This window comes from Typopeltis vanoorti, chromosome 20 (assembly GCF_054136105.1).
Source record: "Typopeltis vanoorti isolate ZY-2024b chromosome 20, IOZ_Tvanoo_1.0, whole genome shotgun sequence".
In the NCBI taxonomy this organism is placed as follows: Eukaryota; Metazoa; Arthropoda; class Arachnida; order Uropygi; family Thelyphonidae; genus Typopeltis; species Typopeltis vanoorti.
This window is the reverse complement of record NC_143568.1, coordinates 95,967,174-96,195,414: the sequence shown is the minus strand read 5'-3', so window position 1 is coordinate 96,195,414 and position 228,241 is coordinate 95,967,174. Positions and strand designations below refer to the sequence as shown.

General features: G+C 35.9%; 2 protein-coding genes, 1 non-coding gene and 1 pseudogene across 3 annotated transcripts; 2 read left to right on the top strand and 2 right to left on the bottom strand.

The window, feature by feature from the left end:
- Positions 1 to 1,009: 1,009 nt before the first annotated feature.
- On the bottom strand, positions 1,010 to 78,795 carry LOC150095688 (uncharacterized). Its single transcript, XM_090409940.1, has 8 exons — positions 78,300 to 78,795; positions 71,444 to 71,688; positions 64,972 to 65,130; positions 51,521 to 52,082; positions 40,463 to 40,795; positions 23,395 to 23,612; positions 14,876 to 15,034; positions 1,010 to 1,748 (listed from the first exon to the last, which is right to left on the bottom strand). The coding sequence occupies exons 1-8, from the start codon at positions 78,614 to 78,616 to the stop codon at positions 1,279 to 1,281; spliced, it is 2,463 nt and encodes an 820-aa protein (XP_090266066.1). The 5' UTR covers positions 78,617 to 78,795; the 3' UTR covers positions 1,010 to 1,278.
- Positions 78,796 to 91,454: 12,659 nt separating this feature from the next.
- LOC150095686 (glyoxalase domain-containing protein 4) lies at positions 91,455 to 215,499 on the top strand. The gene is made up of 11 exons (XM_090409981.1): positions 91,455 to 91,606; positions 114,752 to 114,956; positions 123,929 to 123,978; positions 148,358 to 148,478; positions 162,140 to 162,284; positions 174,138 to 174,188; positions 189,312 to 189,391; positions 195,039 to 195,125; positions 202,033 to 202,146; positions 212,327 to 212,413; positions 215,244 to 215,499. Exons 2-11 carry the CDS (start codon positions 114,867 to 114,869, stop codon positions 215,307 to 215,309), a joined length of 891 nt encoding a protein of 296 aa, XP_090266107.1. The 5' UTR covers positions 91,455 to 91,606; positions 114,752 to 114,866; the 3' UTR covers positions 215,310 to 215,499.
- LOC150095687 (U6 spliceosomal RNA) lies at positions 115,808 to 115,912 on the top strand. Its single transcript, XR_016550104.1, has one exon. It is a non-coding gene; the product is annotated as a U6 spliceosomal RNA (small nuclear RNA).
- A 5,905-nt stretch (positions 215,500 to 221,404) lies between the features above and the next one.
- On the bottom strand, positions 221,405 to 224,433 carry LOC150095685 (GTP-binding nuclear protein Ran pseudogene; annotated as a pseudogene).
- Positions 224,434 to 228,241: the final 3,808 nt, after the last annotated feature.

Here is a 228,241-nt window from a genome sequence, read left to right as displayed (position 1 = left end):
CACTCCTTGTCTCATTCAATAATTTTTCAAAGTAATTAATCTATACATCAAGAATATCTGGTTTTTATCTCTGACTCCTTTATACCCTTTTTTCCATTTCTAAGCTTTTTCAACAGCTTGCTGCAAACACTGCCACCTCATGAATTTTTTAAATATATATATGGTATATTTTCCCTGCTGACTTGCTTGCAAGGAACTTTTGAAATTTCTTCTTTTTCAGGATTGCCTCTAACTTTTTAAGCACACCATAAAGTTTACGTTTTGGTGTGCTCGTTTACAAAGAACAACTTCATCACATGCCTTCATACTTTGATCAATTAATGGTTTCTTCATATTTTGACAGTGGTCTTTGTTTTCAAAGTAGAATTATTACGTAACTTAGTCTAAGACTTCATCTCTTTGACACAGTTATGTTGACATGGTGTTTCTTTAATTTCTCTTCCTGCATCCACCTTTCTATTGATACATCTTGGGTTGGTACTACTTTCAATTCTGTTACATGTCTGAAGTTGGTGCTATAGCTTCACTACCAATTCTGGTTCTGATGAAAACAGCAGGACCTTGTTTATCAATGCACTGTCATAACATTTGAGAATGTTGTATTTGCCTCCTCCCACTAACTTATTCACTTTGTTAACAAAGACTGATAAACAAAGTTATGTTTAATAAAAATTTAGGATTCACAGACAACTAAAACGAATAGTATGAACTGAATATATTTTTCAATGAAAATTTAAAGCTTGAAGCGGTAACAAAAATTTTAAGACAATTAACACGTCATTAGTACAGGAACTGAAAGGTACTGAAATGAACACTCACACAGAGAAAGAAACTATTGACAGCAAAGGAAGTTGTAGAATGATGTAACTTGCTGTGATAGGTTCTACAAATCAACTGTTAGATTTTGTAAACATGAAATGAAGACATCAATTGATGCTTCAAGCTGTCAACATCTGAAAATAATTGCTTCAGTTTTTTTTTAATTAAAAGGAATTTATCACAATAGAAATGTATTTATTCTTGTTTATTAACATATCTGGAAGGTTTTTTTTTTTCGTACAGAATAGTGAATTTAGAAAACATTCAATTAGATAACCTCTGTTCATAATGTTACTGTAAGTTGGAAAATTTTTCAACTTACAAATAACTACATACCTCATAATGCATATATCATATAAGATCAAAGAGATGTCCATTTTAAAACAGGCTTTTAACTTGACTCTCAAAATGTGATATCTGATCAGGAATTCCAAAAAATGAATATAAATCCAAAATTCATCACAGTGAATTTTCGAGTGGTTTTGTTCTTTGTAACATATACTGCCGTTTCATTTCGAATAGGATAATTGTTGCTGCCATAGAAGAATTCAAGCTCTCAATATCATTTTGTATAGGTATAAAAATGCGACTACCATTCCGGCTGCGAGCTAAACTTTCTGAGTAGTTACTTAAACCTTCTGTCTCACCTCCTATGACTAGAATGGATTCCTCTGTTGAAAAATCAACACTGCTATATACATAACATGGAAGATCACTACTTTTACAATGGTTGATTGACTGGAATTGTGTTTTTGTTCTATCTTGAGCTGTAATATTAAAATTAGATATCTTATTGTCAGCCAAATAAACTGCAGCATTTTTGGGTATGTGTTCAGCCATGAATTCCCATTCAACATTTAAAGTTGGAATGTGGAAATGTGCACCATGTGCTACTTTAAGCACTTTTGATTCCCATATGTCAACACAGCCTGCAAAAAAAAATTAGAACATGGTCATCATTACCTGCTGGCATCAGTTAAAATATTTAAAGTACATTACAGTAATACAAGAAATGTACATGTTTTTAAAAAGTGAGAAAATGGCAAAGTAAACTACAATTATTGTTTCTTGTTTTCAATGCCGTTCCAAAACTGGATATTCAAGAGCTGAGCTTCTTGAATATCACTACACAGGTTCAGAAATTTTTATGAATAATTGTTAAAAGAATATCTAAGATGGCTATTTTTTTCCGGCAAAGTTAATTAAAATTAAGGGGATAAAAATCCCTTATTATTTTACAGCCAGTATGTGAATCTCTAAGATCAAAAAACTACGATCTGAGAGTTTCATGCCGACGAACTATCGGTGAATCCAAGCATAAGTGACCACCTGGTAGTACAACACTAAGGCAACTTGAAGCAAAGATGGAGCAAGCTCCCTCAGTATCCTTGATATTTTCTCATAATGTAAAAACACACAGCTCCTAGGAGATGTAATACTGCTTTTCATTATGAGGAGAGGTCACTACCCAGCCCGGTTTTAACCTTTTTAAAGGTTAAAAAGGTCCTCTCATCAGTGAGGACCTGGATGATATCAAAATTTAAGTGAATCACTATACGAATGCCAGAAAGGTGTGCCCATATATTATATTACATTATAACTAAGATGAAAAGCCAAATGGCTATTTTTTTCTGGTGAAGTTAATTAAAATTAAGGGAATAAAAATCCCTTATTATTTTACAGCCAGTATGCGAAACTCTAAGATTGAAAACTATGATCTAAGAGTTTCATGCCAATGAACTATCGGAAACTCTTAGATCGTAGGTTTCGATCTTAGAGTTTCACATACTGGCTGTAAAATAATAAGGGATTTTTATCCCCTTAATTTTAATTAACTTTGGCCCAGAAAAAAACAGCCATTTGGCTTTTCATCTCAGTTATAATATAATATATGGGCACACCTTTCTGGCATTCATATAGTGAAGGTATGTAAGTTCTTTTCACTTAAACTTTGATATCATCCAGGTCTAGCTACTCACTGATGAGACCTCAAAAAGGTTGAAGCCGGTCTGTGTAGTGACCTTTCCTCCTAATGTAAAGCAGTATTACATCTTCTAGGAGCTGTGTGTTTTTACATTATGAGAAAATATCAAGGATAGTGAGGGAGTTAGCTCCACCTTTGCTTCGAGTTGCCTTGGTGTGGTACTACCAGGTGGTCACTTACGCTCGTATTCGCCGATAGTTCGTCGGCATGAAACTCTTAGATCGTAATTTTCGATTTTAGAGTTTCACATACTGGCTGTAAAATAATAAGGGATTTTTATCCCCTTAATTTTAAAAGAATATCTGTTGTTATAACTAAAATGTGCTAATTCCTTAACATGACCAATTTTTACAAAAATTAATATTAATATAAAGGATACTTGTTAGCCTTTATAAGTGACTTAGAGAATCTTCAGTAGAAATGCTCTGGCCTATTTCACTGGAAAGACAGATTTAAATCCCATAGAGGATGTAAGGAATACTCAAAGCATTTTTGATTAAAGCAAAGTCCCCCCCCCCCCAAATCTAAAATAATTGCTGAGAACACATACATAATTACTTCATAGGTACAATTAGAACACATGCAGTTAGTAATGGAATGAACATTAGCTCAGGCTTCCAACCTAATGTCCAATCATCTGATTTACATAAATGTATAAATATATTGTTGGCTGAGTGGTTAACATACCTGATCTCCAACCAACAGGTTATGGATTTGGATCCTGCTGTGGGCATGTGTTTAGGTGAGAAATAAATTTCATTGCCCAGTGTGAGACCAATACTCAACTTACTGGAGGCCTTGACTGGCTTGAAAAAGTTCTGTTTGGTTTCTAGAGCAGTGTTCTTCAGCCTTTTAATACTTAGCACCCACTTTTGTAAGAGTAAAATTTCCTTACCACCTACTAATATTTAAATTTGTAAAAAAAAAAAAAAAGTTACATACATTAAACAAAATTGAAATCCTTGGGCCTGATGCAGAAACTAAAGGTTGATTATCTGGTTTGATTTTTGTAAAGAAAAGTGAAGGTCTCCTCTTTCAGTGATTTTCAGACAGTTTCTATGTCTTTGGTGACAATATGATTCACAGCACTAAAGCCTGATTCTGCTAGATATGAGGTAGGAAAGGTATATAAGGCAGGGATAGACTTCGTTTCATTGCTTCACTAGAAAATGTCTTGTGGCACAGTGAACACATTGGAAGTTGTTTGTTTGTAATAGATTCGATGAAACCCATCTTCAGATCCTCTGATAAATAGCTACAAGCATATTTCTTTTCTTGAGACACTGTTTCAATATCTGTTGCACAAATTATTCAAATCACAACATAATGTGAAAAAAATCAAATCTCATCAATGGCAATACCAATGCACTAGCAATATATGTTTCAACTGAGTCACAGAGGCTGTGTGCACCAGTGAACCAACACACAGTGAATCGTGGTGCATTGAATGAAAATATTTTGGCACAATGTTGTTTTATGTATGTTCAAATTATTCAATACCTGTACAGCCGTATGCACTGAGCATTCAACCAATAGCATGGCATGGCAAATAAAATTGTTTTGGAACAATTTTGTACTATATTATTTGCCATATCTCACAAATTTTTTTTTATGATAGTAACTTTTTCTTTTCACAGACATTCTCTCACAAATTTGAGTTTGTATATTTTAGATGTTTTTAATACAGCATGTAATTATTCTATTGCCCACTAGTGGGTTGTAATGCCCAAGTTGAAGAGAACTGCTCTACAGCAAGGCTCCTGGACTATGTAAAAAAAATAAATCTCATCTTCGTTATACCCTCTTTTACCTTGCGGTGTCGAGGGTTTATCAATCATCGGACCTTAAACTGTTCCCAGGGATAAGGTGGTCAGCCCCTAGATGGGACATAGAATACATCCCAGTGTATTCTATGTCCTGTTCTCAAAGCCGTTGCCTGCTTTGCAGGATGAAAAACCCCAGGATAAACTGGGGAAAAAACCCTACTATCCACAAGACTGGCTAACTTGGCTAGGGCTGAGGAAGCTCCTTCAGCTCCTCACGTCACCGACGGGAATCGAACCTAGGACACTCCTTCCCCAGGCATATGGTTGCAAAGCACACAGCCACTAGGCTAACCACACGGACACACACACACACACATATATATATGTATATGTATATAATTGATTTTAAAAAATCCTTAGACTACCCATGATACAAAATGTACCATAGATTTGCATATAACCTTTTGTGGGTTGGAGCAACATAGAAAAAAAAAATCTACTTCTCAGATCAGTAGGGCATGAACACTGTCAACAACTAGGCAAAACAGTTACATCGTTAACTAAGACACCTTCTGATGCTGTGATCAAATCTAACACGTTTTGTCCTCGAGTCGCTTCTTTCACACGTGCTTGAGAAAGTTGCCACGCAACAGCTCAATAAATTCTCCTTTGTTCTTATGAGTTTTCTCTGCTACCCAATTAGTATTCAGATAATTTGTCACCCATTAATTACTTGTTTATCAGGGTAATTTGGTGATGCATTTCTTCTTCCTCAGCAACTGAACTTCCAGGTCTGTAGCAACACCCAACCATGTCTTTCATTCTGACATTGTTTGGCATTCAAGAATGTGTGAGCAAGGAAGTAGGAAAGGCTAGCAAAACAGGTGTTTGATGACAAAAAAAAAAGCCAAGAGCTAGGGGTGAACTGATTCAGAGTGAAGTGCCTTAGAGGATGGAAATGTTAGATACAATATTCGAGTTCTAATAAACATCGTTTATCCAAATTATTGGAGGAAAACTGTTGAAAGGAGATTAATAATAATAGAAACTTAATCAGGTAGTACTGCCATACAGCCTGTACACTCATGAGGATACATATCAAGAAATTGATGATTATTTATCTAACACTTTATCCTAAAAAGGGGAGTAGAGTATGTAAAGATCCTTGGTCCTAACTTCTTGAAGACAGGTGGCATCCATTCTCCAACCTTCAGCCGTGATAGTGAGCTCAATTTATCAGGAGAGAGAATAACAGGCAGTGTCTGTGGCTTTCTCTCATCAGATTTCTTTATCACTGGTTCAATACTTTCAACTTTTGATCATGAAGATATTTTTCAGTTATGCATTTTCAAAGTTACACACACATAAGCTAAAGGAATCTGCTTTTCTTCATATCAGATAAAATGCAAGTTCATGCATATTAATAAAACATTCCTAGCCTGCTAACAAACTTTCAATTTATTATGAATACCGGGTACAAATACAGCTTAATATTTTCAAAAAAAATATGCTTTAGTGAAGCCATTTTTATTATTTGGTAATACTATAATCAATAAAAGGAAATCAAAATATATCAGTATATGTTTGTATGTGATGGTTTATTAATATTTGCTACTAAGGCAATTGGACCACACTGAGTTTTGAAAACTGGTGACTGTTGATTTAGATAAGCATCCTTCTACCATTCTAATCCCGGCAGCCTCCACTAATACTGGCTGAAGAACTAGTAAATAGCGATTTCAACATGAATTCGAAATGGCTAGAAACTTGGAAATAAAAATCACTACCAGACTTACAAATATATCCTTCCAAACCAAAATCCAAAAAGGGATCAAGCTTCCACGTCATCTATGGAAAAACTTAAATAGGAGATGCACAGGACATGATATCTGTGCAGACAGCTTATACAAGTGAGGAAGATCACCTACCCCCCCAACATGACTGCGAGACCATAAACCGGCACATTGTTGAGGACTACAGCATAAGAGCCTACCCTAGATCCGTCAGCTCTTGAATGGCTAGCTGAACTAGACTTAAAATTTTAGCGAGTTTTTTACCTGTTATTTGTATATGTACACTACCTGTCTCATTTTTATTGTCTGCACAAATATGTATTTATATATATTTTGATGTCATGTGTCTTTTTTTTTTTTATTATGCCACACACTAAATAAACCATTTAAGGGGTGCTTAAGGATCAAAGCTGTATAACTGAGAGGAGGCCTCCACATAGCCTTTAAAGGAATGCGGAGAACCGACCAGGGCTTCTGACCTAATGTCCAATCCTCACCTTCTCGTGGTGCACCCTGTTGGGTATCTACTTGGATACTGAACGAACAAGGATGGGCTGGCAATTTGGGATTTAGCCGACCAAATTGTATTCTTATTGGTTAAACCAAAATAAAAAAAATGATGGTACAACACAACAAAATTTCATGCTGGCTGGGGTGTCGCCCGGTTAAACAAGGCCCTCGTTGTTTTTGCCAGGGAACCAGGGCGAACAGCGAAAAGTCAGCTACTGGAACAAATCTGAAAACAAACCCCAACTCAACATCACCAGAGTTAAAGATCAGTACTATCAATGTAAGAAGCCTGAATGGCAAAGAAATGGAGCTAGCTGAGGAACTAGATAAGTACCAGATCGACATAATCGGGGTGACTGAAACAAAAAAGATCAAAACTGTGAGATCTTTCTGAGCAATAAATACAAAATGTTGTATTCAGGCAATGACAATCAAGGAAAAGAAGGAGTAGCCACAGTATTCAACACAAAATACGAGGCTAATCTTCTCGAATGGCAGTCAGTCTCAAGTAGAGTAATGTGGGCAAATATGAGCATGGGGAACTGGACAATGAGACTGATTTGTGCCTATGGTCCCACAGAAGGTTCCACTAAGGTAGAAGTGGAAGAATTTTTTGAGGCTTTAGAAAAAGCCACTGATACAATGAAAAATGAAAAGTTGGTCCTTGTTGGGGATCTAAATAGTAGAGTAGGAAATGATTGTGAGACATACAAAAATATTTTGGGAAAATTTGGAGAAAAGAGCAAGGCTAATAATAATGGCAAATATCTGTTGGATTTCTGCTCAGGACATGGACTGGTTATTACTAACACCATGTTCCAACATAAAAATGCGCACAAATTCACATGGAGAGAAGAGGCTAGGAATAAGAAAAGTCTCATTGACTATGTTATTGTTGATAGTGATGTTTTCTCCCTGATGCAGTACACCAGAGTGTACAGAGGATGTGAAATTGGAAGTGATCACTATCTAGTCTTGAGCAAGAAAATTGAATTTCATATTGAAAAGAATAACATGTAAGAAAGTTGTAAAGCGAATATAAGTTGAGCAGCTCTCAGATGTAAACTGTAGACTAAAATACACAAAGATTATTGAAGAAAAAATGAAAGAGTTTGAAAACAGGAATCAAACCTTGGAGATTCAGTGGCAAACTCTGAAGAAAACATTGATTGATTCTGCCAGAGAGGCATGTGGTGAGGTTGTGTGCAAGGATAAAAAAATCAGAACTCATTGGTGGACACAGGAAGTTAAAGAGGCAGTGAAGGAAAAGAAGAAAGCATATCAAAAGTTCCTGTCAAATAAGTCAGCTTGTGCTCTTAGAGAATATAGAGACAAATGCAAGAATGCTAAACACTGTGTAAAACTAGCTAAACAAAAGTCATGGGAGGACTTTGTCAAGAATATAGAAAATAAATATCAAGAAGGTGGCAAAATATTCTGGAGGTTGTTGAAGAAGCTTAGTAATGGAGGAAAGTGTGCTGTAAAAGGAGTTAGAGATGATAAAGGTGACTTGAAAACGGGCGAAAAAGATATCCTTGAAGTATGGAGTAATTACTTTGAAAAACTGCTAAATGAAACAAGCAGTGATGACTTCACAGTGGTAAAAAACACTGACCAGGCATGCAGTCAGGAATACATATCCATACTGAAGTAGAAAAAGCCATCAAAGGCTTGAAATGTTGAAAGGCAGCAGGAGTAGATGATATTCGACCAGAAATGATGAAAATATGGTGGTGTGAGAGTCTTACAGTGGCTGCACTGCATAGTTCAGAAGGCCTGGACAGAGGGACGAATTCCCGATGATTGGAGTACAGCTCTCATAGTACCCATATATAAAAAGCGAAATAAAACTGCATGTGAGAATTACAGAGGTATTTCCCTACTGAGTGTTCCTGGCAAGATCTATGCAAGTATACTTGAGAAACGGTTGAGAAGAAAAGCTTGGTGAAGAACAAGCTGGATTCAGGCCAAATAGAGGCTGTCAGGATCAGATCTTCACTTTACGACAAATAGTCAAGAAAGCATGGGAATATAACAAAGATCTGTATTTAAGTTTTGTTGATTTGGAAAAGGCATATGACAAGGTGCCAAGAGAGAAGCTATTCAATACACTGCAGTTATATGGGGCATTATATCAAGCAATACTTGGTCTTTATTTGAGTTGTAAGTCAGCAGTTAGAATTGAAGGAAGTACAGGAAGATGGTTTAATGTTAAATCTGGTGTGAGACAAGGATGTACATTATCCCCTCTGTTATTCATTATCTATATGGATCACATTATGAAGGAAAGTGGTATTAAACATGATATCAAAATTGGAGATGTTAATGTCAGCTCTTTGCTTTATGCTGATGATGTTATACTTCTAAATAAATCTGCTACAAGTCTGCAAGATTCTCTGACTAAATTGAATAGCTGTTGTAATAGATATGGTATGAAGGTCAGCAATAAAAAGACTAAGACAATGAAAATAGGCAGAATCATTGAAAATGTCAACTGTGTTGTGAATGGAGAACCTGTGGAACAAGTAACACATTTCAGCTATTTAGGCACGATTTTTACTGAAGATAATAAATTAAATATAGAGATAGATAACAGAATCAGCAAAGCTGGTATGGTGGGAAGTCAATTGAATAAATTTATATGGAATAAGAGAGAAATTAGTCGGAACACTAAATTAGCTGTATACAAGACAGCTAATTTAGTGTTCCAATTTAGAGTATCACCTTCATCCCGCAGGATACTGTGTTTAGTGTCAATACTATGTTGTGCCAGACCATACTTTTGAGGTTTAATGTACGCAATGTAGTAATAGTGTTCATTAATTCTTTTTTATTTTTTTCTCACCACTGAGTGACTTTCTACCCAAGGTATGTCAAATTACATTCACAAAGGATCTAGTAAACACCAGCTAAAGATGCAACAGCTTGTATTTTGTAAATGGTAACAGATGAGAAATTTTATTAATAGGAAAATGTGGGATTAGGGTGATACTACTTCAAAATTCTACCATAGGTTGAGATATATAAGGGATTGGAACCCTGTGGTCTGCTGAAGAATTCTTAGGTGTTGGAACATAGGAATCGATTATCTGTTGGATTGTAACCATAATTCCATTAAAGTTTTGATAGTGAGGTGTTCATGTTGCAAACTTGGGGGAGAGGAGCACACATTGTGTGCTCTATTAATTAGTGACTTAATAACACCAATTTTTTGAGAGGCATGATGAGCAGACTTCTGATGAATGTATCTGTCAGTAAAGGTAGATTTCTGATAAATGCTGGTTGACAAAGTACCAGAGGCTGTGTGAGTAAGAAGGATGTTCAAGAATGGTAAACTACTAGCATTTTCTCTTTTTTTTATGGTGAATTGAATGTGTAGGTGAAGGCTATTGATCCAATGTAAGAAGTGGTAAGTTCATTTTCAGAAAGGCTAAACAGTAAAAATGTCGCCGATGTAACAAAACTAAAGAGGGTTGGTGATGAATGGATAAGAATAAGATTCCTTCCTGATAGTTCAAAAACTAGTTTTTCCAACATGCTTTCAATCTGTTTATAGATCTTGTTTTTCCAGCTGAAATATACTAATTGTATAACAAATTCAAAAATCTTTATATCAGGAGGGGAAATCATATACACATAAACTAATTGTGTCAGATAATGTAATGTGATAATGTAATAATGTAATGCTGGTAAACAGAAACAATGTCAAAACTAATTAACACATCTGAATCGTTTTGATTTTTTCAAGAAAATATGTGGAATTCTCGATAAATGATCTGGATTGTCCAATATGGGAAGTTAATAAATGTGAAAGACATATAGCTGTTCTATGTGGGAGAATCAACAATTCAAAATGGATCTTACAGGACAACCTTCTTTATGAATTTTTGGGAGACCACATAAACAAGGGATCCTTTCAAAATGAGAGCATAGTTTACACAAAGTATTTTGATCCCAGCTAAGAACTTCATCAAGAAGCTTGTTTAATCTGTTTTTTTGTAGAGTTAACTAATTTCTTGATAGGTGGAAGTATCCTGTAAAAGACAGTCGATGTTCCTCTCATAGTCAGCCTTATCCAATAACACTACAGCTTTTCCTTTATCTTCTTTTGAAATACACTGCTCAAAACAATTAGGGGAATATTTTGGTTTTCTTGTAAATTATAAATTATAAAAATAATTTACAAATGTAGCACATTTATTTTAAAATATTCTTAATATACAACAGTGTACAAAATAATGTTAAGACTTATCGAAACGTGTGTTAGCCATATCAATATGTGGGGGGGGGGGTATAAAAGCGTGGCTTGTTGCACTCACTTCCATAGTGCATAATTATCACTTCAATTGTAAACTTGTATTACCTACCACCCATTATTTTGTTAAAAATAGCAGAGCAAATGATATCCTGGAATCCATGGCTTGGAGAACCATTGGTCAATTAGAAGCTGGACAAACGCAGCAAGTTGTCGCTCAAGCATGTCATGTATCTCAAAGAGTAATTTCACAATTTTGAAATCGCTTTCTGCAGACAGGAAATGTTCAAAATCATCTTCATGCCATAGGTTTATATGCTCAAATACCAATGGTTTGCATTCCACTTACTGCAAATCACAAAAGAGCACAAAGAATTTTGGCACAGGAACACCGCAATTGGACAAATGAGGTGGGCTCTTGTACTTTTTAGTGACAAGTCCAGGTTCAGTCTACAACCAGATAACTGACGTATCTTGATATGGCGTGAAAGTGGAACAAGAAATAATCCACAGTTTGTTTGTGAAAGTCCCCCAACATCAAGAGGTGGGAGTTTGATAGAATGGGCTGGAATATGTATAGGTGGCCATACTGATCTCTATTTTATCAGAAACGGTTCCTTAACAGCCCAAAGGTATCATCGCGATGAGATTTTGGAACCTATAATTTGTCCATATGCTGCTGCAATTGGCCAAGAATTCATTTTTATGGATGACAATGCTCGTCTACACCATGCAAATTTGGTACAAGAGTGGTTTGAGGAAGACTGCATTGAACGAATGGACTGGCCTGCCTGTTCACCAGATTGTAATCCAATCGAACATGCTTGGGATGCTTTAGGTAGGCCCATTTCTGCTCGACTAGTGCCACCACGATCACTTCAAGAGATTGAAATTGCTCTCAGAGAAGAGTGGAGAAATATCCCACAAGGAAGGTTCGATCATCTTATCCGGTCCATGCAATCAAGATGTATCACTGTTTTGGCTGTTAAGAGACCATACGCCCTATTAAAAATTAACAAAGCGTTTTTGGCTATTCTTGTTAAAATTATTTCATGCTAAAATGTTTAATTTGCTAAATTTGTAATAAATATTGATTATTTAAACATATCTCATCAATTACATCCATAAGAAAGAAATATTTATTCATATATAAAGTACCTAATAGTTCATTATTTGCAGAAAATTATAATTATCTCACAGAAACTAAAATATCCCCAAATTGTTTTGAGCAGTGTAGATATACGGTTCTTTTATTTTAATAAAAGCAGCACATGGAATTGAAGGTAATTTGTTTCTAAAGAGCGAAGTAACATCTTCATTGAAAGTTCCAACAGATTGCATTGGATATTATGCAAAGAAATCAAGATATGGATCTAAATCCATTACATACATCTAAAGTTAGTTCCTGTCAGCAGTTGATGCCTGTGCAGACACTGCCTGGCACAAACATGCTAAAGAGAGAGCCATTATGATAAATAAAAAAAATAAATAAATAAATAAAAACAACTTTATATTAAAGATTAAAAAAAAAAAATAGTTACAACATCAACATGTTAAAGAGTCATTATATCAAGAGATGATGGTAAAATACAAATCTTATATTAAAGATTTTTTGAAAAAAAAAATAGCTCCAACATAAAATCAAATGCATTCTCCAAAACAATAGCCTGTCTTGGAGCATGTAACCACCACAAAAGTGCTGTTTCCTTGACTTACATCAGAAATGTTAGACGAAATAACAAAGATCCTACAACTTTAAGGTTGCCTTTCCACCTCTACGAAAAAAAAAAAAAGTCTCAATGATGTTAAGATTGCCAAAACAACCTCATCAGCCTATGAAGAGATGCGGAGTATACAAATCTTTTATAATTGTAGTGTACGTTATGTTGGGCAGTTTGGAGAAATCCATCAAAAATGTGGAGAAGAAACAAGCCTAATTTATCTGGATTAGCCTTTTACACCAAGTCACTGAAATGCCATACATAAATTTAAGAAAGCAAACGCAATGATATGATGTCTGACCCAGTCTAATAAAAACCAAGGAGTAATCTTGAATCAATTCTGGGCAGCATAAGGGATCTACACTTAATGAATTAGGCTATGAGACAAGATATGCTATATCTTATAATGACTTGTATGGTATGTTCTATGCTCAACATCTATTGTGTGTAGAATGAATTAAAAAGTAATAACAGTTTGTAATTATTCAGAAATCTCTTTGTAAAATACCTCTTTATATTTGTGTTTAGTCTCAATGAAGAACACAATATGTCTGAATGAAATTAAAGTGTTTTATTTTTTTTTTTTTTTTACATGTTTTTGCCGGTAATTTAAAAATATGGACACAACAAGGCATAGGAATTTTAACTCATCTTTCAAAGTTATAATACTCACCTATTAATAGTTCAAATTTTGCATATTCGATCATTAGGTATGAAATAAATCAATTACTGCTATCTGTAATTAGTTCATTTCTAATTTATGCTACCATAAAAAAATAAAAAAATTCAAATCAGCATTTTATGTTATTTTATATGCTTTATTTGAATAGTTGGCTACTTCGCATTATGCCTGAGCACTGAGTATTAAAGTGATTGATTCTCGCGTATCCTATCATATGGCAAAATTGGTCCTAATCAACAAAAGTCCCGTCTTTGTAGCATGTCTCGTACAATAAATGAAACAAAAATAGAAAATATTTCTGACATAAAACATGCCACAAAACTGGCATTCTGTAAATAAACTTTTCTGATTTTTTCAATTCCTTAGCTATCTGAAAACTTCTGTAACCGATCACCAATATGACATCTTTTTTTTTTTTTTTTTTTTTTTTTTTTTCACCTACCTACCTATCATATGACTTTTGGACACATCATGGAAAAGTTTGGAGAAACTGAAGTGGCTGCTCTTTGTGGTAATGATGCCAGGCATGTTCCCATTATATTATATCGTATGTAACTTGATTGCTAATTTTTCTTTTTGGTCCGAGCTTATGTTTGGGATGAAAGGATCTTTATTTTCAAACTAGCTAATGCACTGTCTTTCTTTCTTTTATATATACTATATATATATATATATATATATATATATTGATGACTTTCTCTTGTTCACTGTAAATTCAGTCCATTAGTCCATAAACAATTAGTCCATGTGTTTACTAAAGCCATCACTGAAACTTGACTGTAACAAACTTTCCATTAATATTGAACAGTTTGTTTGGTTTCTATGTATATAAGAAAAAATTGACTGTATAATATCCAAATCTCTAGACAAGATAAGATTTCAGATTGGTATTAAATAAATAGAGCCTCCGTAGCTCAGTCAGTATAGACAAAGCCCTTTGGTCAGAAAGGCCTGGGTTCAATTCCCATCAGTGATGTGAGGAACCTTTACTGGTCTTTTTCGACCAAAGGTGAGTTAGCTGGTCTTATACAGTGGTAGGGGCCCCGAGTTTCACCTGGAAACTCGAGTTTTTCATTCCCCAAAACAAGCAAACCAGTCCCGTGAACATACATAGATTACAATCATGAATACATCCCAGCTATATGCCAGTCCCAAGCCCAGATAAAAGGGGAGGAGGAAGCAATGGTGAACTACCTTGTAAAAAATCTCACCAGGAACACTTTGTAGGCAATGCCTGCAAAGTCATGTAGGGTCAGAAATGACTGAAAGGGGAAAACCACCACCACCATTAAATAAAACAGGACAACATACACTTATGTTACCAAATAATTGTTACATAACTTACCTTTAGTAAGAAGTATCTTATGGCAACCACTACCAGCAGCACTCTTAACGATAGAAGCCATATTACTAGGATCCCTTACATTGTCACAGATAATAGTAACAGGTAATGTGCTGGTATGTGAAGAAGCAATGTCATTAAACGAAGGTCTGTTAAATATTCCTAAATGAAGGAAAGGAAAAGCATGAAAAGCATATAAATTCTAACTTAAATCTTAACAACATGATAAAATAATAAAAAAAAAATAGGAAATTATGTTTTATATATGTGTGTGTGTGTGTGTGTGTAATACACCTTTGTGTAAATACAAATGAACACAAACATTTTGGAGAGAACAATCTAATTTCAAAAATATGTATATTGCATATGAGAGTTAAAAGAAGAGTTTGCAGTCTATTCACTTCACAAAACTGAATGATAACACAATTTTTCTATACAGTCCTGATGAAACCAACCAAGCTTCCTATGGTGTTGTCGAGGAAAAGTACCACGTTATTAAACTTCTTCTTCCTAACATGGAATTTAGGCCATGTGGCCTGTTCCAGTCTCATGCCATCTCTTTCTTGGTCTTCCAATTCTTCTTTTTCCACTTATTTTGTATCTATATAATATTTTTGGTAGTCTGCTGTTGTCCATTCGATTTAAATGTTCTAGCCATTTTTGTTTATACTGTCTTATGTAGTAATTAATTGGTTTTATTTTCAGGGATTGTAAGATTTCTTCATTTGTTTTGTGGTCCCACTTGGTATATCCAGCTGTTTTTCTGAGGAACTTCATTTCTGCTGTTTGAATCCATTTTTCATCTTTCCTTTTCATGGTCCATGTTTCGCTTCCGTATAGTAGAGTTGGTTTTGACAAGACATTATATAGTCTGATTCTAGTGTGTTTTTGTACCAAGGATGGCTTAAATATATTATTTATTATGCCATTTACTTTGACAAAGTTTGATATTTTAGTGTCTATGTCTTTTTCTTCTTCATATGATAGATCACATCCCAAGTATCTGAAAGTGTTTTCTTGTTCTAGTATTTTATTATCTATCACTATTTTACTTCTTATTGGTTTTCTCCTTTGAATGCCATTATTTTTGTTTTTTCTTTGGATAGTCATATTATATTGCTTTGAGATATCATTTAATGATTTTAATGATCTTTGTAAGTCATCTTCTGATGTAGCTAATACTATTTGATCATCTGCAAATAGTAGTGTATCTATCTTCATTTGCGGGGTCATTTGTATACCAAATGGGGTATGCTGTTTCCAGATTGTTAATATTTCATTTATATATATATTGAAAAGCAGAGGTGAGAGGGTACATCCTTGCCATACTCCTCTTGATATATCTTTCCATTCTGAGGTGTGTTCTAATTTAACTGCTATTTTATTTCCTGTATATATTTCTTGAATAGATTGTAAAAGTTGGTTTGGTATGTTTAAATCGGTTAATATTTTAAACAATTTTTGTCTACTAATTTTGTCAAAGGCTTTTTCATAATCAATAAAGGCCGTGTGTTTCTTTTTGAAATTCTCTTCTCTTTTCTATTAATAATTTTAAAGTAAAAATTGGATCTATGCAGGATTGGCCTTTTCAGAAACCATTTTGTTCTTCTAGTAATTTGTTTTCTACAATGCTGCTTAGTTTCTCTTTTAATATTCCTGCATGTATTTTATATCCTGTATTCAGCAGGCTAATTCCCCTATAATTATTTTAATTGTCTTTATTTCTTTTTTTATAGATTGGAATAACCAGTGGTTTTTTCCAAGAGTTAGGGGTTTTTCCAGATTCTTCTTGTTTTGCAATTGCACTATTTCTTTTATACTCTATTTCTGCTTCTATTGTTTTGGAATTTAGCCATTTCTGGTAACTATCCTTTTTGGTTGTTATTATATTTTCTATTTCTTTGTTCCAGTCTCGTAGTCCTCTTTTTCTAATCCATTTGTGCTTTATTCCTAAGGTTTCTGTTGCCGCTTTCATGAGAATTTGTTTCAAATTTTCCCATTCATCTTCTATGTCACTTGATTCATGTGTGGTTTGTTTTTAAGTTTGTGCATCTTGAGGATCCTGTAATGAAGAAATTTTGTAGCTTGGCTGGTAAGAATTTTCAATTCTATGTGTTTTTAGCCACTTTGGTTTAAAACAAATTTTTGCTGATACCATATGATGATCAGAGTTTAATTCAAAGCCTCGATATGCTCTTACGTCTAAAATTAATTCCGCTAATTTGATTAAACTTACACATTAAACTTACGCGTGATTAAACTTACACATTAAAAAACTTAAAGCTTACAATATGCCTAATGGCCTGTTAATCTGACATCACTAAATCAGACTTATTGTCCGCCATTTTTTTATTATGGTAGCTGGTGAAACAAAAGTCATCTTCAAGTGACTCATAGCAATGAAAGAATTTATCAATACTTTCTTCCCATCCTAAAACAACTTTCATCACCTATCTAACTAAATGGGCTTGGTCAAATAGTTTGCGTTATGTCCTTTATTCAGTAATTTGGGTGTCCAGTGTTGACATCTTTTGTGTCTCCAGCACATTGGAATGTGATTGAATCTTTCTTATGAGAAGCTTACAATATATCTAATGGTCCATTAATCTGACATCACTAAATCGGACTTCTTGTCCACTATTTTTGGTCATGGTAGCTGGAGAAGCAAAAGTCATCTTCAAGTGACTCATAACAATGAAATAATTTGACTGCCCATTTCATCATATAAGATGGATCATATTCCTCTAATGTCTATGGCCTTTGATGTTAGATGCTTTTTCTGTACTTCCTTATGCTATGGACTGTACATTCTTCCTTTATCTTTCTTCATTAGTTTTAGCTTTCGGCAAAAGAAAACTGTCATTACACCTAAATTATTTTTTTGCAGATGTCACTGAGTTTATTGTGGAACTCTTGTGTGTTACTTCACAAATCAATTAATCTATGGCTGTACAATTCATTTCTCTGAAGTTTTTTTTATAAATAATTTGGAGATTTTTCTATTAAATTTAAATTGGACAATTCCCAGGCTGCTCAGCAATTAATCCCAGTTTAATTTTATAAATTCATTACTAAAAAATTATGGAAACAACTACCATATTATAATAAAACTACAGTTTAATATAAACCAAAATAATAACTTGATGTTTCGACCATCATATCAAGGTCATCATCTGGAGTACATAAACATACAAAGAAACAAGCTACGTTACAATCTACATAGTATGCTAAAGTCACAGTAATTTGGTCAACAATAGTGCTTCTGGCATGAGCTCTAGTGAAAAAAAATTACTATATCAAAGCTAATCTCTAAAGGTCCCTGTGGCATGACTATAAACAATAAATTACATGATAACCACAGTAATTAACTTTAATGAAATTAAAGTACAGATATTTTGTACTGAAAATAGTAGTACATCATCAGTGCATAGAAACAAGCAAATCAAAGAAATGGGAATATAAGGTACGTACAGCAGTCAGCGGTTTACCAATTAAAAACTGTTGCCACGTGCTAGAAATTAATAAATAATATCATTAAAAACTATTTTTTGATGGTTACATAAAATAATCCCTGTACACCCCTTGAGGGTACATGGCAGGAATTTGATGATGATGATAAAATAATCTCCCAAACTTCTGGAGGGGAAGAGAGAAAGAGAGAGACAATCGTTCTGATTCAGATTTGGCTGACAAAGTTGTGAAGCCCTTTTACAATGAGAAAAGATTTCCAAGTAGATCCACTGTGTCGTTTCTGGGTACATTCATGAGGAGACTGACTATATTGAAACTTGCCAAGATGTCTGAAGGTTCTATACTGATATCTTTTACCATTTTGATGAAATACAAAGTATTCTTTACAAATGATTCTGTTTTTCCTATGTGCTGTGGTATCATGTTTGACAGATCTTTCACTAAATTTGAGATCGGAGAATCTCTCCCATCTATAATTGACTGTAACAGAATATCAATGGTGTACCAAAAATTCACAAGAAAAATATTCTGTTACAGCCAATTGTAGATGGGGGAGAGATGAAGGAGGGTTAATCAAGTAGTAGTTAGATGGATGAGTAATATCATTGCGCACAAGCTGCAGAAGAAGAAAATGCTGTGGATATATAAAGAGAACGGTGACAGCAAACTCACGAACAATACAAGATTCAGGCAAGAAAGTTGATAAGCATGGCAAGAAAGGCAAAATCAGATTATGAGAAATCCCAAGGAGTTCTTTTGAAATGTGGCAAGTAAGAGGAAGAAAATATGGAAGATTAACCTTAATGGGTGATGATGGTCATGAAGAGACAGAAGTGGATAAAATAGCTGAGATACTGAGTGACCACTTTGCAAGGGTATATCATCCTAGTGATGTTACTACTTTAACTTATGTGATAGACACTAATGTGGGAATAGAGGCAGATGGATATTCAGATGGAGGTTCATTAGGATATTGCAGAATCTCAATGTAAACACAGCTGTGGGATTAGATGGGATATCAGCTAGGGTTTTGCAAGAATATGCAAGAGAACTGGCAATGCCTTTGACTGGGCTCTTTAATTTAAGTCTCAGCTCTGGCAGAGTTTCCAAAGGAGTGGAAAGAGGGAAAAATAACTCCCTTACATAAGGGAGGTTCTACGACCAGTAGCAAATTATAGACCAATCAGTATCTCAGGCGTGGTGGTAAAAGTACTAGAAAAATTGGTAAAAAAAAAGAATTCAAGAATGCGTAGATAAAAATATGATACTGTATGAGGGTCAACATGGCTTTGTAAAGGGTCAGTCATGACTTAGGAATTTATGGACTTTTTATAATAGAAGAGTAACAGCTGTGTTGGATAAAGGAAATGGCTACACAATGATTTCGCTGGATTTTGCAAAGGCATTTGACATGGAGCAAATTAGAACAAATGGGGATGAATATGACACTGGTTAAGTGGATAAGATGATGGCTGCTGGACAGATATGAATAAGTGGTATATGGAGAGGCAGAATCATGGCAAAAACAGGTAACTACTGGTGTGCCACAAGGTTTACTGCTCAGATCATTGCTGTTTAATTTGTACATAAATGATATAGGAAATAACCTGAAAGAAAATATTCAGTTGTTTGCTGATGATGCAAAATCAAGTAGAATAGTAGTTAATCAAGGCGATGTGGGAAACTTGAAGGAAGATTTAATTAGGCTGTCAGTATGGGCAAAAGTTAATGTGTGTCAGTTTAATGTTGAGAAATGTCAAGTTATGCATTTTGGGATAAATAGATTACAAGTCATGTATCACATTGATGGCACTGTACTCCAGAAAATAGATGAAGCTAGAGATTTAGGGATGGTGGTAATCAGAGGGTTAAAGTTTAGAGGACATATTGCTAAGGTAGCCTATAAGATTACTTAGCTATTGAGGAATACATTAACAAGTATGGATAAGAAAGTTGTTATTCATCTTTATAAAGGCCTTGATATATCCACATCTGGATTACTGTGCTCAAGTCTGGTTTCTTGGGGATGAGGAAGCAGTGGAGAGATAATTCAGAGGTGAGTAGCTTGTGGAATGTTCCCTATGAGGATAGATTCAAGGCGGATTGCATAAGTTGGTTGATAGGAGAAAAAGAGAGGATATGATAGAAACATTTAAGTTGCTTAAAGGATTTTATAGGATAGATGCAGGAAAAATGTTTCTGCATTTGGCTAGCGACCAGAACAAGGAGTCGTCTCTGGAAGCTGAATAAAGATGTGGGTAGTAGGGGTGCAAGGACTAGATTTTTTATCTTCGAGAGTTGTGAATGAGGTGGAATGGGTTGCCAGAGTCAGTTGCGAGTGGCTTTTCTGTTAATGTGTTCAAGGAGAGGCATGATAGATTGTGTGGATAGACTGGGTCTCCTGCGATGAGACTTTGGACTCTATGGAGGCACCAGTATTATAATAATAAAAATCAGCCCATCTATCACACATCTGGCAATTAAGCATACAGCTTATCATTGAATTTAGCCAAATGAAATCCCTATTATGGATACTTTTTAACTTAGTACTTGTGTAAAATTTCGATGCAGTAAGAATTTTTTTCTTAACTTTACATCGAATTTTACAAGAGGTCACAAACATTGTATATAGAAAGAAATTGATTTTTACGCTGATTGTGGAATTTTTGTTTTGTATATAAGGTTTATATTAACAGTAGTTATAAATTTTTTTGTGAGTGAATCAAAATACATACACGTATGTATTGAAATGGAATGTTAAGCTGTGTATTTCAAGGCCAATGCCTTTGAAAGCGGCTTGTAAATTTAGTGGTTCTTAGTTGAAAGTTTAGAAGCCTTATTTGGAAATTGTAAAGTGCCTTCAATTGTTCAAAGCTTAACTTAATGCATGTCCCAAGGACTGCAACAACAGGCAGCGAACAACTAAAGGCTCTCCTGTGTATTGTTTTTGCGTGTTCTGGGGGGAACAAAAGTAAACAACAACTCGAAGGTCACATCCCCCCTTTGTGCACAGGAATGCTAGGGGATTCACAATCCTTATTCCAGGGACAGCAAGAGGGAGTATAAGATAGGACCCAGAAGTATCCAGGGCGCTCTTTTATCCAAGTATCCAGAGGCAAGAGATCCAAGATGTAGCAGGTGAAGGCAGTATGCAGCGGCTGTATGCAGGTATGCAAAAATGCAGTGTCTCGGAATCCAGCATCACAGGTTCGTTCAACATTCGAAGAAAAGTAGGGAGTCATCCATAGAGAAGTCCACCATAATATGAGTCAAACCCCAGGAATTCTTGGAAGTGCGACAGCGCTAAAAGAAAGAAGCCCGCACAAGTGTATCCCAGGATGGAAAAGCAGTATTGGTACGACATGATCCAATCCCCGAAAATCTTCTACAACGTGACAGAACCAGACCAAAGGAAACCAGCACAAATGATGAGACCCAGAAAGAAAAGAAGCCTGCAGAACCAGATAAGATACAATAGAGCCAGTTCAACAGCGAGTACTTCCTTGAAGTATTTATATATTCGGCCGGGCATTTATAAAGTTATATATGTTTGTATGTTCCAGACTATGAGGTTAAGAAAATGCTGGTAGTGAATTAGATGTAGCATACTTGTTGGTTGAAGTACATATATTCGGTGGGACATATATATAAAAGTTAAATTGTAATGGTTTATCCCAGACTAAGAGGCTAAAGAGCAGCTGATATAAATTAGATATGAGATAATAATTCTTTGCAGCAGGATGAATGAAATCATAGATTGGAATAAGATAGTATTGCTGCATGTTCATTATGTATGTACTATGTATGAGATCTTAATTCTTAACAGTAGAGTGAATAACATTATAGATTGGTAAAGATAGTATTGCTGTGCATTTTAATGTGTGCATATTAGATGAGATTATAATAGCTCATTCTGCTGCTAAGCAGCAGAATGAGCGAGGCTACAAATTGGCATTTGATAGTATTGCTGTGTATTTTAATGTGTAAATATATTGCATGAAAGATAGTATTGCTGCATGTTCATTATGTATGTATACTATGTATGAGATTTTAATTCTTAAAAGCAGAATGATTATGATTATGGATTGATAAGTGTTAGTATTGCTGTGCATTTTAATGTGTGTATATCAGATGAGAATATATTTAGCAGCAGAATGAACAAGGTTACAGATTGGCATTTGATAGTATTGCTGTGAATTTTAATGTGTAAAATTTATTGCATGAGATTATAATTCTTAGCTTTTAATTTTTTGTAGTATCGATTCAATTAAGAAACTGTATTAATGTGTTAATGTATTTTAGTTTAAATAAATGTGTTTAATATACTAAAGAATGTGTATTCACTGATCCCAATTCCAATGCACTGTTTCCAAAAAAAAAAAAAAATGTGAACTTGTGTGCAAAGTTAAATTAGAGCCACGATTGACAGTAAAGCTTGAAGAGATAGAATCAGAGAGATACTGCAGGTGATCTTAATTCTATTTAATGCCAGAAAAGGGGACCTTGGTGGCGCAGTCTTTAAATATAAATAAATTTTCCAAGATTCCCAAGGTATTAGACATTAGATAACCTGTAGTAGCTAAAATGCAATGTGTGGTAACTTAGATAAAGGTGTAGAGAGAGCATAAATTAAGAATTAGAGTATATAGAAATAATGGTAAAGAACAAAGAAGAATAGATAAAAAGAAAGATAAAAGCGTAAGATATCTATGGTATACCAAAAGAAACAAAAGAGCTACGGTAAGCTATACGTTAAGATATACAATATAAAAATAAAAAATAAAAAAAAACTCATTTTACACTTGTATGACAATAAATTTAATGTTAAATGTTAACATTGTCACTATATACAACTTTCACTTACTGATTTACTCTGAAGTGAAATCTAAATTTAATAATCATTAATTAACCGTGCAACTGGCCATGCCATAGCAGATGTAAAGACAAATGAGATACATTTGTCTTTAATTTAAGTTATGGCCATTTTGAGTAGTTAGTAATTTATAAATAAGACTCTTCATGCTAATGGAGTTAAGTTTCATGTTGCATACCCATTATTACTGTAGATTTCATATCTGGAATTTTAAACAAACGAACATTGGGATAAGACTGAATATTGAGCTTTAACAGGTCTTCCTCTTGAGTGAAGTAAATACTTTGGGGCTTCAAACCTGCTGACATGCCCTCTAGAATCAGTTGTTCACCTTCCAATAATATCATTCCGCTTTTCTTTCTTTGTTTTTGAGATTTGAACATGGCCATTATGTTCCTATTAAAAAGAGTTTTACATACAAATTTTAATATTATTAATCATTTACAAAAAAATAATAAATTTTACAAATTCAAATAAAATTAACTATTTACTATTTTACATTATCAGTATATATTAGATTAGAATAAGGTGAAATAAATAAGTCAAAAAGGTGAAAATTCTAATTTTTGTAAAATTAAATATATGGAAATGGAAACTTACCATAGAAGTAAATTTAACAGATACAAAATTTTTGCCTAAGTATGAAAGGCATCCTCAGTACATTATCAATGGGACACAAAATAAAATGCATTAAAATAATTCATTTTAAAAGCACCACTGCAGCAGATGGGCAGCAAATTCCTAATTTAAAAAAATTAACATAAGATAATCAGGAATATAAGATTGATACCAGGATCTGATGGCCTTCGGTTATCCCCTTTGTGGGAAATATTACAGTATCAATCTTATGTAAATTCCTGATCATCATCTTTTTTTTTTTTAATTAGGAATTTACTGGCCATCTGCTGTCTTATTTATGCTGTAGTGGTGCTTTTAGAAATAATTCTTTTATTGCATTTTATTTTGTGTTCTATTGTTAATGTACAGACAATGCCTTTGATAATTAGGCAAAAATTTTACATCTATTAAATTTACTTCCATGTCAATTTGAGTTTCCATATTTAATTTGTGCAATTTTTTGTTATTTATGAGTTCCTACAAATATCTAGAGCAAATCATTGCAACGATCATAAACTGGATAATGAAATTTCAGCTGGAATAACAACAGGATGGAAAGTTTTTAATCATTATAGAAAGATATTTAAAAGTAATTTGCCAAACTGCCTAAAATGAAAGATCTACAACCAGTGTGTCCTCCCAACAATGACCTATGGTAGTGAAACTTGGAGTCTGATTAAAAAACCTAAAGATGAAACATAACAAAACATGGAAAGAGCCAGTTTGGGAATAAATGGTTAGATAAAAAAAAAATAACACTTGTTTAAGGAAGCAAACAAAGATAACAGACTTTGCATTAGTAATAAAAGGCAACAAATGGCACTGGGCAGAACATTTGAGGAGAATGTCTGACAACAGACAAAGAGAACAATCAAATGGATGTCAAGAACTGGTTATCAGAAACAAAGTATGCCAGCAGTAAGATGGGATGACGAGATAAGATGTTATGGACATTTATGGTGGGGAGATGCACAAGATCGGCTAAAAATGGTAAAAGCATGGAGAGACATTCATCCAGCAGTGGACTGAAGAAAGCTGTTGTTGATGATAATGTTTTTATGGTCTAGAACAGGGGTCGGCAACCTTTTCAGACTCGTGGGCTACATTCAACTTTTATTTTTAACAATTGGGCCACAAGCGGAAATAGTGAGTGAAAAAAAATATTTACGTTATCAATTTTTATTATATTAATCTTAAAAAACACAGAAATATTTAAAGTATGAGATATGAAAAAAGCATAATTTATTAATTTGATTTTTTCTAAGTTCATGACATCTGATATTATATTCTTTCATAACAGCAACACTTTTATGACAAATAAGACAAAATGGCTTACCCCCATTTTCAATGAAGAAGTGCACGCTGTTCCATTCATCATTAAACCTTCATCTGCAATATTACGTTTTCTTGAACCCATTTTTGAAATTATTTTTAACAAATATATATCCTCTGAAATAATAGTTGATGTTATTGAATTATATTAAAGACAGACCAGGGAACACGACTACAAAAGTGCGCCAAAATCTCTGTTTTCGTCGGATGAAGTCACCTTTGTTATCCCACTTATGATGACTCGTGCCAAGTTGCACAAAGTATATGTATAAAACTATTTTTAATTTACTGTTCATATTATAAAATGTATTATTTAAATAATTCAACATACGAGCCACATGCCATGTAAGTATGGTCAACCTTTTATGAGTTGCCAAAAATGCAAGCTTGGGCTGCATGCTGCCTGGGGGCCGCTGGTTGCCGACCCCTGGTCTAGAATTATAGAAAAGTGAATATCAGCAAAATACTGGACATAGGGTTTTTTTTTTGTTTGTTTGTTTGTTTCCATTACGAGTGTATACTTAAATTTTAAATTGTCATGAATTTATAAAACACAATGTGGAGTCATAGAAAACTAAAGTTTGAAAAAAGAATATAACTTGGTAAAGTATGATAATTATTATTACGTGACACCTCCAGGGAGTCAAAAGACTCATTGAGAGAGGGCAACTGTCTCCACCACTACTACCATCATCATTTACTGCCCACCACCACCACTTTCACAGACAATCACAAACATCCATGCCCATGGTCGGACTCGAACCCATAGCCTTTTGGCTGGAAAGCGGATATGCTAACCACTCAGCCAACCAGGCTGGCGTATGCATGTAGTACTGCAAAAGATTTAATTTGTTTGTATATTGAAAGCCATAGAAAACTACAGGATATTCTGTATAACTTTTTTGTATTGTGTTGTCATTAATCTTATACAGATGCTTAGATACTGATTATCACTTGCATTTTGGTTAACAGAAGAACATAAATGTGACATGAAGAGTTGGTGTGTATAGAGGGTATGGTGAAGAAGAGACAAGTAGTGAGTGAGCATAAGGGCAGTAGGACATGACAGTCTTATTAACATGTCTTAAAGAAAACTCCAAGAAGTTAACAGCACCTCTTTGCATGCATGTTTGACAAGTCTTGAAGCAGACCAAGTCCCAAAAAAGTGGAAAGAGGATAAACTGTTCCATCTTACAAAGTAGATGGTAAGAGTGAGGCTACAATGAGAGGCCCATCTGGGGTTGTGAATGCGAATAAAGTGCTGGTGAGGACTGAGATTCAGAATTGGGTTGAGAAATAACAACAGTAATCTCTGTGAATGGGTTTATTAAAGGGAGATAATGTTTTAACAAACTGCTTATGTACTATAACAAGATGATGAATGTATTGGACAAAACTGCGTACACAGTATATATGATACTTGGATTTTTTTTTTTAAAGGCTTTTAATATACTGCCACACAACAAGCTGGTAACTAAATTGGAACCAATGGGACCTGACAGGTATCAGCAGTAAGTTGTGTATGGGGAAGTGGTATGCTAAAACAGTAAGTCCCTAGTGGTGTACCACAGGGATCTATTTTGAGACCATTATTATTTAACTTATATGTTAATGATATTGGAACAGGCTTAAGTGGTGATATGCACCCATGTGCAGAGGATATAAAGTTGGAAAAACTATTAGGAGTACAGCATGTGTTGCAGCCTTAAAAGGACCTGAACAGACTGAGTGGAGATAACAGTTCAATGTTGCAAAGTATGGTATGGTGCAAAAAAAAAAAAAAAAAAAAACAGTTCTGAACTTCAATATTTCCTTCAGTACATGTGCTATGAAATATGCTATCGACTGCATGCACATTAATAGAAAAGCACATGTAGAGTCTACACTATTACATTTAGCTGTAGCAATGGTGTTGACGTTGGAAGAAAAGATGTTTATTGTTGAGCATTATTTTCGTTCATACGAAGTTGGTAGAGAAAATGGTCCAAGCCTGAGCAGTTTGTCCATTGTTTCTGTGTGTCACAGGCAATGGCATCATCACTGCCTTAACTGAGAGGTTCCAACATACTGAGAGTATTCTGCTGCATTGCAAAGGCCATTTGGAGAGACCACAAAGGAGAATCATGGGCATGTGCTGGAACAAGTGTTATGGTCTCTGAAACACAGTCGACACCGAACAGCAGTAAAACCTGGGATACCAAGATGGTCACTACAGAGAATTCTTAAGCAGTTGGGTGCCTTGTCATATGTCATTCAGGTGGATCATTGTTTAACAGCAACAGATTAACCTGCACAGCAGGAATACTGTGCATGCATGCTGGCCAATGTCAATAAAAATCTGCCCTTCTCCATAATGTCTGGTTCTTGGACAAAGCACATTTCCATCTAAGTGGTCATGTAAACAGACGAACTTACAGGTTTCTTGAGACCTGAATTTGTCCAAGAGTTTTTCTGTCCTGAATTGGTCGCGCTTCACAGCGAGAAGGTCACCACATGGTGTGCAGTTTTTGGCCATGGCATAATTTTGGTGCTACTTCATTAAAGGTGATGCAATAGTGATATGTTAGTTCCATTCACCCAGGATTTGCATAGAATATGTTGTGCAAAAAACATTCCATTTCATGCACAGGTATTCCAACAGGACAGAGCAACCTGTCACACATCACATGATTTTAGAACTTATTTATCAGAACTTCCCAGGGAGGCTCATTTCGAGGTTCACAGAATTCCTGTACCTTTCACATTCTCCTGTTCTCACATCACTTGATGCCTTCATTTGGAGTATGTTGAAGGAAATGAGTATTTCACCATGATCCTCCTTCAAACCTTGATGAACTACGGGATAAAATTACATGATATGTCTAGCAGATGTCCCAACTCTTGTTTTCTAAGATGACAGAGAACCTTCGCAAGCACTATGAAACCTATCTTGAAAGACAAGTTGCAAGACAGGTTTCATAACACTTGCACACATAATTTACTATCATTAATGCTTTATTCGACCAAGATTCCATCAATAGATATGGATGTATATATCATGTGTAAACATATATTTCTTTGTTAATAAACCTGTTTTACTCCATAACATATATCATTGTAGTTATTCAGTACTGTTTTTTTTTTTTTTTGCACCGTACTGTAATAAGGTCTTGAAATTTGGTAAGCAAGAATGCAATGCAGATTACACAATTACTGGAGAAATTCTGAAAGAGGAGGAAGAGATGAGAAATCTGGAAATGGTGGTGGACAAAGACTTAGAGTTTTGGAGTCACATCACTAAAACTGAGTAATCACAACAGATTATGACAATGAAGAGGCCCTTAAAATGTAGAAGCAAAAAAGTCATGGTTCTTGTGTATAAGACCTTGATCAGGCAGCATATAAACTACCAAGAGATCTGGTTGCTTAGTTTCATGGGTGGTAAGATATCTTAAAGAGGATCCATCCTTGTAAACAGAAGAAATTCACAACGATATGATTGCCACGGATGTAGGGAATGGTGATGGCATTGCTGAAATCCTTCTGAAGAGATAGCAGGCGAATGGGGGGGAAAATTGATTATTTTTTTAATTCTGTAATCGCCATAGCCATTGGAAAGGAAGGTGTTGTGTATGTGGTCGAGTTTGACTGAAATGGAGATTCCACTGGAACAAAGATTGGGGGCTCTATTGGTTAGTTTTAATAATACCATACTGTTGAGAGGGGTGGTGGTGGGAGAGTTTGTGAATGTATCTACCTGTGTGAGTGGGTTTTCTATATACAATGAAATGAAATTAGGAAGGCATGTTACTAAGGTGTCTAGGAAGGGTCAACTATTGTTATTTTCCTTTTCCATCGTAAACTGGATTCTTGGATGTAGGCTATTGAGGTGACCGAGGAAGGAGTCTAATGTGTCTTGGCCATGAGGCCAAACAGAGAACACATCATCTACATATCCTAACTAAATAGATTTGAGAGGGGCTCAGTCTATGGCTCATTTTTCAAAATTTTCCATGTAAAAATTGGCAGGAGAGTGAGGGAGGGGGGACTCATAGCAGTTCCCTCTATCTGTTGCTAAATTTTGTTCTTCCAAAAAAAATAACCAGAATTGGTGGCAGAGGAAAAGAGATCTAAGATATCAGAAGGAAAACGTTTTTTAAGAATGTAAGGTATCGGTTAAGGGAATATTAGTAAACAGTGAGGTGATGTCAAAGCTTACCTTATATCTGTATTATTTAAAGTTAGATTTTCATCAAGGTTTTAAAATGGATTGAGTTTTTTTTATATAGGATGTGGTAAGTCCAGTGAGGATTACAAACTGTGACAGACAGCTACTGCGACAGTTTGTAATATGTTGCATCAGTGTCTACTATAGAATTATAGTAGACACTGATGGGGATTTACATTTGTAGATTTCAGGTAAATCATATATCCAGAGGGGGGGGGGAGATGAGAACCGTAAGGTTTGAGTTATTTAAATTTTTTATAATTAGAAAAAAAAAAACCTCGAACCTTATGGTTCTTGCCCCCCCCCCCTTTCCAGATATATGGTTTAAATAAAATCCACAAACCTAATTCCTTCTAGATGCAACTGATGCACCATGCTACAAACTGTCAAAGCAGCTGGCTAACTCTTTTATCCCCTCTTAAAAAACATTTTTCCTTCTAATGTCTTAGATCTCTTTTCCTTTGCCATCAATTCTGGTTATTTTCCTTGGAAGAACAAAATTTACCAACAGATAGAGGGAACCACTATTGGTTCTCTCTATCTGTTGGTAAATTTTGGTTCCCCACTCTCACCCCCTGCCAATTTTTACATGGACAATTTTGAAAAATAAGCCATAGACTGAGCTCCTCTCAAACCTCTTTGGCTAAGATAGGATGATGTGTTCTCTATTTGGCCTCATGGCTCAGATATATTAGACTCCTTCCTCAGTCACCTCAATAGCTTACATATAAGAATCCAGTTTACAATGGAAAAGGAAAATAATAGTTTACCGTTCCTAGACAAACCTTAGTAACACACCTTCCTAATAGTAACCTTTCCTTCACTGTCTATAGAAAACTCATTCACAAGGCAGATACATTCACAAACTCTCCCATCCCCTCTCCTCTCTCAACAATATGGCATTATTAAAACTCTAAGTAATAGAGCCCACAATCTTTGTTCCCGTGGAACCTCCCTTTCAACCGAAATCAACCACATACACAACACCTTCCTTTCCAATGGCTACAATTACAGAATTCAAAAAATAATCAATTCCTCCCTCATTCCCAAGCTATCTCTTCAGAAGGATTTCAGAAATGCCATCACTACTCCCTACATCCATAGCACATCCGAAAAAATAGCCAGGTCCTTAAAAAAGTAAAACTTCTACACAGTTTTTAAGCCTCACCATAAACTTGCTACCCTTATCCATTCTACCAAAGATCAGCCCTCTCCTCTCTCAGTGCCTGAAGTATATAAAGTACCCTGTTCCTGCAAGCTGGTTTACTGCAGACAGACAGGCAGATCAGCAACAGAAGAACATGACTATGGTCAATCTGGCCTTGCAGACCGTGTTTTGGATACAAACCACAGGATCTCCTGGAAAAAAAAAACACCATGCTCCACCTAGTAAATTCAAAAACAACTACTAAGATTTTTAGGACACAAATACAGTACTTAGTGAGTAGTCTGGACATAACTACTTAATAAACAGAACTGTTAGGTATTTCTTTTAGCCTAGGGCACATGAACCAAGAAAAACTGGGAAACTGGTATAAACTATAGTTTACAAAATCTACACAAAAGTTTGTAAAAATATGTTAAAATGACGACTTATTTTTCACGGTATTAACAACACCACAAACACTTTTATCAACAAAGATGTTTTAAAACATCTTTGTTGATAAAAGTGTTTGTGGTGTTGTTAATACCGTGAAAAATAAGTCACGAATAACCATCAACACCTAAGCTTATCTGTTAGAATGTTAAAATGACGAAATGGCATTCTCAATCAAGTAAACCAAAAATCCTTTTGTTTATGTTTAAAAAGTAATTAAAGTTCTGAATCAACACTACATGCAAGTTATACACTGGCAATGACCCTGGTTGGAAAAAGGTTAACATAGAGTACTGCTATCATAAATATTAATATTGGAAAGCTAAAAGTTGGCAAATTTTTTTTTTCTTGCTGGGATGAAACTAACTAAACAAGCTAAAGTAGTACATCAAAGAAACTGAAATTTCGAAGTTATTCATTGCAAAGTTTGTATCTGATCTGGTAACATAAAATAAACTTTCAATAGCAATAGCAAACGTAATAAGACAACTTCTGTTCTGCAGGTTTAACACTGTCAGGGTTAACATTACTACATAACAGATACTACTCATCGTGACCAAAAAAATCAATACAACTATTAAACTGTATATATACATATCATGTAACTGAAGTCATAAGTGAGTTACTAGTTGGTTTACATTGTTTATAGAGGTGTTTGTTTTTGATGTAAGGAATGGTGCTTTGTTAATTTTTCATGTAAAGGTAATGTTCTATTTTTTTTTAATTAATTAATTATATTTTTTAATGAGTCTTAGTATATGTATTTCTGAACTGTACTTGTTATGCTCTTGTATGCTTTTGTGTTTTATAGTGCCGGTATGTTGATTACAATCAGTTCTGGGTGGATGATATGATTATTATTCTATCAGCACCTCCATAGTGTCTGAAGACTCATCACGGAGACCCAAACTATCCACAATATCTATTATCCCTCTTTTCGAACCCATTAATGAAGTGCTCACAAATGACTTTGGCATTCACTACTCTCCAAGCCAAAAATCTAGTCCTCACATCCCTAATAACCACACTCACCGACTTCCAGGAATAACTTCTTGTTCTTTCATCTCTAGAAAACCCTTTTTAAATGTTTCTGTCATATCCCCTCTTTTGCATTTATCAACCAACTTCTGCAACCCACAAATCCTCAATCTATCCATACAAGGTGAATTCCAAGGACCACTCACAACCTTGATCACTTGCATCTGAATCCTATCCACCACTTCCTTGTTCTCAGGAAACCAGACCTTAGCACAGAAATCCAGATGTCGACATATCAATGCCTTATAAAGAGAAATAACTTCCTTAACTTTAATGGTTAGTGTGTTCTTCAATCACCAAGTAATTCTATGAATTACCTTAGCAACCTCAGCAATATGCTCTCTAATTTCAACTCTCTATCTACTACTACCTCCAAATACCTAGCTTCATCTATGCTTGCTTGAAGTACACTTCCATAAAAGTGGTACATAGCTTGTAATCAATTTATCCTAAAATGCATAACTTTACATTTCTCCCCATTAAACTGACACCCATTACTTTTTGCCAATACTGACAGCCTATTTAAATCATCCTGCAAGCACTCCACATCACCTTGATGTGGAGACTTGCAGGAGAGCTAAATCTACCCATTCTTGCCATCATTATCAGCAGCAAACTGAATAATTTCCCCTTCAGATTATTTCCTATATCACTTATGTACAAATTAAATAGCAGTAGTCAAAGCACAGAACCTTGGAACACACCAAGGGTAGCTGATGGACAGATACCAATAAGTGGTACAAGGAGAGCAGAATCCAGAAGAAAGCAGGTGACTAGTCACCTGCTTTCTTCTGGATTCTGCTCTCCTTGTACCACTTATTGGTATCTGTCCATCAGCAGCCCTATTATCCACATAACCAGTGTCATATCCATCCCCATTTGTTTTTATTTCCATAACAGAGTTCCATGTGATATTCTATCAAATGCAAAATCCAGTACAACCGTTAAGTAGCCCTTCCCTTTATCCAACTCAGCTGTCACTCTATTACAGAAAGTTAGTAAATTACTAAGGAATGATTGACCCATCACAAAACTGTGCTGCTCCTCAGAGAGTATCATATTTTTATCTACTCTAAAAATTATATATTTAGTTTAATCCTTTATCCAAGTGTAAGGTGGTAAAGGTGGTAGTGGCCCTTCCCTTAATGCTATGCATTAAGGGAAGGGCCACTACCCAGACCAGTTTCAACCTTTATTGAGGTCTTATCAGTGGGAACCAGACCCAGTGGTGGTGATACCAAGATGGAGGCAATGGAGAAGTCATATTTACCTGTACGAGTTGCCAAACGATGTCACACATTATTAAATTACTCTAGATTAGAGAATGATGAAAGTTTTTTCACTTGGTTAGACCATAAATTATATATTTAGTTGAATCTTTTATCCAAGTGTAAGCAAACTTATACCACCTTTACCACGAGTAAAGCCCCAGTCCTGAAGATACTTCAGGTGCAAACTTTGTTTGCTTACACTTGGATAAAGGATTAAACTAAATATATAATTTATAGTCTAACCAAGTGAAAAAACTTACAACATCTAATCTACCCATTCCTGAGTTCTCTTTCTGACCAACTTTTCCAATATTTTTACCACAACTCCTGAAATACTGATAGGTCTATAATTTGCTTCTGCAGTCTTAGAACCTCCCTTATGCAAAGGAATTATTTTGCCCTCTTTCCATTCCCTTGGAACTCTACCAGAGTTGACAAATTAAAGAGCCTAGTCAATGGCACTGCCAGTTTCCTTGCACATCCTCACAAAACCCTAGCCGATATCCCATCTAATTCCACAGCTGTATTTACATTGAGATTCTGCAATATCCTAAAAACCTCCAATTCATCCACCGCTGTTCCCACATTAGTGTCTGTCACATATGTTACAGCAGTAGGATGATCACTAGGATGATATATCCTTGCAAAGTGGTCACTCAGTAACTCAACTATTTTATCTGCTTCTTTCATCTCATCACCATCAGCACTGTTTAGGGTTATCCTTCCATAGTCACTCTTACTCTTGCCATCTAACAAAGAAATTCTGCGATTTCCTCTAGCCTGCTAGGCTAGTTTCTTCTCATAATCTGATTCTGCCTTCCTTTACCTTTCTTGCATGAACCTTGTATTGTTCATGAGCTTGCTGGTCAACATTCTCCTTATCCTCTACATTCTTATTTTATTTTATTTATTTTTTTTTTGCAGATCATGCTTAATGATACTACTCATCCAACTCTTACCTGATTAATCCTTCTATCTTGGGTATACAATGTGATATTACTTCATCCAGATGCTTAACTATCCTCCATGCACTGCTAACATCCTTCCCTTGCAGGTTTTTATGTCATGGCACAGCTTGAAGTTCCACATATACTTCTTTTTGACAGAATATTTTTTTAAATATTTGTTTTACAATCTTCCAAGGTGAAGACTGCAAAGTCACCTCTCCCCAATTAGATGCAATGGAGTCACCTTGGTTATGGATAGCTCTTCTGATCCCAGATCCAAAACTCTCTCATCCCAAGTTCCATCCTTGCTTCCTGCCTCAAGTAATTATCTCTAAGTAGGTGTATAAATACCATTTCCTTCTTACCATGTGTTCTTTCTTCCTTCTAATCTATATAAAGGATGATGTATATCTATGATAGCAAATTATAGACCAATCAATCTCAGGAGTGGTGGTAAAAGGACTGGAAAAGTTGGTCAAAAAGAGAATTCCCGAAAGAGTGGATAAGTGCAAGGGGAGAGGGTCTGGAAAGTTTGATAAGAACATAAATGATATTAAAGCAACTGATAAAACCACAAGAAAGACCATATCTTAAATCCTTTAACCTCCATGTTTCATCAAACTGTAATAATTCCTTTTTCTTTTAGGATATATAAGACATAAAATTAATTACTTTTTGTTCTAGCTGTTTATGAGGACTTTCCAGACACTCCCTTGTAAGTGATACTTTATGAGGGGCAGCATGGCTTTGTGAAGGTAGGTCATGCCTTAATAATCTTTTTATAATAGGGTGACAACTGAGTAGATGAAGGGTATTTCCACACAATGATACTGCTAGATTTTACAAAACTATTTGACAGAATACCACATGGAACTCTATTATGCAAACTGCAGCAAATGGGGCTGGATGTGAAATTGGTGATATGGATAAAAGGGTGGCTTTTATCTAATATATTTTATCTAATAACCTGTTCCTTTATAAGTATATAAAGGAACAGGGTACTTTATATACTTCAGGCACTGAGAGAGGAAGAGGGCTGATCTTTGGTAGAATGGATAAGGGTAGCAAGTTTATGGTGAGGCTTAAAAACTGTGTAGAAGTTTTACTTTTTTAAGGACCTGGCTATTTTTTCGGATGTGCTATGGATGTAGGGGGTAGTGATGGCATTTCTGAAATCCTTCTGAAGAAATAGCTTGGGAATGAGTGAGGAATTGATTATTTTAAAAGTGGAAACAGATACCAAAAAATGTAGTATATGGAAGAGCAGAATCCAGGAGAGGGAAAGTGATTAGTAATGTGCTGTTTAATTTGTATATAAGTGACACAGGAAATAATTTGAAGGAAGATATACAGTTGTTAGCTGATGATACAAAGTCAGGTAGGGTAGTAGTTAATCAAGCTTGCAGGATGATTTAAACAGGCTAACAGTATGGGAAAAACATATTGCCAATTTATATTGAAGGTTTAATGGAGCATTGACAGCACTAGGAAAGGATTAAAAATTAATTTTAATGCTTCCAATATTCATCTCAGTGACTGAGACCTCTTCAGAGAGTACAAATAACACTTGTAGCATGCACACACACACACAAAGACAACACAATACTTAATGAAACACATGGGTGACTCTAAAGTCCTATCTGGGCGATGTGCCCACTATGAGCATTTGTAGACAGTCTAGGATGTGAATTAGGAACTTTGACGATTATTGTTTCCCAAATTTTGCGAAGTTTTATGCACCTGGATTTGCTTAGATTAGGTTGATTTCTGAGGTGCTGCTGAGATTCCAAAAACAGTCTTTTTAAATTTACTATGGTGGAGCATGGTGGTTTTTTCTGAGAAGATCATGCGAGTTGTGTCCAATATGTGGTCTGCAATGCCAGATTGACCGTAGTCGTGATTACCAAAGTAAGATTTGTGTTCATCTAAACGGACACTAGCTGATCTACCTGTCTGCCAAAGTAAGCCAACTTGCAAGAATAGGGTATTTTATATACTCCAGGCACTGAGAGTGGAGAGGAATATTTGGTAGAATGGATAAGGGTAGCAATTTTCCAGTGGGACTTAAAAGCTGTGTAGAGGTTGTACTTTTTTTAATGACCTGGCTATTTTTTCTGATGTGCCATGGATGAAGATGTCTCAGTGACTGAGATGAAATATTGGAAGCATTAAAATTAGTTTTTAATCCTTTCCTAGTGCTGTCAATACTCCATTAAACCTCCAACATGATGTCCTCCCAACACTTAAGCCTTAACACATGGATGCCAGTTTAATGTGGAGAAATGTAAAGTTATGAATTTTTGGATATAAAGATTACAAGCTGTATACTACATTGATGGAAGTGTACTCCAGGAAATTTATGAAGCCTTGGATTTCGAGGTGGTAGTAGATAGAGAGTTGAAGTTTAGAGGGCATAATACTAAAGTAGTTACCAGAGTAGCTCACAGGGTTACTTGGTTATTGAAGAACACACTAACAAGCAGAGATAACAGAGTTATTATTCCTCTTATAAAACCTCGATACGACCACATCTGGATTACTGTGCTCTGATCCAAAGCTGTACTTATGCACAGATGCACAGGGCTCTAGCTGGGGTGCAAAAAAATAGGGCCGGTTTAAGGGCCCAAACAATTATCAGGGACCCTGGCACACTCTAGCACCTCAGGAAAAGTGTAAGTATAGCCCTGCTCAGGTCAAGTCACCTTGGTTTCTTGTGGTAGAGAGAGAATCCAGAGGCGAGTAACCAAGATGGTGAGTGTTCTATGGAATAGTTCCAATGAGGATAGAGGTGAGGGTTTGTGGATTGTAAAAGATGGTCGATAGGCAAAAAAAAAGTGTGGGGGGGAGATGAAAAAAACGTTTAAGTTACTTAAAGGATTTTATAGAATTGATGCAAGGGAAATGTTCCAGCCCTTGGCTGGGAACAGAACAAGAGGTCATCCCTGGAACTGGGTAAGAGTGTGGTTAGCAAGAGCGCAAGGATTACATTTTTTGCTTGGAGAGTGGTGAATAAATGGAATGGTTTGCCTGAGTCAGTTGTAAGTGCTTTGTCTGTTCTTGGTTTCAAGGAGGGGTATAAGAGATATTGTGTTGATAGTTTGGATCTCCCACAATGAGTCTTAGGAGTCCATGGCAGTGCCCGTGCAACAACAATAATAATATATCTCCATAGATGTAGTCCCTAATACTCGATCTGCACGTTAAAGTTTGTTAATTCATGTCTTCCAGATATGTATCTTGCTTATGTTTATTTTTATAAGACTTCTATTTTTGTGATTAATAGATTTTTTTGTGTGATATCTTATTTACGGCAGGTTTATTTTTCATGCTTCTGTTTTGCAATTAGTACATTTCTTTTGTCTTGCACATGCACGTATACTGTACCTTTCTTTTGTCTTTGTGGGTGCACCCACACTCAGTGTCTCATTTCTAGCATGTCCACACTTGTCTTGATATGCTAAAGATGAGACACTGAGTTTTAAGCATGAATGTCTTGTCCTTGTGTTCCTGATTGTAGCTTTTTTTTTTTTTTATATTGGATTGGTTGTGTTTGTTTCTGAAAGGATAATATGCTGGTTTCACTGACTTCACTTTAAAAGTCAAGTTGGCACATAACAGTGTTTGGTGGTTCTTGGTGTCCACATTTGTAGTATCGGTGCTTTTGTATTGATGTGGATGGTTTTATTTCCAAAAGGAGGCAATATGTTCGTTTCGCTGAGTTTAAAAGGTGAGATTGGCTTTTGAGAGCCACAGGTGTTTGATAGCATGCTGGTAGTTCTTTGTACCACATTTCTGGTTTTGGATATTTTTTTTAAATTTTATTTTCCTGGTTTGGGGTTTTTCTTATTTGTCTGGCCAATTTATTTATTTATTCCCCCCCCCCCCCCCCCAAAGGGATGATACATTGGTTTAACTGACTTTAACACTTTCATTGCCAAGCTGAAAATTGCAATTTCGTGTGGTGGCCAAATTTTTTTTATTTTTTTATTTAGTTAGCGACGTCAACACGATAACGTGTGATCGGCCGTTTGGTGAGAACTCTCATCACGCGATATCGCGTGGTTAGCAATGAATGTGTTAAAAGATAAGGGCTGCAAGTCAAAGATATTTGGTAGTGTGTTTGATGGATGAGGTTTTCAATATGATAATAAAGAAGTTGGACCACAATACCAACAAACCCTCCCTATTGTCATATGTTAAAAACCTCGTCTATGTCTGTCCTATAAAATCTTATATCCCCACTTTTCCACCTAAGGTTATGAGGAGAGTGTATTATGTCTGTAAATTGTGTGTGTGGCAGCTGGTTTGCCTCTTTCACAGAATGAATAAAACCCAACTTTCTGGAAGGGGAACACACATGAGACCAGCTAACTCACCTTCAGATTAAAAAGAAAAAAAAAAAAACTTATAAAAGGTTCTTTGCATCAGCAATAGAGAGGAAAACAAGGATGTCATTTCTGGAAGTTTGAATCAGAGTGTCAGGTGGATTCTTATGGTGATAACTGACTGGAATGAATTATCACAGTGAATAACATGAGTACAGTATATTACCATTAAATTAGTTTAAGAGGAGATATGATGAGCAGGCTAAAGTGGACCTTCCACAATGAGCCTTAAAACTATAGTTGCACCAGAATAATAAAATGTAATTTTTTTTTTTCATTTTTCAGTGTTCTTATTACTAGAACTGTTTTCATAAGATAAAACACTAGCTAATCAATATCAGTTATTTTACTATTTAATGTGACACCTCCAGTACTTGGATTCATTGTGGAAAAACATGTTCCTTGCAACTCACCATCTCCTCTACTTAATCTTCCAACTACAACAACCACATCAACACACAACACCATCTATCCCCCACCCCCACTAACAGTATTTTTTGCCTGTAAATTGCATGTGTTCTCTTGCTGATTTGCCCATATGAAGGATAAAAAATCTGAGTTTCTAGGAGAAAAACCCTACTACTTTCATATGAAATTGGCTAACTCCCCTTCAATTGAAAAAATCCCATATAAGGATTCCTCTCACAATGAGAACTGAACCTAGGTCTTTTCCATAGAAGGGTATTCAGTAAGAACAATTTTTTACCACTTGAAGGCAATCGCAAACATCCATGCCACAATTAGAACCCAACTAGTCACTTTCATGCAATGATCAAGACATCAAGTAACTAACTTCATATTAATTAAAGTTATTCCTAAAACATGGTAGTAACTGGCATAATATTATTTTAATGAAAAAGTAATGACATATAACTTTAAAAAATCTCCCATTCTGAAAATAGAAACAGTTTCTTTGTTTCTAACATATGACAGATTTATCAGAGGTATAGGATTTTTTCGAAGGAAATGGGTGGGACACATTGCAAGACTCAAGGACAATAGATGGACAAAAGTTTTAATTGGCATATGAAGGTAAAAGATCAGCTGGAAAACCTGAAAGAAGATGGCCAGATGATATAAGAAAAACAATTGGAACTCTTTAGCACCAACAAGCTCAATAGAAACAGATGGAGAGAATTGGGAGACACCTATTGCCAGAAGTGACTATAAAAAAGGTTAAAAGGAGAAGAGTTTTTTCACTCAGAAACTCTGGTTTATCATTCATCAGAACGGGCAAACCAGCTCGTGAACAAGCATGCATACGCACAAGCACACAGTCATAAAATACATGGTTAATCCCTCACTAGGAGAGCTCAACCAGCATTGAGAGATGGTCGAGGAATGGGGGGGGGGGGACCCATACGAATCAAGTGAATCTATTAGTGATTTTAGTGCTCAACAAAACATGTTTCCTTTCACACTTGACAACAAGATTTTTTTTTTCCCTTCTTCTTTCTGTCTCTCTCTGCTCATTGAAATAAATGAATCATGACTGTGGCTGTCTCATCCCAAGAAATATAGCAAGCAGAAAGTTGAATATTCAAAATCATGCAATCAGCTTTTAGATGTGATTAGTTTTTAAGATAACTCTTCGAACCATTATTTGTGATTAAATTGACTGGTCACTCTTAAAAGATTGCCAAACCCCCTCCCTGACTTAGGCAATTATAACTGAATAGTGGCTTAGGCCAAAATTATAATCCAAAGCCAGCCAAGAACTCTGCATTGGCCTTTATTTTAATATTCCTTCTAAGCCGTCGACTACCTCTCTCATCATCGTACTGCGCGGGTTGGGAGGAGGGGGGCAAGATAATTAGCCAGTGACGACAATTAACTCACCGTGACACTTACCTAAGTCGGCGATCTTCGGATTCAACAATGGTATATGGTTTCGAATGTTCTAATATTGCTACATTGTCTCCGTTTGGTTTTTGCGATATATCTTTAAATTTAAAAGGGCTATCCGATTGGTTTCCTGTAAAAGAAACACTGCTAAAACAGATACGTTTAACATTATTTCTAAAGGTTGGTTTTCCAAATAAATTTTCACCAGAATGTGCATTCAACAGTGGGCACGTGCTAAGGGAAAAGAGCCCGTGTAGTTCTCTGAAATAGCTAGCTTTCATAATATTCTTGCAGTTAATTTTGTGATCTAATAATAATTTAAGCGAATAGCATAATAAACTCATAATTCAATCATATCATGAACACAAATATTTATACTCTACTGCCATGTGCATCACATATGATTTGACCCAATTCTGTCACTAGATGGCAGCAACAATTCACTTATAAAACGATGAGAATCATATCCTTATGCAGCCTACCTGTAGGGGACCGGTTCGTGGTGAAGAACTCCCAGTGATGGAACTGGCCCTTTTCATTCTTCCTCTTTTTCTATGCTTTTCTTCCTGTATTCGTTACTCTACTTTTCCTTAGTCTTTTTTATTATTCTTTCTTCCAGACCACCATCACTGGGATCCGAAGCCCTCTCGTTGCGATTGCCGTGTGGTGCGACCGGTAGACATCAGGAAAGGGAGATCCTGATAGTCTTGCACTACTTTAGCTTCTGCTTCGAAAAGACGGACAGTTTTGGATGTCTTGACCACAATCAATCGTCTAATGGGCTTGCCTGCAAGGGTCGACGATGTTGCAGTAAGTCTCTCATCTAATGGTCCGAAGTCGGGATCCAAGGCTTACTATGGTGCTACAATTTCATTCGGGGAAGCCGTAGCATACCACTCCCTTGGGCAGTCATTGCTTGCCGGTCGGTTGGCGTCCACGTGTGCGGCCAATGTTGGATAGGGAGCCCTGGCGCTGAACTAAAATCCCCTCAAGCATAAATTCTTCTTCATGCTCAAACATTTCAGAGGACCTGACAAAGTCCAAACCAAGTACTGATACCATAGATAGGACATCTGGTAACAGAAATAAGAAACAAAAGATATATGATACAAGGATAAATGTACCAGTGTTTTTTTTTTTTGATCATCCACGCAATAGGTGAAAAGCCAACAGGAAAGATGTCACTCCTCCTCTTTATTCAAAAGGGATTAGGATTGGCAGCATCTCTCAGAACTGTTAAGAAATTACGTTTTGGCGATATTATTATTATTATTACATATCCTTGTAGAAACTTCATGTCGCCAACATTCCGTGAAACTTCTGAGAGCAACATCAGTGGGTGGGGGAAAAATCACAGTAACACCACATAAAATACTCATTTCTTGCAGAGGAGTTATAATTAGAATTGAGGCGCGTGAAAGATAGGAATGATCAGCTAGTTCCAATCAGTAACATCATCCTTATTTTTGATACCCCCTAAGCCTCTAACATCTGTAAAAGCAGGGTATATCAACTCTCCTGCTAAAGCGTACATCACTAATCTACGAAAATGCTTTAAATATCAGAAATATGGACATACCTAAACTGCCTGTCGTGACTCTACCACCTGTACCCGATACGGTGGTAAAGAGCATGATAACAAATATTGCTCTGCAAAAGGTAAATGTATCAACTGTTATAGAGATCACCCAGCTTATTGTCGTGCATATCAGATGTGGAAAGATGAAAAAGAAATACAAAAAGTTAAAACAGAACAAAATATATCATATTAGGATGTGAAAAATGAAGTTAACCGCCTATACAACTGTTCTGAAATCCTCTTATACTAAGAAGGTAGAAGAAAATGTCAACAGCATCTCAAAGACGTATGTCTATCCATCATCTGATAATTTCACCATACTTGAACTTTATGATCGTGAGTATTTTTCTCTGTTGAGCACATCAATCGCATTACTTACGGTCTTACTCCAGAAACAATTTCAAAAATGTTTCCATGCGATGAGAATGCACATGTCAAAATAATAAATAATGGGAAAGATATCACTTATATCACATAAAGATAAACTACCAAACACCCCAATAAAAAATGAGTACTTCAATATCCACTGAAGGAAAATTAAACTTTCCAACTGATCCTAACACAACAGATGTATCGAGTATTTTACCAGAGGAAGAGTAGACACTGAATGTCCATACTTCCCAAAACCAATGAGAGGTTGAGGGCTTACCTTTGTTAGGCTTATATTTATCAATTGTTTTGGAGAGGTATGGACAGTCAGTGTCTACTCTTCCTCTGGTAAAATATTCGATACATCTGTTGTGTCAGGATCAGTTGGGAAGTTTAATTTTCTTTCAATTTCTTTTCAAAAACCAGCCAAATCTATAAAGCTAAAACAATAGGAAAATTTTTACAATTGAAGTATCGTGGGTTTTACCAGAATATCAATGATATCAAGGTTTTGCTACAGAAACTTAAATCTTTCTGTCCACAGGAAACATACCTAACACCCAATGAGACCCAACCTTAAGGAATTTCACAGTTGTAAGCAAAAACAGAACTGGAGGAGGTTCTGCTTTTGGTGGAACAGATATCCTAGTGGACAGTCATACTCCTTTCCACCTTGTCAAGTTTGATACTGCTCTGGAACCATTATCCATTCGTCTACCACTAATGGTTCCAGAGCAGTATCAAGCAGGAATTCTCATTGAAGTATCCACAATTCATTTACCACCGAGTAGTGATTTAAATGAAATCGACGTAGATAACCACATCTTGCAACTGCCTGAATGCATACTTCTTATGGGTGACTTTAATGGTCACCATAGTCTCTGGGGTAGCGCCAACAAAAATAGATGAGGTCGTATCTCATCTATATATATATATATATGGAAGCAATCGCTTTTCTGTTCTTTGCACAATGTTTTCACAGGAACCATGTTCCACTACACGAATGCCCCATATGAAAAGTGGACTAGGCTGAATGTAACACTTTTTCCCCACTTTGCAAAATATAATACTGGTACAGTCAGTCACACACCTATCGCTGAAACAATAAAATTTGTAATAGATTCAATTGTCGAGGCAGCCATAGCCTCCATTCCAAAAACGTCATCTCAATTTCCACTCAATCGAAAGCCTTGGTGAAGTCCAGAATGCCAGGCATCCAAAAAAAAAAAGATCAACACAGAGCATAGGTATATTTCGTAGATTCCCCACCTCATCGAACTTAAGAGCTTTTAAGCGTACTAAGGAAAAAACACGTCATGTGAAATCAGAATCAAAATCAATCGTGGATCCAATTTACCTCACCAATTAATCACAATGACCAGTGCAAAAATTGTATGGTATTTAATATACATACCATAATGGATGTGCTATTGTCGATCCCAAAGGTATTGCAGACACTTTGGGAGAAAATTTCCTAAAATCCCAGTAACAGCTTCATATCCTCCTGAATTTTTAAAATTGAATCAGCAGCAAGAGAAAAAAAATGATAAATTTTTCTACTAATCAATCGGCTTGAGCCATATAATTAGCCATTTGTTAAGAAAGAACTAAAGAGAGTTAATTTACTGCCTCACCCTAGTGCAAAAGGGCCTGATGCAATCCATTATGAAATGCAAAAATTATCTGCAATCTTCAGTGCGTCTGCTTCTCTTAATATACAACTGAATACTTGCATAAGTCAGTTATCACTCCTGTCCCAAAACCAGGAAAGTATTCAACACAAGCAAATAATTTTGCTTATGCTCTGACCAGCAATATATATCAGGGAAGTCTACCATTACAAATATATTAGAGAAAATGGTAATGGTAGACTTCCCTGGTATTTACAAAGCAACGATCTTCTCTTCAATACACACTGTGACTTTCTTAGAACATCATTCAACTTTAGACCATTTGTTCCGTTCAGAAACTTGTATGTATATGATATGAGATGCATTCCTGAAGCAAGAACATCTGGTTTCAGTTTTCTTTGACATGAAAAGAGCTTATGACACAGCCTGGATATTATGGAATATTAAAAGATTTCTGTAATCTAGGTCTCAGAGAACGCCTCCCTGTATTTATAACAAGTCAGAGTAGGAAGTAGGCTATATGGGCCATATCATCAAGTACAGGGTGCTCTCCAAGCTGCCTTAAGTATGACACTTTTCGCTATCAAAGTTAACTCAATCACTGAAAAGCTTCCTCACACTATAGACACTTCTCTATATGATGATGATTTCATAATTTACTGTCACTCTCGTAATATGAGGAGAATTGAAAGACAACTTCACATAGAAGTGATCGCACGCACAATGTCAAGGCGATAGTCTATATCCGACCAGATTCTCTGAAGCATGTCAGGGATGATGGAGGACACAGCAGCAGAAATGTGATGTTTCAGGTTCTCTAGGATGACCACTTTAGTTACATAGACTATTTTCTTCACATACTACCGCAAGAAAAAATCGAATGGGGTAAGATTCGGCGATCGTGGTGGCCAGGATATCGATCCACCGCTAAGGGCCAAGAGCGAGCAACTCTTGACCCTGTCAAGAGTTGCTCGCTCTTGCAGTCCAAATGCCACAATGGTGGGACACCATCATGTTTCAAGAGAATGTGCGGTTGCAAGTCTTCGAGTTGTGGAAAGACAAAAATTTCCAGTATGTCGAGGTAAATCATTCAATCGATATCGCTTTCCATGAAAAAAAAAATGGGCCAATGCTAGCATTTCGTATTACACCACAATATACGTTTGCCTTGGGACTTGTCACGCACGTGTTCCACGACACAATAAGGATTTTCACTCTTCCATATCCTGACATTGTGTCTGGTCACTTTTTCGCTGACAAACTAGGAGATCTCCAATGTGAAAAGTGTCTACGTCCGAAAAACAAATCTGGGAAAGAAATTCTGGATTCTCATCAACACGTTCCACAATTTTATCTTCAAACATTACCCATTGTGGCTTATGATTTTGCTCAATTAACATCAACGCCTATATTTTGTATGTGTGTTGATTCAACTCATGATAGACTGCCTTGTGAATGGTGGAGTGAGATATTTGCAGTTCAATTGACACTCTCCAAATGGATTTTGTTGGGCTTTGAGCAAAGGTCTCATGAATCCTCTTCACCTTCTCTTCCGATATTGGCTGCTTTCCTCCTCCATGTTGTTTTGTTTCGAAATGCCTCCTCTCGTTAGGAAATTTCTTTCCACCAACGGGTAATCTCTTGGGATCGGGCTCTGCCTTTTGTACACCTGACGGAACTTCGCTGCACTGCTTTGACTCATTACAACTCAGCTAATCACCACACAACTTGCTCTTTGTTTGCCCATGTTTAAAACTACGACGATCTTGTTCAGCAGAACCACGGCATCGCGATGTAGGAAAAAATTCTGGATAAAACTACATGTTTCTAGAACGTTTAAAGAATCCAAACTTTAAATATTTCCGTATTTTGTATCATTGAGCTCTTTATAGGCAATCTCTTCTTCTATGTATAATCCGCATCCAGTGCTGTGTGAGATGTTACTTATTCATAATGAAAACTCTAATTTTGATGTTTAGTTGTAGTGATTCTCAGCCACGTTGGAATTAAAAGAAACGAGACTGCAGATGCATTCGCATTTCTCCCTACACCTGCAAAACATTAAATACATTCCTAAGCCACCTGAACAAACAACACATAAATATCCAATATATCATCGAGATTGAAAACAATAACTCTATTCCTTTACTTGACACACGTCTTCCCTAACAACTGCAAACCTACACATACACATGCCAATACATATATCATACCACCATCCAACACAAAAGCTAGGGGTCATCAGCACCTTCAAACATAGATCCTAATAATATGCTCCAATGAGCAAAGAATGTGAAATTATATTCTTTGAATCTGAAATTAATTGAATGTCTTTATTTGTTTGTATTTCATTCATTCTTAGGCCAGAAATGCGCTGGAGATCAAACATGGAACTTTTTCAAGCCACGTCAAGCTTCCATTATGCTGGGGTGGTCTCCCACAGAGCAATGAAATTTATCTCTAACCTAAAGTAATCACAAACATCCACATACCTGCGGCGGGAATCGAACCCACAGCCTGAAAAGATAGTCTCAACGATTGAAAAGTTATCATCCATAAGGAATAAATATTAGAAGTAGTTCTATGTTTAGGTATTGATATCAGACATCTTCTAAGGTGAGCATTTTTCGAATTAAAATGGTTTCCACTTCCAACATGCAGGATGGAATCCTACACATCTCTCTCTTATGAAATAATTTTGTGTATATACAACAGAGAGCTTCAGTAATGCTCTCTGTTGTATATTCATTGATTTCCTTAAATTCAGAAAGATACCGAAAAATCACGATAACTCAAAAAATGTATAACAAGTTTTCATGCATTTTGGTGAAAACCATTATATTAAATGTGAAAGAAACTTCCAAAAAGATTCTACTTAAATAGTTTAATTCAGTAACAAATGGGTCAAAATTAGATTGTCAAAGTGTCGCCGTAAGTCATGTGTTCAACCCCACAGCCATACAAGGATCACAACGATGTTTCATACTATTTGTCCACGAGATCAGTAGGTAATATGAACGATTGCCTGAGCAAAGATCCCTTAAGTGTCTATTTTTTGGGAAAGGGGAATGTGATGCAACCAAAGGTCTACCTAGGGCATTACAGACATGTTTAGTAGAATTAAGATCTACAGATCGAGCTGGCATGTCCATACACACGATAGTCTTTTCTTGAAGATATTGGCCACAAGCTTCACTCCATGAGGGCGCACATTATGTTTTGTAGAATAAATGCGCCTCCATCGCAAAATTCCAGGACCTCGTCACCACAAGTTGCGAGAATCATGGTTAGCTAACGCCTTTCTATTCCCGTATAGGGAGTAGGCGAGGCCATTTTAGCCCTATCTAACTTTTGGAGACAGTGGGCAGTCCAATCTCCACTGGCAGTCAAGCGGAGATAGCTGGCCCAAGGCTATCGCTAATTAAACGGCACGCACTGAAGAGAGAGAGGCTCGACAAGTGCCGCCATCTCGTGGACTCTAACCCTAACAGAATATATTTAATGTCTGAAATAATGTGGGTTCTACGATCGATTTTCTTGAGTTTACGGAACGAAAAACTCGAGTTTCGGGAGAAAAAACCCACTTGCCCGTGAAAGAGATCGACTAACTCGGGAACCGGTTGAAAAAAAGCTTAGAATAATTTCCTCTAGTCGACGACTAGATTCGATACCAAGAAGTCTTCCTTCATGCGGTCAAGCGCTGCGGTGTGCAAACGCCACATCCGCTGAGCTACACAGTACCAAATTAAGAAAGAAACAAAAAATTGCACACCTTATGGCACTATTCTCTCCTATTATTCAATATTAATTTGCAAATTTAATCTCATTCTCCGGTGGTCTTATCGTTCCTTCTGTAAGTTTCATTTCTGTTTCATTAGTCTGAGAGTCAAACATTTGAGGAACGTTTGGCGTTTACACAATTGGGTAAGATGTTATTTTGCAGGCAATTAGTTTGTATATTTTTACTTTTTAGGTGCACTGAACTGACCCTTTTTGAAAAACGACGCTTGTGAGCAAGAGTAGTAAGAGAAAAAAAAATGAAAGACAGTATGTTTTGAAGTTTTCTTGCAAGCTGAAAGTTGTCTTTGATTAAAACATGATTCGGAGACTACAGATGGACGGTAAATGAATGCTGCTCGTTTTATTGAAGTCTCAGAGGAAATCGAAGAAACTTCTCTCTCTTTGTATGTTGATATTAATCTTATCTTCCTATTAAAGTAATCAAAAATAGAACTTTTCAGAAAAAAAAAAAACCGGTACCATGATCACATGCAGTTACTGACATAGGACACACCAGGAGGCACAGGGCTAACCACCTTATCCTCGATATGACAGCAGCATAATGTAGAAAAAATCCTCGACACCGCAAGGTAAAAGAGGAGAGAAGAAATAAGAAAAAAATAAAAAGATAAAACCTAAACAAAATGTACATAAAAACAGTAAAGAGTATGCGATGCAGATAATATTTTAGTTGAAATAAATTGAAAGGATGCATAGAGAAATATATCTATAAGGATGCTATGAAATTGAAATCTTGCTCTATCTTAGTTTGTCATGTGTAACGAAAGGCAATGTGTATAATAAAAAAGGTAATAACTAACATCCAAAAGAAACCAATCACAAAATGAAGGCATCCATATCAGATATATAAAATGTGAATGCCTGAAAGGCAGCTTCTTGAAAAATGCATCAAAATTAAGTTGATTGCTTGTTTGAATGTGGGTGTGTGTGTGTGGGGGGGGGGGGGGTGCTGATGCTTTCCATACAGTGAAGAAGAATAAGAAATTAATTATTCGACCAAAACTGAGTGGAGGAAAATATTTTAAAAAAAAAATCGCTGGAATTTCTGCTTGCTTTTATAGTTCTTTTCTAAGATTTCCAACCATTATTTGGAAGAAACGACAAACACAAAGGCTCTTTGATTAATAAAGATAAGGATAATAATTTCAAACAACAAAAAATTCTGTGTATAAAAAGAATATTAGTATTCTTGCTAGATTAGTTGAACGTAATGAAATTTATTAAAAAATAATTGCTGAAAATTATGTGATATCTTTGAAAAATTCTTTGTCATATGAACTAACCTCATCCATTTTAAATATGGAAATCACATTAAGAAATTTTTCAGTTTTCTCATCGCTAATATAAAGAAATGGAGAGATCTTTTTCAGAACTAAAACGATTGCAATGCTAATATAAAATCAGGGAAAATAGTTTGTGGAAATATTCCCTGTGAACTAATGCAAAACGGTAAGAAGACAAATAGTTATATGTTTGTTTGCATTTTTTTCTCCTACAAGTAGAGCTTTCCCAGTGCATTATTTAATAATTCCAGACTTAGTCAATCTCTGGTGTGGGAACGTAGGTCTTCTAGTCTGTTTTCCTGTTTGGGTGATGATAACTTGAGTTTGTTTGCAGAAGGAAAATTCCTTCTTCCTCTGAATGAGACTAATTCATTGAACTTGAACTGAAACACCGGATATATAATATTTCTCGGGTCGGATACGAGTTTCAAACCAATTTTTAAGGTTTTTATGCCATAAACCACATTAACCAGCCAGGAGGTCACACACTATTTCCATATACAAATATACATTTAGGAATAAGATGAAACACCTTATCTTAAAATTGTGTTTTAGAGAGCAAATCGGGTAGGCTGTAGATCTTGAGGGCCTGTAATACTGCGAATTATTATTGAATTATTAAATACTGTTTGCTTTAATGTTTCTTTCTGTGATGTCTCGTATATTCACCTTGAAGAAGTTTGCCTTTGTCTTAATCGCCCATGTTTTAGTTTGGTGGTTTATTATGAAGTATTACCTTTGATATTTACGCTGTAATTTCCGCAGAGACAGAACGTTACCGCTTAGACGTGTAATGCATTAAAGATACATCACTCTTTGTAAGTCGGATAAAAATAATTATTAAATAGTTTCCAACTATAATATTAAATTTAATAAAAATATATTTTTATATTTAAGATATTGCAAGTTTATTTGAAATATAATCCTGGTATAAACATCCTTTGATGAAAATAACCATGTATGTGAGAGGTGAAGAGGGTAATAGATGGCAATGCTGTAGCCAATGAAGTTTTAACTGAGGCTCAGCTATTGCCGTTACCCCACCATAACCAGAGCTTATATAAATCAGTAACATACTATCCATACACTTCCTTCTACAGATAACGGGGAATATGAAAAGTATTCTTGCTTCACCCATTTAGCCAAAAAAAAAAAAAAAAAAGTAGAATTCTAGGGGGCAGCACTGAACAAAAAGTAAATGTTATTTTTGGTTAAAATAGCAAAATGTAATCTATGTACTACAGCAGGTCAGCTTGCAAGTCGGCTCCTTTCAAGCACAGATACTCAGATATCTCGATAAACTGGGGCAAGACATCTGCGACGAGTAGGCCTATACACCTGAGTGTATAGGCCTACTGTAGTCTGCATCCCTTTATCCACAGCTCATCGTACAACACATTTTCAATGCCATAAAAATTGGCCATTACTCATTACAGATGAGAGTAATTTTAATCTTTCCTCTGATTCTAGACTACACTCGATCTGGCATGAAAGTGTTACTGCTTACCATCATGACAATTATTGGTAGATAGTGTGTGTGTGCTTGTTTTTATTTTATTTATTTATTTTTAATTTATGAAATTCCTCCTGTCCTATTCTTCTCATCTGTCCCTTAAGATGGGATCAGTTCCCTCCCTAATGAGGGGCTTATAACAAATTAATGCGGCTGGCTCATCACTCCTCTGCTGCATCCCCAGCAGAGGAAGGACAAGTATTCATGACTGTAGATCTGTGTGTCATCGGGATCAGTTTGCCTATTCTGAGAGACGAAAAACCTGAGTTTCCATGTGAAAAAACCCCTCTACCTCTGTATGAGACTGACTAACTCACCTCTAGTCAAAAGAGAACAGATAAAGGTTCCTCATGTCATTGACGGGAATCGAACACAGGTCTTTCTGACCAAATGGCTTCATCTGTACCGGCTGAGCTACGGAGGCTCATTATGAAAAATTATTGATCTTATTTAGTTATCCTACATTAGCTACTCAGGTGGCACTTTCTAGTATTGTCTGTTATTGTTTAATTGCCGTTTTGTGATCCTTACTGCCAATGCCTATGATATTAAGGTGAAAATTCTACATTAATAAAGTTTTTTATGCAAGTTTTCCTCCATTTTTATATTTCTGTTGATTATACCAACTCACAGTATTTCATTATTGAATCAAGTGTTTCATGTCTGTTATAATTGCATTGTATTTTAAATAAGACAAAGGCAAATGGAGGAGATGGTATTTTGTTCCTTATCCTTAACTTACTCAAGATTTTCTCCTGTCAGATGTAGTGAACTATCGAGATAGATGACCTAATCACCTTATCCTCAAAAATGAGGACAAAAGAGCTAATTATAAATTAAGTCATTTAATTATAAATATGTACAACAAATAATCTATATATTTATTGCTCTTTTACAAACGTTTTGCTTTCATTTTTTTGTAATAAATACTGACGTTTCATTTCAAATATGATGATTGCAGCTGACATAGAACAGTTCAAATTCAGAACCTTATTTTCAAGGGGTACAAGAACCTGAATACCACCCCAATCAAATGCTAGTTTTTTTGACTGAACATTCAAGCCTTCTGTCTCACTTCCTATTAGTAAAACTGATTCATTTGTACCAAAATCAATATCAGTATACAAATAAGACTGAAAAGGAACACTGTTATAGATTTTCAATCTCTTCACATCTATATATGATTTATCTATCTGAAAGGATTTGTCATTTGTATCAATTTCTAGTTCCACAAAATTCTCCTTATCCTGCATAGTTACTAATTTCAATGCCAAGTGTTCATCAAGTTTTCTTATGTCAGAGTTCAATGATTCATTTCCAGCTAGGTACAGCAAAGCATTCTTTGGTATATAGTTGAGCATGTATTCCCACTCAACATTAAATAAAGGAACATGGAAATGTGCTCCACACCCTGCTCTCAGTACCTTTGGATCCCATATATCAATGCAATCTGAAAAAGAAAATATCAGTATTTCTCATTATTATTTTTTAATATCCATATTCAAATGATCTTTAATAAATTATATTATTAAATGGAATGTATGAAAACAGTAAACATAGTTGCTTAATTTTCCAGTGACAACTTAAAATGCAGTTTGAAAGGAGCTGCAGTGAAGTAGTCAACTGTATTGTCTGGGTAATTCAACCTACACCAACTCAATAGTAATTAAAAATAAATCAAACTTTGAAAGCACAAAATGTAGAAACTTGTTTCCTGCTGTATTTGGTCATTTTTTTCTGGTCATTTTTGCCTTCTAAGACCACTAGGTATGACTTCCACCCTTCCATCACACTCTCTCTATCCCATACACATCTAAATAGGATTATCACATCATTATCTAAAAAAAAAAAAATGCAATGTTCAGTAATCATTTCCTGGTAACCAAGAAACATTACATATTCTGCATACCTGCTCCCTGCCCACTCTGATCTTTTGCCAGAATGATCAGAGGAATCCTCAAGAATAGCTTAGATACTAACAAGATTTCTGCTTCTGATAATTTCCAAAACTATCTTAACTAATTTGTGTCTCAGAACTAACATTAATCCTATGCTGTTTCTATAGGACTGATGTTAATTCTGGGACACAGGACTAACATCAATCCTATACTGTCTCTATAGGATTCTAATGGATTCAACTCCACTCTTTTATATATATATGCTATTTTGACATCTTCTTACAGCATGAAAGCATGTCAAAATTCAGCCTATTCAAAATCTAAGGAAATACGTCTGCAATCAAACTATTGTCCCATCATCGTCACCTTGGTTTTCTCAAAAATAACAAAGTCATTAAGAGCCAACTTCTTCATTACTTGGAAGTCCACTATATTCTCAATGTACAGTTTATCTGCTACATCAAACCTTGTTTCCACCTGCCTCTGGAAACAAGGTTTGGAGAAATCATGCAATATGAAAAAGATTTGCTTTTGATTTTAACTCAAAGGCCTTCTTACAAATCTTCTGCATAGCAACAACAATCTTGTGAAGTCCAATACTACCAAAACACAGCTCATGTTTTATATCTTGTAAAGCAGATCTCACTTCACTTCCCCTACCTTTTATGATTCCAAACAAAATGACATTTCTCTTTTTGGTCTAGCCTATCTATTTTTTCCTTTTGCAATCACATCACCTAGCCTCCATAAAACTAGGTGTCTTTTTCTCACCCATGACAGAATATGTTATCTGTACAATTGCTACCACCATATAAATACTAAATCTGCATAACCTTAGAATACTGTTTTCATATTTGGGGGTGGTGCTCCATAAACATCTCTCAAAATCAATCCAGTTAATGGATAATAGCTGTCTCACAGACTTACTCCAATCATTTTCTTATATACATGTTCTGCTAAAAACTGGCTATCAGTCATCCCTCCACCTTCCTTTATGTCTGTAGAGAGCAGATTTTGGTTCATCATCCATTCACTAATCAGTTTCAATCTACCAAGCCAACTTCTTGTCCACCTCTTTCATTTTATTTCATCCATTTCTGTTCTTCAACACACCCTGTACACACCATTTTATTCAAGGACTACAACTTCCAGCTGTTCAAGAAACATACCAACATGTATCTTCTTTCTCATTGACCTGCATTGGGCACTGGTGTTCTTCAAGTTTTGTAACCTATCATATGATGTTCCTACCACTGTTAGTGTGTTCCAAGATCTTTACTTCTGCACACTCCTCTTTATCCTGTATATCATTACATGACACCTCCAGGGATTCCAAGGGACTCATCGAGGGAGGGCACCTAATCTACAACTCTGTCTCCACCAACTACAACGAACCGCAACTACCATTATCATCTACACCAACGCAATCTACCGCCCATCACCACCACCACTGGTATTTTCACACTCACAAACATCCATGCCAGAATTCAAACCCGCAGCCTTTTGGCTAAAGAGTGGATACACTAACCACTCAGGCCAACATCCATATAAATGACCTTCTTTCAACCTCAACTCCTATTGATAATTTTGCTGATCACAGTAATACTTCATTCTAACTTTTCATCTGATAAACCTTGCAACGCTCAAAACATTTCAATGTTCAAGATCCTTCATAACCAATGTCCCAAGCAATGATTTCCTTGCTATGCAATCTTGTTGACTTTAATGCTACCAAAACATAGTCATATTTTCTTTCTCACAAGAAAAATCTTATTTCACTTTAATAATATCCAGATCTCTGTAAAAAAAATCAGATTCTCTTCTTGGATTAACATTTACCTCTGGCTTTTCCTAGCCCAAGTACAACCACAGTCTCCTCAGACTTCAAAAAAACTTAGTTTTTTTCCTTCTCAGAATACTACTTCTCATCTGCATAACTGCTAATCCTACGCATATTCCAAATCATCTGAATCTCGAGAATACTGACTGTTTTCTTGAATTTGGATGGTGCATCAAAAATTTACCTAAAATTCTTAATGCTATCCAAGAAGATAATCTGGATAAATGATGATTACTATTACATAGGCCCACTCCCACAAACATTTGAAATTCACCTTTTTCATACGAACCTCTATTGGTGCTATCCTGCTAAAATGATTTTTGCATTCTTCCATTTTCCTCTAAAAATGCAAGCACCTACTGGTCAACATTCACTCATAGCTCAACTTCAAATCGACTAAACTCTCCTCCTCATTCATTCATTTCATTCTACAAATCTACACTTTGTGGGTGATTTGTAAATAAATAGGTAATATAAGCTACTATGGAAATAGAACATTTAATTAGAGAATTATGTCAAAATAAATGAAGTAAGGAATTCTTTTTTTTTTTTTTTCCAATTTCTTTAAATGAGAGTTGTGAAAAGTTTCAATATTTCTGTTTAGCCAAACTTCATAAAAAGTTAGTCCAAATTAAGCTTTTAAAATCATTCTTTTTGATAATTCAACTATATATTGATAAATAAGCACTTTGTTTTCTTTAATTTGTATAGAACCAAGAATATTTCTAGCTGAGGTGTCTTATTTTGAAACTACTGTGGGATGGACTTTGAAAGATTCTTTTCATTACTGACCTGGAAGCCAATGGGGAATAAGAATGCTGAGTAGCCTCTTTGCTTAGGTGATAACTTTCTCTATACCCTAGTAAAAGTCAAAATTTCCTTTTTTATAAAAGAGGAAAGCAGAAGAATTTTAAGTTTTATTTTCCTCATGAGTCTTCTTTGAATTTAAAGAGCAAATGAACAAATCCAATGGCAGTTCTTCAAGATGCCAACTTTTTGAAATATATTAATTTTGCACATACTATCCAAAACTTTTGCAAAGAACTTAATGAATATATAGAAGCATTTCTCGAGTCTGCTGGATTCATACAAAATGTGATGAACACATTTTGCATGTATGTGTATGAATCCTATTCATGAAAGGCTATATGTGTATAGTACAATGGATATTGTACCAAGGGAGGGCTAAGGGAGATAATCCAAAAACCTTTGTTCTAGAGATTAAATGATATTTTTTCAAGCCACTTCAGGCTTCCAATAACCAACAAACTGACTCTGGATTCGAATGGACATGGATAATTTTATGAATGCTAGCAGATGAATTTTATTTCCTGGTGGGTCTTAGACCAGAAAATAAAATTCATCTACTAGCATTCATAAAAGTATCCATGTCCATTCGAATCCAGAGTCAGTTTGTTGGAGAGCATGTTATAAGTTACTCATTATCACCATAATACTAAATATGGATAGACCATATTGATCTGTTCTGAATCTCATTTTCAATGTAATATTCTTTTTTTGAGGTCTCCATGATTTCTGTCTTCCTAACTAGTTTATATTTTATTAATTGTTTAGGATATCAGGTGTTGGCAATTCAGTTTACATATACTATTCAAATTTTGCTTGTATTTGTTTAGTTTTTCTTCTATTGATTTTATTTTTAATTCTTTTAAAATATCTTTGTTCTTTTTTTTGACTAATAATGTGTATTTTGTAGTTCTCATTAATTTCATTTCACTTGTTTTTTTAGTTTATTTACTGTCCAAATTTCACTGCCATATAATAATGTAGGTACTGCTAAAGTATTATATATTTTCAATGTTTCTTTTTGCATATTATTCAGATTGAGTGTTCTATTTATCAGGCATATGAGCTATAAAAATGTTGAAGTTTTTAATTTTGTCTTTTTTTCCTTCGTATGATATTTCACATCCAAGATAATTAAGAATATTTATCTGTTCTATTGTTTTATTATTAATAACTATTTTACTTCTAACTGGAATTTGTCCACAAAATGCCATTGTTTTAGTTTTATCTATGGATATTTTCATTCCAAACAGTTCTACTATAATGTTTAAATTATATATTGCTCTTTGTAAATTATGTTCCTTATCTGATATTATTACCTCATCACCTGCAAATAATAGCATAATTATTTTATTATTCTGGGAAATTTCTATATCCTAGTTATTTAAAGTGTTCCACTGTATTAATATTTCATTCACATAAATATTAAAAAAGTGTTGGAGACAGAGGATGTCCTTTTCTTACTCCTTGGTTTATATATTGCTTTTCAGATATTTCTTCATTTATTTTTATTTCATTATCTTTGTATATATTCAATATTGCCTGTAGTATAATATTAGGTATATTTATTCTTTGTAATATAAGCAACACGTGAAAGAAGGAACTCAAGGTCAAAAAGTGTTAGATTTGTTCATAATGTCGAAGGGGGTCTCTGTTAAGAATGAAAATTTTATCACCAGTTGATGACAGTGATCATGCCAAGCTTTCTTGGAAAGTATCTATTATACTGATGTTCCCATTAGAACGGGTAACATGCTGAACTACAAAGATGGAAATTATGATCAACTTAGGAGAATACTATCTTTGGTCCCATAGGATCAGTTACTGAATAAGAAAAAATGTCAGCAATGCATGGGAATCTTTGAAAAAGTGCTTAAATGAGGCAGTATTTGAATGTATCCCTAGTATTCGAAGAATAAATAGGTTGGGAGTGAATGTACAACTTCTAAATTTAGAGTTTCTATATTAAATGCTCTTCTTTTCTGTGAGTAGTTTTAAACTCCAACAAACTCACCCCACCATGGACATGAATGCTTTATAAATGCTAGTTGCCAAACATGTGGAATTCTCTGTCAAGAGGGGGTTTATGTTTAACTATAAGGCTGGTGATTATGAGAGACTCAGGAATTATCTTGTAACAGTGCCATAGCTCAAGAAGCTACAAGGAAAGAATGCCAGTAGCGTATGGGCAAGTGGTCAGATTGCTTGAGATTAGCAGTATCAGACTGCATACTCAAGGTCAGGAGGATAAACCAAGTTGGAATTAAATGGATGAGTAGATATATAAAGCAATAGCTGAAATTTAAAAAAAGTTATGGAGGAAACATAAAGAAAAAAGAATAAACCACCGTTAGATAGCAGGGACTTCATTTTATAACAGTCTTCATCACTATTCATTATGCATGATTTTTTTTTTTTAAATATTTAAGATAGAATGGGTTGCAAAGAAATTAAATTAAAGATATCATATACTATAAAGTTGTTTTGATTGAAACTCGAATTATAAAAGTTTAGTAAACAAATAAAAAATTTACATAATATTCAGTAGGCGAGGTGGAAGTGTGTGCAAAAGGTTGAATATTGGTACGACAGACATGGCACATTGGTATTGGCTAAACCAATTAACTAATTTAAAACTCTCTTGGAAAAGTTGTCAAACAAAGGCTTTCTCCATACTAATTCTAATTTTAGGTGTTAGTTCATTAAATTAGAATTATACAAGATCGTCTTTGTTCATTCTGTGTTTTTGTATGTGTTATGAAATTATTAAGTATTTCTTTTTGTTTTATTTTGCCTGTCCTTGAAATATATAATAATACTGGTGATTTAGTGGTAAGTTTTATATTTTATTATTTTTACTATTAAATCCCCTTTTATTGTTAATTAAATTTTTTTTTTTTTAATCATAGAAATTTGGGGGAGAACCTTGGGGGAGACCACACTCCTACCAGGTGCATCCCCCGGGTGGTGGATGGGGGAAACCCAAATGGGTTGCTCTGAATAAAGAATAAAGAGCCGTGGACCAAAGGATGTAGCAGAGGCATGGCAAGCTGGCTACATTATTATGCCAGTAACTTTCATGAGCAGGAGAAAGTCTACAAACCGAGATAGTGCTACTGCGTATGGGACAACCGACGCACCTACTCAAAGACCACATAGAGTAGGTGAGAAATCAGCAATGTGGTCAGCCAAGGATGTGAAACATGTAGCCACCCTCAACATAAGATCACTATACCGACCTGGAAAATTGCAATTAGTCCAGGAAAATTTAAAAAGACTGAAATGGAGTATTTTAGGTTTATCAGAGACACATTGGTGCAGAGATGGATTCATGGATTTATCAGAAGGAAGACTGTACTTCTCAGGAAGAAAAGATAACATACACAGAGAAGGAGTTGCATTACTAATTGAAAAGAAACTTACACACTCAGTAATTGAAATAAACCCAGTGTCTCCTAGAATAATAACAGCCAAACTTCAAGCAAAAGAAAAAGGTCAAACAATTAAAATAATCCAAATATATGCACCAGACAGTAACCATTCAGAGGAAGAAATAGAAAATTTCTATGAAGAACTACAACAGGAAATAGATAATCCCAAAAATAGAGAACTCATGATAGTGATGGGAGATTTTAATGCTAAAATAGGACAGTTCACAGCAGACAAAAAAGATGTGATGGGGAAATTTGGATACAAAGAGCTTAACGACAGAGGAGAACAATTACTCCACTTCTGTAACGCAAACGATCTAATGATTACAAACACATTGTTCTATCAACGCCCTAATAATAAATATACATGGACATCCCCAGATGGTAATATAAAGAACTGCATAGACTATATCATTAAACAAACAATGGAAAAGATCAGTAAATAATGTACGAACATTAAGAAGTTTTGACTTTGACACTGACCACGAAATATTAACTGCCAAAGTGAAGATAAAATTCAACAGGAAAAATAATATCAGAAAAGAAGAAAACATCAACCTATCAAAACTAAAAGATAGCTCAAGCAGAAGTCGATTTTTAGAACAGATGTGCTTGAAATTAAAACCCTCCATCTTCCAGAACAGCAGAAAATACTGGGAAGAAGGAAAAGAAACAGTGTTATCAATTGCAAAAGCCACTCTAGGTTCCAAACCCAAAATAAACAAACAGTGGATAACCCAAGAAATCATAACTACCATAGAAGAGAAAAGAGAGGACAAGATACTTGTAAACCAACAAAACAATGAAGAGAATAGAGAAAAATACAGAGCACTAAAAAATAAAGTTGATAACCTATGCAAAAAAGCCAAAGAAAAATGGTTAGAAGAAAAAGCTAAGAAATGCCAAGAAGCATACCAACAAAACAACCTAAAAGTCTTCCATGATACTGTAAGAGAAATTACAAAGGAATTCTCAGCAAAAACAGTAACAATGATAAACAACAAGATGACTGAAACCGGGAATATTGAATATAATATATAAGAAAAATCTGGTCAAACCATTTTAAGACTATCTTCCACCAAGGAAACAAAACTACAATGCCAACAATAGAAGAAAATAATGATCACCCAAAAATTTTACAAGAAGTTAGATACGCAATAAAACAGATGAAAAACAATAAAGCACCAGGCATTGATACTATCCCTACTGAACTGTGGTCATATGGAAGCAGCATATCAATAGAATATTTAACAACCCTATTCAATAAAATACTACAAACAGGAGAGAGCCCAGATGACTGGAGAACTGGAAAGATCATCCCAATATACAAGAAAGGAGACAAAAGAGACTGCAGAAATTACAGACCAATCAATTTACTCCCTCACACCTATAAAATATTCATAAGAATTATACAAAATAGATTAAAAAACACCTACGAAGAAATGATAGGCATAGAACAAGCTGGTTTCCGAGGAAACTATTCAACAATAGACCAAATTTTCACATTGCACCAACTAGCAGAGCTCAGCTGGGAAGACCATAAAGAACTATATTGTTGTTTTGTGGACTTTAAACAAGCTTTCGATAACATCAACAGAGAAATCCTTCTTAAAATTCTACTAAAAAAAGCAATAGACAAATATATAATACAGTTTCTGATAAAATATTACTCTAAGACAAATGCAATAATTAAAAAGGACACACTCACAACAGAACCCATAGAGATCCAAAAAGGAATAATGCAAGGATGCCCATTATCCCCATGCCTATTCAACATATATCTAGAAGAAGTTGTAAAGAAAGCAATAGACAATGAGCCTGGAAGCAATGTCAAATATGCAGATGATCTCGTCCTTCTTACAAGAACCCCAAATGAACTACAAAAGTTGATCAACAAGCTAAACGAAACCTGTAAAACATATGACATGACAATAAATATCAAAAGACAAAAGTGATGAAAATAGGGAGGAACAGAACTACCATCTCAGCCACCCTAAACGGAGAACAAATAGAACAAGTAGACAACTTCATATACCTTGGATCAAAACTAACAGAAACAACAGATGAACTCAAAACAATCAAACACTGAATAGTGATAGGATGGACCACCATGGGAAAATTACAGAAAATCTGGAAAACAAACAAGATATCTAAACAAGCCAAAATCAAATTATATGAAGCAATAATTATACCAACAGTCATCTATGGAGCAGAAGCGTGGACAGTTAAAAAAAGAGAGGAGAAAAAACTGCTGGCATTTGAAACAGAAAAAACAGAACTTAAGAAAAATAAATAGAAGTTGGATAGAAAAGAAAACAAACATCACAGTCAGACAAGAACTATTGTATAAAAAGACTATAATAGAAAAAATTAGAAAACAACAACTGAGATGGTTTGGACACACTGTACGCATGGATACAGACAGACTTCCTAACGTCCTAATCAATACTTTTCCAACTGAAAAAAGAAAACCTGGAAGACCAAGAATTACCTGGCTGAAATTAATAAAGAACATCTCGGGATGCAGAACATATAAGGAACTTTTTCGAACAGCAAGGAATAGAGAAGACTGGAAGATCCTGCTCAAGAGAAGACTCAACCCGTCTTAGACGAAAGAGAAGAAGAAGAAAAAATTTGGAATTTCTAACCCTTCAAAATGTCTTCTAAAAGATTATCTGGAGCAGAAAACTGTAAAAGAAAATTAGAAAAAGAAAGAAATATTTCTAAAAGCGCAAAATATTTAACTAATTTCCTAAAATCAACAAACTCATCTTCACCTGACTCTACTTCTTTTAACATTTCAATAAAAGAAGATGCATCACGTGATGAAAATTCTAGAGAATTAAACTCGGATGATATAAGTCTAAATGAAAAAGATCAAAAAAATGAAAACAATGATTTGCAAATTTCAAATTCAAAAGTGGCAAATTTCAAAGAAATCCTGCAGAACATTTCTGAAAATATTTTCAGTATAAAGATCCTGCTACATGGCCTTTCCAGTTAAACTCTGCAGTTCGAGATTATATTTTATCTTCAGATTTATTAGAATGTACCAGAGATGAAAGCACTGATTTCGTTTATCCCAGAGACACAGAAAATCAATGTTTTTCAGCATCAATGTATTATGGAATAACTCCAAATGGTGAAAAATATTTACGAAAATGGCTTATTTATTCAATGAGTGCCAACAAAGTATTTTGTATTTGCTGCAAATTATTTTACTCTAATAAAGTAACTTCAGCCTTAGGATCAGTTGGTCATTGTAAGTGGAAACATATAAATGATTACTTAAAGAGTCATGAAAATTCACCAGAACAAGTAAAAAAATTATTTCAAATGGGTTGAAACAAATATGAGATTTCAAAAAAATAAAATAATAGATGAAGAAATGCAGTCAGTCATTGTTAAAGAACGAGAGCATTGGAAAAATCATTGAAAAGGCTGTGTGATATTATATTATTTTTATCAACCCATAATTTAGCTTTCCGCAGTTCATCAAATCGTTGTATACTCCAAATAATGGCAATTTTTTGGGTCTGATAGAATTATTGAGTAAATATGATGTCATTATGCACGAATATGTACATCGCATTTTGTCAAAGGAAACCCATGTAACATATTGCAGCAAAACTATTCAAAACAAAATAATTTCTCTTTTGGCATCAGCTGTTGCAACGATATTGTTAAGCATGCCAAAGAAGCAAAATAATTTTCAATTATTTTAGATTGCACCCCAGATATTAGTCACAAAGAACAACTTTCTTTTACTTTACAATTCATAGATTTAACAGAGTCTATTTTAGTTATTCAAGAGCATTTTGTTCCATTCTATGAAATCAATGAATCTCTACAGCAGAATCATTATATGATAAGATTATTAAGTTGCTTTTAGATTTAAAATTAAATATTAATGATATTAGAAGACAGGGCTATGACAATGGGTCCAATATGTGAGGGAAAAATAAAGGTGTTCAAGCTTGTTTAAGGCAAGTCAATTCCCAAGCATTTTACATGCCTTGTGGCTGCCATTCTTTAAATTTAGTTATAGGAGATGCAGCAATGTCTTGCCCACAATCTGTTTCATTTTTTGGTGTTATTCAACACTTTATACATTATTTTCAGCATCCATTGCGAGATGGAAAATTTTAACTGATAATGTACCAAATTTCACTGTTAAAGCAGTATGTGAAACTCATTGGGGGATATTGAATGCATAAAGTCAGCTAGGTATCAGATTGTCAAAATTCATGATGCACTGATAATACTTAGTGAAAATTCAACTGATGCAGCCACCAAATCTGAATCTTTAACACTAGCAGAAAAACTTTGTGATTATTCCTTTTTAGTTATGTTAGTAACATGGTATGACATACTTCATCGGATTAACATAGTTAGCAAATCAATGCAAACAAAAAGTATGGATTTAAAAACGGTTATAAATTTATCAAAATCATGTATGGAATTCATTAGATAATACCGTACACTAGAATTTGAAAATGCTTTGACTCAAGCTGAGGAATTAGCAAAGCTTTTAGGAACGGAGCCAATATTTACTGAAAAAAGAATAACTCGTAGGAAAAAATGATTTAGTTATGAATCTGAAGACACTCTTATTACTGTTGATGAGAGAACAAAGTTTAGAATAATGATATTCAACATCATTTTGGACACGATATTAACATCTCTTGAAGAAAGATTTGAACAAATAAAAACATACGAGCGAAATTGAGTTTTCTTTTTAATATAACTAAAATAGGCGATTTAAATGAATTAAAAAAATAAACATATGGATTTGCATTCAATTCTTCATCATGAAAATAATAGTAACATTGACGGGAACAAGCTCTTTGAAGAAATTAAATCTCTAAACAGTAAACTGTTTAGAGATTTAATCTCTTCTGGAGATTAAATCTCCAGAAGAGATTAACTTCTGGAAAACATCAATGCGCCATTGGAAACTTTACAATTTTTAAAAGGGACTGGAAAGAAGGTAAGATAGTACCATTGCATAAAGGTGGCTCCAAGACAGATATAACAAACTACAAATCAATTAATATATCAGGAGTGGTTTAGTTGACAGTGCATCTCCTCCGCAACCAACACATAGGTTCACATCCAAAATCCAAATGCAGGCATGGATATTTGTAGGTGCCTTTAGGTGGATGAAACCCATTATCCAGTGGAGACAATCCCCTTGCTTATTAGAGGACTGAAGCAGTTTCAAAATGTTTAATCTCCACAACTATCTTATCCTCAGCTATCCATGATAATTCTACTGTACATAGGATTACGATTTACATTAAAAAGAAAAAAAAAACAATGAACAGATTACACAAAATAATACTGGTATTTTAAATACGAATATTCATGAAAAACAAAATTAAGAAAGAGGATGACAAATACTGAGGAAAAACATCAATAATAAATGTCATCAATGACAGTCTGGAGTGTAGTTTTTTATTTAGGGTAGAGTTCAATTTGAGTTTTGTGTGCAACTCAACCTCTAACTACAATCAACCTCTAAACTCAGCTCCTGTTATACATATGCCAACATTTCCAGAATAACTGTAGCTATAGTATCTTTATTACATCTTTTAATTATAGTAGTGAAATTACTTTAGTTTACTTATACTCTTATATATCCAAGAGTATAAAAATTGTAACCATGATATGACTAGAAAATGGTCCCTTTCTACTTGCTCAACCATCCATCCAGAAAATGGCATAAGGAGCATGCCACAAAATTTTGCAGGAATGTCCTATCTGGAACATTATATTCAAGCCATCCCTTACTGAAGCTGTGGAATAGAGTAACTTTTTAATTTTCTTCCCTGAAAAACAGCTATTCTATTTTGTGAAATACCAGCATGTTTTGTACACATATGCTGGTATTTGAAATTATGTTCTTATTATAATGGCTCACGAAAAAAGTTAAGCAAGTTTGAGCATGGTTAGTAGTTGGAAGGGTTTTCAATCATTCGATGCTGTTGGCACACTCTCCCTCAATGAGTCTTTGGACTCCCTGGAAGTGTCACATAATAATAATTACAAGAACATAATTCATGTATATATAATTTGTGTATACTAATCTTGCTACAATTATCACTACAGCTATCATCATGCACTAGTATATTATTAGTTTTCATATGTACTCTCAGGCTGATTTATCTGTTTTGTGAGAAGATTTTTTTTTTTTGAGAAAAATATCTGACTGGTTAACTCACTCTCAGTTAAAAATGCCTAAAAATGGTCCATGCATCTTTGTATGAAACTTGAAATTAATATGATGATGACATATTCTCAGAATGCAATGGATAAAATGTGCTATGTAGAATATGTAAACTGCATTCAGAGATTAATTACCTTTAGTAATAAGAACTTTCTGACATCCAGCTGCAGCAGCACACCTAAGAATAGAGCCCATGCTACCTGGATCCATAATATTGTCGCAAATTACAGTGACAGGTATACTTTCAGCAGAGGAGGGAAAACTATTGCCAGATAATGGTTTCTTACAAATTGCTGAAAAATCAATAAGACAACAGTATTACAACATAATGAAAAAAATCTTTAAAATAAAGAATACCATAAAAATTTATTTTAAATTTATACTAAGAAATTAAAAAATGTTATCCTATTATAATTTCTATTTATCTTAAAAAACAAAATTCTAATTAACTAAACACCACTACACACAAGTGTGTAAGCATTGATTGAGGATTTAATAATGAATGAAAATACTGTAAATATTATTTGTTACATAAGAAATATGGCAGTTAACTAATTAAATTTATTTATAAAACCAGTAGTGAGGATATTTGATCTAATTGCCTTTAACTTGGATTTTGACAAATGTTTTAACATTGATCCCATACATAAGTTGTAGAAAAACCTATAGCATATCAGTACCATGTGTTTGGTGAAGATAGAGGCTGGGAAAGAAGAAAAAAAGCTATTGACATTTTTCTTGAGGAGCTGGAGGTTACAGCTGATGGAGAACACTTCATGAGAAAGGCTGTTCCAGAAGTCAGACAAATGGAATAAAAGAGGAAGAAGAGAGACAGGTTCGGTGTGTTTGCTTGCAGTCAGACTAAAGAGGGATGTTGGGCAGCTGCTGCTGTTTTAGCAAAACAGAATGTGGAGGAATGTTTAGTGGAGCAGTGCCCATGTGAAAGTATCCACAGAAAAAGACAAGAGGTAAAGGGCATCAAGAATTTTTAGGTACACCATCCCCAAACATGAAAGCATTATTCTCTAGCAATCTTTTTGTTGTTGTCAATGATTTTGATTTTCTGTATACATTATTTATGTAAATTAATGGAATCCTTCTCACCAATGTGAGATGGACATTTAAAACACACAAGAAAGGTATCAATCAACATGTTAATTATACAGAAATAATAATACTGATGAATGTTTTTTAGAACACTATATATTATAAGATGATATAAACTGGGTTTGATAGGTCAGAGATTTTGATACAGAAATGTTAGCCTACTAGTTTCGCAACATGACTGGTGGCTTCATCTGGGCAAGATAACTCTATATAAAACAGCTTAAAGAACAAAAGCAAGCTTAAATTACAACTAATACATAACTAAAGGATGAAAGTTATCAAATTCATATGAACCATTACACGAACGAGTGGAGCATGTACATATTTATTTCCTCAAGACATCGCTTGGCTTTATAGACATTGCCTAAATTCCAATTTTTTCAAGTGGAATGGGAAGATCTATAAACAACTGTCAGTCCTTGCAATGGGAAGTCCTCTATCTCCCCCATGTGCAGACTTATTTATAGAAAAGTTGGAAAAAGATATCTTGCCACATATGGATCCAAAACCATCAGTATGGTGGAGATATGTCACCGAACTTCCATTAACTTGTTCCACCAAAAAATCAAGTTCACCTTAGAACTCGAAAATGAAAGAAAATTACCTTTTTTAGACATATTAATCGAAAAACAAATGGATAATAGCATTGGTCTAAATGTATACTGCAAACCAACTCTCACAGGATGTTATCTGCATTTTGCCTCTTTGTACCATATTTCACAAAAGTTAAGCATTAATACATATGCTAAAAAACAGAGCAGTATGTATCATAAGAGATGACAGAGTTTTAACAGATGAACTATATCTTATCCTCAAAACATTAACAAACAATAATTACCCAAAAAAATTAATTAAAAGGATTCTTTTCTCTGTCCCTCCCAACAGAAAACCCAAGAAACTCGTTACAGGACTTCCATTTCCATTCCTTTTGCTGGCACAGTTTCACAAAGAAATGCCAACCTGCTAAAGCATCATGACATCCGAGTTACTTTCAAACCAATAAAGACTGTTTGCAATATGTTATGGTCACCAAATGACAAGATTGATTTCTACAAACACCCTGGAGTTTACAACATCTTGTGTTCTTGCAGATTGAATTACATAGGACAAACTTCTAGAAGTTTAGAAATAGATAAAAAGAACATATCAGAGATGTAAACAACAACAAAGAAGATAATTCTGGTTTAGCTTTCCATTTTTCCAATACAAACCTCAATACTGAATGGGATAAGAGTATACTATGCCTTACATAGATGATTACACCTCCTGCTCAATAAAAGAAGCTGCAGTAGTGATCCATTCAAGAGGTAGCCTAAACAGAAACCAAGGGATGATCCTTGGTGACATCTGGAAATCACTCATAAGATCACTCAGTGCATCAGAGTTCAACTTCAAAGCCAATTATAGGAAGCACCTGCTAAACAATGACTGACCAACTGCTTAACATACATGCTCCACGCGTTCATGTAACGGTTCATATGAATTTGATATTTTTCATCCTTCGGTTATGTATTAGTTGTAATCTAAACTTGCTCTTTTGTTCTTTAAGCTGTTTTGTATAGAGTTATCTTGCCCAGACGAAGCCACCAGTTACTTGGCAAAACTAGTGTGCTAACATTTCTGTATCAAAATCTCCAAACTATTAAATCTAGTTTATATCACGTTATAAAATAATATTATTTATTTCTCTGCTAAGAGTACAGTTAAGAGAAGATATAATTTCAAACATTATTTGCCTCTTTGGCACCAGATATTATTATGATTATTACATAACACTGCCAGGGAGTCCAAAGACTCGTCGAAGGAGAGCACCTGCTCTACAACTCTCCGTCTTCACCACTGCAACCACCTTTATCATCTACACCAACGCCATCTACTGCCGACTACCACTACTAGTATTTTCTTTATTTATTTATCTTTTTTGAAATGTTTCTAAAACCTTTTAAGGGCTTTTGGCTTAACTGCAGAATTAAAAAAAAAAGTGGTTTACAAGAATGAATATCATAAATATACCTAATCCTAAATTTTGACAATAAAATGATGTTTAAGTTTCATTTTGTTTTTCTGCAATTGGTTACATTTTTAATTTTTTTCAATTTCATACAACTATTAACTTTCCTAGGACTGAATTATAAAGTACTGTGAACTTTGAAAAGTATTTCAGGACAATTTCAGAAGTATTTTTAATGAAAGAAATTTTATCTTCTTGATTACATTTACACATTTCAGCAAAACATTATATCTCCAGGTGAATTAAGAATGGCACAAGTAGTAGTAAAATTGCTAGAACCAGAAGTAGGTAGTTTGTGGGTTACAAAGTTTAGTTGATAGCTGGAAAAGAGGGGACATGATAGAAACTTTTAAGATATTAAAGGGGTTTTATAAAATTGATGCACAAAATTTTTTTCAATACATGACAAGTAGTCAAAGAACTAGGAGCCATCTTTGGAAGTTGTGTAACAAAGTGGTTAGTAGGGGGTGTGTGGACTTGCATGGAGAGTGATGAATGAGTGATATGGACTGCCAGAATTAGCTGTGAGTGCCCATGAGTGTGAATGATTTTAAGGTATGATAGGATTTGTGTGTATAATAGTTAGTTTGGGTCTCCCACAATGAGTCTTCGGACTCCATGGAGATACCGTATAATAATCAGTATTAACTAATGTTATAGATGTTTTTGTATCGCTTTGGTGAATTATTACTATTTTCCTAATCAATGTAAGGGAAATATTAAACAACATTTTACTTCTGCAGTCAAAAAAGTTGAAAAATTCATTATTCTTAAAGAACATATATGCACATAACTGTCAGTCAGTAAACTTTACAGACTAAATATAAGTTAATTGCCCAATGTGACAAAATCAATATAAATATGGAAACCATATTTATATTGTGGAAAGTATAAGCATGTTTACAGAATATCCAATTCCGTATATATACCATGGAAAAGCAGCTGGCATAAATGTATGTCATCACTTAGCAGACTTTAAAGGATAAAACTAAAGTGAAAAGATCAGAAGACTGTAAAATTCTAAATTATTATAAATGTTGTGTCATGATCTGAAGATTTGTTTTGTTTTTTATAGGGAAAACCTGTATAAGTGCAGAAACTAAGTATTAATTCTGTAAAGCATTTTTTAAGTAGGATTATGAATTAATTTAAACTTATAGAAAGTTTTTTTAACAAACAGCAAACTTTTTAAAACCTGGACATAATGGACTAATTTGTACTAAACAGTAACTGTTTTGTGGTTATCTGGATTTATTGTGAACAAAAAATGCATCTTTGGCTAAGTATAATTAGACAAAATTAGCAAATAATAATAATTCTGAGATTACTTTTTTCCCAAGTAGATACACTACAATATTTATGTGATTACATAAATTAGGAAAAGGAGAAATGGTGATGTACTTTCATTGTCCATGAAAGTAGCCACAGGGGGGGGGGGAAGAGAGAGAGAGCGAAGTGAATCTGTAAAGGGGGGGGTCATCAATTAACTGAATTGCCCTCTTATCAAGCAATGTTTTAGTGAAGTTTTGAGTACACCACTGCTAAAGATTTAAACAGCATTCGATGGTTGGGATTTGGAAATAATACAGCAGTGCCGTATTTAGGTATAGGCCATATAGGCCTGGGCAGCAAATTTTGAGGGGTGGTGGAAATTTCTGGGCTCTCATTTTTGTAATTATATTTATATTACGAATTTACGATATAAATAGGTTATGCATGTAAATCAACATGTTCAATAAATATGGGGGGGGGCAGCACTTTCTGCGGGCCTAGGGGTGGGAAATACCTAAATACACCACTGTAATACAGTGTTAGAAGTTGTATAGTGAGAAACATGTCTTGAGAAGAAAGATACACCTAGTTTTTGGAAGCTGCAGAAGCTATGGCTGAGATGGCTGGAGATGTTTGAGTATTATCAAAAGAAAGAGAATGTTATACAAAATCTTTCCTGCATAAAATTAGACAGAACTGTGTTTTGATAGTACTGAAGTTCACAAGGTTATCCTCGTCCCAATGAAGAATAGCAAGGAGATCAGCATTATCACCACTTATCTTTAGAGTGGGCTGAATGTAGCAGCTTATTTCCATGCAGTAAGGTAGAGGCCAGTCAAATAAGAAAGACTGAAGAGGTAATATAGGATTGCTATTACCTATGCCCTAACTCTGATCAGACTCAGGGCTTCTAATGATTGGACACAAGGTTTGTCAAATGAGGAAGAGAATGGAATATACTCTCCTCAACAAAGCTATGAACATAATTTAAAGTCAGCAACAGTTCCTTTATGTAGGGGGGGGGATATCGGTGAGAGAATACAGAGTCCTGGGTACTCCTGAAGTGGTAAGGTAATCTGAGAACAGGAAACCAAGTTACCATGACATAGTGAGCAGTCAGACAGGCAATCCAATTGCAAAAAATAGGAAGCAGGACTCAGGACAGAATAGTTTGCTGAGCAGGCCTCTGTGTCAGATCATAATCAAATGCCCTAGACATGTCAAGAGCAACCATGTGAATTTCTCCAAACCTTTCCATGCAGCTTGTGTCCAAAGGCTGATGATGAAGACTAGAAGATCAGCTGTAGATCAAGTGACAGAATCCATACTGCTCTCCACTAATTACCTGTTGAGCTTCCATTGGTGAAGTGGATTTTTTTTTTCTCGAAATGTTTGTTGTGGGAGATTTTTTGCAATCAGCAGTAAAACTCGATTTCACTATACTGTCTTTCATTATTGGTGGTGTACAGGGAAGTGTCGCAGCCTCCCTACAGGCATGATGAGAAAAGTAAGTGGCAGCACAATTTTTCACCTGCTTTCAGTAAGTTTTGTGATTTATTACTATTAGATGCAGTCCCATGTACTATCTAGCAGCTGGCCTGCACAATTCTTTTGCTGCTGCAACCTCAAATGGAAGAGGATGTTTGGGTCCTACAATGTATTTAACATATCTTTGAAAGGTATTACCCACACGGCATGTGAGAAGGGAGATTGAGGGGGGGGGGGGACTACAGCCCTCCTTCTGGCAGTTGTTAACATCAGGCCTTCATAAAAGACAGGCAGTGATATTTCAATGGGCAATGATATTCTATCACCTATAAAGTCATAGATAAAGGGCTGTAAGTAATGATCAAACTTCTGGACATGAGCAGATCTGATAAGTTTATATCAGATCTACGATATTAAGTATTAGGAATGCTGGGGGGGGGGGATATACAGAACTTTGTAGATAGGATGGTTCTGATTTATATGTTGATAATAAGAACTTTTGACATTTGAAAAAGAGAACTATTGCTAGGATTGCAGGTGGTGATAAAAGGTCGTTATCAAAAGCAGCATAAAGTCACTGTGGGTAAAGAATTAAGTAGATATTTTTTATATGAGAAGTAGACAATGGGTGGAATGTCTCAATGTAATTCTAACAGTTTACTATTGTAGATTGAAAACAATGCTTTACGAAAATTATTATAATCATACATTACAAAAATTGGCCATACCCATTATTCCTGGACTAGTAGTCAAATCGGACCACAGCTTTAATGAGCTATATGTTACTCTGAAAATATCTACCTCAGGATGGTCTTGGAGATTTAGATCTACCAAGCATTCTGGATTGCTGAAATAAATGCTCTTGACTTCTAAATTTGTCAATAATGCATCTTCAATCAGTCTTTTCCCTTCTAACAAGATCATACCACTTTTCATTCTTTGCTTTTGTGATTTTACCATAGTCATGCTATTCCTATAAAGAAAAGAGATGCCTTAGAAGATTTTTCTTCTTGATACACTGTCTAATGTAATTTTATTAAAAATAAGTCTAATGTTGCAAAAATATAGTAACCTTGAAGTCAGCAAATTAGATGACTAAATTAAATTTTTCAAGTCATCAGAGAAAGCAGATGATAGGAAGAAAAAAGAAAACTTGGTCCTTGTTGGAGATCTAAATATTCGAGAAAGAACTGAATATGAGACATATAGAAAAAGATTCAGAAGAAAGGGCAACGCTGTAAAGATCTCTTCAAAACTTTCTAGTCATCACTAAAACCATGTTCAAAGATGCACACAAATTTACAGAGAAGATATAAGATATAGGCAATTTGGGATTTAGCCGACCAAATTGTATTCTTATTGGTTAAACCAAAATAAAAAATGATGGTACAACATGACAAAATTTCATGCCGGCTGGGGCGTCGCCCGGTTAAACAAGGCCCCCGTTGTTTTCGCCAAGGAACCAGGGCGAACAGCGAAAAGTCAGCTACTGGAACAAATCTGAAAACAAACCCCAACTCAACATCACCAGAGTTAAAGATCGGTACTATCAACGTAAGAAGCCTGAATGGCAAAGAAATGGAGCTAGCTGAGGAATTAGATAAGTACCAGATCGACATAATAGGGGTGACTGAAACAAAAAAGACCAAAACTGGCGAGATCTTTCTGAGCAATAAATACAAAATGATATATTCAGGCAATGACAATCAAGGAAAAGAAGGAGTAGCCATAGTATTCAACACAAAATACGAGGCTAATCTTCTTGAATGGCAGTCAGTCTCAAGTAGAGTAATGTGGGCAAATATGAGAATGGGGAACTGGACAATGAGACTTATTTGTGCCTATGGTCCCACAGAAGGTTCTACTAAGGTAGAAGTGGAGGAATTTTTTGAGGCTTTAGAAAAAGCAACTGACACAATGAAAAAGGAAAAGTTGGTCCTTGTTGGGGATCTAAATAGTAGAGTAGGAAATGATTGTGAGACATACAAAAATATTTTGGGAAAATTTGGAGAAAAGAGCAAAGCTAATAATAATGGCAAATATCTGTTGGATTTCTGCTCAGGACATGGACTGGTTATTACTAACACCATGTTCCAACATAAAAATGTGCACAAATTCACATGGAGAGAAGAGGCTAGGAATAAGAAAAGTCTCATTGACTATGTTATTGTTGATAGTGATGTTTTCTCCCTGGTGCAGGACACCAGAGTGTACAGAGGATTTGAAATTGGAAGTGATCACTATTTAGTCTTGAGCAGGATAAAATTGAATTTCATATTGAAAAGAATAACATGTAAGAAAGTTTTAAAGCGAATAAAAGTTGAGCAGCTCTCAGATGTGAACTGTAGACTAAAATACAGAAATATTATTGAAAAGAAAATGAAAGAGTTTGAGAACAGGAATCAAACCTTGGAGATTCAGTGGCAAACTCTGAAGGAAACATTGATTGATTCTGCCAGAGAGGCATGTGGTGAGGTTGTGTGCAAGGATAAAAAAATCAGAACTCCCTGGTGGACACAGGAAGTTAAAGAGGCAGTGAAGGAAAAGAAGAAAGCATATCAAAAGTTCCTGGCAAATAAGTCAGCTTTTACTCTTACAGAATACAGAGACAAATGTAAGAAAGCTAAACAGTGTGTAAAACTAGCTAAACAAAAGTCATGGGAGGACTTTGGCAAGAATATAGAAAATAAATATCAAGAAGGTGGCAAAATATTCTGGAGGTTGTTGAAGAAGCTTAGGAATGGAGGAAAGAGTGCTGTAAAAGGAATTAGAGATGATAAAGGTGAAATGAAAACAGGAGAAAAAGATATCCTTGAAGTATGGAGTAATTACTTTGAAAAACTGCTAAATGAAACAAGCAGTGATGACAGCACAGTGATAAAAAACACTGACCAGGCATGCAGTCAGGAATACATATCCATACTTGAAGTAGAAAAAGCCATCAAAGGCTTGAAATGTGGAAAGGCAGCAGGAGTAGATGATATTCGACTAGAAATGCTGAAGTATGGTGGTATAAGAGTCTTACAGTGGCTGCACTGCATAGTTCAGAAAGCCTGGACAGAGGGACGAATTCCCGATGATTGGAGTAGAGCTCTCATAGTACCCATATATAAAAATGGAAATAAAACTGAATGTGAGAATTACAGAGGTATTTCCCTACTGAGTGTTCCTGGCAAATCTATGCAAGTATACTTGAGAAACGGTTGAGAAGAATTGTGGAAGAAAAGCTTGGTGAAGAACAAGCTGGATTCAGGCCAAATAGAGGCTGTCAGGATCAGATCTTTACTTTACGACAAATAGTCGAGAAAGCATGGGAATATAACAAAGATCTGTATTTAAGTTTTGTCGATTTGGAAAAGGCATATGACAAGGTGCCAAGAGAGAAGCTATTCAATACGCTGCAGTTATATGGTGTCAATGGGGCATTATATCAAGCAATACTTAGTCTTTATTTGAGTTGTGAGTCAGCAGTTAGAATTGAAGGAAGTACAGGAAGATGGTTTAATGTTAAATCTGGTGTGAGAAAAGGATGTACATTATCCCCTCTGTTATTCATTATCTATATGGATCACATTATGAAGGAATGTGGTATTAAACCTGATATCAAAATTGGAGATGTTAATGTCAGCTCTTTGCTTTATGCGGACGATGTTATACTTCTAAATAAATCCGCTACAAGTCTGCAAGATTCTCTGACTAAATTGAATAGCTGTTGTAATAGATATGGTATGAAGGTCAGCAATAAAAAGACAAAGACAATGAAAAGAGGCAGAATCATTGAAAATGTCAACTGTGTTGTGAATGGAGAACCTGTGGAACAAGTAAAACATTTCAGCTACTTAGGCACAATTTTTACTGAAGATGGTAAACTAAATATAGAAATAGACAACAGAATCAGCAAAGCTGGTATCGTGGGAAGTCAATTGAATAAATTCATATGGAATAAGAAAGAAAGTAGTCGGAACACTAAATTAGCTGTATACAAGACTGTGTTCAAACCAATTTTAACTTATGGATCTGAGAGCTGGGTCAGAAGTAAAACACTTGACCAAAGACTAGAGACCGCAGATATGAGAGTCCTGAGAAAGATTAGAGGCGTGAACAGATGGCATCAATGGCAATATCATATTAAAAATGAGGATATTAGGAAAGAACTTGACATTGTCAGCATCCAGGAATGTGTTAGCAGAGCTAATCTCAGATGGTATGGTCACTTAAATAGAATGGGAGAGGAAAGATTAGCAAAACAAGTGTTCTCTGCCAGGTTGGCAGGAAAATGACCCAGAGGAAGACCAAGATATAGGTGGATTGATACGGTACAAAGTGCCTTAGACGATAGAAATATAAGATCTGATAATGTTGGAGTCTTGACAAGTAACAGACTGATTTGGAGGAAAATTGTTGATAAGAAGTTAGTAATGATGTAATTTTTTCATGTAGTACTGTCATATCCTGTACACCCCTTGAGGGTACATGGCAGGAATTTGATGATGATGATGATGATGATATAAGATATAAAAGTCTCAATGACAATGCCATTGTGAATAGCAGTATTTTCATGCTAGTTCAAGACACAAGAGTATGTAGACAAGGAATTTAAAATTTTATGATCAACATTTAGTTTTGAGCAAAATAAAATTGAATATCATATTAAAAATTATTACATAATTTTTTGTAAGAAAGTTTTAAAATGAATCAAAGTTGAGCAGCTTTCAGAGGTGAACTGCAGACTTAAGCATATATAAGAAGAAAAATAAAGGAGTTTGAAAATGAGAATTAAACTTTTCGGGAAGGTGACAAAATGTTCTGGAGACTATTGAAAAAGCTTAGAAATGGAGGTAAGAGGAATCCGAGATGATAAAGGTGACATGAAAATTTGAACATAAAGATATTCTAGATGTCTGGAATAATTATTTTGAAAGATTGTTAAATGAAGAAGGGACAGAACAGTGGTAGAAAATATTCCAGAGGCATGCAATTAGGAGTACATATCAATACTTGAGGTAGGAAAAAAACTATTGAATACTGTGAAATGTGGAAGGCAGCTGGAGTAGATGAAATTCACCCAGAAATGCTAAAGTATGCAGGTAAAAGTTTTACACTCATAATTCAGTAGGCATGATCAGAAGGTCAAATTCCAGATGACTGAAAAAGAGTTCTCATAGTACCCATATATAAAAATGGAAATAATTTTGAATGTAAAAAAAAAGAGGAATTTCTCTACTAAGTGTTCAAGAGGTAAGATTTATGCAACCATACCTGAGAAGAGGTTAAGAAAAATTGCCAAAGAGGCACTTAAGAACAACCTTGATTTCAGACTAAATGGATTGTTAGGATCAGATCTTCAGTTTAAAACAACAGCCAAGGAATCACAGGGGTATAAGAAAAGTCAGTATTTAAGTTTTGTAGATTTGGAAAAGGCATATGACAAAGTTCCAAGAGAAAAACTGTTCAAAAAACTACAATAGCAGTTTGAATTGAAGGAGGTACAGGAAGATGGGTTGAGATTACATTATGATTTGCTGCAATAAATGTTGCATAAAAATTAGGTACACTATGAAAATGAAAAGAACAGAAAAAACATCAGCTGCTTTCTAAATGGAGAACCTGAACAACAAGTAAAAATTTCAGCTATTTAGGTACATTATAATGAAGACAGCAAATTAAATACAGCATAGTAGACAGTATTCAAGCTGGTTTTAACTTTGGGATCTGAGAGCTGGGTTAGAAGTGAAACAGTGGATCAAAAACCGGAGACCACAGATATGAAGGTTTCTGAAAAAATTGGGGAAGTGACCATATGGCATCGGTAGCAAAATCATATTAATAATGAACATATCAGGAAGGAACTTGACATTGTCAGAATTCAGGAATGTGTGAGGAGAGTAGTTATCTCAGGTTGCATGGTCACTTAAACAGAATGGGAAAGGAACAATATTAGCAAAGCAGGCATTCAATAGCAAGAAAAAACCAAAAGAAAAATCTAGGTAGAGTGATACAGCCAGAAGTGCCTTAGAAGAGAGCAAATACAACACCTGACAATACTGGAGTCCTGACAGATAGAGACTAATTTGGAAGAAAATGACATCAGGAAAAGCAATAACATAAACTTTCATCTAGCTATCATAGTATCCCAAACACCGCTTAAGAGTACACATCAGGAATTTTCTGACGTTGATGATAATGACTTTTGGTGTATGTAGGTGTGTGTGTGCATCTTTTTGGGTGTACATATTTTGTATAGGTATTTCATTATTATCATTAATATGAATGGCATGCTGACAGAGCTTTGTGAGGAGAAAAGAGTGAGTTTGTAAACTTGTGGCATGTGTTTGAAGGAAGAACAGATTTGTACAGAGTGCCTGCATTTGAATGGCTTTGCATATATTCTGTCAATTGCACAGAAATAGTGGATATTAAAGATCCAACATTATTTCAAAACCAAATGTTTGTGAAGACTATGAGAATACAATCTCAACATCAGAATTGCCTTAAGCTTCTCGTAAGCTCTATGGTCAAATTTATGAAACTTTCATAGGTTTTACAAAGATTCGGTTTTGAAATAATGTGGGATCTTTAATATATCCACTATTTCTATGTAATTTATGTTGCCAAAATGAAGCCCAATTACTTTTACACACCAACTAAGAGTTCACTTATGAAAAGTACATCTCTCGTATGAAAAGAAACTAACAATGCAAGCTAAAGACCACATAAAAGACGTCTATCATTATGCAGCAAGTAATAGAAAGAAAGAAACTCTATGCAGATGGTATACAGCTAGTAGATGCAACTGTCAATTAATGAATGTCCATTTTGATAAGAGCTATAAATCTGATCAGTCATCATTATGCTCTGATGATACTGGATAGAAAACAAGCAAAACATTAACGAGTTTAATAAATTATTTTTTCCCTCTTGGTGTTGGTTACACCATTAAGCATTATTATGTAGAATGAAAAGGGAACTGGCAGGTGATGATAATTCCACATACAAATTTATGTACTCAAATCTGTTACCTTGATATCTGGGAGATATGGAAACATTAAAAAAAAGACCAGAGGGCCCAAGGGTGTCTTAAGTCTATCAGATGTTGAGCACCAAAGGAATGCCCTCTGCAGAGATTTGCAGATAGACGGCTATGTGGAAGGAGGACAGAGACACATAAATTGGTGACAGCAGTCAATCAGATGATACAAGTTATTTCATAGGGTAACAGACAGTGGGAGAATGGTCACCCTTGGAGGCTGTATAAAGATAACATTAATAAGGAAAGGGATGTTTTGTATGCAAAATGGTGAATGAGTGGAATGCACTGCAGGAGCAGGCATTGAGCAGCCAATGTTCACGTACAGACAAATCGTTGGTGATAATGGACGGTAAATGGCGTTCATGGTAGTAGAAAAATTAAGTACAGTAGTGGAGAGAGTGAGCTAGAGTGGATTGCCCTCCTGCGATGAGTTCTTGGTTCCCCCCCCCTGATGTGTCACATGATAATAAAAATTGGGCACCTACCGCGGTGTATCTTGCGAATCCATGGAGGCCCGAAAAAGAATTCTAATTCTAAAAATGAACTGCACTTACGTAAGTCGCGCATCGTGTTTCTCAAGAAAGGTATATTGGGGTACTGATATGCTTTTACTGCTGTCATTGTTAAATTTATTCGGTTTATTACCAGACCCCTGCTTTTTGAAGTCAGCTAATGTAGGTAGTTTCTTTTTTGGTTGTCCGGTGGACGAAATTTTGATAGGATTTGGTGTAATTCCTCTACGGTACCAACAAATAGTTTCCGAACGTAAAATTTTTGTTGCAACTTTTGAAGATAAAATATGACAACCGAAGCAACAAAGCTTCATGGTACCAATTAATATACCGAATTCAACGTTTTCACCAATAAACATACAAAAATAACGCAGATATTAATTCCTAATCTACGCAAAAAAACATTCTCCACAAGCATTTCAACCCAATACGCAGCTCAATAACTCATACTAATACTTAAATTCGAAACTCGCTCCCTCTGTCATTTTATCTTAAAGATAAAATGTCAAAAACAGTTAATCAACGAGCCTTGACATAGCCCTACAGTCATCCCCACAAAGTTCCGACGATGGTCAGACGATGACCGAAACGGTTCACACCCCGTAAACCCTTGCCCCAGTTTCCCCATAAGGACACCCTTCCCCTTCCTTCCCCCCCTCTTCCCACAACAACAACAAAAAAATATATATATTTATATATATATTATTAATTGTAACCCGGGTTCCCAAACTTATTTCCCGTGTCCCAAGTACATCCCCATGTTCTTTCCCTCTCTTTTCCCCCCCCCTTCCACAACAGCTTGGATTTAGAAGGCATCTTTAAACCAAAATTAAGGTATGTACATGTGAATAATAATAATAATAATAATAATAATTATTATTATTATTATTATTATTATTATTATTATTATTATTATTATTATTATTATTATTATTATTATTATTAATTAATTAATTAATTAACAAGGTTCACAATAAAAGAGTAACAAGAAACATGAAACAGTATAATGATATCTTTGATTGGTAAATGAGTCCAATCCGAGACATTTCCAATGATATAGGAATAGATTAGATGTCATAGTAAAATGCTAGATGTCTCTTGCTGGGGATCTAAACAGCATAATAAGAAATGTTTTGAGAAAATTTGGAGAAAAGAGAAAAGCGCGCAAATTTCTGAAGATGACATGGCATTATATTCTGGACACTCATCTTTTTCAGATGTTTCATAAATTCTTTTGGTATTCCTATTAGTGCGCCTTATTCCAATGTTCTTGAATTCCAGTCTCCATGTTCCTATACTTAGATTTGCATAAATTTTTTACTCCTCTGCTATCTGCTAGTATTGGCAGATGAATAAACCAGACTTTGTTGTTCGACTAGAGTGAAGTCTGGCATATTAAATTCAAGATGTACGAGGCTATCGGTCTGAAATTTAGAATCCCAGAATGGAGTATTCATTTTCCAGAACGTTTTTAACTGTGTTCCGAAGGGGTTTATCTCTGCACAGTCAGTATTTAATATCGCTACGGACTTTTTCAACCTTCGTGTTTATAGACGAACTTTTACATTCGTTTGTGGTGCTTGTTCTTCAGCAGCAAGTATCACACCATTGGTCTCTTTCTTGATGTTGCTTTGCTGAATCTATTGCCAAGTTAAGCTTATGTCAACTTTTCCTTCGATCTCTTTCAAATAAGGAGTGCCTTATTATTCCAACTTTCTGATCTTTTTGCCATTTCTTTCTCCTTGTACTGTTTTTTGAATCTATAACATCCAGTAATTTTTCTATGTAAGCTTCAATTAGCATCTTTTCTCTGCATTCTTTTCTGTAATCATTAAAACGCTCTCTGCTCTTCTACTGTTTCCTTGACTTGTAAAAGTCTACGTCCTGCAATTTTCCTGGCTATATACATTTGATTAACATCACTGAGTAGGTGCAACGCATGAATGCCATACTTACGCTTTTCCCCAGGTTGGTAGGCCCAAAGAGTGAGTGCTCAAGCGCCCCTCCTCGTTATTTGGGGCCCTTAATTGGCCTTCATTTTGGGTGGCCCCAGGTAGAGCCTCTTGCTCCTGTGCATAAGTACAGCTCTATGCACGATCCACTATCAGTACTTTTCATGTTTTACGATTGAGGGCATCCAAATCGTTTTGGTCCAGTTAATTACTTCTCTTATGTATCTGATTGAAAGGATAGCCCATGTATTGATTGCTGTTACAGTGTTGTCTCCATTCAATTTAGACTAGAAATTTCCTAACTAATTTCAGATATTTTAGCTATGTTTTCTTTTTGACTTCTGGACTTAAAACATATCGTCTACCTCAAGAATTACGAACTATTCATAATTATACTGTACAAGTTTATAATTTTCCCTCCATTTGCATATATATTTAGACTGTATTGTGAATCAGTTGTTCCAGATGATTTTCTATATAGCTTACCATCATCCAAGTAAAAACAAATGTGATGTTTTCCTTGTTGGATATTGAAGCTAGTTTAATTTAGAATTAATGTTAGACGAATCAGTACTAGGACGAACAACAGTGTTAGTTACCTTGGAAAATTCCTCTCTTGATATTCAAGTACTTAGACGAATTCCACTCACTATTAACTCAGTTTTCCATGCAGCCATGACAGCTACTAGGAATATTTTGATGTTTTTACTCACTACAAAAATTTCTAGATATTTTCTAATCCAACTATGTGACCAGGAATCGTATATATTCTAGTAATCAATCGATGCTGTATATAAGTTGACTTTTTCGTCTTTTTGAATTTTTCAAATTCAGTTTGTCAATTAACAACTAGTCTCTTGTTTGTCAGGAGTTTTTGCAACACCCCTTTTGTTCAATAAACAAAAGTCAGTGTCATCATAAATATTTGCAAAATTGAATTGCTAGAAGTTCAGTGAATATACTAAATGTTGTTGGTAGGCAAGTTATTGAGCAGTAATTTATTGGAACACCTCCTTTCTCTTTGATTTTCAAAATCGAATTGTCCTTCTGGTTGTCATCTAGTTGTCAATTAAGCCTGCTTGCAGTAGGTAATTAAATTGTTGACCCAACAAAGCATGAGTCCTGAGCAAGTATTTCAGCCAAATCCATGCAATTCATCTTTGCATGGTATACTGCAGATCTTCAGTTTCTATGCATGCCTTTGGGTCGTTCTGTGGTAAAGACAAGGCAGAGGCATAACTAGGGAGAGGCAGAGGGGGGAAGGTCCTCCTCGGGCGGCACTTTGAACCTTTTGAACTTTTGCAGTTAATTCTAAAATACAGTCTCTCGAGAACTCATTTTCAAATATTGCAACACTACAGCGAATTTTCCTCACAATTGCTGTAGGTGTTGCTAGTTGTGAGAGAAGTTTTTTTTTTAAAAAAATATATTAAGAATTACCTACATTATTAAGAAATAGAGTTCGCCAATATCATCGACGATTTTGCTAACAGAAAAGCAAGAAAAATAACATTATAGAATGTTGAAATTAAAGTTTTACTTCAAAAATAAACATAATGTTTTAATTTATTTCCCTATACATCGTTTTGACTTTTTGTAGTATTTTTGTGTGTATTGAGAGGGGCGGCAAACTCAGCGACCGCACTGGCGGCAAAAACTCTAGCTACACCACTGAGACAAGGACATCAATTTGAGTGTTGGTCAATTGTTTTTCAAGATCTTTTATCCAGTTAGCATTTTATTATGTTCTCTTGGATTGTCCCTGAGATGTTTCCAGAACCTGTGTGTGTGTGCATGCAAGTGTTCAGTGTTATGTTCGGATTTTGTATCAATATTTTGGTAAAACTGACGCTGGTTAGTTCTGAACTGCATGCTTATCTTGCATTGATTTATTCCACTTTCATAGCGAATGAACGTTTTTGCTGTGGCTGCAATTCTTTGTTTTAATTCCGTTGACACTTCGATTACCGATTTTTTTTTTCAAGGCGGAATCACTTTACTAGATTACTCTTGATCTTTTCCTTTTAAAACTTTTCTTGTTTTAATTTTTATTAACTGCTGACATCTACTCGAAGTTTATTTTTTATTATGAATATAATATCCATTTTGGATTGACTTTATTGGTTGATTCCTTTTATTGTATACCCAAGTTTTCTTCTAACTATAACAATAGTATTGTCCATCAGCTGATTTGTTTCTCCTACCGTTACGTAGGAATTGTTTCCATTGTCAAGTTCATGAAGTTCAATACTGCATCAAGATCTAGTCGTCTGTTTTGTTTCTGTATCAGTAGTTGCTGTCTTTCTCCAGTGTTCTACGTTTGTTCTACATGGTTACGTCTCCGTTCTTGTTATGCAGGATTTGTGATTCTACTGATATCTCTACCCAAGAAATTTACCTTAATTGTTATTTACATGGGCCATGCAACTCCCTCATGTTTTGCTGGGTTTCAGGAACTTTTTGTTTTTCTATTTTTTCAAGTTCAACATCACTGAGAACTTTCTTTCTTACAATAAATTTTTATTGGTACATTAATTACTACTCACTGTTTCTGGTATTTCAGTTTTAAAATTTTACTACATTCGGTATAGGTGTCTTCTTGATGCTGGAGTTGATTCCTAATAAGCTTGCACAATCATCTTGTTTTCAGACAAAAAAAAATCAGCTAACGCCTTTTATTCCCGTATAGGGAGTAGGCGAAGCAGTTTAGCCATATCTAACTTTTGGAGACTGAGTGAGCAGTTCAATCTCCACTAGTACCTAATCAGAGACAACTCGCCGAAGGCTAACACTAATTAAGTGGCACACAGTGAAGAAAAACGGTTCAACAACTGCCGCCATCTCGTGGTCCCTTACACTAACATAATATATTTCATGTCTGAAATAATGTGGGTTCTACAGTCTATTTTCTTGAGTTTACGGGACGAAAACCCCGAGGTTTTTGGGAGAAAAAACCCTCTTGGCCATGCCAGAGATCAACTAATTCAGGAACCGGTCAAAAATCGAAAGCAAGTCTTCCTTCGTGCGGTCAAGCGCTGTGGTATGCAAACGCCACATCCAATACACATGCTCTTCAGACGAAGACCATTTTTTATTTAAATTGTTCTTCGTCCAGTCGCATTTTCAGTTCTTTGCTTTGGTTGCCTAACAAAAGAGTCGTAGCCCATTTCTCTCCTGATGCCCAGGAACTATATCACAAAATTTGACTTTGTGGATCTGGGCGACAAGCAATCCGGTAGGAATTAATTCTTTATTCTATTTAATTTTAAATTATTATTATTATTATTATTATTATTATTATTATTTCAGATCTCCAGGAGGGTCAAGACCCCATCGTGGAAGCCATAGATCATCTGCACCAGTTGTTATGATTTCTTCAATCTCATTGAACTAATTGATTTCAAACTCCTTCACTTACTGCCTTGTGAGGAAAAAACCGAGTCTCACCCCTTTCTTTACTTTATACAAACTTAATTTCCAAGGATTTTGCCTCCCCTCCACCTCCCATATAACTAAAATTTTCTTTAGTCGATAATCTATGACACTATTTTTAACGTATAGATCCGCACCGCAGAGACTGTCGTATCATTCTCACTTTCTCTTGTTTGCTGTGTCAGTGCAAATACTCTCGAATTATTATTATAATCGAAATCATTATCATCTTAACTACTTATCTTTGTAAAGATTTTTTTTTTCTTCTGAAAACCCAGGAGACCACATTTATGCATCGTAGTCATGATGCGATCGTATTAATGTCGTTTAAGAAGCAACATGACTTCCTAACCCCTTCATATCAATGTGCGTTTCAACGTAGCAATTATCATCTTAGTTAGTTGTAGTTTTGATTGTAATATTTTAACTTCAAATTCCTATGTACCATAATTTCAAGCTCCCTAGCCTCATCAATTTCATGGAAAATAATCCCAAGAATATAATATGTCATCCGACACTCATCTTATTAAACGCAACGTAATTTAACATGATCAATTGATAGCAATTATCATGTACCTTCAGTTCCAATCTGGTTGGTTATAGCCTTTCGGCTGCTTAAGATCAGCTATATACACGCTACCATCTAGGAAAACGACTATGAGCAAGGTGGTTTCACGTTGCCTCCCTTACCGTTCTACTCGTGTATCCTATGGCTGTATCCTGTGTGTTCAAGGGGACAATATGCCTGGTTAGGGGATGAAAAACCCCAGAAAAACTGGCGGAAAAAACCCTGCTCTCCACGGCCAAAACTGGCTAACTTGGCTATGGCTGAGGAGAATCCTTAATCCCCTCACGTTGTCGACGGGAATCCAACCTAGGACACTTCTTCCCCAGGCATATGGTTGCGAAGCGCATAGCCACTAACCAGGCGGACAGTTCCAATCTATTCAACTCATTTTGAAAGTGCTGAGGATCAGTAGCATCCATGATTGCCATACCAAACTTTACCTAATCAGTTAAAGATCTTCTATCAGCCCATTCTCAATATAATTAATATATTACTTGAACAATAATAGCCAAAGTAGTTATATCTAGGTACACTACTGTTTGTTTTAAATCTCGTATATTTATAGGCCACATATCAATTTTTGATACCTGTCCCTCAGCGGATTTCATATCCAAGTGAACAATTTATATTCCAATTTCCCATTCTCCAATTTACTCAACAGCCTAACATGTAGTGTCCTACCAAATACCTTAGCAATATCTAACAATATTGTGCGTTCATTCCATTTATTGTGCAGAATACTGTGTTCGAGTGTGGTATATCCGAGTCATCAAGTCAGCAAGGTCGACGTGCAACTTAAACGATACTAGGAAAATCATCACGGGTTGCATGAAGTCTACACCTGTTGAGTGGATATCAACACTCTCTAAAATCATACCACCCGACATAAGGAGGAAAGCTGCCTCTAACAGAGAGTGGATAAAATGTATGGAAAATAACAACCTACTCATCCATGAAGACCAAAATCTAGCACTTATTCACTTAAAGTCCCGTTACCAGATCTGCAAACAATCAGCAACTTGAAACATATTCTCCTGAAACTGAAAGGAAAATTCGCTAGCTTACTTCGCCAATAAAAAATGGACAGCTCATCACATACCCCACAATTGGGGCCCATTGGCTTTGACCTGCCCAGACGGCAAGGGAGCACACTCAACCACTTGAGCACAGGCCATGCCAGATGTGTTACTATGATTTATAAGTGAGCCCTGCGTCAATCCCCAACATGTGCTTATGGTGCTGATCAACTGACCATCAATTATATTATTCAGGACTGCCCACTGCGGAGTTTTTAGAGTACATTGACGGACCTGTTCGCTACCCCGGCCTAATCCGATGGATTAGAAACAATTTGAACTTAAATTTGTGATTTTTAGCATATAGTTTTATTGTATATATATATATATAATTAATAGTCTATTTTTCTACTTACTGCAGGATGAATGCCTCTCCCATTGTAGGAGGTTTTGGGTCTACTACTCCCATGGTGACCCAATCCATATTGGGAGAGGACAATCACAAACATCCATGCCTACGCGGGATTCGAACCTGCAGCCTCTTGGCTGTAGAGCGGATACGCTAATTCACTTTTTCTATTTTTGTCTTTTTTTTTTTTGCACAAACCCAATCCATACAAAATGACATTCCATTTATTCATTTGGGAATAGCATTATAAAAGATGAGAAAAATTCCAAATCATAGCCTCTATCTAGTAAATAGTAAACGCATACTGTTTTTGTTTTCTTACTCTTTCCTTGTTTGCAAAGTATAGCTTATTAGCTAATCCATTTCCGTGTATAATTGTTATCGACTTCTGTCAGATCGTCCTCACCACTCTAGAAATACTGATAGGGCAGTAGTTGGAGACATTGCTTTTTTACACCACCTATGTAGAATGGAACTCTAATACATTTTTTCTATTCCAGCTGAGACTCTGGTTATACGAATATGTTATAAGCTTTGCTAATTCGGTTTAATAATCTCCCTTAGCATAGCTGTTAATATCCTATCAATCCCTGTTAAATTGATTGATTACCCTATTATCGGAATGGATTCTCCTTTTTCTGACATGCGCAGAAGTGTCGAGGGATCTCTAATCGGTGGGCGAACTATAACAGGAAAGCAGGGTACCAACTTATGAGTAATCAATATTGAAAATTCAATTTCTGAACACAGTGCCATCTACTGGAATATTTATAATACATTTTGCTGTCAATAAATCGCAAATTTTTAAAAACTTAAGAAAAAAGGTGCCGGTACTAGTACCGCCAGAAAAAAAAAAAAACACCGCCCATTAATATCACTAATTATAAGCCGCCACAGATGAAAACGCTGGCATACAAGTGCTGCCATCTCTTAGTACTTAACCCTAACAAGATGGGCCAAAACGCTTCACTTCGATGCAAAATTATTACGTATAAACGTATTCACTTCGATGGAAATTTTTACGTATAAAGCACGCGATTTCGATTGTTGGTAACGAATTAATACATCTCCTTGTTCCTTCCCCCCTTCAACATAAATTGACTCTTCTTGTCACTGTGCCTGATAAGGTTCTGGCAACTGTGAGCAGACATATACTGAGAAAATAGAATATAATATGAATATAACAATTTTCTCCCAATGTGATATATGCATTGGGGAAAATATTTTCTCACTCCCCCCTTTCCTCCAAACCCTCTGATTTTATTAGAAATCGATAACGGACTTTTCCATAACTCACCTGTGATGTTATACATCAATTTGTGTCACGAAAACAATGATTTTTAAGGAACGAATTTGGTTTGTCGAATGCAAATTATCCATGTTTGTTTTCCAATATCCGCCCTGCACACGTTTACGCTAGCGTCAACACCGAATGTGACTTCTGTGTTAATCTTGACACCGGGTTGAAACCATGCACAGGTCTGTGTATACTGTGACGTCGTAGGAACGTCAATCATTTGAACTAATTGAATGCGTGTCACCATCCATCACTAACGACATACCAATCGACCCAATCTACAGTTTACTTAGTGGCGTACCCTATCTAATGGAGTGCACGATATGTCCATCAATGCGCCTCGCCGTAACAAACGATTGATTAAGTAATTTTCAACCCCCTCCCCCTTTTTTTTTAATGGAGTCACATCATTTTGCACAGGTTCCAATATTTCTGGTTGTTTTCTTTTACTGTTTACATATTATGTGAAGAAACAGCAACCTTAAGTTGCTGTTTCTATTCAACAATTTTGTCAATTATATATTATTATTACGTGACACCTCCAGGGAGTCAAACGATTCATCGAAGGAGGGTACCCACTCCATCTCCATCATTCAATCCACCAACTTCAACTAACCACAACTACACCAACACCATCTACCGCGGACTACCACCACTAGTATTTCCACATTTTCTATTCTATTCTCTCAGCTATACGGCTGTCAGGGGTTGTTATATACTACCATACTAGGGAAATGATTATGATCAAGGCGGTTTCCCGTACTATTAAATTTTACTAAATGCAATATGTTAAATACTTACTATTAACCCAATGAAAATGAGTTGCAGTGTGTTGCAGAATTTGTGGGTCTAAAGCGGCATATTGCTGAAATTTAAAAATACAATATAAAATAACGGACTTTTATATCTATTTATTTTTAATTTTTTACGTTTTGCACCCGAAACCTAGTTGCGCCATTGGCGGGCGCCTCTTTCGCCACACCCTCGTTACGGCACTGCCTATTAGATGTAAATGCTGTAATAAAAACACAATCACAACTAAAAGTAAAGGAAAGAAATCAGTTCTTATGAATCACAGTTTATATCATTACAATTGAAGCTTGATTGCAAATCGCAAAAGCCAAAGATGAAGCAGTCTGCACCATGGAAAACGAGTGGACCAAAAAGTCAACAAGCTTCAAACTGATTTTAGCAAAGAATCTTAAAAGACAGCTGTAAAATAATAGTGTCTAAAACAAACTTACACATAGATATACTTTTACCAACAAAACAACTGCTAAATTGAATGAAGAGTTAAAGCAAAGATTCATTGCTACTGCACAGAAAATTAAAAGATAAGAAGAAAGAATTAACCAATGTGTACGAAATCAATTTCGACGAACCAAAATCACTTCTTTCAATCTCTTCAGGGAAATGAAAAAAAATAGTACACTAACTTACTTGGAACTCTTCTGGCCTGCACCTTATACTTTTTAAATCTGATGTTACCATTATGAATACGGTGTTTCTTCCACACGATCTTTTTCTTAAGAGACTGTTGCTTACTAAGATTGTACATCCAATTCACTCCTACGCTATTTATTATTTGAACTATAGTGTTGTTTTAGTAGCCGGTGACAACGCTTGGACAACTTATGGCCTCTGTTCCCATATAATGCTTTACTTATGCAGTCATACTTTTATATACTTGATAAATATCAATTGGACGAATATACAATCATCTTTCCACCAGAATCACTTCCGTGATTAAGTACATTCGAATCCGTAAAACTCTTCAGAACTTAGTACTTCTAATGCACAGATTCTCACTGTTCATTCCTCCCATTTTGATCTTATGTCCGGATTACTCTTCTGGTTTACTCATAGATTTCATAGAAATAAAGATTCCTGAAACCAAACGCAATCTCTCCTGTAAAATTCCATTCTTCCCTCAGATTCATCCACACATCCAAAAAACTTTAAGTCATATTTCATCTGCTTAAATTAAGTACTATCATAACTTGGAAACGGAATTAAGATTTTATTGCTTACTCTTCGCTCTCGCCTCTCCCAGCAATTTTTCCAGATCTTCTCTCTTACTCTCAGTTTCGCTTAAATCATTTGTATCCACTTGAACTACAATCTCATTTTGCATGTGCCTATAATTATGCAGGTTTGCCTGCTTGCCTATGCAGAGAAGGTGCATCACGCTTTGGGAATCCTTAAATTAATCTCTCAGATGACTATAGGTTGTTTTCATGATATGGTCTGCATCAAAATATTTCACAAAAGGGTGTCTTTAAGATATTAACATCTGAAATAGATAACGTAATCTTCCGGTGTGTGTGTGTGTGTGTGTGTGTGTGTGTGTGTGTGTGTGTGTGTGTGTGTGTGTGTGTGTGTGTGTGTGTGTGTGTGTGTGTGTGTGTGTGTGTGTGTGTGTGTGTGTGTGTGTGTGTGTGTGTGTGTGTGTGTGTGTGTGTGTGTGTGTGTGTGTGTGTGTGTGTGTGTGTGTGTGTGTGTGTGTGTGTGTGGAGAATCACATTAAGAGTGTCCTATATTCCTTCATTCAAAAGACCAATAGTACTTTATAAAAAATTACGTTCCTCATTATTAAACCTAGCCTCCCATGTAGTTAGTGAATATTAACTTGTCAAACGATGTGATCCTTAACTATTGCGTAGGTCAAAATTCCTACCTGAAAGCTGTTTCTTGAGGATGCTTAGCTCATGAAAAACTTAAGGAATGTAAATGAAGATGATGAAATAATATTATCAATTACTAAAATAAAGAGCCAAAAGGCTTCTGTTTGGAGATGCAAAATTATATAAAGAATATTATATAATATGCAAAGTGGTTATTAGCTACAGCATTATTTCGAAGCCGAATGTAGAAACTGAAAGTTTTGTAAGTTGACCAGATAGCTTACGGAAATTCACTCTCTGGCATTCACGAATTGCCTTAGTGTGGACTACTTTAAAGACATAAGCACCGCCCTAGTGTCTATATATTCGCCTTTTATTAGTCCATTTTGATAAAGTTTCACTGGCCTTACAGCTGTTTTGGACTGTTGATTGTCTTCAGAGACCAGGCAGAAACCTTAAGCGAGTAAAAACTCTCGTTCAGTAGTACTAAGGAACTTAAAATCAAAAATAGACTAATAAAAGGCGAATATATAGACGCTTGGGCGGCGCCTATGCCTTTTAAGTAGTACATACTAAGGCAACTCGCGAATGCCAGAGAGATTATTCCAGTAAGCTCCCAAGTCAGCTAACGTTACCAACTTTCATAGTTTCTACATTCGGCTTTGAAATAATGCTAGATCCATTTTGCTGTTATAATTTTGCATCGGCGAACTGGAAAATAAAATCAACTAATGCCTATTGTTCCTATAGGGAGTAGGCAAGCCGTTTTTTAGCCCTGTCCAACTTTCAGAGACTGAGTGGGCAGTTCAATCTCCAGCGGTAGCCAATCAGAGATAGCCGGCCCAAGGCTATCACTAATTAATCAGCATGCTTGTGCAGAATGGTGGCTAGTAAGTGCCGTCATCTGGTGGTCCCTATTCTAACACAATATTTTTAATGTCTGAAGATAGTGTGTGTTCGACGGCCGATTTTTCTTGAGTTTACAGGACGAAAAACCGGAGTTTCCGGGAGAAAAAACCCGCTAGCCGTATAATTCTTATAATGAATTTAGAAACAACCTCTGTAGCTCAGTAGAAGTGGCGCTTGCACTCTACGGCACGAAGAAAGGATTTGGTGGTTCAAATCTAGTCGCTGACTAGAGGAAATTTTTCTAAGCCTTTTTTCGACCGGTTCCAGAGTTGGTCGATCTCTGGCACGAGTTAGCGGGTTTTTCATCCCGTAAAGTCAAGAAAATCGACCGTCGAACCCACACTATTTTCAGACATTAAAAATATTGTGTTAGGGACTACGAGATGGCGGCACTAGCTTGCCGCCTTCTTCTCTGCTCACTGTTAGCTATTGTTAGCTCATTGCCCTGGGTTAGCTATCTCTGATTGGCTACCAGTGGAGATTGAACTGCCCACTCAGTCTCCAAAGTTAGATAGGGTAAACGGCCCCGCCTACTCCCTATACGGAAACAACATAGGCGTTAGATGATTTTTTTTTTTAATTTAAAAATTTGATAGTTTAACAAAGTACCAGAGCGTCGCCCTGGCCCGACTACCTTGTACCCTATCCTTTTGAAAATCGGCGAACTATTGATAAGTTCTGGCTCACCATCAGTAAATATTGAAAGAATGTTAATTGGCCGCCAACAGGTCTTCAAAAAAATTAGTCTGTAGTAAAGTAGCTCCGCTACTAGTTGGGTTTTCTTTCTTCATTTTTTTAAATTTTTTATTTTATTATTTATTATTTTTTAAGAAGAAAGAAACTTTAAAATGATCATGAGAAATCTGGTACTAATTACCTTGTAGTTGCGTAATACTATGCAGGTAATATATTTATGTAGTCACGAAATCTCTGTATGAAAGTGGTTGTAGAGGTCACTCAAAAACAAAACAAAACAAAAAAAAAAAAGATGTTTTTCAAAAAAGAAACTATGAAACCGGAAAATGAGATGACGTTGATATATAATGTTCCGGGTAAAGATGCCAAAACAGGCGTGTTGTCCTGAGGATTTTGGCTGTAGTAGTTAACAATTTGATGTAAAGTCATTGTTTATTCATTGAAAGGTGAGTTTACATTAAATAAGAATAGCAACTTTTAATCGATAAACACTTGATGTTTGATAATTTCAGGTTTTTGCCAATCCATCAGTTAATAAAGCTTAATTCTGTAGAAATTGAGTGAAAATTATGTATTTCAGGTAAAGCAGTGCCTGTTAATTTGCACTAGGCAGAAGTTCATTAAGAAAGTTTTAAATCAAATGGCTGCATTTCATTTATTAACCACCTTACCGGCAATTATGGACCAAATATGCATCCTCATATGCTTCGTATCCATCATATATTTTAATGTAATATCAATGGTATTACAATATTAATATGCACTTCGCATCTATGATGACCTTGACGTCTATAGCCGTCTTGGGCGGTAGCGTTGTTAAAAGTGGTGAAAGCAAAACGCACGTGCATATACTGAACAGTATGATATCAAAGCGATTTATCTCTCAGCTCGATATTTCTTATGCTTGATAACCCAAATTAAAAACCCAGACATAGTCCCGTTTTAGTAATGAACCTATTTATCCATTCCTCTCTCTGAAGTAGTGTATTTTAAACCGCATGGGTAAGCGTATAACACAGTGGCTCCTATTTTCATGTCACTTTGTGTCAAACAACATTAAAACTGATGAACCGATTTTTGGTTTCATTTCATACTTGATAATCAGAGGGAAATTTTATGGATAAATATAATTTTTATTAAAATCAAACAATAGGAAATACCGCTTTATATGAAGACCAAAATACTTTATCATGACACTTACTGGAGATAATGGGATTTAAGAGATATATCCACAATTGATGCAGTCTGTACTCTTTATAATTATCCGAATTGATGGTAGAAATGGAGAAGAACGCAACTTAAAAAGCAGAAGGAAATAAACTGTTATAGGTTAAAAAATTCAATTACTTGAGCATGTTGGTCAGACAGGTTGAGTTATGAAGAGACTGTCAAACAGAATAAATCTATTATGGTCTACTATGACCAAACTTACAAATATATGGGAAAATATGCATCTCTCCAAAGTACTTGAAGTATGTAGCTCAACGGTAACCCTCCCTCTCAGTTCTTTATGGTGCAGAGACCTGGATTATCAAACAGAAGAAAGAACAAAGATTGAAATGCTTTGAAAACAAGTGAAGGGAAATAATTAAAACAGCATGTATTGGAAACTACATGAAATGAAAACCAATCGGGACACCATAGAAGAATTACACTATATTTTGATTGTAACAAGAATTAAAGAAAAACAGTTAGTGGCATGGACATGTGTACAGAATGACTAAGGTTTTCTCAATGTGTCAAAAATGGAAGAGTAGAAGGAAAGATACTGTGGGAAAGTCCTAGAAGGAAAGGGGTAAAAAACCTTGAGTGGTCTGATTTCTTTTTACAGAATTTTAAATAACATGGCTGCAGATAGATTGTACTGGAAAGCAATTGTCCATGGTAGCCTCAACCTGCCTTAGGCAGATGGGGAAGATGATGATTACTGGATAACTTGACTGCACAAATGATGTATGCAGTGGAGTTATCCTTTGGCACTTATGATTTTAATTGCTTCCATGAATGTTTATTCTACCAAGTGAACATACTCTAGCAGTTATTTTCTTCCATTTTTGTTTATTAAACATCAGTACCGAATAACATTTTAATCTGAAAGCATGCATCTGCAGTGCTTGGTTGCATATCCATTGCAATTTTTTTTTTTTTTTTAATATAATGCTATCTCTTGTTGTTGTATGCTTTTTAGCTATAATCCTTTCCTGTACTCTGAGATGATTCATCTATCTTGTTTTAATCACTTGAGGTGTGTCAGTGCAGTTTAGTTTAGTATGCTTGCTGTCTTGCAGATGAGAGGTCTCTGTTAACATAAATGTTCTGCTGTTTTCAAAGTCTGGGATTTTGCAAGATTTCTTACATTTTGTAAAAAATAGATTATCATCCTGAACCGTTGTATTAAAAAACAACAAACGTTTTTGGAATTATCGCTAAAGCAACTAAGGCTATTGAAGCCAAGGTGGTATGCCTGTAAATTGCTTATAATCTTCTAGTTGATATGCCAGTTTTTCAGAATAAAAAACTTGAGTATCTTGTAGGGGAAAAAAAAAACATGCCACATATGTGAGACTGATTAAATCATTTTCAAATGAAAAAGAAAAAAAATTTCTTTGCATCCTAATTGTAATTCAAATTATAGCAAGGTCTATTCTTCCAGCTCTTGTATAGACTATGCTGTGCAAGTTGAAGGAAAAGACTGATGCCAGGAGGTCTGCCTTATCTTTGTGCAATGTTTTCATGTACTCTCTTTTCATTCTGATAGTACATGAAAACATTGCACAAAGATAAGGCAGACTTTATTCCATTTAGCTTTGTAAATGTCTTACTGCAGCTTTTGACTCAGCCTAATGTAGACTGAGTCAGAAGCTGAAGTGTTTGACTTGAGCCATTCAACATATTCTGAATGTCTTATCTTGTAATGCAGTGGCATTATTTCAATTATTTGGTTGGAGTGGCTGTAGTGCATAATTCAGATGGCCTAGTCAGGGGTTCATTTCCAGATAAAGTAGAATTCTCATGGTACCCATCTATTTAAACAGGGAAATCAAGAAAGTGAGGATTACAAAGTTCCCTATTGAGTGTTCTAGGTAAGTTTTATGCAGGTGTACTTGAGAAAGCTAAAAAAAATTGTGGAAAGGAAACTTGAAGGAGAACAAGCTGGGTTTAAGCCATATAGAGGTTGTCAGGATCAGATTTTCACATTAAGAGAAACGGTTGAGAAATCTTGGAAATATAACAATGAACTGCATTTATGTTTTAAGGATATGAAACAGGCAGAGAAACGGTTGAGAAATCTTGGAAATATAACAATGAACTGCATTTATGTTTTAAGGATATGAAACAGGCATATGACAAGAAGTCATTAGAAAATGTTGCCTAGGTATGACTGGTGAGATGAGGTGGAGAGCAAGGATTATGAATGACATGCTGGCTGAAATGTGTGAGGAGACGGGAGTGCAGTTTGTTAATGTGTGGAATGATTTTGAGGGACAAAGTGAGCTGTATGGGAGCGATGGGCTGCATTTGATTGGTTATGGTGTGAGTCGCTTGGAGAGACTATTGCTGGAAGGTAGAAAAGTGAGTAGAATGAGAGAGAATAAATCAAGCTGGAAGAGCAGGACAGTAAGATAGGAGAGATTGAAGAGGTGGTTATGAATGAGGAAGTGAGTGGTATGAGTATAGAAAATGAGAGAATGGGTGTGCAGGAGGAACAGGAAAATGGGGAGGCTCAGGGTGGACACGGGTACACAGCATGAGAAAGGTGGATGCTCCGAGAGGAGGTGAGAGCATGTGTAGAAAGGAATGGGATGACCTGGGATCAAGAGGAAACAGTTGGAATTGAAAAGGGTTTTAAAATGAATAAGCAGAAAGGGAAATGGTTCCAGTCGCGCATTGAGAGATCACATTGAGTGGGTGGTGGTATCAGTGGAACTATCTGTAGATCTAGAAATGAGCTGTTGTGTTTGTATACAAATGTTAGAAGTATAAGAAACAATGCATATGAAATGGTTGCATTAATTGTGTCTGTTCATCCAAAGATTGTTGGAATGAGTCAGACATGGTTGGAAGAGGACGACATCCTGACAGGAATAGAGATGGAAGGGTATGATGTGTTTTGTGGGGATAGAAAGGGTAAAAAGGGAGGGGGGAATGCTATTGATGATAGAGAAAGAGTTATGTCCATACAAAGTAGAGATGCAAGAGGAAAATAGTGCCAGTAGTTTTGAGGCAGTATGGTGTGAGATAGAGGTGAATGGAATCAAATACTTGTTGGATGTTGTTATAGACCAGGAAATGTGGGTGGTGGTGATAATGAAATGTATAATCAAATTAGCCAAGCAAATAAGAAAAGGGTGATCATTATGGATGATTTTAATTATGGCAATATAGACTGGAATGATTAGATAGCAAGTGGAAGTAAAGAAAATGAGTTTTTTGAGTTTTTGAGGGATAACTACCTCAGACAGTATGTAACAGAGAGCACGCGAGGATTGAGGGTCTTGGATTTGGTCATCTCATCAGAGGATGTAATTATAAATCCGGTGTCAAATCATCCACCAGTTAGTGAGAGTGACCATGAGGTGATTACCTGGGTGGTTGCCAGCAGTGTGACGACCTCTGTGAGAAAAGGGTATATGTGGAATTACAAGGGGGGTGATTATGAAGAGCTCAGGAGACAGCTTGTGGGTGTAACATGGAATGAGGAGTTAGCTGGAAAAGAGATCAATGCAGCTTAGGGGATTTTCAAAAACTATTTAGTAGATGCAATGTCTAAATATATTCCAAGGGTGAGAAGGTTAAATAAAGTAGGTATGAGATGGATGAATAAAGAGATTAAGCATGCGATACAGAGAAAGAGGGCATTGTGGAGGCAGCATAAGATTGAGAGCAGAGATGATGGGGAGGAGAGACTGACTGTAAGTGAGCAAGAGGTGTATGGGGAGTTGAGTAAACTAGATGTTAATAAGGCTGTGGGACTTGATAATATATCGGCATGTATTCTGAAGGAATGTGCCAGGGAGTTGACACCTGTCTTGACATATTTTTTTAATACGAGTCTTGCACTCGGTCAAGTCCCTAAGGAGTGGAAGGAGGACAAGATTGTGCCACTTCATAAAGGAGGTGATCGAATTCAAGCATTAAACTATAGGCCTATCTGTGTGTCAGGTGTTGTGGTTAAGTTGTTGGAGAAGCTTGTGAGAACTAGGATCCAGAGTTGGGTTGACAACAATGGTATCATCTTTGATGGACAGCATGGATTTGCTAAAGGGAGGTCATGTTTTAGTAATCTACTTACTTATTACAATAAAGTGACTGCTTCCTTGGACAGAGGAGAAGGATACATAGTGATATACTTGGATTTCGCAAAGGCTTTTTGATAAAGTACCTCATGATAAATTGAAAGTCAAACTGGAGCGGATGGGGTTGGATATTAGAATGGTGCATTGGATTTGAGATTGGATGTCTGATAGGTATCAACAAGTTGTGTATGTGGGAGTGATGTCGAGGAAAAGGAAAGTCACTAGCGGAGTGCCTCACGTACTGTTTTAGGGCCATTACTGTTTAATTTGTATGTTAATGATATAGGTGAAGATTTGGATGGAGATATTCAGTTGTTTGCGGATGATGCAAAGTTGGGACGAACCATGAAGAGTAGTGAGGATGTTGTGACCTTGCAGGAAGACTTGAATAAATTGAGTGATTGGGCATGGAAATGGGGATGCGAGTTCAATGTTGCAAAATGTAAGGTTTTAAAATTTGGAAAACAAAGATGGGATGCAGAATTTATGCTTGGTGAGGATACATTGTTGGAGGTGGAAGAAATAAGAGATCTGGGGTTGATAGTGGATAAGGATCTGAAATTTAGGCGACACATAGCCAAAATTGTGAAGACAACACAAAGGCTTCTGGGAATGATGCAGAGGACACTGACATGTAGAAGTAGGGAGATTCTTGTTCCATTGTATAAGGCTTTGATTAGGCCACACATGGACTATTGTGCCGAGATTTGGTCACCTGGTTTTCAGAAGGATGAAGAGATGTTGGAAAGTGTCCAAAGGCGACTGACTAAGGTAGTTTCTGACATCTGGAATGTCAAGTATGAGGAAAAATTGAAGAGATGCAATTTGCAGAGTCTGGTCAGCAGGAGAAAGAGGGGAGATATGATAGAGACCTACAAGTTGGTAAGGGGTTATTATAGGATCGATGCTGAAGAAGTTCTACAGAAAATAGTGGGAGATCGGGGAGAACCAGAGGTCATCCCTTTAAACTGTATAAAGAAGGTGTGAGTAGGGGAGTGAGAGGCATTTTTTTTTCGTGCAGAGTTGTAAATGATTGGAATGTCTTGCCTGAGAGTATGGTGCCTGTAGGGAGTTTCAATGTGTTCAAAGCACGGTATGATGAGCTGTGTGTGTGATAAAAGGACCTCCCAGATGATTCTTTGACTCCATGAGCTCTTGGGTAATAATAATAATAAAAGCTATTCAAAACACTGCAATTATATGTCATAAACAGGATGTTCTGTTGAGCAATGCATAGTCTGCATTTCATTTGTAACTCAGCAGTTAGAATTGAAAGAGATACATAAAAAGAGTTTCATGTAAAATATCAGGCTGTTAGACAAAAGTGATGCAATATCTTTTTTGTTATTCATAATCTGTATTGATCATATTACAAAGGAAAGTGACATTAAGCTTGATATTAAAATTGAGATATTAAACTCAGCTATTTACTTTATGCAGATGATGTTATGCTCTTAAATCAATCTAATCTGCAGGATTTCTTAACTAATATGAATAACTACTGAAAGAATAGTATGAAAATCAGCAATAAGAAGACAGACAATGAAAATAGACAGGAGAGAGAGAGCATTAAAAACATCAGCTACATATTTGAATGAGAAACCTATAGAACACAAAACATTTCAGCTATTTAGCACGATTTTTAGTGAAGATGGCAAGTTAATAGAAATAGACAACAAAATTATCCAAGTTGGAACTTAGTTGAATATATTTATATGGAGTACAAGTGAAATTAGTCAAAACACTAAAGTAGCTGTATACAAGAGTGTGTTCAAACACATTTTAACTTTGTGGATCTGACAGTTTGGTTAGAAATAAAACAGTTGATCTAACACTGGAAACTACAAATATGAGAGTTATGAGACATGTTGAGATAAAGTATAAGTTAGGATAAGTGTGACTAGATGTCATCAGTGGCAGAATCATAATAAATGATATTAGGAGGAACTTGATATTGTTGACATTCAGCATGCGTGGGCAGAGCTAATCTCAGGCAGTATGTTCAATTAAATAGAACAGGAGAAGAAAGGTTGGGAAAATCAGTATTTGTTGCAAGGATGGCAGGAAAAAGACCAAGAGAAGACAAACATGTAAGCATATTGATCCCGTATATAACAAGTACCTTGTAAGAAAGAAAGATCGAAATATAAGATCTGACAACATTGGAGTTTTGACAGATAACAGATTAATTTTGAAGAAAATTGTTAATAGGAAGTTACTAATAATGCAAACCTTTCTGGCATAATGATTTGGATGGAGGAGATGTTTGGATTGGGAGAACAGAAACAATAATTAATCAGACCATGAAAATGAGGCATAGAAATTTTCAGATCATCCCCAGTTGGCACAATTGTATGAAGCTGAGATTTCAGCAACATAATATTTTATCATCATCAGACTTCCATGCAGTCAAGAGACTTATCACATGAGGTCCCACTCTTTCATGCACACACACCCACACACCATATTGTGACTTAAATGCATTCTCTGTCTCTGAACTCACCACACTTTCAGGCAATGCATTCCAATTACTCTCCATGCTGAAAACCTGCTCACACCTTATACAGTTTCTAGGGATGTCTTCTTGTTCTCGCCTGTCTCCACCCATTATGTGGAAAATCTCATCCACATTAATCTGGTAGTTACTCTTTACCAAATGTCTCGATTTTGTCTGCCAACCCCCCCCCCTCACATTCTATCCACTAGCTCCTGCAATTTGCATTCCCTCAGTTTTCTTAGTACTTAAGATTCCCGAAACTTGAAACCAACTTAGTCAGTTGTCTCTGAACCCTCTCCATCAGCTCTCCACTTCATTCTTTTGAAAACCAGGTGACCAATCCATGCACATTAATCCATATGCAGTCTGATCAAAGCCTTGTACAATAGAATCATACCATCCTTACTTCTACGTGTCGGTGTTCTCAGCATCATTACCATAATCCATTTTGCTGTCCCCATAAGTCTGACAAAATGTCCCTGAAATTTCAGGTCCCTATCTACCATCACCGCCTAGATCTTTCACCTCCTCTGCCTCCTCTAAGATATCCCCAGTCATACTCTTCACCCCACTGTACTTCCCAAATTTTAAAACCTTACACGTTGCTATATTAAACTGGTAGCCCTCAATCACTTGCCTACTCACTGAATGTATTCAAGTCCTTTTCCAAGGCTACAACATCCATTCTACTCCTCATAGGTCTTCCCCAACTTCACATCATCTGGAAATTGTATATTACCATTCATTCCCTTCCAAGTGTCATTTACATATAATTAAACAACAGCCCCAAAAACAGCACACTGGGGACACACCACTAATGTTTTCCTCTTCTGAGATATCGTTCTCATACACACAACTGATACCTATCAGAAGCCAGTCTCCATTCCAGTGCACTAATCTATCATCCACACCATCCGTTTTCCAATTGAATTACCATCTTGCCATATGGAAATTTATCAAAGGCCTTTTTCAAAGTCTAAATATACTACTGTGTATGTATCGTAATTGTCCAATGCATTTGTTACCTTGATATAGGAAGTGAACAAATTACTAAAACAATCTGCTTTTAGCAAACCCATGCTTGTCCATCAAAGATTTCTGTTGTTGTCAACCCAGTTCTGAATATTGGTCCTCACTAGCCTCGATCACACTTCCAGATAAGCAAATTGGTCTAATTCAAAGCCTTAGTCTTATTATCCTTCCCTTTCTCCCTTTATGAAACAGAACAGTTTTTCCCTTCTTTCCACTTTGGAACATATGGCAATGTAATACTCATAAAAGCAGTTGCTTACTTCCTGGAACATTTTCTCAAGACATGTGATATATTATCAAGTCCTACAGCCTTATTGACATCAACTGTTCTCAATTCATCATATGCCTCCTGCTCACTCACCATCAGTGGCTCCCCCCCCCCAATGTTCTCAAATTTCCTTATGTTACACTCGCAAGGATAGAATACCTTAATGAATTGCTCATTTAACATCTCTGTCCTCCTCAGCGGTTATCATTCTGCCATTATCATTGATTAACATGATCCTTCCATAATCTTTCTTCCTTCTACTGACCACATATAAAAAAAAAAAACTCCCTACAACAATTTCTTTGGTCTCATTTGCTAACTGCTGCTCATAATGCACTTTTGCTGCCCTTAGCAAGTCATCTTGCTTGCTTGCTTTCTCTTTGTACTACTCACTTAACTGATTATCATTATTTATTTTCCTGACCTTTGAGCCAAGTAGTTCATTAGTAGGGACCAAGCATCATTGATTTTCTTTCCATCCATTTCTTCATTCCATGACAGCTGCCAGCCACCACCATCACCTGAGTGTGTGTGTCATAATCACAAGCCTTATAGTTTCACACAGTGCTTTTTTTCTGGAAAAAAAAAGGTGCCAGTACTCACTATGAAGATGTTATTACTGCAACTTCCACACTTTTAACATATCCTCCGATATACCCTCGTCGTCTCTAGATCGCTTCTTGCTTTTGGTATCAACTGCAGAATAATGCCCTCGGGTAAGCCATGAGTCCACATATTTGCTAGGGTTGAACTGAGTGAGAGGAGGTTCTACTATCCTGGTGAACATCAGTGCAGAAGTTCTCCGTACAAGCAGAGATGACCCAGATGAAGTAACTATAAGATTCATCTCAGAGAAACCTCATTCACTGGAAGATATTGCAATTGTGCCCAAAGTGTGCTTTAGAGGAAGTAGTATGTCCGGGAATTTATTTTCTTGCAGATATTCACAGAAACCATGAACTGCTTCTCTTTCATTCAAGCAAAATTTGCATGCCAACGTTTTAATTTCAGCTTCACCATTTAATTTAATTTAATTTCAGATGCTTCCCAGGATTTTTTGGCCAATACTTGCAATCTAAAATCTTAGGGCATTCGGGCAAATCAGCATCATCTCCTTCAAGCAGGTGCTTTCCAACAGCTGATTTCAGCCTTTTATAGAAGGCAGATGAACTTATTGCAGGACTGTCTTTCATTTTTGTGGAGCTCAATCTCTTTGACTTTGAAGAGAAATACTGTAGTACGGAGCAGGATTTTCAATTCTTCAAAAAGTTGAACTGTATTCTTTATCTTCCTGTCTGCTTTGTACAAGTCAATATTTCTCCCTTGTAAATCTAGACTTAGTTCACTAAGTTCTTGGAGAGCATCACACATAAGGCCCAAATCAAGAACAAACTCTCATGACGTTATTTTTCTTAAAAAGCCCTCATAAATAAAGCGATCTATTTGCTTCTTCTGCTGTCTTTGTTTGCGTCCAGAAAGTGATGGACGAGGGCTTCAAAGTCTCGCAACACTGCAGAAACAGCGCAAAAGCTAGATGCAACCCAGTGAGTGCTTAAAATTCTGCCAATTTTAAGATTTTTAGGTGTAAGAATTTTAAGGTGTAGAGTCGCTGCACATGCCTGTAGTTCCCCAGCATTCTTATGTGAAGCATGATAAGTCACATAAAGTTTGTCTATGAAACTCTTAAAGCGATTCACTCCTACCACATTGTTCACTGTGTCACTAAAAAACAATTGAATGCAATGGCTAGCACAATGCCAGAAAATAACACTAGGAAACTTCTCTTGCATTAGCCTCCTTAGACCATTACGCACACCAAACGACACGGCTGCACCATCACAAGTTACAGACAATAAATACTCCTTTAAGTAATCTTCAAATAATCCTAAACATGCAAGATGACTAATTAAAGAGTTTAGAATTCCTCTAGCAGTTATATCTGATAATTTGATCAAATCTAGGAAAAGACTCACAGGAGCCAAAAGTTCAGGAAGAACTACACGAACAATAACAATCAATGTTGTTGTGTTACTCACAGTTGTCGATTCATCAATAAGTGACAATATTTTGTTCTTGGAGTTCACTATATTGTCTGTTAATGTTTTTCTCATTTCATTTCATTTGCGATATGGCTCACAATGTTAATGCAAGCATTTGCAGAATGAAGAATATATCCCATGTCTAGGCCATTAGGTTCCTGTAAATTTATTTCGTCTTCAAATTGTTAAATGATTGATTTCTCCTCACAACTTTGTTAGCAGTTTGAAACACTTTTCCTATTACGTCTTTATTATGAGACAAAGTATTTAGGAAAACTTTCTCTAATGTTTCGTTTTTTGCTTCAGATTTTATTTTTTGGCATGTTTTGTGTGCTGCACTCTCCTTATGATCGTAAATTTTTTTTCTTAATGACACGAACTGTTGTTTGTGAGATTCTCCAAAATGACTGATTTTACCATTTGCACACTCCGCTGAAAATTTTCGCTCCCACGTGTTTATCGACGGCAAGACTTCCGACATCATGACACACTTTACAGCCCAACATTTTATTCTTGACATAGAGCCACTCGTTTCTCTCGCAGAAGTTCATTTTTCTGCAAAATTGTCCAACATTCTGGCCAGTCATTATCAGAATCTGCTTCCTTTTAACCATGTGGATCTTCGTTCATGGTTTCGTGATCCTCTTTGCCAAGCGTATTTTCGGTGCTAGTTTTCTATTTTACAGGATCACAAGTAGATTCAACAATTTCTGCTTCTTCAACCTTCCTATTTTTACTCATTGGCATAAAGTAACTAATTATTTTACTCATTTTGAACAATGATTGCACTGATTTAACTTAGATTAATTCAAAACTCACGTGAACACCTGCCGGTTGCAGAGTGAATATAAAACTAATATTGGAAGCAATCGGATGTGAACACAACTTCCTATTTCTGGTTTCATACCAACCTATGTAACAGGAAAGCAGGGTACCAACTTATGAGTAATTAAAACTGAAAATTCAATTCGTGAACACAGTACCATCTACCGGAATATTTATAATACAATTTGCTGTCGATAAATTGCAAATTTTAAAAACTTAAGAAAAAAGGTGCTGGTACTGCGTACTGTTGCATACCACCAAAAAAAAAGCACTGGCTTCACATATCCCTTCAGAGAAGTCCAGATATGGCAGGCCATCACCCAATTTGATCTCATGGTCACTTTCACCAACTTAGAGGAAGATTTGACACCTCATTTACAATAATATCTTCTGATGGGATCAAATCAAACACCCTCGATCCTTGTGTACTCTCTGTTACATACAGCATACAATATTTATTCCTTAAAAACTGAAGAAATTCATTCTCTTTGCTTTCAGATGCTGTCCTTTCATTCCACCCTTTATTATCATAATTGCCATTGTCCAAGATGATCACCCTTGTTTTATTAGCCAGACCATTTTGCCTTTCCCTTCTCATTGTCCTTCACATTACCAGGCTTTTGGCAACATCCTATTAAACATTTCAACCTGTCTACCTCCACCATCTCACACCATGCTGCTTCAAAATCACTGTCACTATTTGCTCCTTGCATCTGCACCTTGGATGGACACAACTCCTCTGTCATCATCAGTAGCCCTCCTTCTCTGTTTCTACCTTCACATAAAAATTACATTTCTATAGTTGAATATCTCTGTTGATATTAGTTAGGCCTGGTACCACACCACTTTCTTTCCTAATGTGAATTTCTCATACTCTATATCTCATTCTCATATAGGGAAATAAATTAAAACACTATGTTTATTTTTGAAGTAAAATTTAATTTCAACATTCTAAAATGCTATTTTTTTTTTGCTTTTCTGTTAGCAAAATCATCGATGATATTGTCGAAGTCTATTTCATAGTAATGTAGGTAATTCTTAATCAATTTTATTTAGAAAAGCTCCTCTCACAACTAGCAACACTTACAGCAATTGTGAGGAAAATTCACTGTAGTATTACAATAGTTGGAACTGAGTTCTCGAGACTGTATTTTAGAATTAATTGCAAAAGTTCAAAAATGTTCAAAGTGGCACCTGGAGCAGACCACCCCCTCTCCGTCCCCCTCTAGCTACACCTCTGTGTTTACACCATATAATTGTTGTAGTGTTTTTAATAGTTTTTCCATTGACATCTTGCCATATTGCTTTTTCCACATCTGCAAAACATAAATACAGATCCTTGTTATGGTCCCATGATTTATCTATTTATCTGAATTGAAAATCTATTCCTGGAAACCTTTGTTTGGCCTGAGCTTGGTTTGTTCTTTAGTAGGGATAATCCTCTATAATTCACACATTCAGTTTTATTTCCTTTTTCATAGATGGGTATGAGCATAGCATCTATAGTAGGAGGAGAATGTCAACTACTTCTGTACTATTTGCTCACCCTGCTGAGGAATGGTTGCCTTCACAGGGATTGGAATGGACCATTTATACTGACTGGATTTGATTATGGCTTTGAATTTGGATATGGAATGAGCACTCTAACACTGATAGGCATTTGTAAAAGAAGCCACCATTGTGTTTCTCTGTTTGCTTTGGCTGCCAAATTCTGCATGATCGATACACAGGATATATACTCGTAGTATTAGCTGGTGACTAATTTGAAAGTCATCGCAGGTACCTAGACTCCACTGCTTCTGGAAGTATTACCAGACTTCAGCTATTGTGCATTGACATTTGTTCGTGGCTTAAGCTGAAGGGAGATAGGTAATTGCCCCATGCCTGTGATTAGAGGACTGATTTTTCTGGGTCCTGAAACAAACAAAATATTATTCTTCTATAGACCTAGTAAAAATTATCTTTCCATAGGAACCTAGAGCATAAGTACATTGAACCAAGACTTTTTTGCTTTATGTCCTCATTGAAGAATTTCATAGGTACAAATTGGAAGGGCTTACTCTACAAGAAATAAGATGGATAGGAAAAAGTGACAGTCAGAAGGGTATCACTCAATTCATATACTCAAGACATGAGGACAGCAAACATCTACAAGATGTAGGACTGCTACTTAATAGAAATTCAAGACTCCTAGCTGTTATATTTAAAACTGGAATTAAAATGTTGAATGTAGTTAGTTTCTATGCTCTCAGAAGGTGGAAATAAAGAATGCTTCTTTAACCAGCCACAAGACATACTAGGCAATTTTACGAAAGATAATATAACACTTATTTTAGAGGATTTGAATGCCAAGGTTTGCACTGATTCCAAATTACTAAACAAATGTAATTAGGACTGTTTGGAATTGATAATTGTAGTGACAATGATGAGAGACTCCTCCAGTTATGTAAGCTAAATAGACTGAAAATAAATGACACTGATTTCAGGCATAAGGATATTTACAGGTACGCATTTTTGAAAATTATGGAGACAACTACCGTGTTTGAATAAAAACTTTAGTTTAATATAACTAAAATCTACATTCGACGTTTCGAGCGTTATGTCAAGGTCATCTTCTGGAGCATACAACTATACACAGAAAACAAGCTACACTACAATCAAACTGGTTTGTTAAAGACACTGACCAACTGCTACAACAATTGTTGGCCTGACCTCTGGTGGAAAAAAAAAAATTATACATCAACGCTAGAGTCCTATTATTAGTGTTATTTGTTGGTTGTAGAAATACATTGGGCACAACAACAAGTATCTATCTATATACATATATTAGCATCAAGTAAACATTCCAGCCAGTTAGTAAGGAATGGTTTCTAATACTAGCTGAGGATTGGCTAGAGTCCTGACTTATGCTGGATCTTATATATTAGGTAGGCTGAATGTGTGCCATCCAGATCCTTGGAATTTTCATGCCATCTTTGTTGTTGATATTTGAGTGGTTTTTCAGGATTTCACAGGCTTCCTTAAATTTTCTTTCATACCAGGTTTTTGTGCGGTGTAAAGAGCAGGTGCTTTTCCAGTTGATTTGGTGTAAGGTGTTGAGTGCGTGGTCTGAGAGGCCTGTTTCACCATAATGGTTATATTTAATGTGTCTAATGTGTTCTTTCTTGCATATAGGGATTGTCCTTCCCGTTTCACCAATGTATGAAGTTACAGGTGCAGCGGATGCAGTAGACTCTAGGATGTGCTAATGGGAGGAGAGGATCCTTAGAGGAGTTGAATATGGTTTTAAGTTTAGTGGGTGGTTTAAAGGTGGCACTGAGGTTATAATGTTGTAGGATTCTGTTGATTTTTTCCGATAACCCTTTAATGTATGGGATGGTTATGGTTTTACTGTAATCTAGATTCATTTTTGTTGTAGGTTTTATGGAGTATTTTATTAACAGTATTTTTGTTATAGCCATTATTTATGAATGTGTCGCTGATGATTCTTAGTTCTTGTTTCAGGGCTTGTTAGAGCAAATTGTTGTAGCTCTGTTTTTAAGGGTGTTAATGACTCCATATTTTTGTGATGGGTGGTGGTATGAATTAGCATGTACGTATTGGCCTGTGTGTGTTGGTTTTCGGTAGACCATGAAGGATAGACTGCTTGAAGGAAGACGTGTGACTAGTGTGTCTAGGAACAGGAGCGAATTTTGGTTTTCGATTTCGATGGTAAATTGTATGCATTCGTGTTGTTTGTTCAGGTGGCTAAGGAATGTGTTTAGCATTTATCGCCCATGCGGCTAGATCGTGAACACGTCGTCAACGTATCTAAGCCAGACTGTCGGTCTTAGCATAGCGGAATCAAGAGCCCTTTGCTCAAAGGTTTCCAGGTAGAAGTTAGCGATTGGGGGGGGGGGAATAGTGGTGAGCCCATGGCTGTACCTTCTTTTTGTAGGTAGAATTTGTTTTGCCACACGAAGTAACCGGACTGTAGTACGTGGGCAAAGAGGGCCGTAATGTCAGGCAGAAATTTGTTCTGTAGTAAGAGAATTGTGTCATTGATGGGGACGTTAGTGAAAAGGGCAGAAACGTCGAAACTGACTAATAAGTCGTCTTTGTCGAGTGTTATGTTTTTAATTTTGTTTATAAAGTGTTGTGTGTTTTTTATGTAGGAGGGGGAATGACCTGCCAACTCCTTGAGTGTTGCTGCTAATTTCTTGGCTAAGTGGTAATTGGGACTGTCTATTCCTTCCACGATTGATCGAAGGGGCACATTTTGTTTGTGTATTTTCAGAACCCCATATATTCTGGGGGGGGGGGGGTGTAGTGTGGTTTCAGTTTTTTAACTGTGTCTGGTGGCCAAGAAGTGACGGACTTGAGTAGTTTCTCTGTTTTATCCTTTATCCTTTTTGTTGGGTTATAATTTACCATTTTATATGTGTTGTTATCGGCTACTAGTTGATTCATTTGAAGTACGTATGTTGACCTGTCAAGGACAACAGTGGCATTGCCTTTATCTGCTTTCGTTATTCTTATGTTTGTTTGGCTGTTAATGATTTAATTGCTGCTAATTCTGTTTTTGTGAGGTTGTTCTGTATGGTTTTCTTAGTGTTCAGGACATTACTAGTTTCTAGTCGTATTTTATCTGCTATATTGTTAGGTAGGGACCTGATGCCTCTTTCAATGTGGTAGATAAAATCCAATTTGTTTACCTTTTTAGGTGCTATTGCGTAGTTCAGTCCTTTATTCAGTAGCGTAAGTTCACCGTTGTTCAGGGTGTGGCTTGATAGGTTAATCACATGATTCTTGCTTGTCGGTGGTTGGTCGCTCCTTGTCTCCCTTGTTTGTTCATTGTTGGTGTTTATTGGAGAGGAAGTCCTCTGATTGGATGGATTCCTGTGATTGGCTGCCATATTTTGCCCGTTGTTTCAAACTGTGGAATTTTGTCTTGAGTTTTTCTTTATTCTTTTCCAGGGTATATTTGGCTGAATTGTCAGTAATTCTTTCAAGTACTTGTAGTCTGGATTAATATAGTTCGATAGTTTGGATTGTAATTTTGAAACCAGATTTTGTGTTGTAGCAAGGTTTTGGCAGGCTGTTTGAATCTGTTCTCTAAGCATTCCTTTTCCATGCGGTCATAAACATGGAATGCCTTAGCGGACGTAAATTTCTTTTTTAGCCTGATGTAGATCGGAATAAGGTTATTGTCTCTGCATCTCTTTAAAAAGGCCAGCCGATTGATCAAGAGAGAAATACAAATCTTTAGCTTACCATAGCGATTGCAGTTCTCGTGGGTATCATTTCCATGGATGATCTGAATCCTTTCTTTTAGGCTTATACGGTGATCCGAATGCATTTTTGAAAATTATGGAGACAACTACCGTGTTTGAATAAAAACTTTAGTTTAATATAACTAAAATGTGTGTCACCTGATGGTATCCACAAGAACATGATTATGTTCTAATTAATAATAAATGGAGTTCTTTGCAGAGCACTAGGACGTACAGAGGTGTAGAGATGGGATCTAACTGCTACCTTATTAAGAGCACATTGCGGTTTAAGCTTTGAAAATGTACTTGCTCTGATGCCTAACACTGTCTCAGGTGTTATGAAAGAGCTAGCCTACAAGATTGTGATCTAAAAAGTGTGTGGGATGGCTTTAAGATGGCTGTTCATGAAACTAAGTCTGTTTTAGAAGTTAGAGAGAAGCAAAAGTAGAATTATTTGGGTAGTGAGACAATGCAGTTAATTTCTGAAAGAAGAGAATGTAGGGAGAGTGAACCAGCATCCAAATAATGAGAACAGAGGAAGTTATAGGGAAATTAATAAACAAGCATAGTTGAAAATAGATAAAAAAAACAACAACTAGATAACGACTCCTGTTTTAGCAATATGGCAAAGGATATAGCTAAAGAGAATAATCACAACATACTATGTCAAGTTATTAATAAGATGTAGAAGAAGGAGAATGAAATGAAGTCATTAAAAGATAATCCAGTTGAAGGGCAAGATGCCATCATGATAAGATGGGCAGATCATTTTGATGATTCTTTTAAAAGTATCCTTGGTGATCAGACTAGTTTGGCCGTAAGTAAATTAAAACTTCATAAATCTCCAAGATATGACATTATTACTGATTACTGCTGAAATGCTAAAAGAATGTTGAGAGAATGTAGTGACTTGGTTTACTGAGATCCTGAACATTTTTTATCAAAGTGGTAAAATTCCCAGCGACTTTTCTAGAAGTATAACGATGCCTTTTAAGAAAGGAGATTTGCACGATGTGTGAGAATTACAGGAGAATCAGCCTCTTGTCTATTCCAGGTAAGATATTTACATTATTATATTCAGCAGGATAAAGGACTTGGCTGACAAGCAACTTAGTGATGAGTAAGGTGGATCCAGAAATGGAAGAAGTTGCATAGACCAAATAATTTCAAGGAGACAGATCTTTGAAAGAAATGTTTAGAATTTCAGAAACCTATGATCACATGTTTAGTTGACTTCAAAAAAAGGCTTTTTGATTCATCTGATATGAGGCGTGTATTAAAGCTGATATAAGCATATAGTGAATGGTTAAAATAACTTGAGTAACAACTTTAGTGGCAGATGAGAGAAGGGGAAATACGTATATGCGCAAAGGGCAGGCAATGGGAGGAACTTGGTGAGTTAGAGATTACTATAACTGACCTCGTTGAGTCAGAGGCAGGAGATTCTCCACGTAGAGAGATGAGTGGTATGATAGAGGGCAAGAATAGTGAGAGAAATATGAATAAAATAATGAGAGTGGAGAGTATGGAAAGGTTGAATGATTGTGAAGTTTTTGGAGGTGGTCTCACTTGGGAGGATAAATGGCAAATAAGAGTGGCTGACTTGCAGAGAGAGAGAGAGAGAGAGAGAGATACGTGAGCTGAAAGAGCAGGTGGAATGTCTGGGGAATGAGATGAGAATTGTGAAAGATGAGATTAGACGAATAGAAAAGATGAATACAGGGCAAACCAGAGTAGGAGTGAGAGAGAGAGAGAGAGAGAGAGAGAGAGAGTTATGAATGATAGAAGAGGAGAGAATAGGATAAGTGGAAGAGAGGGAATGAGAGAGAGAGAGGTATGGGAATGATAGAAGAGGAGAGAATAGGAACAGTGGAAGAGAGGGAATGAGAGAGAGTTATGGGAATGATAGAAGAGGAGAGAGGGAATGCGATGAAGCACTGGAGAACCAGGGATAGAGTGATATCAGGAAGGCAGGTAAGTAGGGGAACACAGAGAGAAAGTGTTAGAGGAGAGAGAGTGAGGGATGTATGTGAGCAGTCGAGGAACAGGGTGGTAAGAGGTGTAATGTATGGGGACTCGATGATCTGTGGTGTGCAAGATAGGATGCGCGAGGAGTGTTTGCCTGGAGGAACGATAGAAAGTGTGGCTATGTCAATTAAGAGGGGTGAGAGGGTGGATGAGATGATTATGATGGTTGGAACAAATGACTTGAGAGGTAGTGTAAATTGAGTGGTGAGAGATATGTGAAGAAAGATAGTGTGCATGTTGCCTAGGTATGATAGTGATGAGCTGAGCAGAAGAGCAGTAATATTGAATAACATAATAGCTAGAATGTGTCAAAAGAGGGGATTGGAAAGTGTGGATGCTTAGAGGGCATTTAAGTACCACTTGCGAGAGACCACTTGCATTTGAACGAGGAAGGACGTAGGCATCTGGAGAGATTCCTGTTCTGATTGAGTTCGTGTGTCAGTGCAGGGAAATTAGAATGCCCAAGGTAGATGGTAGCATGGGTGGCCTCTTGTGGGAATGGGTACTTGGGAGAAGGGGGATGACATCAGGTAACACTGGACCAGTAGAGGGGATAATGCTGGTTATAGAAACAGTGGCATTTTTATGCTTTATATTACTGCCAGTAGTACCGGAATAAATGAGAGGAATTGATGGCGCTTTATCATCAGCCTGGCTAAAGATTATTGGGATCACTGAGACGTGGTTGACAGAAGAGGATATAATAACAGGAATAGAAGTAGCAGGGTACAACATTTTTCGGCAGGATAGGAAGGGAAAGCATGGTGATGGAGTACTGCTTATAATAAGTAATGACTTATGTCCTCTAAGAGTGGAGGCTTTGGAAGGCAGTGACACTAATGATTTTGAAAGCATATGGTGTGAGGTAGAGGTGGGCAAGACAGAATATTTAGTTGGGTGTTGCTATAAACCAAGGAGCACAGAGGGTGGAGACCAGAAAATGTTTAGACAGTTGAGCTTGGCAAGTGCAAGAAGAACGATTGTTATGGGAGATTTTAACTACAGCAGTATAAATTGGGGAGATGAAGATGCATGTAGCAATAAGGGAATGGAATTTCTAGAATTCTTGAGGGACAAATGTCTTAGGCAACATGTAATAGAGGGAACAAGAGGTTCAAGAGTTTTGGATTTGGTCATAGCATCAGAAGAATTGATAATAACTGAGATGACATCTCTCCCACCAGTTGGAGAGAGTGACCATGTGGTTTTGACTTAGAAGATGAATAGACATGCAGGAGTATCAAAAAGACAGGAACGTATGTGGAATTATAAGGCAGGTGGGTATAATAGTCTTCGACATCAACTTGGGAAATTTTCATGGAGGGGAGGAATTGGAAAGCTGAAATGTCATTAGTGCTTGAAAAATTGTGAAGGAATACTGTATTTGTTAGCAGCAATACTAAGCTGTATTGCACAAGTGAAGAAGAGGACAATTTGGTGTAAAGAGGATGACAAACAATATTAAACAGGAACTGCATGTGAAAAGAGGCTATGGAAGAGATATAAAGAGACAGGTGAAGAGCAGATGCATGAAGAATATAAGACACAGGCCAGGAGAGTGACTAGTATTGTAAGGAAGGCAAAACTGGAGTATGAGAAGAGATTGGCCCTAAGATCCAAAGAAGATCTTAGCTAATTTTTTAGCTATGTGGTCAGTAGGAGGAGAAATGATTGTGGAAGAATGACATTATGGGATAAAAATGGGAATAGAATGACTGATGCAGAGGACATAGTGGAATTGCTCACTGTTTATAATAAAGTTACAAGAGCAGTCGATGAGAGATAGGCATATACCGCCATTTCACTTGGAACTAATGAAGGCATTTGAAATTTAAGTTGCAGCACATGGATTTGAATGTCAGGTTGATCAACTGGATTCAGGATTGGCTGTTCGATAGGGCAGTTTCAAGGAGGCAGGGGTTACAAGTGGGGTCTCACAGGGCTCAGTACTGGGACCTATATTGTTTAACCTTTATAAAAATGACATTGTCAGTGGATTACAGGGGGATATTCAGTTGTTTGCAGATGATGTGAAGCTGGGAAAGGTTAGTAGTAATAGTGCAGATGTGTTAGCTCTGCAAGAGGATTTGAATGAGCTTGACAGATGGGCAAATGAATGGGGGTATCAGTTTAATGCAGCAAAATGTAAGGTCTGGAGGTTTGGGACACATGGATGGGATGCTGCATGCTTTATTGGAGGAGCTATACTGCAGAAAGTAGGAGAGACAAGAGATTTGGGGTTGATGATTGATAGAAACATGAAATTCAATGGTCATATTGTAAAGGTGGTGAAGGTAACACTCAGGATTGCTGCAATAATGAGAAGGATGCTGACCTGCAGAGATAAAAGAGTTATGATTCCATTGTATAAGACCCTGATCAGACCACACTTAGACTATTGTTCTCAGATTTGGTCCACAGGATATGAAGGGGATAAATTAACTGTGGAAAGGGTACAAAGGCAGATAACAAAGATGGTTTCAGGGCTGTACAATGTTAGTTATGAGGATTGGCTGAGGTAATGTGGACTACAGAGTTTGGTGGATAGAAGGAGGGGTGATATGATCGACTTTTAAACTGTTGAGAGGTGGTTACAGAATTGACACTGGGGAGTTCTTTCGCTTGGTTGAACAGCAGGAAGGAGTGATGACAAGGAGTCATCCCTGGAAAGGAAAACGAGGAAGAGGGTAAGTGGTTTCTTTGCATGGAGGGTGGCTGAACCGTGGAATGCATTGCCTGACAGAGTGGTGAGAGCGAGAATGGTCAATAAGTTTAAGGAGTGCTATGATAGACTTCATGTTTCCTAGGAGGGACCTCTCACAATGAGTCTTGATAGACTGTGTTTCCTAGGAAGAACCTCCTGCGATGAGTCTTTTGACTCCATGAGGTTTGAATAATAATAATAATAATAAACATGAGTAGGTCCTGTCACCTCTTCAATTTAGTCCCAGTAACTGATTTTGTGACGAAGAATACTCTGCAAGAGAAGGATTGGAGATTAAAGTGATTTAAGTGTCTTTGACTCTAGATTATGCTGATTTGGCCTTATTCACAAATAATGTGAAAGAAATCATCATCAGACCTCCATGGAATCAAGAGAGAGAGACTCATTGTGGGAGGTCTCTCTCACACTGCACATCTCATCATATCTTGACTTAAATGCATTCACTATTGCTGCACTCACCACCCTTTCAGGCAGTGCATTCCAATCACCCACCACTCTCCATGCAAAAAACCTACTTTTCAAACCTCTTGCTTATACCCTCCTTATACAGCTCCCAGGGATGAATGAATTTTTTTTTATTGATGAAATTAATGATGCTGGAAGTCAACTAGGTTTAATTATCAATATTGAGAAAACAAAGGTAATGAAAGATGAGTCCTCTTTCTTAAAGGATGTGTTGTAGAGCAAGGCTCTCACTTCACTTGTCTTGGTAGCTGTGTAACTGATATTGGTGAAGTGAGTTGAAGATTAGAGTGTTCAAAAAAATTATGGAATGTTTTGGAAAGACAGCAGAATATCAGTAAAACATAACTTAAAATCTACAATAGTCTGGTTCTTTATGTTTTGTATTATGGAGCTGAGCCATGGATATTGTGTAAGAGTGGTAATCAGAGACATGGTGCTTTTGATCAGCGGCGCTGAAGGAGTATTTTAGGAGTAAGATGGTTTGACTTTGTAAATAATGATGAGATATGTCAGAGGAGTGGTTAGCCACCTCTTAGCACTATCTTATTTAGGGAAAGGCTATGATGGAGCCATGTTGTCAGAATGCAGGACATTCAGTTAGTCAATGAGAGTGTGTTGAGTGATCCAAGTTGTTAGGAAAAGAGGTGGGCTCTGAATGAAATGGATTGACAATATTAAACAAGATCTAAACAGAATTGGCATGAAGTAGTTATGTATGCTCAAGACAAACATCTAGAGTAGAATGATATTTGAACTGATCAGACTTCCATGACTATTGGTCACTTGAGGAACTTGTATAGATGTTTGTATCTATGTACATATGTAGATAGGCACTTGTTCTGCTGCAATCATCCAGATTTCTATTGACCATCTTCTGACCATACCCTCTGAATTATGCAGTGTAGCCACAGTAAAACTTTTATAACTATGCATTTTTGATTAAATGCTATCTGTTTAGCTGCCTTTCCACATTTTAAGGGCTTTTTAGATGGCTTTACAAAGTAATGAGCTTTGTATAAATGAATATACTTAAGGGACACATAAATTACTACATATGTATTTAGGTATATGTGAAATATAAGCATTTATGAACAGCTTTTACATGAATTTTGCATTTCTCTTTCTTTCCAGTGATATCTATTTCTGTTTTAATTTATTTACAGGATTGATCTAGCAACATTTTCAAATTGAAGTTGGATACTACAACCCTTGAGCATGACATAGACTTCCTAATTAATACAGGGATAATATTTGTTACTTATTTGAATATTACAAACCATGGCATCACGTCGGGCACTTCATTTTGTGTTTAAAGTTGGAGACCGAAATCAGACTATTAAATTTTATAAAGATATTCTTGGAATGAAGGTAAGACTAATTTTCACATTTAGAGGAGAAAACATAATAAAAGAGAGGACAACATAGTAAAAGAAGAACATGTATGTACTGATTGCAAGATATTAATTATATCATCTCATTGTATTAACAGTCTTACTCATCAGTCCAAGTTCTAATTCATTTCTTACCTACAATAGTCTTAATATTAATTAAACAATATGCACTATACTTTGCTTTTATTGAGTAAGAAGTGATAGGAGTTTTATTTAATGTAATCTGTGGCTGTTGGTGTTAATTATCCTGCTGTTTTCTTGTGAGGTCATAGCAGTTGTACATGTTTCTGATAGCAACTGTTATTTAAATACATGCTTTTGCACATTCATATTTTAATCATTTCCCCATATTGCAGTTTCTGCATTATGGAAAATATAATTCTCTAATATGCAATTCTATTATTTTTTTAAATCAAGGTAAAAAATAATTTCTGATAATTTCATCATTGTTTAAAATAAAACATCAAGAATGAAAGTTTGTTCCACTGCAGTATTCACAGTAAACTAAAATGTAAATCTATTATATGGTATTTTTAACACAGTTAAAATTTTCAAGCTGTGATCCATATTTGAGTTCACTCATGGTCGAATGGAATAGTAATCTCAGCTGTGTTCTCTATTGTTAATAATGAGTAAAGGGGGGAAGAACATTTTATTGGCTTACTGTTGGGTTTCAGAGTTGTCTGAGCTAGTGATACTGAAAGCAAGAAATACATATTTCTTTACAACATAGCTCTAATTCTAAATACAAATATTAGATAAACTAAACTGCATAAAAGGACAAGGATTGCATTTTATATTCCTTGTCATTTTATTTTATAATTATAGTTTATCTTATAATTAAATAAAATAAGCTTCATACTGTAACAGAGAAGATTAGCATGGCCCCTGCGCAAGGATGACACGCAAAATCGTGAAGCGTTCCACATTTTTTTTTAGTGCTAAATTGTTTCTCAGAATATGAGTGTACTTCAGTGGTTGTTTTTTGATAATTAGTTGCTGTCGCGATATAATATATTTTGGTTACCGTCAGAATCGAATGCACAACGGTGAAAGACAAAACGAAGCTAAGTTTTTATTACTGTATTTAGTTATATTTCATTTTATTTAATTATATTTAGTACTTAAATGTTTTTTTGCTTATAATTGTTTGTACTTTTTTTTTTCTTATTTATTTAATGGAATTTATTAATTGAATAATTATTAAAGATTACGCTACTCGGCAGTAAGGAATGATGGCGGATTCATCAGCAGTCGCAGGTGGCGTATCGCCAAGTCCTCTGCCATTTAAGAACTCAATTATAAGCAATATCATAAGGGACTTTGTGGCATGCAATACTTGCGGCATGTATGCGTCTCGGGAATTAGATATGTGGCTTGTGAAAGAGAGCGGAGAGCATATGTGCGCAAAATGCAGGCAGTTGGAGGAAATAAGTGCATTAGAAATATCGATATCCAACTTTGTTGCTCCAGGAACGGGGAATAAATGTAGGAAGACAAGTAGTGTGATAGGAGAGAATGAAAAAATATATATATGAATGAGAAAATAATAGTTGATAGTGTGGAAGGTGTGAGTGACTGTGAAAGTTTAGGAGATGGTTTTGTTTGGGAGAGTGAATTTAGATTAAGAGTGACTGACCTGCAGAGGGAGATAGATGAGTTGAAAGAGGAGGTGGAATGTCTTGTGAATGAGAGCAGAAGTATGAAAGATGAGATTAGGAGAATGGAAGAGATAAATGCAAGGCGAATCAGAGTAGGTGAGAGAGAGAACTTAGGGAGTATGAGTGAGAGGTATGGGGGGTGCTAGAAGAGGAGAGAATGGAAACAGTAGAAGAGAGGGAATAAGAGTGGGGTATGGGAATGCTAGCAGACGAGAGGATGGAAACAGTAGGAGAGACGGAATGAGAGAGAGATATGGAAGTGCTAGAAGAGGAGAGAATTGAATGAGAGAGAGGTATGGGAATGCTAGAAGACGAGAGGATAGAAACAGTAGGAGAGACAGACTGAGAGAGGGATATGGAAGTGCTAGAAGTGGAGAAAATGGAAACAGTAGGAGAGAGGGATATGGAAGTGCTAGAAGTGGAGAAAATGGAAACAGTAGGAGAGAGGGAATGAGAGAGATGTATGGGAGTGCTATAAGAGGAGAGAATGGAAACAGTAGGAGAGAGAAGTGTGGTAATGCTAGAAGAGAGAATAGCAGTAGAGGAGAGGGAATGGTAAGAGGTATAATGTATGGAGACTCAATGATCCATGGTGTTCAAGATAGGATGCGTGAGGAGTGTTTGCCAGGAGAAACAATAGAAAGAGTGGCTATGGCAATTAAGAGAGGTGAAAGGGGTGGATGAGATGATTGTGATGGTAGGCACGAATGACTTGAGTGGTAATGTAAGTCGGGCAGCGAGAGATATGAGATTTTTGCTTGAGACTGTACGGAAGAAGACAGAGAGAGGAAAAATAGTGTGCGTGTTACCTAGGTATGATAATGATGAGCTGAGCTGAAGAGCGGTGATATTGAATGGCATAATAGCGAGAATGTGTGACAAGAGAGGACTGGTATATGTGGATGCTTGGATTGCATTTGAGGAAAGAGAGGAATTGTATGCGAGAGACCGTTTACATTTGAATGAGGAAGGACGTAGGCATCTGGAGAGATTGCTGTTCTGAACGAGTCAGTGTGTCCCAGGGAGGATGATAGCAGGGGTGGCCTCTTGTGGGAATGGATACTTGGGAGAAGGGAGACGATGTCAGATAACACTGTGCCCAGTGGAGTCTAGAAGGGATAATGCTGGGTATAGAAACAATGGCATTTAAAAATCCAACAATTGTTGCCATTCTCATGATTTTAAACCATAACTTGTATTCTTTTCTGAAATGGTAACAGTTCTGTCTCAACTTTTTTGAAGTTGTACTTGTTAAAAACCCAACTGTTCCATTTGAAGGAATCCCTACTTGCCTCTGTCAAAGATCAAACTCTGGAACTAACTTGAAACAAAGAGGTCTCCATAGGCAAGAATTACGAAGAAATATTGGCATATGACTACACAATAAATAAAAATACAGTATTTTTCTAGTGATTTTCTTACTTGACTACTTGTATAATAACTAAAACACTTTTTTTGAATGTTAGTCACGTGGGTTTTAATTTATTGTCCTACATGTTTCGCTGATATTTGCTATCAGCATCTCCAGGGAATATAATTGGTAAGCTATATGAAGGTAACAGACTAGGTTTTAACTGACAGTTCTAATTCATACAAAATTAGTATTGTGCGAGACAATGCGCCTGTCTCGTGAACATGATTTATTTGTTACGAGACAATGTAATTGGCGTGAAAGTTCATTTCTTTGATGTTTAGTGATCTGATTAAAGCTTTCCAAATTTCCGGTAGGATTAGACCTTGATTCTTATTTCGGTTTTCTGCTGAACGGGCGACCGTAGCAGCCTCCTTGAAGGTTCTGGAATGGTAGTTCTCTTCTATATAGGGCATATGACTCTTATCCCACTCAATGAGATGGTTGGTAGAGGCAAAGTGGCAAGAAAGGCCTGAAATATCTTGGCTGTTGTTTCTGACATATCCGGTGTTCTTTCTGTATCGTTTCGAAGCTTCTAGAGGTCTGACCAATGTAACTAACACCACAGGAGCAAGGTATATTATATACTCCAGAGTACTTGTAGAATGGATGAGGGTCTTTCGGTGATCTTAAAAATTTCCGAATAGTATTGACTGGCTTGAATGCTACTCTGATATTGTGTGGTTTTAGAAGGATAGCCAATTTTTTGGAAATACTGCTGACAAATGGAATAGTTATAGTACTGATGTATTGGGTGTCATCACGTTGTCTTTGTGGTATATCCGAAAAGAGGATATTGTTGCAGAGTCTTTTAGAATAACCATTTAAGGATAGCTCTCTGGATATTGTAGTTAATTCTTTTTGTAAGTCATCTTGATCTGTTGTGTAATGTATAGCTCTTTTCTTAAGCATATGGATAATGCTAAGTTTCTGGGATATATGATGAGACGAGTTGAAATGGAGGTAACGTCCAGTATTCGTAGGTTTTCTATACACAGACAGGTTGATACTGTTATTGGTTTTTTTTTTTTTTTTTTTAATTTATATTAGGATGTCTAGAAATGGAAGTTTTTCATCTTTTTCAATTTCTAATGTGAATTTGATGGTATGGTAGAAACTATTGATTTGGTTGAGTTAATCCATTAGTTCTTCTTTTGTATGATTCCAAATGATAAAGATGTCATCAACATATCTGTACCAAGTTTTCGGTTTTGGAGTAATTTGGGATAAGATTTTATCATCTAAGTCTTCCATGAATAAGTCAGCACAAGAAGGAGAGAGGGGGCTACCCATGGCTAATACAGTAAGTTGTTTGTAGACTGTTTTTTGCCAAATGAAATAGTTCAAAGTTAAACAATGATTGAACAAAGTAGTGATGTTTCTTGGGGACAAGTTGTCTAAGATGTTGATGACTTCCACAACTGGAATGTTTGTAAACAGAGATGTGACATCAAGGCTTGCTAGTATATCATCTTCAGATATAGGGATATTTTTTAATTTTTCAATATAAAATGTGGCGAGTTTTTAATATAAGTATCTGAGTTGTGAATGTGTTGTTGTAAAATCTTAGGTATTTAGACAGTTGGTAAGTAGGAGAATAGATTCTATCAACTATTGGACGTAATGGTATACCTTCTTTATGTATTTTAGGAACACCATACAATCTTGGAGTCAACAGGTGCATGGATTTTAGCTTTCTTATCAAGTCTATAGGCAAGTTAATCATTCCACATAATAGTTCATTGGTGTCGTTATGGTTTTTGTGCATAGGATCTGTACTGAGGACATCATAGACAGACATGTCTGATAAGCTGACAAAGGCAACAATACTGTTATCTTAAATACAAAAGATTATGAAGAAAAAATTAAAAAACTATTATCTAACTAATATTTGGAGTAATTTGGGATAAGATTTTATCCTCTAAGTCTTCCATGAATAAGTCAGCACAAGAAGGAGAGAGGGTATTTCCAAAAAATTGGCTATCCTTCTAAAACCACACAATATTAGAGTAGCATTCAAGCCAGTCAATACTATTCGGAAATTTTTAAGATGACCGAAAGACCCTCATCCATTCTACAAGTACTCTGAAGTATATAATATACCTTGCTCCTGTGGTATTAGTTACGTTGGTCAGACCTCTAGAATTTTTGAAACGAGACAGAAAGAACACAGGATATGTCAAAAACAACAGCCAAGATATTTCAGGCCTTTCTTGCCACTTTGCCTCTATGTAAATTCCATAAAATTTTTAAAATGAATTATGTCCAATAGTTGATGGAATCTATTCTCCTACTCACCAACTGTCTAAATACCTAGCCAAGATTTTACAACAACACATTCACAACTCAGATACTTATATTAAAAACTTTCAACATTTTATTGAAAAATTAAAAAATATCCCTATATCTGAAGATGATATACTAGCAAGCCTCAATGTCACATCTCTGTTTACAAACAGTCTAGTTGTGGAAGTCATCAACATCTTAGACAACTTGTTCCCAAGAAACATCACTACTTTGTTCAATCATTGTTTAACTTCGAACTATTTCATTTGGCAAAAAACAGTCTACAAACAACTTACCGGATTAGCCATGGGTAGCCCCCTCTCTCCTTCTTGTGCTGACTTATTCATGGAAGACCTAGAGGATAAAATCTTACCCCAAATTACTCCAAAACCGAAAACTTGGTACCGATATGTTGATGACATCTTTATCATTTGGAATCATACAAAAGAACTAATGGATTATCTCAACCAAATCAATAGTTTCCACCATACCATCAAATTCACATTAGAAATTGAAAAAGATGAAAAACTTCCATTTCTAGACATCCTAAAAAAAAAAAAAGTATCAACCTGTCTGTGTATAGAAAACTTACGAATACTGGACGTTACCTCCATTTCAACTCGTCTCATCATATATCCCAGAAACTTAGCATTATCCATATGCTTAAGAAAAGAGCTATACATTACACAAACAGACCAAGATGACTTACAAAAAGAATTAACTACAATATCCAGCGAGCTATCCTTAAATGGTTATCCTAAAAGACTCTGCAACAATATCCTCTTTTCGGATATACCACAAAGACAACGTGATGACACCCAATACATCAGTACTATAACTATTCCATTTGTCAGCAGTATTTCCAAAAAATTGGCTATCCTTCTAAAACCACACAATATTAGAGTAGCATTCAAGCCAGTCAATACTATTCAGAAATTTTTAAGATCACCGAAAGACTCTCATCCATTCTACAAGTACTCTGGAGTATATAATATACCTTGCTCCTGTGGTTTTAGTTACATTGGTCAGGCCTCTAGAAGCTTCGAAAAGAGACAGAAAGAACACAGGATATGTCAAAAACAACAGCCAAGATATTTCAGGCCTTTCTTGGCACTTTGCCTCTACCAACCATCTCATTGAGTGGGTTAAGAGTCATATGCCCTATATAGAAGAGAACTACCATTCCAGAACCTTCAAGGAGGCTGCTATGGTCACCCGTTCAACAGGAAACCGAAATAAGAATCAAGGTCTAATCCTACCGGAAATTTGGAAAGCGTTAATCAGATCACTAAACATCAAAGAAATGAACTTTCACGCCAATTACATTATGTCTCATAACAAGTAAATCATGTTCCCGAGACATGCGCATTGTCTCGCACAATACTAATTTTGTATGAATTAGAACTGTCAGTTAAAACCTAGTCTGTTACCCTCATATAGCTTACCAATTGTATTCCCTGAAGATGTTGATAGCAAAAATCGGCAAAACATGTAGGACAATAAATTAAAACCCACTTGACTAACATTCAAAAAAAGTGTTTTAGTTATTATACATTATTTTTGTTAATTGTAATTACACAACTTAAAATAAAAGAAGTTTGGCTTCATAATATTTCTTTTAATTATCTCTATCTTTGCTGATAGTAGTGATAATCTTGGACTGGAAAGATCTTAGTTTGAATGCCATCTAAGATGTAAGCAGCTTTTAAAAGTATGTTTCGGCTTTAGGTGAGTTAACCAGTCTGATGTGAAAGAAACTTTTTTCCTGAAAACTTTTTTTTTCTTTTTTCAAAACAAACTGACCAGAGCAGGGGTCGCCAAAATCATTTGCCCGTCGACCCCTTGAAGCATTTCTTGACTTTTTATCAACCCTCTATATTTTACTATTACGTAATTATAATAGGACAAGCAAAAAAAGACGCTTATATGAGTTTTTGGATTGTTTATTTTATAGTTATTACAGTGTTTACTGTATGTATAATATAGTATATATTATTATATTACTACTACTACTACTACTATTACTATCACTAGTAATATCACTGGTATTACTAGTGATATTAATAAACTAGTGGTATTAATATCACTGGTATTACTACCAGCGCTGCTCAACTCTTCAACATAGAGAGGTTTAGATCGTGAATGAATAACATTTGAATTATAATATGTATGATGATGAATTTTAGTACATTAACGCTCACTCGTATGTCGATGCGCAAAAATGAGACCAGGATCGAATACTCGTAAGTATCAGTAAATAAGAACCATGCACATGTTGCAATCTCGCACCCACTGCGCCGGCTGGCAGGAACAACCAACATCCGTTTATTGGTAAATACGTCATTTTGGCCTACTTGATTGGCCTCAGTAACTATTTTCATGACCTTACTCCATCTTACAGGTCCTATTCATGGACCTGTAAGATGATGGTACTGATCCCACAATTCACTCTTAATTGCGTTGTCATTACCTCAGTGTCTTTTGTCATGGAGGTAATCCAAGTTAACTGAATTAAATATTACCCATACAATGATGTCTTATATTTTTCTGTCGACCCCGATCGACCCCTAACAATGTTATATCAACCCCTTTGGTGACCACTGGACCAGAGAATACAGAGTTCACAGATATAGTAGACAGTATAGATTGGATTAACTACCCTGTTACAGCATTAATTTGTTTTATATGTAGCTGTTACATCATCATAACACTAATTATGGGTATAGACCATATTGGTCTGTTCTGGTCAGTCTCATTATCCATCCAATATCCTTTTTTGAGGTCTACCCTGCCTTCTCTTTCCAGTTGGCTTATATTTTACTATTTGTTTAGGATGTCAGGTGTTGGCCATTCGGTTTACATGTTCATGTATTGTTTACATGTAGCTGTTACTTTGGTTACAATAGGCTTTTTTTTGAGCCTGACACATTAAGAAGATGAAGTAATTAAAAAAAAAAAACTAAATAAATTAGACATGCATATCTACTCAAGTTCTTAGAATACATAAAAAAGGACAGAATAGGAGAAGGAAGAGTGATGTGACATTGTTACAATTTATTTATCTTGTAAGTTTGTATTATGAGTAATACCTTCTTCTTAAAAAGCTGAATATAATAATAGATTAAATTGTTTCATTTTTATTTTTTAAAAAACATCTGTTATTCGATCAGTTGAGCTACTATCTCACTGCCAGCAAAGGTTGGTCGATTGGTAGAGCCTCTGCTACTAATGGCTCAGTTAAGTAAGTTTGAGCGCGGTTAGTAGTTGGAAGAGGACCAATCATTCGATGCTGTTGGCACACTCTCCCTTGATGAGTCTTTGGACTCCCTGGAGATGTCAAATAATAATAACAACACAAAAATGTTTTATAGTCAGTTTGTCTAAAACAAGTGATATCAGTGAGTAAATATGTCTTATATTACTATGCATAATTTCATGAATGACCTTTCAAAGAGTCCTTGAACTTTAAGACGTGATTAGAAGTAATAAGATATAAGTGATAAGATGTGATAAGTAGTTTAATTACTGACATAATTAAATCAGACAGAAGTGTATGATGGAACAAGTTTTTATTTTTTTTTTTATTTTTAGATACTGAGACATGAGGAGTTTGAAGAAGGATGCAAAGCATCATGCAATGGGTAAAAACAATTAACTTTTCACTACTAAATTTATTCCCTTTCATTAAAGAATAAAACAACTTTTATTAAAAATCATCATCATCATAACACTAATTATTATGGGTATAGACCATATTGGTCTGTTCTGGTCTCATTATCCATCCAATATCCTTCTTTGAGGTCTACCCTGCCTTCTCTTTCCAATTGACTTATATTTTAGTATTTGTTTAGGATGTTGGGTGTTGGCCATTCAGTTTACATATTCAATCCATTTTTGTTTATAATTGTTTAGTTTTTCTTCTATTGATTTTGTTTTTAGTTCTTTTAAAATGTCTTCATTCCTTTTTTGATCTAATAATGTGTAGTTTGCAATTCTTCTCATGAATCTCATTTCACTTGTTTTTATTCTTTGTTTATCTTGTTTGTTTATTGCCCAAATTTCACTACCATATAATAATAATGTGAGCACTGCTGAAGTATTGTATATTTTCAAGTGTGTTTCTTTTTGTACTATATAAAAATGACTTTACTATATTAAGGAAATAACAGTTATCTTAATTTAAGGAAACATCATTAAATGTACAGTATCATCTTTGTGCATTTGATAGGTAGTGCTTCATGATAGTCATTCTAATATTGAATATTTATTGGTCTAATATTATTCACAGATAATAGTTATTATTATGACTACTCCAAGGAGTCCTTAGACCCATCAAGGGAGACCCTAAACATCATGTCAGGAACTATCCAACATTTGCATAGATACTGTGCAAATGTTGGATACAACAGACTCTGGCAACCTATTCCACTCATTCACTACTCTCCAAGCAAAAAATCTAGTTCTAATACCCTTGCTAATTACACTATTACTCAGTTTCCATGGATGGCCCCTAGTTCTCTCACCACCAGACCTGTTCTGAAAAGTTTCCTCTGAATTAATCTTGTAAAAACCCCTCAGTAATTTGTATGTCTCAATCACTTCTTTTCCACCTATTAACCAGTTTCTATAACCCACAAATCTTCAACCTGTTCTTGTAAGGTTCATTCCATAGACCATAGAAATTTTATCTAATACAAGCATGAAAACTGTCCAGAACAGATTTTTATATATCAGAAATATTCACATGAAAAGAAAGAGTTAGATTTATTCTGCTATTCCTTAAAAAAGAGGATATACCTCTATACTGATAGATTAGAACACCAATACACCCACCATATTTGTCATTGTCATTCTGATAGATTTTATCACTGTATTAAAATTTTGTTAATAGTTGAGAGTATACTACTAGATAATAAAAAAGCATTCATCGCTATTTTCAGAAATATCCTGCATAAGCCACTGATAAAATGGGGGTTATATCAATAGTATAAGCAGGATTTTCTGTGAAGGGTATGTATGTGGGTGGGTGAAATGCATTAAATAATTTTTGCAAAGAGATGTTCTGGAAGTTATATCCTTACTGTTAAAGAGTCAGATCATTTAAATAGTATACATATTCATAAATTATATGTCATACTTTGATGAGCAGGGACAAGCAGGTTATTGTTTCTCTTTATTGAGCCTTGATAAGACCCCCATCTTGACTACTGTATGTAGATCTGGGCTCCAGGGTTTCTTGGTGATGAGGAGAGGATCCAGAGGAGAGTGACCAAGATCCTCTCCTCATCACCAAGAAACCCTGGAACCCAGATCTACATACAGTAGTCAAGATGGGGGTCTTATCAAGGCTCATTAAAGAAAAACAATAACCTACTTGTCTCTGTCATCTTTTTTAAGGAATAGCAGAATAAATCTAACTCTTTCTTTTCATGTGAATATTTCTGATATATAAAAATATCTGTTCTGGACAGTTTTCATGCTTGTATTAGATAAAATTTCCTATTTATAAACCAGGGTGAGGCATATGAGTATATTTTGCATGGAGAATGGTAGGTCAATGGAATGCATTGGTAGAAAGTGTTGTGAATGCTAGCACTGTGAACAAGTTTAAGGTTTAGTGTGATGCGAGTTACCAACTGAGTGAGACCTCCTACAGTATCCTATCATCACTTCCATTGGGATTTGCTATGATTTTGCTATGCCTGTTCTTAAAAAATTGAAGTTTTTTAAGTTATATAATAGTTACATGCTGCTTGTTTAGGCACTAGTAAGTGATCTTAGGAGCATGTTCTGAAAATAGAAACATTCACAAGAGCTTTCTTAAAAGAAATGAGTTTTTTTTTTTCTTCTTTCATCTGTTTTTTAATTCTACATGATGTCATCTGTCATATTACATACTGCTACATCCTTACACTACCTTTTCCTATGGCATTTCTTTTAACACGTGCATTCCACTTTATTATACCATTCTGTAGCTCCAAGCAGGAGTCCTGTCAGGAATCCTCATATGGTTATTCTCACTATCTTAAAAGAGATTTCACATCCCATTCACAGTCACACCCGCTGATGATATCCCTCTCCCTACTCCTTATGTATTGAAAAATTCCTTTTGTGCCAATCATGGCTTCTCTCCTCTGTCTGTTAACTAAACTCTGCAACATTGAGCATTCTACAGGCCTCTCATAGTTTTGTCACTCATCTCTGAATCCTCTTCACCATCCCCTGATCCTCAAGAAACTCAAGTGACCTAATCTGTACAAAGTAGTCAAGATGGAACCTTATAAAGAGGATAATAACCTCTTCATCTTTACTTGTCAATGTGTTCTTAAATAAAAATCTATCACTAATTTGATTATGTTTTCACATGGCTTGAAATACTAATTGTAGTCAACTATTCAAATAACCAATAAATTATTAATGCACAATTTCAGCGAAAGAAAGTGTAATGCTGAAACAATTCTCTTCCAATAGCGTATTCAAAAATTCTCTCTTCAAAAGGACAACATTTATCTCACTGAAATTTAGAATGATTATTCTATACATTATATTAGTAGCTGAGGATATCTATAATATCTATATATATTATATATATCTATTATATATAATAAGAACATCTATTTCACTGGAAAAGGAGTAATGATTACCTTGATGGACCTGTGATTTCAGTCAGGATTTCTCCATGACTGCAGGTCATAAAGAGTCCAACTATTCTTCTCTTGGACCTTTGCTCTCCATTTTCTTCCAGGTTTCCTTTTGGTTTCTCTTGGATGTCAATTTGTTACTCTGACTGTTCATCTGTTGTCTCTCATTCTGGCGAGATGTCCGGCCCATCTATTTTTGCTGTTGTAGATTGCTTTTATTACATCTTTGATTTCAGACCTCTTCCTGATTTCTGTGTGTCTTACGTGGTCTATTTTATTTATATTGCACATTCTTCTTTCTATTGCACATTGAGTTGTTATTAAGCTTTGTTCTTCTTTTAAAGTTGTGTTCCATGTTTTGGTTGGTGATTGTTGATTTTATTTTGTCGAAGGCTATCCAAGCAGCTCTTTTTATCCTTGCTATTTCATTTGATATGTCGTTATTCATTTTTATGGACTATCCAAGGTAGATGTAATCTTCAACTTTTTCGATGGTGTGGGATTCTAGAGTGATTGTGTAATCTTTACAATATTCATTTTTCATCCATCTTGTTTTGTCTGGATGTATTTCCAATCCAATTTTTTGGCAGTTTCTGCTTATGTCATTCAGCATTGATCCTAATAGTTTGGGGAAGTGAGATATTAATACCACATCGTCAGCGAATAATAGGATATTTAACATTTCATCACCAATGTTTATTCCACCTTTCATGTCAGTTTTTCTAATGATGCTGTCCAGAGTAGATGTGAAGAGATTAGGTGATAAGACATCGCTCTGACGTACTCCTCTATTTAAGTTAATTTTAATTGGGTGATTGAAAAGAGTGATATTTGTTGTGCCTTCTCTGTAGATATCTTTTATGAGTTGAATATATGCTATTTCTACTCCTTGTTCTATAAAGCTTGGAATACTGCATTATGTTCAAATTTATAAAAAGAAGACAAAGTGGAATCTGGTATTCTTTGTATCTTTTTGTTAGTTGAGTAATAGTTTGAATGTAGTCTATTGTCAAATCCTTTTTTGAAACTGGCCTGCTCTTTGCAGCTATTTTCAATGATGAAGGTTTGTATTCTGTTTAGGATGACTCTGGCGAATATTTTATACACTCTGTCCAAAAAAAAGAAACCAAACTTTTCATAAATAGAAGAAACCAGTGGCACCACCTGTTGTATCTTTTTGTTGTTGAAAGCAGCAGCCTTCATTAGTGTTGTGTCAACTGTTTATGACATTTGTTTCATTAGAAGCTGAGTTATGGTGCCAAGAGTGACAGTGTGTTTTGACGAACGGTCGGAAAATGAGTTTCAAACATAGAGCTGTGATTGACTTTTGTGTTAAACTTGGTGAAAGTTTTACCAAAATGCATTGAATGCTTCAAAAAGCATACGAATGCTTATCCCTTACTCAAGTTTATGAGTGGTTTAAGCGATTTCAAAGTGGTCGTGAAGTGCTTGAGGATGACGAAAAGCCATGCCATCCAAAAACTGGACTGAGCGAAGTTAACATCCAAAAAATGCATGATTTCATCAAAGAAAACCTGGAATCATCCGTGAGATTGATTGAAGATGAATTGGGGATTCCAAAATCACCTGTGCATAACATTTTGACCAAGAGTTTGGGCTCTCGTAAGTTGAATTTGCAATTTGTTTTCCACAAGTTGACCGATGACCAAAAAATGTATCGAACTGAACACTGCACCTTATTAAAACCACTCGTAAGGGCTCAAACTTCCTCGAAACGATTGTTACTAGTGAGGAAACATAGTGTTTTGAGTATGAGCCCAAAACAAAGCGCCAGAGTGCTAAATGGAGACCACCAGAAGAGGAGCATCCGAAGAAAAGTCTCTTGGAGAAGCCAAAAGTAAAGACAATGCTGATTTGTTTGTACGATTCCAAGGGCATTATCCACAAGGAATTCATTCTGCCTGGTCAAACGGTCAATGATGAGTTTTATCTCGAAGTTTTGAAGCGATTGATAGCGAGAATTCGTTGTGTACGGCATGAATATCATGATGCAGGCTGCTGGTCACTTTTGCACGTAATGCACCATCTCATCGTTCGAGCATTGCTAGACAGTTTTTGAGCAAAAACCAAATTTGTGTGTGGGATCACTCACCGTATTCACCTGATTCAGCATCCTGTGACTTTTTTCTCTTCCCCCAACTTCATTTGCCGATGAAGGGAAAGTGATACAACACAATTGAAAACCTTCAAGAGGCAGTAACGACGACCCTCAACTGTATCCCAAAAAACGATATAAAAAAACTCATTTAACAAATTAATTGACCGTGCCAAATGCTGTATCGAAGCTGAGAGAGAGTATATTGATTGAAATAAATGATTTGAATAATTATAATTGGCCTGTGTTTTATTTTCTATCAAAAGTTCAGTTTCTTTTTGGACAGAGGATGATATGTGTGTGATAATAGACAGATGGATCTGTAATTATTTATATCTCCCTTATTACCTTTTTTATGCAGAATTATAGTCTTTGATGTTTTTCATTCAGGAGGTGCTTTCCTTAATTGTATATGTCAAATAAATTTTTCTGTTAGAGCTTTAAAGAGTACTTGTCTACCCATTTTTAATTCATTGGATTTTATACCATCAATTCCTGGTCATTTTTCATATGGTGGATAGCCAATTTTTACTTCTTCAGGTAGGATAGATGATATTTCCAAATTTTCATCTGGCACTGTGACTACCTGTTTAGATGAGTAAAGGTTCTCATAAAACGATTTTATTATTTTTTCCATCTCACCTCTATTTGTGGATCTGTTTCCTTGATTGTCTATGAAGGCTGATGGTAGTGGTTGCTTCAGACTTATTTCTTTTTTTACTTTTTTTTAGGCTACTATGGAGCCTAACTGCTTCTGCAAATTTTGTCATTATATATATGTATATATATATATATATATATATATATATATATATTATAGCCATCTTTGATGTTCTGCCTCAGTTGTTTACAGATAATTTTACATTCTAAATGATCTTTTCCTGTATCTTTCAGTACTCTTCTTTTCTTCAATAGTTCTATCATTCTTGCTGATAGACGTTCCCTGGTCTTAGGAGGAAGTTCATAGGAGGCTCTTTCTTGACACTTCAATAAATGATTATTAAAGTTTGTTAAACCTTCGTCGATGTTGTTTTTTAATTTCCAGTCGGTTTCTTCCACGTTTTTTCTAAATTCTTCTGGATTTATATGTTTTGAGCGTTTTTTATGGTTGAACTGTGCTCGTATGAGTTCTTCATTTTTTTCTTTTTATGTATTTTGAGGGTGGCTCTTATTGGGTGATGGGCTGAATGAATATCACGGTAAGCTTTTCCAATGACTTCAACATTTTTTATTATTCTTTTGCAATTTGTTAGAATATAATCAATTTCATTTCTTGTCTCTCCATTTGGGGATTGCCAAGTCCATCTTTTTCCAGTTCTCTTTTTAAAGAAACTATTCATAATGTAAAACCTTTCTGCTTCAACAAATTCTGCCAGGAGTTCACCTCATTCATTTCTTTCCCCTTTCCCCCATGGTCTAATGTATTTTTCTTCAATAGATCCTGTATCAATCTTTGCATTGAAATCTCCACACACTATAGTGTATGTTGTTTTTTTCTGTAATGTTTCTCGTAGGTGTTCATAAAACTTTTCTATTTCTTCTTTGTCAGCTGTTGAAGTAGGTGCAGAGACTACTATTATTTTTATTGTTACTGATTTTCCTATTTTAAATTTTAGCGTTCCTAGTCGTTCAGAATGGATTGTGCAAGAAATAATATTTTTAGTTAGCTTTTCATTTATGATGAAGGCAACTCCTCCAGTCCTTGTAGTGTTATCTGCAGTTCCCAGGAAAATTTGGTTGCCGTTATTCCATTTTGCTGTTAATTCAGAGCTTCTTTGGGTTTCACAATTAGCAAGGACATAAAACTTTACATTTTGCATTTTTTGAAACAGGAAATCAATATGGGAGTCAGAAGACAGAATTTGAGTGTTGAAAGAACCAATAAATAGGGTTGAATTTCCAGATGGTGGTCTATCTTCCTCTGCGGGATTCTTAGCACCCCCTGCTGTTACAGATTTCTCATCATCACCTTGTTGGGATTGCAAAGAGCCACGCAGGACTGGAGGCCTTTTTCTTCTTCTACTTGCTTGTATCTTTACAGTGGTCTACAGCACTTCTACTGACCATGGTTCTGAAGTGTGCCTTTGGTCTACAGCTCCTTATTCATTATTCGGAGCTGGCCACTTGGGCTCCCCTCATCTGCCACCTGAGGGATGTGCTTTGTAGGGGTGAGGTCCAACCCCAAGATTTCATCATACAGATCCAAAATGAGTTCTGAAGAGTTCTGTGGAGATCCCCAAGTAATTGTGGTTCACAAAATTCTACTTGCATAAAGCATGTAGATCACTTTTGTTCACACAAATGTTACTCTTCATTCTATTTGTTTGCAGTAATCTGCATAATGTGCATGGTTTTCTGGGTGCCCTTTTAAACACAGGGGGGAAAAACTTAATGGATACACATGTCAAAACTATGTACACGTATGTATACTTGGGCTTAGGTGCTGTTGGTTATTCATAAGTACTTCATGGTATAAACAGCACTAAGAGAAAAAATTGAGTTCAGTTAATTGAATTTACTAAATGGTATGAGTTCAGACGACAACACACACAGTCAAAATGGCTTGCGCCCCATTAACCCTCTCTCTTTCTGGCCCCCTTTTTCCATAAACTCTTTCCCCTTCCTCAAGAAAACAGTTTCTATTTTCAGCCCCCTCTTTCATCTCTTTCCCACCCTACAAAAAAAAGCGCTCTACCCACCCTTAAAAATAATATATGTATATATTATATAAAAAAAAACGGATTTTTTGAAATTAATTCTCCCACATTGCCTACCCCCACACTTCCCTTTTAACACCATAACAGCAGAAGTATGCACATTGCAGAAAGAAGACAGGTAACAACATCCAAGAAAAGGTATGTGGGAATTTTCTTCTATTATGCTATATATATTTGTCTCTAAAATACATCTGCAATTTCCTAAGAATTCTTGAATAAAATGCCAATGACATTAATAAAGGGGCACTCCTAAATGAAAGCAGGCAAAATAGCCATAAAAATAATAATGAATTTATTAATATTTTGCTGAATTTATATCCATCTTCAGACCACATATTACAATTGTGACAAACACTCAGACAGTTGTGGAAACAATTCAAATTTGAACCGAAAAAGAACTAATGTACTTTCTAGGGGTCAGTTAACCATAAAGTTAATTTGGAGAAGTCAGGCTATGTTTGATCTAAGGCTAACTGTTTTTCCCATATCTTTGGCATTTTAATGCAGCCATATTTGTTGAGATTGGGGGAGTACTTCATGGCTGATGCTTATTCTAAAAGTCTGTCAGACCTATAGTGAATTATAAAACGATACTGCAATGCACCCCCTCCTTCCTGAAACCAACACACAAGATCAATTTAAAACTGTCCCATCTCTTATATTCAGGGTATATAAAAAAATATACCCGAAGTTCTCCACAAATATAATCCCATACCATTTTCAGACCACTCATTCCACTAATAACATATGTTTTCCTAAAAATCATCTCTATCCCCTTACACATCCTGGAGTGTATAAAGTTCCTCGTGCCTACAGTTTAGCCTATTTTTTGACAGAACGTCAATTAACATACAACTTGAACACAAAAATTACATCTGCAAATTACATGGATAGGCAGATCATGATTTGGATATTCCATCACAGAGGATTAAATGGAAGAAGGCATCTTTACTACATAGAAGTTGCTAGGCATATGACAAGGTTCCAAGAGGGAAGCTCCTCAAAATTCTACAGTTATATGGTGTGAATGGAACATTATATCGAGCAACACATAGTCTCTGTTTAAGCTGTAAGTCAGCAGTTAGAATTGAAGGAGATACAGGAAGATTGTTTGATGTTAAATCAGGTGTCCAACAAAGGTGCACATTATCTCCACTGTTATTCATTATCTATATGGATCACATTATGAAGGAAAATGGTATTAAATCTCATAGTAAAATTGGCAATGTTAATCTTAGTTCTTTATGCAGATGATTTATCCTTCTGAATAAATCCACTACAAATCTGCAAGATTTCCTGGCTAAACTGAATAACTGTTGTAATAAATTTAGCATGAAAAACAGAATAAAAAGACAGACATTGAAACTAGACACTGAACATTGAAACCATCAACTGTATCCTGAATGGTGAACTTTTAGAACAAGTAAAACATTTCAGCTATTTAGGCATAATTTTTAGTGACAATTGTAAATTAAATATGGAAATAGAACAACAGAATTAGTAAAACTGGTATGATAGGAAGTCAACTGAATGAATTCATATGGAATAAGAAAGAAACTAGTCAAGACACTAAATTAATTGTATATAAGACAGTGTTCAAACATTTTAATTTATGGATTTGAGAGCAGGGTTAGAAATAAAACACTTAATCAAAGACTAGAGACCAGAGATATGATGAGAGTTCTGAGAAAGATTAGTGGAGTGAACAGATGGCATCAATGGTACTATCACATTAAAAATGAGGATATTAGGAAAAAACTTGTCATTATTAGCATTCAGGAATGTGTTAGTAGAGCTAATCTCTGGTGGTATTCTCAAAAGTCCAGGTCTATATAAAGTGAGATGTTGAGAAAGACTTTGTTTTAGGGTTTTCACCTTCTCTTACTGGATCCACTGCCACGTGAGGTCTGATGCGGGAATTGAAAGGAAAGAGCTGCACATTGCTGCCATGTTAAGGGTCATATAGAGCATGAAATAATCGACGACTCGGACAAGGAAGAAATTTTCCAGGAAATCAAGAATGAACCAGCAGAAAGAAAGAAGGACAAAAGGGAGCACTTTTGTGTGAACAAAAATTCATGTAAGAGGCACTGCTGAATGAGAATTGTAAGTACTTATGTATGTGATAATTCGAACAAGATTGTACATCAAGAGTGTCTGTTTATGGGTACAATAAGATAATGTAAATCGATATTGAAATAAGCTTACTCGAGGTATGCTTTATTGTCAGTTTGTGTATACATGACTGGCAGGATAATCTAGATTGTGATTTAGTTTTAAGGAAGTAAATTAGAACTAAGTTTGAATTAGGAAGAATTGAAAATAACAAAGAATTGTAATAAACTGTATATATATATAGGCTGTTCAATAAGTAATAAGACTATATTTATACAGAAAACAGATTACCTTTAATCATCATCATTTACATGGTCTTTTTCGAAGTAACTACTGTGAGATGCAATGCATTTGTCCCAACGTTGCGTGCACTTCTTAAACACATGCAAAAGTCCATTTTTTGAGAGTTTTTCAAAACCGCCTCCGCAGCTTTTACACATGCTTTGTTGCTTTCGAAATAGCGGCCTCTTAGTGGTTTCTTGAGCTGAGGAAACAGCCAGAAATCGCACAGTGCGAGATCAGGACTGTATGGAAGGTGTGGTAGGATATCTGTGTTGTTCTTCTGCAAAACGTCCACTACACAACCAGCAATATGTGGCCTTGCATTATCGTGGTGCAGTAAGAAGCCATTCTTCAGCAATGGACGCTTCCTTTTGATGTGCTTGATGATAATCGCTGCTGTGTTGATCATTGTCTCTGTGATGGACATTGAAGGTCTTCCCTCACATTCAAGATCTTCCACATATTGCCTTCCTTCCTTAAAAGTTTTATGCCAGCGAAAAACACTTGCCATTGACATTGCTTCATCGTGGAAAGCTTCGCATATCATGTTAAAAGTGTCCGATGCCGATTTTTGCAAATGCACACAAAATTTAATCGCATAACTGTTCCAAGGACGCTTCCATTTCGAAGACTGGTCGCGCCTCGTAGGCATGCCAAAACAAGCTTGCGTTTAGTCACGTGACACTCTGGCACATCAGCCCATATACACCATCTATCAACCTCCTTTGTTAATACAGACAGCAACATTTCTTTATTCTACAGAAATTAATATTGTGATGAGTGGTTTTACCACAGTAAAATTAGTCTTATTATTGAACAGCCCACGTGTATATATATATATGTTAATGTGAATCAAACTAAATATTTCTCTTTGATTTAATTAAATCAAAGTGAACAACACATTAGACTGATTCTGTCAGTGCACTATCCTGAAAATTTCTAGCCTGCATAAGATGGTGATCAATAATTAAGCCACGACTAATTAAAGGTAAAGATTCACATAAGCGGGGAATGCTAACAATATCTGTTTTGTTTTTAGTTTAAAATCTTATAATCTCATACTCAATATGTAGTCTAACTCATAGTCATAAAACAAATAAACTTGTTAGGCTATAGAGCATGAGAAATAAGATCTAGTAGAAATAAATAAATGGCGCCAGTCATTAGTTAAGGCAGTCAACCATTTACAGTTTGCAAAGTTTTAAGTAAAGAGAAGACAAAGCAGGATTGAGAAATATGTAATAGAAATAGAGAATGTTTATAACACCAGCATACCAATAAATTATATTACAAAAAAATGCATTATAAGTTTTGTGCAAATTAAATGATAATACATTTTTGGCAAAAGTTACAAATTTCCTGAGGACATAGTTAAGAAATTGATGCACATTGCTTACAGAAAATTATGCAGAGAGACATCAGTGTGGAATATGTCCAACCTGAACTGCAATGCAGCTCTCAAAATGTACCATGCTTAGCACCAAATGATTTAAGAATTCTTAGACTGGCCCATTCATCTTTCAGAGCAAGGATAAGGTCTTGTTTGTTTCCTGGAAGGGGAATTTCAAGCAGCAATGAGTCTCACTATTGTATCCCAAATTGTTCTATGGGGTTGGGTTCTGGGAAGCATGCTGGCCACTCAATTCGATTAATATCCTTGGTCTCAAAAATTATCTCCACTGCTCATGTATATGGTAAAATTCTTGCGATGGTAAGCAGTACCACTTTCACGCCAGATCAACTGTCATCTAGAATTGGAGGAAAGACTAAAATGACTCTCATCTGTAAAGAGTACATTTATCCATTAGTGTCTTGTCCAATTTTTATGGATACACCACTACCACTGAAAACATGCTCTATGATGTTGCGCTGTGGATAAAATGATGCAGACTACAGGCCATTAGGCACATAGGCCTATTTGTCACAAACATCTTGCCACAGTTTGTTGAGATATCCATGTACCTGTGCTTGAATGGAACTGACTTTCCAAGCTTACCTGCCATGGCGTGTCGATTATGTTTTGCTGTTTTAACCAAAAATCTGAATTTCTGCTCCGTGGTTGAGCAAGAGCAACCTCTCATCAAATGTCTGGGTTTGAATTCCATTCAAACATTCCATCAGTTTGAAACATCAAATTGATGTTTCTCTGAGCTCACTCGATGAATCGAGTGTGCTCAGAGCCTGCATACAATGCTATGTGAGATTCCAAATTCTCTGGCAATATCAGTAATTCTGTGGCCTTCTTCAAGCTTTCCAGTAATTCTTTCCTGCATGAAATCATCTAGATGACATCTATGAGAGGTTACAAGACATCCAAGTTTGCAACTTTGTTCATAAAAAGAGCTTCCTTCAAACAATTCACTTAGTGCAGCCTGTTTGCCATATGCTCTCTCTCTTGAAAAGTTTTGATTTACTAACACATGAACCATTTGTGCCTGATTCAAAAATTTGAATGTGTACCAACTTTCTACTCAAAACCATCAGTTACATAAATTGCCACAAGCTGATTTGTCTGAATTTTCAGTTGTAATCTTCAGAATAGTGTTTATTCTTAGGTTTTGGAACCAGTGTATTTATTATTCTTTAATAATTTTCATTGCCAAGATAAAGTCCATTAGACCTTTTTCTTTATGGAATACTTTGAATAAAAATTACTATCCTAACATCTTCTAAACAATACTTAAACTATCTTAATCTATCATGCAAAAAATGGCATATATATATATATATATATTTTGTTGAAATTAGGATTTACTCGGGATGTATACATTTATAAAAATAAATTTAACTGACTAGAACCCGAGAAAGTATAACAAAAACCTTTAATACATCACAACTAGTTTCATCGGTGCTCCGACTTCTTCAGGTGAGAAATAAAAACATAAGATATAAAATAACACGGTAAAAAATGAACTTTACAGCTTAATAAAAAGCAGAATAGTAACAGTCATATTTGAATAGGTGACCGCGTGCTACCATTGGCATGAGTAGAATGTGTGCAACAGCTAATTTTTGAGCGCCAGTACTGATACAAGATGTCTCATTTCCACAGAAGAAGACCTTCAAACAGAGCTTAACTTCCTGAAAAACACCTTCTTAAATAATGGATATTCGTCTCGTAACATCACTAAACATTTGAGACCACGCCAACATCCTCGACAAGAAGATGACTCCAACCCTTTCACTCATATACAGTTACCTTTTATCAGCACTCTTACCCCAAAACTAGATTCTGAAAAAATTCAACATAAAGACCGACTATACTACGCTGCCAAAACTTCGTTCTTTTCTGAAACGACCAAAACCAAAACACAACCATCTACATTTTCCTGGTGTTTATAAAGTTGTGTGCAACTGTGGTCGAACTTATTTTGGCCAGACAGCCAAATCTGTTTCACTTCGTCTTGAGGAACATAGACGTGACATCTCCTACAGTAGAGCACGAGCGAGCGCCCTTTCCAGTCATGTCCTTTTCTCAGTAAACTCTAACCTTGAAGAACAGCCACATCAAGTTGATTGGGAACGCACTACTAATTTATATATTTGCAAGGATGAATTTGAAAGAAGAATTATCGAATCAAAAGAAATAGTTCTGGACCCTTCACATTTAAGCTACAATTAATTTGCCTGATTCCCATAGCGCAGTAATCCAGTACTGGCGCTCAAAAATTAGTTGTCGCACACATTCTACTCATGCCAACGGTAGCATGCGGTCACCTATTCAAATATGACTGTTACTATTCTGCTTTTTATTAAGCTGTAAAGTTCATTTTTTACCGTGTTATTTTATATCTTATGTTTTTATTTCTCACCTGAAGAATTCGGAGCACTGATGAAACTAGTTGTGATGTATTAAAGGTTTTTGTTATACTTTCTCGGGTTCTAGTCAGTTAAATTTATTTTTATAAATATATATATATATATATATATATATATATAGCTGCCTATTTCACCCTTTTATTTGATACAAGACAAAGACAACAATAATATGCCCTGAGGCATAACAAAATAGATTTAAAACTTGGGGTGGATTTAATTTTTGCAAGTTGGCTCTGGCATTCCAGATTCAATGGGAAAATTTTGTGTGTCTGTTTGCATGTGCATGCACATACATTTTCTGTTATAAGTTTATTTTGTTTTTTGCATTCAACTAATACTGCAGCCCAGGCAGTGTGATTATGCTACGTTTGATCTCTGTTCTTACCACAGAAGCTTGTACCTTCAGAACCAGCTTTTCTTTGGTAAAAGAAAAAGATAAGCTTCCTTTTTTGGGCTTCAGAATAATATGTGAATGAAGTAACCACTATCTCTTGCTGTATGTACTATCTCTAAACTAAGCACACCGAATTAATTCTGAGCCATGCCCATTTATTTGTAGATGTCGTCGCTTGATTGCTCATGGATTTGGTTTCTTGGAGTTGAAGAAGTAGCGAAGAGGAGTCAAGTGACCAAGTTGGAACTGTTGTGTGTGTGTGTGAGTGAGTGAGTGATGTTTTCTTATGAGGATTGACTGAAGGTTTGCAAGTTTCAAAATTTGGTTGATAATTGTAAGAAGAATATTATAGAAATGTATAAGTTACTAGAGGAGTTTTATAAGTTTGATGTGGAGGAAGTTTTTCAATATATGCCCAGAAGGGATAGAGCTAGGAAGTTATGTAAGTGTGTGGTTAGCAAAGACATGAGGATTTTATTATTTTGCTTGGAGAGTGGTGGTTGCATGGAGTGCATTACCAGAGGTAGTGATGTGAATGTTTTGTCAGTTACTAGCACTTCCATACCAAGATAATTAGCAGGTTTTGTTTTTTGCTTTATTATTTACTATTATGGACAGAATTGTATTCATTTCTTTCCAAATTAACTGAAATCCTAATAGAAGATCACAAGGATCCTGTGATCTTCTGTTGTAATTTCTGGTATGACTGGATATACTTCAACTTGAAACAGTTAAATGGAAAAATACAAGAATTTTGTATAACAGCTGATTCCATTTTGAAAAAATATCTGATGAAGCCTTCACAAGATATTCTTGACAAAGAAATCTAGTCTTTGTAAAAATGACTACTTTGCCAATTAGTATTGTTAATGTTTTTTTTTTTAAACTTTGGTTAAAAAAAAAGATTAACAGTACTAATAACTAGAGTTTCACATCATTGTAATATTATGAGCATGCTTGTGAAGTTCTGTGGAAATGGCATTTGCATCCATAGCATTAGGCCACTAAAAAAAGGACTGTTGTAAGCTCATTTCTAGTCACCACTAGAAGAACTTTTTCTAAGCCTCTCAACCAATTCTCATGTTAGGCGATTTCTAGGATGGGCAAGTAGGACTCTCTTCCAGAAAGGTTTTTAACAGGCATTTCAAGAAAAGCAGCCATAAAACTAGCATGGTTACAGACAATAATACAAGTGCTAGGATTAAGAGCCAGGAATTGGTGGCAGTTGTCTGCCATATGCTCTCTCTCCTGACAAGTTTTGATTTATTGATAGTTCAAGCTCACTATGATGGAGACTCATAAATTAGGACCAAAGGAGTTTTGTCTATTCTCTTCGGGGAATAAAAGGTGGTGTTATCTCCATTTTATTATTGCACAGACACCTCCGTGGGGTCCTAAGACTCGCCGTTGGAGACTCAGACTATCAACACAATATCTATTATACCTCTCCTGGAAACCTTTAACAGACAATGCACTTACAACTGACTGAGGCAGCCCATTCCATTCCTTCACCACTCTCAAAGTGAAAAATATAGTCCTCATGCCCTTGCTAACCACATTCTTCCCAAACGTCCAGGAATCACTTCTTGTTCTGCTTCCTTTAGTCAAATGTTGAAGCATTTCCCTGTATCAATCCTATAAAATCCTGTAAATAACTTAAATGTTTCTATCATATTCCTCCCTTTTCCTATCAACCAACTTTTGCAATTTGCAAACCACAGACCACTCACCATCTTGGTTACTTGCCTCTGAATCCTCTTCACTGCTTCTTAATTGCCAAGAAACTCAGGTGACCTGAGCACAGTAATCTAGATGTGGTCATCAGAGCTTTATAAAGAGGAAATGATAACTCCCTTGCTTCTGTTTGTTAGTGTGTTCTTCAATAACCAAGTAATCCTGTGAGCTACCCTGGCTACTTTAGCAGTGTTCCCTTTAAACCTCAACTCTCTATCTACTACCACTTCAAATCCTAGGCTTCATCAATTTCCTGAAGTACAGTTCCCTCAGTGTGGTACACAGCTTATAATTTTTGTGTTCCAAAATGCATAACTTTACATTTTTCCACATTAAATTGACATCCATTATGTTTTGCCCATAATGTCAGCACTTGTATAATCATCCTGCAAGTTCTCTACATCATCACTTTGATTAAATATTAACTATTAGCCTACCCAACTTTGCATCATCAGCAGACAACTGAATATCTTTCTTCAAATTATTTCGTTATCATTTGTAATTGTTTCCTTATCATTTATCTCTTACCATAACTATATCATGTACAGATGACATATGTACAAATTAAATAGCAATGGTCCAAAGATAGTCATGTGGCACCACTAGCCACCTGCCTTCTCCTGTATTCTGCTCCTCCATATACTACTTTTTGGTATCTGTTCAAGAGCCACCCTTTTATCTATATTACCAGTTTCATATCCATCCTCATTTGTTGCAGTTTGCATAATAGAATTCCATGTGGTATTCCTGTCAAATGCTTTTGCAAAATCCAGTAGTATCATTGTGTAGCCATCCCCTTTATTTAACTTGACTGACATCCTATTATAAAATGTTAATAGATTACTATGCTGTCCCTCATAGAGTATCATATTCTTATCACCATTTCCTGAATTCTTTTTGACCAACTTCTGCAGTGCTTTTACCACCATTCCTGAAATACCGATCGGTCTTTAATTTGCTACCACAGACTTAGATCCTCCTGTATGCAAAGGAATTATTTTGTCTTCCTTCCACTTTCTTGGAACTTTGCCAGAAGTGAGACTTAAACTGCCTAGTCAAAGGCATCACGAGTTCCCCTGCATATTCTCTTAAAATGAAAGTTGATATCCCATTCAGTCCCACAGCTATATTTGCATTCAGATTCTGCAACATCATGATTATCTCTAATTCATAAAACTGTTCTCACAGCAGTCCCTGTCACCTCTGCCATCACAATATCTTCACTTGGATGATATTCACTTGTAAAATGGTCACTCAGTAGCTCACCAGTTTCGTCTGCCTCTGTTACTTTCTCTACAACCTCACTTGTTAAAGTTATCCTTCCATAGTTATTCTTCCTCCTACTTATCACATAATGAAAAAATTCTTTGGGATTTTCTTTTGCTTCTTTGGCTAATCTCTTCTCATAATCTGATTTTGCCTTCCTTACCATGCTGGTCACCTTTCTTGCCTGATCCTTGTACTGGTCATGAGTTAGCTGGTTATCTTTCTCCACAACATTTTCTTTTTTTGCAGCTCATGCTACTACTTATCCATCTAACTTCTACTTGATTTATCCTCCTGATTTTGGGTATACAGTATGACCTGCTTCCTCCAGATATCTCTCGACTATCTTCCATGCACTGTGAACATCTTTCCCTTCAAGATCTTTATGTCATAGTACTGCTTCAAACTTCCTCTTAAGTGTATCATAATCACCTTCTTATGGTTCCAAATATACCTTTATATGGACAGATCTTTTGATCTTGTAACAAGATCCAACACTCTCATACCCTGAGTCTCCTCTGTCACATTCTGCTTCAAGTAATTATCTCTCAGTAAGTGTATAAAGTACATTTCCTTCCTGCTTTCAATCTGTCTCTGAAGTTGATACCCCCTCCTCATTGTAGTTACTAGAATCTCACTGATTGTATTACCCTGTGACATATCTTCCACATCATCACTGACCCCCCTGCCTGTAGCAGCAACCAATTTTATATTGTCCTGTTGGCCTCAATCTCACACCAGATTGACTCAAAAGAATTTCCATCTGCCCAATTTACTCCTAATCTTGTTAGCTGCAGTTCATCTACTGTTATCAACAGTATCCCTTCTTCCCCATCCTGTATATTCTGTCCTTGAAAATACTAAATCCATCACATTCTATCCCTGTGACAATGCAATCTGCTGTTTAGACAAGTCTCACTAATGTTTATAATTTTTGCGAGGTAGCACTATCCAATGCCAAAAACTCTTCCCTCCTCTTTCTGATGCTTGTAGCATTAGTATATAGAAACTGTAGCATTTCCTTAGGCCCTAATTACCTTTACATTCTGAATTGACTACCTCATTCAATTTTTTTGCCTGAGAGACTACATTCTGCATTTTTGTTCATTCACACACACTCATCTGCATCCACCCTAATTGCTTCAGTTTTCTGACGTCACCACTTGTAATTGTGCAAATCTTTCCATCCATCAAACTTGAGTCACCTCATTCGAATTTTTTTCCTGAGAGAGAGAGATGTTCTGCATTTTTTGTTTATCCACATGCTCCTTTGCTTCATGGGTGCTTTCACACACTTTGCTTCAGAGGCGTTTACACACACTTATCTGCATCAACCAGAATTGCTTCAATTTTCCTGAAGTCACCACTCATAAGTGCAGTCCACTAGCATTGTACAAATCTTTCCATCCATCAAACTAAAGTCATAGGCTCACAAACTCTACATCATTCCTTCTGCAGAATATGTGTATTGATGCATTAGCTGTCATCACTCTCCTCAGGTTGCCTCTATTATAGTGTGGCAGCAGACTCACTAACTTCACCCTGTCATTCTTCTTTTTTGATTTTTACAACAACTCTTTGACATCCTCCTTCATACAACATTTCCCACCTCTCAGGTCATTGGTTCCAGCCAAAACAATTAATTCTTTCATCTTCTCTTTCTGCATTCTGGCAGCATTACTAATATTATTAATTTTTGCACCAGAAAAAACAAGATTTTGTATCACTTTCATGAAGAATTCCTCTTATTGTAGGATTACCATAAATGATTATTTGCTTATGCTAGTTCTCTTGATTATTCTTAGTTTTATAATAAATTTAGTTTAATCCTTTATCCAAGTGTAAGCAAACAAAGTTTGCACCTGAAGATATCTTCAGGACTGAGGTAAGGTGGTGCCACTAGGGCCACTACCTAGTGGCCCTTCCCTTATGGGAGATACTGAGACAAGGAGTGATGAGAGCTTGGTCCACCTTTGCTCGGAGTTGTCTGGTGTTGCACCACCTTACCTCAGTCCTGAAGATATCTTCAGGTGCAAACTCTGTTTGCTTAAACTTGGATAAAGTATTAAACTAAATTTACTATATAGTCGAACCAAGTGCAAAATAAACTTCCAACATTCTTAGTTTCTTTTTGGCTCCGTACCTCTTGTTTTTTTTCCTGTTTTCAGGTTGACCGATCTCTTGCTGTTTGTGCTGCCTTCGATTCTCATGCTTTGTCCTTTGAAGAACTACATGCAAGTGCACAATTTCTTTATTCTTGTCTTCTATGTTCTCCTGAACTTTCCACCGTACTTTCAGTGTTAGCACCGATAGTTATATATTTTCTGGTTTTCTATCAATGCTCTTTACTATCATATAATTTGTTCTTTTCATATTCACTTTCAAAGCATTTATTAGACACTCTCACACCAGTTTCTCTCTCCAAAAATCTTTCAACTTTTGCAACAAGTTCATCTTACAAATTTTACACTGCACAAACTCGCACATATTTATCTCACCCAGCCAAGACCTCGTGACCACCATAGGTGTCCTGACAATATATCTATATTATATCTGAACTTAAGGAAATCTAGCATTTTACTTACATCTAAATAGCTCGGTCTGTCTCGCAAACATATAGAACAATAAATTCACTCAGTATTATTAGCAAAAATTTGAAAAAAAAATACTTATTATTCTACACTGTATTATGAATTAGCAATCTTCACCAAATATCCTCAAACCCAATCTGTAATAAGTACAAAGGCTCTATAATTAATAGGTGCTTAGGTTTATATAAGAAAACAAGGTTACTTATTTTTTGTATAACCACTGCTTTACCAATAAGTAAGGTTTTTCCTCACATGTGTTTCAACATATTGATTCATAGAAATGATTGTTTTATTTCTTGGTATGATGTGATAGCTCTTCTTCAGAAAATATCAGCATTTGCAGTTTTTGAATATCTATTTACTTTAAAGAATGGAAACAGCAGGAGAGAAGGAATGCAAGGGTGCACAGGGACTAGAGATAGATTGATGTCAGGAAAGCAGGTAAGTAGGTGGAGCACAGAGAGAAACTGTTACAAGAGAGAGAGTGAGAGATGCATTTTAACATTCGAGGAATATGGTGGTAAGAGGTGTAATGTATGGGGACTCAATGATCCGTGGTGTTCAAGATAGGATGTGTGAGGAGTGTTTGCCAGGAGGAATGATAGAAAGTGTGGCTATGGCAATTAAGAGAGGTGAAAGGGTGGATGAGATGATTGTGATGGTAGATAAATGACTTGAGTGTAAATAGCTGGTGTAAATAGGGCAGCGAGAGATATGAGATTCTTGCTTGAGGCTGTACGAAAGAAGACAGAGAGAGGAAAGATAGTGTGTGTGTTGCCTAGGTATGATAATGTCGAGCTGAGCAGAAGAGTGGTGATATTGAATGGCATAATAGCGAGAATGTGTCAGAAGAGAGGATTCAAATATGTGGATGCTTGGAGCATGTTTGAGAGCAGAGAGGAATTGTATGCGAGAGACTGACTGCATTTGAATGAGGAAGGACGTAGGCATCTGGAGAGATTGCTGTTCTGAACAAGCCAGTGTGTCCCAGTATGGATGGTAGCAGGGGTGGCCTTTTGTGGGAATGGGTACTTGGGGAATGACATCAGTTAATGTTGAGCCCAGTGGAGTCTAGAGGGGGATAATGTTGGGTATAGAAACAATGGCATTTTTATGCTTTATACCAATGCCAGGAGTATTCGGAATAACAGAGAGGCATTGGTGGCACTGATAGTATCAGCCTGGCCAAAGATTATTGGGATCATAGAGATGTCGTTGACAGAAGAGGATATAATAACAGGAATAGAAGTTACTGGGTGGATAGGAAGGGAAAGTGTGGTGGTGGTGGTGGTGGAGTACTGCTTATGATAAGTGATGACCTATGTCCTCTAAGAGTGGAGGCTTTGGAAGGCTGTGCAACTAATGATTTTTGAAAGCATATGGTGTGAGGTGCAGGTGGGCAAGACAGGATGAGACAGGGCAAGTGGGGTGTTGCTACAGACCAAGGAGTACAGAGGGTGGGGACCAGTAGATGTTGAGACAGTTGGGCGTGGCAAGTGCAAGAAGAATGATTGTTATGGGAGATTTTAACTACAGCAGTATAGATTGGGGAAAGGAAGATGCATGTGGCAATAAGGGAATGGAATTTCTAAAATTCTTGAGGGATAAATGTCTTAGGCAACATGTAACAGAGGAAACAAGAGTTTCAAGAGTTTTGGATTTGGTCATAGCATTAGAAGAGTTGATAAGAACTGAAATGACATCTCTCCCACCAGTTGGAGAGAGTGACCATATGGTTTTGACTTGGAAAATGAATAGGCATGCAGGAGTATCAAAGAGATGGGAATGTATGTGGAATTATAAAGCAGGTGATTATAATAGTCTTAGACGTTAACTTGGGGAAGTTTTGTGGAGAGAGGAATTGGAAGGCCAGGATATCATTAGTGCATGGGAAATTGTGAAGGAATATTTGTTAGCAGCAATGGTAAGCTGTATTCCACGAGTGAAGAAGAGGACACAATTTGGAGTAAAGTGGATGACAAACAGTATTAAACAGGAGCTACATGCGAAAAAGAGGCTATGGAAGAGATATAAGGAGACAGGTGAAGAGAAGATGCGTGAAGAATATAAGACACAGGCCAGAAGGGTGACTAGTATGGTAAGGAAGACGAAACTGGAATATGAGAAAAGATTGGCCCTTAGATCCAAGGAAAATCCTAAGGAAACTTTTAGCTATGTGGCCAGTAGGAGGAGAAATGACTGTGGAAGAATGACATTGTGGGATAAAAATGGGAGTAGAGTGACTGATGCAGTGGAATTGTTCAATGAACACTTTATTCGAGTATTTCATCCTGAAGGAGTCAATTTGAATACTAGAGGGATAAGAAGGTTTAAGGTTTAGAAGTGCCAGAGGAGACTGTATTCCACATACTGAGTACTCTCGATGTTAGTAAAGTTGTGGGACTGGATGGTATTTCACCACGAGTTTTGAAAAAATGTGCTAAGGAACTGACAGTGCCCTTGACTTGGCTTTTCAATGAAAGTCTGGCTGCGGGAAAGGTGCCCATGGAATATAAGGAAGATAAGATAGTGCCATTGCATAAGGGCGGTAGCAGACTGGAAGTGTCTAATTATAGGCAGTTTGTGTGTCATCTGTAGTTAGTAAGATCTTGGAGAAAGTAGTGAGGGACCATATACAAAATTGGGCAGATGAGGGTAATGTTATCAGTGAGAGTCAACATGGATTTGTGAATGGGAACTCTTGTTTTAACAATATGCTAGCCTTTTATAATAAAATTACAAGAGGATTAGATGAAGGAAAGGCATATACTGCCATTTTCCTAGACTAAGCTAAGGCATTTGACAGAGTGCCACATGATAAGTTGCAGCACATGGGTCTGGATGTCAGATTGGTCACTGGATTCAGGATTGGCTGTCCGATTGGTATCAGAGAGTTGTGTGTGGTGGAGCAATATCAAAGAGCCAGAAGGTTACAAGTGGGGTTCCACAGCGCTCAGTACTGGGACCTATATTGTTTAACCTTTATATCAATAATATTGTTTGTCAATTGCAAGGGGATTTTCAGTTGTTTGCAGATGATGCGAAGCTGAGAAGGGTTATTAGTAATAGTGTAGATGTGGTAGCCCTGCAAGAGGATTTGAATAAGCTAAGCAGATGGGCAAATGAATGGGGATTCAGTTTAATGCAGCAAAATGTAAGGTCTTGAGGTTTGGGACACATTGATGGGACGCTGCATACTCTATGGGAGGAGTTAAACTGGAGGAAGTAGGAGAGACAAGAGATTTGGGTTTGATGATTGATAGAAACCTGAAATTTAGGGGACATATTGCAAAGGTGGTGAAGGTAACACAGAGGATTGCTGCAATTATGAGAAGGACACTGACCTGCAGAGATAAAAGGGTTATCATTCCGTTGTATAAGACTCTGATCAGACCACACTTAGACTATTGTTCTCGGATCTGGTTCCCAGGATTTGAAAGGGATAAATTAACTGTGGAAAGGGTATAAAGACTGATAACAAATATGGTGTTGGGTCTGTACAATATTAGTTATGAGGATCAGCTGAGGGAGTGTGACTGCAGAGTTTGGTGGGTAGAAGAAGGCGGGGTGATATGATTAAGACTTTTAAACTTTGAGAGGTGGTTACAGGGTTGACACTGGGGAGTTCTTTTACTTGGTTGAACAGCAGTAAGGAGTCATGACAAGGAGCCATCCCTGGAAGTTATGAAAGGAAGCTGTGAGCAAGAGGGTGAGAAGTGGTTTCTTTGCATGGAAGGTGGTTGCCTAATAGAGTGGTGAGAGCAAGAATGGTCAATGAGTTCAAGGATTGGTATGATAGACTTGGTGTTTCCTAGGAAGGTTCTCCCACGATGAGTCTTGATAGACTTGTGTTTCTTAGAAAGTACCTCCCACGATATCTTTTGACTCCATGGAGGCCTGAATAATATTTCCTCCCCCCCCCCCCCTTATGACATGCATATTGGATAACTCTTGATAATTGACACTCTTAAGTCCTCTACTTACCAGACTACTAAATTTTGTCTACACTAGTACTGTATATCTCTTAACAAAGTTACTTATCAAAGTAGATGGGATGAAAAGTAAGATTCTGTATTAATTGAATATTCAAATAAAAATAATCTTCAAGTACCATATGTATCAAATGATTAAGATTTCATTACCTTAATTTTCAGGTGCATGTCATTTTTTTTTTAAATATAAGATATATATTAAATCTTAAGAGCTTTTTATGATTTTGGTATTTTGTGTTTCATTTTCTGCCTTAATAATACCATAATTAAACAAATATAATAGTAATTAAATGAAACAAAAAAAAATCTTATAAAATGAAAAATAAACTCTTTGTAACATTTTTTCCCTCCAGACCTTATGATGGGAAATGGAGCAAAACAATGATTGGTTATGGTCCTGAAAGTGATTATTTTGTTATGGAACTCACCTATAATTATGGTATCAGTACATATAAACTGGGTAATGATTTTATGGTATGTTGCTCTTTTGTTTAAGACCTATCTATCTATATATATATATATAAAGAAGTGAATGTTTGTCTGTTCATATTTGCAATGTTAAATCTTGCCCATCAGATTTGGTTTGAGCATTTCTTTTGCCTATAGAGAAAAGTTTGTTTATTGTCAAATTTTTATCCCATGAAATTCCCTTTTCACTTGGAGTAAATCATGAAGGCCATTGTTTGTGAGGTTTTTTTTTTCTTTAACACATGATGAAACAGAAGCTATATCAAATTGAAGTTGTGTGTGGGATTAAAAGAGATGGAGAGAAGGAATTTTTCTTTTTCTTTCAAGAGCTGGAGATTGTGGTCTTTGAGAAAGACCCAGAGAACAGTGTTAAATGTAATGAAAGATGAGTGGGATTAGCATATTCAGTAGGTTAGCAGTTGGAGTTAAATGGATGTTGGACAGCTTCTACTCATGTCATTGTAGGTTTAGCAAAAATGGGGAACATGGATGCTAGTTCAACTGAACAGCTCTCATTGAAGTAGCTGTAGAAAAGACAGTGCTGAAACTGACTGTGAGACATTGGCTGAACAAGGAGAGAGAGACAGAGTAGTATAGATTAGCCATATCGCCCTCTTCTAGATTGATATTAAGAATTTTCAGAGAGGTTTTTGTTATGCCACACTAAAAATGAAAGAAGTATTCTAAGGAAGAAAATGCATCACTTTTGTAACACAAATAGTTTTTTGGAAGCTGAGGATGCCTGTAGAAGCGATGCATTAAAGTGTCAGTTCAAAAAGAGAAATATGATCTTACTGTTGAACTGAGTGTTATTAGAGATAAAGGAAGAACTGAGGTCGTTTTTGCATGGGAGAGGGGAAGTATCTTGGAAGCATGAAAGGTGACTAGATTTTTCATCACCCCTTTGAAGGAAAGTATGCATATCAGTGCACTGGTTGTAGAAGATCTTGAAGCTTTAGATATTTTTTGCACTTCAAAAATCCTAAGTTTGTCATATGAGTGGGTAGATTGAGTACTGTCATCAGCAAAACTGCAGGTAGATTTTTAAGTCAGTGAAACTGTTCATTTATGTATATGAGGAATAGAGTGGGTGACATAACAGAGCCCTGACAGGTATTAGTTCAGTAGTACATCTCTTAAGTACAATTAAAGAAATACCATCACAACTAAAAGCCTTTTTTTTTTTTTTAAATATATAATTTGTCAAGAATTCTGATGTCTTTCTGGCAGAAAGCCTCAAAAGGCATGCAGTGCAAAGTGCATGAATGCCATTTGGGGAAGGTGCACGATTAATGCATTCAGCTCTTTCAGAGTTCAGACTTAGATTTGTTAACAATTGTTTTGCAGATGTTGTGAGTTTTAGTGTACCACATTGGTACATTTCTTGGGAAATCCACTACTTGGATATTGGATAGGAATTTTAAAAAAATCATATTATTACAATATATTTAGAGAAAAATAATCAGAATCAAAGTGCTTAAAAGATAATGATGCATTAGCAGCCTTAAAAACTAAATATGAGGGTTGTCGGAAAAGTTCTCGGCTTGACAATGAAAAAAACAGATTGATAATTTCAAAATTATTTTTCAACATAATCTCCCTTAAGACTAATGCATTTATTCCAGTGATGCTCCAGCACCATTATCCCATCCCTATAGTGGTTCTTAAAATCTGCAAAATACCCTCTACAGCTGCAATCACCTTTTGATTTGAAGAAAAATTCTGACCAGCAAGGAAGAGTTTTAGTTTTGGGAAGAGACAGAAGTCAGAGGGAGCCAAATCTGAGAATAGGGTGGATGTTCCAACAATTCATAGTGCAGATCCCTTAATTTTCCAGCTGCCAACACACCTTTGTGGGCAGGTGCATTGTCCTGATGAAAGATGATTTTTTTCTTCTGCAAACCGGGTCTTTTCTCACGAATTTTTTTACCTAGTCTGGTTAAAAGATCGGAATAATATTCCCTGGTTATTGTTTTACCCATTTGAAGATAATTAATAAACAAAATGCCTTTAGCATCCCAAAACACCGTTGCCATGACCTTTCCTGCTGATGGAACCAACTTTGCCCTCTTTGGTGCTGAACAACCGCTTCTGTCCACTGTTCGGATTCTGGTGTGATGGTGAATCCAAGTCTCATCCATAGTAATAAATTGACACCCAAAATGAGTTTTATTCTTGTTAAAACGCTCCAAGCACTGTTCAGAGATTTTCTTGTGAGTGCATTTTTGATCTGCTGTGAGCAAGTGCAGCACCCATCTTGCACAAAGCTTTTTCATTTGCAATTCTTCATGTAAAATATATCCTACACATTCTTTTGAAATGCCTATAGTCTCAGCAATTCCACACACTTTGACTTGCCGGTCATCCAATACCATATCATGCACTTGATCAATGATTGTTGGTGTTACACTTTTTGGACATCCTTCACGTGGATCATCTTCAACACTGGTACGGCCACATTTAAATTCGGCAGCCCATTTCTTAATTGTCGAAAATGAAGGAGAAGAGTACCCATAAATTTTTATGAACTTCGAATGAATTTCTTTTGCCGTTAAACCTTCTTTTACAAAGAATTTTATAACCGCACGATACTCAATTTTATCCATTTCAAAGGATACAGACACTTTTGCTTCAGACAGCTGTATAAAACGAACTACTTGATAGAATGACTTGCAATTTCACATGGATGCTTATGACAGATGTACCTACGTAGAAAAAAAAAAATCTTGCCGATAGTGTTGTCATCTATGGTCTAGGCCGATAACTTTTCAGACCACTCTCAGAGTCCATAATTTGTGTAAAAAGAGATCTGCAAGTTTTCCAACTGTATACAAAAGAACATGCAGCTAGATTATTATGTCTGTATATGAACTAGGAGTATCAGAAACAAAGGGGTAGAGTTTGTTGCCTTGGTCAATATGTTGAGACCTCAAATTGTAGGCATTAGTCAGACTTGGCTATCAGAATCAGACATACTAACTGGTATTGAGTGTAAAGGGTACAGTATTTTAAAGAAGGATAGACAAGATAGGAGGGGGGGGGGGGGTTGCTGCTAATGATATTGAATCACTTGAATCCAGTTAGTGTTGAGACCTATGATTGTAGTAACAGTATTTCATGTGGCAGTGAGTTTGAAGCCATATGGTGTGAGGTGGAATCTAACAAGATTAATTACATATTGGGATGTTCTTACACAGCTGGTGGATTGGTTTCTAGCGATGAAGAAATGCATCATGAAATAGAAAAGATGGGCATGAAGAGTAATCATAATGGGAGACTTTAATTATCCAAATATTGATTGGGTAGCAGTAAAATCTCATGAAAGGATTGAAATTAATATATTGAGCATTGCGAGAGAACTTCTTCACGCAGCATGTGAGAGAAGGAACTTGAAAACAAATTGTTAGATTTGATAATAGTGTCAGTGGGCATTTCATTTAAAGGCATAACTATTCTGCTTCCAGTTAGGGATAGTGATCATGCAGTACTCTCTCTTTTGGGAAGTGAGTAAGTTTATGGGTATTCCATTCAGAAAAGGTTATATGTTGAACTACAAAGTATTTATATTTCTTTTTTAATATTGAGCCCATACACAAGAGGTTGGTTGATCAACCTATAATACAATAGTACCGTATATGGGTAGCTGGTTGGGAAAGGAGAAACTTGTTTACATTTGATTTAAAAGCCTGTATATTGTATTCCTCAGGAAATACATCAGGGGGAAGATTGTTCCACAGTGTGCCGCAGTAACAGGAATATTGGAGAGGCACCTATTGACTGCCTAGGATGTAAAATGAGATCTCGAAGTATTAGTGTTTTCCATATTTTGGGAAGTTTTATGCAACCATATTTATTCATATTGGCTAATTTTTGAGAGCAGCTGCAGATTCTAACAACACTTTTTCTCTTCTGAATTTACTGTGATGGAACATGGTTGTCTTTTTCACTTGATTCTATGAACCCTATCCAGAGCATGGTCTATAAGATCTAAAAACTCTGCTTCGAATCTTGTGAAGAGTATGCTTACAAAGCACAAAATTTGAATGATTGCGGAAACATCAAGAGAATAGTAGAGCTGAGAAGAGAAAAAAACAGCAAGAGGGCCAAGGTAAGAAACAAGATCATATGAATAAAAGAGAGAAAAAGGAGAAAATATTTCATTGTTACTCCTCATATATACTTCTGCAGAAGATCATATTAGATAGCAAATTGGTTAGATGGATTGAAGATTGGCTTTCTGAAAGATATGAGCAAGTTGTGTATGATGGAGCAGTGTATCAGAAAAGGAAGATAACCAGTGCTGTGCCTCGGGGTTCTGTTCTTGAGGCCCTTTTTAACTTATTTGTTGATGATATTTCATGTGAAATTTTATGTTGAGCCCATACACGAGAGGGTGGTTGATCAACCTATAGTACATTAGTACCGCACATGGGTAGAAACTTGTTTATATTTGATTTAAGAGCCTGTATATTGTTTTCCTTGGGAAATACATCAGGGGGGGAAGACTGTTCCACAGTAGAGCAGTAACGAGGATAAAGGAGGAAAAGAAACTTGTTTTGTAGGTTTCATGGTGTACTGTGAAAGGGTGTTTGGTGGCAGCTGTACATGTTACAACACGCTTTGTACTGAGTGGGGAATTATCGATGCTGTTTCAGATGAACATATGCCATGGAAGTATTTGTAGAATACACAAATTGCAGAGACCAAATGTCTGTGCAAAAGTGGAAGGAGTCAGTTGGTAAGAGATAGTCATTAATCAATCTAATTGCTTTCCTGTGTATCGGGTCAAGCATTTTAAGGCCCCACTCCAAATGTGAGAGCAGTATTCAATAGCTGGGCGAATTTACGATTTGTGTAAGGTCAGCAGCTGTTTAGAGTGAAGTAACATCATGAGCAAAACAGAAATCCTAGTTTTTTGGAAGCTGAGGATGCACTGGTTGTGATGTGTTTATGCCAGGAGAGGCTTGATGTCAGGGTAATTCCAAGAAGAGAAGAGAAATCTCATCTAGTCTGGAAATTTGAGTATTATCCAAAATAATACTGTGAGAAAATGGTTCTTTTTTTTGTGAGAAATATGACAGAACTGGGTTTTACTAGCATTGAAATTGACAATGTTTTATGAACCACATTGGAGGATGGCTTGGAGGTCACAATTGAGGGCAGTGGTGGTTGTGTTAGGTTGAGGTGAGTTGTGTAAAGTAAGGTTTATCAAATGAAAGGGAGGAGTGTAATGTTCTGTCATCTGCAAAACTCTCTATTGGGTTGGAGGTCAACTGAAGTAGGTCATTGATATACAGAAGGAAGAGGGTTGGTGAGAGAACAGAACCTTGTGGAACACTGGTATTAGTTGGATGGTGAGAGGATAAGGAACCATCTACAATCACACATAGTGTGCATCCAGACAGAAAGCTGGCAATCCAACTGCAGAACTACTGCAGTTGGATTGCAGTAGTTCTGCTTTGGAAAGCTTTGGAAGTATCAAGTGATTTGATATTTTCCAAATTTCTCCATAGCATTTATCCAGAGATGGGTGATATATGAGAGTAGATCTGTTGATCGGCAGCAACAGAATCCATACTGGTGGTTGGTCGCGTAATAGCTGGGTGCATTCAAGGCAGTGTAGGAGTTGGGAATCGATGGTTTTCTCCATCACTTTAGATAGGACTGAAGTGAGTAAGATAGGGCAGTAGCTAGATGACAGTGATTGGCATATATTCAACCCATTCTTGGGAATGGGTTGAATATAGGCCAATTTCCAGGATGGCTGTGGGATAGATACTAGTGGAGTAAGAGAGTATGTACAGGCAGCATAGGATACGAGTCATTTCTGGTACACAAACCTTCTGGACAATTGGAGTAATGCCATCGGGACCAGGAGACTTTTTTTGTCTGTCTAATTTAGACAATAGGTCTCTGATTTCTGGCAAAAGGATATAGGGCTACTGTATATATTGGGTAGCTGGAATGTTTGGGAGGAATTTATCATTGTCAATTATGCATTGAGTAAGTGTGTAGCCAGGAGATTGATGACTTTTTCTGTGGGAGGTGATGCAACAGAGCCATCTGGGTATGATAGGGGTGGAAATAGTGTTGGGCAAAAGTTACAACCAATTGTTTTGTCAAGAGAACCAAAAGGTACAGCTGCCATTTGGGCAGGCTGCACGTTTCCTACTTTTTGCCCTTTCAAATTCTGTTTTGGAAGCATTGATAGTTTTCTTACATCTATCGATCTTGGGTATAGGCATTGAAGGAGGATGGAATTGTTGATGGAGGCCAGTTGTTGAAAGTTTATTTTCCACTTGGTTAGAGTATAATAAATTTAGTTTAATCCTTTATCCAAGTGTGAGCAAACAAAGTTTGCGCCTGAAAGTATCTTCAGGACTGGGTTAAGGTGGTACACACCAGGGAAACTCGTTGCAAAGGTGGAGCAAGCTACCAACACTCCTATCCTAGTATCTCCTATAATGCAAAACACAGCTCCTTGCGGATATGTCTATTGCTATGCATTAAGGGAAGGGCCACTACCCAGACCGGTTTCGACCTTTATTGAGGTCTCTTCAGTGGGAGCCAGGCCCAAGTCGAGATATCAGGCAGAAGCATTTGCAGGTCATCTCCACCTATAGGAATTGCCAATTGGTGTGCCACCCTTTTTTTAATAAATTACTCTGGATTTAGAGAAAGATGTTGAAAGTTTATTTTCCACTTGGTTAGAGTATAATAAATTTAGTTTAATCCTTTATCCAAGTGTGAGCAAACAAAGTTTGCGCCTGAAAGTATCTTCAGGACTGGGTTAAGGTGGTACACACCAGGGCAACTCGTTGCAAAGGTGGAGCAAGCTACCAACACTCCTATCCTAGTATCTCCTATAATGCAAAACACAGCTCCTTGCGGATATGTCTATTGTTATGCATTAAGGGAAGGGCCACTACCCAGACCGGTTTCGACCTTTATTGAGGTAGAATGGGAGTTCATGCCTTTCATCACTGGCCTCTTTAGATTTAAAAAAAAAAGTTGTGCTGAGAGTCAGCTTGATAGAGAGAGAGGAGAAGAAAGATAGAGTGGATAGTAGTAGGTAGTTAAAAGAGGCCTCAGTCGATCCACCTGGCCTGACTTAAATGCCAGCACCAAGCAGATCTCCGACATTATCTCCCTCCATCCGTTCTCCTCCGCGTTCTCCGGCCAGCCACCTCTTCAGATGTCTGGCCGATGAAAGAAGTGAAAAAACAAATGCAGGAAGACACACATAAATTGAAAATCAAAAGAACTAGGACACACATAAACAGAAACAACAAAGGAGCTAGAACACGCATAAAGAGGACAACAAAAACAGAAACAACAAAGGAGCTAGAACACGCATAAAGAGAACAATAAAAGTCGGTGAATTAACAGAAAAGTACTGCAAGAACGGGGGAAGAGCCTGGCCCGAGTGATGCAGCCCGCAAGGAGCTGCACCGCCTCGCTGTAAGCCTTCGCCGCTCGGGTTCTCAGGTCTGCCCCCTCCTATGTGGATTAAGCGTGAACATACAAAAACAGAACCAAGAAACTTAGAAGGGGCTTTTTTTTTTTTTTTTTTTTTTTTTATGTCATATTTGCCCTGCTATCTCTTACCGCTTCCTCATAGTCTTTTACCACGTTTTCCATCACTGTGAGTACGTGTACTGACTCTTCATCATTAAGTTGCCGTATTCTCTTCAAGCATTCATTCCATTCCGCTCGGTCATAAGTGACTTTCCCAAACTTGAGCCATATTCTAAGACTCTCTAGCTCACCTTCACATTGCAAAGCCACGTCTCCCTTTTCCTGTACAGCTGTGTGGACTTTGTTTTTTATCTCGTGTTTATTCCTAAGATAGAATAGGATTCGTTCTGTTACATTCGAATATTCATATCGGGGTTCTTTTCTTTTTACCGATTTTGTAATGGCGTGAGAAGAACCGGTGTTTGTATCCTGTTTATTTCGTTTCATTTCTCCTTCTTCTTCTGGTGTGATGGGTCGTTTTGTTGTACTGGTGTTGATTTCCATTTCCTCTGTTTCTGTACTGTTATTGTTGCCTTCCGATTCATTGGTGTAAGATTTCATAGTGTTCTGTTTCTTTTTCATCCTAATTCTCCCTTCTGCGTTCCTCCCAGTAGTCGTTGCGGTAACTGGCGGTTGGAGGGCTGGAAACTCTTCTGGTTCAGTTGTTTGTGGTTCGTTTACTGTTTGGCCGGTAGCTCGAGAGTCCTGTGTTGTGAGCTTAGGAATGGCTACTGCCACAGGTGTTATGGAGCCTCCTGCTCTTTCTGCAAGGGTCCTATTAGGACAAATATCTATTTTATGGGATGTGTTCCCACATTTACGGCACGGTGACTCACATTGATTCAATGTGTGTTCTGTCGATAAGCAGTTGCGGCATGTGTTGTTTTTCGGGCAGTGAGCGCTAAGGTGACCCAAAGCGGTGCACCGAAAACATTGTTTTCTTACGCCTGGATAATTGACTATTACTCTTGCTGAGCCTAAAAAAATCAAGTTGGGGACCTCGGTTTTCATCTCGATTGAAATGCTCACTTCCCCTGATTTCCACTCTGGGATATCCGCGTCTTGTCCGAATGTTACGTTTCGGACAGTCCCCCACTTGGAGAAAATGGTTTTAATGATTTCCTCCCCTTTCTCTAGATATTCGAGTGGAAACCTGTCAATTTTTATGGATTTTAAAATACTTCCGACTAGGAAGGGTAGGTATTTTTTCCCTTCACATTCTACGCCCTTAAAGAGCGTTTCTCTTGTTTCTATGTTGTTTGTTACTACTTGGAATCTACCCCCCCCCCCCCCCCGTAAGGGGTAAGCCCATAAATACTTTCTGCTTTGACGACTTTGAGAAGAGCTCTCACAAACGTCGCTTTGTCGATGTTTGGGTCAATTTCGATCCCGAGAGTACGAACTCTTGGCAAGAATTTCGACATTGTTTAAAAGCAAATACCTTACCAACGGAATAGCAAATTTCAGTCCCCAAAAGGAAATACCCTAAAACGGACCTGCACTGATTGGAACGAGGCCGCAAAAAATAAAAACCAACAAAAGAAAAACTAGAAGGGTTCTTACCAAACAATACTGTAATAGGAGCTCTCTCTCGGGATCTGGTAACTGGCAACTGGAATCCAAAAGAAGACTGGAACATGGAGCTTTCTCTCGGGGCCGCTAAATCTGGAACTTGAGGTCTCTTCAGTGGGAGCCAGGCCCAAGTCGAGATATCAGGCAGAAGCATTTGCAGGTCATCTCCACCTATAGGAATTGCCAATTGGTGTGCCACCCTTTTTTTAATAAATTACTCTGGATTTAGAGAAAGATGTTGAAAGTTTATTTTCCACTTGGTTAGAGTATAATAAATTTAGTTTAATCCTTTATCCAAGTGTGAGCAAACAAAGTTTGCGCCTGAAAGTATCTTCAGGACTGGGTTAAGGTGGTACACACCAGGGCAACTCGTTGCAAAGGTGGAGCAAGCTACCAACACTCCTATCCTAGTATCTCCTATAATGCAAAACACAGCTCCTTGCGGATATGTCTATTGTTATGCATTAAGGGAAGGGCCACTACCCAGACCGGTTTCGACCTTTATTGAGGTCTCTACAGTGGGAGCCAGGCCCAAGTCGAGATATCAGGCAGAAGCATTTGCAGGTCATCTCCACCTATAGGAATTGCCAATTGGTGTGCCACCCTTTTTTTAATAAATTACTCTGGATTTAGAGAAAGATGTTGAAAGTTTATTTTCCACTTGGTTAGAGTATAATAAATTTAGTTTAATCCTTTATTCAAGTGTGAGCAAACAAAGTTTGCGCCTGAAAGTATCTTCAGGACTGGGTTAAGGTAATACAACACCTTAACCTTAACCCAGTCCTGAAGATACTTTCAGGCGCAAACTTTGTTTGCTCACACTTGGATAAAGGATTAAACTAAATTTATTATACTCTAACCAAGTGGAAAATAAACTTTCAACATCTTTCTCTAAATCCAGAGTAATTTATTAAAAAAAGGGTGGCACACCAATTGGCAATTCCTATAGGTGGAGATGACCTGCAAATGCTTCTGCCTGATATCTCGACTTGGGCCTGGCTCCCACTGAAGAGACCTCAATAAAGGTCGAAACCGGTCTGGGTAGTGGCCCTTCCCTTAATGCATAACAATAGACATATCCGCAAGGAGCTGTGTTTTGCATTATAGGAGATACTAGGATAGGAGTGTTGGTAGCTTGCTCCACCTTTGCAACGAGTTTCCCTGGTGTGTACCACCTTAACCCAGTCCTGAAGATACTTTCAGGCGCAAACTTTGTTTGCTCACACTTGGATAAAGGATTAAACTAAATTTATTATAGGAGGCCAGTTGTGTTATGCTTGATTTTTCATTTGTGCAGCCTTGACACAAGTTTTGGAGAACCAGAGTTTAGTTAGGGGATGGCAGTTCAGAGGAGTGTGGGGAATGTATGTTTCCATGCCAGTGAGGATTACTTTGGTGCATATTTTGGATTGGGAGATTAGAAACAATAGTCCAACCATGGGAATGATGCGTAGAAGTCACAGAGGCTGTCCCATTTGACACTGTTATAATGAAAAACTACTCTTGTATGGGAGTAGCTGTGTAAGCATTGTTGCATGGGGGAGGAGATGAGCACTAGGAATTAAGTGGCTGGAATTAGGGGGTTCAGGCTCAGAAACATTCACTGTGTATTTAGAAGGGTCATTGATGAGGAAGAGATCTAAGGTGTTTGGGGAGTGGTTCATGTTATCTCGTATTCTGGTTGGCATGTGAACAATTTCATTTGGAATGGTATCAGTTGCTGGATGAGAAAAATATCGATAGTGCATGGGAAGCATTTAAAAAATACTTAAATGATGCAGCATCAGAATGTGTCCTGAAAGTTCAAAGAATAAATAGGGTAGGAGTTAAATGGATGTGTAATCTTATTAAGCGAGGGATTCATAAGAAAAGGATGCTGCAGAAGGAAATACCATGTGCATAAGGATGACGTCCTGAGAATCAGAATGTGTCCCGAGAGATCAAAGAGTAAATAGGGTATGAGTTAAATGGATGTGTAATTTTATTAAGCAAGAGATTTGTAAGAAAAGGATGCTGTGGAAGGAAATACCGTGTGCATAAGGACGACATCCATTATGAAAATTATATTATAAGTAGCAGGCTAGAAGAGTCGCAACTCTTGTATGGAAAGCTAAGTCAGCATATGAAAAGAAACTGGCTCTGCAAGCTAAAGACAACCCACAAGAATTCTATCGATATGCTGCAAGTAAAAGGAAGAATGAATGTGAAAGAATAACCTTTCTATATGCAGATGGTGTGACGGTGATAGATGCAAAAGAGGTTGTTCAACTAATGAGTTCCCACTTTTAACTAAAATCAACCTGGTGTATGCAACATTGAGCTCACTGGGTGAAGAAACTCTAGTGTATGAGGTATTAGAGCTCTTGCACAAACTAAATAAGAATTCAGTGATAGGGACTGATGGGATATCAGCACAGGTGCTAAAAGAGTCTTCGGCTGAACTTGCTATTTCTTTGACCAGGCTATATAATATGAGTCTCAGAACAGGAAAGATGTTGGAATTTTTTTTTCACTTGGTTAGACTATAATAAATTTAGTTTAATCCTTTATCCAAGTGTAAGCAAACAAAGTTTGCGCCTGAAGTATCTTCAGGACTGAGGCAACTTGTAAAGCACATCTCCTTGTGGACATGTATAATGCTACGCATTAAGGGTAAATATAACTTCTCCTTTGCTTCCACCTTAGTATCACCACCTCTGGGTCTAGCTCCCACTGACGAGACCCCAATAAAGGTTGAAACCGGTCTGGGTAATGACCCTTCCCTTAATGCATAGCATTATACATGTCCACAAGGAGATGTGCTTTGCATTATGGGAGATACTTCAGGCACAAACTTTGTTTGCTTACACTTGAATAAAGGATTAAACTAAATTTATTAGTTTAATCCTTTATTCAATCCACTACTAAGAATGGAAAGAATGTATGATAATTCCATTGCATAATACTGGTGCAAAGACTGATGTATCCAACTATTGACCAATTAGTATCTCAGGAGTGGTGGTGGTGAAGATTTTGAAAAAAATTAGTTAGGACTCCTATTCAGAAATGGGTTGACAGTGAATCTCTGCTTTGCAATGAACGGCATGGGTTTACTAAGGGAAGGTCATGTTTTAGCAACTTGCTCACATTCTGTAGTAATGTTACCATTCTACTGGACAAGGGGAAATTAACACAGCATGATATTTTTGGATTTTGGTAAGGCTTTTGACAGAATACAGCATGGTAGACTGTTGCATAAATGGGAGAATATGGGTTTGGATTATAAAATATTAGCATGGATAAGAGGATGGCTGATTGATAGATATCAAAAAATAGTATACAGGGGATGATGTGAATCTGCAAGATTCCACTGTTATTCAATCTGTACATTAATGATATATTGTGAAGGATTTGGCAGGCAACATATAACTATTTGCTGATGATACAAAGATAGATAGGATAATCAGGAAAACTGCTGATATGCAGTACTTATTGAATGATTTCAATAGGCCGGAATTATGGGAATGGGATAATGGATGTTAGTTCAATGTCAGTAAATGTAAAGTCATGCACTTTGGCATGATTAGATATCCAGTGTCATATTACATTGATGGGATTATGCTAGAAGAAACTGAGGCTAGGGATCTTTGAGTGTTAGTAGATACAAGTTGAAGTTCAGGTATCATGTAGCAAAGATTGCAAATACAAAAACGAAAGATAATTGCAATGCTGAAACGAACTCTCAAATGTAAAGATTAGGATATCATTTTGTTTCTTTACAAGACCTTGATAAAACCTCACTTGGACTATTGTGTACAGGTCTGGTCTCGTTGTTTCTGTTGTGATTCTGATACAGTGGTAATGTAAAAATGATAAGTTAAAAATGATATCAGAATTGTGGAATACTTATTATGAAGACAGGTTGAGAATTTGTAGACTACAGACACTAGCAAACAGGAAAAAGAAGGGCAATATGATCAAAGACTTACAAACTTCTGATAGGGATCATACAGGATTTCAGCTGATGGAATTTTTCATTTTATGGAGGGTGGAGAAAGGACAAGAGGACATCATTGGAAGCTAAGAATGAATGTCGCTAAGAAGGGGTGAGGTGGCGCATGATTGGAATGGATTACCATTGGATGTTGTGTGTGTGCAAGCAGTGTGAATGAATTCAATAATAAGTTGGATAGCTGGTGTGTGTAGTATGTGGCCTCTCTCTCGATGAATCCCTGACTGCCTGGAGGTCTCTTTAATATAATAGATAATTAAAGCCTGACAAAGGTACTACTAACATTTGTGATTTAATACACATTTGGTGCATGTGGGAGAAACCTACTGACCATCACTGGTCAGCAAAGAATTTGTAACTCATATCAAAACAGGTGGATTCAGTGTAGTTCAGGTTGAAAAATTTAAGAATTAAACTTGTTTTTTCCCAACAACATCTAGCACTAGTGTCAAAATATTAAAAAATAATAATAATAAAATAAAGAAAATTTAAAAAAAAACATATCCACCATTTTGAATATTTATAATTTTTTTTCTATATAAAGAGACATAATTTGTTATTGTATTTTTTTTCCCCTGAACACTAGGGTATTACAATAAAATCTAAACAGGTGATCGAAAATGCAAAGAAACATAACTGGCCAATAAAAGAAGAGAATGAAGAACATATAATGGAAGCACCTGGAGGTTATAAATTTCATGTACTGAATGAACTTCAACCTTCTAATTCAGGTTAGATGCTGTATTATTATTATTATTATTATTACCGGTATCTCCATGGAGTCAGTAGACTCATCGCAGGAGACCCAAACTAGCAAAACAATATCTGTCATATCTCTTCTTGAATTCATTTACAGACGAAGAGCTCACAACTAAGTCAGGCAATGAATTCCACTCATTCGCCACCCTCCAGGCAAAAAACCTTGTTCTGACACCCTTGTTACCCACACTCTTCTTTAATTTCCAGGGATGACCTCTTGTTCTTCCATCACTATCACACAGCTGAAACAATTCCCCTACATCAATCCTATAAAAACCTTTCAGTAATTTAAATGTTTCTATCATATCCCCTCTTCTCTGCCTATCATCCAACCTCTGCTATTCACAAGCTCTCAATCTATCAGTGTAGGGAGCATTTCTTACATCACTTACCAACTTAGTCACTCTTCTCTGAACCCTCTCCACAGCCTCCTCATCTCCAAGGAATCCAGGTGACCAGACCTGAGCACAGTAATCCAAATGTGGAAGTATCAATGTTTTATAAGCCATTTCCTATATCATTTATATACAAATTAAACAACAATGGCCCAAGCACAGAGCCCTGAGGCACACCACTAGTCACCTGCCTCGTCCTGGACTCAGCTCCTCCATACACCACCTTCTGGTATCTCTCCCTGAGCCATTCTCCTATCCATATCACCAATTTAGTATCCATTCCCATCTGCTTCAAGTTGCATAACAGTGTTCCATGGGGGGTATCCTGTCAAAAGCCTTAGCAAAATCCAGAAGTACCACTGTGTAGCCAATTCCTTTGTCCAATTCAGATGTCATTCTATTATGAAAAGTTAATAGATTGCTAAGGCAGGATCTACCTTTAGCAAAACCATGTTGGCCTCTATAGAGTATCATATCCTGATCCACCCTTTCTTGAATTTTGTCTTTAACCAACTTTTCCAATACTTTTACCACTACTCCTGAGATGGTGATTGGTCTGTAATTAACTACTGCAGTTTTAGAGCCACCCTTATGCGAAGGAACCACTTTGCCTAACTTTCACTCCCTAGGGACCATACCAGAGTTCAAACTTAACTTAAATATCCAAGTAAGAGGGGTTGATAATTCATTTGCACATTCACGCAACACCCGAGCTGATATTCCATCTAAGCCTACAGCAGTGTTTGCATTTAAATTTTGTAATATATTAAATACCTCTGATTTCTTAGCTTCAATTCTCACATTAGTTATTTCTACAGGTACAGAGATATCCTCACTTGGGTGATAGACTTTTGAAAAGTGATCACTCAGTAACTCGACTATTACATCTGATTTTGTCACCTCAATACCATCAGCACCCACTAAAGTTATCCTTCCGAAGTCATTCTTCCTTTTACTTGCCACATAGCGGAAGAACTCTTTGGGATTACCCTTCACCTCTTTGGCTAAGGTCTTCTCATAATCTGATTTAGCTTTTCTTACTATGCTGGTAACCTTCCTAGCTTGAGCCTCGTACTGCTCATGGATGTACTGATCGCCTTTCTCCTTGTAAATTCTCCATAACATTTTCTTTTTTTGCAGGTCAAGCTTGATACTACTGCTCATCCATCTAACGCCTGCCTTGTTTGACCTCCTGACCATGGGGACACAATCTGATATTGCTTTCCTCAGATACCTGCTGATTTTATCCCATGCAATGCTAACATCTTTCCCCTGCAATATGTTCTGCCATGGGAAGGCTGCAAGCTCACTCCGAAGCTTGTTATAATTGCCTAACCTGTAGTTCCGTATATACCCCTTCTTAACAGAAAATTCCACAGATTTTGCAACCTCCCAAGTCAACACCACATGATCACTTTCACCAATCAGAGGTAACGAGGACACCTTACTTATGCATATATCCTCTGAACCAGTAACCAGGTCCAACACTTTCACACCACGTGTCCCTTCAGTTATGTGCTGTTTCAAGTAATTATCTCATAGAAGATGTATGAGCTCTATTTTCTTTTTGCTATGTGATATTTCCTCCTTCCAGTTTGTATCACCATAATTGAAATTCCCCATAATAATCACTAAACCTGCACTCATTGCACTAATTTGCTGATGCATGAATTCAATATCTCCCCCTGTACTCCCTGGCCTATAGCAGCATCCAATTGTATATTTGGTTGCATTGGTCACTATTTCGCACCAGACCGCCTCAGATGAACTCTCATTCGCATGTTTATCATCTTGATATACTACTTTCTTTGGCTGCAACACATCAGCTATCATCAACAGTACTCCTCCTCCTGTTCTATCTTCTCTATCCTTCCTGAAAATACTGTACCCATCACACTCAATTCCAGTGACCACATCTTCTACTGACAGCCAAGTTTCACTAATGCCTACAACTTTTAGTGAGATTGCACTGACTAATGCCAAAAATTCTTCTCTTATTTCGAATGCGTCTTGCATTTGTATACAAAATTTGCAGATTCCCTCTAGATCTTGTACCAGCTTTAGAACTGATATATACGTCACTAATTTCAGTAGTCCCATTTCGATTTTTATCCTCTCTCTTCTGCAATTTATTCTGCGAATAAGGATCAATAAATATACAATCAGTGCTAAAGTTTCTCTCTCTTACACTCAACCATTTCAATATTAGTTTCCCTGCCCAATTACTTCAACTTGTTCAGAAAACAGTAACTTCTTCAATCGCTTATGTCCTTCCATGTTCAGATGCAGCCCATCTCTAGCATACAACTGTCTTTTTTCCTTCAAACACACTCCAAACATCAACAAATTCCAGACCTCTTTTTTTTGCACATTCTTGCAATCATATCATTCATTATCATCGCTCGTCTACTTAACTCGTAATTGTCAAAACGAGGCAGCACACACTCCCATTGACACTTTTCCTCTTCACAGTATCTAACAATGTTCTTAAATCTTTTCCTGCCCGATTTATACCACCACTTAGGTCATTTGTACCCACCATAACTATCATCTTGTCTGCTTCATGCCCTCTCTTTATTGTTAAAGCCACTCTTTCTATTGTCCCACCAGCCAAGCACTCCTCATGCATACCACTCTCCATACCCTTAATCATAGAATCACCGTATAACTTACCACTCTTAACTTCATTCAAGTCCACAGAAGCATTACTCATGGACTCATTTTCTATGCTATTCAGCATGACTCGTCCAGTTTCATTACTCAGCGCTCTTTTACTCCCCCCCCCTCCACTCTCACGACATCTCATTTCTTCTAGGCATCTTGTGGTTTTATTTTGTTGACTTCCAGTCACTCCCATACTATTTATTACTGCATCATTCACCAAAGACTCACCCATACGTAATCCTGTTCTAGTTACTTTAGCTAAAGTAATCTCTATTGTCCTAATTTCTCTGTTTAACACATTAAACTCAGTTTTAACTTCCACTATCTCCTTACTGAGCAATTCCTCATGCAGAAGATGAAGGTCATTTTTCATTTTCATGAACTCCCGCCAAAATTCTTCCACAAAAGTCCCAATGTCAGCTTCCATTCCTAAACGCCCCATCCTATCCCGACACTTCTCACATACGTCGACATTTTTGTTCTTCTCATTTAGCCAGACCGACCACAGATCCTTCAGCAGTTTTCACAACACATCCATTGCAAAAAATCTAACGCTGAGCCAGCCTTTCGTGTAGAAGTAGAAGTCCTGTGCACTGCTGACGTACATTTCTTGTTGGATGCCATCTTTACACGTTGAAGTAGTGAAACAAACAGCAGTGAAAACACAATATATACAACACAGTTCCAAACAATAACACCACTGAAGGACACTTGTATCTAACCGATGCACAACTGCAGCACAATTTGAGACAAAAAGCCACATTATATTTAAATTTAAAAACACGTTTTCTAGCCTAACTAAACATGACCACCACATTCACCAAGGACTCTAGTGCCGTGAGTATTGTAAAATCTTAGAATTGCAAAAGTTTTGTACTCTTCTTGAATGGTTTGGAAAGTCAATTTAATAAATTTAGAATAATGAGAATGACTTCTACAAAAACTTCTTTCCAAACTCATTTTACTCAATGAGTTTGGAATTAACATAAATTACGTACATCACCATTTACAATCCCAAACCCAATTTCCTGTTTCTAACAAAATCTCAGCTAATTGCTGCAAAATAGGTACTGTCCTATTTACCCAACTTGCTGTCTAATTTCTACTTCCATAATAGTGATACTTGTGCATTCATGCACTGAAATCTCATGCCAAAGACTGCGATATCTTGAATCTTCTTAATTTGATATTCTTCTCTCTCTCTCTCTCCTGCACTCAGACTACTCAAATCTTCTTTTGTGATTTTTAATGTGTTCCTAAAGTTAACTCTTAACAAACAAATTAAGAGGTAAGGGCATGTTCCTGTTTTTATTCTAATATTTTTATATTATACTACAAACACTGAATTTACACTATGAAAAATGTAAAGTGAGTGAGTCAGATTAATTGCAAATATATTTGTAAGGTTATGAGCTGCACATAATTTTGTTTCCAATACATTTTAGCCGAAGATCCATTATAACCAAGATGTATACTGAAGAAATTTACCATAAGAAAAATAATTGGAGAATAAAAAATAATAAATTGATAATTTGATAACTGAAAACTTCCTCAAATTTACTGGAATTGATGATAGGAACCATCACGTCACCATAAGAAGAATTGGTAAGATAAGAGGTGGAGCTAGTAGAGAAGTTTCAGAAATGCAATGAAGGTAAACTTATTCAATAAACAGCAAAATAGTGATTTAGGCATATTTCAAAATGGGAAATTGGACATTAAGTTATTTATGTCTGTGAGCCCACAGAAGGCTAAGGTACCAGCAGGCAAGAAGTATAAGAATTTTTTGAGTAACTAGAGAGGCTAGTTAAAGAAAAAGGTGTTGTTGGAGATCCGAATAACAGTGCAGGAAATGAATCTCAGACATATAGAAATGTTTACAAAAATTTGAGGAAACAAGCAGAGATAAAAGTAAGGGTAAGTACCTGCTGGAATTCTATTCAAGACATTGAATAGTCATTACTAACACCATGTTTCAACATAAAGGTGTGTGTGAATGCATGTGGAGAGAACACACAAGATATAAGGAAAGACTTATGAGAGTATTTACATGAATTTGAAATGGGAAGTGATCATCTCACTTTTAGTAAGATAGAAATCAGTATAACATAGGAAAGAAAAATATATATGAAGGTATTAAAAAGAACCACAGCTTTCAGTCATGCCAAATTTATTTGCCAGGAACTTTCTAACTATCTTTAAAAATATTATAACTATATTTTTTGGGTTGTTATTGGATTATATCCATTTAGTAAAACTGTTTCTTTGATAATTTCCAATTCTTGTTTTAGGGATTCTTCAGAAGAACAAATCTTGTGTGTGCTCTGTATACTAAAAATTTTATGATGCCATATTTTTGAGATGGATGGTGAGCTGGTGTATTATGGATATAACAACCTGAAAAAGTTGATTTTCGGTAGACTGAACTGAAAATGGATCCATCTTGTTTGTGCTGGATGTACATCAAGAAATACCTTTTCATGATTCCTTTTCTAGTGTAAACTTAATCTGAAGTTGCAGGGTGTTGATTTTTTGTAGAAATGAGTCGAGTTCAGGTTCTGTGTGACTCCAAACTGCAAAGTTGTCATAGACATAGCATAGCCACATTGTTGTGCCAACAATGTACTAACACAGTGGTTCCCAAACTTTTTCGAGTCTCGGCGCCCTTGCTGAATCCAGGTTTTCCCAAGGCACCCTATGTCAAATTCTAACAAGTACACTTAACGAAATAGTGAATACTTTTTTTTAAAATAAAGGGTTAGGTAAAAATAAATAAAACATGTATTTAAGATCACAAACAAAAGTGATTGAACAAATTCAACTAATTATCATTAGTGGGATGGATGGGCCTATGGATCACCACACATTTTCTCAAATCTTGGAATCAAACTTGTCATAGCCACCCTCATTTTCTTCTCCACATTGATTTTTGTGCAATACTTAGTTTTTATCACAGCGACTGCCAAAAATCCAGCTTCACACAAATAAGAAGTCGCAAATGGAATTAAAATTCTCTGAGCTTTTTCACTCAGAAGGGGATATTCATCTTTTACTGATATTCAGAATTCAGTTAATTCCATGCTGCTAAATTTTGTTTTCAACATATTGTCACAAGACAACTCAATAAGCTTCTCTTCTTCTGCAGTAGTAAATTCAGATGGAGCACTGGCATTAAATGGATCTTGAATCCATGTAAATTTATCGGTATTATCATTTTGAAAATATTTCTCAAACCAGGTGGTGAGCTGTGATAAGTGTTCTTCAAAAATGGATTTCATACCTTGAGAGAAATCAACTCCATTGGAGGTCAAAAACTGTTGCAACAAGGGGAAACATTCTTTGCCTCCGTCTTCATTCATTTTTCTTTTCCATAGTTTTAGTTTTTTTATAAAAGCTGAAATTTTCTCAATCGACTTTAAAAGTTGCATGTTACATCCCTGCAGGGAGAGATTCAGAGCATTTATCTTTTCAAAAATATCACATAAGTATGCTAGTTTTACCAAAAAATCTTCATTCACAAAATTTTCAGTATACTTGTGGTCTTCCTCTTTAAGAAAAATATAAATTTCCTCCCGCAGTTCAAACATACGAGACAAAAAATTACCACGAGAGAACCATCGCGAAGTGCTGTAGTACAACAAAGACGTGTGCTTGGATCCCATATCCTCACATAGTTTTTTGAAAAACCTTGCCTTCAACGGCTGAGTTTTTATAAAGTTTACTACATTCACTACATATTCTAAGACCTGGTTCAATGTAGGACTCAGATATTTTGACGTGAGTGCTTCCTTGTGAATAATGCAGTGGGTCCATAGTGCATCAGGGGCTTTGCTTCAAATAAGTGCCTGCAATCCTCCATAACAGCCGGACATAGAATGAGCACCATCAGTACAGATACCAATGCACTTAGTCCACTTCAAATTATTTTTGGATATAAAAGTATCGAGGATCTTGAACAAGTCTTGAGCCTTAGCACCAGCAGTGATACTTTTACAAAAGAGAAGGTCTTCTACATTGTTATTACCATCTATAAACCGTACATAGCAAATCAAGCGAGTATCATCATTATTATCTGTGGCCTCATCCAGCTGCAACCCAAATTCTTTCCCTTTTATTTTTTTAATTAATTGATCATTGAGGACCTCCGCTATGTGCTGTATTCTGCGACTGATGGTGTTATTGGACAAAGGCACTTTTGAAAGCAGCTTCCCAGCAGACTCACCTATCATAATGTTCACCGTATCTACAGCAGCCGGTAGAATGAGTTCTTCTGCGATGGTATGAGGCTTCTTATATTTTGCGATTCTATGTGCCACCTTGTAAGATGCTAGCAAAGTATTGATACATACAAAGCCAATAAAAAACACTATAAAGAAACATTGAGTCACTATAAAACCATAAATTATAAAATCAACTATAAACTACAGTTATTTTGAACTGGAGCTACAGTCCGTGTTAAAGTTCTATTGCTAGAAACCTGTGCACGTGTGATTTCATGAGTGCGCCAATATCTGACAGCAGAGCTAAAAGAGTCAGGCAAATTATAGCTGAGGTTATTGTATAAATGAAGAGGGTCCATGACAATCTCTTTACACTCGATTATGCGGCGTTCTACCTTGTCGTGGCATATGTGCAGGTTTGAAGTTGTTGTCCAGTTTATCTCATGTTGGCAGTCTTCATTATTTGTGTTAACCGAAAACAGGACATGGCTTGAGAGGGCACTAGCTCTAGTTCTTTTGTAAGCAATGTCTCTTTGGTGTTCCCCAAGACGTAGGAGGATGGACTTTTCCGTTTGGCCATAGTATGGTTTCGTGTAGTCACATGTGAGTTTGTACACACCTGGGAATTGTAGATGGTTGTGAACTTGTTTGTGATTGCTTAAACTTGATCTTAGTTTGGGAAGAGCAGAGAAGCACGTTTTTATGTTAAGCTTTCTTAAAATTCTGCTCAGTTTCTTGGCGAGCATGCTGATGTGGGGTCATCTGTATTTCTACTTTGTTTTGTTGTCGGTGATATAGTTGTTTATTGATACTTTTTGAAGAGTAGCCATTGTTTTTGAAGTTCCTTTTAAGATGTTGTAGCTCATTTTTTGGCTCCTCTTCCATGACAGTACAGACCTAGCATGATGCGCTAGAGTTGAGATGATACCCATCTTCTGTGCTGGATAGTGATGTGAGGATGTATGCAGGTATCTGTCTGTGAAAGATGGAGATTTTTATGGACTCAGGTGGTTTAGTAATTTTAACGTCCAGGAAACATAGAGATCCATTTTCTTCCATCTCCATGGTTAATTTGATCTCTTGATGGAAGTTGTTTAAGTGATTGAGAAAAGTGTGAAGATTCTCAATACTGTGTTCCCAGATGAGGATAATGTCATCCACATATCTAAGCCAAATATTTGGCTTAAAAGTAGAAGAGGAGATTGCCTTTTGTTCAAAGTCTTCAAAAAAGATATTCGCTAGTATTGGAGAGAGGGGCTGCCCATTGCTAATCCTTTATCCTGTTTGTAAAGTTTACCTTCAAATTCAAAGTAGCCAGAGTTAACAGAATGAGATAGCAGAGAAAACATCTTCTTTGAAATCTTGTTACTTAAAATATGGATATGTATATATATATACATACATGTGTGTATATATATATATATCCATATTTTAAGTAACAAGATTTCACACACACACACACACGAAGAAACAAGCTGCATTTCAATTCTACATAGTACTAAAGTTACACTAATTTGATCACTTAACACTTTAAACATCTTCTTCGGCCACCTGAACAAACAACACGAACACACAGTTTACCCTTGAAATTGAAAATCAAAACTCACTTCCTTTCTTGGATATGCTAGTCACACCTCTTCCCTCAGGCAGTCTATCCTTCACTGTCTGCTTGCAAGCCTACACATACCAGCCAATATACATGCTAACTCTTATCATCACCCTTCACAAAACCTTGGAGTCATTAATACCCCCCAAAAACAGAGCTATAAAAATTTGTTCTAATTAGCAAGCTCTTAAGAAAGAATTACAAATGATTAGCAATAATTTATAACAATGGCTATAGCAAAAATACCATCAATAAAATTCTTTGTAAAACTACACCTAAAAATGCATTTAATATAGATTATAGTAAAACAATAGCTGTCCTATATGTTAAAGGGTTATCCGGTAAAGTAAATAGAATTCTGCACCATTATAACCTTAATGCCGCTTTTAAACCACCTATAAAATTAAAAAACATATTCAACTCCTCAAAGAATCCCCTCCCCTGCCCAACCCTGGGATATACTGAATCTATTGCACTTGTAACTTACCTTATATTGGGGAAACTGGATACACAATTCCAATCCATAAAAAAGAACACAAATGATACATTAAATTCAACAATTTTGCTAAAATCATTCCTATCAGATCATGTTCTCAACACCCTACACAAAATTGATTGGAAAGGTACCTGTTCCTTATATCAGTAGTCTCAAACTCAAATTGCATGCAGGCCGAATGGACGATGAAAGCAGCAGCTGACAGGCCAGAATTTTTTTTTTTAAACAAAATGAGAATGAATATATATTGAACCGTACTTACTCCTTATGTATGGATACCACCCCTTTATAATTATGAAACCCTTTTATAACCTTTATAACTTGAGAATAAATAATGACAGCCTATTCTCTTTCTTTTATTTATTAAATTTTTCTTTGACAGATACAGAAAAAATACATATGTTTGTATGTAAATAATTATAAACTCCTTTATTTCTTACTGAAACTTGACACTTGATAGCATTTCGATTTTGATAAAGTTTGTAGCCTTGGAGAAAAATTACTAGAAACTATCTTCATCACGGATTGTAGATGCTCATCAGTCAATCGAATTCTTTTCTTAGACTTATTAATTTTCAACTGCGAAAAAAACTGTTCACATATAAATGTACTCCCAAACAAAGCGCTTATTCTTATTGCAAAAATTCGTAACCGAGGGTATTTATCTTTTGACAAGTACGAATAAAAGTTAATCAAATCTGTATCTTCAAATCTTTGAATAAGATTTATATCACACTGTAAATTAATTAGCTCCATTTGTAGATTTTCTGTTGCGTTATTCACATTAGTTTTATGGTAATGAAAATAATGTAAAATCTGACTCCAAATCATTAAAATCTTTAAACCTTTCTTCAAATTCTTGTCATGATAATGCTATTTTTCTTGCATATTCTTGAGATTTTTCATTTGAAATAATAGGGCAGGATTTAAGATGTAGGAAATGTACGAAATTTTTTGATTCCAGTTTTGTTTCCCATAATTGCAATTTAACTTTAAAAGCTTTAATACGAGCATATATGTCAGTGATAAGTTTATTCTTTCCTTGCAGCTCTTTATTGAGAATATTTAAATGGCCCGTTGAGTCAACGGGCCATTTAAATATTCTATTGCTGTTGACTCAACAAGAAATGCTAAATCTGTTATCCATGTATCATTATGTAGCTCGTTGATGGTTTTATTTTTTTTGTGTCATGAAAATTTTGATTTCATTTATTAAATCAATAAACCATTTTAATACAGCTCCTCGACTTAACCACCTCACTTTGTTATAATAAATCATTTCTCCATACTCAGTTTCAATTTCTTCAAGCAATACAACAAATTCTCGATGATTCGGAGCTCGTCCATGGATAAAGTTTACTGTTTTAGTTACTGTTTCCATTTCCTGGGTATGAATGCAAATTCAAAGAAACCCATGAAATTTTGATCAACAATCCTAATCTTAACAATAATGTTGGCATGAAAATCCCAAGAATTTGGATGGCACACATTCAGCCCACTTAAGTTCAAGTTCTCCTTTACTTTAGACTCTATGCAATAATTTCATCTGTTTATTGGTGACCATCAATACTGTTTTTTTTTTTTTTTGTTGTTGTTGTTCTAATTTATCTGTGAGTAATCTCTAACTTAATTTATCTGTTAGTGATTTCTAATAAAGAACAGGGCTCTAGCTTTGGTATAGTAAGTTTTTTTTTTTTTTTTTTTTTCCAACAGAAGTCACATCAGTATTAATGTGACCTCTGGTGAAATGTATTAATCCATTAACACATTAAATTTATATTAATGTGTTAATGGATGACCACATTAGTGTGACTTTAGAATACAATGCAAATTGAAATTTAGCTTGTTTCTTTGTATATATATATATATATATATATGCTTATACCCCATGAGCTTGATATAAAAGTCAAGACAATGGGTGATTATTTTGGTTTATATTAAACTAAAGTTTTACTATAACATGGTAGTGGTTTCCATAATTTTGTAAAAATGGAGGGCTTGTATTTATTGAACATTCTCACAGTTACTGCAGTTTTAATTAATATAAAATAATCATGCAGTTCTTTAGTCTTAGTTTTCATAATGAATTTTTCCGAGATAGTTTCTTTTTTTGTTTATTTTTTCAAATCTTCTATAATAAACAGTTTCGCTTATTATTTGATGCCAATACCTTGATCATATGAGCTCAGATACAAAAGAGAAATTATAGAAAGCAAGTCATTAATCTTATCATATGAATCTTTAGAGCAGAAATTCAAAAATTGGAAACCAGCCAAACATTTCTTTTTAAAGCTGAAAATTTTTTAGATTATCTTAATGACATTAAAGTTTTATAAACTGATTTTTAGGATAAACCTGCTTAAATTGTACATTTTAATGCTATTTTTATGCTTAATGCTTATTTTAATGCTAACATCTTATTTCAATTTCCATATTTGTTCAAGATCCGGTTCAAAAGGTCACATTAGCAAGTTCCAATCTTCAAAAATCATTAGGTAAGTTTATGAAACATCTTAATTGTATATCAGTTTTTGAAATGTGCCATAAGATTAATGTAGATTGTTTAAAGTTTGATATTATGGTTAAAAAAATTCATGCATTCAGGCACTTTAGGTGGTTGGGATTAGATATGAGAATCACGCTCTTTCAAATCACTTCAGATCTCTAGAGCAGATTCCCTTGTTATTTACGTCTTGGCATCTGAGTGCTATACATTTCCAACCTTTCATAGTTGAGATTAATAAAAAATAAATCTTGTAGTGCATTTTATTTCTGAAAGTATGAAGAGCTCTTTTAGTCTTAATTAACTTTTGGAAATCAGAGGATGGCCAGTCACTACCCTTAGCCTTCACTGAAACCTTGAGCCCATAGCTGTTGATGATTTACGAAGTAGAGAGGGCATGAGTACGGCAGGAAATCTGAAATTATGAAAAAAAAAAAAAATCAGGGTCATCATTTTCTTGTGTACCTCCAAGGAGTATTCCAGATATTATGATACTACAATTATTAGTTTCTTCTGAACAGTTTGCTTATAATCCTAGATTAACTCTCTTTCAGTTTCTTGAATATTAATCAATCACATGAAGTTCTTTCTGATAACTTTATTTTCATTGCTTTTTTGATATTTTAATTTTCACTGTCAATTGTGTATATTGGTCTTCATTCTTTGATCAGTTGCTTTATTTCTAATCTATCTCATATTAAAACCCAGATATATTAAAATTGCTTTGAACACTCTTATAAGAGAATTTAGCCAACCAAATTGTATTTTGTATTGGCTTAAACCAAAAGATAATGATGGTATAACAAGGCCAGCTGAGGAATTGCCCAATCAAACAAGCCCCCTGCCTCCATACATATGCACTGTTTTCATTTGGAGACCATAACATACAGTGAAAACTCAAATTCAACATCAGAACATCAATCAAAAAAGAAGTGGAGCTGTCTGAAGAATTAGAGAAGTACCATATCGACATACCTGGCATGTCCAATATAGTGAAGACAAAAATAGATGATTCTTCTAGATAACAACTATGAGGGATGGGGGGACTGGAAAATTCTGATAAAACCCAGATATATTAAAATTGCTTTGAACACTCTTATAAAGCTAGAACAGAAATGAACAGAAATGAAAAGAATAATTTTATGTCTTCTTATATATTCTAAAAGGAAAGGAACAAATTATTACAATTTGAAACATAGGAATTAAGGGATTTTAAGATATGTTCTTTCTTGTGTTTATATAGGTGTTTATCAGAACTTTCCAGTCCCCCCCCCCCACCTCACTCATGTACAAGATGTTAGCATAAAAATTTATTTCTTGAATTACAGGCAATTTCAAGGAGAGTGGTGTGGGCATACATCAAAATGGGGAAAATTAGCGAGACTTATTTATGCTTATGGTCCTACAGATAGTTCTATTAAGGAAAAAAGTGGGAGAATTTTTTTGAGTCAATAGAGAAGGCAGCTGACATAAACAAAAAAGAAAAGTTTGTCCTTGTTGGAGATCTAAACAGCAGTGTCAGAAATAAGTGCCTGATATATAAAAATGTGCATGGAAAATTTGGAGAAAAGAACAAAGCTAATAATAATGATGGTAAGTACTGGTTGGATTTCTGTCCAGGATATGGACTAGTAGCCAAATATCATGCTCCAGTATAAACTCCAGTATAAAGATATGTACAAATTAATTGGAGATGATGACACAAGAAATAAGAAAAGTCTCATTGACTGTGTTATTTACAATGATGTCTTCATGCTAGCTCAGGACACAAGTTTGCAGGATATTTGAAATGATATTGAAATTTTATCACAAAATGAATATCATATTGAAACTGAAAAATGCACAGGGAAGGTTGGTCGATTGGTAGCGTCTACACTACTAATGGCTCATGCAAAAAGTTAAGCAAGTGTAAGCACAGTTAGTAGTTGGAAGGGAATCATTTGATGTTGTTGCCACACTCTCCCTCAATGAGTCTTTGGACTCCCTGGAGGTGTCACAATAATAATAATAATAATAATAAAGTTTTAAAAATGATGAAAGTGAAGCATTTTTCATAGGTGACTATAGACTAGAAAAAAAAAAATTGAATGATTCAGTCAGAGAGGCATGAGCTGAAGTTGTCTATATGGATAAAAAAATCAGAGCTCCATGGTGGACTCAAGAAGTTAAAGAGTAACCATGAAAAAGAAGTCTATTGAAAGTTTTCCTAGCAAACAAATCAGTGTGTGTGTTCTGAGAGAATACAGAGGAAAATGTAAGAAAGCAAAGAAGTGTTTAAAAGTAACTAAACAAAAGCTATGGGAAGACTGGTAAGAATATTATTATTATTGCATCCTCCATGGATTCAGCAGACTTATCATGGGAGGTTCATTCAACTAACAACAACATATTTATTATATTGAATCTTAAAATCCTTAACACACCCTGTATTAACATATTCTAATAATGTGTTCCATTCACTCATATTCTCTATATAAAAGTCTACTTCTCACCCCTTCACCACATTTATACAGCTTCCAGGTATGGCCTCTGGTTTTTCTCCTCTCACCTTGTATACTTATAATCCCCTCTGTACTAATCCAATGAAATCTCTTCACTAACTTAAATGGCTCTCCATATCCAACATTCCAGAGTCCTGGATGTTGGATATGGAGAGCCATGTGGAAACATTGGAGACAACATCTCCAATGTTTCCACATCACAATGAAAACTAGGTGACCAATCTGAACACAATAGTCCAAGTATGACCAGTGCTTTATACAGTAGCATGCCCACCTCCTTATCCCCATGTGTCAGTGTACTTCTTATCATAGTATTGATATGATTGCAATCTTTTGCAACACTTGCAGTATGCCCTCTAAACTTCAGTCTGATGGCTATCACTCCAGATCTCGAATCACATCCACTTTCTTCAGAATAGTTCCATCAATGTAGTAGTACCCAGCCTTATATCTCTTCACTCCAAAATGCACTTATTAAAACTACAACCCCTCTTCTTTGTTCTAAGACAAAAGTCTATTTCAATCTTCCTAAAGGGAATTAACATCAGCAGTGCTACTTATAATTCTCCCCATCTTTGCATCATCAGCAAACAACTGAAGATCTCCAATCAATCCATATGAAATATCCTTTACAAACAAATTAAACAGCAAGCACCCAGGAACAGAACTCTGGGGCATACCACTGGTTACCCTTGTTTTTAGAGACACTTGTTCCATCATACACAACGTGCTGGTATTATTCAGAGAGCTAATAACCAATCCATTTAACCAATAGACTATTCCCATTCTCTGCAGCTTGCAGCAACTATCTGAGGTATTTTATCAAATGCTTTTGACCAAGAATATCCTATCTATCCCTCTCGTCCACGGAGGGGACTCAACCCATCCGTCCTAGGATGGGTTGAGTCCCCTCCGAATGAGGGGTTATTGGTGTATTATTAATGCAGTTGGTTTGCCACTCCTCTGCTGCATCCCCTAAGGGCGATATTCATGACTGTAATCCGTGTGGGTTCACGGGGCCAGTTTGCCTGCTTACGGGATGAAAAACCCCAGATAAACTGGGGAGAAAAACCCTGCTGTCCACACCCAAGACCAGCTAACTTGGCTATGGCTGAGGAAGATCCTTGAGCTCCTCACGTTGTCGACAGGAATCGAACCTAGGACACCCCTTCCCCAGGCATATGGTTGCGAAGTGCATAGCCACTAGGCTAACCGCGTGGACCCAATAATATCACTGTATATAAAGTGTTCTGGGGGACTATTGAAAAAGTGTACATATGGGAAAAAAACATGATTTAAAAGGAATCAGTAATGATAACGGTAACATATGATAAAGATATCATCAGATGCTGTATGGTCACTTAGTTGCTCAGTGATGTGCCACACACCAGTCCTTGCCAGGTCGTTCTGTTGTATGCTTTTCTGGAGGCTTCAGCTCTCTGAAGAACAGTCACTCTAGACCAGTGTTTCTCAAACTTTTTTTGACGACGGAACACTTCACAAATCCTGAAATTTTCACGGAACACCTTGGTTATTTTGTAATGTATAAATTAATAATTAATTGGTAATTTAGCTGATTTTTTATTATTAATCAATAATTGATAATTAATCATTAATAATTAATTAAACATCAGTTAAATCATCATTAAATTAATTTGTGCTGACAAATTAATTTAAAAATGACAAATTCCAGAACTTCTTGCAGAACACCTATTCACCTTCCACAGAACACTAGTGTTCCAGGGAACACCGGTTAAGAACCACTGCTCTAGACACATCATCCATCCATCTCACTGATGGTCTAATCCTTCCTCTTTTTCCAGGAACTTTACTTTCTATTATTACTTTAAGAATTCCTCCTTCCATCCTTTCAATGTGTCAAAAGTATTGCAATTTTCCTCTGTCAATAAACTTAAGGATCCTTAAATTTCTCTGAATCTTTTCAAGCATTCATCCATTATCTGCCTTTCAGTATATGATATTCTCAACAACCTTCTGTAATACCATATCTCAAAAGCAGTTACCTTTTCCTATCACTTCCAAGTGATAGGAAAAGGAAAAGATAGGAAAAGACTTAGATTCCAAGTCTCACATCTATAATTCGCTGCTGAAAAAACAGCTACATCCAGAATCCTGAACTTTGATGATAGATTCATCCTTAGATAGATTTTAGACAGGTCTCTGACTTTTGTTTTAGCCATTCCTAATCTTCTTCCAGCATCTTCTGAACAACAATTCTTCACATTAATAATGGATCCCAGGTACTTGAACTTGTTAACTTCCACAACTCTTTCTACATTAAGGTATACTTGTATCTCAGGAGCTTTCCTATTTGTATCCCTTTGAGAACCATAATCTTTGTCTTGCTAGGATTGAGTTGAAGTTCTCTGTTCTTACTGATCTTATTAACTTTTGTCAAGAATTTCTCCTAGTTCTTCCTTGTCATTAAAGGAGCACTGTGTCATCAGCATACCTCAGATTACTGATCAATCTATGACCTGTTCTAGTTCCTGTCTTCCTCTCATCCAATGCTGCACACATGATGTCCTAAATACTAAACAGGTAAAGAGAAAGTAGGCATCCTTGCTTAACTCCCTTTCCAACCTGAAGTCAATCAATTAATCCAACACCTGTTTTTACCATGATTCCTGCAAGTTAGCTGTTAACCTGATAATGTGTTGAAAACAACCCATTATTTTCATTACTTCCCACAGTTTGACATGCTGAAGACAGTCATAGACTTGAGAATAGTCTATGAAACATTACCATATAGAGTCTAACTTATTTATACTTTCCGATGATCTGTCTAAGACTAAGTATCTGATCTCTGGTATCTTTACCTTTCCTAAAACCTGCTTGTTCCTCAGGCATCACTGTCTCAACTTTGGCTTCAATTATATTTAGAATGATCTTTAATAAAATCTTGCTTGCATGAGAGATTAAACTAATAGTTCTATAGTTTTCATGTGCAGTCCTTCATATCTCCCTTCTTGTGTATGAAAATTGACTTCTTCCAGTCTCTAGATCCTTGTAATCAATCTATGAAACACTCTTATCCCTTCATCCCTTGTGGCCTTAATTAACTCTGCTGGAATTCTATCTGCACCCAGGGCCTTATTGTTGTTAAGTTGTTTAACTGTTTCTTTGACTCATGCCTAAGTGGAAGAGGTCCCAAATCAAAATTTTCCTGGTGAGAGGGCTCCTCCAAATTTTATTATTCTCTGCAATGTACAGTTCCTCACAGTATTCTTTCCATCTGTTTTTGATTTCTGTTAGTACAGCTCCATTTCTGTCTTTGATGGCATTCAATTTGTGCTTAAACTTGTGCTTTATGTCAAAAACTAAACAAAACACCCTTTTTATAATTGTGCCTCCTCATCTGGAACTCTCTCTCTCTTCATATTTATTAGCAGAAAAAATTTCCTTGACCTGCCTGATGACTCTTCTGACTTCTCTGTGTAATCTCTTATATTCTTCAGTCCCTGTGTCTCTTTGTTTCTTCAATCACCTTTTTTCAATTACATCCCATGTTGAATCTGATATCCATGGGTCTCTTGGTTTTGTAATTGGACCTAGATACTCCTTTGTTGTATCCTGTATCATAACCTTGACTCCTTCCCAGAGTATTTCAGATGAGTTTGCCACACTTATCTTCAAATGATCATCCAAATGAGTTGATGGCTTCTTCTGTGAACTCACTAAGAATTGCAGTAGTCCCCCTACCCTTACCCATGGGTTCATTTTCCATGGTTTTCGGACTGGGATTGACCCACAATCAACCCCAGTCTGAAAATATTGAATAGAAAATTCCAGAAATAAACAATTCATAAATTTTAAATTGTGCACTCTCCCACCTGGAACATGAATCATTACTTTGTCCAGCATATCCACGATGTATATGTTACTCACCCATTAGTTACTGAGCAGGCCATCTTGGTTATCAGATCAGCTGTCACAGCATCATGTTACTAGTGTTCAAGTAACCATTATTTTACTTAATAATGGCCTGAAAGTGCAAGAATAGTGATGCTGGCAATTTAGATATGCCAAAGAGAAGCCGTAAAATGCTTCCTTTAAGTGAAAAGGTGAAAGTTCTCAACTTCATAAGGAAAGGGTGAAAAAAAAAATGTATGCTAAGGTTGCTAAGATTCCATTCACATAAATTTTATTACAGTATATTGTTATAATTGTTCTGCTTTATCATTAGTTACTCTTACTCTCTCTCTTATCTCTTACTGTGCCTAATTTATAAATTAAGCTTTATCATAGGTATGTATAGGAAAAAACATTGTGTGTGTGTGTGTGTGTGTGTGTGTGTGTGTGTGTGTGTGTGGTTTGGTACTATCTGCAGTTTCAAGTATCCACTAGGGGTCTTAGAACATATCCCCCCTCCCCTGCAGATAAGGGGGTTCTGTGCCACAGCGTGTTCCAGGACAAGTATGCACATCAGAGATGCTTGTCTTCCACCATTGGAGAGCTAGAAAGTAATCAATCTGGTGTCTTGACCTATCAATGCTAGATGTCTAAGTATATGTCTGTTGCGGGTGTTTCTGGAGGCAGGTATTGGTAATAACTTTGTTAGTATGGGTCAATTCCAACAGTGTTTCACCATGGGTGTTACTTTCACTCAGACCAAACATGCCATACTCAGGCCTAACTCTAATACTCTTTCCCAATTTTGTTTTCAAGTCCCTAAGATGAAAAGTACATCCCTCTTTGGTAGGCAGTCCAGAACAGTCTGTAGGGTTCCATAGAACTCCTCACTCTCTTCATTAGGTCTATCTGTGTGGGATGCATAAACTACCAAGATTGACACATTGGTAGGATGAGCCTTATGTATAATACAAAGTATCCTGTCATTAACAGGATTATAACCAAGAAATGTTCTTGCCTGAACTTTCTTTAGTATCACAGCTATCCCATGATGCTTTGAGTCACCTCCTGAATAAACAACCTGCATACCATCCTGTGTTTTGAAGTGACCTTCTCCATTTCATCTGGTCTCTAATTCACATGATGTCAATTTTATACCTCTCCATCTCTTTACAGACACTATCAAGGGTACACATCTGTAGATCCCATACATTCCACATGCCTATGTAAAGTTTGCCTCTAAGGTTAATCCCATACTTTCTGTATTCCTTGTTCACAATATCACTGACTTGTGTTGGAGACTGTAATATACTTCTCGAACAAGACCCTCTACCTAAGCCCTGGATGCAGCTCTTTCAAGCTACTTCAGGCTTCCAATAAGTGGGACAGTGGTTGCATCAATGATGAATTCATTTACTACTTAAAGACAATCACAAACATCCATGTCTACAGCAGGATCCAAGCCCACAGTTTGTTAGGTGGAGAGAAGATATGCTAACCACTTTGCCAACCAGTTCAGCAAACTGCTCAGCCAACTAAGCTTGGTTACAAAGTAAATTATAATAGAAGAAATTATTCTTGTTTTAATTCTCTATCCAAGCCTCCATATACAAGTAGCTGTAGTCGTGACGATACCTCATTGCCAGATTTTTGTATGCTTACATTTGGGTGAAGAATTAAAATAAAATATAACTATTATAATACAGCTATATCGCCTGCTTCAGTTTAGGAGTACCCCTGTTTAAATGTCATTGGCTATTTACTCATGGGTTCTTAGGGCATTATGAGTGTAGATGTACTAAAAAGTATATGTAGCTTAAGGAATAGAAATTGCACATACCTTTTTCTGGGTGTTGTGGCTTTTCCTCTGTCTGCGATGTCGAGAACTGCAGAGTGTGTGTGTGTGTGGGGGTAGGCAGTTTGGTAGAATAAGTTAGAAAAACCCGGGTTTTTCTACCAAACTGCCTACCCCCCCCCCCCACACACACACTCTGCAGTTCTCGACATCGCAGACAGAGGAAAAGCCACAACACCCAGAAAAAGGTATGTGCAATTTCTATTCCTTAAGCTGCATATACTTTTTAGTACATCTACACTCATAATGCCCTAAGAACCCATGAGTAAATAGCCAATGACATTTAAACAGGGGTACTCCTAAACTGAAGCAGGCGATATAGCTGTATTATAATAGTTTATAATGAGGAGTAACATGGGAGTTTTCCCAGAAATAATATACATAAAATATAACTTTTTGTTTTAATATGGTGATATGCCATTTTGTTGCACATATATGAAAAATATGACCTCTGCATTGATTTCACTCTCAGTATCATGTATATGCATTAGCAGACAAAAATTAGTTTGCAGTAGATAGCATGGTGTGTGTGGTTTATTTATTTATTCGTATGGCATGAATAACAAAACATGCAGTACAATACACTGTCACTTTAAAAACATATAAAATTAAAAGTCATTTTAAAAACCAATAAAATTAAAAGATTACATCCATATTGGTCAAATAGTTCATAGCTTCGGGTGTAGCGCTTAAAAAGTCCAATTTGTCTCCTGAATATGCTCTGAGATAACACTGATTTTGAGCTCCATAATCACAATGCAGGGATGGTTGTTTATCCCATTTAAAAAGCATGTCTGCACATACACCGTGATCAGTTCGTATTCTATTAAGCTGAGTCCAGGATTTTCGTGTGTGTGGTATAGTTTTTAGATGGTGGATTGTTCACAATATCACTGACTTGTGTTGGAGACTGTAATATACTTCTCAAACTAGACCCTTTGACAGGAACAGAATGGAGGAATAAGTAGTACAGACAATGAGTTCTGATGTGGAGTGTCTTTCCCCGCATTATTCCTTGGATTCCTTTGAAGTGTCATGTAACGTTATAAAGTGTTAAACAAAAATATACAGGTGAAATTCATGTTACAGCAATAAATCATATAGAACTAAAGGAAAAACAATTTTTGTTTAATTTTTGAGCAAGGATAGATAAAGAAAATAGTGTGTTTTTTTAATGAACAGGTTAAGGATTTTAGTGAATTCTCTCATTTAAGAATTAAATCGATACTTCCTTTATTGCCATTTTTGCAAAAAGAGATACTTCCTTTATTGCCATTTTCTCTCTCTCTCTTTCTCTGTTGACTGCTAACTGAATTGTATTAGGATAAAATGAAGCTACTTTTATTCCATTAAAAACTTGATTTTAATTAAATTATGTTAATTGTAATCTAGTTATCGAAAGTTGTCAAAGCTTAATCTTATTTAATTTAGAGCTGACTTATATTTTGGGAGGGCTTATAGTTTGAGAGGGCGCTAGTGGGTCAAGCACTACGGACGTGTTTTGAAGAGCTCCTGATTCAGATAAGTTTTACTAGGAATAATTAAGTATATATGCGTAATTGTTTAAGTAAGAGCGGCTGTAAACGTTGTACGCTACCGATATTATTAGTGTGGGTTTTTTTTCTTGCTTAAACTAAATATGAAAATATTAGTATCATTAATATTAGACCTAGTAACCTGCAGAGAAAAAAAAAAAATGGCGGCGGCATTGTCATTCCATGATTTTAATTTGGATTTCAGTCGGTTCGTTAAGTGTGAGGTCTGTTATATGTATTCCTTCGATTACATAAATGATTTGTGGATGTTTAGTGCGGATGGAAGAAGGGTGTGTGCAAAATGTGACCTGAACGAGGAATTGATGAATGCGAATATGAAGTTGATGACAGAAAGTGCTAGTACCGATTGTGTCGCGAGTGTACGTTTGAAAGAGAAGGATGGTGAGAAAGACAGGTGAAAAAATGTTAAAAAATCAGGAAAAAAGAAAAAGAGCGATTTGACAACCGTAACGGATGTTAAAAGGGACGAAAGTGAGGCGGAAAGAAACGAAATTGAGAGAACGAATGAAAGTAGAAATTGCGTGATGCAGAAATCGCAAGTAAAAAAAATCGAAAGAATGAATGATAGCGAAAAAAGAATGACTGATGGCGAAAGTTGGACGCATGCTGGAACGAAAGTACTGAACCAAAGAAAGATGAATGACAGTAAAAGTGAGAAGAATGATAGCGAAAGTTGGACGCATGTTAGTCCGAAAGTACGGAAACAAAGAAAGATATGTGAGAGTGAAAGTGAGAAGAATGATAGTGAAAGTTGGATGTATGTTGGACCGAAAGTACGGAAACAAAGAAGGATGAATGAGAGGGAAAGTGAGAAGAGGGGGGTCGAGAGTTAGAAAGTTAGAAAGATTTAATGATAGAGTGAATGTGTCGCAAGGTTCGGAAGGTGAATTGGATTGGATGAAGCAAGAAATGAAATGAATGCGGAATGAAATTAAGAGAATTCAGGTCAAAACTATTAAAATAAATCATGATGGCATGAAAGAGTTAACAAAAGATGAGCGAGTGGCATTGTATGGCGACCCCATTATTAAAGGTGTGCTAGAGGATAAAATGCACAAGGTATGTTTTCCAGGTGGTAAAATGAGTAGCGTGATTGAGGCATTGAATATGAGGCGGGAACGAGCAAAAGAGTTAATTGTATTAATTGGTACAAATGATTTGAGAGAGAACAAAGAGCATGTCAAAATGAATGTCAGGAGACTGCTTGGAAAGATAAAGGAGAATAGTGTGACAGGAAGGGTGGTCAGTGTGTTGCCTAGGTATGATTGTGGTGAAATGAGGCGGAGAGCAAGGATTATGAATGATATTCTGGCTGAAATGTGTGAGGAGATGGGAGTACAGTTTGTTAATGTGTGGAATGAGTTTGAGGGACGAAGTGAGCTGTATGGGAGCGATGGACTGCATTTGAGTGGTTATGGTGCGAGTCGCTTGGAGAGACTGCTGCTGGAAAGTGGAGAAGTGAATAGAGAGAATGAATCAGATCGAGAGGGGAGTGATGTGGAACAGCAGGAGAGAAAGACAGGAGAGATTGAAGGAGTGGAAATGAATGGGGAAGTGAGTGGTATGAGTATAGAAAATGAGGGAATGGGTGTGCAAGAGGAGCAGGGAAACGGGGAGACTCAGGGTGGACAGGGATACACAGCGTGAGAAAGGTGGATGCTCCAAGAGGAGGTGAGAGCATGTGTAGGCAGGAAAGTAATGGGATGATCAGGGATCAAAAGGAAACAGATGGAATTGCAAAGGGTTCTAAAATGAAGAAGCAGAAAGGGAAATGGCCCCAGTCCAGCATGGAGAGATCACATCGAGTGAGTGGTATCAGTGGAACTAGCTGTAGATCCAGAAATGAGTTGTTGTGTTTGTATACCAATGCTAGAAGTATAAGAAACAAGGCAGATGAAATGGTTGCACTAATTGCGTCTGTGCACCCAGAGATTGTCGGAATAAGTGAGACATGGTTAGATGAGGATGACATCCTGACAGGAATAGAGATGGAAAGGTATGATGTGTTTCGTGAGGATAGAAGGAGTAAAAAGGGAGGGGGAGTGCTATTGATGATATAGAAAGAGTTATGTCCATACAAGGTAGAGATGCAAGAGGGAAATGGGGCCAGTGGTTTTGAGGCAGTATGGTGTGAGATAGAGGTGAATAGAATCGAATACTTGGTGGGATGTTGTTATAGACCTGGTAATGTGGATGGTGGTGATAGTGAAATGTATAGTCAAATAAGCCAAGCAAATAAGAAAAGGGTGATCATTATGTGTGATTTTAATTATGGCAATATAGACTGGAATGAAGAGATAGCAACTGGAAGTAAAGAAAATGAGTTTCTTGAGTTTTTGAGGGATAACTACTTCAGACAGTATGTAACAGAGGGCACAAGAGGATTAAGGGTCTTGGATTTGGTCATCTCATCGGAGGATGTAATTATCAATGAGGTATCAAATCATCCACCAATTGGTGAAAGTGACCATGAGGTGATTCCTTGGGTGGTTGCCAGCAGTGCAAGGACCCCTGTGAAAAAAGGTTATATGTGGAACTAAAAGGGGGGTGATTATAAAGAGCTCAGGACACAGCTTGCAGGTGTAGCATGGAATGAGGAGTTAGCTGAAAAAGAGATCAATGCAGCTTGGGGGATTTTCAAAAAATATTTAGTGGATGCAATGTCTAAATGTATACCACGGGTGAGAAGGGTAAATAAGGTAGCTGTGAGATGGATGAATAAAGAGATTAAGCATGCAATACAGAGAAAAAGGGAATTGTGGAGGCAGCATAAGAGAAGTGGAAGTAACCAATTTCATGAGGTCTACAAAGACCAGGCAAGGAGGGTGACTTGGTTGGTGAGAGTAGCTAAAGAGAGGTATGAACAGCAGTTAGCTAATGAAGCTAAAAAGAATCCTAGGGAGTTCTTTCGATATGTAGCCAGCAAAAGAAAGAATGATTATGGAAGGATGACATTGATTGGAGGAAATGGTATAAAGACAGCTGTTGCAGAATGTATGGTGGAGATACTTAATGAGCAGTTCATAAAGATCTTTCAATCTTGTGAATGTGACTTCATGGAGAGATTAAGAGCAGTTGATGATGGTTAGGAGAGACTGACTGTAAGTGAGCAAGAGGTGTTTGGGGAGTTGAGTAAACTAGATGTAAATAAGGCTGTGGGACTTGATAATATATCACCGCGTATTCTGAAGGAATGTGCCAGAGAGTTGACACTTGCCTTGACATATTTTTTTAATACGAGTCTTGCACTTGGTCAAGTCCCTAAAGAGTGGAAGGAGGACAAGATTGTGCCACTTCATAAAGGAGGTGATCGAACTCAAGCATCAAACTATAGGCCTATCTGTGTGTCAGGTGTTGTGGTTAAGTTGTTGGAGAAGCTTGTGAGAACTAGGATCCAGAGTTGGGTTGACAACAATGGTATAATCTTTGATGGACAGCATGGATTTGCTAAAGGGAGGTCGTGTTTTAGTAATCTACTTACTTATTACAATAAAGTGACTGCTTCCTTGGACAGAGGAGAAGGATACACAGTAATATACTTGGATTTCGCAAAAGCTTTTGATAGAGTACCTCATGATAAGTTGACAGTCAAACTAGAGCAGATGGGGTTGGATATTAGATTAGTGCATTGGATTGGAGACTGGCTATCTGATAGGTATCAACAAGTTGTGTATGGGGGTGCAATATCCAGGAAAAAGAAAGTCACTAGCGGAGTGCCTCAGGGATCTGTTTTAGGGCCATTACTGTTTAACTTGTATATTAATGATATTGGCGAAGATTTGGATGGAGATATTCAGTTGTTTGCAGATGATGCAAAGTTGGGACAAACCATAAAGAGTAGTGAAGATGTTGTGGCCTTGCAAGACGACTTGAATAAATTGAGTGATTGGGCAAGCAAATGGGGATGTGAGTTCAATGTTGCAAAATGTAAGGTTTTAAAATTTGGAAAACAAAGATGGGATGCAGAATTTATGCTTGGTGAGAATATATTGTTGGAAGTAGAGGAAATAAGAGATCTGGGAGTGATAGTGGATAAGGATCTAAAATTTAGGGGACACATCGCCAAAATTGTGAAGACAACACAAAGACTTCTGGGAATGATGAGGAGGACACTGACGTGTAGAAGTAGGGAGATTCTTGTTCCATTGTATAAGGCTTTGATTAGGCCACACATGGACTATTGTGCCCAGATTTGGTCACCTGGTTTTCAGAAGGATGAAGAGATGTTGGAAAGGGTCCAAAGGCGACTGACTAAGGTAGTTTCTGACCTCTGGAATGTTGAGTATGAGGAAAGATTGAAAAGATGTAATTTGCAGAGTCTAGTGGAGAGAAGGAAGAGGGGAGATATGATAGAGACCTACAAGTTGGTAAGGGGTTGTTATAGGATCAATGGTGGAAAAGTTCTACAGAGAATAGTGGGAGATCAGGGGAGAACCAGAGGTCATCCCTGGAAACTGTATAAAGAGGGTGTGAGTAGGGGAGTGAGAGGCAGGTTTTTTTCGTGCTGAGTTGTGAATGATTGGAATGCCTTGCCTGAGAGTGTGGTGTCTGCAAGGAGTTTGAATGTGTTTAAGACCCGGTATGATGAGATGTGTGTGAGATAAAAGGACCTCCTAGATGAGTCTTTGACTCCATGAGGTCTTGTTTAATAATAATAATAATAATAATAATATGTCATAGGGTTAAGAATTTAATTCCATCAGTCCAGACATATAATTAATGTCTGTGAAGAGTAGTGACATTTTTTAATTGACATTTAATAACAGTTTTGTTTCATTTACTTGAGTTAAAAAGCTGTACTCTTTATGATAGCAATTAGAAATCTGTTAGTTGTAGTCTTCAGTAGCCATATTTTCCCATTTTATCACGTACTGAATGTGAAGTTGTCATAATTTTATATGCATGTTGATGCCTATTACGTTCTTGTATGTAGGACCATCATTTTTTTTTTTCATTAATTCATTTATTTTTCTGTCTGATCGGCTGGTAGTTAGTATATGCCCCCACATGCACTTAGAGAAGACCTAAAGTAGATTGGAAAAAGTTATATGTTTAGTCTCTAGAGCACAGTTTCCAGATTGTGTAAGAAATAAAATACAAAATCGTAAAATGAATGAAAATATATTTACAGAAAATTCCTTAGCCCATCCATGGTGTGCCAGTGCAGAGTGGGGAGTCACAGTAAAGCAACTGATCCTAACAATGCTGGATAGTTTTTGTTAATATATAATAATTGTCATGATAAAAATATTTCAAAATTTTGCATAAAAATGGTTTTGACAGTTATTTTCCTTTACACATCCCTAAAAGTTATCTTTCTCTTGTTCAAGACTACTGGCATGGTTTGTTGGATATGAAAATCTATAGCCAAGGAATAAATACTGCTATTCTTGGTTTTGCTGACTCCCAGGTAAGGTGAACTGTATTTTAAACTAACATTGCATTATTAAAAAAGCACAGCTATTATTTTATGTGTGAAACTGTTTGTTGATAAAATATGTTTCAAAAAGTAACACAGCCTAAGTGAATTACAAAATCAGAGATGAACTATCATGAGAAAACTCTTGCCAAAATGATTCCATAATTTCTTCTGAAGATGTGTTTGTAAACAAGGTTACAATACTCAGATGAATTAGTATGTCTCTTGAGCTAAGATGAAATTCTAAGATTTTTTTTTTTAAATCTAGAGTGTTCTTATTGTCAAAAGAGAATTTGCTGATGAAGGTGGATAGAAAGTTATTTGGCATGCTTGCTACTAAGACAGTCAGTGTGGACTAATGCAGATCTTACTGGAATGCCCTATTTTAATCTTGGGATTCATATGAAAAAATTTGAAATACCTTCAGAACATTTATCTTAAGTCTTCAGTAGGCAACAAATACATCGGTGATATTTTTGCTGTTTGGAAAGGTTCTGTGTCAAAACTCCAAGAAGTTTCTAACCAAGATTAATGCCATTCACCTCAGAAAACAGTTTACATTACAAATAGAAGATAATTACAGTACAGTAGTGTATGTCTTGTTTTTTCAATTAAAATGTTCTTAATATTTGTCTTTACCTTCCATCTTGCTTCCCTTAACCCTATATTATATTTAGATATGGCACTTCATACAATCCCCTTATTAATAGTTTAAGATATAGAGCTCTATGTGCACTCTTGCTGTTAAAGTAGTCAAGTAAGCGACTGACCTTTCCTAAAGTGAACTGTATCTGTGAGGAGCCAGTTCCTTTGCTAGAGATGTCTGGAGTTATCTCCCTTTTAAGGTTCAGGGAAAATTTATTTGTTTCACTGAACTCCTAGATTGGAAATACCTTTCAGCCAAGGAGTGAACTCTCAGACTGGCACATATTCAATTCTAATGCTAGTCGTGACCCTCCATTATAAAGTCTACTCCTTATATATCCCGCTTCGGTCCGAATCTTTTATGAGTGGTGCATCGGATTCTTAAATTCAGGCAACCAAATTAATAAGAACAAAAGGTTTATTTAACATATTGATAATTTTACACAACAGAGAATTTTCAATCGTTACTAAATTACAAAGTTAAAGAAATCAACATATAATGGACAATAATCAATGCTTCGGAACAATCTTGTTCAAATTCCAGCGGCTCGCTTTTGTCAGTTCTCTAACCAACCATACATTTAAGGTATTAGTAAAACAGTTAGAATTAGGTAGCGCTATAACACCTTAGACATAATTAACACTCATCACATATACTAGACATAGCCCTTGGCTTGAAATGTTCATCAACATTGGTTATATATCACAGTCCTGCCTTAATCTTAATTAGAGTTCTAACCTTTTTGAATGTCCTTGATTCTTAAATTACAAAATTCTTCCTTTCATACAAAACATAATCAAAGGCTCTTTGATTATGTCTCATAATCTCATAATCAAACATAACTTAAGGTTCATCAGGCTTATCTCTTCGTTTCTTGGTTCCTTTTTTCAGCACGTTGTCTTCCTTCTAGGTTGTGAGTGAGAATTTCATCAACTTAGGTTGGTCCATTTGGAATTACACATCAATCAGCTATGCCTAGAGATTTCTTGGCGCGTAGATGAAACTGCATCCATTCGGCTTGCTACCTAGCTGCTACTTCCCCATGTGTAGCCCGCTGCATAGGAAAACCGCTCATCATAATGCTTGAAACCGGTGGCGATGTGCACCTCGACCAGGGCATCAGTAGAACTCTGACCACAGAGAAAGAGAAACGTGACTTTTGGGGGGGGGGGTCCAACCTTTTTATATCAACCCTGTCGGCACCCTTCTGCAATACTTAATTTTCACCCGATTCGCTATTTTCTCGTACTTATGGGTCTTGCCTTTCCGTAGCGTCTTCCAAGAAGACTTCAGCACGCCACGTGCCTTACGTATATGTGACCGCTTCAGGCATCTCACTAATCTCGGTGTCTCGCCCACGTACTTTGACCTTGTGTTACTAGTTGGTTATATACAATTCACAAACTTTCTATCATTGCTAACAGACAAGATATATATTATTTTCATTGTTAATATACAGTTTAGTAGGAACTTCACACGTGAATACTCACAAAAATTGTACTAATCACACTATCTTAAAGTTTTACAGGCTATTTACAATTATACTAAAATACAAGCATTTCTCTCTTATGTGCTTAAGCTTGTTAAACTATGAATGAAACATTCCTTAGTGAATTATTCATTCACAATTTAACAGTAGATGCTCACTATGCTCACAATAGTTTATTATAGCACATAATAAAACATAATAAAAATTCTCTATATCAAATTTAGGGGGAGGGAAGGAAAGCAGATTCCATGTTCTATTCCCAAAAAATAACAGGGATAAAAAATTAAATAAAACAAAAAATATAACAGAAAACAAAGAAAATCGTTCATTGATGATGACAGAACAAGATGGATTAGCAAGAACCATACATAAAGCACGTAAACCATTTTCATTTGCATGAAAGACATACAAATGAAAATGGTATTAAATGAAATTAAAATGAAAATCCAGAATTGACATTTAAAGTTTAAAATGTTACATTAGCTTAAATTGCTGCTCAAAATCTTCATAGTGAACTAAATATGTGTAGTCATAATTCATCATCTCTGATTAGGACATAAGTGATAAACTCTGTTAATCTGCATTACTCAGCTTATGGATATTGGCACAGATGGTGTGAACAAATCAAGCTGATTTGTTCACACCATCTGTGTGAACAAATCACTGGAATAGCTGGTCCATCCTAGTGATGGACCAGCTATTCCAGTCACTCTTTCCTTCCGCTTAGTTTATCATGTGAGTTGCTGCTGTCTTTGTAATTAGCCAATCTCATGCTAATTTGGTGGGTTTTTTCCCCCTCTCCTGGAGTCTTTTTTTTTTCTTTTTTTTCAAACATGGAAACTAACTAAAAATCTCTTCAAATTCTGGTTGGTCGAATGTTTAGTTTTCTGCTTTCCAATCAACAGGCTGTTGGTTTGAATCCCACAGTGGGCATCGATGTTGGTGATTGTCTTTAGGTGGAAAATGAATCTCATCACCTGGTGTGAGACCACCACCCTGCATTTATCAGAGAGTGGCTTCAAACAGTTCATGTTTGTTCTCTAGAGAAGGGTTTCCAGATTATGAAAAATAAATTTAAAAAATACATATAAAAGTAATATAAATAGAAAAAAAAATTCTCATCTAATTCATGGTATTCAGGTACCATAGGGTTAGAGCCTTTCATGGTGGGAGAAACATAAATTAATATAATAAATAAAAATTGTGGTCAAGGCTTATCAGTGACTAAAATAAATAGATATTCTAAATGCTTATCAGCTCCAAGGTTCATAAGAATTTTTAAGCTAATAAATTAAGAAATTGAATTTCTTTGGATTGAAAAAAATACTACATTTTCAGTTTGATCTGAAATAAAATGCCACATACTTAATAAGAAATAGTATGAATCTCTGTGTATGTGTTCATGAACGATTTTAAAATTTTGACATAAATTTATTATTATTTAGGTTTCCTCTGATGATAATTTATTATTGTATCCCTGCCTTAAAATAAATGTTTTCAAAGACCCTTCTGCTTCTTTCTTATGTTTCGTTATTGTTTGCATTTTTATCTTATTTTTTATGTGTAATTTTGTATGCTTTATGTATGGTTCTTGCCATTTCCCTTGTTTACTGATTTGCCCAGTATTTCCCACACAATAACAACAGTACAACAGTTGTTTTGTGATGTGATTGTTACATCATTTATGAGGAAATGAGTTCATTGTCATTTACATTTTGTGCTTTTACTCCTTGCTATAGTGAGCTTAGAGCCTCTGTAGCTCAGTTGGTATAGACAAAGCCCTTTGGTCAGTAAGATCTGGATTCGATTCCTGTCTATGACATAAAGAACCTTTATCTGGTCTCTTTTGACTAAAGGTGAGTTAGTCCATCTGATATTATTATTATTACACGACACCTCCAGGGAGTCCTAAGACTCGTCGAGGGAGGGCACCTACTCTACATCTCTCTCTGACCACTCTGCTGACCAGGCCAGCCGAGTGAAGGTAGAGGGTTTTTCCACCTGGAAACTTGGGTTTTTCATCCCTCATAACAGGCAAACCAACCCTGTGAACACAGGTGGATTTCATTACAGCCATAAATACTCACGACAATATGCAGAAGAGATATGGTCCTAACCACGTCGTTACTTACGCCCATAGCCAACCAGAGTCACATCATGGTAGCCAACCTCCTGGATAGGAGATGACACACAAATGGGAAATTGAGCTTAAAATGGCATTAGTTTTGTGATTCTTAGATCATCTTCCTAATCTTAACAGATCTAATGGGTTATGTTTATTCCCATCATAGAAGATAATGTTGGTTATGTTGCACATCTTATTTGATGGATATGATTTTTGCTATGTTTTTTTTTTTGTCCCATTGTTAGAACTAAATCAGACTGTGCTGCTCTATGCCAGCTCATGATATCATTCATGATAGCAATGTCGATATTTTTTTCATGGTTTATTTGCCTGTCATTTTATTCTAATTCAGTTCATGCTGAATATGCTTTTGATGCTTGAGTGAAAATTTTATATAAAATCATTTTCTTGCTTATTTATCAAACATTGTTTATCATCATCAAATTCCCTAATATGTATCTTGAAGTGATGTATAGAATACTGTGATAGTACACATAAGTTTACATTATTTTAATTTTAATATTTTATTATTGCTAACTTTCTGTCAACAATTTTCCTCAAATCTGTTATCTGTCAGTATTATCAGATTTTGTCTTTTAAGATGCAATGAATTCCATTAAGCTCTTTGAATTTTGCTGTGACATGATTCATTCCTAACAGTTTAATAAGCTTCATGTTGCACTGGTTAAGTTCCTTTATACTTGGAGTGAACTGTTTGCATAGTCTTAATACCATACATATCAGGAATGTATACTGTGCAGCAGTTATATTAGACATGTGTACTACATTCTAATAAGCTTTTGTTTTATGGTAATTAAAATGTTAATATACTGATATATTAATATATTTGTATATAAAATATTTGCATTTAAGAAATGTTATTCATTAGAGTAAGCTTGCAATTTTTTTCATTTAAATCCTCATGAAATTTTACTGACATGATCACGTGAATTACAATATATAAAACAGAAGACACTTAAAAACATAAAACAATTTTACTGATCATCTCACACTGGAAGAAATTATCCATAAATTATAGTAATTAAAATACATGCTGTGATTTCTTTGCATGCATTATATTAAATTAAAAGAAACATGAAAGCAGCAGTAAGTGTAAAATTTGTAGTCATCTTATGCAGTAAGTACAGCACAAATAAACATTTTGAAAAGAAATTTGGAGGTGGAGTCACCATATTCGCCTGTCTCCTTGTATGCTGGCATATTCAGTATTTAATTAAAGATAATTATTTTTCCCAATGTGAATTACATGTAACATATATTTTTGTATATTGTGATTAGATAATGTGATCTCCACTGATGAGGCTTGAATCTTTGGAGGTATCGTATGTTAATAATAGATAATATTATTTCTGTGCAGTGTAAACTAGAATTATGTGATATTGGAGGCTCTGTTGACCATGCTAAAGCCTTTGGAAGAATAGCATTTTCTTGTCCCACAGATGAGGTGAGTAACTTTTCTCAGTAGTAAGTTAATTATGTACTACATGATCATAGCATTATATATTTAGTAAGTGTGTGTCTCTCTCTCTGAGTAGCAGATGAAGAGAACTTCTAACATGGAACTTATATCATGTTAGAGCTGCTCCAAATACATTAAATAAGGAGCATGTGCCTAGACCCAGTGGTGGGAGTATAGCTGGGCCACCCTATTTCTGAAGTAATATAAATACAAAAATATGGTTCTCCAGGTTGGGGATTGGGCAACTGGCTGACAACCCATTCCCAGAAAACTACCACTTGTAAAGGAACCTAGAAAGAAAAAGCTTCAATGGGTATGACTCAAGAAACAACTATTGGATTATGATTTTGGGACATGGAATACAAGAACATTATAAAAGACAGGAGCACTTAAAACACTCATGTGAGTAATCCATCAGTATGAATTAAAATTAGTGATGGTACATAGAAACTAGATGGACTGGAACAGAAATCCTAAATTTTGGGAAATTTCACAATTTTTTCAAGTGGAAAAGAATCAGGGAAATTTTTGGAGTAGCATTTATAGTAGATAGACATTAATTAGAATGTTTTAGATTTTAGAACCACGAATGAAAGATTATTAAGAATGAGAGTAAAATTCTTTAATTCATGGATTATAAATGATCATACATCAACATAAGAAAAGGATTGTATGGAAAAGGGATTTTTATCTGTAAAATGGAAAGGCTCTATGATTCAGCACCATCTAATGACATAAAAATGATTATTGGAGATTTCATTGCCAACAGCAAGAGAAAGATAGGTATAAAGGAATGATTGGAAAACATAGTCTACATACCCACTCTAATGATAATGGAGAGAAACAAATAGACTTTGTTATAAATAAAAATATGATTATATCCTCTACGTTTTCCTCATAAAGACATCCATAAAAGGGCATGGATTTCCCATAGAATACAACATTTAATCACATTGATCATGTGCTTATAGATAAAAAAATTGCCATCAAGTATTATGGATAAAATATCATATATTATTATTACACTCTATGGGGTGTAATTGTTTAGTGTATTTGCCTTCATGCAGTCAGCAGAACTGATCATGGGAGGTTCATTCAATTGACAACATATTAAATCTTAATACAAATACAATAATCCAAATCTTAAAATCCTTAACATTCCTTGCATTAACAACACATTCTGGTAATGTTTTCCATTCACTGACAATTCTCCATGTTAAAAAAATCTTCTCCTCACACCCCCTCTTCACCACACTCTTACATAACTTCCAGGAATGGACTCTGGTTCTTCCCTTCTTACTTTCTACTTTTTTTTTTTATAATCCCCTCTGGATTAATCTGATGATATCATCTCACTAACTTAAACATCTCTATCATATCACCTCTTTTCCTCCTATCCATCAAACTCTGCAATCCATATTTCTTCAACCTCTCTCCATAGCCAGCATCCCATAGTTCTGATATTGTTTTATCACTCGTCTCTGGACCCTCTCCAATGTTTCCACATCACACTGAAAACCAGGGGACCAAATCTGAGCACAGTAGTCCAAGTGTGGTCTGGCCAGTGCTTTATACAGTGGCACAAATTTCTGTCTAAACAATAGACAGAAGTTTAGGAAGAATATTGCAAATATCAAAGATTTCACATCATAGTGCTGCTATGATAAGAAGTACTCTAATAAGTATAGATAAGGAAGCTGCACTATGATGTGCAATCTTTGATACTTGCAATATTCTTCCTAAACTTCTGTCTATTGTCAACCATCACTCCCAAATCTCGAATCCCATCTCCTGCATTACAGTACTGTCAATATAGTACAGAACCTTTTATTTCTGCACTCCAAAATTCAACACCTTGCACTTATTAAAATTATAACCCCACTCCTTTGTCCAAGTGTCAAGTCTATTCAAGTGTTCCTGAAGAGAATTAACATCAGCAGTGCTACTTATAATTCTCCTCAACTTTGCATCATCAACAAACAACCAAATATCCCCATTCAGTCTACATGATATATCATTTACAAACAAGCTGAACAGCAGAGGCCCAAGAACAGAACCCTGGAACATGCCACTGGTTACTCTCCTTTCTTGAGACTGCTCAATCATACACAACTTGCTAGTATCATTCAGCCAGCCAATCTCCAATTCATCTAACCAATATTCTGTACATTCCTATCCTCTGCAGCTTGTACACCAACTTATCATGAGGTAATCTGTGAAATACTTGGGCAAAGTCCAAGAATATCACTGTATATGATTCTCCCTTATCTAACACACTTGCTTGAAGAACTTGCTGTGATTCAGATCATTATCTGGTTAAAAGTGAGTACATGTGTAGAATTTCACTGAAGAAACAAGAAAAACATGAAAGAGCACTAACATTTAACTTGCAGAAGCTTAAAAAAAATGAAGTTAAAACCAATTTCCAACACAAAATTAGAGAAAAAAAACTGTAGGCTGAAAACATAGAACAAGATATAGAAAGAAATTGGACATATTAAAAAATGGATTCTGAATACTGCTGAAGAAACTCTGTGATAGAAAAAGAGATTGGTTTAATGAAAGATGTACTCAAACAATAATAAAAAGAAATAAGGAATACAAAAACAATTACTTCAAGACCAACTAAGATTAAAGAAGAAAAATATAAAGAACTGAGACGAAATGTAGATAAAATCTGTCAAAGGAAGAAATGACTAGCCCTTTAATATGATATCATATGTATAATAGAACAAGAAATGAAGAAAGGGTGATCTTAAAAACAAGCTTTTAATATAATTAAGCAAATTAAAAAGAGGATATAAACCTGGTCTAGATATATGCAGAGATGGACAATGAAATATGCTAGCAAATAAATAAGAAATGAAAAACAGATGGAGAGAATATATACATGAATTATTGATCACAAACATTCCTTCTGCAACTCTTTACTTTTGATGACCTGGTTGGCTGAGTGGTTAGCATATCTGTGCTCCAGCCAAAATGCTGCAGGTTCAAATCCTGCTATGGGCATGGATGTTTTGATTGTCTGTGAAAAAAATAGTGGTTGTGGTGATCAGTAGATGGCATGTGTGTAGTTGTATAATAAATTTAATTTAATCCTTTATCCAAGTGTGAGCAAACAAAGTTTGCGCCTGAAAGTATCTTCAGGACTGGGGTAAGGTGGTACAACACCGGGAAACTCGTTGCAAAGGTGGAGCAAGCTAACATCACTCCTATCTCAGTATCTCCCATAATGCAAAACACATCTCCTTGCGGATATGTATAATGTTATGCATTAAGCGAAGGGCCACTACCCAGACTAGTTTCGACCTTTATTGAGGTCTCTTCAGTGGGAGCCAGGCCCAATTGGAGATACCAGGCAGAAGCATTAGCAAGGTCATCTCTACCTATAGGAGTTGCCAAATGGTGTGCCACCTTTTTATTAAATTATTCTGGATTTAGAGAAAGACGTTGAAAGTTTATTTTTCACTTGGTTAGACTATAATAAATTTAGTTTAATCCTTTATCCAAGTGTGAGCAAACAAAGTTTGCACCTGAAAGTATCTTCAGGACTGGGGTAAGATGGTACAACACCGGGCAACTTGTTGCAAAGGTGGAGCAAGCTAACATCACCCCTATCTCAGTATCTCCCATAATGTAATGCAAAACACATCTCCTTGTAGATATGTATAATGTTATGCATTAAGGGAAGGGCCACTACCCAGACTAGTTTCGACCTTTATTGAGGTCTCTTCAGTGGGAGCCAGGCCCAAGTGGAGATACCAAGCAGAAGCATTAGCAAGGTCATCTCTACCTATAGGAGTTGCCAAATGGTGTGCCACCTTTTTATTAAATTATTCTGGATTTAGAGAAAGATGTTGAAAGTTTATTTTTCATTTGGTTAGACTATAATAAATTTAGTTTAATCCTTTATCTTCCTTAATCCTTTATTTAATCCTTTGCAACGAGTTGCCCGGTGTTGTACCACCTTACTGCAGTCCTGAAGATACTTTCAGGTGCAAACTTTGTTTGCTCACACTTGGATAAAGGATTAAACCAAATTTATTATAGTCTAACCAAGTGAAAAATAAACTTTCAACGTGTGTAGTTGTAGTTGGTGGATTGAGTGGTGAAGACAGAGTTGTAGAGTGGGTGCTCTCCCTCAGTGAGTCTTTCGACTCTCTGGAGGTATCACATAGTAATAATAATAAACTTAAAATGATATACCAGCTACTACTGTAGAAGATGAATCTGTAGAACTGCCATCAAGGCAAGAACATAGTCATTCAAAAACAACAAAACTCCAGAAATAGCTAAAATTCCTGCAGAGTTGCTGAAAGGAGGAAAGAAAGTAGAAGACAAAATATACATATTTATTTTAACCACATGGAACAAAGAGTAAATGCCAGAAGAATGGAGAAAGAGCCTGATCTGCCCAATGCATGAAAAGAATGACAAAAAGTTTGTGGAAATTACAAAAATATTTTGAAGAACAGATTAAACCCAAGATAATTGGTGTCTATCAAGCAGGTTTCAGAAAAGGCAGATATACAGTTGATCAGATACATATAGTTAAACAATTATTTGAGAAATTTTAGGGGCAGCTATGCTTCCATACTAGGGAAGTGACTATGAGCAAGGTGGTTTCCCATTGCCTTCCTTGCCATACTATATCCTATGGCTGTATCCTGTGTGTTCATGGGTCTGGTTTGCCTGTTTGTGGAATGAAAAACCCCAGGATAAACTGGGGGGAAAACCCTACTGTCCACGCCCAAGACCAGCTAACTTGGCTATGGCTGTGGAAGATCCTTCAGCTCCTCACGTCTCCGACAGGAATCGAACCTAGGACACTCTTTCTCCAGGCATATGGTTGTGAAGTGCACAGCAACTAAGCTAACATTACAGACAAGAATTTGATATAGATATTTATCAGATTTCTGTTGATTTCCAGCAAGCATATGACAGCATTAATTATTAAAAAATTATAAGATTTTGATAAACTTTGAAATACCAAATTAGTTAGTAAGACTTAACAAAATTATCAATGGAAATTAAAATACTTTTAATTTCCATTGATAAAATAAATTAAAATAATTTAATCACAGGTTAAAATACTAAATGGTTCAACAGATTCCTTTCTGATAATTCAAGAATTAAAACAAATGGATAATCTAACTGTAGTACTTTTTAACTTAGCTCAAGAATACATTATTTGATAGTTGCTAGTAGATACTAAAGACACTCTAAACAAATCAGTGATAAAATCAGTAGCACACGAAGGTGGCATCAACCTCATGTCAAGAACCATACTGAAGTAGAAGCATGTGGAATTAGAAAAATCAACATATGAGATAGGGCTGAAAATAATCAACAGAAAACTAAAATAATGATTAATAATATTATGCACAATCATTTAACTGATACAAGTGTGAAAATTGAGAACTTTGAAATAGAAAAATTGGAACAGTTCACATGTTTAGGAGTAAACACAAGGCAACCAAATGAGATGGTAGAAATGTAGAATCAGATAAAGAGGTATGGATAATTAGGCATTTTATTCTCTCTCTCTCTCACACACGTGTATTCACCTAAAAAGAATATCTGTTGGAAGACTAAGGTACAAATGTATGAATCGATAATTTGTCCACTTGTATCCTATAGATGTGAAACCTGAATATTTTATTTACTGTAATGATAGAGAATTTGATTTCAGCTATTGTAAGGAAAATCTTCAAGAAAATATTTGGTAAAGTGAATAATAATGGTCTCTGGAGGATAATACAACTATGAGTTATATCAACTCTGTATCAATATCCTACAGAGTTGATATAATACTGTAGGATATCTATTAGGATATCCTAATAGATATCCTACAATATCTATTATTATTATTATTATTATTATTATTATTACTTGACACCTCCAGGGAGTCCCAGACTCATCGAGGGAGGTCACTTGCTCTACAGCTCTCCGTCTTCAACACTCATCCTCTAACTACATTGAACCACATTATCCCAACGCCATCTACTGTCCACCACCACTAATATTTTCACAGACAATCACAAACATCCATGCCCATGGGAGGATTCAAACCTGCAGCCTTTTGGCTGGAGAGTAGAAGTGTGTAAGTTTTTGCATCTGTAAGTGAAAATCTCATTAAATTTCTGTTAATATATGATATTCTTATTGGTAGTAATTCTGCTAGTCATGCTATATTATCAATAATTATATTTTAATATATTAATACTTAAGATTACAGTCAACTCTTACTATAGAAAATCCATAGAACTAAAAGAATAGTTTATGTTGGAATGTGTTTGCTACAGTGAATTTTTTTTTTACAATGGCATTGGCACTATAAACTCGGGCAGTGACTTCTCATTTGTTTGTTATGGTGTTTTGCTACAGTGGGATTTCACTGTATAACTAATATTGAGAATATATAAAGAAAACAAAACAAATAACTCGATAAGACTGTTTGTCTTATATAACAAAACACTGAATGAATGTTTCATGAACCCAGTTACATAGTTAATATCTATTAGAATCAAAAATTGGCAGCATTAACAAATCAACACTTGAAAGTATTAAGAAACGTTGCATATTTCCATGCTATAAATGTCATTTTTTAGTAAACTTTCATAATTTTTGACTGACTTAGATGTGAGATTTTTATGGAACAAAGTTTAAATAAGAGGAAGTGGATAATAAGAAGGATTTACTAATGAGTTGCTAGTCAAAATAGCATAAAAATTTGTTAGTTCTGTTGAAGCTTAAGATATATATTGTAAATGCATAAGTTTGTCATACTATTAATCATAGTCTAGTTAAAAGATGATTGTTTCAAAATAAATGATTTCTTATAGTAATTCGTCAATTTAAATTTGTTTTTGTTTTTATTTATGATTAGCTTGCAGAAATAGAAAACAAAATAAAGAATTCAGGTCACAAAATCCTTACTCCTTTAGTAAGTCTTGATACACCAGGCAAAGCTACAGTTCATGTTATCATACTTGCTGATCCAGTAAGCTTCTTTATTTTGATATTTCATTTAAATTTTCCATGAATTCAGTGACTATTAACAATCTAACAACTAGCATGAATTATAATTTAAAATTTTTGTGATTTGAAAGAAAAATTAGTAAGAACAGTTTCTTATCCTTAGGAAAGAAGGTAATAAATTCATTTTTGCATTTTCTGCAGAAATCAATCATACTTCAGATATAATGGATGAAAGTCTTATATCCAGAATATAATGAATGAGCAAATTTAAAAGAACATTAAAATAAATAATATTCAAATGAGAGTAATTTGCACTTCATATGTAAGATACATCATATTTTATTACATATTCAAAAATATGTAAACAGTCACCAGTTTGTCATTATTATCATAAATTACAGTATGGCTGAATACAGCATTAATAATGATGTCATGCCATTAACCTCAACTATTTGTGTTTTCTCAAATTTACATAGATGATTTCAGAATCTGAAATCATCTATGTATTTGTATATATTACATTGTCAGTAAATCCCATAATAGTTTCTAGCTCCACCTTTTGTGAAACTATGACAGTACCCAACAGCTTGGAAGGGGAAAGGCAGAACATTATTGTTCTTCCACTGGAAGAACAATGATGTTCTGCCTTTCCCCTATGAACTGCTTTTGCCCCCAAAAAAATAATATAATTGAGATAAAAATTAATTAGGGAATGTTGCAGAAATCTGTTATAGCCAAGACCAGTAAACTGCGGTAGTTATTATGAAGTACAGTAGTGATGTAAAATTGCTCGGGAATGAAGAAGAACCATTATAACCAGAGATCAACTGTGGTCATTGACTTTTTTATGTGGTTCCCATCCATAAAAGGTTATTAGTAAACCTATAACCTTACCCACGAAAGGTTATAGGTTTACTTATAACAAAATACTTCTCCTCCTTATCTGCTGCTGATTAATTAACTAAATTATATTTTGCATAATTTAGTTAAGTGAAGCACAACAAAACACTCAGTTTTGTTGTGTTTCACTGGTGTTAATTAACCACCCAACCAGCTTACATTCAATACATGTATTCTGTCTGTAACATTACAGTTCATTCTCACTATGTCAATTCTCACTATCTCTCTCACTTTTTTTAGTCACTAGTTTGCTATGATGAATTTTTTTTTAGTCTCTATGGGACTTTGGTCAGGACTAGTTAGTGACTGAGTCTTATAATGGGTGTAGTAAAAATAAGCTGTATTAAATGTGGATGCAAAGTTCTTTAGAATGACAATACAGTCAACTCTTATTAGTATATGATGAAACAGCAGCTCTGAGTCCTATACGGAGAATACAGCACCATCTTATGAAATCAACGTGAAGCTATTGGTTATAATGTATTTTTTTTTGTCTGTCGGTGTGTGTTCTTCTGGCCAGTTTGCCTGTTGTAAGGGATGAAAAACCCGAGTTTCCCAGATTAAAAACCCTCTACCTCCATATGAGACCAGTTAACTCACCTTTAATTGAACCAGATAAAGGTTCTTTGTGTCATGGACAGGAAGCGAACCCAGGTCTTACCGACCAAAGGACTGCTTCATCGACTGAGCTATGAAGACTTTCACTCTTACCACAGCAAACCATTATGACAAACTTGTTAATTATGACAAAATACCAAAAAAAGTTGTGAATATAGCCCATGAACAGGGTTTGAAAATTTTGTGTTAGCTGACCAATCAGATAAATATCTCACTAGTCAGGTCACATGTCAGCCTGAGTAAAGCTGTAGTTGCCTAACAAATCATAGTTGCATGTTTATTCTGGGACTGGTCTATTTGTAAACTTTTGTTATTGCTGTGACTGATTTTTATCCTTTTGTAACTGTAACTCTGTTACTCTGTTTTGAAACAAATATGTTAACTATTTATATAATAGTGTGCTTATCAAACATAAGTTTCGATGGGAAGTTTTCGGTATTGAAACCACATTATTATGTAATTAAAGAGTTTAATAAAAAAAAAATAAACAATTAAAACTCGACAAGGTTTCGTAAGACTTACATCATCAGGGGTGGTACTAAAAGTGTACAAGTGGCTTTTTTCCTTTACAAAAAATATCAAGATTCCTACATCCATCAAAACCTCCATATCACCCCATGAAAAAACCAGGCATCTATGAGATTCACTATTCTCTTGTGGCATTTGTTATATAGGCCAGACAGGAAGGTTGGAATAGATCTTCATGTCTGAACACATGAAAGATGTTGAAAAAGAAGAAAGCATAAATCAGGCCTGGCATTTCACACAACCACTACTGGCCCACAAGTACTTTGGCAACAAACAAAAATGTCATATATTGATCGTAACTGTTTTATAATAAAATTTAAAAAGGCCTCGCAAATGCTTAGGATCCGTGCACAATGCAATAAAAATCAAGGCTTAATTTTACATCAAGTATAGTCTGCTCTCATCAAAAATTTAACTGCCATGAACCTAGGATATAACACACGATACCATAGAACGTGATGGCAACAACTAGCAATTTTCCAACATGTATACAGCATTGAATTTATTGTTTCTATTTTGTTACAGTTGTGAAGTTATCTAAAATATCTAATATGTGCAATTAATTGTTAATAGGCTTTTGTTGTGTAAAGCTTTTATGTACCAGTACTCCTGATGATGTAAGTGTTACGACTTATGAAACTTGTCAGGTTTTAATTGTTTATTTTTTTTTAAAACTCTTTTTTACAAAATAATGTGGTCTCATTACTGAAAACTTCCCACAGTATGCTTGCCAGTCTATAAGATATGAAGAAAAACTCGCTTTTTATCAGTGATAAATGACCTTAAGCAATGAATAGGTAACTGAGAAAACATTTTATTTGTTTCTCAATTATCTTTTTCTCATGATGGGTGGCAACTGAAAACACAGTCAAAACATATTTAGATTATGTTTTTAGAATGAATATAAAGAAATTATATAATTTAAGAAACTATTTAAAACAAAAATCTAACCATGCTTTCTCACCTTCCCATATTTTATCTGCTGTTAATGGCTCATATTCTGATTTATCCACTATGAAGCAGATGTTATGGCCTTACAAGAGGACTTGAATAGACTGAGGGAATGGGGATGCCATTTCAATGTTGCAAAATGTAAGCTTTTAAAATTTGGAAAGCAATGATGGGATGTAGAATTTACTCTAGGTGGGAATATATTGTTGGAGATGGAGTAAATAAGAGATCTTGGGGTGATGGCAGATAAGGATCTGAAATTTAGAGGATAAATTGCCAAAATTGTGAGGACAATACAACAAATTCTGGGAATGACACAGAGGACCCTGACTTGTAGAAGTAAGGAGATTCTGGTTCCATTGTATAAGGCTCTGATGAGGCCACATGGAATACTGCACACAGATTTGGTCACCTGGTTTTCAAAAGAATGGAGAGATGTTGGAAAGGGTCTAGAGGCAATTGACCAGAATAGTTTCTGATCTCTGCAATGTTGAATATCAACAATGGTTGAGATGATGCAATTTGCAGAGTTTAGTGGATAGGAGGGAGAGGGGCGATATGATAGAGACATACAAGTTAGTAAGGGGTTGCTATAGGATTAATGTTGAAGAGGTTTTTCATAAAATGGGAGAGAAAGCGATCCTCTCATGATGCATTGCACAACTGGTATAGTTGTCTATGATCACCTCTCCACCACATTTCAGTATCTCTCTAGTGAACTCATCATTTCCAAGGCTGGTTATGGTTTTTCAGAAGTTTTACTGGCTTTAAAACCTCATCCCTCTGTATATCTGTTTCTCCCTCTATGCTTGGCCATAATATTTTCCTCAGTTCATCAATTAACATCTTTCGGACCTCAGTATTTTCCTGCGTGTCATATAACTGTGAGCAGTATCTTGTCCATTGCCCTCCTATTTCTTCTTTGTTCAAGACTTCACTGTTTTCATATTTTATGGTTCTCTGTTTTTTGCTCCATTTCTTGTTGATGTTTCTGATCATCGTATATACTTCTCTTCAGTCTGGTATTCGTCATAGTATTTATTGTTATTCTCACACTATTCCTCTAGCCATTTGGATTTGTCTCTTTTAACCACTTTCTTCACTTCATTGCATTGTGCTATATACTTTGCTTCCATTTCCACAGATCTCTCTCTCTCCTAATATTTAATGATCTTTTTTCTTGAATTATCTTTAATGTCTTCTGTGAGATCAAACCTCTTCTTTTGTTTCTCTGTCACTGGGACTGCTTTTTCCACCACTCACTTGATTGCAGACACTACTTTGTTGTCTCTATCCTCCGTTTCCTTTTCCATAATGAATTTCATTGCTTCCTAGAGCACTTTCCTATACACCTTTCCTCTGTAATTTCCTCACTCATTGTCATCATCTCTCTGACTCTGAAATTGTGCGCTCACTTGAGTTTCATCTTGATATTGGCAATCAATAAGCTGTGATCTGATTCCAAGTCTGTTCCCTGAGATGTTTGACACTGCTGAACTAATGTGGTCCTGTAAAATAATGTTAATTATTTAAATTATGATGTCGACTGCGCTATTGTAAAATAATGTCGGCTGCTCTTTATCTCTATCTATAGTCTATCTCAACAGTCTTGTATATGCCTTATACTTACTTTACTTCGTTACTCCTGGCAACTTTACTATAGTTGGGCTTAAGTCTGCTTAACCTATACCTCACAATGTTAATCTTACAGTGACCAATTTCTGTCCCCTCTTCTCTGCCGTTAGATAGACCTCATGTAGTAAGCCTATCTAATATAAGCAGTTCGTAAACATTCGTACAATATCAATTAGAAAATTTATATTTTATTATCGACTGCACCGTCTAATTGACTTTCTATTGCCTGAAAGTTAGGGTGAGAAGAAAACAGGAATTAATCAAAACGTTTACCCAAATTCTTTACATGCAAGTCGTGGTTAGTCATACCTTATTGTGAAATTTAGTGAACCTGTGGGCAGTAGGTTCACTAAATTTTTTTTCCTCGAGATAGTGCATTGGCTAAGGAATAAAATCAGGTAATTACAAAACAAAACATTTATTTTGATCTAGAGCAATAGGTACATAGTACATAATAATTACTGATAGATTATTTCACTCAAAAGTTTTAGAACACTGAAAAATGCAATTCTAGCAACAGAACGTACTATGAAAAACGCACTATCAAAAGAAACTCATTTTATACATTAACATAAAGATGTCTCCTATGACACAACTATGCACATATACGCTTATAAGCTAACATAATTCTTCCTATCACATATAAGCTTATAAGTTAACATTATTCTTCCTGTAAGGATTGTAACAAAATTTTCTTCCAGCCGCATACAATACTTATTTAGCACTATTCCCAATGTTTATCACATACACTCTCTTAAACTAAACATACTTAACAACACATAATCTTCCCTCAACTTATAACCTAGTTACTGCCTGTTTACAAATAATATCTCGCAATCACACATGATTCCAAGGTATATTCTCTTAGTAAAATACAATTGAATTATTGCTTACTTGCAACTACCATGAGTGGAAAGTCCAATTAGCTCACAGCTAACTACATTGAGACTCGAGCGTCTTCTGCCTGGTCAGTCTTTGTGCTGCTCAGACTGCATTGGCAGTTTCTCATAGAATTTTCCTCCATTGAACTTGCTGGTGTTCTGCCATAACTACTGGGAGCCTAGAGAGAGAGAGGACTGGCAACAGAGAAACATGAGGTGGCGGGAAGAACAAGCCTCCTGGATGAAGGGAAGGAATCCCAAGGAATTTGGAAGCCTAAAAAGTCTCAAGCCAAGTGCATCATTCGCCTTTTATGTAGATTTTCAGCCCTTTGTTCTCAATGATGAACTTACTGGGATTAGCCAGTAGCGAAATGACGTCATTGCTGGCCGTTCGACCATATGATCTTTAGATGGTGCTTATCACTGCTACTAATCTGGCTTAATCCCTACTAAGTTTTACTAACAGGTCAAATGTATGTGCATTCTTTCATCAAATTTTATAACATCTTATTTAGTACATTTTTCGTTCATAATTTCAAATAAAAAACTGGAAAATCTATAGCAAAAAATTTGCGAAGTTTAATTTCTCTTGAGAGATTTTACAGCCCATTTCTTGCTTATGAGTATCATGTCTCTAGCATGTTCTTTGTTCTTCCATCAGTTAACAGTCATGGAAGAACAAAGATCCTTATGTGTTTGCTGTATTGAGAGTTGACTATATCTAGCTTTGACCCTTAAGCAACTCCATCTTGAATATTAAATGACATAATTGTTGAATTATTTTAATATTAAGCTTATTATGTGTTTTAAATCTCAGGATGCATATTAAGAATTGGAAAATTTGAAAATATATAACAGCTTTAGTTACATAGGCAAAGTGGATATTAGATCCAACATTATTTCAAAGCCGAATGTTTGTAAAACCTATGAAAGTTTCATAAGTTGACCTGATAGCTTATGAGAGTACAATCCTCAGCATCTCCAAGTTGCCTTAGCTTGCACTACTTAAAAGACATAAGCACTGCCCAAGCGTCCATATATTTACCTTTTATTAATGTATTTGATAAAGTTTTCACTGGCCTGAATTCATCACTGAAATGAACCCTTATGACTCTTCCTTTTAGTAATTACTTTTATGCACCAACCAAGAGTTCACTAACAAAAAATACATTTCTGTGTCTGTGATATTTCAATTTCCTTAGTACAGAACATGGGTTTTGGTTCTCTTAAGGTTTCTGCCTGGTCTCTGAAGAGAACCAACCAGTTCGAAACAGCTGTCTGGCCAGTGGGCAGCGCTCATGTCTTTTAAGTAGTGCAAGCTAAGGCAATTTGGGGATGCCAAGGATTGTATTCTCGTAAGCTCTCAAGTCAACTTAAGAAATTTTTTCATAGTTTCTAGAAAAATTATTTTGGCTTGAAATAATGTTGGATCTAGTATCCACTTTGCCTATGTAATTTTATATCTCCAAAATGAAGCCTTATTGCTCTTCCTTTAGTAATTTTATTATTTTTTTAAAATTTTTATTATTTGACACCTCCAGGAAGCTCATCAAGGGAGGGTGCCTGCTCTACAACACTGTCTCTACCACCCAATCCACCATCTGACTGCAACTATACCAATGCCACTGCTGCTGACCACCACTACTAGTACTTCCAGAGACAATCACAAACATCTATGCCCACGGCAGGATTCAAACCCACAGTCTTTTGGCTGGAGAGCGGATACGCTAACCATTCAGCCAACCACACTGGCATCATCAGTTACATCAGTTATTTACATTTTTATTATTATTATTATTATCATCATCATCATCATCATCCCAAGACCCCCAAGGAGTCAAAGATTCTGTAGGCAGTCTCATTGTCATACAACTCATCATACTGTACCTTAAATACATTCAAATTCTCTGCAGACACCACTCTCTTAGGCAATGCATTCCAATTATTCACAACTCCATGCAAAAAAAAACTGCTGCTCAAACCCTGCTTATATAGTGTCTAGGGATGACCTCTTGTTATCCCCCATTTTCCAATTTTATGAAAAACTTCTTCAGTATTAATTATATAACAACCTCTCACCAACTTGTATATCGCTACAGCAATGCACATGATAGAAGTAAGACCTTAAAATTTACATGCTACAATGGGGCACACTTTTAAATTTTAGATGCTTACTTTCGTTGCTGTCAGTTTACTTGGCTCTGCAATATGGATTTTTACTCTTGCATACTTATTTTTAATAGAACAAGTTCTTCCCCTGTTTAATAGTTAAGATTTAGAAGGTTGCAGTTTCTTATATTAAGCTGAATAAAATTACATACACCTTCCCAATACAGTACCAGAAAATTAAAGCCCTTCTTTTTTATCTCATTGGCTCTCTATTAGCTTGAATTTTTGTGCCATGTCATGTTCTAAGACATTGCACAAATTCTCAGTTTGGATCAGATTTGGAAAGCTAGAGTGGCAAATCTTCCACTGACCAGAAACCACAAACAGATTTTGCATAGCAGGTAAACGCATCAGTTCTTGAAAATGGAAATACATTTGACTACAGTTATTGCTATCAGCACAAAATGAACAACATCCAGAATGTGGTAATATTTATTCCATCTTATTAATGTACTGAACAGAATGTAAGATGAAGAAATTTTTTACCAACTCACCAGAGATATTAGGACATAATCCAAACTGTCATGCATATGGATATTTTCTATTAATTATTTCACCTTCTGCATCTTGTTAAATGGAGGTGAAATGTGAATGGACCATTTCTGAATGAAATGTTGCCTGTAATCTGAGCAAAAAGTGCAAATTGTGTTCAATCATATTTACTTTTCATTCAACATTTCAGTGTGTTTCTATTAACATCACAGGACCCTGTTTCTACATGAAATAAAGTGCTTTATAATTAGGGTAGTTAGAGCTGTCTCCCATCTTGTTTTTTAATTATTGCTGACTCACATTTTACCTAATGGAGTCAGTCAAGCAGTGTCTGTTTGATTCCAACAGGCTCAAATCTGACTGTAGCACAGATGCTTTTGCAAGTTTTTAGGTTGTAGAGGATTTTTCATGCTCAGCATACACTACATCATGATGCTTGCTGGAAGTCCTGAAGATACAGAAAGTTGCAAGTCAAAATATTTCAACAATATATAGCGTTGCTCTGACCAGATGAAATTTAATAAAATTTGTTATGTAGGATTCGCACTGAAATGTCTACATGATTCAGTTTTCATTTTAATTTTGTAAAAACAATTCAAGCTGATTATAACTCTGCATTGACTATATTTGATTATATGGAAATTATTGAAATATGATATTTGGGATCTTGTTTAAAATTTGTTGAATTGTTTCAGTTTCACCTGGACCAGTTGTAGTGGCAAAATTTGTGCATCTAGAGTACAGCATAGTACATAAGCAAGAAACAGAACTCTTAGAGTTCTTTGAATACCATAAATTTGTTGAACACATCATGATAGCCTTTGTGGAAACAATGAAAATATTGATAGTCCTGAGTTCAACTCTAAACAGTTTCAAACTGTACGGTATGTAAACATTATAACAGCCTTCTAACCAGATATATGTGTCTACTACATCATGTGCATATGTTGTAGTATATTAATTTTGTCTTGGATTCATGGATGTTTGATTGCTGAAATATTTTAATTTCCTGTTTCATCTTCTTTTTTCTGCTTTGAAGAATTGTTACTGCAGAAAGTAATAAGAAACAAATTATTTGAATACATAGATTAAAAGTGAGACTTGTGTTTATTAAAAAGGAGAAATCAAATGTCCAGATTGAATTATGTATTTAAAAAAGTGTGATGTTAAAATGAATGGCTTCTAAAATTATTTAAAAAAAAAAAAAAAAGACCATTTCTGTCAGATTTGGTTTATGTATAAAAGCTATGAGGCTTTCTTAGCAAAGAGATAGCCTCATAGCTCTCTCTTTATAAGACCTATCCATAAACTTTATAGATGATTTTGATATTTCTTTAACAAATCACACACGATGATTATCAAATAGCCACCACTGGAATATCCAGACACCTGGTAATGGATATAATTTTTATGTTCTCCTGTGTGGATGATAGAGCATTAGAACTTGGCACCTGATAAAGACTAGCATAAGATAATGTATTCAAAATCATTAGGAAAGCTAAGATTTAACCTTGAGCAAAAGGAAGAGAAATGCAGTTGACATCTTTGGTGAATGATCTATATTTATTGATTATTTCAAGAATATTGCTATTATAAAGAAAGATAACTTAACATCTACGAACTAATAATGTAGGAAATAAGCCCAATGAACTAAGAGTTAGTGAGTAAAAATTATAACTGTATATTATTTATTAACCATGTTATAATCGTCATGATGGTACAGTCAAACAATGATTAGATAAATGATTATATTTTCATACTCTCATTCAAATTCACTTTAGGTATATCTCAAATGTTGAAAACATTGAAACCATGTTGGCTTTTTTGAAAAATATAAATATAAAAGTTACTTAAAGTTTAAGGAAGGGGAAAATCATAATTACAAAGTAGTTTTGTAAATTAACTTATAGCAAGTTACTTTTTTTTAGTTAAATAGGGAAGATTTTATAAGATATTTCATGAGTTTAAGCATAAGGTTTTTTTTTCAGTGAAATAGCTTATAAATTTTGAAATATCTTTTTTTGTTAGGATGGGCATGAAATCTGTTTTGTTGGAGATGAAGCGTTCCGAGAATTGTCACAGATTGATGCCAAAGGGGACCATTTGCTTGAAGAAGTAAGTCAGCCTCACATCTAAAACTGCAGTATACCTTCGCAGTTGTATTGTATCATTTGCTGTATACCTAAACATACATATTTGGAATGTTTTCAGTTTATTATATAGCAGTTCTCTACAAGAAAGGTTACACATGCTAGTACTGATGTAAATAGCTGCAAGCATTTTTTTAGCAAAAAATTTGGCAAGAAAATTGTTAAAGCAGTATATGGAATGAATGAAGAAGAATAATGACAGAGCAATGAATTTGAATAAAATATATTCAAATTCTAAAAATTTATAATTACATTTATTTTTTAATATAAATTATTTTGTTAAAAAAAATGGTTCATTTATATTTATTTGATAACTATTATCCTTTGCCAAAATGCATAATAATGTACTACAAACTCTATATCACGTTTTGGGATATAATTGGGCTGCAAGAATTTGAGGCTAGAGATTTGGAGTTGTAGTGGACAGAGTTGTGATTCAGAGAATGATCTATTGGATGTTATAAAACACTGACAAGTAGGGATAATTACATTATCCCTCTCTATCACAGTCTGTGATGTGGCCAAATCTAGATGCTTTGCACAGATTTGGTCATATGGGCTTCTTCAGGATGGAGGAGTTGTGCTGGTATGTGGCTATAATAATATACATAAGTCACTAAAAAAAGATTTTAAGGAAGTTGCAGAAGGTTATATTATAGAGTAGATGCAGAAGAATATTTTTCAATATATGACAGGACAACAGAGAAGCAGATGCACATTATATTGAAGTTGTGGAAATGTTAAGGGCATGAGTGCTAGATTTTTTGCTTGAAAAGTAGTGAATGAATGAAACTTGCCTTGAAAGGTAAAGCAAATGAGTTAAAAAGTATGATAGGCATAATGGGAATGATGGTTGCACCTACCATTTTGCACTCCATGCATATATAATTATTGCAAATAGATGTTAATTTTATTAATATTCAAATAACCGTTAAAAAAATTAACCATCATAACTACTTACCTGAACTTAGGATCATCATTTCCTAATATGTACCTTCATAGGTTATACAGGATACTCTGGTTGCACTGCGTAATTAAGTTATTATAAATTTTGTATCAACAGTTTGCTTTCAAATTAATCTATTATTTGTCAGGTCTCTAGTATTGGCTGATCTTACTTTCTTCTAAGGCACTAATGACTGTACACATTTGTTTTGGATTTAGATCTTCCTGTGGATGTTAGTTCTTGTCATCCTGTCATTAAACACTTGCTTTGCTGACCGTTCCCCTTCCACTTTAAGTGACCATACCACCCTAAAGATTAACTCTGCTTGCACGTTATTGAATTTTAGTGATGCCAAGGTTGCTTTTTAGTATCTTAATTTTTAATTTAATTATATCATCTCCACTGATTTTCCTCAGTACTGTCATATTTATGGGATCTTGTTCTTTAATCAACAGTTTTATTTTTAACCCAGCTTTCAGATTTATAAGTTAAATTGCTAAATAAACACTATCTTGCATATTGCTTAATGTTTAGGCTAAATTATCTCTGATTCCACCATATAAATTTATTTTGTTGTCTGTCCAGTATATCAGTTTTTCACAGTTAACTCTCAATACAGACATTGTTATAACAAACTCATTCACTCTAACAATTCTCTGCAGATTGCCAGCTGAAACCCCCCCCTCCTTTAGTATGTTATTCTAAAGAAAATTCACTGCAGCAAACTATCTACCATAAACTAATCCTGTGTTCTCTGCGAGTTCTCTATGATAAGAGTTGACTGTAGCTATTTCCATATGTAATATGAAACCTTCACTAATATTATGCCTAAATAGATTAAATGTTTTGCTGCTTGTTCTTTAAGTTTCTCATTGAGAATGCAGTTCAGGTTTTTCTCTGTGTTCCTCTGCTGCCTATTTTCATAGTTTTTGTATAAGCCAAGTTCCATCCTGATTTTCCACTTTGCATATGAAATACAACTCGTATGCTTTCTTGATCAGCAGAGTGAATATTTGTTTCACATATTTTAATATCCCTTCACCACACTCATAGCAAAATGAGTACACTGTTCATAAGCTGAGACATATACAACTGCAATTTCAGATGGTGAATCAAAATGCACTTTGTAACAACAAATAGGGGGGCAGTTTTCTTTCTTATTATTCACTTGCTATTATAGTGGATAGCTTTCCATTTTAAATTTCCCTACCAAAATTAGCAAAAACTTTTTAATTTATACTTTTTTAAAATCATTAATTATCATTTTTTTCTTTATTTTTCTTGTGTTACCAGTTTTATGTTACTACATATTAGCAGTTGCCTGTATAAAAAGATCTATTTTTTTAATGAAGTCTTGCCCATCCCCAGTACTATAGGTTGAACAACCTCTTGTGAATGGGTTCTCCATTTAAAAAAAGGAGAAAATCGTCTAATATAACTTGTTACTGCGTTGCAGGAAGTATCTTCTGACTGATTTAAAGAGCACTTCCATGTAATATTATCATAACTATTTCAGTGTCAGTCACTGCTTTTATTATTTTGAATCCTTTTAACCAATTTACCTGCTTAAAACAAAAATTGGAATGGCTTTATGTAGATTCCATACTGAATTTGATCAAAAGTGTTCTGTTTATTCAAGTAGGTAGTATATGCATAGATCATTAATCCTTAATTTTTAATCCAAGAGAAATTAATGCACTGTTACTCACCTTAAAAATTCATACTTCTCAACTTTTCACCTTGTATCATCTAATATGATTACTGATTATACTGTATTTCATTTCACATAGGTATGGTGGAAAAGTGTTAGGTGACCAGTAATGAATTTTGTGACATTATTTTTTTTTAGGCTATAAAATCCGACAAAAGTGATGAATGGTTTGCCAAAAAAGGATTGACCAAAGGAGAAGCATAATTCCCTAATAAAAGAAAGGGTTCAGAATACTATTATATCCTAAAACGAATTTGCTGTAGCTTCTTATACAAAATGAAAACTAAAAAAAAAAAAAAAAATATATATATATATGAGACATTGTAATTATTTGTTTTTTGACTTTCAATTATTTTCCTCAAGCAAAGTATTTTTAATAAAGTGTAAAAATGAATTAATGTAGTATTCATTTGTTACTAATTCAGTAACTGCATGCTAATCTGCCATTTTGTGTTATCAGCTAAGTATATAAGCATATTAGTTTGTATTCATGGTTGATTAATAGGTTATACAAGTGTGATAGGAGGATGTAATCTCCCGACTACTGAAATCTGGACAAAACAATATTGTAATACAATTAAAATTTTGAAATAAATACAGTATTAGTGATGAAAATTGAAATAAATTATGTTAAAAATTGCAAATACTTTTAAAAAAAATACCCCACCCCTCCCTGTTTTCTCTCTCTCTCCTACTATCTTGATAATCTTGTAAGCTTAAAGCTGAATCTGCATTTGGCTTGTAAGAATTTTTTTTTTTTGGTGTTATGAAAACAGAAATTAAGGACACAATTTCGTTTTGCCTGTATTTCAAATAAATTAAATATGCTTAACAAACAGCTTTGTTAGTGTATATATATATATATACAAGGTGATCAAAATTAAAGTGCCTCTTAGTGATCTAAACGCTGCGAAACTTTGCAGGAATTTGTTGTGCTTCATGTGGAAGCAATATCTGAGGGGGAAAAAAAAAGTTTTAATATTCACCACCAGAGGAGTTGTAAACAAAAATATATAGAACTTGCATATCATGCTACTCAACAGGTGCCAGAAGGGTTTAAAAAGATGGATAAGGGAATTTTTCCCTTCATTCTGGTCAGTGCCATTCATAGTCATGGCAGTAACCTTGCCCCAACCCCAACATGCTTTGCTTGTGAAGCTGTACTACCTAAATGTTTTGTGATTTGTGGTTGTGGTTTTGACTTGGAAAATGAATAGACATGCAGGAGTATCAAAGAGACGGGAACTTATGTGGAATTATAATGCAGGTGATTATAATAGTCTTAGACGTCAACTTCGGGAAGTTTCATGGAGGGAGGAATTGGAAGGCCGGGATATCATTAGTGCGTGGGAAATTGTGAAAGAATATTTGTTAGCAGCAATGGTAAGTTGTATACCACGAGTGAAGAAGAAGACACAATTTGGAGTAAAGTGAATGACAAACAATGTTAAACAGGAATTGCATGCGAAAAAGAGGCTATGGAAGAGATATAAGGAGACAGGTGAAGAGAAGATGCATGAGGAATATAAGACACAGGCCAGAAGAGTGACTAGTGTGGTAAGGAAAGCGAAACTGGAATATGAGAGGAGATTGGCCCTAAGATCCAAAGAAAATCCTAGGGAATTTTTTAGTTATGTTGCCAGTAGGAGGAGAAATGACTGTGGAAGAATGATAATGTGGGATAAAAATGGTAATAGAGTGACTGATGCAGAGGACATAGTGGAATTGTTCAATGAACACTTTATTGGAGTATTTCATCCTAGAGGAGTCAGTTTTAATGCTAGAGGGATAGGGCTGGTTCGAGGTTTAGAGGTACAGGAGGAGAGTGTGTTTCAGATACTGAGTACTCTGGATGTCAGTAAAGCTTTGGGACTGGGTGGTATTTCACCATGAGTTTTTAGAGAATGTGCTAGGGAACTGACAGTGCCATTAACCTGGCTTTTCAATGAAAGTCTGGCTTCGGCAAAGGTGCCCAGGGAATGGAAGGAAGGTAAGATAGTGCCATTGCTTAAGGGTGGTAACAGACTGGAAGTGTCTAATTACAGGCCAGTCTGTGTGTCATCAGTAGTTGTTAAGATCTTGGAGAAAGTAGTGAGGGACCGTATACAGCATTGGGCAGATGAGGGTAATGTTATCTGTGAGAGTCGACATGGATTTGTGAAAGGGTGCTCTTGTTTTAGCAATATGCTAGCCTTTTATAATAAAGTTACAAGAACATTAGATGAGGGAAAGGGATATACTGCAATTTTCTTAGACTTAGCGAAGGCATTTGACGGTGCCACATGATAAGCTGATATTTAAGTTGCAGCACATGGGTCTGGATGTGAGATTGATCAACTGGATTCAGGATTGGCTGTCTGATAGGTATCAGAGAGTTGTGTATGGTGGAGCAGTTTCAAGGAGGCAGAGGGTTACAAGTGGGGTCCCACAGGGCTCAGTACTAGGACCTATATTGTTTGACCTTTATATCAATGACATTGCCAGTGGATTGCAAGGGGATATTCAGTTGTTTGCGGATGATGCGAAGCTGGGAAGGATTATTAGTAATAGTGCAGATGTGGTAGCCCTGCAAGAGGATTTAAATAAGCTAGATAGATGGGCAAATGAATGGGGGGGTGTCAGTTTAATGCAGCAAAATGTAAGGTCTTGAGGTTTGGGAAGCATCGATGGGATGCTGCATACTCTATGGGAGGAGTTATACTGGAGGAAATAGGGGAGACAAGAGATCTGGGGTTGATGATTGATAGAAACCTGAAGTTTAGGGGACATATTGCAAAGTTGGTGAAGGTAACACAGAGGATTGCTGCAATTATGAGGACACTGACCTGCAGAGATAAGAGGGTTATCATTCCGTTGTATAAGTCTCTGATCAGACAACACTTGGACTATTGTTCTCAGATTTGGTCCTCAGGATTTGAAGGGGATAAATTAACTGTGGAAAGGATACAAAGATGGTTTCAGGACTGTACAAGGATAGTTATGAGGATCGGATGAGGGAATGTGGACTGCAGAGTTTGGTGGATAGAAGGAGGAGAGGCGATATGATTGAGACTTTTAAACTGTTGAGAGGTGGTTACAGGGTTGGTACTGGGGAGTTCTTTCGCTTGGTTGAACAGCAGGAAGGAGTGATGACAAGAGGCCATCCCTTGGAAGTTACGAAAGGAAACTGTGAGCAAGAGGGTGAGGAGTGGTTTCTTTGCGTGGAGGGTGGTTGAACTGTGGAATGCATTGCCTGATGGAGGGGTGAGAGTGAGAACGGTCAATGAGTTTAAGGAGTGGTATGATAGACTTTGTGTTTCTTATGGGGGGGGACCTCCCCTCGATGAGTCTTGACAGACTTTATGTTCTTAGGAAGGACCTCCCATAATGAGTCTTTTGACTCCATGGAGGCCTGAATAATAATAATAATAAATAATTGCATTGCTTTTGTTGCACTCTGCAAATTTCATCACCTGAACAAACGTCAACTATCTCTATGTGCTCTGCAATGATTGAATGATCAGTTGTTTTGAAGAAACTGGATTGTTGAGAGTTAGACCTCGCAGAGGTTGCAAACCAATGAGTTCATATGCGAATGAAGGTTGCTACTGTTGTTGTGGAGCAGACCACAAATAACAGCGTTTAGTTCCTGTAGTGTACGTACTGTATCAAGACACAAGGATGTGCCTTACACAACTGTCTGGAAAATTCTATGGAAGATTATGCATTTCTAACCATTCAAGATAACCCTGACACAGGAGTTGCACCCGCAGGACTTTGAAAATCGGCTGACATTCACTTTAACATTCCTTGCTCAAGTGGAGTTGGACACTGCATGGCTATGGATGATTTTGTGAGGAGATGATGCACATTTTCACCTGAACAGAACTGTGAATACCCACAGTTGCTGGGTATAAGCTACTCAAAACCCTTATGCAATCCAAAAAATACCTTTGCATTCACTCCAAAGTTGCTGTTTGGTGTGGGTTTACAGCTTCATCTATCATTGGACCATTCTTCTTTGATGCCAGTTGGGGCACCAAAATGCTCCACATAGATTACACTTTTTTCGTTATTACAATGTTATTATTTTGGCATAAAGAACAGAGAGCTTTTAACTCGGATAAAATATATATATATATATATATATGTTAAAGATACCAAGCAATTTTATAAGCTAGTTTTTAATCCTTTTTCCCAAGTAAGCAAACAGACAAGTAAGTCAAGTTTGCACCTGAACATAGTTCAAGTCTGAGGCAACTCGTGGTAAAGGTGGAGTAAGCTCTGCTCACTTTCCTTGGTATTTTCCCCTAATGCAAAACACATCCCCCTGCGGAGATGGGGCAAGGGGCACTACCCAGACTGGTTTTGACCTTTATTGAGGTTTCGTCAGTGGAAGCCAGACGCAAAAAAAGGTCGAAACCGGTCTGGGTAGTGGCCCTTGCCTTTAATGCATAGCATCATACATCTCTACAATGGGATGTGCTTTGCATTAGGGGAAAATACCAAGGAACGTGATCGGAGCTTACTCCACCTTTACCACGAGTTGCCTCACACTTGAACTATGTTCAGGCGCAAACTTGACTTATTTGTCTGTTTGCTTACATGGGTAAAAGGATTAAAACCTAGCTTATAAAATTGCTTGGTATCTTTAGCATAGTATATACCCAAGGTAAAAAACTTTCTACATCTTACTCTCATCCTGAGATTTTTATTTAATACGGTCAGAGCACCTTGTGGCAACTTGTTTAGGTAAAATTTATGAGCTCTGCATTACTTCAACCTTGGCATTTTTTGGGTCTAGCTCCCACTGACGAGACCTCAGTGAAGGTCGAAACCAGTCTGGGTAGTGGCCCTTGCCTTTAATGCATAACATCATACATCTCTGCAATGGGATGTGCTTTGCATTAGGGGAAAATACCAAGGAAAGTGATTGGAGCTTACTCCACCTTTACCACGAGTTGCCTCAGACTTGAACTATGTTCAGGTGCAAACTTGACTTGTCTGTTTGCTTACTTGGGGAAAAAGGATTAAAACCTAGCTTATAAAATTGCTTGGTATCTTTAACATAGTATATACCCAAGGTAAAAAACTTTCTACATATATATATATATATTCAGAGGAGGGATGTTTAGCTTTATACAGAATCTATGCAATCTCAACTCTTGTTTGTTACATCATCTGTACATAATTCCCTAATGCCTTTCTCTACATCTACCATAAAGTCTAAATGAGGCAGACGACAAGGTCTTACTACAAAATCTGGACCTTTTGCCAATATGTACACTTAATTCATCATTTGTAAAAGGATGGTTAATTATTTAAATTTATAACCCATTTTTCATGGGCAGACGTGGTTTTGGAGCTTACTCCACCTTTACCACGAGTTGCCTCAGACTTGAACTATGTTCAGGTGCAAACTTGACTTGTCTGTTTGCTTACTTGGGAAAAAGGATTAAAACCTAGCTTATAAAATTGCTTGGTATCTTTAACATAGTATATACCCAAGGTAAAAAACTTTCTACATATATATATATATATATATATATATTCAGAGGAGGGATGTTTAGCTTTATACAGAATCTATGCAATCTCAACTCTTGTTTGTTACATCATCTGTACATAATTCCCTAATGCCTTTCTCTACATCTACCATAAAGTCTAAATGAGGCAGACGACAAGGTCTTACTACAAAATCTGGACCTTTTGCCAATATGTACACTTAATTCATCATTTGTAAAAGGATGGTTAATTATTTAAATTTATAACCCATTTTTCATGGGCAGACGTGGTTGGTTGCTGGATGAACCAACAACTTCTTTGTTCTAATAATTCAAACTTATATAACAAATTCCTTTTTATACTTTAAGTAAGCATGTCGGGATGAGGAAAGAGAAATTCTACTAAGCCAAAATATTCATGAGTGAGATTATTCTGTAGTATTATTTGAATTTCAGAAATTCGATTGTTATTAGAAAAGAATAAGATACAGCCATAGTAAATAAATAATTCATTACATAATAACAGTAATAATTTTTTTAGTTTTTATTAATTTCTAAACTGTTTACACACATAATTTTGATATATAATAATGACATAAAAAAATGATTAAATTCCAATCTAATAATAATAAACTATAACAATGAATAATAAACGAATAAATACCAAACACAATAACAATGAATAAAAAAGATTAAATATCAAAGTAATACAAATATGATAAAAGCAGTGAACATTCGATATATATATACAAATCGAAGGTGAAGATTCCAGGGCATTCTGCACAAGAAACAAAATCACACCAAACAGCAACAAATCATTTACATCGGGAGCAGTGTATTCTGGGCTTCTTTCATATCACTCTCAAGCTTTGCTTGCCATTCTGGATCCATAGTTACTTCTGGTGGGATAAGAACTGGCAGTGCCAGAAATTCTAAATTTGGATCAACAATAAGTTTCTTGCTAACCAAAGGAAAGGCTTCTCAAAATTGTAGTTGCTTTTAGCACTGATCATAATACTGCAGATTCTTTTTCCTATGAAAAACAATAGATTTTGACTTGACTTTTCTGTCTTTAATATCGACTTTGTTACCACAGAGAACTATAGGGATATTTTCACACACTCTTACTAGGTCTGTGTGCCAGTTTAGACATGATGTAACATCAAACATGATGATTGCACACTGACCTTGGATATAATAGCCATCTCTAAGTCCACCAAATTTTTCCTGTCCTGCAGTATCCCATACATTTTGAACGTAACAGGACCATGATCTGTATGAAATACAAGTGCATGTACCTCAACTCCTAATGTGGCAACATATTTTTTCTCAAATTCTCCAGTTAAATGTCTTTTGTTGTTTTGCCTGTTCCACCATCACCAACTAAACACACAATTGTTGAAAGTTTATTTTTCACTTGGTTAGAGTATAATAAATTTAGTTTAATCCTTTATCCAAGTGTGAGCAAACAAAGTTTGCGCCTGAAAGTATCTTCAGGACTGGGGTAAGGTGGTACAACACCAGGGCACTCCTTGCAAAGGTGGAGCAAGCTACCAACACTCCTATCTCAGTATCTCCAATAAAGGCTCCCACTGAGGAGACCTCAATAGGGGTCGAAACTAGTCTGGGTTGTGGCCCTTCCCTTAATGCATAACATTAGACATATCCACAAGGAGATGTGTTTTGCATTATGGGAGATACTGAGAGAGGAGTGTTGGTAGCTTGCTCCACCTTTGCAAGGAATGTCCTGGTGTTGTACCACCTTACCCCAGTCCTGAAGATACTTTCAGGCACAAACTTTGTTTGCTCACACTTGGATAAAGGATTAAACTAAATTTATTATAAACACACACTTAAAAGTAGGAATACCATCATCCTGATCTGGATTTTGAGATCACTGCTTTCTGAATTTAAGATGTTACACCTGGTTGGCCAAGTGGTTAGTGTATCTGCTCTCCAGCCAAAAGGCTGCGGGTTCAAATCCCACTGTGGGCATGGATGTTTGTGATTGTCTGTGAAAGCACTAGTGGTGGTAGTTGGCAGTAGATGGCATTGGTGTTAGATGATGAAGGTTGGTGGAGTAGTGAGATGAAGAGTTGCAGAGTTGATGCCCTCCCTTGATGAGTCTTGGGAGTCCCTGGAGGTTTGATATAATAAGAATAATATACTTCCACTATATGGGGAAATGCACTTAAATATAATAATTAACGTACAATGGAACTCATTAAACTCCTTTTCGAAATTGGATGAAAATAACAATGATAATATAAAAAAAATGTCATCCTGATCTGGATTTAAGTTAAGGGATATTACATCCCATATTGTTTTGGTGGTAGATGGTTAATGAATACATTTTTTTTTTTTCATATCAACCATTCTAACAGGTCACCTCATTTTTATCTATTTCTGTTCCTGTACTGCAGTCTGAATGAGTAAGAATCTTGAATAGATTCTTTCCCAAAATTAACTATCTTTTTTTAATTTTAGTCCAGTCTTGGTGACAATCCATTTGTTTGCATTTGCAGGTAACTTGCATTTTGCTCCACAGTAAGACAGTGTTTGTTTCATAAGATCTTGTCGGTGCCTTATTTTCGTCATTAATCTTCTGAATTCCTTTTTCCTTGCCTTTAAATCTTTTTATTTAGCCCTACAATAAAAAAAAAGGAAGAGTAATTAATGTTTGTTAAATCATTACTAAAGATATTTAAGTAATAAAAGTAGATTTTAGCATGTTTGTGTCATTCGAAAGGCAATGTTTTTTTAGAACTAAATTTAGAACTTTAATTTTGCACATATCGCTATGATGTTGGTCATATCTAAAACATTTGAATCATTAGACCTAAGAAACTTTTTGGCTATTTGTAGCAGAAAAGTCCGTTGATATATCATGTTGGCGACAAATGTGAAAATTAGCAATACAGCAGCTTTTCTTTGAAATGAAAAAAAACATTTCAGAAGTGACTTCATTTCATTTGCCCTACATCCTTTCAAAGTAATGCTTTTTGTCCTTTGACACAATGTTCGTTAACAGTTCTAATGTTTAGTAATGGAGTGCGAGCTGTTTTCTCAGATTGTCAATGATTGCTCCATGTAGTTTTATTTTGATGATGCTTCCTGCCTCAACAGCACAGTTGATTGAATGTCCGATTGCATCTGAAGCCAATAGTTATGAAATTGATTTCAGTGAAAACAACAAGGAATAGAAATATCATAAATGGTAAAAAAAAAAAATCGAGTCAAGAAACATCTCTGGATCTCAATCACAAGTCTAATAATGTTGCAAAATTTTTTCTTATCCTTTCAAAAGATTGTAGGAGATTCATTTATGTACGCTGCTCTATTTAAAAAGAAATTTTTGACTCACAGGTCATTAGTGTTCAACTGTTTCTGTTATGCAACGGGAATTGTATAAGAATGTTAACGCAGTCTTTTACATAAATAATTCTAGCTTTACTTTCGATGATAAAATAGTAAAAGGTTTTAAAGTGGCTTAACGAATAATGGATATAATTAAACACAAATTTCGTTATATTGTCTATAACTAACGTTAAACATAAGAAAATATTTAACTTAGGTAGAATCTAATATGTTAAATGCTTTATGAGTACTTACATCTAGGTGTGTATTGTTTCCAGCTGCAGTGCAAATTGCACAGATCTAAGATGTTGCAGTGATTCATTCAGTTCTTCACTTTCTATCTGCAGCTCTGGAAACTCAATGGGTGCAGTGGACAGCCCTGGATCTGTTGCTTCCTTTCCATTGGGAGCAAGATCAATTTGATTGCCTTCTGTTGAGGGATCTTCATCAATTGCACCTTTTTCAAATGGAGTAACATCGCTTTTCCCCATTTCATCTGATGTTTCAAAATGAGTTAAAGGGAGAGATAGAACCCAGTTGATTCACCTCTGAGTGATTCATCACTTTCTATTTTAAGGGCTACAGAAGCATATCTTATTTTATCATCATCAGAGAAATCCTAGTTGGATGACTTAAGATAAGTTGATTCCATCAAATCGCCGCCTTTACCTCCACCTGTAAGGTGTTCTCCACTTCCTACTTCAAGAGCATGAGAAGACGGTCCTAATTCGTCTTTATCACATAAGTCGTTGCCATGTGTCTTAAGAAAAGTCAACTCCATCAAATTGGTGCCTTTATCTTCATCAGTGAGGTGTTTGCTACTTCAGGAGTATCAGGAGAAGGTCCTCATTCGTCTTCATCACATGTCGTTGCCAGGTGACTTAAGAAAAGTCGATTCCATCAAATCGGCGCCTTTACTTTCATCTGTGAGGTGTTCTCCACTTCCTACTTCAAGAGCATCAGAAGAAGGTTTTAATTCATCTTCATCACATAAGCCCTTGCTAATTGACTTAAGATTAGTCAATTCCATCAAATTGGCACCTTTATCTTCATCTGTAAGGTGCTGTCAACTTCCTACTTGAAGAGCATCAGAAGAAGAAGGTCCTAATTAGTCTTCATCACATAAATCCTTGCCTGGTGACTTAAGATTACTCGATTCCATGAAATTGCCACTTTTGCATTATTCATCTGTAAGGGGTTCGCCACTTTCACTTTAAGGACGTCAGAAGGATGTTCTTTTCTTCCTTCATCTGAGTTTTCATTTTCTGATGGTGACTCGCATTCTGAGTACCTATATGAAAAATCCAAATCATAATATTATCTTCCTTTAATAATATCAATCACATTTTAGATTGACATCTTATTTTTTCAAGTAATTTTATCAGACTGAGAGACCATTACACTGAGCTAAAGAGTAGAAGGTGATTATAGATCACGTGTGTGTGTGTGTGTGTATATTTTGAAACTGGATATTGAAAGAAGGAGAAATCTGGTAGCTGGTCAATTATGTCTGCAATAAATAAACGAAGAAACAGAAAAGGAGAATCTTTTATGTAGAAATGACGAAGGTGATTCATTTTAAGAAAAAGTCCTGCAAGAAACTCAAAATGAGAGCCATTTTAGTGTGTATCATAATTGGAAACTTTAAATATCATATTATTTGAGTTTTACTTTCCAGTTGTGTGTGGGAAGGGGGATGATTCGCAATTGTTCATCTGCACAGTCAACTTTCCAGATATTAATGTAATCTTGTGAAGGAAGGAATGGGGGATGCTCATTTGCATAGCTGATAAAGCATTTATATTAATCAAACAATTAACTTTAGTTGATTCTCTTGGAGGTAAACAAATCAAAGTTTACCTTTGATTTGTTAGGTTTAATGGCTTGTTAGAGTAGAACAATAAATAACTTTCAGGTGTAGGTAAAAGAAATTCACACAATACTCTTGAATCATGCCTCATCGCTAACATTGCATATCAGAAAAAAGGAATAAATATTTCGTTAAATACAGCACTTAAAAATCATAAACTTAAAAAGTAGTCTGTCAAATACTTACGTCGCAAAATTCTCAACACGGCTCCCATATTAAATTATTCTGGGAGCAAATGGCACTACCTTATCTATCACTAAACTACAGACAGACAATAAACATTTATTTAAAGAAACATCGCAGCCATTCATTCATTCTATTGTTGCCCAACTGGATTCGAAATCTGTTTGAATATCTTTGTTGGAATAAATTCAGAGATACAGAAATATACTGTACATTACAGTGAATTATAAATCCTAATTCCATTATGGCTTGTATGCACTTGTGCGTCGTTGTATGTGTCAGCATCTCACAGCACATTGCAGAACATCCCACTGCAGTGAATTGGTTGATATCCACCGAATTTACCTGCCCAGTGCCGGATTACGGGGCACCAAAACTAAGGCCGGCACCAGGGACTTGGAGCCTGCGCTCCTTCCAAAAAAATTATCTGGCAATGGAAGCATTGCTATACTTTCTTCCACTCCTACAAGATGCAAATATTGAAAGAACATAAAATAATTCATTAGCTTCTATGGATAGAAATGCCTATTTAGCAAGTACAAAACAGTCACATATTTAAGAATGCTGTCTATATACCTTTTATCTTTATATATGTACTAGTATAACCTGTTGCGAATGTATTCGCAATAAAGCAAAAATATAATAAAGTGTAAAAATCAAACACTGTACATTATTCCCAAAAGGAAAAAAGGAAAGAAATAAAAACAATTAATAATTTAACTATTCTCTGCTTGTAATAAACATAAACAAATATAAATAAAAACATTTAAATACAAACCCCATTACAGTTATCTAAACTAAACTAATTATATTCTTTTTTTGTCAATGGCCAATGGTTCTTATTTCCTATCCATGCAAAGTAACACAAAAATTGATAGAAAAATTTTTTAACATTGTGCGAAATATTTTTTGTACCAAAATAAATTTTATTATCCCATGGTAGTCCTGAAATCCAAAAAATTTCCATTGACCATGTGCATTTCATTTAAATAAATATAACAATATTATTTAATATTGACTGTTAAATGCATTTGTAAGGGCAAAATATAAAGTTGAATAACATGTGACACGAACGTTACTGAAATAGTTCTGTTAAATCCGAATACCAGCTGAACATGTACCTTACCGAAGTGTTGCAGTTAAATCCAAACATCAGCTGAACACAAGTTTTTATTATGTATGACAATGGAAATCGATGTTGGGATCCCAGAAAAAGATCCATAGGAAGATCAAGATCTAGGTGGATTCATGATACAGTCAAAAGTGCCTTAGAAGACCGAAATATAAAATTTACAATATTGAAATCCTGATAGATAACATTACAATAGAATATTACTGATGCTATCAAACATTTTAGAACACAACAAATGAAATTTTCTAAGTATATAACAGTACATACAAAGTGCCTATTACAGATTTATGGTGATTTTCAATAGTGTTAACATTCTGAATCTTATGTAGAAAACCTAGACATTTTCATGTAGATGACTGAACAATAATAAAAGCAAACGAGTTCTGTGGTGTTCCCAAGGAATAAATTGTGACATTTTCTGCACTGAAATAATTATGAGCACATCCATATTCCATACAATAACTCCTAATATACGTTCTCAGAGCATGTTTATTGGAGAAGCAGATATGGTACATGCTGCATTCTCATGGACTATGGGTACTACTACTGCCACTTTTATTAGAATCACATAAAGTTTTGATATTCTTCAAGATCAACATTATTATTATTACATGACAAATTCAAGGAGTCCAAAGGGTCATTGAGGGAGGACACCTACTCTGCAGCTCTCCGTCTCAACCGCAAACTGCATCATCTACACCAACACCATCTACTGCCCACCACACCACTAGTATTTTCATAGACAATCATAAACATCCATGTCCACGGTGGGATTCAAACCTGCAGCCTTTTGGCTGGAGAGTGGATATGCTAACCACTTTGTCAGCCAGGCCAGCAAATATATTATAAACATATTGAAATATATATTATAATATATCTTGAATTTTGTGTAGGAAATCCAAATGCCTTCGTAAAGATGGCCGAATTACAAAGCAAACACCACATTCATAGCACTGAAATAATTTTCCATCAGATTTATGTTTAGCAATATGTACCCAAAAAATCCAGTTCAGAAAGGACTTAAATCCACACTGTGCACATGTCCTTTCTAAAAACCTTACAGAGTTTTTTAGACATGTGGCAAGTAGAAGGAAGAATGATCATGGAAAGATGA

Bases quoted from the DNA above. Each gene is read 5' to 3' on its own strand.
- LOC150095686 (XM_090409981.1), top strand. From the start codon at position 114,867: ATGGCATCACGTCGGGCACTTCATTTTGTGTTTAAAGTTGGAGACCGA. The intron at 148,479-162,139 runs GTATGTTGCTCT...CCTGAACACTAG, and splicing joins AACTGGGTAATGATTTTATG to GGTATTACAATAAAATCTAA. The intron at 174,189-189,311 runs GTAAGTTTATGA...CTCTTGTTCAAG, and splicing joins CAATCTTCAAAAATCATTAG to ACTACTGGCATGGTTTGTTG.
- LOC150095688 (XM_090409940.1), bottom strand. From the start codon at position 78,616: ATGTTTATTGGTGAAAACGTTGAATTCGGTATATTAATTGGTACCATG. The intron at 65,131-71,443 runs GTATGGCCAATT...TTGATTTTTCAG, and splicing joins TACTAGTCCAGGAATAATGG to CAATTTGTAAGAAACCATTA. The intron at 15,035-23,394 runs GTATGCAACATG...TCCTTCATTTAG, and splicing joins GAAATCTACAGTAATAATGG to GAATATTTAACAGACCTTCG.